Source organism: Diadema antillarum, unplaced genomic scaffold (assembly GCF_040938485.1).
Source record: "Diadema antillarum isolate AM-2024a unplaced genomic scaffold, OU_Dant_1.0 seq00001488_RagTag, whole genome shotgun sequence".
NCBI lineage: Eukaryota > Metazoa > Echinodermata > Echinoidea > Diadematoida > Diadematidae > Diadema > Diadema antillarum.
Window position 1 is genome coordinate 37,367 of NW_027272227.1, and position 208,070 is coordinate 245,436.

Below are 208,070 nucleotides of genomic sequence, written 5' to 3' on the forward strand. Positions count from 1 at the left end.
TAGAATTTTTTGGGATATGTGATGTAGTATATGAATAGTCTGTCTTCTTGTACATCTATGTCTTTAAACGTAAGAGAAATAAGAGATAAGTGTAAAAGGAAGAATATTTTTGAATGGTGTAAAAGTAAAGGGAGTGATATAATTTTATTACAAGAAACATATAGTACACGGGAGGTGGAAGATATATGGAAGTTAGATTGGGATGGACCTATGTTTTTCAGTCACGGATCAAATCATAGTAAGGGTGTATTAACGTTGATATCTTCACATTCAAAATTAGAGATTGAAAAAGTGGTAACAGATGATGATGGAGGATATGTTATTTTCAAAGGTGATATGTAAGGGGTTACTTTGGTAATGGGAAATTGTTATTTCCCTACAAGAGATAAAGAGAGAATGCAAGTGGAGTTTTTGCAGAAATTAGATATTAGTGTATCTAGGTTGTATAATCCTAATCAATTGTTTTTTGTACGAAAAATATATGAGTATTCTCGACAAGGTCTGAGAGTTCGTTTTAGGGCTGAATGGTTTGAAGAAGGAGAAACAAAGACACAATATTTTGAACAATTGTTAAAATCTAATAAAAAGAAAAGTGTTATGAAGGAAATATATGATAAAGAACAGTTGATAAAGGATGTAAATGGAATAATGAAAGTAATTAGGTTATTTTATGAAAAGTTGTATTCTAATAATGATGAAAATATTTATGATAGAATTGTGTATTTTTTTTGATGACATTCCGAAATTAAGTGAAGAGAGTAGAGAAAGTTGTGAAGGGAAAGTTAATATAAATGAATGTTTTATGGTTTTAAAAGAAATGAAAGGTAATAAAGCTCCTGGAAACGATGGTTTCACAGTGGAGTTTTATCTCACTTTCTGGTCGGTTCTGGGGCAAATGGTTGTAGATGCTCTGAATGAGGCATATGATGAAGGGGATTTATCAATATCAGAAAAGCAAGGTGTTATTACTTTATTAGAAAAAGAAAATAGGGATGTACTATACATCAAAAATTATAGACCAATTACACTTTTGAATGTAGATTATAAGATATTATCTAAGGTGTTATCAAATAGAATTTGAGTTTTGGGAGAGATTATTCATTTTGATCAAGTTGGGTACATTAAATATAGGAATATAGGAGAAGCAGTAAGATTAGTAGATGATATGTTATTTCATTCTTTGCACTACACAAGTGGGTTTTTGGTCACAGTGGATTTCGAAAAAGCGTTTGATTCAGTTGCACATGAATTTTTATTTCGGATCTTACATAGGTTTGGTTTCGGTGAATCGTTTTGTTCCTGGGTTAAGGTGCTTTATAAGGATATTAGCAGTTGTGTTATGAATGGAGGGCACTCTACTCGTTATTTTAAAATCAAGAGAGGGGTTAGGCAAGGTGATCCCCTGTCTCCGTATTTGTTTTTATTAGTAATTGAAACACTGGCACAAGTAGTAAGGAAAGATAACACTGTAAAAGGAATATGTTTGGGGGGAAATGAAATAAAGCAAATTTTATATGCGGATGATATTTCGTTGTTTATAAAGGACATAAAATCTTTAAATAGGTTACAGTATATTTTTGATGAATTCGGGAAAATAAGCGGTTTAATTGTAAATAAAGAAAAATGTAATTTTTTGTGGATGGGTAAGGATACAGAGAAACCTGTATTATCTGTATCTGGAAAATATGTTGATGCAGTTAAAATTTTGGGGGTTAATTTTGCAAGAGATGTGAAGGGGAAGAATGAGATCAATTTTAAAGAAATATTAAGTAGAATAAAAAAAAGTTGTTAGGATGGTGGAAACAGGTGATTTAACACTCATGGGAAAAATCATCTGTTGAAAACTTATGCATTATCAAGGTTAAATTATGTTTCATCACTCATCATAGTTGTTCCTCATGGATATTTCCTGAATTGGATGAGATGATTTTTGAATTTTTGTGGAATGGTAAAGACCGGGTAAAAAGGAATATTATGTATCAAGATTATGTTAATGAGGGACTGCGAATGATAAATTTTAAGCTGTTTGTCAAAACGCAACGTATTATGTGGTTGAAACGTTTATTGTAAAAGTTTGCTTGTAGGGGTTTGTTATCGGCCTCCTAATCAATCTGTATTAGAATTTAATGAAAAATTAGGAGAGTCTCTGAATATTATTGATAAAGAGGGAAAAGATTGTGTTATACTTGGTGATTTCAATGTTGATTTAAATAAAGTTGATAGTTGTAATATTGCAAGTGAATTTTTAGAAATATTAGTATCATATATCTGATTGAAAGTTCGACAAGAATTACAGAAACTTCCAAAAGTTTGATTGATAATATTTTTGTGAATAGCGTATGTAATGTATCATCTGGTTCTATTGTCTGTGACATTTCAGATCATTTTCCTGTATTTTGTTTTCTAAATTATTCATTTGTATTGCAGAGGAAATCAAGTTATATTAATAAACGTATCATAAATGAAGACAATATTTGTTTATTCTTGGAGAAAATAGATAAAGCTGATTTTAAAATTTTATCTGATGCTGATAAGATATCTTCTACATGTACTGATCCAAATGTTCTGTATGATATGTTTGTCGATATTGTTTTGAACATATACAATCAGTGTTTTCCATATAAGAAAGTTTGCATTAAGAGCAATAAAAATGAATGGTTTGATGAAAATCTTTAAAAAATGTATCGAAAGAATACATTATACAGGAAATTTGTAAATAACCCAACTGAATATCGTAAAAATGCTTATGTGATTTACAAGAACAAGTATACAAATGCTGTTAGAAATACCAAGAAAAGGTTTTATACTCAAAAGTTTTTGAATGTGAAAGGAAATAGTAATGGAACATGGAAATTAATTAACAACATACTTGCTAAGAAAAAAGCTACGGTATCTGAAGATGTTGAATTCAAAGATGACTCTGGTATGATTTATAGTCAAGAGGAAATTGCTGAAAAATTTAATCAATATTTTGTGGATATAGGTAAAAAATTATCACTTAGTTTTGCAAATACTGATTTATCTGTTCATTCTTACCTCAAAGGTTCATATATTAGGTCACTTTTTCTGAAGCCAGTAACAGAAAAGGAGATTATTGATATTGTATTAAGTTTTAAAAATGGTAAATCTCCTGGTTATGATTTTATAGATATCAAAGTTATTAAAAGAGCAATTCATGTTTTATGTAAACCTTTGAGTATTTTGATTAATTATTGTTTTGAAAAAGGGGTCTTTCCTGATGCAGGCAAGGTATCAAAAGTTATTGCTGTATATAAAAGTGGTGCAAAAGATGATTTTACCAACTATCGTCCAATATCATTGTTAACATGTTTTGCTAAAATTTTTGAAAAATGTATAAGTGTACGATTATTGCAATTTTTAGATAAAAATGATGTTCTGTTTAAGAAGCAATTTGGTTTTAGAGAAAAACACTCTACTCTTTTAGCAGCTTGTGATTTTTTATTTAATTTAAATCTTGCCTTAGAACAGAAAGAATCTTTATTGGGGGTATTTTTAGACCTTAAAAAGGCATTTGACAGTATTGACCATGAAATTTTGTTGTGTAAGTTTTATTTTTACGGTATAAGGGGGTCACCATTACAGCTGATTAAAAGTTATTTAGAAAAGAGACAACAATTTACTACCTATAATTCATATTCTTCGCAAATGCAAACAATATCTTGTGGAGTTCCGCAGGGTTCAATTTTGGGCCCTATTTTATTTCTCATTTATATAAATGATTTGCCTGCTGCCTCATCTGTATTGCAGTTTTTGATGTTTGCTGATGATACCAACATATTTTTGAAGCATAAAGATATCAATCAAGCGGAAGATTTGATGAATATTGAATTGGCTAAAGTTAATGATTGGTTTTCTGTAAATAAATTAGTTTTGAATGTCACTAAAACACATTTTATGAAATTTGATAATAGTAATTCAATTAATGTTGACACAGACTTATATATAAATGATACAAAGATAAAACATGTGAGGTCTGTAAAGTTCTTGGGAATTTTTCTTGATGAAGAAATGAAATGGAAAAGCCATGTTGCTCAAATTCTTAGCAAGGTTTCAAGAAATGTTGGTATCATGGGCAAGTTGAGAGATTGTCTACCTCAGAATATATTATTGTTGCTGTATAATACATTGGTACTCCCTCATCTTAATTACTGTATTATACTTTGGGGCAAGTGCAATAAGTATCTCTTAAAGCGATTACATAAGCTGCAAAAAAGAGCTGTTAGAGTAATAACAAAGTCATCATTTCTGTCTCATTCTAGACCATTGTTTATTAGATTGAATATTTTACCAATATATCAACTCTATGAGTATAATCTTGCCATATTTATGTTTTTATATAGCAAAGAATTATTACCAGAATTATTTAGTTCATTATTTGTAAAGAATATTGATATTCACAATTATAATACAAGATCAAAATTTCATATTCGAGTTCCATATGGACGAACTAAATTTTCACATTCATTCATAACTTATCAAGGACCAAAATTGTGGAATGATTTACCAAGTAGTATAAAAGATTGTTTAACGTTGAATTCATTTAAAAGAAAATTGAAAAAGAACCTGTTGACAAAAATTTCATAGAATCTGTAGAGTTTTCTGTATCTGTAATGATATCTTAATTTGTTTGATTCTTTAAGTGTATCCGGTTAAATGACATCTAGATACCCCCCCACCCACACACACACTGTAATACTCTCTTTTATTTCAGTACTCTTTGGGGATCTTACTTATAAGTTTTATGGAATCTCCATAAAAACTTCTCATGATCCCTCCACAAATCATCTATTATGTTGTTATTACCTTTCTTTGTAATTCACTTTGTGTTTGTTGAAACACCTTTTGGTGAATATGGTATCTTATGGGTATTGTTCTTTTACTTTGTATATTCCAATTGATGTTTATTATATCACATTTTATGTATCCTTTGTATCCTTTTAATGATTATGTGGAAATAAAGTTGAATTGAATTGAATTGAATTGTATGGTGAGAAGAAATCTGGGTGGAAAATGTATTTTGATTTTAGGTTTCGATCAGTAGGAGGAAGGTTCTTATTTTTATGTGATTATGAATGGTCTAGATTGACATTGACAAATCCAGTTCCACCTTTTTATATAGAAATGGTTAAGGTATGGCAGGAAATGGATAAATGTAGGAATTTTGAAGATGAAGTGATTAATACAGTTATATTTAATAATAGAAAAATATGTATAAAAGGGAAGAGTATTTTTGACTGTGATTTATATGAAAAGGGTGTTTATAATGTACATCATATTTTACAAGGAGGTTTTATTAAACCCGTTTGGGTATTTTCGAAATTTAGGTATCATGGGAAATGGCATATTTAAGATAAATATTTATAATGTTTTTCCAGAAAAGTGGAAAGAGTCCACAGGGAGTGTAAGGTTTCAGCAAATTGATGTATTAAATTATGATATACAGGTGAAGATTTTTGGTAAAATATTAGAATTTCAAAATATTAAGTCAAAAATAGTGCAGAGTATTTTGTTACAGCTTTACAAGAATTGTATACCCTGGAAATAAGATATGGTGAAGTGAAGTATGATTTCAGTGATAAGGAAATTAGAAATTTATTTATTAGACCTGGAAGCACGACTTTACTTAGTAAACATAGGGAATTTCAGTTTAAGTTGTTACACGGGGTGATATATACAAGGGAACATTTGTTTAAGTTTGGTTTTGTGAATGATAATCTTTGCTCTTTTTGTCAATTAGAAAGGGAAACTTATTCACATATATTTTTTGATTGTGTGAAAGTAAAGCCGATATGGCAGTTTCTTATTGAGTATTATGATTTAGTTGCTTTAGAAGAATTAGAATGGAGAGATATCTTCTTGGGTTTTATACGAGGTAGTTCAAATCGAATCAAATGCGTGAATGCCTTGATAATTTTGATGAAAATTGTAATATTTCGGTCAAGAGAACAAAATAAGTTACCCAAGAGGGAAAAGATAAAGAAATTTGTTTTGGATTTTATAGAGGAGGAAAAGAACGTTGCGGTTAAAGCAGGTAAGCTTGGTTTTCATTTGCAAAAATGGGAGCAGTTGAAACTTTCATAGAGTCAGATGTATGGTGAGTTTAGGTTTTAACCGTATTAATGTTTAGGAATCGGTAGATGTATCAGCATTATGGTGGTCACATTCTTTTTTCCCATGTAAAATGTTTAGTTAGCTTCGGTTTTAATTTGGTGTGTGTCTAACTGTCAAAGAAACAGGTAACCAAAATACCACAAGTATGTAGTGTGATTTGGCGTGCAAATGTTGGTGTTTGTGAGTGCGCACTGGTGGGTATGTTGTTGTTGTTGTTTTGGTTGATGTCTAGTGCATATATGGGTGTGTGTGTTGAGGGAAGGCTACGGGGGGGGGGGGTATGTTGGTGGGGAAATAGGTGGGGATGGTTAGGGTTATAGGTAGATGTAGTTAGGTAAGAGTAGAGTAATGGTTAGTGGGGAAATAGGTGGGGACGGTTAGGGTTAGGTAGATGTATAGTTAGGCAATAGTAGAATAATGGTTAAGGGGCTAGGCAGGAATATGGTTTGTTTTGATGATATACACATATGGTTATTTTGTTTTGTACGGGGGGGAGGGGTAAGTTGATAGGTTAGATAGACAAAAATGATGAGTTTTGTTCGGTTAAGTAAAGAATGCTTTTTTATGATATGTTTCAGGAAATGCTGTATTCTCAAGAGAGTGTAAGAGAATTTATGTTATGAAGTGGATATTGAGCAATCTGATCAAGATGATCAAGATTTTTTTTTCCCTTTTAAGAGTTATACTTTATCTGATATATTTATGTATATAGTGTTTGCTCTGCCAAAAAAGAAAAGAAGGAAGTTAAGTTAAAAAGTGATTGAGTAGCACGAATTTCTCATTCGGTGTGTGAGTGATAGGGCACATTCGGATTGGCTCGGTTAGGCTGATCAAAATAGCTTTTCTGAGAATTATGCAGATTTTCATGTCATTTCTCTTATAAAAACAGGGTATGATTTGGTAAAAAGAATCAAATATATCGTACTGTATGTTTGAAAAATGATTTAGCAGCACAAGAAAGAAGAATACAGCTGCTTTTTTTTTTGTTGGTGGACGTATTAATTTTATTGTTAATATGGATTTGACATTGAATGAAACTCAAATAAAGATTATTAAAAAAAAAGGTGTGTGTTAGTGTGTTTATGGTCTCCTTTTTATGTAGGTTTATCTGTTGCCATTGTATATACATTATGATTGTTCTGATATATACTTGCCATGTCGTAGTGTTAGTGTGTATAAACTTACGTGGTACCTTGGTCTGCTGTCGGTGGTTTCAGTGACTGATCTGAATGTTCACTCAACTGATTATTATGATGGGGAATGTCACTTTACATCATTGGCGGTTGGCCTTTGTGCCGCTGAGTCCTAACTTATTTGTACCTTGCATAGGGCCCCACTCACAAGCCTTGCTTCTTTCGGGGTCCTAAAAACCATGTGAATTTTTGTATCAGCGATTTGTGTTATCTTGTTATTTATGTTTGGTTTTTTGAATAAAACTGAATTGAATTGAATTGTATATATCGGTGTGTGTGTTGAGGGAAAGCTATCGGGAAGGGGGGGGGGTATGTTAGTGGGGAAATACTAGTAGGTGGGGATGGTCGGGGTTAGGTAGATGTAGTTATAGGTAATAGTATAAGAGTAATGGTTAAGGGGTTAGGTAGGAATATGGTTTGTTTTGATAATATACAAATATTATGGTTATTTTGTTTTGTACGGGGAGGGTAGGTTGATAGGTTATATAAAAATGATGAGTTTCGTTCGGTTAATTTCTGCACGCTCTTTTTATGACATGTTTTGGGAAATGCTGTATTCTCGAGAGTGAAGAGAATTTATGTAATAAAGCAGATATTGAGTATAATCTGATCAAGTTGATCAAGACATTTTTTCCCTTTTATGAGTTATACTTCATCTGATATATTTATGTATATAGCGTGTGCTCTGCCCCCCCCCCCCCCCAAAAAAAAGGAAGTTATGTTAAAAAAAGTGATTCAGCAGCACAATTCCTTTTTAGGTGTGAGTGTAATAAGGCATATTTGGATTTGCTTGATTAGGCTGATCAAAATAGCTTTTTCTGAGAGTTATGCAGAATTTCATGTCATTTTTCTTATAAAAACATATGATTTGGAAAAAACCCAAATATATTGTACTGTATGCTTGAAAAACGATTCAGCAGCACAAGAAGAATACAGCTGCTTTTTTGTTGTTGTTGCTAATACCAATTTCATTGTCAATATAGATTTGATATTGAATGAAACTCAAATAAGAATATAAAACAAAACTAGATATATCGCTACGGCTACTGATATGCCTCCGCCATAATGCATGGTTCTCCTAATAGGTCTATAGTACAATGTCTTGACAATGTGTGATGACAGTTTCACACAAGTGGCAAAATATTAAAATGATAGGTTTGACACAAATGTGCTGAATGTTCACTTTCCTAGAACTTGGTTCAATTGGATGAATGATTAAAATGTCAGAGTGCAGGTATTTGGGGAACTGATGATTTTTACTTGACTTTTGACCCTTTTATAAGTTTATGCATTGAGTAATTTTCAAGGTATTGAGAAAAAGTATAATTTCAGTATCAAATGGGAAAATAGCATTATCTAAACCTGGCCTTTGACCTTTGACCTCACAGTTCCAAAGAGAATCACTGTTAGGTTGAACATGCTTAAATATGTAAGTTTCATGATGATACCTTGAGTTACTTTCGAGATATGGAGGAAAAAGTGCAATTTAGCACTTTCACTTGACCTTTTACCTTTTGACCTTTGACCTTTTGGCTTCCCCAAAAATATATATTGGGTAATACATGCCATACATCAAGTTAAAAAAAAACCTTCAGGCATATTGCATTTTAAGGAAAGTAGTGATATTTTGAGGAGTTGACCTTGACCTTTGACCCCCTGACCTTTGACCAATGACCCCCAACTTCCCTAGATAATCACTGCCCATCGGTACAAGCATATATACTAAGTTCCATGAAGATACCTTGAACCATTTGCGAGATATGGAGAAAAACATGAAATTTCAATTTTTTTTTCACAAAATAACCTGTGACCTTTGACCTTTGACCCAGTGATCCTAAAATCCACACAAAGTATTATCCCCCAATGATATACCCTCATACCAAGTTTGATGTAAAACCACCACACGGTTCTTGAGATATCGACAAAAACAAAACGGGACGGACGGACGTACGGACGGACGGACGGACGGACGGACGACCCGAAAACATAATGCCTCCGGCCACTTCGTTGCGGAGGCATAAAAAGGTATGTGCGCGTGTGTGCGTGCACTGCCAATCTGCAAACTTAATGAGGGCTACAATACATAACGGAATGTGATACATTCCACAGCGCAGTCTTTGAGAAACATTATAAGTTTTCCTTACATGGATTATGGAATGACGGTGTAAAACGACAAACTACTGGCAGCAACATTAGGAGAATTGCATTACAATTAAATGCGAGCGAGCTTGGAAATTTTGACATATGTACAGTCCAAAAACTGCCGTTTGAAGCTATATTATTTGTTCGCATTGGAATTTAAGGGGGGCGCACCGGGCGCAACTGCTGACAATTACTGGCAGCAACATCAGGAGAATGGCATAACGATTACATGCGAGTGAGTGGAGCGAGCGAGCTTGAAAATTTTGAAATTTTACAGTCCCCAAACTGTCGCCTGTATATAGCTATATTTTTTTCGCTTTGGAAATTATGGGGAGGGGGGGGGGGGGGAGGGGCGCACCGGGCGCAACTGGCAGCAACATCAGGAGGATTGCATAACAATTAAATGCGAGCGAGCTTGGAAATTTTGACATTTTACATTCCAAAAACTGCCGTTTGAAGCTATATTTTATCGCTTTGGAATTTAAGGGGGGGCGCGCACCGGGCGCAACTGCTGACAATTAGTGGCAGCAACATCAGGAGAGTGGCATTTAAATTAAATGCGAGTGAGCGCGCTTACGAAAAAGTCCTGTGGTACTCCTGTGGTAATTACCACAGGACGGTACCACAGGACAGTACCACAGGACGGTACCACAGGACAGTACCACAGGACAGTACCACAGGAAAGTACCACAGGACAGTACCACAGGACAGTACCACAGGAATTGTCCTGTGGTATTTTGGGACATACCACAGGACAGTACCACAGGAATTCCTGTGGTATTTTGGGACGTACCACAGGGCAGTACCACAGGAAAGTACCACAGGACCGGTACCACAGAACAGTACTACAGGACAGTACCACAGGAATTCCTGTGGTATTTTGGGACGTACCACAGGGCAGTACCACAGGAATTCCTGTGGTATTTTGGGACGTACCACAGGGCAGTACCACAGGACTAGTACCACAGAACAGTACCACAGGAACTGTCCTATGGTATTTTGGGACAGTACCACAGGACAGTACCACAGGTCGATCATTACCACACAGCATTACCACAGGGCAGTACCACACAGCATTTCCATGCTACCACACAGGATAGATCGAAAAAAAAATCTGGGAGAATTTTAGCCACATATCAAGGAATATTCCTGATAGGTGAGTGATGGATTTCAGGACAAACATGGCCCTACTTAATAACCTGTCCTGCTCCTAACATAACCTCAAATGAGAGCCTAATGGCCAAGTGCCAATCTAGTCCTATAATAGATCTATATAGTCATATTCTATTCCTAGGTAGCCATCGACCGTATCAGTACATATATATATATGGCCGTCTATCCGTAAAGCATTAAGGCATGGTTACTAACTCGATTATACCTTATTATCAAGATATGAAATTACACTTTCATAACAATATCTATGATATTGGGAATAACATAACATAATTGGACAATCTTTCATGTAGTTCAAAGTAAGCTCCATCATTAATACTTTGACTTTTTAAGTCATATATGTATTTTCTAAAATCTAGAGTGCTTTTTATGAATATTATAGTTCAATAGTTCAATAGTTTATTTATTTCCATCATCACAAAGAAAAGAAAAGAAAAAGTTGACATAATCCAAAGTGATACAATTTTTTTTTCATTTCTCTTACACTCGTCCGATGAAGGATTTTTTTCAATACAATATAAGGTATATTATACACGAATGATGTCGTAAAAAAGAAACAATGCACTTTGTCATGGCAACAAAAATAGTAAATAATCACAATGATGGAAAACAGTGTTCCACTAAAAAAGCCACGCTTGTAAAACGTGGAACACTGGAACAAAACAACAACAGCACCAATTTGTTATACCAATAAGACATATTCATTTTAAATTCTTCTATATACTATTGTACATTTTACTCATTGATATAATGATGTTGATACTATGAACAATACTTACTAGGATTTTAGGATGCAAACGTATAAACTATGTAACATATCACATTTGTGGCGCAGACACTATGGGGCCAGGTGTGCCAGGAAAATTGAACGGAAAGGAAGATATGCAATCGGCCACAAAAAACATAACGACGACAACAACAACAACAATAACACAATACACAGAAACAACAGAATTTGAGGAAATGCACTCAGACAGATACTGGACAACGAAGAACGAGGAAAAAGGAGCAGGGAAGAATAGAGAAGGAAAAGGAGAGGGATGGAAAAGGTCTGTGGACACACTACAAAATCTCAAGGAAAAGTGAAACATGACTGGTTTTTTCATTGAACAGAATTATCTGGTATATTTAGAAAACAAATATTTTTTTAGTTTATACTTAAATGTGATTAACTTCACAGATTCTTTTAAATCATTATCTAAGCTATTCCAAAATCTGGGTTCGGTATAAACAAATGTATTTTGAGTGTGTACAGTTCTAACTAAGGGAAGATGAAATTCTTTAGATTGTCTAGTGGGATAATTATGTACGTGGCTGTTACGGTGAAATAAAGAATAAAATATTTTGGGTAGATGATTACAGTTGTAATTAAACATAAATTGACCAAGTTGAAACAAATACAACTCTTTTATTTTCAGAATTTTGTGCTCAAGGAAAAGCTTGTCAGTATGTGCTCGGATATGAAGGTTAAAAACGATTCTGAGCGCCATCTTTTGCAGAAGAAAAAGTTTATCTAACAATGTCGAATATGTATTCCCCCAAGCAAGAATTCCGTAATTCAAGTACGGCAATACCAAACTTGAATAAAGCGTAATCAAAGCCGAAGAAGGAAGATAATATTTCAATCTATTCATTATGCCTATGTTACGTGCAATTACTTTACAAATATTGTTTATGTGACACTTCCATGATAACTTATTATCAACACAAACACCTAAGAATTTAATAGACGAAACCTCTTCTAGGGGAGTAGTGTCAAATATAACATTACCTGGTAATCTATCTAAAGAATTACTGAAAAACATATACTTTGTCTTCTCAATATTCAGTGACAATTTATTTGCATATATCCATTGTGAGACATTCTTCAATTCATCATTCACTGTACTAATCAAAGTATTAGGGTCAGGGTGGGAATAAAAAAGATTGGAATCATCCGCGAATAATATGAAAGAGAGCTTATCTGAAGATCTATAAAAATCATTAATGTAAACTATAAATAACAGTGGGCCTAACAAACTTCCTTGCGGAACACCACATTCTATTTTCTTCATAGAAGAATCAAAACTGTTCACATGTACATATTGAAATCTGTCAGATAAATAACTCGTAAACCATTGCAAGGCTTTTCCGCGAATACCATAATGGGATAACTTAGAAAGAAGTATGCCGTGATTAATCGTATCAAAAGCCTTTGAGAAGTATTTTGTATTTTTGTTATAAATTTCAGTTGATTCTGCCTTACAATTTTCCTGTGTGGTACTGCTGTTTGATATTCTCCTGATGTGATAGTCCTCTGGTAGAAAATATTAAGAAAAAAAAAAGAATATCCTGTAGCATTTTTCTGTGGTACTTACGAATTTAATTTGCTGTGTGGTACCTCTGTGTGGAATAGCACCATATTATGATTTTCCTGTGGGATTTCAGACAGTTCCTGTGGTTCTCTCCTGTGGTGTACATCGAAAATTACCACAGGAATTCCTGTCGTACTGTCCTGTGGTACGTCCCAAAATTCCACAGGACAATTCGTGTGGTAGAGTCCTGTGGTACGTCCCAAAATACCACGGACAAGTCATGTGGTACTGTCCTGTGGTACTGTCCTGTGGTACTTTCCTGTGGTACTGCCCTGTGGTACTGTCCTGTGGTACGTCCCAAAATACCACAGGACAAGTCATGTGGTACTGTCCTGTGGTACTGTCCTGTGGTACTTTCCTGTGGTACTGCCCTGAGGTACTGTCCTGTGGTATGTCCCAAAATACCACAGGACAAGTCGTGTGGTACTGTCCTGTGGTACTATCCTGTGGTACTGCCCTGTGGTACGTCCCAAAATACCACACGACAAGTCGTGTGGTACTGTCCTTTGGTACTATCCTGTGGTACTTTCCTGTGGTACTGTCCTGTGGTACTGCCCTGTGGTATTGTCCTGTGGTACTGCCCTGTGGTACTGTCCTGTGGTAATATCCTGTGGTACTGTCCTGTGGTACTGTCCTTTGGTACGTCCCAAAATACCACAGGACAATACCTGTGGTACTGTCCTGTGGTACGTCCCAAAATACGACAGGACAAGTCGTGTGGTACTGTCCTGTGGTACTATCCTGTGGTACTTTCCTGTGGTACTGTCCTGTGGTACTGCTCTGTGGTACTGTCCCGTGGTACTGCCCTGTGGTACTGTCCTGTGGTACGTCCCAAAATACCACAGGACAAGTCGTGAGGTACTGTCCTGTGGTACTATCCTGTGGTACTGTCCTGTGGTACGTCCAAAAATACCACAGGACAATTCCTGTGGTACTGTCCTGTGGTACTAGCTGTGATACTTTCCTGTGGTACTGTCCTGTGGAACTGCCCGTGGTACTGTCCTGTGGTACGTCCTAAAATACCACAGAACAGGTCGTGTGGTACTGTCCTGTGGTACTATCCTGTTGTACTCTCCTGTGGTACGTCCCAAAATACCACAGGACAATTCATGTGGTACTGTCCTGTGGTACTGTCGTGTGGTATACGTCCCAAAATACCACAGGACAATTTGTGTGTATACCGGTACTGTCTTGTGGTACTTTGCTGTGGTAATGTCCTGTGGTACTGCCCTGTGGTACATCCCAGAGTACCACACGAGCCTGTGACACAGTACCACACAGTTCCTGTGTTAACATATATTTGTGTGGTACATTGTGTGGTACCAACCAGTACCACAGGGAGTACTACATGAACCTGTAAAACAGTACCACACAGTTCCTGTGGTAACATTGATTTATGTGGTACATTGTGTGGTACTGACAAGTACTACAGGGAGTACCCTACAAGCCTGTGGTACAGTACTACACAGTTCCTGTGGTAACATTACAAGTGTGTGGTACATTGTGTGGTACCGACAAGTACCACAGGGAGTACCACAGGACTTTTTTGTTAGGGGCGAAGCGAGCGAGCTTGAAAATTTTGACATTTTACAGTCCAAAACTGCCCTTTGTAGCTATTATCTTTTCGCTTTGGAAATAAGGGGGGAGGGGCCACCGGGCGCAACTGCTGGCAATTACTGGCAGCAACATCAGGAGAATGGCACAAAGATTAAATGCGAGCGAGCGAGCTTGAAAATTGTGACATTTTACAGTACACAAAAACTGCCGTTTGTAGCTATCATCTTTTGGCTTCGGAAATAAGGGGGGAGAGGGCGCGCACCGGGCGCAACTGCTGGCAATTCTCGCTATCGCCAATGACGTAAAAAGTACCCGGATGTGGCTTTCTCGTCAAGATTTAGTGCACTTGGTAGCAAGGGCACTTCCGGCGCGGGGCATAATTTGCACAACGCTAGCGTGCGCGTACGTGTACCTTACCTATAGCGCGGCGCCGACCACGGATACTAGTACAGTAGGCCGCTGTACCTGATACCGCCCGAGCCAGCGGGCGCGAGTGGCCAGGCCTGTCATACTCGTACACTGTAGTCCCCGCCGGCGGCCGGCCTTGCATTAGCATGCACCATGTGTACCACTGCACGCAGCGCATAAGCTAATACATACCGGTACAGCGTAATGCTTGATCATGCGATCGATGTGCACATCACAGATCAGTCATCTCTGCATATACGCTGAAAATATGCTGGAAAATATTCACCCACCTGGATATACAGTATATCGTCATGGAATGTCCATCCTTTTTCTTTATTTATTCTCTGTCGAAATGTCGCGAACACAATCGGGAACGAACAGTGATCTCGAACTTATCCTGTCTCCGAAGCAATTTCCTCCAAGTAAGTACGTACAATGTACGTAGGCAATAGGCCTACTACCTAGTGCTACTACCACTACTAGTAAGTCGCGCGTTCACGTACTGCGCTGTGGAGTCACCCGCAAACTTCACCCACGCTGCCACGTCACGTCTCGCATGCCAGTAAGGGTCCTATTTCTGCAGATTTTTTTTTCATTTATTGTCGAGCGAACAACACATGGCAGCTTCGCAGCAACAACCAATAGTTGTATTGACAGCAATTTCGTAAGAATGGAAAAATGTCAAATCATAGTAAAGCTGAAATTCAAGTCGAGAAAACCGGAAGTACACGTAGAATACAGTCGGTTGTGTGTGTAAATAGCATTAGTCACGTATCACGCGCGTACGAACGGAAGTGACTTTGCTACCGGACTATCCCATAATGCACCGTAAATGACGCTTAAATCAACATCCGGGTACTTTTTACGTCATTGGCGATAGCGAGAATTACTGGCAGCAATATCAGGAGAGTGGCATAACGATTAAATCCGAGCGAGGAAAGCGAGCGACCTTGAAAATTTGACATTTTACAGTCCCAAAACTGCCGTTTGTAGCTATTATCTTTTCGCTTTGGAAATAAGGGGGGGGGGCGCACCGGGCGCAACTGCTGGCAATTACTGGCAGCAACATCAGGAGAATGGCATAAAGATTAAATGCGAGCGAGCGAATCGAATGAGCTTGAAAATGTTGACATTATTTTTTTACAGTCCAAAAAGCCGCCGTTTGTAGCTATTACCTTTTCGATTTGGAAATAAGGGGGGCGCACCGGGCGTAACTGCTGGCAATTACTGGCAGCAGGCCCAAAACCACTATTTCGGCGCAATTGGTCAAAAAACGTGTCGCTTATGTTCCTACTCACCTATAGGAGAGATAAAAAGCTCTTTCAAAATGCTCCTGTGATTTTATGTGATACCAAGGGACATACAAACAAAAACTGAAATCATTTCGAAGGCGAGATTGTACCACTAAGCCATTGGTGGAGGGTTAAGTTCGGCCAACAGGCTTAAAAGTGCATGTCGCCAACGATGATTTTTTTGAGTTTTCTCAACTTTGTGAGAAAATATGAGCATAAAGAGGAAGCTTACTCACAGTTTCAGAAAAGTGGCTTAAGGTTCTATGAAAACCTAACAAAACTTTTTAAGCTAACCATTCTTTAACAACAAAATACCTGATGGAAATGTGTCGCCAGATCTGCTGAAACATACGTTACCATCTTTGTACTGCAAACTTGGTTATGCTATTACAGTGAGTACTACACAATTGTATTGTTTTTCTGACCAAAAGGGGTCCAAGTTTATGTTAAAAAAATATTTCATCACTCAGCTTCAAAAGACATGCGACTGCTAATCTCGCAAATATAGATTTTAAAAAGGTAGATTTAAGAGAAGTAACATACGTTACCATATTTGTAAAAAGTATGAAGGTGCATGGCTCTGAATGATTGTTCTAGAGTTGAGACTAATGGAGTAGATTGTCCTCATACCCATGGGTGGCAAAAGATTCATTATTATGTTGCTAACTTATACGATTTAATTGTGTAACATACGTGATGTAACGTTACCGCCAAATGACAAAAAGCTTAATTAAACCATCAATTACCATCTAAATGTACATTTCTCGAATCCGTGCCGTCGATTTGAGGTCATGGGATAGCTCAGCAACTTCTTTCACTGGCATCTTGTATTGACAGCGCGCAAAATACCTTTTCATGATGTGTTGAAAAACTGAGTAGGTATTTGATTGTTGGAAATGTGTTGTTGTTTTTCATAGAATCATGCTTTACTTCTGTTTATTGTGTGTTTATTAAGTCAGGAGTTTCCACCGTGAAAATCCAGTCATTACTTTGCTGTACGGGTTTATTCTTTTTTTAATAAATCACTCAATTTATGAATAACGTATGTTTCAAATTTCGGTAACGTAAGTTTCAAGATGTTGTCATGTTAATAACAGACAATCCACGGAAAAGCCCATTTAATTTGAGACAATTTAATTGTTGCAGTTATGATGTTGATGAGTTTCTCCGTCAAAACATATCAAGTTCATTTACAGCTGTATGTTCTTGTTTGTTTGAAAGACGCAGTAAAAGGGGACATAATCATACTCTCTAAAAAAATCGAGTGAAAATTTTCACTCTAAAAAGAGTGAATACAAAACAGAGTGAATTTCGAGTGAATTTGGAGTGAATTTTGAGTGAAAATGCTCATTTTCACTCATTTTGGAGTGACGTCAGGGATCACTCGAAGATTTTGGAGTGATCCCTGACGTCACTCCAAAATGAGTGAAAATGAGCATTTTCACTCAAAATTCACTCTTTTTTGTATTCACTCTTTTTAGAGTGAAAATTTTCACTCGATTTTTTTTTAGAGAGTTTATCTGTTAAAAAATCGTTTGGTGGGCGTTGATGTTCAGCTTGGCTTTAATGATGTCATATTTCAGGTATAAACAATGAATTTAACATTGTTTTAAGAAAATTCAATGAATAGCAAACAAAATTAGAGATTACGCAGATCTCTACTTCAAAACTAGTGGATCATGTCCCTGCATTAATATAGTAACGTAAGTTTCTAGTTTTGGTAACGTATGTTTCATCAATTCATGTCATTGAAAAAGGATATGTTAGAGAATGTGCGTGGATAAAAATAACATTTAATAATATTGTTCTAGAACTATCGTTGAAGGAATTCCGTAGGGAAATACGTCTTTTCAATTATATTTATCTCCGGTTATCATAAACCAATATGGTGACTTATACCTGACTATTTCTAACGGAGAAAATTAACTCAAAATTGTGTCGTAATATTTTCGTTGATGATCTCAAAGTGAAGAAAAACACATTTTGAATGAAGAAAAGGTAACAAAAATACAGTGCATTAAAGAAATGTAATTTTAACTATTACTGTGTATACCATCATAGATCAGGCCTACATGATAATAATAATGATAATGATAATAATGATTAAAGTAATATGTTTCATTAAGTTATATGTTTAAGACATCAACATTTTTTTGTTCTTCCTTCTCGTTGAAGTTAATACAGTTGCAATGGGGAAGAGCAGTGCTAAGATTAAAAACCCATATATAGGGAACATATGAGCTGCAATCAGATTGGCAAAAAAGCATATCTCTAAGCAAAGATTCCAGAAAAAAGAAACATGTACCCGTCGCATAGTTGACAAAGAAAAGAAGCAAAGTCACACATCTTTTTTTTTTTATTTACCCTACCAGGGTAACTATAGGGGAGGAGGTTCGGGGTCCCCCGCCCCTTTGCCTGCAGTCAAAATATAAACAAAAGGAAATGAAAAGAAAAAAAATGAATCGCGGAATCCTCCTCCCCCGTTTGAAATGAATTAAAAAAAACATGAAATTAGGCTAGTACTGGCAGCATAGAATTGAGCTGAAGCTTTTTTTTTATATTTCTTCAATCTTCTTTTTTTTTTTCTTTTTTTTTTTTCTTGCTTGTCAGTCGATGAAACCCGGCAAAAGAAATGAAACCAAAAAAAAAAAATGGCACGGGAGCTTTTATTTTTCTTCCTGTCAGGTGTTTAAAACTGGAAGTGGTCGATTTTTCTAACTCTGACCCCATCCCCCACCCCATAAAAATCCTACTTACGGGCCTGCCTGTAATCATTATCAGTACCTTTGTTGTGTATGCATAGCAACTTGTCCTTTCACTTTTCTTTTGAAAGATTCAAAAACATTTTTCCAGGAGACAATTTCAAGATACGGCAAGAATTATTAATGCAAGACTTGTTATTCTTGTTATCCTGGTGGATTATACTGTCTTATGCATACATAACAAGGAAAACCGAGTACATCATTTTACTAATGACAATTTCATTCATCCTACCCAGTATTGTGCTAATGCAACTGTGTAATTTGACGTTATTTCATAGACCTCATTTTCCATAGTCAACTTAGTAAAGTGGTCATTTATCTAATTAACAAAAGAACATTTCTTGGTTCCTTCTTTCCCTATCTCTTGTTTACCGAGTTCAGACATTTTAAATACAAGCAATACGGCGTTATTGTTCATTATGAAACATTTTTTACAGAGTAACCATCTCGTTTCTGCCGTTTCTTGTTTCATACAAGTGTTAAAAATTTTGTGAATACTATTACATTGCAACTGCTATTTTCAAGTAACTGTTGCGACAGCAAAGTTATGGAGTCTGCAAAGTTATGGATTCGAAACATATCTTTCAACAGCATGAAGATAACAAGTTACAAGACATCAATATGAAGATAACAAGTTACAAGACGTCAGGCATACGAAAACTTTCATTATGATAAAATTGAAGTGAAACCTACGTTTTAATACCCACCACTCGTTTTATATTACACGTACATCATGACAATATTTTCGTCCGTGAAGGCACGAAACAGCATGTTCCCAACTCTTATCATTTCAATGCCATAACTTCATAAATATGAAGCCAATTGTCTTCAAAATATAAACAGTTACGGATTACTGTTCTACTCCAGAGTTTATACGCGGACATGTTATAAAGTCTTGCAGGTTTACAACTATTTTAATTGTCATTTTTGTGAATTGTATCACCATAATATTGCGACATCGTGTTATAACATGCGTTCACTTAGAGTTGACGAGAAATTAATGTAAGAATATATACCAAAACCAGAAAGAAAATGTACCAAAATCAGTTGCACATGTAGCAGTATTATCTTTGTAACTTACGTTACATCAACGTGAAACATACGTTACGTGGAATCTAACGAATATATTTTTGCGCACATAGTTTCACATGTTTCATCGATGATACTCAAGAATTGGCTGGCAATTTGGGACTGATAAATGTTGAAAATATTTTCTGAAGAAAGTCTGACATCAAATTATCGAGAAAACAAATGAACATTACATGAAATAAGGTTTAACACAATAGGACATGCTGTGTTCAGTATAGCATACAGGTCATTTGCCATCCTTCCCATCTGCAGGCAGCATTTACAAACATGGCAGCCGATGGTATACTTCACATCTGACGCATACTTATCTCAATCATAGACTGCAGTCACCAATCTTAAAGCATTTGAAACAGAATGACATTGGTAACGTATGTTACATGATGAAATTTACGCCCCATGAAAGAAATTATCACACCACAAAAATAAAGCAAAATTATGTGTTCATATTTTTAAACTACAAAATTGAATATTTGTGTCGTGGATTGGTATAAAAATGAAACCTATTCTAACAACTTTATTTTTCCCGTTTTGTGATTGTCCAATTGTGCCGAAATAGTGGTTTTGGGCCAGCAACATCAGGAGAATGGCATAACGATTAAATGCGAGTGAGAGAAGCGAGCAAGCTTGAACATTTTGACATTTTGCAGTCCAAAAACTGCCGCGTGTAGCTATATTTTTTCGCTTTGGAAATTAAGGGGGGGCGCACCGGGCGCAATTGCTGGCAATTACTGGCAGCAACATCAGGAGAATGGCATAACGATTAAATGCGAGCGAGCGAGCTTGAAAATTTTGACATTTTACAGTCCCAAAACTGCTATTTGTAGCTATTATCTTTTCGCTTTGGAAATTAAGGGAGGGGGCGCACTGGGCGCAATTGCTGGCAATTACTGGCGGAAATATCAGGAGAATGGCATAACGATTAAATGCGAGCGAGCTTGAAAATGTTGACATTTTACAGTCCCAAAACTGCCGTTTGTAGCTATACTTTTTCGCTTTGGAAATTAAGGGGGGGCGCACCGGGCGCAACTGCTGGCAATTTCTGGCAGCAGCATCTCAGAGAATGGCATAGCGATTAAATGCAAGCGAGCGGAGCGAGCGAGCTTGAAAATTTGACATTTTACAGTCCAAAAACTGCCGTTAGTATTTTTTTCGCTTTGGAAATTAAGAGGGGGAGGGGGCGCGCCCGGTGAACAGTATTACACAGAAATTCAATTTGGAGCTTATTCACATTTTAATGCTCTGGGTACTTAAAAGCTTATTTCTCTGAGGTCCTCAATTGAAAATCATTGTTGCGGTTGGAAATAGATTCTGTTTGTTTTATGGAAGATGGCGAAAATTCATAAGAAACTGCGACATAAATGAAAATCTGTTTCAAAATTGTATATTGAAAATTGTTTTGTTGAGTCAAAATATGAATTAAAAAAGGAAAAAAAGTCAGTCTTTGCCAGAAGTGTTCACTGTATGGTTAAATGAATGTTTAAATAAGCTTTTACAAAAAAGAGTGACTAAAACGAAACTGTAAACATTTTGTTTTGGGAAAGGGAGGGTTAGGGAGAAAGAGAGGTAGAGAAAGAAAGAGAGTGGGGGTTGGGTGGGAGGGAAAAAAGGTAGAGATTGATTGGGGAAGAAAAAGTTTCAAGTGGATGAAAGAGGGATAGGGGAGAGAGAGAGAAGAAAGAGCGATGAGGCTGGGGAAGAAAAGGGAGTGATATGGAATAAGGAGAGAAGAGAGAGATAGATATTGAAAGGGATATACATGTATTAATCTGAAGAAAGGGAGACGGATGGAGAGTGAGAAGATGACTAAAACAAGGAAAAGTAGAAATTACGCGGTGCGTAAAATATGTCCCCGCCGGAAGTAGCATTTAGTAGCAAAATGTACAATATCGGTAAAAAATCAAGGTCAAAGGTCAAAGAAGTCAAAGGTCAAAATTCTGTGTAGAAGTTTTGAAGCCCTCACCTAGTGCCATCACAAAAAGCAAACGGAATCAAAATCGGGTTAAAAATGGCGAAGGAGTAGCATTTTGTAGCCAATGTACAATATAGGTCAAAAATCAAGGTCAAAGGTCAAAATTCTGTGTACAAGTTTTGAAGCCCTCACCTAGTGCCATCACATAAAGAAAACGGAATCGAAATCGGGTTAGAAATGGCAAAGGAGTAGCATTTTGTAGCCAATGTACAATATAGGTCAAAAATCAAGGTCAAAGGTCAAAGAAGTCAAGGGTCAAAATTCTGTGTAGAAGTTTTGAAGCCCTCACCTAGTGCCATCACATAAAGCAAACGGACTCGCAATCGAGTTAGAAATGGCGAAGGAGTAGCATTTTGTAGCAAAATGTACAATATAGGTAAAAAATCAAGGTCAAAGGTCAAAGAAGTCAAAGGTCAAAATTCTGTGTAGAAGTTTTGAAGCCCTCACCTAGTGCCATCACATAAAGCAAACGGAATCGAAATCGGGTTAGAAATGGCGAAGGAGTAGCATTTTGTAGCCAATGTACAATATAGGTCAAAAATCAAGGTCAAAGGTCAAAGAAGTCAAAGGTCAAAATTCTGTGTACAAGTTTTGAAGCCCTCATCTAGTGCCATCACATGAAGCAAACGGAATCGAAATCGGGTTAGAAATGGCGAAGGAGTAGCATTTTGAGGCAAAATGTACAATATAGGTCAAGGTCAAAGGTCACAACTGAAATTCTGTGTAGAAGTTTCAAAGCTCCCATGTAGTGCTATCATATTAAGCAAACAGAATCAAAATTGGCTCATAAATGACAGAGAAGTAGCAAATTGAACATTTTGATCACACACGGACGCACAGACGGACAGACGGACGGACGGACGGACGGACAGACAGACGGACGGACGGACACACAGACACACACACGTACGGAGCCCGTTTCATTGTCCCCTGCTCGAACTCGTTCGGCGGGGACAAAAAAAAAACCAACAGTATATTTACGTGAAAAAAAGAGCAATCGACCGCACGAGATAGAGATATGCGATGATGGGGAGAAAACAGAAAAGATCTACAGAGAATAAAAAGAAAAGTAGAGTAAATATGTAAATATGGATTTGAGAAGAGATGGGAGGGATAGATTGAATGTTTTCCAACGTTGTTGTATTTTATTTTCCATGAAGATTTCCAAGAGTTTGCAGGCAGCTTCGTCACAACATGTCCAGTGTACGAGTATGTCAGCAACGAGATCGCGCTCTTTTTGGGGGAACAAACATGGCGGACAATAGAACGCAGCGGCTTCCAATCAACGGACCGCTCCGCACATCCAGTTAGAGGGGAGATCAGTGGGTATGACCAGCGAGGGGGCGTCGAAGTGACCAAGCAGGGGAAGGATGTCCAAAATCTACACTTTAGCAGGAAAGTGCAAGAACATCACCTAATTGTTTGTGTTTGTGTTTGTGTGTGTGTGTGTGTTTTATATACACCTGTAGATGGAAAAGTTAGGAAATAGCCCAGGTCAAGTCTTATTATTGGCAATCAAGGCATTTTAATATAGACTATAGTATGTAAAGCAACACTGCAAAATCAATGATCTAGCTTTGATATAACGAAGCGTAAGGTACAAATCACATCACATTGCGCAACATTGCAGCGACTCTTTTTGCCGTCCGGATGTTCTGAGTACACTGCGCACATCCTGCTTATATTCAGAATGCCAACCAGGAATCACGCTAAATCACAATCTTTTGTCGGCTCCGGGCTTTTTGAACAATGTTTTACACTATATGCCTCTTTAATTATGGTTGAAAGAAATCTTAGAAAAATATCTTATTTCTTGATCACACTTTCATGTCGATTTGAAAAGCAGTTTACTAACCCTTGAATTACCATTTTGGTACGGTTTTTTTTCAGCGGATGGGGGGGGGGGGGCACGTGCCCCTCCCGTTGTTACGCCACTGGTTAGCTGCATGGTCAGGCAAGCTCATGATCATGTGCTTATTTACGACCCTGTTCGCAACCGAACCGTCTGTAACAATCCCTTTTACCCCCTCCCTTCATGTTTGTGTAAATTCATTGAAGCACGAAGGCCATTGTTATCTGCTAAATTGGGCAGGTGTTGGGAAAACTAACTGGCTCCTTATATTTTATATCTATCTACTAGTAACTGGGTAAAATGGTGGCATATTTTCAAATTAAGTTTTTTTTTTCGAGCTGCGTTGATCATTTTTTACGCATGGGATATCATATGAAAGGAAAAAGAATGGATATTAAGGCTATGATTTTATTTTTTGCAAAAGGTTGCTGAAATTTTTTTGAAAAACTCATTCAAAGTCGCTGTTTGCTCGTGCAAACGAAAATATACTAACACTGTTGTGTGTTGTTCTAACCAGGGAGGTGGGAAGACTCTTCCCAACTCCCTGTTCTAACTCAGTCATGTACGAATGTGTTGTGCATCAAATGAAAGAAGAGGAGTATATCTTTCAATCCATGTAGGCCTACATCTCATAAAGCAAATATATGATAATAATCGCAAAGAATTACAATGAAACTCGGTTTCGTTTTTTTCTGGGACACGCTGTATAGTATAGATTTTCCCATTCATTTTCAAACTTTTTTCATTCAATTTCACAAATTTTTGCTTCAATTTCGTCGCGGGATGTCCGGAATAGGCCAATCTTACTTTCAAATTCGTCTTTCGTCGTTCATTTTCAAATAAAATCTATTCAATTTAGTCATTTGGCATACATTTTCGTCATTTACAGTTCAAATTCGTCAGTCTCACTCGCAGCACTCAAAACAGCAAGATCGATTTCGTCTTTCGTCAATCATTTTCGTTAAATTTTCATTCATATTCGTCTCATATCTCTACCCGGTGTGATTTCCCAGTTTCATGTATTTTTTCTGTAACCGTTCACATTTTACATTCAGGAATTAACATACACACAAGTGTCCCCCCCCCCACACACACACAGAACCACACATACAGACACATACACAAGCAATCCGAGTATACACTGATACAAACAGACGTACCTTCTCGCATACAAAAACACTGACAAGCGATTTCTAGGCAAACATGACTACAGACAAAATTTTAAGTGTAGAATTGTAGCCTGTTTAACGTCAAAGAATGGATAACATAATTATGTTTGCTGCTTCTCTGGCGATTTTGGTTGGCAGTCATGTTTTCCGTGTGTATTGTCTAAGCAAATGGTATGGGAATAATGTGTAACGGTACAATTTACGAGAGAAAGTAAAGATATGTCGGCTTGAAGTTGGTTCACCCTCAAAATAAAGAATCGACAGCATCTGACTAATTTGAATGAAAAATTCATGAAATTGTGTGAACAAAGACGAATTCGATCTTCACATTCTGTGATCCGTCAGCGGGAGGGATGAATTTGAATGACAACTGACGATTTGAATGCTCTGTCTTCGAAAATGTTTGACGAAAAACGAATTACGAGTACAATGACAATTGACGAAATTGAAGTTAGGATTTGCTTTCCACGTACTTCTCGGGACGAAATTAAATAATAAATCTTTGAAATCGAATGACAAAAGTGCGAAAATGGATGGGAAAACCTATATTAGTGGAGATGAGGATTGGTCTTTTAACATTCTGCGAGTTACCAAGAAACCACTTCTGAAATAATATACAGAGCACATTATTCGAAGAGGAATTCAGAGTCTATATGATAAAAATCAGTTTTGGAAGGACTGAGACATCCAAAAACAAAGAAGACGAAGCGATCCTGATAAAAGCACACCTTTTATCAGGGTTGCTCTGTCTTATATCAGCCATTTCAAAACAAATTTTTTATCAAATAAACATTGAATCCCTCTTGGAATTACATGATATTTCATATTTCATAAGAGATTTCTCATTATCTCACCACAAAATGTTAGAAACCTGAAGTTAGGACTGAAACAAAAACCACACAATCCATCAAATTTTTAATCCACAAAATGGCTTGTTTTTATAACGGTATAAACAGAAAAATCGCATCGAAGAAATACCTTAAAACAACTGGTGGCACTGATAGGCATCGTCGAAATAAATACGGTATTTATTTGATAATGTATGAAATAAATATGAAATATATATGCAGACATAATTGTGGGCGATATCCGTGACTTTTTTTCCTAGGCAGACACTGAACCTGAGCAGTGAACCCGAGAACCAGAGAGGGGTGCCCCATGGGTAATTATCCTATAGGGGGTTGCCCTAGAGGGCAGTTGTCCAGATTATATAGTCATCCGGGGGTAATTATCTTGAGGTAGTTATGGGTGGTAGTTGTCGGGGGGGGGGGGTATGGGGTATTTATCCTGAAGGTAGTTATCTGGGGGTAGAAGATAGTTATCCATGGAGGTACATGTACTTATCCGGAGGGAAGTTATCGGGGTTGGGGGAGGGAGGGGGTTGTTGTACTAGGGGGGTAATTGCCGTGTAGAGTCACTGCATAGGAGAGTAGTTGTGGGGAGGGGGTAATTGCCCTAGGGGAGAATTGTCCTGGGGCTAATTATCCAGGTGGTAGTTATCCAGAGGGTGGTTTTCAAGGGGTAGTTGTCCTGGACCTGGGGACAGATGTGAGCACATTTCACAGAGTCTATGAGCTCGTGTTGGCAAAATACACAGATTTTCAGTCCCGGATGAAGCTGATGCTAATACGGACATCCGATTTTTTCAGATTGTCCCGGAATGAATACGAAGGCAACGTGGAGTAGCCGGAGCCTACAAGGAAGAGTTTGTATTCTTTTTATCCGTTGTGGCCGGGATGAAAATTTATCGCTTGGTCACAAATACCATTAAGAAATGCTACGAACGCCGTACGAACAATTTTTAGACAATTTCGTAAAATCGTCTTACGGAGGCCGTAAGAAAGCAGCGTTCGTAGACCTCTCGTAGACCGTTCGTAGTTCGTACCCTGGTCGATGGTCTTGTCCAAGATCTTTTTTTTAAAGCTACGGTCACAAAAGTTCGTACGAACGATGCGTTCGTACGAATGTCACTATTCGTACGAATTCTGGAGTTCGTAGAGATTCCTGGATATAGGCACAGATTCTTACGGCCTTCATACGAATTTCGTACGAACGCTGTTTAATTCGCAAGAACAACTTAAGACCTTTTAGAGCAACGAAATGATTTTCAGTTATACAATGGCCCTAGAATTCGTACGTTTTTTGTAAGAATGCCTTGAGTTATTCTTTCGTCAGACTGACGGCAATCTTACGATTTCTTTTTGTGGTAAGGTGGTCGTACGTGCAACTCATGGCACTCTCAAGCCATTCGTAAGAAGATTCTACGATTTTTTAAATATATTTGTCGGGTTGTTAAAAAGACGCTGCCGTGTCCTGTCAAAAATTCTGTAACAGTTGAAAGTTTTATACTTCAAGATGACAGTAGTGCCAAGGAGACTACAACTGCAGCTGCATCTGCAAGTAGAGGAGGAGGAGGTTGTTGCTCCAACTCTCCCCTCTCGCTCCTTCCTCCTCATATCCCTCCTTTCTTTTCTTCCCCTTCCCCATTTTCCCTTTGATTGCCTTCTATTTTGGTCCCATATTTGACAGAGATGCTTTCTTGTCGAACACTTAGAACAGAGTGAGGATTTGAACTTTTTCGGGCGTTTGGCTTTATACCCCCTAAAACTCAACAGTTGCACAAAATAATTGTGTACCTACGCCTTACGAGTCCCTTACGAATGCCTTACAAACTCGAAGAGTTGTTCGTAAGAACGCCGTACGAATCTCCGTTCGCAAGGCATTCTTACGAAAGACGTAAGAGCCCTCTACGAACGACTTAAGGCCTTCTTACAATCATCGTAAGAATTTAAGGCTTCTAGAATTGTCTCTCGACCCTGCAAAATCTTGCGTAGTTCTTACGATGTTCGTACGACGTTCGTACAGCCGCCTTACGAAGAGAGGGTTTCGTACGAAGTTAAACAAAAAAATCTTGGACAAGACCATCGACCAGGCTACGAACTTACGGTCTACGAACGGTCTACGAACGCTGGTCTCGCACGGCCTTCTTAAGAAGATCTTACGAAATTGTCTAAAAATCGTTCGTACGGCGTTCGTAGCAGTTCGTAGAGGTATTTGTGACCGAGCCTTAACTTCATACGAAACCAACTCTTCGTAAGGTTGCCGTACGAACTCCAGGATTCGTACGAACGCATCGTTCGTACTAGTCTGGTTTCCAGACCCTTTGCCAACTGGACTCCGCGGCGACGAAGTCGCCGCCTTTGCCTGTGCGGGACAAAACCAACTTAAACTATACCAGTTTTCGACGTTGAGGGCGTCAATATCCTGAATAGCGAAATAGTATAGGAAGAGGGTCTGGAAGCCAGACTACGTTCGTACGAACCTTTGTGACCGTAGCTTTAAGCTAGCTTACTTTTTTCCACGGACATGCCAGATGACTTCACGAAGTCAACACGGTTATGCCAGAAACAGTATGGATGATCCCAGAACAATGATCTGCGATGATACGAGATACAATCAGTTAAAGTGCTGCCTTTTGTCAAACCATGAATGAGTGACCATGAATGAGTGACCGTGAGTGAACGTGTGTGCCTCGGTGCTCCGCCAACCGTGTACTTCTGAATAGGAAAAACGGCCAAGAACTGAAATGTCGGGAGCGAGTAGACGACAACGGCGCAATGAAAAGCCCAAGCCCGACGGACCCCCGGGAGCAAATCGTAACCTGGACTCTGCAAAAGCCGCTGAAATTCTGAAAGACGAATGTGACTGGGAAGATTCAGACCTAACGTCCGCCATTCAATCGGTCATTGAAAATATCCTCACGGACTCGACCTTCGTCCAAAAGCTTGTGAACTCCATTAAATCGAAGCTGCTCCATGACGTACATGAATCTCTGTGTGACGAGGTGAAGCGGTCGCTAAACTTCGAAATTGAGACTCGCGACTCCAAGATCGCGGCGCTTGAGAAAGACGTCAAAAGTCTGAAATCAGCCATAGACGACTCGGAGCAATACTCCATTCGTAACTGTCTGATATTCGCTGGGGTGGAGGAGAAAGATGGCGAAAGTACAGACGTCATCATCAAGGACATCTGCCGAAACGAGCTCGACGTCGAACTGGACGATGGAGACATCGATCGGAGTCATCGCCTGGGATCTCCTCTGCCTGACGGTGGTCCAGACAACCGGCAGCCCAACATAACTTCTCGACGAAAGAAACGACATCGGAACATCATTGTGAAATTCACGAACTACAGGATCCGTGAAAAGGTCTACGGCGCCAGGAGGAAACTTCGCGATTCTTCGTCAGCCATCCCCGTGTTCATCAATGAAAACTTAACGAAAACGCGGTCGAATTTCTTCTGGAGGATTCCAGATTCTGCTCCCTCATGACAGAATTGAAAGGAGGTTGCTCATGAACGCCATCTGCCAGGTACCTTCTAGTCGCACTGTAAAGGACCTCAAAACCAAGCTCTCTGTGTATGAACTCCCCTCCATCGATGAACTCCTCACTTCACCACCTCCTCCACACACCTGGAAATCAATGGTGAGAGGTGCCGTAGAAGAGCATCGCACAGACATCACCAGGAAGGCAGTCGGCACAAAACCATCACTACACCTACTCTCTACTGTCCTGAGTCACGAACACAATCTCCTTCCCTCCATCACTCCCTCACAACATCTCCGACCAGCAATACCAGTCAAAGTCCAACTGCTCAGCGGGGTATACCCAACCAACTCTCGCCTTCACACCATAAGGAGCAAAACAAGCCCAGGATGCCTCTGTGGCTACACTGATGAAACAGTGACCCACCTGGTGGGCAAATGCTCACTGTACCAAACCCTTAGAGACAGCTTCCTCACCAAGTGGCCAAAGCAATGGAAAACACACCTCACCAAAACTGCAACACCACCCGAATGCTTCACCAGACTCACTCTTCTTGGATCCTGCTGCAACTCCACTATCTCCCTCTCTGACTGGAAAAACCCCTCTCTGTTTCATAATGCATCTCTGAGCTTTCTTTTCGACATACATAACAAACGTACAGCTTTGTAGTTCTATTAACTGTTATCCCGTTGTTAGCCTGTTGTTATCCTGTGACCTTGTGACTATTCATTCTTGACCTCACTCTGCAACTTTAGCAGTTCTCCAGACTGGAGGAATTCAAGCAAAGAAGAAGAAGAAGATAAAGAAAGCCATCAGGAACAGAACCCACCAAATATGGACACAAGACGGTGTGATCATCGTCAAAGACTCCAAAGGCGGACGCACCAAGGTAACTCGAGAGAGCGATCTTGCCAAACTGTCCGACTTGAACGTCAGTTAAACTTTACCCGAACAAGTGTACAAACACTTTGCAGTGTAAAACAATTTTTCATTCAACTTTGTGATATATTATATATTTTGTATTGTTTAGTCCTCATTTGGTGTGTATTATATGGTCATCTTATACCCGTGCGCTCTCTGTAAACAATCAGTTAAATGTAATCAAAAGGCTTTGTTATGTGTACTGTGTAATGAATGGGTACATACAAAATGCGCAGGTATATCAAAACAAGTATATGACGACCCCACTGAAAATTTCGTGAACTGGCAATTCTCTAATTGTCTATTTTCTCATCTACCGTTATGTTGTGATATGTTCCCAGAAAACCATGAGAGTGCAACTGCACACAACACTGGGCAGGAAAATGAACGCAAACTTAATTCTGAACAAAATTTTGATGATAAATTTCCAGGAGGGAGAGGAATGAAGGTAGCACATTTGAACATACTAAGTTTGCGAAATAAAAAGGATGAGTTAGGACATTTTTTAAAACACTCTCCCTATGATCTGATGTCGCTCTCAGAAACGTGGTTAGAAAAAGGTGTATGTTGTAGCACGGTATTGATTGATGGTTATAAATTTGAAACAAAAAACAGAGAGCGATACGGAGGGGGAGTTGGATGCTATATTCGTGAAGACATACCATACACAAGAAGATCTGAGTTAGAACAAGATGATTTAGAAATTTTATGGATTGAACTGAAGCCTAGACATGAGGCTAGCCTCTTAGTAGGTGTAATATACAGACCACCTAACAGCGCTGTGTCTTTTTTGATGTATTGGAAAACCATCTTGATAATGTCACCTCTGTTTCTGATAGAATTGTATTACTCGGGGACTTTAATTGTAGCATGTTAACAGTCAATCCCCTGTCAAAGAAACTGAATAACTTGTGCAGATTGATGGGATTGCAACAACTAAAATTTAGTTCAAGAACCAACTCGAGTAACCCCGAATAGCACCACCTTAATTGATCTAATTTGTGTTTCAAATTCCTTTGGAGGATTACAATGTGGATCACCCTGGATAAATAGCCAATATCTGGAAATTGCCAGAGAAAGAGATTTTAATAAACGGAAATTTAACAGAACAAAGGATTTGAAGTATTGGGACCAATACAAGTATTTCAGAAACAAAGCTAACAATACGAACAAGAGGTTAAAGCGCGCATACTATCGTGATCAACTAAATGATGTCAGCAATGATCGGAAAAGGGGATGGAAATTTTTGAACGAATTATTACCTGATGAAAAGAAATCGAGTACTGTGTTAAATATTACGGTAGAAGATGAATTAGTAACCGATCCCCATAAAATTGCAACCGAGTTCAATGTGATGTTTAGTAACGTAGGAAAATGTGCTTGTGAAAGTAATTCTGATGAGACACAGACTAACTATTCTCGGTTATACAGTTTAAAGCAGGCACAATCTAGATTTGTTTTGAGGATATTTCTGTTGAATTTTCTTTGAAGGAACTGAGCAAGTTAGATTGTACTAAGGCTGTAGGTCTTGATGATCTGCATCCCAGACTATTGAAAATCAGTGCTCCTTTCATAGCTACGCCCTTAACTCACATCTTCAATCATTCAATTCAATCTGGTTATTTTCCATCGGACTTTAAACTTGCTAACATTGTTCCTATCCAAAAAAGTAAATCCTCCAACGACGTGAACAATTTCCGTCCAATATCCCTTTTATCCGTGGTTTCGAAAGTGTTTGAAAAGGCGATTCATTCACAGCTACTTAGTTACTTGGACAAAGAAAAGCTTCTGTGTGATCGTCAGTCGGGCTTTAGACCAAAGCATTCAACTTGTAAGTGCTTAAAGGGATTGTACAGTTTCGGTTGAGACCTAACTTCAGATTTCTAACATTTTTTGGTGAGATAATGAAAAACCTCTTATGAAATATGAAAGAGCATGTAGTTTTATGAGGAATTCAACGTTTATTTGATGAGAATTGGTTTTGAAATAGCTGAGATATCCAAAAAGAGCGATTCTGATAAAGTGTGGGACACACACTTTCACACGATCGCTTTGTTTTACCTTGTTTTTGGATGTTTCCGTCATTCCAAACCCGATTTCCATCAAGTAAACCTTGAATTCCTCTTAAAATGGTATGCTCTGTACTATTTCATAAGTGTTTTCTTGGTATCTTGCAAAAAGTTAAAAGCCCAATTCTCACCTCAACCAAAACTGTACTATCCCTTTAACCGAGTTCTCCGACCTTATTTACGATAACCTCGATAAAGGGCGATTGACAGGTGCAGTATTTTTAGATTTGAAAAAGGCCTTCGACACTATCCCACATGATCTTCTATTAACGAAGCTGTATTGTTTTGGTATTAAAGAGGTGGAGTTGGCATGGTTTGAATCTTAGGTAACAGGTAGACAACAATGTGTCACATTTAGGGGAGTGACGAGTGATTTTCTTCCAGTCTATGCGGGGGTTCCGCAGGGATCCATTTTAGGTCCCCTACTATTTTGTATGTATACCAATGATATAGCTTACCTTCCTCTTCACCCTCAAACAAATATATCCCTTTATGCAGATGATACTGCCGTCTTTTCCTCAGGGTTTGGTGTGAAGTCAGTGCAAAAACAGCTTCAAACAGATATACATGTGTTAAGTAAATGGTTTATGGAAAATAGAATGGTGGTTAATACAAACAAAACAAAAGTAATGTTACTTAAATCCCGAAAGAAAAAGAGTTTCTCCGAGTTAGAAATTACCATGAACGAGAGAAGACTTGAGAATGTTACAAAGTTTAAATACCTCGGTGTGACGGTTGACCCAAACCTCGACTGGTCTCCTCAGGAAAATGAAGTTATAAGAAAAGTTTCGTATGTTACAATGTGTATACGTAGAATCAAGCATTGCTTAACAAAAGATATGTTAATTCAATTATATTATTCTTTGATTCTCCCTCATATTGATTATTGTTGCACTGTATGGGGATCCTTAACTAAGAAGAACATTCATAGACTTCACATATGTCAAAATAAATATTCTCGTATGGTATTAAATGCAGATTATAGAACATCAACAGTTAGCTTATTAGATACACTTAAACTGCAATCCATTGAAAAGAGATTAGAATATCAGTATTGTATATTGGCCTATAAAATAGTTAATGACGCAGCCCCATCTTATCTTTGTAGCCTTCTATCCCGACGTAATGTTATATATCCTACAAGACATGTTCTAACAAATCAGTTATATTTACCTAAGCCAAAAACAGACAATAAGAAACGTTCCTTCTCATACTCCGCTTGTAAAATGTTCAACTCACTACCAATTTCCGTTCAATCATCCCCTTCATTACCAGTTTTCAAGAAACGCCTCCGGCTTCACCAGTCTATCTTTTGATTTATTTATTTATTTCATATGACCACCACTTGTATTATGTCGTACTATGTTTTCATTTGTTTTTTTTTTATTTGCATATATGTTACCCGATATTATTTGTAATTCGTGTTTGATTTTGTAACCTTTGTATGTGATGCAGGGCTCCCTTGCAAAGCAGGCCATTGGGGCTCTGAATGGGACAACCCTGCTTTTAAAGAAAACATGAATAATAAACAAGAACCGGAATTTGTCAACACTGACAAATTAGGTGATCCGATCTCTTCGAAAATCAACGATTTGAGTCCTGATCCCAATAGGCATGACCATACCGGTTTCATTTGTGTCGAGGAGACATTGGCCGTGTGATGTTTGGATTCTCATTTAGAAAAGGAAGTCAGACTTGCCATCTTAGGTACCGAATTCCGTATCCACTAAAGAAGATACAGAATGAAGTATATTTGACCTTTGACCCCACTTTGCACACCCAAGATGGCATCTGAGCAAAAAGTGGTTATTTAGTGAAGTGATTATTGTAACATGCCCTTTTGTCTGCAAAATATGGGAAAGACAGGACATGTATTCACCAAGATACAGGATGTACAATTTGTGACCTTTGACCCTAATTTACCTACCCAAGATGGTGTCCGATCAAGTAGTTGTTATTTCATGAAATAATGTACGTGACATGAACTAAACATGTGCAAAATATGGGGGTGATAAAGGCTGTTTTTCTTGAGTCATTGCAAAGAAAGTTTCAGAAAAAAAATAAAACATCGAAGATAAGCTTTGATTTTAACCAAGTTTTTTGACATGATGCTGACGTCGTATGACGAAACGAATTGCACATTATGATAGCCCAAAGTCTCCGCTACAACATATTAAAATCTGGGAGAAATTTACCGAAGGGTAAGTGAGCTAGTTCTCGATAAAGACAACCATGTCAATTTTCACATCTAGAAAAATTCCCTCCCATAGAGATATCACGTCATAACGAAGATAGAGAAAAAGAGTACATATGACCTTTGACCCCACTTTGCACAGACAAGATGGCATCTGAGCAAAAAGTGGTTATTTTGTGAAATGATTCTTGTAACATGGTCTTTGCGTGTGCAAAATATGGGAAAGATAGGACATGTATTCACCAAGATACAAGATAAAACATTTATAACATTTGACCCTAATTTACATACCCAAGATGGTGTCTGATCAAGTAGTTGTTATTTTCTGAAATAATGTACGTGACATGAACTAAACATGTGCAAAATATTGGGCTGATAGAGCTTGTTTTTCTTCAGTTATTGCAAAGAAAGTTGCAAAAAGAAAGGAATATCTCAATACATCGAAGATAAGCTTTAATTTCAACCAAGTTTTTGGACGTGATGCCGACTCCGTATGAAAAAACTAAGGGCACATTCACGATAGCCCAAAGTCTCAACTACAACATACTAAAATATGGGAGAAATTCACCGAAGCATAAGTGAGCTAGTGCTCGATAAAGATAGTCATGTCAGTTTTCATTTCCAGAAAAACTGCACTCCCATAGAGATAACACGTAAACTGATCAAATTTGACAATGTTACTTTCAATCCCTTTTTACGAGGTGATACCGTCATCCAATCAAAATGTTGTTATCATATAACTGAAAGACCATTAAATAAGCTACATATTATTGAAATCTGGGTGAAAATTGGCCAAGGATTAGTGCGATACGCTCGAGTGAACTTGAAATTTGATGACGTCATTTTGAAAATTTACTTTTTTACTTTATTAAGAAATTTGATATCTTTTAATCATTTTTTCAGCATCGCCAACCCATGAAATGACATGTACAACTCATCAGCTTTCAGAATATGTAAAAAAAAGGGGGGACACCGTCCATCCTGACGAGTAAAGTCGGATTTAAAATTGGCGATTTTTTGGCATAGTTGCACTGTATATCGCCATTGACGCGCGCGCGGAATGTCAACTTTGACGGGCCCGTATGACGTCATATTGAGTCGGATTGACTTGAAACTTGGTAGAAATTTTCCTTGACATTTCAGGCATCCGATAAGCGTGAAAGAACGGGAAATTTCTATTGCATATGAGCTGTGCATGCGTATATGTGCGCGCGCGTACGCGTCCGTCCATTTTTTTTAATTTTTCAAAAAATGCTCTAAATGGTCTGAAACGTGTGCAAAAAAATTTTGAGCTCGATTTGAGCATACAAATATTTCAACGCGCGCGTACGCGCGTTTTAAGAGAAAATATGAATTTTGAGAATATGAGTAGAATGCGCATAACTTGAAATATATGTGACGTAAATTTCATTGAAAAATTCCATTCCATTGATTAGATATGATTGAGAATGTGTTTTCATATAATGACGTCATAGTGACGTCACGGTCGACTGATCACTATGATTTTATTAGACCCGTCGTCTTTGGGACATGATACATATATGGTATAAGTTTGAAATTGATAGGAAGAACACTTTCTGAGTTAATAATCGATACACAAATTTTGAGGAGAAAGAAGAAGAAAAAGAAGAAGAAGAACAAAGAATCAGTACAGATACAGAAGGTGATCCGAGAGGATACTCGGATCACCTAATAAAAAAGAAGAAGAATCACCAACAAAGAATCCGTACAGATACAGAAGGTGATCCGAGAGGATACTCGGATCACCTAATAAATAAAAATAAATATACTAACACCTGCGATAGAGCGCATAACTAACCGTCTTCTCGGTGGCACAGAGCCTGGGTACAAAGGATAGATTCTTGTTTCTTCACCTTCTCTAACATCTCCCTCTTCAGACTAGCAGTGCCAAGGCATTCCATCATGAAAGAGTAATAATTCACTAATAAAGCATTCATGTGTCTTCAAGCAAGAGGCCAGAAGCCTTGTCTGCAGTGCTCTGAAAAGAAGGCATTCAAGTCCATTGCTCAGGGTCGTCGAAAGCACACGCTCACATACACTTCATTGGTTCCTGTGCAAAGTTCAAGTTTTGTATCAACGGTTAAAATTTGACCAAAAACAAACACCTATCTTAAATCAATCATGGATTTCAGGGGCGGATCCAGGAATTCCGTAAAGCGGCCCGGGCACCTTTAGAAAACTATAGGGGGCGAACGCGCCCCTCCCCCATTTTTTCTTGTTATTATGCCTCCACCATAAAGTGTCGCCAGAGGCATTATGTTTTTGGGTCGTCCGTTTGTCCGTCCGTCCATCCGTCCCTCCGTCCAATCAATTTTGTTGACGGCGTAACTAAAAAACCGTTTGAGGTATCCTAATGAAACTTGGCATGTATATGTATGAGTGGGCGAAGTTGTGCCTCTCAGCTGTTGGATGCACATGCTCAAGGTCAAAGGTCGAAGGTCATGGTCAAATGCTCAAAATTTCACCAGTCCCCCCATAGCTATGCAATGCCTGAAGGTATTTTCTTGAAACTTAGTGTATACATGTACTACTAAATGAAGATTTTCCGGAGAGAATTTGGGGTCGTGAGGTTAAATGTTACAGGCCAAAGGTCAAATGAAAATGTTGAAATATAACTTTCTCCAAATCTCGCAAATGATTCGAGGTATCTTCATGGAACTTAGCATATATGCATGTACCCACTGGCAGTTATTATCTACCGAATTTGGGGGTCATGGGTCAAAGGTCAGAGGTCAAGGTCAACCCCTCAAAATTTCACTATATCCCCTCCTTTTTATGCAATGCCTGCAGCATTTTTGTTGAAATATGACACATGTATTAACCCAACAGAGATTCTCCGGGAATTTTCTTGCCAAAAGGTCAAAGGTCAAGTGAAAGTGCTAAATCTTACTTCTTCCGCCATATCTCGAAAGTGACTCGAGGTATCATGAAACTAAGTACATATTTAAAAATGTTCCACCTGACAGTGATTCTCCAAGGAATTCTAGAATTCTCTCTTCTTTCTTTAAATCAACAACTAGGAATTCTAGGGCCATAGGGTCAAAGGTCAAGGGTCAAAGGCCATGTTAAAATGCTATTTTTTACTATCTAATACTGAATTATTTTTTTTCCATACCTTGAAATTTACTCAATGCATAAACTTATAAAAGGGTCAAAGTCAAGAAAAAAAAAACTTGTAGACAATATAGCCATTCATCCAATTAAATCTAGTTCAATGAAAGCGAACATTCAGCACATTTGTGACAAACCTATCATTTTAATATTCTACCAAATATGTTAAACTGTCATCACACATTGTCAAGATGTACTACTTGTATAGACCTATTAGGAGAACCATGCATTATGGCGGAGGCATACCAGTCGCCATAGCGACATTTCTAGTTTTAGTTTGATCAAAAAATAAAAGGGGGCGCACCCGGTACACTCCCCCTGGATCCGCCACTGAATTTAATGAAACTTATTTATGCTTTCATATTCAAATCACGGCCAACTAAATTGTACACTATTCAGCTATTACCCATAGCAATGACAGTGTTATCTGACATATAGTTTTATATATATAGGATCAAATGTGGGAAATGTTCTTTGTGACACTTAGTACAACCGAGAGTGGCACCATCCAAAGAATCTTGAATTGATATCTCATAGCTTTCAATACCTTTAAATAAACAAGAAATAATAATTCCTTCGTATTTGCCTAACAAATCATTTGCTTACACCCTTTCCCATGTCCCAAAAATAAGGAAAGAAAATATTGAAACTAATAATATGTTTTGGTGGTTTTGATGAGTATACTTATTTCATAATACATTGTAGTGAGAAACGAAGTTGCTGCATGAATAATGGATGATGTTGGAATGACTCATTGACACAAACACATCCATCCAATCCCCACTCTTAAACAAGATGAAATTCTCCAAACATACATTGTATACTACTTCGGATAAAATCATTCAAACACAAGCACATACACACACACATACATTCTCATAAGGTGCTTCAACCAGAAATATGATAGTCTGCTCAAGGTTACCAGGCATATTTCATTATTAGTTTCAAAAAAATAATGAATAAATAAAATATCTTTTTTTCTGATAAAACTAATTGAAATTGAAAACCATTAAAAAAAACACCTCAAATTCAGTTTAGTAAGTAAAAGATCAGGCTTCATTAGTGAATCTGGTCAAGGATACTTGCAAAATTTTTCAAATTTTCTCATTTGCATAGTGTGAAAACTATTCACCTAATATACCAGTCCAAAGTATGCAGAATGGACAGGTGCATAGTGTATATACCCCTAGGGCCTTGAGAGGGTGCTTTTTATTATTATTTTTTAAAAAAAATTTTGAACAAATGGGAATATTCCCAGTGTGAAATGTGTCCTTAACCCATTGAAGACGAGTCCCGAGAATACTCAGGTGTCTTTGGGAAATGTTTGTTATGGCAAAATCAGTCCGTCCTTAACAGGTTAATTGCCTGTATAGTGAAGTACTACAATATCCCTGTCTGAAGTCCTTTCGCACAAGACACACACACACACACACACACACACACACACACACACATACACAATGCCACAAGTTCTCAAGTCGTGAAGCTGAGGTAGGTAGCTACACATTCAAACTTAACACACCACTGGTATAAGAACATGCCATTCTCGTCAGATACTTTGACCACATTTCATTTTATATTGGAACTCTTTATTCAGAGACAAACAACATTGATATGACAAATCATTCTTCTTCTTCTTTTATTTGCAAGAGTGAAATGACTTATGCAATGCACAACTTGAAACATAGATTTCCTGAGTAAGGCAAAATAGACAATTCTGATATTTAAAAAAAAATACATTTGTCACAACTGAGGAATGAACAGTTTTATTTGAGTCATAAGATCAAGACTTAGTGGAAACTGAGTACATGGTCAGGGATCACTCGAAGATTTTGGAGTGATCCCTGACGTCACTCCAAAATGAGTGAAAATGAGCATTTTCACTCAAAATTCACTCCAATTTCACTCGAAATTCACTTTTTTGTATTCACTCTTTTTAGAGTGAAAATTTTCACTCGATTTTTTTTAGAGAGTAGTGAAGATCTGAATCAAGGTAACTTCTTTCACATAGCAGCAGTAGCCGAGTTACCACTCATTATGTAGTTCTGATCCCTGGAGCTGCATGTTCGGGTAAGTAGAACTTTGAAACACATAATTTCTCAAAATGATTCTATTGTTTTATAATCTAGCTATTATGTTTTCTAACTCTACGTAGTTTTAGAGAATCAAGAACAAAATTTTATTCATTCTATAGCCAGGCTTCATTTTATTGTGGTTGTGGTTAACACCATGTGTTAGAAATAGATTATCACTAATTTCAGATCAGCAACAGATCAAACTATTCCAGCAGATTTTGTTGATCACAGTCAATAACATTAAATGAATACATTTATACTGTATGCAACCATTTCAACATCAAAAAAGTAAAATACCATTCAGAAATAGTAGATGAGGTATTAATCATCAGAACCCAGAAATAAATCCTCAGCAAAACAGTCTTTACAACAGCGAGTTAGATGTTCAGTCATGCATGTTTACCACCATCTGGATTCATGTATTTCTTCATTTTTATGGATTGTAATTTATCATGTACAATGTATGTATTGACATCAATGTTGGAAGTTATGAAATGTTTCCACATTACACTTAACTAGAATATGGCAAACTGTGATCTTTGATTAATAAATTATTACTAACACATCCTTTTTGTGTTTTCCATCACATCAGCTGAATTACGGAGCAAAGTTGTATGACACTGACTGTGATGAGAAGATAAATCTCTCTGAGTCTAAAGGTGTATCTCGTATCAAAGCAGAGACTCAAAGACAATAGTGGGTCAAATGTATGACTACCACATCACATGCAGTTACAATGAACTACAAGCATTCAAGCATTTCAGTTTCAAGCATTCAGCCGCTGTAGCAGCCTCTGATGATCTGGCAAGGTAAGGAATACATGATGCCAGTCATGGTCTTATTCTTGAGTTCCCCCACTGGAACGCTCTCCATGCATTCATTAGCCATGATCATTACAAAACCAGCCCATGGTGATGAACCAGCACAAAATAAAATAAGATGATTGCACAAGGCTGATGTTTCCAAACCAATAGGAGATGTGTAGGAATGCAATAAAAAGCCAATGATGCCACAACAGGAGGTATCCTCTACACATGGAATGGTTTATCACCAGGCCAGGGTATCACAAACAAAAGCTTTGGAAAGTGACTTTGCATTTTTCCAGGATGTCGTTACTGAAGAAAACCCCCCGAATTCAATGGATACGTACTCCCTGACAGTGTCAAAATGGGAGTGCCCAGTCTGCCTCTCGCTCAGCTCATGTATCTAAGGGTGCGTTTATCAACTCTTTTTCTCGGTAGAAACAGGTTTTCCAAACAGCTTTCAAGGAATTTTTACGAGTTGATAAATGCAAAGCTGTTTTGAAAGCCCTTTCGGAAAGCCTTTTCGAAAGAAGCAAATTTATGGCTTTCCAAACAGGTTTCCTTAACAGGTTTTCAGAAACCTGTTTCTAGAAGTCTTTTGAAGCGAGAAGCTGTTTTGAAACAGCTTTGTACTGCAGTTGCGAACCATGCATGCCTCATATGACCTCTTCTCCTCGGGTCGAATTGCGCAATGCAGCTGTGCAGTGACAGGCCAGTTATCGTGTTCGCGAAGAGTTGATAAACGCAACTATTTTGGAAGTCGTTTCTAAAGGGCTTTGGAAACGGCTTTCGAAAGCCGTTTCAAACAGAGGAAAGTCGATAAACACAGCCATAAACGCAAAGCTGTTTTGAAACAGCTTTGTACTGCAGTTACGAACCATGCACGCCTCATATGACCTCTTCTCCTCGGGTCGATTTGCGCAATGCAGCTGTGCAGTGACAGGCCAGTTATCATGTTCGCGAAGAGTTGATAAACGCAACTATTTTGGAAGCCGTTTCTAAAGGGCTTAGGAAATGGTTTTTGAAAGCCGATTAAACAGGGGAAAGTTGATAAACACAGCCTCAGTATGGTGAAGAAAGGCTTGATCAGGCAATCAAACCTGAGCTGAGATGTCTTGCTCTTAGCGGAAAGTGCATCCAATTCTTGCAGGAGCTTATCTATCTTCTGGAAGTTGTATTTGGTGAAGAGAGGTCACAGTTTTTTCTCTACTAGCATCCACATGGCTCTCACATTTTCTGGAAACTGTTTTTCCACTAAGCATCTTCAAGACACCATGACATGCAGAGCTCAGGACCTCTTCTATACAGAAATCAGCCATCAGCATGCCTATACCTCCACAACAACTAAAAAATAGGTGTATTCCACCTAATCTGAGACAGACAACAGAGAGCATGCAAGGCAACTCGGTACAGTTGCTGTTCAAGAGTGAGGATTGTTAACTTATGTCCAGCAGCTTCAGATCTCCTTCGCTTTCAACATCATCATCTTTGTAAGGATGTACCAGTATCTGCAGGAGGTTTGTCAATTAGTGGAAGATACACAAGATACAAAGCTTTTGTCATTGGAGCCACCGAGTGTCCTTGCTCCGTACACAACTTGGTATTGTACCTCTCTTCTTTGCTGCAGGCACTACTCACTACGCCAGATAAGTGCTCCTACTACCTGCACAACATTGAAAGGCACCAAGTGGTAGCAAAAGGTCGTGCTGACGGTCACAAGAAACAGGATGCAACTCTGAGGATTTGGTACCCCACAAGGATAAATTCAATGAAAAGCTTGTTCTCACAGGGAGTGACCTTGTCCCTCTAGAAATCCACTGTGGGGTTGTTGTAAGACGTGAAGACATGAAACCACTCATAAGGAGGCAGATACAATTGTTGCCCAGTGAGTTGCAAGAGTAAAGACTGACAAAATGGTTGTAGAAGCTGATGACACAGACATCATTGTCCCCCCCTGTATTACTGCTGGCAAGGTGACAAACCACGGTCAAGCATCACCTTAATGGCTCCCTGATTCAGGGACGTGCAGTGGTTGACATAAATCCTACAGTCAAGAAACATCTTGCTATCATTCCCAACTTATTAGCAACTCATGGTGTCACAGGTTGTGATACTGTTGCAATGTACTTATGTTATTGGGAAGGCGATGGCACTGAAAGTCTTGAGGTCTGGCAGTCATCCCTTGACTAACATCGATGACACATCCTTTTTTTTTCAGTTTGAATGATGTACTTCCACGAGCATCCTCATTTGTTCTTGCCTATTATAATATGTCAAAATCTTTGTCACTAACAGAAGCATGCCAAAAACTATGGACATCAAAATAAGTCGCAGTGTGGCTCATGCTCTACGGATGGCATCATTACCTCCCACTAATGAAGCATTCAGACAATTGCAGTATGGAAGAGTACACGTAAGCCAGATCCACCAACACTGGATCCAACATCATTTGGGTAGTCAAGGGAAGAAGGCTATAAATTATTGCTTCCCACCACTGTTCTAGTGTATTGATATTTTGTGCATGTTGCACGAATTACAAGTATTTTTTTGGGTGTATTTTGCACAATTTTCTCATTTTCTCATTTTTAATGAGGTTTGTTCAAATTAGTTGGTTACCATGGCAACCAGATTTGGCTTGGCAACTAACTACATTATACCAATATTATTGGTCATTTAGCTAAGTGCTATGATTGAAATACTAGTGTTTCAGTGACAAATTAGTATGACATATTATCCATTTTTCTGGCTTTTAGGCTTCGTGGCGGCCATCATGGATGCCATTTTGAATGATTACGCAAGGGTGAGAGCTCCACACCCACGTTGATATCATTGTAGAGACCGCAAAGATGAATAATCAACAGATTTAAAAAATATATATATATATACCAGAGAAAAAATACTTAGCCCCCTTGGCTGAAGGACTATTTTTCCTAAAAAAAACTTCAAGACAACTACGAGTTGTCTTAACTTGGGTTGCAGTAGGAAGATTTCATAATAGTATAGTGTAAACAATGTAGGAAAGATGGCAGCTTAGCTTATAATCCACTGCTTGCACCACAACCAACATGAAACTGGACAATTTCTGGCAACAGACAAGTTCATCTGTAATGAAATGAGTACGGAGTTTAGGCCTGTCTCGCACTCAGCGCTCGATTAGAGGAGGGGCACGTGAGGGGCTCGGTTCAATTGTGTATCAAGTCAGGTGATGCAACGCCTGGCTGGCACGGGTAATCGGATCGGCAAGAATAGTAAAAAGGCTTCTTCTTTCATACCACACGCCATTCATTTGTGATTCCCATGATTAAATAATGTCCACTCAGTGTGATAATGTGGCATGATGTGATTGCTGTGAGTCTGACTACAGTTCATTACGATGTTTGCTTAAACATATAAAATACACAGACTTTCACTGCAGGGTAACGTCATAAGTTTAAGTGGCATCCAAATTTTTTTATGACGTCAAAGAATTTAAGATTTGCCTTAGCAATATCGCCCACTTAGAGAAAAATGCCCTAATGTTTATAGAATATCGTTCAGGCAGTTTTCCTTAGCCAAGCAAAGGGCAAAGACGAATTAGACTGGATGCCAAAGTCAGATGTTTTTTGAAGGTGTTACCCTATTTTGAGGGTGCTGAATCAAAAGCTGGATGATGCAACTCGTGCATCCTTGAAGCATCGAGATATTCAAAATGGCCACAAAATTCTGAAATTCCTATATATTTTCTTATAGTGAATAATTGGACGCAAAATGGAGTTTTACTACATTTCCAGGGTATATGATGCATCGGCCTGAGATATTTTGAGATATATTCAAGGTGACTGCCAAAAATTGAAATTCCTGTACATTTCTTTTTAGAATATGAAAAGTTAAAAAGATTTCATGATTTTAACCTAGTTCCAGGGTGCTGAATCCAATTATGGATATGACAACTTTTGTATCCTGAGGGGTTTGAGATATCCAAAACTGCCACCCAAACTTTATATTTTAATATTAAGTATTTTCTTATAAATTGTACAAAATTGAGTGACACTGACAGTTTTACCTGTTTCGAGGGTGTTGAATATGAATCTGGTTGATTTCAACTCTTATATCAATGAGGATTTTTTTTTTAATATCCAAGATGGCCACCAAAACTTGAAATTCCAAGTTAAGTATTTCCTTGTAAATGGTGAATCAATCAACATTAAATGATAGTTTTTCCTTATTTCTAGAGTGCTAAATCCGAATCTGGTTGATGTGAATCTCAAATCCTTGAGGCTTTAAGATATTCAAGATTTTTTTTTTATTAATTTGGTCACCATCTTGAATGTCTCAAAAACCTGAATGATGCAATACTTGCATCAACCAGATTTGGATTCACCACCCTAGAAATAGGGTATAACCATTAATTTATTCCAATCCATTCACATTCACAAGGAAATACCTTAATCAAAATGTTCATTTTAGTGGCCATTACGAAATATCTCAAAAAAACCTCAGGGATGTAAGAGTTGCTCTATAGAGATTCAGATTCAGCACCACCGAAATAGGGGGAAGAACATATTTTTAATATTTTTCATTGTTTCAAAGAAAATATATGGGAATTTCAATTTTTGGCGGCCATCGTGAGTATCTCAAAATCCTCAAGAATGCAAAAGTTGCATCATCCTGATTCAGATTCGCTAGTCTTTAAATAAAGTAAAACTTCATTTTTGTTTCCATTTTTCACTACAAACAAGGAAACATATACAATATGTAGTAATTTCTAAATTTTGGCAGGAATTTTTATGGTCATTTTGAATATCTCAAAACCCTTAAGGATGCAAGAGTTGCATCATCCAGATTCGGATTCTGCACCCTCGAAATAGGGGGAAAAAAACATCAAAAAACATCGGGCAGACAGAAAAACAAGGTTCAGCCTCTGGAACCCACACTAAATTGTTTAGTCTTAGGGAAATGTCTAAAATTCTATTGAATACCAACCCAGGAGTGCTTGACATTTATCCGAGCTCATAGGCAAATTCCCTGAAGTACTGTACCTCTTGATGATATGTTATCAATTGCATTGCAACTACCTTCTCAGGGACCTTCCAAACAGTTAAATGTATAATTCTTTACCGTTATGTGTATCTACACATCAATCAATTTACCTTTCCTTCTGCAGAGACTTATACTGATTGAAAGAAAATGTTTGGTCCCAAGAGTAGCCCTGCCCCAAGGCAGCCATGTAAACCATAGAGTCACGTGTATGTATCTTTTGAATAACTGTGTTTCCTACCTGTTCAGAATGATTCTTGCTAAATTTTCTTGTAATATATTTTAAAGAACTTTGGCAGGGTCACTTTTTATCAATGGGGCCACCCCTGGGACTATACCATTAGAACTCATCTTCCCCCAATATAGATATCTACACCCCATGCAATGAACCAATAGAATATACACATCTCCCATCAGTGTTTCAAATCCTCAGGGCATTGCTTTGGCACCATGTACAATTCAAATAAACATGTAGATCTCAGCCGATTGTTCTTTTGTTTTTTATATTTTTCATTTTCATTTTGTCCTCTCCCTAACATCTTACCTTATCACATTTATTTCTCACAGAATCTCAATACAGTACAACATGGCTGTATAACATCTGCATCCCTGGTAGTCTGGGTGCCAAAGCCACTTTTTGGGCCTAACCTTGTTTTACCGTCCACCAAATTTTTTTGATGGTTTTACCCTATTTCGAGGGTGCTGAATCAGAATCTGGATGATGCAACTCTTGCATCCTTGAGGGTTTTGAGATATTCAAGATGGCAGCCAAAATGGCCGCCGAAACCGAAAATTCCCATATATTCCCTTCATAATGGTGAGAAATTGAAAACAATTGATGGTTTTACCCTATTTCGAGGGTGTTGAATCCAAATCTGGATGATGCAACTCTTGCATCCTTGAGGATTTTGAGATATTCAAGATGGCCGCCAAAATGGCCGCCCAAACCGGAAATTCCTGTGTATTCCCTTCTAAATGGTGAGAAATTAAAGACAATTGATGGATTTTACCCTATTTCGAGGGTGCTGGATAAAACTCTGGATGATGCAAGTCTTGCATCTTTGAGGATATTGAGATATTCAAGATGGCCGCCAAAATATGGCCCCCAAAACTGGAAATTCTCATATATTTTATTCTCAGTGATGAGAAATTGAAAACAATTGATGGTTTTACCCTATTGCGAGGGTGCTGGATCCAAATCTGGTTGATGCGACTCTTGCATCCTTGAGGATTTTGAGATATTCAAGATGGCCGCCAAAATGGCCGCCAAAACCGGAAATTATCTCGTATTTCATTCTCAATGGTTCAAAATTGCGAACAACAGATGGTTCTATCCTATTCCATTTTCAAAATGGCTGCCAAAACCGGAAATTTCCACGTATTTCAATTTTAATGTTTTGCAATTGAGAACAATTTTATTGATGATTCTACCCTATTTCGATCACTGTGCTGAATGCAAATCTGGACAACGCCACCCTTGCAGCATTGAGAGTTTGGAGATATTCGAGATAGCCGCCAAAATGCTCGCCAGAATGTTGAGAAATTGATAACAATTTATGGTTTCACCCTATTTCAGGTTTTCGTCAATGGCAAAATCTAAACCCAACCATACTCTGCTGATAAACGAACGCCTATTGTACGCCCCAGTTTGAACTTGCTGTACAGTGAAACCAGCTTCACCGGATATCTTGGGAGTTTGTAAGATACAGCTGTGCCAGGAATGAATCCTACAAGACTACAGATGCGGTTGAACATTTGAAAGATTACACTGTTTCATCTACATATCATGGATATGTTTTGAACACTAACAATCAGTGGACAAGACATACCCATCTCGACCATAGTGTGATAGTGATGTAGAGAAGTTTACTGAGATTCCCAACATTACCTGTTTTAATCCATGAACAGTTTTAATCGTTTCATCCATGAACACTCACATTGGTTAATTGGTTTATATTGGTGGTCTTGATGACATTGTTGAAGACAAGAGTTGGACATTTGTATAGTTCTGCTTCAAATTTTTCTTCAATGTGATGTAATACCATATTATATATATATCTATCTATTCATATATATATATATTCATATATATGAGGCGACAAACCTCGTATCTACAAAATGTCACATGTTCAGGAGAGAAAAACAAAAACAAAAACAAAAAGCAAACAAACATGGCATCCAAAGCACTATAACAAATGAGATAAAATTTCCTTTGACAACATGCCATGGTAGCTTCATTTTTGGGGTAAGACAGCTAAGGTTTGGACAGGACATCATTAACTGATTATCTGACTGCTTATTCAAAAAAGTAATTTTCACTAAAATTTCAGATAGAGGGTCTTGTCGCCAAAGCGACGATGTCATATATACACACGAGGGGATGGAAAAATCACAGGTGACGCGCAGTAAAAACAAACAAACAAACAAACAGACGACTACATGTAAGGTAATAGTTGATAGTCCAGTACTTACGAATATCATAATCACGCAGAGTGCTTTGGAAATTACCCTTTTATTGATATCTACTATTTCTAGTGGTCATGGATGCAACCATTTCTAGTGACGAAATCAGAATATGCCACAAGTTTCATAAGAGTACGCGGCGAGACTCATAAGAATACAAGACAAATTTCAACACAAAATACCAACAGGCCATAATTTAATATTACTCTAAAAGGATTAACTTCACATCAATCTTTGGAGCCCTTATTGGCTACCACAGGCATTACTTTATAACAATTGTGCATAAAGAAATTTTCAGTCTTATCTTTATGTTTGTACGTTTCAGTATGATGTCAATTTCATTTTTCTTTCCATTACGTGTTTAAAGTTCCGTTTGAGACATATCGGAATATCTCAGTATATTACAATACCATTGTTACAGTCATTGTGGATGCCATTAATTGTTGGCTGATTTGACAAATTTGCTCTACCGAGTTGAATTCAAGAATATGGATTATTGCTTTTAATCCTTCGCTTCACGTTATGGCACAATATTTCACAATTTTTAAGAAAATATCAAGGAATTTCCGCTTATACAGGACATTTGTAAATATCTCAAAAACTTCAGCACTCTCAAAATAGGGTGAGACCATCAATTTATTTTCAAATTTTCACTATTTAGAAAAAAATATTAACATTGGAATTTCAATTTCAGCCAATCATTTTGGCGGTCATCTTGGACATCTCAAAACCCTAATGCAAAAATGGCAACAACAAAATGTTGAGGGTGCTGAATAGGGTCTCAAAATTTTCATTATTGACAGTTATTTTGGCGGTCATCTTGGAATTCTCAGAACCCCCCAAAACACAAGAGTTGCATCAACCAGGTTCGGATTCAGCACCCTCAAAATAGGGCAAAACCTCCAATTGTTTTCAATTTTACACCATTTAGAACGAATTAGGGGGCCTCCATGGGAATCTCCGTTTTTGACGGCCATTTGGGGCCATTTTGGCGGCCATCTTTATCATCTCAAAGCCATTAAGGATGCAAGAGCTCTAACCTGCAGCTTCAAATTCAGCAAACTCAAAATAGGGTAAAAACATCAATTTGTTTTCAATTTTACACCATTTAGAAGGAAAAAGGGGGTCTACATGTGAGTTTCCATTTTTGGTGGTCATATTGGTGGCCATCTTTATTATCTCAGAACCCTTTAGGATACAAGAGTTTTATCACGATTCTGATCCAGCACCCTCGAACTAGGGTAAAATCATCAATAGTTTTTCAATTTCTAACCATTAAAAAGGAAATACATGGGAATTTCCGGTTTTGGCGGCCATTTTGGCGGTCATCTTGAATATCTCAGAACCCTTAACGATGCAAGAGTTGCATCATCCTGATTCGGATTCAGCACTATCGAAAACGCTTCGAACTATCAATTGTTTTTAATTACTAACCATTAAGAAGGAAATACATAGGAATTTCCTGTTTGGGCGGCCATTTTGGTGGCCATCTTGAATATCTCAAAATCCTCCAGGATGCAAGAGTCGCATCAGCCAGATTTGGATTCAGCACCCTCATAATAGATTAGAACCATAAATTGTTTTGAACTTCTCACCATTTAGAAGGAAATACATAGGAATTTCCGGGTTTTGGCGGCCATTCTGGTGGCCATCTTGAATATCTCAATATCCTCAAGGATGCAAGAGTCACATCAGCCAGATTTGCATTCAGTACCCTCGAAATAGCTTAGAACCATCAATTGTTTTCAATTTCTCACCATTTAGAAGGAAATACATGGGAATTTCCGGTTTGGGTGGCCATTTTGGCGGCCATCTTGAATATCTCAAAATCCTCAAGGATGCAAGAGTTGCATCATCCAGATTTGGATTCAGCACTCTCGAAATAGGGTAAAAACATCAACTGTTTTCAATTTCTCACCATTAGAGGAAAATATATGGGAATTTTCAGTTTGGGTGGCCATATTGGCGGCCATCTTGAATATCTCAAAACCCTCAAGGATGCAAGAGTTGCATCATGCAGATTTGGATTTACCACCCCCGAAATAGGGTAAAACCATCAAAAAACATTGGGTGGACGGTAAAACAAGGTTCACCCTTTGGCACCCAGACTATGGGCCCCTGGAGCATTGTGGAGATCTGTGCAACCACAATTATTGACTATATTAAACTTGCCATAAAGAATGATTCCTCCAGAGTTAGTGAAAATGGCATCGTGCATAATGAAGAGAAGATCAAAATAGTAATTATGCACATTAGGCCACAAGGCAAGTTATCACCCCTCGAGAGCAAGGGGGTCCAATTGGGTCATAGCTGCCACTGTCCAAGAATAATCCATATTCTATACTTCCAAGATTATTATTTCAGGCCTTTTTGGGTCCCACCATTACCCATTTGAACAATTTTTATCCCCTACCCCTATGTTAAGTTTTGTTAAAAATCTGAACATGCAGTTTAAATGAGAAGATGGAACATCAATTTCGTTCCTCACCCCAATTTGATTACCCCCCCCCCCCCTTCCTAAATTAGACCATCACTACCATTGTCATGAAAAAATATATTTTTACTTGTACGTTTTTATCAGTATTCAAAGACCATACAATGTACAACATGGCTGTACTAATTTTGGTTCTGGACAAGAAATATCTATAAATGCTAACTTTTTGAACTTTGGGCCGTGCCCTAGATTCCCCAGGAAGCAGCCTGAACCATGTAAACAACATATATCTACTTTAATTCCCCAATATATGAATGAATCCTGACAAATTTGGTGAAAGCTACAGTTGTCCTCAAAATTATTCATACCCCATGGAAAATAACACTCTTTTTGTAATTCTTGATCTGGAAAAAATATTATGTTGGTATACCCTGCGTATCTTTTGTCTACTTATGATATGCACAATTCCAGGTGTGAGTTGGCTGAACCTCATTTGCATAATAATAGATATGGCCAAAAGTTATTTTTAGGTCATATTCAAAATTATTCATACCCCTGTCGACGTCTCATCATAAATGGCCTTTTTCGACTATGCCCATTGTTATGCATTCCTGTGAATGTGCTAATCTTTGTCCAGAAGATGTTTCAAGATGTTTCAATGGAATAACTACCCCTTTTTTGTTGGCCAGATGTTAAAAAACAACCAAAATGGGATCTTTCAAGAACATTTGAATAGAAGGAAAGCATGCAAGTCATTCTCAGTTTCTGATCATTCATGGCCCAGAAGGAGCTTGGGGAAGACCTCCGACGTCTCTTACTTGCCCACGTAAAAGGGAAGGAGTACAAGGTCATTTCAAAGCAGTATGATGTCCCTGTGGCAACTGTTCACAGTGTAATCAACAAGCACAATAGGCTCAACACTGTTAAAAACCTCAGTGGGCGTGGCAAAAAGCGTAAAATGTCCTTCAAACTTGTGAGGAAACTCTGCCAAGAGGTCAACAACAACCTCTGGACCACAACCGAGGCCGTCTTTGAAATGCTTGACCAGGCAGGGACAAAGGTGTCAGGGTCCACCATCGAGCAAATCTTGCACAGAGGAGGTCTCCATGGGTGTAGTCCCAGTAAAACATAGTTGCTCTAGAAGAAACATCTGGAGGCTCGGTTGATGACCTTTGCTAGAGGTCATCTGAAGCAAGATCCCAGCTTATGGTCAGCTATCCTATGGTCAGATAAAATGAAGTTGGAGTTATTTGGCCATAGGGATGCTGCATATGTCTGGAGGAAGAAGCAGGAAGCATGCAAGCCAAAGAATAATGTGCCCACGATCAAACACAGTGGTGGAAACATGCCTTGAGGCTGCTTCTCTTCCAGTGGCACAGGGTACCTCCAAAAGGATTCTGTGCCCACCATCAAGCATGGTGGTGGAAGCATGCTGCTTTAGGGATGCTTCTCTTCCAGTGGCACAGGGAACCTCGTCAAGGTTGAAGGAATCATGAGAAAGGAGGATTACGTCAGGATCCTTGATGAAAATGTGAAAGAGTCCGCCAAGAAACTCCAAAACTACTAAAGAAAGACATTGGACCCAGTAAGCCAAGGGTATGAATAATTTTGAACATGGCAATTCTTGAAAATTCATGAATAGATCCCTGAAGTGAAGAATTTCCGGAACTGTGTATTGCTGTTATTCTGTCACTTGTTGGTCACATACAACTCATTACCAAACATGACAAAATGTATTCATTTTACTACAAAAATATGAAATAACAAAAATCAACAAGGGTATGAATAATTTTGAGGACGACTGTATATCTGTTTCAAATGTACAAAGTGTAGAAATGTCACATGGCCAACAATAGACAAAAAGGAATAGCTATAAAGCTTACTTTACCACTTGGTATAGATAAGTTAGAAGTCGCCTTGTGTGGATAATTCTTACTATAACCCTTCCCAATGATTCATGTGTCAATGTTTTACATCATGGCTGTAATAAGCTGTAGCTGATGGATGACATTCAACTTTCTGTTTTTCTGTGTAAAAAATAAAGCATGTACCAGGGGGTCCCGTTATATCAAGATCGGATACAACGAGAATCCGCTTATAACGAGATAAATCGTCCAGTCCCAAATGAATTTGTGTTAGTATATGGGGATTTGGAGTTCCGGTAATTGAGAGATAATTTACGAGCCTAAAAACAAAGAAAAACAAAGATGAATTTGTGCGGATATAACGACAATTTTTTTTTCTTCTAAAACACTGAACTAAACAGCAGGCAAAATCATGCATGTATTTTAAAACCAGAAACGGGCCATTCTCTGCAAGCAGAGACTCACTCTGCAATTGCAAACAGAACGCAATCAAGGTGACATGCCACAAGCTTATAAAGTCTCTCCGAGGGCCATGATGGAACAGCATCAGAATATTTATAAGCTTAATAGCTTTTTGCTAAAGAATAGGCCTAAATGTTATCACCAACGCTATAATTCGAATCAGTGTACTTTAATGGCTCAAACAAGAAAAAAATGGTGCACATGTATCGTGTATCCGAAATATTAAAGGGACTGGTGAGGAGTGTTGGAACCCAAAATGCAAAAGTGCTATTCTATCAAGTGAAACAGGCAAAAACAAGGACCAATACCTATGAAAGGACTAGGCAATGAAAAAGAATCGATGAAAAATACGGCATTATGAAGATATCTATGATTTTGTTGAAGAGCGTTACTGTAACGCTTGCCAAAATCAACAGGGGGTCGGCTTTGAGGCTCTCCGTTCAAGTGTTGTTTTTGCCTCCCTCTTTTGTCCGATTTTGGCACAGCGTTAATGTATTGCCTTCTCCTCGGCGAAAAGCAAGCCCAAGATATCGCCGCGATCGCTAGGCGAAACCCGGGTGCCTGTTCACTGGCTAAGTGAGCATTATTCGGTGCGTTTTTTTTAAAAGACGGCACAGATTGGGGCATGGCGCGTGTTAAACCTATGGGAAAAACGTTGGGTTAGGGTTTTTGGTTATGGTTATGGTTAGGGTTAGGGTTAGGGTTGGGGTTAGGGTTAGGGTTAGGGTTAGGGTTAGGGTTAGGGTTAGGGTTAGGGTTTGATGGTTAGGGTTAGGATTAGGATTAGGGTCAGGTTTAGGGATAGGGTCCCCGATAGATTTTTAGTTTCCCCAATCTGTGCCGTCTAAAAAAAACACGCTCGCGGGATCCGCCCGGTAGCCAGCTAGCACGGGTCCGGGCGCTCGAACTCTGCATGCTGGGGGCTGGCTACGTAGCTTTAGTTTAGGCCCTATACTTACTGTATACCATAGACTGCCACTACCACTCCATCCACACAACAATGGAGCCGCAGGAGGAGAGCGAGAGATATGTCTCCGAGAAGACGAAGACCATGAAAACCAGTGACAGAGTATGGAGATGGTGACAGAAAAATAAAATGAAGTCAGTCCCAATTCCCCTCAAGACACTAAGAAGAAATAAGGAGTATTGGGCAGAACGAGGGGCTGAACGACAGAGATGTCATTTTCACTTCTGCTGGATCGGTAATGTGAAACTCAGAAGACTTCATTCAGTTCAGTGTGAGTAAATACTGTTACAAGTGTTAGTGTAAACATTGCTGATGTTCGGAATAGAGATGTCACTTACCGGACTTAGAGGATCTACACACACTAGCTTTCTATACTAGCAGTATTATTAGTAATACTATGGCCTAGTACAGTTTTGTTAGGTCTCCTATAAACCCACACCCTAACATTTTTTTTTTTTATTAAAGGGATGGAACAGTATTGGTGGAGATGAGAGCTTTTTGCAAGATACCAAGAAAACACTCGTGATATAGTACAGAGCATACCATTTTAAGAGGAATTCAAAGTTTATTTGATGGAAATTGGGTTTGGAGTGACTGAAATATCCTAAAACACAGTAAAACAAAGCAATCGTAATAAAGTGTGGGTCCCACACTTTATTAGAATAACACTTTTTTGGATATCTCAGCCATTTCAAAACCAATTTTAATCAAATAAATGTTGAATTCTTTGTAGAATTACATGCTCTTTCATATTTCACGAGAGGTTTCTCATTATCTCACCAAAAAACTGTTAGAAACTTGAATTTAGGTCTCAACCAAAACTATGTAATCCCTTTAAACTAAAAGATACTCGTATATCACAATTTGCCTGAGATTTTACTCACATGTGAAATAAGGCTATAGATTCACAAAGGTGTAGTCAGAATGCGATTGAGGTATGGTACACCTATGACTATGTTCTACCACTCCTAGTCCTATATTGTCTAGGCCCTATTTCTCTGCCGATACTACAGATGTATAAGTGGAAAATTGTTTGCATAGTGACATCCCAAATTCTCAAAATTTCTCCTTTTTGAGATGTGCTTCTGGCAATTGCACATAAATCGCTAAAGTGTTTTGCAAGTAAATACGAAAATTCCTATTTTACCATATTCTGGATTATGTTGCCCTATTCTACCTTCATGTAAAATTATCGGTCTCAAAATGTCGAATAATAAGAAAGTTACGACACTCATCAGAACTGATGTTTGTTACAAATCGGCGATAGGCGAGAAATCAGATTTTACAAAATGACACTGAAAGTGTCAGCGAAGAGTGATCATCTGGTCACTCTCGGTTTTCACAAATAGTTTGTGGAGAGTCAACCGTGTATGTTGTCACCGCAACTATGATCGGACCAAAAATGTGAATTCACGTTTGGTAAAAAGGTACACATGGCATTGCAATATTAAAATGTTTTTAGTGTATTGTGCGTATACATACATAAATGGCTAATGGCGTATGCATTGTAGTGCAGTTCACTCAGTCCCTAGTGGTTAATGGTGTATGCTTTGTAGCACAGTAGGCACTAGTTGTTGAGAAAGGTCTATCAGATATTATTGTGGGTATCTTCTGTAGGGCAACAGCCAGCATCGCATTCAAGGACCATCCTCACTAGGCAGCTCGGTGAAGCCAGTGACGTCCCCTCTTGTCAGTTGAGACTAGTCCTCCCAGCTACCCAGCTTGATGAAGCCAGTGACATTCCCTCTCGTCAGTTTCAACCAGCTACCCAGCTCGGTGAAGCCAGTGACATCCCCTCTCATCAAATGAGACCAGCCCTCCCAGCTATACCCAGCTTGAAGCCAGTGACGTCCCCTCTTGTCAGTCGAGACCAGCCCTCCTAGCAACCCAGCTTGATGAAGCCAGTGACATCCCTCTTGCCCATTGAGACCAGCCCTTGCACTGGTGCAAAAGGTTTGTACAAACTAACTTTAATTAGGCCTACCTGGTACTTCATATTTTTTTAATACACGTAGCTTGATCCAACAACTGTTTTGAAACTGCAAATGGAAATTAATGTTGATATTTAGTAAACAAAACATCAATGAATTTTTCGATTAACTCTGTGTTCTCAAACGTCGCTGTATTATTCTTGCTGTAATAACTGATGACATGACAGGGTTTTTTTTTTCAGAACCCCTGTGGTAGTGGTTTATAAGATCATGGTTGTCTTGATCATTATACTTTTAGGGTTACAAGTTACATAGTTTGTACATTGCAGCCACATATCGGCCTACTGTATGATTATGGAATTACAGACCCCCAAATCCCATGCATGTGGCTGGATTTAAAGACATATGTAAGGTTGTGTACACAACCTATAAATAAATAGGGCCTACTTTGTAGATGCACAATGAGAGGCTGAGGTCATCCCGACGTCATGTGCAGTGTCAACTCATCAAAAATTTGGCTAGGGTCTATAGGTCTTATTTTCCTTTCTGCTATTTTACTTCTACAGTAGACAGTCTATTTCTAACATATTTCATGGAGTTTTCTCTGTTGCATGGGAGCACTACAAGATGTAACTACCTGGTAGACTCTACACTGAAATAAATGGGATAGCAAGCTCTGTGACTAAAGTTACAGATTGGTGAAGAACTAATGGGACTATCCTAATTGTAAGTGTCAATGCCTTTCATTGTGTCTGATGTACAGATGACTTCCAGTCCAGATGCCCCTGTGAAATGGAAAAAGGACAAGTTTGTGAATGCCGTTGCCTTCTCCAATTAGTTGTGGAGGAAAATCCTACTCCAAGGAAGGGACCTAGGGTCAAATTGAAGTGGATCAAAACCTGGTGAGAGTGCTGACAGGTATTGTTTTTATCAGAACCTGGGCAGATGTAAGAAGATAACAGGTTAGATGATGAAGACGCCCCTGTGGCATGCATATTTGGGAATTTATGTAAATATCATAAATAAAGTGGGCTATTTTCATTGGACTTATATCATCTAACATAATTACTTTCATCAGTACTAAACTTGTCATTGGGTGATTTCAAGTTCGGTGCTAGTGCTAGTGCTGAGATAGCACTAGCACCGGCGATAAAACCGAACTTGAAATCACGTCGGTGTTGGGAGTTGACCTCAAAATTATGACGTATTTCCGGTTGCTGGTGCTGGGCTCGGTGTTGAATGTCGTCTCCTGAACTGAGCTCTGCCGTTTGTGTTAGCAATTTACATGCTTTTTCTCCATTGACTAACACTAGCCCCTAGGGATTATCATTTTCGTCATTTCAAGTTCGGTGCTGGTGTTAGCGTTGCCGTGCGAGACTCATATTTACGTCCATAAGTAGTTGCACGTAAAACGTGCAAAGTCTATGCTAATGCAGTGGTCGCCCATGTAACGTAAACGAACGCCATCGACATGGCTTTATAAATCTGAGCCTCTGAGCAAAATTAGGATAACTGTGTTTTAAAGAAGGGATGAAATTTGTGGCATTTTAATCATTCTTCCTCGTTATGTGTCTAAAACTAAACAGTCATGGCTACATCTTTTTATATTTGACTTTAACTATGCGCTATCACTTTTTTCGTCGCGCAATTCCCGCGGAGCTCGCAGTGCTGTGATTCCAACACCTAGTGCTGGTGATCGATAATTTTGATCGGTATCGCCTCCTTAATCTGACCGTCGGTGTTGGAGCTCGATTTAACGCTGTTATTCGGGGGCTAGCACTAGCACTAGCACTAGCACCGAACTTGAAATCACCCATTGCTTGAATGATAGTCTTTAAAGAGAATATTTACTGTGTGTAATACTGAATAGTATTGAGTCTATATGAGTAGTAAAATTATTTTTCATTGTAAATGTGTAGTAGTCACTATATTACCTACATTCAGTCATATTAGATGAGAGATCAGTAGAATGTGCTTCTATTTGCCTCTATTGCAGGGGAACAGCTAGCATTACATCCAAGTGCCATCCCAGATATCCAGCTTGTTGAAGCCAGTGACATCCCCTCTCGCCAAATAAGCCTCTTCTAGGCTACGTAGCTCGGTGAAACCTGTGACATCCATCTCGCCAGTGGAGACCAGCCCTCTCTGCCACCAAGCTCAGTGAATCCTCAGTGACATCCCCTCTCATCAATCAGAACCAGCCTTTCCAGCTACTTAGCTCCATGAAGCCAGTGACATCCCCTCTCATGTTCTTCTTTGTGGCTGGCAAATGTTTGAAAACTGAACTTGGATGACTTCAATATCACAATAATTATGTTGAGTGCATCCTAGTGATGGCAATGTTAAGAGCTCTGACACCAGCTCTTTCTGTAGGCCTACTGTCAATTTATGCCTTCATTGTGTATAATAGCAAAATACATGTTAGTAATGAAAAAGCTGCACCTCTGTACCAGGATTGTTGGGGATTCTGATAAATGCACATTGAACGTGAATAACTTCAATTCCAATCAGAGACTACCTTCATGTGATGGCAATGATAACTGATTTGACACTACATTTATATCTCTGAACTCTCTATTTCTGTCTTTTCTGTGAGGTAACAACAAACATGTTAGTACTCAAATGTCTGAATCCGAATGAAACAGTGACTTGATTGCCTAGAAAATTTGTTCTTGCCCCATGTGGCAAGTAGGGAATATAAATCCTGTAAACTCTTTAACTGCATGTGCTAAACTGTTACTGGAAACTGAAAGGGCTGCAATATCCAGGCACAAAGTGTTTTGTCCTTTTTTCATTTCCCCCTTTCCCCCCTATGTTTTCCAGGTGTCTCAGTGGTGAAAAGCTACAATTACTCCATTATGATAAAATATTACATCAGTGTTTTAAAGTGAACTTATGCAGGGCTCGCATGCACAGCAGAGTACATCACTGAAAGGGCCTTTCACACGTTTCATTACTGCTCTAATTTTTATTATCATTATTATTATTGATATTATTGTTACTATTGTTGTTGCTGTTGTTTTCATTATTATCATTATTATTATTGATATTATTATTACTAATGTTGTTGCTGTTGTTTTCATTACTATCATCATCTTCATAATGATTATTATCCTCATCATTTATGTGATCACTGATATCATGCCATGTGTTACATTCTAGTGGCACATCAGGTCCTACACAGTAGCATTGTCCCTCAGCATTTTAGAAGACACTCTTGCAGCACATGATTTTGTGATAACTGTATCACATCACATTATTATGATGACAATATTTTTGTGGTAAATGGAGTTAATTTGTGCCCGTTAATATTCATTGCATCACCGATCTATATTTTATAGCCAGAAAAAAAGTATGAATTTGGATAAACAAATGTGTTGGAAGTACTTCAAACAAGATGTTTATTTTCATTCACATAGATATATTAAACAATAATATACATTTTGGTAGGTTCCTACATGATGTTCTACTGATATAATTGTATATGCTAAAACCCTAAACCAATTGTGTGTTGACAATGCAATATGTAGAAGGTCTCCACACTGAAATAGTATAGTGTTCTTTGTACTTGAAGTCATTAACTATATGACATTGATTCTTGGGCTTTCACTTCAATATTTTTCTCCTTGCAAATGTGCAAGTTATTTGAAAATGGTTGCATTTGTTAGATTTTTTCATGTACATGTCATAGTATTATTATCATAATTGTTCAATATGATAGGAGTATACTGTGTAGATGCCAAAGTTGACTAAAGACAGAAATAATCAGGGGTCGCACTTAACTTTTTATTGAACTAGCCAGGCGGACTACTTAGAATCAATTTTGACACTGAAGCAATATTTTGGCTAGCCAGACGGACTAGTAACTTCAGAACTTTATGATTTTTGGCTAGTCCAACGTGATTTTGGGTGGCCAATGGCCAGCGGACCATCGCCAATTTCGAACCCTGAGAATGCTGAGCAGTTTCTTTTTTTTTTGGGGGGGGGGGCAAATGGTTACCTTGCCTGTGTAAATTGGCAATCTTTGCTATACAGGGGAAACTCGGTATAACAAACACTGCTATAACGAGATATCGGTTATAACGAGGAAATTTTCTCAGTCCCAAATTTCCTTCCACACAAGTCTATGTAAAATGCTACTCTTATAGCGAGATCGGCTATAACGAAATAACTGCTATAACGAGATAAATTTTGTGACTTCCAAACAAAGAAAAACATAGTAAATCAAACCTGCTATAGCGAGGTAAAGCAAAATGCCTTCGGTAAAGCTTTACTTCGCCTGTGCTATCATCTTCCGAGATTGTAAAGCTTGATGCGCCAAAAACTGTCTTGTACACACACAATCATTTTCTTCAGTGCACCAACTAGCACTGCATGTTGTACGTGTGAAGTGTGTGTGTGTGTGCACGCACACTGATACATGCAGAAAATGTGGTGGGACGGCCATATGTATACATGACATCATCATGACGTTTAGCAGGTGTGAGGCAATCTGATGCTGTGATTGGCCTTCTACTTAGGGAATTCCCCGTCTTCGCACACACGCAGTCATAATGTACATACAGAATGTGTCACATACACACACAGCATTGTGCAGACCATATTCAAGCTTTCCACACAGCACACACCCATACAATATAACCACATACCAATCCACAGACGATCTTGATACAATCGCAAGCTATATAAATTTACAAATTCAAACATCTACAATTAATAAGAAATACATTCTTGATATTGGATTTCCTTGGCGAAAAGCATCTTCTTACCCATAAAGGTGAGTAATTCCCTCACACGCAATATCAAGTTATCAGTATTGATTGAAATATGATGGGTAGTCCCACATGTGCAAATTAATGTCTTTATTTTATGCCTTCTTTTATGCCTACTGATATAACGAGATATCGGCTATAACGAGGAAAATGACTCGGTCCCGACCATCTCGTTATATCGAGTTTCCACTGTACAACTATTTCTATTATGACATTTCATATTTAAAAGATATAGGCCTACATGCAAGTCGTCAGCACAGATTTGTTATCTCTACATGGTATATCATATCACATTACTGTGAGAGCAGTTTCTAAATACATGTAGCACATTTGCAATTAGATCCTGTGCTCATGATGGAACAACAAATGCAAATATACATGCAAAGATAAAAGAAAATGTAAGGTCAATGTACCCTGGTACACACAACTTTTAGCGTAGGTCCCATGTACACATGCAACACACATCAAATTTGTATGTATGCATGGTAGTACATGTATAACGTTAGTGTAGGGATTTATTTTGAACCATTTATTATAAGTGGTCCCCCCTTCTGTTATAACAGGTACCACCCCTCTACACATAAATACGTCAACCCACACATGCTGTGGTATTCACATCCACATGCATCCACACGCCCTACCTGTACAGACACACCACATATCACATGACAGTTTCCCGCTCTTTCACTTCTCACCCATTGGTCCCTGTAATATTGAAAACATGCCCAAATCACCCAAGCCTACAGCATCATTTACATATTATGAATATTTAGTTTTAACCTTTGTTTCCTTATTTGCATGTTTTGTTATGTTGATTTTGTACATTAATACATTGTATTTATGTTACAACCCAGATTTACATGTAAACCCTTGCTAAATGTGAAGAATAAACTGGCTACAAGTTAGCCAGGGTACTCCTTCCAAGTAACACATGTGTGCTGCCCTAGTCTGCTTTTGGTGTGATGAGTCCTAGAGAGCTAAGCAAACCCAAGCCCTACATAAGTAATGTGTTAGATTTTTATTCACTAAAATATCAGAACAAGACATGTTAGTTAATGATGTGAACAGATATTGCCTGGGTAGACCTAATTGTAAAGCATCAATTTACCACTGAGAAAAAAATTGTGTTCTGATGATAGAAACCTAATTAGGGTTCTAGATAAAACTGAACGAGTGAATGTTGTTGGCCTATGTGGAAATTATCGACTTGAACAGATTATTTCTTGTGTCTTTTCTCCTTGTAGATGAACAAGACATCATATTGCATCATGCATGGTTGCATTGTATACGGTAAATAAGAAAATGTATAAGATAGCCTCAGAAATTGTTGGAATCAGTTATTAGACTACTATAGGTGTCACATTATTCAGTCTAGAAGGCTGAAAATGATCTGATTCCCAACATTTTTGTGTGTATCTATGAAATAATTCCAATTAACCCTATTCATACATACATGTAATACACTATACACTAAATATACTATATTTATAGGCCCAAGACATGCAATGAACAACTTTCTAACCTATTCAGTGCATGTGTCAGTTGTGAAGAAAATCATCCACAATAAATGTTACAACTAAGTCACATCTGAAGTTACAATTATATGACAATTATTTGTACCGGTAATAAAAATGAACTATTGGTTAGATCCAATGTAAGTTTGGATAGTAACATGGTACGCCTACTTCTCTACTTGTGTTACAAATCTTTGAAGATCTTTAAAAAAAAGAAAGAAAATTATTGGGTTTGCAATGAAGATTGCATTTCTTGATAATGTGCATGAAAAGTTTAAGATACTTGTATGTATTAAATTACATGTACATGTAATGACACAACCTGTTTGTGATTCATGTAGTTGTAATCAATAATTGAGATTTCAATGATTTTTTTTTCTACGTAGCCAGACCAGACGCCATGCGAAGCACGGCAGCTACTGGGCTGTGCTGTGTGTAGGCCTACCCGGAATAGTTTCTACGTATGCAGCCCAGTCGCTGTATAAATAGCCCGGCGTCTGGTGGGGCTACGTAGTACTGTATGTACCGTGTTCACCTATCCCGCTTTCGGTACTTCTCAATGAAGAATCTTGTCATGGAGTTTGATGGCTTTTAGGATACGTAGCCTACCGAGTCTTCCGACGATAGAACTAGCTCTCATGGTATCTTGGAAGAAGGACATATGAATCAGAATCGGAGGAGTCCTTTGATTTTAGGTTCGCGCTCTCATCAAATGAAAACACAACGCGAACTCTATACACTAACATTAGACTGTAATTTACTGAGTAGTAGGTCCTTTACAGCTAGCATAGCATGCAAGATCGTACAACTCGAGCTTAGAAGCACTGCACACTGTGTATGATGCGAGTTATGGCAAGTGAAGTGCGGCCAGCGCTCGATCGCCGCGCCCATAGGCACAGCCAGCCGCTAGCTACATATCGACTACTAGTACTAGTAGTTCCGCAGCTCATTCGGCATGTTGGCTTGATTTCGCTGTAAGTTGGCTTGATGTTCGCAGTCAACAAGCAGTATTCCGCAATTCAAATACGTATCGCCATTGTATCAAAGGATCTTTTTTCCAGAAAAGTATGTTTGGTTTTTCGCTTTTTAAAACATTTGAGGAGACTCCGATTTCCAAGACATTTTGACACATGTTAATCTATATATCTAGCTTTCATTTTATACCCAAAACACCTTCTCTTTCACATGTTTTGCACAACCGAACACTCCTCACCAGTCCCTTTAAGTTAACCTTTCCAAAAATACATAAAGGGATCGAGTATCTAACTGCATGTGAGCACTGAATGCTTGCGAACGTAGCGAATTGTAGGTTTCTTTGCGATAAGAAAAACTGGTTGCAACAATGAAAACTATTTTCGAGTTTGATTGCAACTGTTACTGAACCCTGACAAAATTTAAAATCTGCTATTATTTGCTACTTTCACAAGCTACCCACTCAGTTAGATACCCCATTTACGTATCTTTGATTATGAGAGAAATTGAATAAGATGTCAAAACTGATATCCAATGAGGTCATATGTCAAAATCAGAAGTAACTCAACTCTAGCTAATCGAAATACTATTTCAGTCGATTTTGCAATCAATAGTCACCGGGTACTAGTTCTTGTTTTCGTAAACGGCATGCACCTCTCAATCTCGTCGGGTGAAACATTCACACAAAGCACGCATTCAACCTGATGCATCGCAACAAGCTGCATGGAAGCACAAGGCACTCTGGCAGTTAAAGTCATCTGGGCATCAATGAAGCATGCGTTTCGCTCATCGCACTGTACAGCAATAGCGAGAGAAAAATCTTCATTTCTCTCTTCTCAAATGTGTAGATTAACTACAATGCGGATAACAAAAGGCAGGTCTCATCTACGACATGACTACGCATACGATCTGTCAAATCTGAAACATTCCATGACAAGCATCAAGAAAAAAAAGGTATTTTATAATTGTTATTATCACGAGAATTTTCCAGTCGTATTTCTTGTTTTTCTGTTCATCAACATGACGTCGTCTTATCATTCAATGCATGTAACCCAATTTAACAGAGCATGTTTATATAAAGTGTACTTTCCACAAGTGTTCGGATACAACGAGAATCCGGATATAACAAGAAGACTCACCTGGAACCGACAATCTCTTTATAATGGGATTCCCCTAGTATATACATTTCTAATAAACCTACGCTAGTTGACAGCTATCATTCCTCCACATTTTCACAATGAAGTAATTTATAGTGTCATTCAGATATGAATTTTCTTCATTTTGAGAAGTTGGTGAGGCTTTGGGGAAACATCTCCAAGTGACAAGAAAGCATCTACTTGTACAGCGGTTTCCCTAGGATAACTGGCTTTGCCGCCTCTAGGATGTCCAGCCGAGGATCAAGTGAGCGTCCAAGTCCCTCAAGAACCATGATGGCAAGAATGATGGATGTGAAGTTACTCTCTAACTTGACCTGTGTGGTGACAAATACATATGTACATGCCACATTGCTTATTTGTTGTTTAATTTTTTCCAAGCTCCTCTCTTACCAATAACAGACACCCATCACGTGCACAGCTGTAGTTCCACTTTTAGTGTTACAAAGAGACACATAAAATGCAAAGTGTTTGTAGACAAAAGCAATAAACTGCAAACCTGCATTACATTATGCAACAAATATGTACGTTAATCAAAAGGGAAGCAAGTGTCAAAATCATGATTGATGCTCAATAACAGTGTAGGAGGGTTAACTATAATCTGGACTCACCTGGTACATAAGAGTCACACAAAAACAAGAGACCCGGGGGGGTCTCGCACTCACCTGAGTATCGCAAGTTCACCTTCCATGCAATTCTTGCAGACTCTTACCCGAGAAATTAGAAACTTGGGGTGGGGGGGGGGGGCAGCTTTGAGAGCTGGGGGCATGGTGTCCATTTGCATATTCCATCACACTGGTAAAAATACCTGCTAAGTCAAATCACTGCCAAATCACTTCTGATTCTAGTATACAAATGATGCACAGGATAGAGTGCGTTAGTGTAGGCGTATAGTGCACTCGAGGGTATTTACAATTGTGAAACATGCACGAGGCGAAGCCGAGTGCATGTTGCACTACATTGTAAATACCCGAGAGTGAGCTACGCCTCCACTAACGCCACGAAATAATCCTGTGCATCATTTGTTTTATAAAATGGGTCGAAAATTCGAAAACTAACAGCATTTGTCAGCGTTTTTCACGTACCTTTGTGGGTCAAGACGTCCGAGGATGTTCATCCCAAACATTTACGCACGTCGCACTCGGAAATCCCGCACATGTAAGTACTGTACGTATAAGCGTATACGTACGCCACATGATTGTTGTGCACAAGAAAGGCCGGCTGGCAGCCCGAACGAGAAGTTGTTTACAGGATTGACAGCGCGTATGGTAGCGCGCGACGCACTTGTAACAACTGATTAAGTGCGCACTGCTAGTGTAAACATTGTGACGTCAGTGACTTTACGCTTTTTTGCAAGGCCGTGCATGATAGTAAAAATTAATGCACGCACACGTGACTCATTTCAGCGCTTCCAATTGGCTACATTCTTGAACCCATTTTATAAAGAAGAATATTATTAATAATATTCCTTAATTTAGGATGTTTGGGGCCCAAGGGGAGTATGGTGCTCAATTGAACACATTGAGATCCTATCCCTCTAGGAATACTGATTGCTAAGTTTCGTGAAAATCCATTATGTTGTTTTCAAGAAGAAGAAAATGTATAATTTAGGCCCGCATTTGGATCCCTCATCCCCCCCCCCCCCCCATGACTCCAAGGGGGTGGGGGTGGTGGCATCCCTGGATCTGCAATGAACAAACTTGGAAATACAGTCATCAATGCACTAACTCATGGTATTAACTTCACTTTATCACTTCTGGTTCTAGAGAAAAAGATTTGTAAATATTCCTTAACTTGGGGGCCCCTAGGGGGCATGGTGCCCAGTTGAACAAATTGAGATCCTAACCCCCTAGGCACACTACCTACCAAGTTTGGTGGAAATTCACTTTGGGGTTTTCAAGAAGAAAATGATAATTAAATGTACAATTTAGACCCCTATCAGGACCCTCCCCTCGGTCCCAAGATAGTCACCCCTGATTCTGTCATGAACAAACTTGAAACTACAGTAAAAAATGTACAAACTCATAGTATTAACATAGCTCTATCACTTCTGGTTCTAGAGATTGAAGGACATTTTTTAAGATTCCTTAATTTGGGGGGTTTGGGCCCCCCTGGAGGCCCCCAGGTGGGGCATGGTTCCCATTTGAACGCCCCCAGGTGGGGCATGGTTCCCATTTGAACAAATCGAGATCATATCCCTCTAGAAATGCTAACTGCCAAGTTTGGTGAAAATCGGTAATGGGGTTTTCAAGAAGAAGATGAAATGTAAAAAGTTTACGCATGACGGACAACAAATAATGGACAACGCATGACGGATGATGGATGTCAGATGAAGAGTGATCGCAGTAGCTCACTTGTGCCTTTGGCTCAGGTGAGCTAAAAATCGAAGCTGAAATTGAAGAAGAGCAAAAGTTGAGAGAGCTGTGGGAGGCAACTGATAGGTGCACTGACCACGTCAATCACATCTTTTTATGTGGAATAAAAACCCCTGGGGTTTCAGGCAGAGACACAGGGGCAGTTGAGTTCTATGCAGTCACGAAGTACAGACTGCCTCCTCTGTCTTGTAATTGTGGAGAAGAACAGACGCTGGGCAACCCTACACTAGTGTCTACACATATCGAGTTTGCAAACTGCTTATAAGCTACTGTACTGTTCATGTACAGCAGTAGTATGAGCGATGCATATAGACTGTTAACTAGGATATACAAGGAACAGACCATAACTAGAGGGTAAAAAGGAAACTAAATGTCAGAGAAAATTAGCAGTAGAGCAGACAAACATTTGTGATAAGACCCCAGCTAGATTGGGAAAGCAAGACAGCCATCTTACTTCTGTAAATTGTCTTACAAATGACTTTACCTAAGACAGGCTCTACGTATCAATGGTATGTATCAAATATAAGAATTATAATTGATTTTGAGAACTTATGGCTGATTTTAGAAAATTATAATTGATTCGGGAGAAAGGAATAATTGATTTCAATTACAGGTCTCTTGATAATACAGACTTATAATTGATTGAGAATTTATAATTGATTTATGGACTTATGATTAATTTGGGAGAGTTGTAACTGATTTCTACAACTTATAATCAATTATAAATTTTGATGAAACAGGGCCAAGACATGACACAATACTTTATATTTTGAGGATATTTGACTTAGCTACTGACATCTTATTTACCTATTAGGATATGGGCTTTGCTATTAAGTAAACATTCATTTTCCTACTGACATTTGAAATACCAAATATATCACTTGCTCTGATATAAAAACACAAAAAGGACCAGTTCTTTCCATACTTCAAACCATATAATTGCAAGTACTGACCTTGTGGCGTATCATCATGGAGAAAAGGTCACTTAGGAGCTGCCCAATCTGCATCTACATGTCAAAGGTAATGAGAGAAAGAAAATCCTGTCATGTGATGTATGCAGATTAGATACAGTTAATATATGCATATTAGATGCAGTAAGGTTACAGCGTAAGGTCAATAGGTCAGTTATAGTGATAACAAAAGCCCTCCGTCACATGTAAAAACCCCACGCAAGAATAGCAGTAAAGCATCCCAAGAACCGTATATCTATGGACTGATCGTGTGAGTCATTATGTGTCCTTAAACGTAACACTGGCGAAGAGGAGGATGGGATCTTACTGCACGGAATTTTGAAGGAGAAAGTGGGATTTGGAGCTGATAAGAGTAAGTTCACGTCAATTTTTGCTACGTCGCAATGATTGATTTCGGTACGCTGTGAACTACGTCTTCTACAGTCCCTTACATACATTTTGGGGTGACTACTTTTGATGCATGGTATACACGTGAACGCGAACGTATGAGCAATGGCAACGGCTAGGATCTTTGAGCAATTTCATCCTCGCGAAGGAGATATCGAATCTTACCTAGATAGGTTAGAACAATACCTTCTTGCAACAGATATCAATGACACAGAAGCAAATGGGCCTAAAAGACGTGCTATTTTGCTCACTAGTGTGGGAGAAGAGCCATACAAAACACTACGTGATCTGACTTTTCCCGACAAGCCTTCAGCAAAGAGTTTTGGGGATTTGTGTGCTTTGCTGAAAGAACATTATTGCCCGAAGCGATTGACAGTCACAGAACGGTTCAAGTTCCATAATGCTAAGCAAGCTCCAGGCCAAACCATTTCACAATATGTATCGCATCTCAAACAAATGGCATCACATTGTGCTTTCTCAAATGATCAGTTGAAAGAAGCCTTGAGAGATTGTTTCATTTGTGGCCTAGCATCAGCTAACATTCAGAAAAAGTTGCTAACAACTACACGTTTGCCCAAGCTATCGAAGTATACCCTAGCAGAAGAAGCGGCAGTCCAAAATGCAAAAGACATGTCCAGAAATGATGAAAAATCTGTGCACCATGTTTCAAAGGGGGCAAACGTGAAGAGTAAACACGGTGGCAAACATGGAGGTTCTGCAACTTTGGCTTTGAGGAAGAAATGCTATCGTTGTGGCATGTCCAATCATTCTGCAGATCGCTGCAATTACAAGAACGCTACCTGTTATCGTTACCAAAAGCAGGGACACCTTCAATCAGAGTGTCGTTCACAACTTGTTGGACGAGGTCAAGGGCACGGACATCCTCCGTCAAAGAAACCCTCGCAGTCTGGAGCCGGACGGGGTAAACCAATGTATGGACGACAAGGAAAAGGCTCAATAAAACAGATTGACGATGATGGGGAGCACAACGACGGATCAGGTTTTGTGGATCGCCAGTATTGTTTGATTAGTGTTAATTGTTGATGGTACATTATGTGGTGATTCATAGCGCCATCTGTGGCGAGTGTGTAGTTAACATAGTTATACCAATCAGTGTACGGTCTTCCCGGGTACTGTGCTTGCACCATTCGCCTCTTGGTCGGATCGAGCCTCGGCAAAATAAATGCATATGGTTGTTCTACCTAAATGGACTCCAACTAGTGTCTTCCTTCTTGTCGTGGTGGCAGCATCGGAAACAGCCCTATCCATTGGAAATCTTTTCACCTGCCCAGGGAGACAATCTGAGCTAAGTATCGCTAGTTGACCAACTCTATCGTGTTGGTATAGGTTCATTTCGTTGTTTCGGTGTAGTCCCACCCATTCATTTTCACAATGGCCTCGGCCCCGAGAGCGCCCAAGCAATGGTGCCTAACTAACCATGAAACAGTGAATTCTTTCGAGAATTGGAGACAGAACTTAGTCTACACTCTAACCCTCAATTCTAATTTTGCTCCTTTTCTCGCTGATGGTTGTTCTTGGGCTAAGAAAACAAAATCTGAGCCCCTTCGGGGCTTTACAGATGACCCATCTTCAGTCCCATCAGACTCGAGAAAAACAGCCCATCAGAAAGCTAGCATGCTAGAACTTATGCTGGGGCAGATTGCCAATTTCTGTCCAGTCATTTCTCGCAGTTCTATTGTGAAAAATTCCACTTCACTAAATGACATTTGGGGCAAAATACGGCTACACTATGGCTTCCAAAGCACAGGTGCCCACTTTCTAGACTTCAGCGATATCAAGCTTGCGGCTGATGAGCGCCCAGAAGACCTCTACCAGAGGTTGGTTGCATTTGTTGAAGACAACTTGCTCACTGTCTCTAGCGGTATCTCGCACCATGGAGACCGTGTAAAGGAGGATGAAGAGCTAACCCCCACGCTGGAGAATTTTATCATCCTCCACTGGCTCCAATTAATACACTCTGATCTCCCCCGTCTCATGAAGCAGCGATATGGGACGGAGCTGCGCTCTAGGACTTTAGCCTCATTAAAGCCTGAAATCTCACAGGCCCTAGATAGCCTGCTGGATGAAATTCACTCTTCAGAGAGTTCCCGTGCAATGCGCACCCTGACATCGCCCCCACAACTTGCTCAGCGTCCTCAGCAGCGTTCTCCACGCCCTTCTGCGATAGGCAATCGGCGTAATCCACAAACCCGCACCCGTGTTCCACAGCGCACCAGCAGGTACTGCCCGCTTTGTCGAGAAGCTCACCGTCCAGACACCACTACCTCAGCGAATGCGCATACCTTCCTGAGCACAATAGGCGCTTTATTGCTAAGGCACGCCAAGTTGCAAACATTTTTGATTGTGAAGATGATGTTGATGATGCTGATGGTGTTGATGATCTGTGTCAGGTAGAACAGGTGCACGTGTCAGAGACTGACCCGGTCACAGACAATCACAGTAGCTCATCACTTGCTCTGCGAGTCCAGGTTCGCCAATCTCCGTACTTTGATGTATTTTGTGGTCATCAAGTCATTCGTGTCACAGTTGATAGTGGGGCCACGGGCAACATGATCAAGTCCTCTGTGGTTCAGTCCCTCCATGGGGTCATCACTCCTACTTCACAGTCTGCCCACCAAGCTGATGGGTCCTCCCCACTTGATGTTGTTGGTGAAGCTAAGCTTACCTTTATCAGTGAGGGTAAGGAGTTTGTTTTCGAGGGCCTCGTTATTGACAATCTCGATGTTGATGTCCTTGCTGGCACTCCGTTCATGGAACGAAATGACGTTTCGGTCCGCCCCGCTAAACGTCAGGTCCGCATCGGTGATGACATTGTCATTCCTTATGGGTCTCGCAAGCCACTTGATACTCCATCTCATGCCGTGCGTCGTGCTCATGTTCTACGAGCCCCTGCAAGATCCACAGTCTTGTTCCCTGGTGATTTCGTTGAGGTCTCCCTCCCCGGTGAATTGTCGCGATATGAGACACTTGCCCTTGAGCCGCGCGTTGTAGAGCAGAAGGGCGCTACCTCCTCTGATCCAACATGGCCTAGTCCCTGTATGGTCTTGAGCGTCGCGGGCAAGGTACGCATTCCCAATCTCACCCCAGAGCCAAAGATCGTTCGTCGTAATGAACACTTCTGCCAGGTACGCCCCGTGTTTGTTCCATCCAAACTGCCATCCGACTCGGCCCCGCCCATCCCTAGTGGTACCTCTCCAAAGAACACCTCTCTTGATGGGCATGGGCCTTTTCTGATGCTGTATCTGTGGATCCCAGTGGTACACTCCCTGACCACACTCGTCATGAGTTCCGGTCCCTTCATGCTGAATTCGATGATGTGTTTGATCCTGCCTTCTGTGGATACAATGGTGCTGCTGGCCTATTCGAAGCTGTTGTCAACATGGGGTCTGTTCAACCGCCCCAGCGCAAAGGTCGGCTACCTCTGTACTCGCGCAGCTCCTTGGTTGATCTTCAAGAGAAATTTGATACACTTGAAAAACAGGGTGTGTTTGCTCGCCCCGAAGATGTGGGCATTTCTGTCGAGTACCTCAACCCATCCTTTCTGGTCAAGAAGGCCAAAGGGGGCTTCCGCCTCGTTACCGCCTTTGCCGACGTTGGGCGGTATGCCAAGCCGCAACCCTCTCTCATGCCAGATGTAGATTCCACCCTTCGAAAAATCGGCCAGTGGAAACACATCATTGCCACAGACCTCACAAATGCATTTTACCAGATCCCCCTGTCAAGGAACTCAATGAAGTATTGCGGCGTCGCAACGCCCTACCGTGGGGTACGTGTGTACACTCGCTGTGCTATGGGCATGCCTGGTTCAGAGACTGCCCTTGAAGAGCTCATGTGTCGTGTTCTTGGTGACTTGCTGCTTGAGGGCGTGGTCTTGAAACTCACAGATGATTTATTCTGTGGTGGTGAGACCCCCGAGGATCTTCTGCAAAATTGGTCCCGTGTCCTACATGCCCTCCGCCAGTCTAGCTTGCATCTCTCTGCTGCTAAGACAGTCATTTGTCCCCAATCCACAACGATCTTAGGCTGGATCTGGTCACAAGGGACACTGCGCGCTAGTCCTCATCGCATTGCTGCTCTTGCTTCATGTTCCCCTCCGACTACAGTCAAAGGCATGCGTTCCTTTATCGGGGCATACAAAATGCTTGCACGCGTTCTTCTGCAGTGCGCATCACTCCTCATTCCACTTGATGCTGTAGTGGCAGGCGGTCAGTCCAGTGATCGTATCACATGGACGGATGACCTCCATGCTGCGTTCAAAGCAACGCAAGATGCATTGGCATCTCCTCGTACCATTACGCTCCCCCGCCCTTCTGACCAGCTGTGGATCGTTACAGATGGTGCAGTAAAAAAACACGGTATCGGTGCTACGTTGTATGTCACCAGGCAGGGTAAACCTAGAGTCGCCGGTTTTTTCAGCTGCAAGCTCCGTGGTAGACAGGGTACATGGTTACCATGTGAAATTGAAGCCCTTTCGATTGCGGCTGCCTGCAGACACTTCGGCCCCTTCATCATCCAGTCGCAACACCGTGCTTGCATCTTAACTGACAGCAAACCCTGCGTTCAAGCATTCGAAAAGCTTTGCCGGGGTGAATTCTCCGCCAGCCCGCGCGTCTCAACGTTCCTCTCCACGGTCAGTAGGTTCCAGTGCTCTATTCAACATCTTGCTGGCTCTGCTAATGTCCCTTCAGATTTCACTAGCAGAAATGCCCAAGAGTGCTCAGACCCCACATGCCAGATATGCCTCTTCATCCGCCAGACAGAGGTCTCTGTCGTACACCGTGTCACACCTCAGGATGTCCTCAGTGGTCAAAAGAAGCTGCCCTTCACTTCCAGACCTGCTTGGCTCAGCATCCAATCAGAGTGCCAGGATTTGAGACGCACCCATGCTTACCTCCGTCAAGGTACACGACCCTCCAAGAAGCTCACTAACATCAGAGACGTCAAGAGGTATCTTCGTCTTGCGACCATTGCTAAGGACGGGCTCCTCGTTGTGCGACGCGAACAGGCGCTGTTATCTCCACGTGAGTGTATCGTTGTACCTCGCGACATTTTGGACGGCCAACTCACATCGCTTCACTTACAGCTTGAGCACCCGTCTCGTCATCAGCTTCGGGCAGTCGTCAATCGACATTTTTTTGCTCTCGACATGGACGCCGCCCTCACACGTGTTACAAACGGTTGTCACCAGTGCACTTCCTTGCGCACTGCCCCACATACAGTTGACCCTCAGTCCACTGGGGATCCCCCAGCAGTTGTGGGAACTACTTTTGCTGCGGATGTCCTGAAACGTACCAAACAGCTGATCCTCATGCTCAGGGAGTGTGTAACTTCTTACACGGCCACATGCTTCCTTGACGATGAATGTCGGGATACTCTGCGTGATGCCCTCATTCGTCTATGCGTCAGTCTTCGTCCGCTGGATGGTCCACCAGCTGTCATACGCACTGATTCAGCCCCAGGGTTCGCAGCACTCCACGATGATGCTCATCTCAGTCAGCTTCGGCTTTCTATTGAACTTGGCCATACCAAGAACCCAAACAAGAATCCGGTTGCAGAGAAGGCCATACGCGAACTGGAGGATGAGATTGTCCGCCATGAACCCTCAGGGGGTACGATCACGCCCTTGACCTTATCTCTCGTGACTGCTCGCCTGAACAGCCGCCTACGTTCTCGTGGTCTGTCTGCACGTGAGATGTGGACCCAGCGGGATCAATTTACGCACAGTCAGATCCCCCTGTCAGATGCCGATCTCATCTCTACCCAACATGAGCAGCGTCTTGCCAACCACCCCCACAGTGAACGTTCTAAAGCCCCCTCGGGTGTCCTCCCTGACGACGCCGACCTGCATGTTGGTGATCTTGTATACCTCAGGTCTGATCGTACCAAGCACACTGCTCGTCCCCGCTATCTCGTTTCATCTATTGATGGTAGCTGGTGCAATATCCGCAAATTCATCGGTGCACAGCTCAGGAAGTCTTCCTACCGCATCAAGATGTCTCAGTGCCTCAAGGTACCCATCCCCCCTACCCCGCTGTCTCGGACTCCGCAGATTCCTGATGATGAGGAGCCTGACGTATCTCCTGCTGCGCAGCCTGATGTACCCCATGAACTGTCGTCTCCTCCGGACTCAGAACCCCCCAACATCCCACTGCATGAGCCTCCTACTCCCCCATCTCAGTCTGTGGTTCCTAATTCACCCCCCACCCCCTCCCAGGGGGCCCCTTCCCCTCCTGGGCGGCCACAACGCTCCAGGCACCCCCCAGCCAGGTTCAAAGATTTTCTGATGTATTGAACATTTTATACATATGTGTTGTATGACAATGTTCTGCCAGATTTATAGACTCCAGACCAATAGAGTTTATTTCTTAGTCATTGGTACACTGTTCATATCATGTCAGTGTTACTGTAGTTACTTACTGCTAAAACTCTTATAGTTATTCGTCAATCCTATGGTTACAGGGTGTAATCGCTTTATTCATTGTTTTATTTATGTCGCTTGACAGTATATCATGTTTGAATGGATTTTTTTTTAAGCTTATGTAGTTGTATTTGTGATGGGAAATTTTTGATGCTCAACTTGACCTGACTTGAGCATCTTCGTTTTATACAGTCCCTGTCTTTTTATTTCCTTGATGGGAAAAGGGCAAATAGGGACAAGCCAAACATGTTCATTTATGTTAGTGTTTTGAATCCATACACAAAGTTAGAATGATTTCTTTATGTACTCTGTTAATATTTAACTATGCATATATCTTAGGTATGGGAACGTCCGCTCCTTTACTCTTAGTTGGATTGGTAACACTCCAAAATATGTTTATGACTGAGAAATTATATTGTTTTGTTAGGATATGATGTTATCTTTAGATGAGAGTCTGGTGTAATAGTTTCAGGTAATATTGAGGACTTATAGTATTCATAAAGTGGAAGATAGAGAGAAAAAAGAAAAGTGATCACGCCAGTATTGTTTGATTAGTGTTAATTGTTGATGGTACATTATGTGGTGATTCATAGCGCCATCTGTGGCGAGTGTGTAGTTAACATAGTTATACCAATCAGTGTAAGGTCTTCCCGGGTACTGTGCTTGCACCATTCGCCTCTTGGTCGGATCGAGCCTCGGCAAAATAAATGCATATGGTTGTTCTACCTAAATGGACTCCAACTAGTGTCTTCCTTCTTGTCGGATAGTGTTTTCAAGGTTGAGGGTGATCGTAAACCATCTTCTGCTCCATTCAAAATAACACTACAAGTGGGTGGTCAAGACCTTGAAATGGAACTGGATACGGGAGCTGCAGTATCTATCATCAGTGTCCATGACTACAAAAAAAAAAACTTCAAGCATTTGCCTCTTGAGCCTGTGAAACGGCAACTACATAAGTACGCAGGGGCAAAACTGGAAACAGCTGGTGAATGTTCAGTGCAGATTTCCTACCAGGGGCAGGAATGTCAGCTTCCATTAGTGGTGGTCAAAACAGATCGAAAGGGACCCCCGTTACTCGGACGCACCTGGCTATCGGAGATCAAGCTGGATTGGCCAGCAATCATGTCACAAGGACAATATGCAACCAGTGCTGATATTGGGACGGGACTAGAAGACAAATACCCAGGAGTTTTTAGGCAGGAGCTGGGCACCGTAAGGACTTCAAAGCGACCCTACACGTAAAAGAGGAAGTGGTCCCGGTGTTCCACAAGGCACGCAATGTACCCTATGCATTATGACCTGCTGTCGAACGAGAACTGGACCGCATGCAACAGGAAGGGGTGATTGAACCTGTGGAATTCAGCGAGTGGGCAACTCCATTAGTATGCATCCCCAAGGCAGATGGACGGGTCCGGTTGTGCGGGGATTAAAAGGTCACAGTAAACAAGAACATTCACTGCGATCAGTACCCGATCCCAACTTCCAATGAAGTCTTCAGCAATCTGGTCAATGGAAAGAAATTCTCCAAGATTGATCTGAAGTGCGCATACCAGCAGATTTTGCTGGACGACAAGTCACGACGACTGGTAACCATCAATACTCATTGCGGACTCTTTGCATACACCAGGCTTCCGTTTGGAATATCATCCAGCCCTGCCATCTGGCAGCGGTTCATTGAGCAGGTGCTAGTGGGACTGAACGGTGTGTGTGCAATTATGGATGATGTCTTGGTCACGGGAGTTAACGACGAAGAACACATGAAGAATCTTGACAACCTCTTCGCACGCTTCGCGAAATATGGGCTCACGATCAAACCTGAAAAGTGTTCCTTCATGCAGGATGAAGTCGTGTACATGGGAAGGAAACTTTCAGCAAAGGGAATCCAACCCACACAGGACAAGGTGGATGTCCTTACGTCGGGCCCCAGCACCTACCAACATTACAGAACTGAGATCGTGGTTAGGGATGGTGAATTTCCAGGCTCAGTTCCTCCCCAATTTGTCCACCATGCTACATCCACTGAATGCGCTGCTGGGAGACACACCATGGGAGTGGACACAGATATGTGAGCACGCATTCAACACAGTGAAGAATGCTATCAGCTCGGATAAGCTCTTGACGCATTACGATCATTCGAAGGACATCGAGCCAAGTGCAGACGCCTCCCCTTACGGGATAGGGGCAGTCATTTGTCACATCGATGAACAAGGACGTCGCCTACCAGTTGCTTATGCATCTAAGAGTTTGAACAAACATGAGAGCTAGGATATGCGCAGCTGGATAAGGAGGCATTGGCTATCATGTTCGGCGTGCAGCGTTTCAGAACCTATCTGTACGGCCGCACGTTCATGATCCGAACAGATCATAAGCCTTTGGAAAGGATTTTGGGACCCAAGACAGCAGTCCCTACACTGGCAGCTCAGATGGGCCATCATGCCATCAGCCTTCATCTACGAATTGAAGTTTGTAGCTGGGAAGGACAACGTGGTCGCGGATGCACTATCCAGACTTCCATTGCCTGATACAGAGGCAGGAGAGGACGCTTTGTACAATATCGCGGTACATCACATTGACAACTTGCCGGTTACAAGCAGCGAGGTGAAGAAGGAAACACGTACAGACCCAATACTGTCACGAGTGTTGGAATGGGTCAAAACAGGAAATTGGCCATCGGAAGTGGATAACGAGCAGTTGAAGCCATTTCTGCACCGACATCATGAGTTGTCTGTGGAACAAGACTGTATCCTATGGGGATACAGGGTCATTATCCCAAAACGGCTGCAGGACGACACGCTGTTGGAATTGCATTCCTCACACCCGGGCATTGTTCGCATGAAGGAAATTGCGAGAAACCATATTTGGTGGCCGAATATCGATCGAGACATTGAAGGGCTAGTGAAGCGATGTGTTACATGTCAGCAGACGTGCAGTACTCCAGCAGTAGCACCGCTGATGCCCTGGGTGTGGTCAAGAAGTCCATGGAGTCGGATCCATATCGATTTCGCTCAGAAGGACATGCAGGTTTTTCTGGTCATCGTAGACGCTCATTCCAAATGGCTGGAAATCATCATGATGAACAGCACCACTGCAGGTGCTACCATTGCAGCACTAAGAGAGTTGTTCGCCAAGTACGGTCTGCCAAATCAGGTGGTGAGCGATAATGGACCGCAATTTTGTAGTGAAGAGTTTCGCCACTTCCTGAAGATGAACGGAATCAAGCAGGTGTTAGTAGCACCGTACCATGCCGCGAGCAACGGAGCTGCAGAGCGAATGGTACAGTCGTTCAAGCGAGCGCTGAGTGCCAGCAAACGCAAAGGACAAAGCACACAGCAGGATCTAGACCGATTCTTGCTGTCCTATCGTTCAACAAAACACCCAACTACAGGACAAACTCCAGCTAGTCTGTTTATGGGACAAGAACTCCGCCACAAGACTGACATTGGTTAAGCCCAGTTTTGAAACCAAGGTAGAAAGCTTACAAAATTCGCAGTAGCTGCACCATGACAAATCCATCAAACTGCGCGAGTTCCATCCAGGAGAACAAGTGCTAGTGAAAGACTTCAGGAGTGAAGGTACCTGGCATAGTGGTACCATCAATGAGCGTACCGCGCCCAAGTCATACATTGTGAGCTTGGACGATGGCAGGGTGTGGAAGCGCCATATTGATCAGATGAGGAAGGTGGATTTTGACACATCTGAAGTATGCGGTACACATGCAGCTGATGAACAATTCCGCAGTGACCGATCTATCATGGAGCGAACATTGTTGAGCGAGGAAAATCCATCTGGAAACTTCCAAACAGGACGCGAATTCCCTCATGTGCAGGCAACAGGGGGTGAAGTGTCAGAAACTGTGCTGATGGAACCTGAAAGACTTGATGAGAACTTGAGTGAACAGGTACTTGAACAGGTACCAAGACGCTCAGGCAGGTTGGAGAAGAAACCAGCAAGGCTGATCGAAGACATGTAAGGACATGTAAGATTGTACATGTAGATAAGTTTGTTTTTCCATTATGTTAATTGGTAACTTTAGTTTGGAGGGCTAGATCAGGTTAGTTCTCTCTCTCTCTCTCTCTCTCATTTTTATAGTAATCAATAGTATCTGTACCACATGTACACTGTATATGTTCTTAAGTTGTAGTTTTACACACACAGTATTTTACTTACCTGCAGGAAAAATAACACATAAACCATTCTCAATATCATATGTAGTTGAATAGTATTTTATGATTTAACCGACATTTTGGATCTGAGACAAATAACTACAGGACACAATTCATTTTTTTATTTATTCTGAGTCAATGGATAGATAAATGACATTTATTTTGCATCAATAGACGGATAAATCACATGTGTCTGAATATTTCATAACATTAAGGTTTGGAAAATATTTCTCGGTGATAAGTCTCACCTTTATTATTATATGTACGTTTGCCTTAATACAAGGGCAGATAGAGCTAAGTTGTACAGTATGATGTTTGTTTACATTCAAAACAGTTGATGAAAAATGGTTCCTCAGATTATGATTCGTTTTGATTAAACCAAACAGTATATCACACAACTTCAATACTGCAGCTTAGGCAAATTCAGTACATGCTTGTTTTACTTATGTTGACAAGTAATATGTGACCTGCAACAACGGTTTCAGGCAAAAGTCGCAAGAGCAAATTCCCTCCTAGATGGGGTACAAAGATTTTGACCATTATTTTTGTCGATTTAGGTTTTTTGCAGAAATCAAATCTTTGATATGTTTTCTACATCTACACTAAATTTCATAGCATAAGACTAAGTTTTTCCTATTGAAAATGGAATTTTAAGCACCCTATATTGGATCGCACTCGTCAGTTTTGAGCTTCTTTCAAACGCCGCGCCAATATCCCCAGTGTTGCTACGGCGCAGGGTCTCGCATGCGATTGGCTGGTGCGTCGCATACATTTACATAATTCGTCTTTCGGAGACACCAGTTGCAGGGTTTGGGGAATGCTTGGTCCACGCGTGCACGATTACATGCTCCATTGCTCTTGCTATAGTGGTTTACGTACGCTCGCTCTGTAGTGCGTGCTCTTCGTTTGGCTTTCTATCCAAACTATTCTACCGCAATGTTCGACAACGGAAGTGAAACAAAAATCATGTAGCATGACATAATCGTGTGGAAAGGAAACTAAATATTCTCAAATTTGTCTACTTGTACATGTAGTAAAAATTATAAGAGCAGACTGACTCAATGGAAGGTAGATAAGAGGAAAGGAGCAGTCACATGTGACCAACTATATTCAAATACTACACGTCAAGATCGCACCAAACTAAGGAGTCGTGCTTGTTTGTTTGTTTGTTTTAATTTAATTAGCACCACCGAACAAAGCAACATGCATGTCTTGTAAAAGCAAAACAAACAGGAGGCGTGACCCTTGCCAGTACAAGCAATTTTCTGCCTTCAAAAGGGTCGCCAATGATAAAGAAAAATCAACCACAATGAAAACGCGATTTGTAAATGTGTGGATTCGCCACCGCTCCTGTTACATGCACACACTCATGGCGTGTGGATGCCATTGCGTAATGCGTGCACCATACACATGTATGCTCTATACATGTACACCATACATGCAATTATCGTATTCGCCATCTTGAAAGACGTACTGGTAAAGAAACCCGAGCGAAACGCATTCTGCGGCCAGAGAAATCATCTACGCAACATTTACATTTAAAGGACGTCAAAGATAAACAGTAGATCAGCCGGAAGATTCCAGTATTTTTGGCACTGTAAATATTAATGTTTTTTTTCGCAAAAATTGTGCGAGTATGTGGAAGGTGATAGTCATCACAATGACGAGTTGGGTAGATATGAAGAGAGTTATTTCTTATGAACATAGGTGCAAAAATATCAGGGAGCTCATCAATTGAAAATTTATACATAAAAATACCAACATTATAATGAAACAAATTTTACATAGTTTGTATTTTATTTGCAAGAGATTTCAAAAAGTACAGTTATGAATATTTTATGATAATAATCAGTGGCACAGAAATCTGTAACGCTGGATGTATCTGGAAGGGATATAGGTTAGGGTGGTCCGCGGACTACAGTTATTTAGTTAACTTGCCCAACGCCTGGCAGCCCTGTCAGGTGCATTCAGTGTTTAGGTATTTTTGTGTTATTGTATTGATTGATTGTTTTGAGCTTTGTAATTGATTATGTATTGCATGTTTTCTGCCAAATAAAATAATAATAGTGATAATAAAATCAATCAATCAATTTCAGATTTTTGCTTCTACATAAAAGATCATTTGTGTGAAATAAATATCCAATATTATTGATTATTCTTAAAGCACATTTTTGAAGAAGAAAAAGGTATCAAGCAAAAACTGAAATGAATTGCCCAAATTGCTATCATTTTAGCAAAAAAAAAAAAATATTGAAACAGTAACAATGGAGGTGAGGTGATAACAAATCTGACGTACCCCTAAATTGACTCGACCTACCCCCTTTCCCCTATTGTATCATACCTACCACCAACATCGCACCAGATAAATTTGTAGTCACTGTCCACTATAGCCAACAGGATTATACTAAAAAGCCCTTGTAGTTGCAGCATAGCGAGCCGGACAGAGGGGGCTTTCTGATGGCCACATGCTTGCCATCAATACAGTGTACATGTAGCTGCCACACAGAGGGGAAAATTCCACCACTTGTAGAATCCACCAGCAAGTTATTTCCATCCATCAGGGGTTGAAGGGGCTGTCATGACTTCATCTGCATACTCGTCACATATGGCCTGACAAACTTCCCTGGCCACTACAGATAGGGCGTTTTCAGGCACCCTCCACCCATACTGCATGTCGGAGTACTTGGTGCCAGACACAAGATGACGGAGAGTAGCTGCCAACTTGAGACCTTCTTCCAGCGGCTCCCTGTACCAGGTGTACTGCCTCCTGATTCTTCCTCTGACCCTCTCCAGGATTTCATCGTAGAGTTCAGGGGGCATGCAGAAAAATTTCTTGAAAGTCGAAGGGTCTTCTCTTCGGAGCTCAACCAACAGCTGGTTGTAGTATAGATTCCAAAAGCCCTTCTTCTGGCAGGGTTCAGCCACGTCCTTCTCCAGATACGACGTCGTCTGAAGCCTCGTCTCCATCTGAAGCGGCCTCTGATGAACCGGTGTAGGTTCAGCTGCTGATGTATAATATCATTCTGAGTCATTGCCAGTAAATACTGGACTCTGAGGCGGGCTGCATCTTCCATTTTTCTGAAGATACTTTGAAACTTTCAGGTGGAATGTTTATAAAAATATACGAGTTGCGTGGTGAGTGGCTGGTCACATAGAGAAGCTCAGCATTCACCAATTTTTTCGTCAGGTCATTCGCTCGTATTCGTATCACTTCGCAATCCATAGTTTGTCATAGTATCTCTTAGACTTGCCTTCGTGTATGCATTGCCTTTCACATTTAGCAAAAGTCAATCTTAGTTTCCCTTCGCATAGAAGATGGCAAGCGAAAATACGTTTGTCATAGTATCTTCGTTTCTATGCGCAAGTCATATTTAGTCATCGTGTTGCTTCGTTTAGAGTTCTTTCGAGATCGGTCCACCTTGGCAAAAGCGCGATGAGGGACTATGCGTGACAATAGCACATGAACGATGAACGAACGATTACCGCAGACTAAATAAGAGATGCGAATGACAGACGATTTTTCAATTCGTCAGGAAATTTTAAACATGTTCAAAAATCCCGTGTGAATTTGAATAATCACAACTGTTAGTTCAGAAGGTGTACGAACCCAAACACGAAGGGTAAATATGGCTTACTATCAATTACCATTGAAAATGATTTTCCCAAAAATGCCTTTCGCCAGCCATCGCAAGTCATATTTCAGGCAATTCGCTCAGGTGTGAGGGGGCCTTAAGGTGGTTTTGTCCTGCAAGGGATTTTTCCTTCGGCAAAGGCCTTTGCTGAACGGCGACTTCGTTGCCGCGGAGTCCAGTTGAAAAAGGGTCTGGAAACCAGACTATACCAAATTGCATTTGTTTACAAGCAGAGCGCCACTACGACAAAATATTGAAAGGTTTGAATTAAAAGCCCGGGCCAAGCCTGGCACTGTAAATGGACAGAATTGCGGGGCTCGGCCCCACAATTGAGGCTGGGCTCGGCCGCGGCTCGGCCCAGCACCACACTGTAAACGGGGTCTAAGCTGCCACCTTTTCTTTCGAAGAATATCACAACTAGCGTAATTCGATGTAATTTAACCTCTACTTCAATACAAATGAATGCACGATTTTTGTTTGGGCTGTGACGTGTCGTCTGCTGCTGTTAGACTGGTCCATTTTTTGATGTTGGTGAAACCTTGGTCCATTTTTTGATGTTGGTGAAACCTTCACCAAATTTTCTCAAATTGATCTGAAGTGCTTGCATTATCAAAGACATGAATTTTCTCTTTGCTCTTGTTGCATTCTCTGTTGTGGAATTATATTTTGTCCTTTCAAAAATTCTAGCATAAACACAGCATATAAATTTGTGCCAAATGCACTTTAAATGTTCACTTTAAACATGTTTTACTAATTATGTGAAATTGTTGTCTCAAACTGTTAAGATGTATAAGAGATTTATGGGAGAATGATGTTATATGGGAGAGGTATAAAGAGTCACCATAGCAAACATTTATTTCATCACAGATACTCCATTATAGTATTTTTTTTGTTCAGAATTAAATAAATATCATTTCAATCAAGAAAAAAAAATAGAAATGTCTCTATGTGACTGGTATGCCTCCGCCATAGTGCATGATTCTCCTAATACAAAGTGTAGGTCTACAGTACATGTGGACAATGTGTGATGACAGTTTCACATAATTGGCAAAATATTAAAATGACATGTTTGTCACAAATGTTTTGAATGTTCACCTTCCTCGACTGAGGTTTAAATGGATGAATGGGAGAGCATGTATTTAGGGATTTGAGGACTTTTACTTGACTTTGACCCTTTTATAAGTTCATGCAAGTAATTTTCAAGGTATAGAGAAAAAGTGCAATTTCTGTACTGAATAGTAAAATGTTACTATATTCACCTGGCCTTTTACCCTGGACCTTTGACCCTATAACCGCAAAATTCATAGGAGAATCATTGTCAGATAGAATACGCATAAATATGTACTAAGTTTCAAGACAACTTGAGCCAATTCCGAGATATGGAGGAAGAAGTAAAGTTCAGCACTTTCACTTGATCTTTAACCTTTTGACCTTTGACCTTTTTTACAAAAAAAAAAAACTTCCCAGAGAATCTCTATTGGGTGATACGTGCATACATCAAGTTTAAAACGAAAAATCGCCAGCAGGCATTGCATAAATGAGGGAAATAAGTCAAATTTTGAAGAGTTGACCTTGACCTTTTACCACAAAAAAGATCATCACTAGCAGTCAGTACATGCATATGTACTATGTTCCATGAAGATACCTTGAACCATTTCCAAGATATGGAGAAAAGAGTGAAATTTTAAAATTTTTACTTGACCTTTGACCTCATTACCCAAAACTCCCATCAGATAATCTTAATTGGGTAGTACATGTATACACTAAGTATCAACAAAATATCTTCAGGCATTGCATAGATATGGGGGAAATAGTGAAATTTTGAGCATTTGACCTTGACCTTTTGATCTTTGACCTTGAACATGTGCATCCAATAGGCACAACTTCATCCCCTCATACACATACATGCCAAATTTCATTAGGATACCTCAAAAAGTTTTTTAATAATGCTGCCCACAAAATTGATTGGACAGACAGACGGAAGGATGGACAAAGAAAAAAACATAATGCCACCGGCACCACTTCGTGGCGGAGATATAAAAAATGTGTATACATATATCAAGAAAGATGCAAATGTGACCGTGCATCACAAAATGAAAAAGAAAATTGCACCTCTTGATTTTACATGAGGACTCAAAAAAGGTGAAATGGGTCAACCGAGTCAATCTTGAGTTTTTCATATTTTCTGAAAGAGCTATCCTTCTTCTACATTATTCTTAAGTTTGGGGTCATAACATAGATGGGAAAGTGTATTTTGAGCAGTTTTTCCACAATCCTTTTTTGGGGGGAGAGTATAACGATCAGCTATGTCTTAGATGCCCCTTTTCATTTCTTGAAATCCTTTGCATACATTTCACTTTCAAGTCTAATAACTTTTGAAAGGATAATGCTACTGCTTTGAAAGTTGGCATTTATTATGGACAGAATGTGTTACTAGTAATTGAGCATGCTTAATTTCAGCTTAATCTGATAATCCCTTCATTGTTGCTGTTCCAGTGGTTTACATCCTGTGTTTTGTCCCTTTCATCGCACAGCTAGCACAGCATGGTAAAGATTAGGCGCTTGAATAGACCCTGTACTTCAGAGCCTCTTTTCTCAGTTCACTCTTTTCCAGAGTATGTGCTTTCTTTCTAGTATTTAGATAGGTTAGAAGAGTCCATTTGAATTGAGTTATCAGCATTTTAAAGCTTAGAGTCTGCTCTTTCAGAATCTGCCCTTAACTAAAAATCGATGTCTGGCGACTTTTCTTGGTTTTGTGATGCAGGGTCACAAATGTAAAATCACAAATACATCACCTTATGGTGAGAAAATGACAATATGAACAGTTTTATTGAAAACTTACCTTGCCTAGCTGCAGGGTTTGCTGATGTGCTCTGGCCACTAGGTCACTCATATCTGCCTTGAATTTGTCGACATCCTTGCAGGCATTTGATGATGCATGCTCAATAAACAACTCAGCCACAACATCTCCCTGTGAAGAACACATCATCCACAAACATGTGGTCTTACTACTATACAGTCATCAACACAAAGAAGGACATGAAAAAAACAATCTAAGATTTTCTCCACACTCGTGTAACACTCAATATTCAGTGGCTTGTTTTCAGTTCAGTTTCAACTTCAGTGTATGTCTTGTGGGTATCAAAGTTTTGCCTCTCTCAGCATTGTGGACCTACAGGAGCAGAAATTGTGACTTTGTGACTTTTCATAAATGCCTTCTCAAGTTTGGCGTGTAGTAGTATGTAATTTCTATTTGACTGATCGTACACATGAGAAAATGACTTGGGGAATCCCTGCATCATCTGATCTGATGAAGTGATTTTTATCATAGCACACACTAGGGTGTACTCCTCACTCTTCGTCACACTCTTGCCTCAACCTACCACCAAAATACAAACCTATAAAAAGGGACTGCATATTTTCGCGTTTGCTCCCAAATCATGGAACTATAATATTGCCCTCAAAATTTCTTCCATCCCTAGTTCAAATCAACTGTCTAGATTTGCCCCACATTAGTGGTTTAGAGGACACTTCTCACAATGGTTATCAAATTCAACAAGCTTATGTTGACAAGTTGGCCCAGTGTGGAATGTGCAATGCATGCAGTGATACACAGACCACAGCCATTTCACATATAATCAACTTATCAAATTATCACATAGACATGTAGATGGGTCAAAGGCACTAAAAATGTACCACTCGGATTTGCAGACTTTTGAAATTTAAAGTTATCCATAAATCATGTCGTACCACTTTATATCATGACAGTGTGAAATATGAGCAAGTAATGTTCCGAACTCTTTTATTCCACACACTTCAAATTGAACTCATGAACTTTACTGGTAACCTACATTACAGTGTACTGCATTTTGCTGAAGTCATCTGAATTTTATATAAAAAAAGATACATATGAACATTGGTAATGATGTTTCTATACTAGCCACAGCTATGGTTTGATGGTTTTGATTTCACGTGGCTTTTCAAATTTAATGTCAAGATTTTTATGTGTTGTGTGTTTGAGGCCTTCATGAATGTGAAAGAGTATGTGTGCAATCCATGTCAGATTGTATCTTATATATTTTTGCGTACTTGAAGATACCCATGCCATTATTTGATTGCAAGATGCCAGTCTGATGTACTTGGCAAGTACATGTATAACCACACTTTTTGCATCACAATGAAAACAATTATGGCAAGGTATGTTTCACATGGTGGGTCACTTAGGTTGCAAAAGACAACATACACTTTGTAATACCTATACACGAAGGAAACACAGCTCTGGAATATCTTTAAAGCCATACAATCGTGGCGAGTGGTTTGTGCGGCATGGAGACCAATGCAACACGCTGCCTCCCCCCATTCTGTATCAATGTTGTGACACCGAATGAGAATAGCGTTGGCTCAATGGGTCAGTAAACAACACTGGGTCTCAAAATCACCTGACCCAAAATGGCTGTCCGATCGAGCCACGCGAGCTTCCGAGTGGACGCACACTCACAGTGCGCACGCGCATGAAGAGAGGCCAAAAGAGCCACGCGTCTTCTGGCCTCTCTCCTCCAATCACTGCAGCTCGCAGTCACAATGTTTGTGTATGATGCGTACACACACACACATATGTGTCTCAGTGGCAGCATTGTCCCACACGTTTATGGATGTAGCACTGCAGTCAGGCATTGCGCAATTGCATGCACACACTTCGTTCGTTCAGGAGTTTACGTACCATTAGGGGTTACGATTGTCCGACTTTAAGATAAAACTTTCCTGTGAATATGAGGTTGGTTATCCTGAAGCGACAAGTTTCATTCTTAGCATTTCTCAGCACTTTCAAATCCTCCGTAAACAGATATAGCCAGTCAACAGTTACTATGAACAAATATTCGATTTAGTTGTGTTTACGCTATAAGGTCTACACATAATAATTTTACATGTGGATGCCAAATACTTCACTGTGGTTGCTCCGATAAGCGAGTAAATTTTTTCATATGATCATATCTTATATGAGTGTGCAAAACAAATTAGATGTCAGTTGTAATTTCATCCTATGAATATTCATAAAATGGTATTAACATATGTTTCATTTATTACGATAATGAAGTTGTGAAGAACACTTATAAGTAACAGATGCATCAAAAGACAACATAATTTGGAACGACTATCACTTTAAAGAGAACGATAAAATCTCCATTTGCAAGGTTGGTACAAACAACACAATTGCAGATTATCAATGATACTTGCATTCTGTGCATGTTGATGGAATGGTAATGTATGTTTCATGCACATGCTGATAATTCATGTACATATTCTTAACTGAAAAGAAATTAGGTCTCCAAAAACAGTCATTACATTTACTTTTACTCATTTAATACTCATTACTTTTTGAAAATAAATAAGCCTTTCATCGAGATGCTTTCATTGCACCTGATTGACAAAATGCCCTTTTTCAGGCAAAGTGAATGGATGCAAGGTATTCAATGTCTGAATCATAGCCATAATGAAAAAAAAAAGGAAAAAAGATCATAGGCACACAATAGGCCTACTCAGAGGGCATTCTGGTTGCAGTTTGTTACTCAAATTTAGGTTTGTTATTCCAAATGTTCCTCAATCCAAAAGTTAAATAAGATTCATTATTCCCAAGGTTCATTGATTTGAAAATGAAATAAGGTTAATTTGTTATTCTGAAGATTTGTTAATCTGAAAACGAAATGAGTTTTGCTATTCTGAAGGTTTGTTGATTCAAAAATGAAATAAGGTTCGTTTTTCCACAAATGAAGAAAGGATCAATTCCAAAGGTTTGTTAATCTGAAAACGAAATAAGGCTCATCATTTTGTAAATTCAAAGTTCATTAGACTGCACCTTCTTTCATTTTCGGACTTATGAACTCTAATTATTTCATTTACCGATTGACAAACTTTCGTAATAACGAAGTCAACATTATCATTTTTGGATAAACGAAACTGTGGAATAACGAACTTGCGGAATAATGACACAGATGTTCAGATTTACACACCCCATTTCATTTGGGATTAGCAACATCTAGCTAAAGGGAATTTGTGAGTTTCTAAATAACGGACCTTTGGTGTAAGGAACCTTATTCCACCGTAAGATTTAATAGTGAACCTTCAGACGAAAGAATATCATCCAGGATTCAAAAACCAATTACCTCATGATTGCTAGCCAGGCACTACATTCATTTCACTACTGAGCTTCAGCCTATATAGCAAGTGATCGTCCTTATCACTCATAACGACTGGTAATGCATATGTTCACAAATTAATGATTTTTGCATCAAAATGTATTTTATTGCAATTGATTGACAAACTGCACTTCATCAATGTAAATAAACACTGATTATTCAGTGCTTGTATGAGCTATAGCCATGATAAAAATTATGGGCATAATACTTCATGACTATAAATTACTCTGATATATGTATGAGCTATAGCCATGATAAAAATTATGGGCATAATACTTCATGACTATAAATTACTCTGATATATCATGCAGTACGCGTTATTTCGGGGTACCACGTTGTGTAGCGCCACCTCACGTCCACTCAAGGACAGCCGCAGAGAAATGCATGCACTGTGTGTGCAGTGTACAGTCATTCCCATGCCACTGCATGCGATACTATGCATGCATTGTATACTAAGTACTGTGCTAGCAATATAGCATGTGCTTCAGTGCAGTGCAGTGCAGTACAGTGGCTAGCGCGCGCTAGCTCCTTTGCAGCACCAAAATAATTTCCCACTATTTGGCACCCAGGGTACAACCTTTAAAAAAAAAAACACAATTCAACAAAATGGCTGATTTTTATTTGGTATCCCGGGATGCCATTTATGTCATCATATCCTATGTTAAATGCAATGAAGAGGAGATAAACAGCCACAGTTTAAAGGGACATCACCCCCTTCTCTGGAGTGCGAAGTATTTTGATAGCATATAAATATATTTATTTCAAATCATTCATGCTTTTTCATACATTAAAGGGACTGTTAAGTACTGGTGTAGGTGGGGATTCATGTTTTGAACATTCCTAAGTAAGATAATGAGAAACCTCTTATGAAATATGAAAGAGCATGTAATTCTGAGAAGGATTCAACGTTTATTTGATTAAAATTAGTTTCCAAATGGCCGAGATATCCAAAAAAGTGATAACAATAAATGGCAACAGGCCACGCCCTTTATTAGGATCTCTTTGTTTCACCTTCTTTTTGGATATCTCAGCCATTTCAAAACCGATTTTCATCAAATAAACTTTTGATACCCCTTAGAATGCATGCTCTTTGACATCTCATAGAGTGGTTTCTGAATATCTCGCAAAACATTAAATGCTAAATCCTCACCTTGACCAGAACTGTACACACCCTTTAATTTTGAGGTTTGATATGGGATAGTGTAACGTATGTTACCACTGAATTAACTGCAGTTTTTACAAGTAGTAACGGCATATGCGAGGTTAAATGTTTCACTAGAAGTGCTATTGAAACACCCTCTTCTTTGCTAACTAATAAAAGTTACCATTAATTTTGAAAAAAACTATAATCGTACAAAATACATTGAATAATTGAAACCTAAGATACATTACCAAAGATGAAACCTGCATTTTGGATGTATGTAAAGTACCATATTGCGAAGTAGATATCTGCTTAAAGGACAAGTTCACCTTCATAGACATGTGGGTTGAGTGAATGCAGCATCTAAGGCAGACTACGCCATACATGATACATACCTACACCGTTAATGCTATTCCCTTACTCTACCCGCTATTTACAGGCAAAGGTTCTCTTTTTGGAGAGAACAACTCTCAGAGACAGTCTGTAATCACATGATAGTCATTGTGACGACAGACTTCCCTAGGGCACAGCTGGAAACCTAAACATAATGGCGTATTGCGGTAGACACCTCCTCTTTCCCTTACCGGCACCTGATTTGTGCAGCTAGTCAGGGGCACCTGCTAGAATTATTTGGTTTCTTTCACCCGCTTCTCACACTTACTACCTACATCTATACAACCTTAGAAATCTCCTAAGTGACGAAAATGTCAGTACCGGCTCCCAACACACGTACAATACGTGACACGGAGAAAAGAAGCGAGAAAACCACCCCTACCGCCCCAAAGAACACAGGATCTGTGAAAATGGGTCATGGTAGCGCATGCAGGGATAGATCCGCTATGGACATCCCGTACACAAGCAATACCAACACAGAGAAAAACAATGTGGAAAATTCAAATGAGATCACATTACCACCAAAGAATGATATCCCAAATTCCCATGAGCTGTTGTAAGATGGGGGAATATTCGGGACAAATCTCAGCAGAGTGAGGATACAAAAATGAGCCCCTCTGCCAAGAAAGACAAACCCCAAAAGTCATTGGGAAAATCGGAATCAATGTCAAACTCCCGTAAACAGACTCACAAATCTCCATGGACAAAGCCTACGATGTACAGGGAATGTAGCACTGGGGCGGAGGTTGCTACCTCGATTCATACACAAACCTTCACTACATGGGGAATGGAGGTTACTACTCCCGATCCCCCAAATTCCAAAATAGCAACAAACGAAACAAACGCTCCACGATCGATGGCTTCGGTCGCCCCAACTTGGATCTATCGTTACCAAATCCGTTTGCTGACCCGACAACGGCTGCCAGTTGGTTTCTCAGAGCCTTTCAGATGGCTTTCCAAAACCAAAACAAGCAAAACTTTTTGACCCATGTCAAGCCTCTTTCGAACGCACCATCGACGGTCTCCCACCCCGACGGGGCCAGCTATAAAGACACCAGTGCTCCACTGAACCCTTCTGAGGAACCGGGCGGACATTTGCAGCTGAGAAACCGAGAACCGACAATGCGACAAAACCACAAACGTAGTCCGAGCCCCGCACGATCCTCTCATTCGGGCGTTGCCTAGTTAGCGGCGTCAATTCAACTTGATGATGAATCAGTTCAGCTATCATCAACCTATTGTGAGCTCAAGGAAGAGGAAATGGACAGACTCATCGCTATCATCGTCCTCTTCCATGGAATCGCGTTACCAAAAGAGGACAGCATTGTCTTCATCTGAGGTGGATTCCGTCTCGGTTACCGACACCACTCTTACTACTAGGGAGGCCATCTCCAAAGTGGGAGACATTGGGGGATCCCAGTCCCATGCACAAGGCAAAGATCACTCTAAAGACTCCGAGGAGGTTAAAACGTATTGAGCAGCAGAGATCATAACCAAACACTGCCTACAACTGAGAGCAGAAACAGACAACCAAGAGCAAGACATACCAAAACCCATCCTCTGCTTGGACTCGGATCTAAGTGGGGGCAAACAGACCTCATATTGCACAATCAAACTGGTCGCGCCGTTCATATCCTGTGTGAACAGCCTCAATGACAAGGGGGGCCGTCTACGACTAGCACGGAAAGAGGTAAGTTGCCAATTCTCCTTTGGAAATAATGACTACAAGGCCTTTTCAAGGCCCCTTCACTACCAGACACAGGTGGGGACATGAAAGTGAAGAGACTGTCATCCAAACACAATCCCCTCCGGACCTCTACGTTCAAAATGTAGGAATCCCAGCTTCATGCAATCGATCAAGCAGCCAGGGGTTCCATGAGACTCGCCGCATACCAGACATGCTTACTCACAGCCCAACGTGAAGCTGACAGACTAGAAATCTCAAGTGACGATCGAAAACACATTTCCAACCTGCTGTTGAAAATTGCTGAGTTTCAGTTTGAACAAGTATCCGTACAGCAATTCTCACCACTCGCCTCTGTAGATCTCGTGTCTTAGAGCAACTGCAGATCGAGAAAAATGCATTGACCCTGCTACAAAACCTCCCAGTGAAGGGATGTGATCTCTTTGGATAAAAATTTCAGGAGACTCTTGAATTGTCCATCACAGTGTCCAACACTGCGGATAAGACTGTGTACAGTTTGTCTACTGCCCAAAGCTCAACCTATTATCGCCAGACACCAAAACAACACGACTCACATTTTCGCGAATCTCTTGCTCAGCCACGTCACTCCTCCTTCACATCACACTCACACAGAGAGCAAGGGAGGAAACCTCAAAAAAAGCAGGCAGATGAAAAGTTTTTTCAAGGCAAACCTAGACAATAAACCAGACCCCATTGCCCAACACATGGTTGACCGCAATTCTGACTATCTCACCAGACCATCACTAGACCTACAACTTCCACCAGTAGGGGGAAGACTAAAACTCTTTGCAGCGAAATGGTGCCAAATGACCACGGACAAATTTGTTCTACAAACCATTCAAGAGGGATACACCATCCACATAGACCCAGCATTCCGCAAATCATTGTGTTGACTAAGACGTGTCACCCCCCTTCTGAAGAATCTCAGTCAAAGAAGAATATTACTGGGAGAAATACACACTCTCTAGTCCAAACAAGCCATTCGGTGAGTAAAACCATGCAACGATCTCATCCTATCTCCAGTCTTTCTCACTCAAAAGAGATCAGGCAAATACAGGATGATTCTCAACCTCAAAGAGCTAATCACTTCATCCCAAATCAACCTTTCAAGATGGAAAGTTTATCCAAAATCCTTCCTCCAATCCAACCGAATGAGAGGGCAGCCTCGATTGATCTGTTGGATGCGTACCTACATGTAACCGTAGCCCCCAAAATCTCAACGACTGCTGGGGTTCGCAATAGGGAACAGAACATACGTCTACCAAGCTCTCCCATTTGGCCTTTGCTCATCCCCATGAGCATTTGCCCTCGTAGGAAGAACAGTCGCAGCAGCATTACGCAAGAAGGGAATAAAAATCTTCTGCTACCTAGACGATTGGTTACTTCTGGCCCCCTCCAAACAAACACTAATCAGGAACATTCACTACATGATCTTCTTGGTCACCAGTCTCAGATTCATTCTAAACCAAGATAAATCACAACTAATGCCAACCTGAACCCCAGAATTTCTAGGAGCAATCTAATCAATAATCAACATTCCATGTCAAAGAGCAACACTGGCATTGTAAAGAATCCTGGTGATAAGGTACAGGAAACAGCTTCCAGTTTACTTCGTACCCAGCAGTCTTCGGTCAAGCACTGGCAAATTTTCTTAGCGTTGCTGGCAAGTCCTGTCGACATAGTTACACAGTGCCACCAAGGAATGAGAACCGTCGAATTACATCTAATGAAGTTTCACTGCCGTCCCTCACAGGCATTACAGACAACAGTTCCCCTGACCCCACAGACTCGAGAAAAAATTCAATGGTGGCTTCAGTCTTCCACACTACAAACAGGGAAAGCATTTCGAGATCATCACCTAATCATGACAATTCTAACAGATGCCTCCAAACAGTCCTGAACTCCAATCAAGCTGGGGGACGTTGGAGCTACGAGGAAAAAAGTTGCACATCAACAAATTGGAAATGGTAGCAGTACAGCGTGCCCTCAAGCATTTCGGGAGGTAAATACAGGGGAAGGTGATCCTAATAAAGTCGAACAAGTAGTAGAGGCTACTATGTAATCCCGTGAGATTTTTGTGCCAAAATTGATTTTTTTTTTTGGCTAACTTTGTCAATTTGGGGGTGCAGAATCCAAAAAACTTTGGTTCCATTTTTTCTGACCACGTCTTGAGCCGCCATTTTGAATTTCAAAATGGCCACCATAGCAAACTGTATTTTTATCCATATCTCATTAAGTGAGCATTGCAGAAGCTTCAAATTTGGTTCAAAATGCATGGTTGTGATGTCAGACACTCTGGTATATCTTTTTCTGATATTTTGGATTGTTTGATACCATTTGTAGGCTGCCATTTTGAATTTCAAAATGGCCGCCATAGCAAACAGTATTTTGAACCATATCCCATACGGTGATCATTGTAGAAGCTTCAAATTTGGTGCAAAGTGCATGGTTGTGATGTCATACACTCTGGTATATAATTTTCTGATATTGTGGATTGTTTTGATACAATTCATAGGCTGCCATCTTGAAATTCAAAATGGCCGCCATAGCGTTTTTACCCATATCTCATGCTGCAATTATTGTAGGAACATCAAATTTTCAGTAATGCACATGCTAGTGGTGTCCAACGTTCCAGTACAGCTGTTTCCTATTGTGGATCATTAGATAGGCCACCATCTTGAAATTCCAGATGGTGGCCATAGAAAAACATATACTGTGGTAAGCACCCTAGATGAATTCACCAAAATTGTCCTAGTTAGACTGAATTCATTTTCCGGTCATGCAGAACGACAGCCATCTCTTAATTCAAAATGGCCGCCATAAATTCAGAATGTTAGGACGAGGTTCCAATGACATCATCAAGCCATCCTGAGTGGCAACAACTGCGTATGGGGGGGGGGAGAGAAGGGGTCCTGTACCACTTCCCATAAGCAGTGTGGGCAAGCGTGTCAGCGTTACATCCCACGTCCCATAATAGCCAGGCGGGTATATGTGGTTCGCGTAATACGTGGTACAGCTATGGGCTTAATACATACGTGATTTGGTTTTGCCTCTCAGGTAATACATTGTATTGGTGTCATGGAACCTCGTTAATAGTTATATTTAATCCCAGTTATTAAATATTTGTACAAAAGCAATCATTGATACAATTAAAGGTGATCTTCAAAAACTTGATGCTGCATCGAGAGAATAAAGACAAACAAGGAAAAGTCTCGCAATGGCAAGAAATGCCAGGGTCACCTTACCAGGCATCCAATTCACAAGCTTGTTTGTTGACCACAAAATGAAACAACTCATCAGGGAGCTCATAATTGCTGGATGTATTTCTGGAATAACACAGAATGAATAAGGAATGTTAATGAGTAGGGTTTTTCCTGATTTCCCTTGTGTGGGTCATCCTCAATTATCAAGACTTCCAAAATGCTTACTGCAGTACCGCCAATGATTCTAAAACTACAATGGAGCAATAATAGCTCAGTCTCTGGCACTGTGGATGTATCAGAACACCATCACACGAGGGTAATCTCAAAAATTGTCACTGCATTGAAACTGATGAATGTGGTGTTTGGCAATCAGGTAAAGGAAACATTCGAGGAGGATATTCTAGAAAGAAATGAAAAGGGATGTTTTCATGTTCTGTACTAAGAATTTGTATCTGAAAGAATTTAAAAATAAAAAATCTATCTGGACAAATATGAGAAAGGCCAGACATTCAGCTCTTGCAATTGAAATACACCGTGTAAGATTGGATAAAAAGACATTAAGCTTTTAGAGGACCACTACCTTCTTATAACACTTCTACCGGTGCAACAGTCTGATAAACCTGTCATTATCCAGTCATTGATGGATGATACAATTATCGGAATTTATTATTTCTACTGTTCTAAGTAATTCCACAATCACTCTTCATCTCCAAATTCTATAGCCTTCTCCTCATTCTCACTCACAAAGGTTCATTTTTTCATACCCATGCCCTAGAAACCCACAAAACTGACCCAAATAATCAGCCTGAAAGTTGAAATACTGATCAGTCAATTCCATCTGACACAGATACCACATCACAAAAAAAAAACCCACAGAAACAAAGGGTTCATCAAAGATGCCATGGGAGCTGTCACCCGTCACAACGAGGAAGCAGATATCCTCATTCCATTGCATGTATTAGATGCTACTTCAAGAGCAACAGGGAATTTCAAAGATATTGATGATTATTATGTATAGACACTGACATCCAAATGGATCTTTGCTTTACTTTTAATACTGCATCGCATGTTGTCTGCTCCATCACTGGAAAAGGAGAATCGCTGATGATAAAGTATATACAATTGACATTGTTGAGAAATTATGTTCTGCAAATTGTTGTGAAAAGCAAAGGTCTGCTTGGTCATGCCTTTCATGCTGCAGGCTGAAGTTGAAAATTTGAGGATGTCTCAAAGAGCAGACGGATCAAAAATTCTCTAAGCCTTGAATCATGCAGAATGTGCAATGACACAGTCCATGCCTTCCAGGAGTTGGGCGTGGATGACTTCAACCTGGATAATCTCCTGCTTTGCTCTCTAGAGTCTTGATACAACACATTCAGAGAACAAACCTCATAAACTTTCACAACCTAATTTGTGCCTCTACTTACAGGGGAATATAATATTGTACATTGTATTTCCAGCGGATATACATAAACTGTGCAATCAAATGCTTTGAGCTTCCTACACCAACGGTAGCCACAGAATTCATTATCATGTTCATATGGCAAGAAATGCAAAAGTCATTGTTTCTGGAAGAATGTAGAACCAATCCCCCCCCCCCCCTCGTGTACAGCCCTATACAAGTGCTGTGACTTCAAAAACACATGCAGGGAATGGGCCTAAAAGACATTAACTAAGTAAATATCCCATGAATTTTTAGTACACGCCTAATATTGTTTATTTAAACTTTACAATCAAATCATCTAAATGGGGGCATTTAGTCACTCAGACACAGTTATTAAGGCACTTTTGAAAGTCATTTGCTTTGACACCAAAATCATATGATTTCCCATTCACAAGTTTTACCCAAATGCAATGCTCTTAAAAGAATGTTTCCCACGGCAGCCATTTTGCATTGCAACATGGCAGTGTACCTGCAGGAAGCAGTCCTGCCTACGCAATAATAACACTATTTATTGAAGTGATTGACTTACATAGGTCCTACATGAAAGTACTCCAGCATGCTTGAGTTTGCAGGGTAAAGATCTTACAGCACCAAATATGGGTAGAAATCCATCTTGAATTCCAAGAGGGGCAACCAATGCAAATAATCCATTATAACAGAATGTATATAATTATGTGTGTGTGTATGTGTGTTTGTAAAAGAATGTACAATGTACACCACCATATGGTAAACATTGATATGCCTAAAAGTTGCTTGTAACCACAGATATTAGCTGAAAAGCAGCCATTTTGAATGATAAAATGGCAACCCCAAAAATGATCTACAATTCTAAGAAGGGGATCAAAGTGCATCTGAATGTTCAACATCATGAGCCCGGTTTATATCCGAAATGTGAACTTTCTGTATTGTTTACAACATGAAATATGGGTCAAAATATACATTCTGGTATGGTGGCCATTTTGAATTTCAAGATGGCCACCTATAATATCAAAATGGACCATCAGCTCAGAAAAAGATGTTTCAGAAAGTCTGATAGCATACGCATGCTCTTTTCCCTAAGTTACAACCTTACACAATGCATATGATATGAGATATAGGTCAATCAATTACATTTGCTATGGTGGCCATTTTGAATTTCAAGATGGCCGTCAACCAAAATGATTCACCATTTAAAACAAAAATGTATATACAGCATGTCTGACATCATAAGCATGCCTTTTGACCCAAATTTGTACTTCCCATAATGCTTATAACCTGAGATACAGGTAAAAATTCATTTAGCTATGGCGGCCATTTTGAATTTCAAGATGGCAGCCCTCAAATTGTATCAAAACAATCTACAACATCAAGAAATGGTGTATCAGAATGTCTGACATCATAAACATGCTTTTTGCATCAAATTTGAACCTTCTATGATGCTTACACTATGAGAATTGGGTCAAAATACAGTTGGCTATGGTGGCCATTTTGAAATTCAAAATGGCGGCTGAAGACGTGGTAAAAAAAAAGATGGAACCAAAGTTTTTTGGATTCAGCACCCCCAAATTGACCAAGTTAGCTAAAAAAAATCAATTTTGGCACGAAAATCTCACAGGATCCGATATTTCGACATAGCAGACCGTACTAAAGACAGTGGTAGCCTATCTCAATCATCAAGGGGGAACTCGCTCAAGAACACTGTGTTATCGAACTCTGGAAATGCTGAAATGGTGCAAAAGCCAGAACATTCGTGTCTCTGCATCCCACATCCCTGGCATAGACAATCACATAGCAGACTTCATATCACGAGGGAGCTATCTACCAACAGAATGGATGCTGCACCCAGTAATAGTGAAACAAATAACCAGTTCAATCAACCATCCATTGACCTGTTTGCGTCAACACTAAACAAACAGCTACAGACGTACTGCACAAAACACAGGGACCCCAAGGCTCTGGCAACAGACGCATTCTCAATTCCATGGAGCAATGTCCTAACATATGATTTTCCCCCGTTTGCACTTATCATGAAAGTGCTACCGTAAAGTTCCGTGTATAAGACGCACCCCTACTTTCGGGCCTAGAATTTAAAAAAACACACACAAAAAAATTTCCATGCAAATATTGCGTGTGTCATACATATTATTTCAGCTCAAAATTTCCCTAGAATGCAGCATGTATTTGCTCTATTTTTCGTTTCCTTTTATACTTTCTTTTAACGGTATTCATCGGACATCAGCAAAATATGGAAGACGCAAAATGCGAGACTTGTCTCAGTACTCACTTGCTATTGTTTCTCCTTTCAATCGTGGTACATGTGTCATGCATATCGTACTCATGAGTGTACAGTATGATCTTTGCCGTCATACACATAGCAGAGGGTGTCTCGCATATTGACGCATGTCAGACTAGAAGGTTCATTACGAAAAATAAGAAAAACATCAACAAGTGTAGCACAGGGATCATACGGCGAGACGTACGGTGCGTACGGTAATAACACTCACTGTTGTTTCGCCCGGAGGGATTACCAGTGACATGTGTGTCTCTTGTACCATGCTTGTATGCACAGTGCTAGCCTTTTGCAAAAGGCAGCTCACTATAATTTCAGCACACGCACACAGAGAGCAATGGACTTGCACACACAGCGCGCAACGGGCAAACGCGCTCCGATCCGATCGCTGTGTGCACGCGAGTCCATTGCAAGAGCCTCTCTGCAGCTGCTGCCTTTGCAAAGGGCTTGCTAGCTAGCTAGCTAGCTACAGTGTAGCTATGCTATCCTAGCTATAGCATAACTGGCCTCGTGAAATGAAGAGCAAACGAACGACATGGATATGTATGCATGCTTCACACATCGTTCATATTTACGGTGACATAGTGTCGATCCTACTCCGTATTTTACAGCTTTTGTCTATGGCCATATCGATACTAGTATATTGATAAGTTTTACGGTATCAGTAATTTAGTAATGATACCTGTACATCGCGTATTCCAGCTACTAGCAGGGTTCTTGTTAATTTTTTTGACAGCAGGTAATTAGTCATTCACAGGCGGTTACCAAATTGGCCGGGGGTCCTTGAAGCTGAAAGGAAAATAGCATTCTGGAGGGCCATTAGTGGCTTAAAATGACACCAGAATTACACTCTCTACAGACGGTGAGAAATACAAAAATCCACAAGTTTAGAAGGAGAACTGCAGGAAAAAAATGTTACAATCTCCAATGACCATGACATGATGTGCCTCCTACATCCTATTCCTATTGCTTTAGATTTCTGACTACATGAACTAGTCTGTACAGTACTTTCATAATATGAACATAGGGATATTTTCAAACTGTGCAAAATGGAACATAAATCTGAATAATATATAACTACACAATCCAGACTTATATTCAGAATATTTACTGGAAAAAATCAACATGAAATTGACATTTGTTTTTGTCCGCGCAGCCAGGGCTCGACACTAACGTCGGGCCACCAAAAAAAAAAGTCGGATGTTTGTCTATACTTTTGGAAATGAACAGCTGTATCAATCGACTCCGTAAGATGCTGAAATAAAATGTCAGATGTTGCTTTTAATTTTGGAAATGAATAACGGTAATAATCGACCCCATAAGATACTAAAATAAATGTTGGATGTTTGCTTATACTTTTGGAAATGAATAACGGTAAGACTCAGCTACGTTGGGTGGTAAAATTAATGTCAGATGTTTGATTTTGCGTTCGGAAATGAAGAAGGATAACATTCGGCTCCGGAAGATGCTGAAATAAATGTCGAATGTTTGCTTTGACGTTCGGAAATGAATGATAATAATAACATTCAACTCTTTACGATGATGACATAAATGTCGGATGTTTGCTCTTACTTTCGAAAGTAAATAGCAATAACATGCGGCTCCGGAAGATGCTAAAATAAATGTCAGATGATTGCTTTTACGTTCGGAAGTGAATAGCAGTAATATCCTGCTCCATACAATGCTAAAATAACTGTCGGATGTTTAATTTTAAATTTCGAAATGAATAACAGTAACGTTTAACTGCGTTCGATGGTAAAATTAGTGTTTGATGTTTGCTTTGACGTTCAGAAATGAATAACAATAGTATTCAACTCCGTACGACGCTAAAATAAATGCCGGATGTTTGCTTTTACGTTCGTAAGTATAAATAGCTACGGTGGATGCTAAAATAAATGTCGAATGATCCCTTGACATTCAGAAATGAATAACAATAATATTCAACTCCGTACGATGATAAAATAATTGTCAAATATTTGCTTTTATGTTCGAAAGTAAATAGCAATAACATTCAGCTCTGGAAGATGCTGAAATTAATGGCGAATGTTTGCTTTGGCATTCGGAAATGAATAACAATAGTATACAACTCCGTACGATGATAAAATAAATGCCGGATGTTTGCCTTTACGTTCGATAGTAAATAGCAATAACGTTCAGCTACGGAAGATGCAAAAGTAATGTCGAATGATCCCTTGACGTTCGGAAATGAATAACAATAATATTCATCTTCGTACGATGATAAAATAAATGTCTGATGTTTGCTTTTATGTTTGAATGTAAATAGCAATAACATTCAGCTCCGGAAGATGCTGAAATAAATGTCGGATATTTTCTTTGATGTTCGGAAATGAATAACAATAGTATTCAACTCCGTACGATGATAAAATAAATACCGGATGTTTGCTATTATACGTTCGAAAGTAAATAGCAATAACATTCAGCTCCGGAAGATGCTAAAATAAATGTGGAATGATCCCTTTGACGTTCGGAAATGGATAACAAGAATATTCAACTCCGTACGATGATTGAATAAATGTCTATTATTTACTTTTTTGTTCGAAAGTAAATAGCAATAACATTCAGCTCCGGAAGATGCTAAAATTAATGTCGAATGTTTGTTTTGGCGTTCGGAAGTAAATAACAATAGTATACAACTCCGTACTACGATGATAAAATTAATGCCGGATGTTTGATTTTACGTTCGAAAGTAAATAGCAATAACATTCAGCTCCGGAAGATGCTAGAATAAATGTCGAATGATCCCTTTGGCGTTCGGAAGAATAACAATAATATTCAACTCCGTACGATGATTAAATAAATGTCGTATGTTTGCTTTTTCTTTCGAAAGTAAAAAGCAATAACATTCGGCTCCGGAGGATGCTAAAATAAATGTCTATTATTTGCTTTTACATTTTGAAATGAATAACAGTAACATTCAGCTGCGTTTGATGGTAAAGTAAATGTCTGATGTCTGCCTTGACGTTCAAAAATGAAAAACAGTAAAATTCGGCTCCGTATACAATGCTTAATTGTCAGATGATTCATTTCACTTTCGGAAGTGGACAGCAGTAATTTTCGGCTCCGTACGATAATGAAATAAATGTCGGATGTTTGCTTTTAAATTTAGAAATGAATAACGGTAATATTCTGCTCCTTACGATGCTAAAATAAATAACAGATTGATGCTTTTACATTTGGAAATGATTAACGGTATCAATCGGCTCAGTTAGATACTAAAATAAATAGCGGATGTTTGCTTTCACATTCGGAAATGAATAAGGAAAACATACAGCTCCGTAAGATGCTAAAATGAATATCACGCACGCGTATCTCGCGAAAAACAAAATCGAATGATTTTATCAATAAATTAGTAGAAACATCGGCAGGTATTTCTGTGTCCTCCTATCGCGTGGTTTAGGAGAAAACGTGAACTACTCTGCAAAACGGGAACGAGACATGGATAGCGTTAATTTTGTTTGTTTCTGAGTCTTCCCGCTTCAGATAGTATAGCGCTCGTTTCATGCCAGCTCGTACGAGTACGTACCGACTCGCGTACAAACCGAGCGGGCACAGTAGTGTCAGTGTGCACTACTGCGCGCGCGTGCAGTTTCGAATTGAAACTATTTTTTCTTTATTTTTATTTTTATGTATTTTTTTCTTGTTCTTTTTTTTTTCAATGAAGCCACAGGCGGTTACGATCGGCGTTACAGCCGGTAAAAATAACCGGTAACCGGCTATTAACAAGAACCCTGTACTAGGTTGGCTGTTGGTAGCTGGGTAGACTGACATCGGTAGCATACAGCAGTGCTGTTACAGCTGTTGTCTATGGCCAGATTGATACATCGTTACTGCACAAGGCCGATGTAAGTTTATCTCGTATTTGCAGGTTTTGTGTGTGTCCAGATTGAAAGATCGCTCATTTATCCGTAAGTTTTAGTACTTGCTTACCTTCCAAACGTCGATGGGCATACATGACCCCAAGTTGGCCTTACAAAATTGGGTGTACATGACAGATTTTTTTTCCGTGATTCGACTGTACCCGTGTATACGACGCACCCCCGATTTTCAATGTTTTCCGACGAAAAAATAGTGCGTCTTATACACGGAACTTTACGGTAATCAAGATTCAGGAAGAGGAAGTGAACACTCTCCCAATAGCCCCATGGTCGCCCCGTCATCCATGGTTCTACACTCTTGTGAACCTTTTGTACGACTTTCCAATAGTCCTTCCAGCCAGGGAAGACATCCTAAGACAACTGGGAATGACGCATTACTACCCAAACCCAGCGAGACTGAGGCTGACACTCTGGCATATTACAGGGCAGCAGCACTTGAGGCAGGACTTTCAGAAAGGGCTGCCAGCCTTACAGCACAGTGTCTCAGAGAGTCAACCAGAAGCACCTACAACTCAAGACTGCTGCACTACGTTAGGTGGTGCAGGGAGATGGAGACTAATCCACGCAAAGCATCTTTAGGTGAGATTGCAGATTTTCTAGTCCCTCTCTATGACAAAAAAAAATCATCCATTGCCACCATCCGAGGTTACAGGTCTGCCACTGGAGTAACGCATGAAGATTTTGACAATGGTGAATCTGTCTCCTCTATCATGCTCACAAGATAAATGAAAGCTAATCTTGCCACCATCCGAGGTTACAGGTCTGCCATTCGAGTAACGCATGAAGGTTTTGATAACGGTGAATCTGTCTCCTCCTCTATCATGCTTACAAGATCAATGAAAGCTTTTTTCCTCAACAGACCAAACAGGAAGACACTGTCCCCACCCTGGAGCCTTCCCATGGTTTTCCAAACTCTTGGCAGGGCCCCCTTTGAACCCATGTACAAGGCAAATCTCAAAGACCTAACTATCAAAACGGTTTTTCTCCTCTCAGCAGCTTCAGGTCAGCGCCATAGCTCCATCCATGCCCTCACCACTATGAAAGGTCATTTCACTGGGAGAAAAACAAAGTCAGACTTCTTCCCCATTCAGTTCTTGTCAAAAAACCAGCATGAGGCCTCGCAAATATTGGAAATCGTACTTCCACCCATAAACTCCATTTCCTCCATAGGTGAAGATAAGCTGTGGTGTCCGGTTCGAGCACTCAAATAGTACATCCACAGGACACTCGACCAGAGGTCATCCAAACAACTCTTTGTAAGTTTCCAACCAACACACAAAGCAGTCTCTCGGGACACAATATCTCGCTGGATTGTAACAGCAATTAAATCAGCAGGCCAAGATGCCCTTTTCTCAGACAGAATTCGAGGTCATGACACTAGAGGATTGGCTGCCTCATGGGCCTTTTTCAAAGGAGCAGGCATGGAGGACATCCTAAAAGCTGCACACTGGGCCAACACAAATACCTTTACTGCTTGTTACTTGTCTATTAGTACTCACACTGAGACCAAGTTTGCTAGGGCAGTCCCATCCTGTACTCATTTTGAACTCTGGTACTTTAGACCAATTTTCTAATAATATTTGAACTTTTATACTGTCTTATTTCAGTACACAAGGGAAATATGGTATACACAGATGACATCAACCTATCAGAACATGCTCCTCATAGCCCTGGTATTGTAGTCAACCTGTTTTACTTACAGGGCAGTTCTGTCTTTACGTACCTGTTGTTCCACCTCCCTTGTTATAAGGTGGAACTCTGGCATTAATGGTGTAGATAAATGTGGCATGGTCTGCCGTAGATATGAATTTTCAGTAGTGAAAATCAGATCTACTAAGTAGCCATACTTACCTACACCACGGCCGTCACACGGTAAAAGGGTCTATCTTGAGAAATGTTACTTTGGAGAAAAACGGGTTTAAAGTTTGGTGTATTTGTATGTCTGCCTCTTGTGTTTGTAAAGAGAATGGCTTGTGATTGTTATGTATCATGAAAATATCTACATAAAAGAAATGTTTGAGAAAATTTCATCTTAAATGCTTATTTCAGTCCAGAGTTATTACAGAATTTATACAAATAGACCGTTTTACCTTGTAACTGCTATCGAAATCACTGACGGTAAAAATCGGCTATCTTCAAGATAGACCCTTTTACCATGTGAAACGAACGTCAAGTGCCACTGTGCTCTCATGCTAAAATGGTCTATGGAAACCTTACGTAAAACAAAGCCGAGTTTACGTGGTAAAACGGTCTAACTTCGAGGTAGACCATTTTAGCATGTGAAGTTGACGTTTAATAGCAGCGCACTTTTACGGTAATGAATGGTATATGCAGCACGCGCGGCAGCTGCTGCATGCAAGCAACGCTAACGGTGCATGTATGCGCCTGTAATGTAACAACCTAGTGCTGCTATCGCTAGCTAGCTACAGACTACTGAACCAAACGAATATCACATCAGCTGGACAATTTTCCATAAGTTATTTCACTGTCGTGAAGTCGAGGCTCTCTGTCAAGAATTTCACACTGTTCCCAGGTTCCATGGTTATTTTTCGTGCCTGCAAGTTACTTGTCAGGACGGCGTGATCGACGTCATCCAGTCAGTCAGTTCAGGCAGGGTTGCTTAGTTGAGCTAAGCTCCGCCTCCACCAGAGTGAGCACTAGCCGCACCGGGCAGGGGCCGGGGCTGTTCCCTGCAGCTGCATACGTATACGTGCTGCGAGCAGTCCGATCATGCTCCACTTACTAATACTTACTGTGACTGTCAATGACTGAGGCCCGTGTTCTACTGTAAACCAAAGTTTAAACCCACTTCAGACTCACCTACGGTTTAGGTAGACCTGACATTTAATTTGTATTGTGCTGCGAGGTTTAGTTAACCCAAGAATATTTCGGGTTTAGATTAAACCCGAATTAGAGTCTGCAGACTTGGGTCAAGCCACCATCATGGAGATGATGGACCATGGTGCATTAGAAATGGAAGAATAAACTCTCCCTCTCAGAGTACCGGTAAATTTCGCTCCACAAATCCACCTAAATATTTAATTGGCAGCGTGTCAGCCACATGAGTGCGACTTTCTTGGACTCTGTATAGTTTTACTGGTATAAGTACATGCTGTATCTTTGCATGTCATGACTATATAGGCCTAACTTTGTTAGAGTCCTAGCCCGACCAGTGTGCCGCGCACATTGCTGCATAACAGAATATGCATGGTTAAAGCGTAGAGCTATTCCTAGCTGATAGCCAGCCGGCCGGCCAGCCGGCCATCACGCCACACCGGCGGCCCGGTGGCAAGCAGCAGCTGTTCGCTGGATGGGGCATGGCTGTCGATCAAATCGTGAATTCGGAATGGATTGATAAACCAAACCAGGACCTTGAGGTAGGAAAGTAGGCCTAAATAAAAGCTCTTCTTCGAAGGCATGCACTTATTCAGTCAGTCCGCAGCGCGAGCGAAAACGCACGTATTTATTCAAGTCGTATGCACGGCTGAGCGGTGCTTGCATACGTAATGAGCAGATTCATGGTCATGAATAAATCCGTGTAGAACGAATATTTCTCGTCAGTTTTCGACACTTTTAGTATCGACTGAAAGAGAAAACATAAGCAAATATGCTCATGATCAAAATAAACGGAAAAGAAGAATAAAGAATATCAAAATCCCTCTCGAAGTTCGGTATTGTATTCAAAAATATTCCTTCACGTTTGACGACAAAAAATTAACCTGAAATCTTTCATGCCCCTCTAAAATATGGTGAAGACTATGTCCGCTAAGGTATATAGTATCACAATAAGGGCACGTTTTCCCATCTTTATTTCAATACGGGTCAGGAACTAGCAAAATTCAGAGACATGTCTAGCGTCGAGTTTAAAAAGATTATCCTCGCATTCGCACCGGAATTCTGGGTCTGTGATTGGTCGAAATCTGTCGCAAGACGCGGCGTGTCGCATTGCGTAGTATCCATTGGCTGCTGACTCAATGCTGTGAGTTTTAAATGTTAGGTTCCAGATTGTGATCGAATTTTCACTCTCTGTACAAAACTTGAACTTTACACAGGAACCAATGATGTGTATGTGAGTGCGCACCTACAATGACCCTGAACAATGGACCTGGCTGCCACCTGTCCCGAGCTCTGCTGCAAGGCACATGAATGCTTAATCAATTATTCATGTGATTGCCCCGAGCACTGCTAGTCTGAATTCTTGACACAGGGTGAAATGCATGCACATGAAAGAAGTAAGCACATGTTTCCATGTGCTTGCACACACCACATTTCAGAATGAACAAAGACTAGCTGCGATAGTGGAATTCCTCATGAAACATTCCAATCCTGCCCATTGTCCACGATCATTGTCTGGGTATCAACAACACATTCCACGCGTGTTCATTCACTACCCCACTTCCAGTAAGAAAACATAATTTGCCTTGTTTTCAACAGGAAAATTCACAACCTTAAAAATGGTGCCCCTCTTCGTTTTTTAATTGATCATACTCGCTCAAGTTTCACGATTGTGAAATCGAAGAAATTACGGAGATCTATTTTCAATACCAGTCAGGAACTAGCAAAACATCAAACTATGATCTAAAAGCTTCTTGAACATTGGCAAAATAATCGTTTACTTTGATGGTAAAATGGACTACTATATTGACATCAAAAATAGGGAAATTAGGTATCAAATTAATGAGCATAATCAGCTCTATAACTTACCTAACCATCCTGGGTCAAACAATGCACTGCGAAAGCTATGAAAGCTGTTGTTGCGACCTCTGCAAAAACTCTCGCAAAGTATCGCGAAATCTCATCAGTCTCAAGGGCACAAACTGTGTAAACGTGATTCTGAATAAAATTGTCGTTCGTGCCTCATTATCGCACACGCTGCGGACTGACTGTATTGAGCACCCGAAAGATTGTGGTTTAATAGAATATGGAAACGATTTATGATTTAATTTTAAAATATAGAGGTCTAACAACCCTGTCTCACATTACTTAGTTTGTAAAGCTACGTTAGTCATTAGATTCTTCCACCTAACGAAAGTCATTATTATGTCATGTAGACTCTAGATCTAACGTTTGTAGACTAATCCTAGAATTTTAACTGTTTAGTCAAGCCGTTTTAATATGCCCAAAACTGATAGAGGTTCTCTTATAGTCGGCCTAGATCGACCTCAAGTTCTACTCTCCTGACTACCTAGACCAGATCTACATTGAGTTCTAGGTGCAGCCTTACTTAAAATCATCGTAATTTAATGATAGGTCTAGATGTTTCTAACAAGTTTGTGCATACTTAATGACAGTTAATCATGTAATGTGAATTCCATTGCATTGCATTTGGTACGTATCCTGCAGCTGGGCTTATCAGGCTTGCACTAAGTCGTCCTATGTACGGAGCGATAGGATAGGCGTAGGCCTAGACCAATACTAGACTACCCGATACTAGACTGCAATAGACTATTTTAAAAGTGCCGTTCTCTTTGTAGGTCTAACAGTTAGAAAGCTAGTGTAGATCATCTACAATTATTTGCGTACCACTACTACAACTAGTATTATACATGCGTGTGGTCGGTTAGCTGTATCCAGCACGCTCTGTGTGCTAGGTGTATAGGTACGTACGCTGCCTTGTTCAGCCATCATTAGACTCGAATCAAACTCGAAATAAACCTCTTCCTGGGTAGGTGTAATTTAACCCTATTCTAACTGGGGGGGGTCAATTTGACCCCCCCCCCCCCATGACATTTCGCATTCGTTATAACAACATTTTGTTATAACCGAACAAATACAGTATATCATAACGAAAACAAGGAAACCACGCATATCGTATTCTGTTTGTTGAATACTCCTCGTACACTGGAAGGCTATATGAAATGGGATGGTACCTTTTTATTTTCGTTTAAATATTACATTTAAAAGAGATCATAAAGTTGTTTGTATTGTCACACATGTATAGAAAACAATGGTTTAGGATTCGGTTACAATTCCCTATTCAAAAGGTTCGGTTCTTACTAAGGTTCGTTACTTCGAAGGTTCCTTATTCCGAAGTTTCACCATGCCTGGGGTTCCGAAGGTTTGTTCATCTGCAGCTTCGCTCTTCCAAAGATTCGTTATTCCGAAAGTTCATAATTTAGATAGAAATAGGCCTATATAGTTTGTTTTCACAAGGTTCGTTGATCGGGAAATGAAATGAGGTTCGTCGTTTCAATGGTTTGTAAATCAAAAAATGAGAAAGGTTCACTATTCCGAAGGTTTGTGTCTGAAGGTTTTTTACCCGAAAATGAAATAAAGGTTCGTTATTCCAAAGAAAGCTTGTTAATCAAAAGACATTAGAAAAGTTATTTCGAAGGTTTGGTTATGTTAAGACGATTATAAAGTTTGCAATTTTTAAGTTTTGTTTTGATAGTGGACTCACCTTTTCACTTTTGGATTAACGAAACTTTTATTTTAATCTTCTGATTAATTAACGTTTAGAATTCCTATCATTTTCAGACTAACGAAACGTCGTAATAAGAACCATATTTCATTATCGGATTAACGAACCTTATAAATAACGAACCTTTGGCATAACGCCAAAATGTTCGTAAAAAAAACAATCCCTATTTCATTTCCGAACCAATGGACATTTAGGTGTATCTGAATCTGTGTGTTTTGTAATAAAGAACCATCAGAACTATAAAACGAACCTTATATAATTTCAGATTGTATTACAATAACACAAGTTCCCCTCAGAAACTGTGCGTGACACACGGAGCAAACACACAGTGATGTGAAGCGTTCGCACATGCAGAGACGCTATAAATGCTTAGTGTTCCTTTACGTATTTTCGAAGGCGATCCGCACTTTGTTATAACGGAGCACATTTCTTTTGTTTTTCTTTGTCAGTGGCGCTCGAAAAAGACATCGATATAGCGAAAATTTCGCTATAACCATGTTCGTTATAAGAAAATTTTGTACCATAGACTCAAATGGGGAAAATTTTGGGACCAGAAGTTTTACTGCGTTATAACAAAATTTTGTTATAACCGTGTTCATTGTAACGGGAGTGCACTGTACGAGAGGCTGCCTGGAAGGATATCTCTTACAAGATGTGAGCACAACCTTACTAGATAATCATACCTCACTACATAATGAACTTGCCAGACCTTGTGAAAATGTGGTTTTTGTTTTTGTTTTGTAACATGAGGCTTAACAAATTATGTATGCATCTGTTTTCCACAATATGACGCTATTTTCTGTTCCAAAGTGAATGCTTACATTTCATTACCTTACGTTAAAGAAAACCAAAATCCATATTTAAATGTGGATAGAATGAAAGCAGCAATACAGCAGCAGAACAAATCAGTGAAAGTTGTAGGAAAATTGGACAATTGATTCAAAAGTTTCGAATTTTTGAAATTTTGGTGCTGTCATCTCTGGATAAGAAGACTACTACAGTTCATGACATCATGAATAGACAACAATTTTAAGAAAATACACAGAAAATTCACTATATTTTAAAATTTCTAGCATACTGAAAGAGCACTTGACTTTGATGCCTCTTTCAGAAAACTTGGAGAATGGTAATACATGTATTCTTAACATAATATGTGACCGTGCATCACAAAACGAACAAAAAGTCGCACGCACTGATTTTGTGTGAGGACTGAAAATAGGTAAAAATGGTCAATTTGGTCAATCTTGACTTTTTTATATTTTCTGAAAGAGCAAGACTTCTTCTACATTATGCTAAAATTTGGTATCATAAAATGAACAGGAAAGTGTGTTTTTCGGCAGTTTATCTCGAACACTTTTTAAAAGTGAGTGTGATTGGGTGTGTCTCTAGAGTACCCCTTTCATTTCTTAAAAAAACGTGTAAACACTCTTCACTTTCAACTCTAATAACTTTAGAAAGGATGATATTACTGCTTTGGAAGTTGGCATTTATCATGGACAGAAAGTGTTAATAGAACATGCTCAATTTCGGCTTAATCTGATAATCCCTTCATTGTGTTAAACAGGTGGGTTTTCATCCTGTTTCTTTTGTCCCATTCATTGCACAGGTAGCATGGCTTGGTGAAGATTAAACGCTTGAATAGACCCTGTGCTTCAGAGCCTCTTTTCTCAGTTCACACTTTTGTGGAGTGTGTGCTTTCTTTCCAATATTTAGATAGGTTAGGAGAGTCCATTTGATTTGGGTTATACATCATTTTAAAGCTTGAAGTTTGCTCTTTAAGAATATGCTCTTTAACTAAAAATCCATGTCTGGCAACCTTTTGTTTGTTTTGTGGTGCAGGGTCACATATGTGAGCTATAAGTCGATGGAACATTTACTTTTCATGAAAAAAGATATTTTGTGGAATTCTTACACTTTCTTCATACTGTTGTCCAAATGATGTCATGAACTGCAGTAGTCTTCTTATCCAGCGATGTCAACACTGAAATTTTAAACATGCGTAATTCTTAAATTGATTGCCTAACTTTTACTCATGTGTTCTACTAATATTGCTGCTTTCTCTCAATTTGCAATCATATTTGAGTTTTGGTTTCCTTTATAAGTGATTATATCATAAAATTCACCTTGCATAGAACTATGGCACTGAACACCTGGAAGAAGTTGCTGAAGTCCTTTTCATCCAACTGTGCTATGATGCCAGTGTCCAGCAACACTAGACAAAGAGGGCTTGGTGCCTCTTCAAGGCAAACCTGGAATTCATCAGCATGATCCAAGACTTGCACCGTTCTCCTTGACAGGGACATGCTTTTCTCAACACCCTGAACAAGAATATTGCCTGGATGGAGGTCTGCGTGGACAAGGTTATCTACAAAAACCTGTATTGATATCAGAGGATATATATACATATATATATATTTTTTTTTTTTTTTTTTGGGGGGGGGGGGGTAATTATGTTTTTAGTCTTCATTTCCTAACCAAAAGAGAAACATAAATCAAAATGAACCAATTGAAATTTTTATTATACTAACATTGCATGTCATTACGATATGTAGATATGTAGTGTTTTACCACTATGAAATCTATGGTATTGTTCTCTCCATCTTAGACATTTCATAACACAAAATACTAGCAGTATGTAAACTGGACGATAGTTTGTTTTTGTGGTTTTTTTTTTTTTTTTTTTTAGAACAAAGCTATCATTTGATGGCAGATTACTTAAGCTACAGAGCACATTTGTTTCTTCTCTTTTAAATCTGCCTGTGGGGAGGAGACTAACATGACATGCAACTTTGAAATTGTCTGATACAGTTACAACCTCAAAAAGAATATAATCAATTTTTAGTTGTATACTATAAAATGAACGTAAGATGATGCATATAATGCAACTTCACCATCTTGAGAAGGACATCTATTCCCATCTGAGCAAGACACTTCTTCACTCTGACATCTTCCGGTGAATTTTCAAATGATGAGACGAATGACAATATGCTCTCACCCTCCTACATAAATGATAGAGGGAATATGAGTTAACAATAGTGGCCTCTTATAATGCACTGATGTCCAAGAATCAAGTTGCTACGTGATTCAGATCCAAGGTATTGTGTAGTGGCACCTCATTTTCTTACAACATGTTATACAGTTACATACTGCTATTATGGTGGCCAAATCTTAACGATTAGCAATAGCGATTCTAATGCCAGTTCATTCCTGTCATTCAGTATTTGTGATTAAAACAATTTTTTAAAGTTCTTTTTTTTAAATAATAAACTAATTAAGAACAGTAATTCACATTTAAACAATTTTGATACACAAACTCGGCCCATGATTACATATTTAAACAAATATATTTTCGTATGAAGACTGATATTGCATAGTGAAATGCCATGGTGCTGGTGCTGGAGCTGCTGCTGCGGAGCACTGCAGCTGGACTGCATAAATGCATACACTGCCTTTTCCTCCACTTCACCAACAGGGCATAATATGGCAATATACTATTTTAGGTCCCATAATCAGAGAAAGAGAAAAAAAGAATAACTGAATCATAGGATATATTTAACAAATCAGCACTCACTTATTGTTGCATTAAGATTACTTACACCAAGGAGGTACTAGGCTTGCCTAGTACCTCCTTGTTACACAACAAAATCTTAATGAAATAACACTAAAAATTATTTTCACCCATTTTTTTTTCTTTTTATGGCAACCCAAGTTACTGCACTAAAAAAAGAAAAGAAAATAAACTACAAATGTCGCTATGGCGAGTGGTACGCCTCCGCCATAATGCATGGTTATCCTAATAGGTCTATAGTACAATGTCTTGACAATGTGTGACAATAGTTTCACATAATTAACAAAATATTAAAATGACAGGTTCGTCAATAATGTGTTGCATGTTTACTTTCCTTGAACTAGGTTGAATTGGATGGATGGCTATATTTTCTAAGAGTGTAGGTATTTGGGGATTTGAGGATTTTTACTTGACTTTTGACCCTTTTATAAGTTTAAGGAAGAAGTGGAATTTAGCACTTTCACTTGACCTTTGACCTTTTGGCAAGAAACTTTAAAGAGAATTTCTATTGGGTAATACATGCATACACTAAGTTTCAAGAAAAATCCTGCAGGCATTGCAGAGATGAGAGGGAAATAGTGAAATTTTGAGTAGTTGACCTTGACCTTTGACCCATAAATTCCCTAGATAATGACTGCCAGTCAGTACATGCACATGTTATGAGTTCCATACAGATACCTTGAACCATTTGTTAGATATGGAGAAAAAAGTGAAATTTTAACATTTTCACTTGACCTTTGAGATTTGACCTCACGACCCAAAATTCTCTCTGAAGAATCTTTATTTGGTAGTTCATGCAGGCCTCAAATTAACCGGTGCCCCTCTCGTTGGCCGCAATGCCTTTTTTTTCCTTGATCAAAGTTATGGCCAAAAAAAATGTGCCCTTTTTCTTGTGGCAGTGGTGCCCTTTTAGAATGAAAGTTATTATTTATGACGTATATAGTATGCCCTTTCTCAAAGTCTACTCAAATATCATACCTTTAGTTCACTTGCGTCCCAATATATCTGATTCAAACTCAAAGTATCTTTCCGAGATACGAGACGACGTGTACGTACATGTGTCTACACCCGACCGGCTTTTACCGTCCCAGGCACAACTTTGTTCACTTATACATATACTGCCAAGAATAATTAGGATACCTCTAATGGTTTTTTAGATACGCAGTCTACAAAATTGATTACAGACGAAAGGACGGAGGGACAGATGGACAGACATCCCGAAAACATTTAATGCCTCTGGCAACACTTCGTGGCGGAGGCATAAAAAAAATCTATAATTCAACAAAATGGCAAATTTTTAGATGGTAAACCAGGGTTACCAAATACCATGTCACATTCTAGTACAGTTATAGACAAGATTATTTTGATTAGTTTTCCCTCATTCTTCCTCTCAAGAAGCTCAACTTAACTGATAGCACCTTATAAAGGTACAGTGAAATAATGAACTTTTTCCCCATATTTTGGATTAACAAACCTTCAGAATACTGTAAAACCAGAAATTTTGGCTTGCATTTAATTTTCACAACTTTCACGAGGAGCCAAGATTCGAGAAATTAAAACGCATGTGAAATTTGTCTACACTATGCATTGAATGCCAGTGGCAATTGGCGGAAATGTCATGCTGTGAAAAAGGCCATAAGCTGCAATTCATGAGAAATTCATGCTGTAAATATTGTTGGTTTTACAGAAACCAACTGTAGTATTAAAAAGTCAAATTACAGACTTTTGCTACATAGGCCAGCACAACAAGGAAAAGTAGAAATTACGCAGTGCGTAATGTATGTCCCCGCCGGAAGTAGTATTTAGTGGCAAAATGTACAATATTGGTAAAAAATCAAGGTCAAAGGTCAAAGAAGTCAAAGGTCAAAATTCTGTGTACAAGTTTTGAAGCCCTCACCTAGTGCCATCACATAAAGCAAACAGAATCGAAATCGGGTAAGAAATGGCAAAGGAGTAGCATTTTGTAGCCAATGTAAAATATAGGTCAAAAATAAAGGTCAAAGGTCAAAATTCTGTGTAGAAGTTTTGAAGCCCTCACCTAGTGCCATCACATAAAGCAAACGGAAGTGAAATTGGGTTAGAAATGGCGAAGGAGTAGCATTTTGTAGCAAAATGTACAATACAGGTCAAAAATCAAGGTCAAAGGTCAAAGAAGTCAAAGGTCAAAATTCTGTGTAGAAGCTTTGAAGCCCTCACCTAGTGCCATCACATAAAGCAAACGGAAGTGAAATTGGGTTAGAAATGGCGAAGGAGTAGCATTTTGTAGCAAAATGTACAGGTCAAAAGTCAAGGTCAAAGGTCAAAGAAGTCAAAGCTCAAAATTCTGTGTACAAGTTTTGAAGCCCTCACCTAGTGCCATCACATAAAGCAAACAGAATCGAAATCGGGTTAGAAATGGCGAAGGAGTAGCATTTTGAAGCAAAATGTACAATATAGGTCAAAGGTCACAACTGAAATTTTGTGTAGAAGTTTCAAAGCTCCCATGTAGTGCTATCATATAAAGCAAACAGAATCAAAATTGGCTCATAAATGACAGAGAAGTAGCAAATTGAACATTTTGATCACACACGGACGCACAGACAGACGGACGGACAGACGGACGGACACACGGACACACACACGGACACACACACACATACGGAGCCCGTTTCATAGTCCCCTGCTCAAACTCGTTCGGCGGGGACAAAAAGTGCAATTAAAATTATATCTACTATGACATCAGGATATGGATGAATTTTACAGTGAAATACTTGTTCATCTATGAATCAACAAAACACAAATTTTACCTGCAATAGTAAAATATCTGAAGAAATTCCAACTGGATATGTGGCAAGAAGTGTTCCTACAATGCATGATTGAAACTAGCACATTTGTACTGTTTTTTTTTTAAGGTATAATCTTGAAAAATATACATTTACAGATTGGAGTATATCATTTCATTTGGCAGAAATGCAATATCAATATGAATTCTTACGACAGATATCCATAAGTGAATGTAACACAATAAAGCCATATAATGGATTTGAATACTATTAGCCTTAGAAGTACTAGCACATACAACACTTGGCAAATCTACTTATAAGCACAAAGTCCTTACAAGTAGTACGGATCAATATTCAAGGGATATCGCAAAAAATATAAAATGCTCAGCTGGAAACTGTCGAAATCTCCTCTCACAAAAAGAATCACATACAATTATTCAGCTAATCTGCAGCATTACTATATGCTGATATATGCCAATTTCACATTTTTGTGACTTGACAAATCATACAAGAGTGTTAACGACCAATCTTTGTTATGATTTATACTACAGGAAGTTGACTGCATTCATTTCTTATTTAAAAAATTATGCAATAGCTCACCTCATATGTTTCAACCAATACTTGATCAGTTACAAAAGGCCAAATAGGCTGAGGAATTTTTACATAAGGCACATCAGAAAAGTTTCGATGAAATTTCTGTAGGTTTTCAGCTTCTACTTTCAGATCCACCTGCAAAACATAATGACAACACATATGTTAATAATTGGCATTAAACTGAACACTATGTGAATTTTTATAGCTTGAAATAAATAAACTTGACAAATTAAAAAACACCTATAAAGATACAGCTCCTAAAACAAAGTCAGTAGAGCAGGACTCTTGCACTGGTTCGTAAATGATTGTCCCAAATGTGATCTACGGTGTAAGCTACAATGAGTTTATTCATCAATGATAATAAGGACATTACATAAAACAATGTTGATATTTTCAATATCTTTTGGTTTGCCAAGGAAACCCATTTGCTTTTCTCTCTTTTCGTGTTTGTGTATTATTTCATCTTTTGGCTATAAAGACACCATAAAAAAATGGAAGTCGCCAGGCTTTTTTTTTGTTTGGTTTTTGCATTATGGACTGAATAAAGGAAGGACATGAATGCGTCATTTCAAATTATGTGGCATTCTAGTACATATCAATGACCCAACTTGTCCTTGAGTGATCTAATTATGCTACATTATTCACATTAGACTTCAACTTGTACAAGCTTCTTGTTGAGAGTAAAGGACAAGAGACTCAGGCCAGAGGTCTCCTGCTCACCTGAATATCGCAAGTTCACCTTCCATGCATTCTTCCAGACTGTACCTATTAGAACAAACAATGTTCATAGCAAACTTTGGGGGACCTGGCTAATCACTTCTGGTGCTAGAAAAGAGGATTCATATAGATTCCTTGATTTGGGGGCTTTCTCCTCCCCCCCCCCCCCCCCCACCATGGTGCCCCTGGATCCCCCAAGTGGCAAATGGTGTCAATTTGTACAACTACAGTCAACCTTGCTTAAGTCGACCTCACATCAGACGAGTAATCACATTTGAAGTTAAGTCAAAGGTCTTTTCAAGTCCTCTTCTCTTTACATTCTATTGATTTTAATCCCTCATAAGTTAAAGGTATTTCTTTATTCCAATTAAATTCAACTTAGGCAAGGTTGACTGTACGGTATTCTCTCACTCTAACATGAAAGTACATTCACTAATGTATCTTATCATTATCATAGTATTTCTGGTATCATAGATTTGTAGTCATGGTTGCTGCTGCTGTTTTTAAAACATTATCTTTGTTATGGGTTCTGGGATCCCCTGGGGGACCCAAGAGAGGTGGGCATGGTGCCCTTTTTTATGAAGATACTGTCACACTAGAGATAATGCCTCCCAAGTTTGGTTGAAATTTGATTATGCATATGGGTCAGAATTTTGAACGATGTACAATTGAGCCAAAACAAGGCAAAATTTAAAAAGTGGGAAATTCTCCAAATCATTTATCTTACCTGAAAGAGTATAACTCAAGCTTTAATATGAACCCAAGTATACTAGGATTTTCCCAGAGGAACAAGTTTTTATTCACCGCGGAAGTTTACCATGTCCAGAGCAGCGAACGTCCGTAAGGAATAGTACTGCACATGTATTTGAATACCATTTAACAAAGTTTGCAAAGATCTGATTCAGTTCAAAATCGTAACGAAATATCTTAAGGGACATGTGTACGTGTTGGCAGAATATTAAGCTTGCACCCTTAACCTGTACGTAATGGTAGACAACTGATGATTTAACCAAATTCGTCATTTCTGTTGAAATATTGCTCTTCCGCTAAACACTTTCTCCACTTTACAGAAACTCAATATTTTGACCTCTTATTTCACTATCCGATGCTTTAATCCTCACTCCCAAATAATAACGTACCTTTTTAAGATGTATCTGATCTAGGCAGTCTCTATAACCCAACAAACGTAGCAGTTTTCATCACGGAGGTTTGCATATAGCTCACGGACGTTCGGAACAAACAAGATATTGAACAATGCAGCTCTCTTGAGTTGGAAACAAATTCTGCTCACAACAAACAGCAATTTCATGTCGAAAACAAACTCCTCTGCAAAATCCTGAATAGATATTACCAATTCTCAATTATAAAAGCTTGTTTATCTTCTCATATTGAGGAATCAAAGAAAACAATTTTTCCATCTCTCGTAAATGAACGTATACAAACGTACGTGTAATCCCAGTGACGTAGTCCATCCTTGAGAACGAATAGATTTATCAAAATTCTGTTATCACGAAGTAAAGATTCATGTCCTAAATTTGTTATCTAAAGTCTACAATGCAACATTTGCTTATAACGAACATGGTCACGGCTAAATATGACAAAGAATTAACAGAAAAACTAAAGAAATGTGCTCCGTTATAGAAATACAAAGTTTACTGGGGAGGGCAAACGAATACGTTAGGATGAAATCCCTCTGCGTTTGCTCCCTGTGTTACACACTGTTACCGAGGAGAATTTGTGTTGTTATATTAGTCAGAAATGATATTAGGTTCGATACTGCGAAGTTTCGCCCTAACAAGACACAATAAGTCCATATAACTTGGATGGATGTTTGTGACCTCGATATCGTACAATATGGTTTGTTATAACAAACACTTTGTAGCGCGTCATTTCGGAGGCTCGTTATTCATACAGGTTGTCAATCCGAAAATTGATAGATTTCGTATAATCATGAAGCTTTTTTCTTCGGTAAATGATAGGAATCTCCGAAAGTTAATCGAAAGGTTTATTAATTGGAGCATGAAAAATCAGGTTCACTTAAAATCCAAATGTGGATACACAAGTTAACAACCAAATCCTCCAAATTTCAAAACCTCATGATAACTGTTTTCACCTAAACGAATATCAGGCCCATTCCACTTTTAGAAGAACGGACCTAAACATAATGAACCATAGTATTTAATTTTTGGACTAACAAACTTTGGGAGTAAGAACATTTTTAATAAGAAACCTCCTGAATTAACTACTAACAATTTTTTTTCCCCATTTTCGGAATAACAAACCTTTGGACATTCGGAGTAACGAATCTTTGGAAGAGCGAACGTATCAAAGTGCAACCTTAAACCTAATTACTTTTTTTAGCATGTGTTTTCAAAGTAAGCACAAAAGCACAAACAAATTGACGATCTCTCTGTCTCTTAAATGTAAAATTTTAAAAAAAACAAATCTTGGAAAGAATTATAAATTAACATTGCTTTTCATTGATGAGTATAAAAAAACACCATGTCATGATAAGCGGAGGATTTGCCTATTTTCATCAGACAATAATTGTATACTGCGTTATTTTTGTTCGCTTGTGACGGCATTTCGATGAATAAAAAAATAAACAAACAAAACAAAATATTCCAGAGGAATTTGGTATAACGGGAGTGCACTGGCAATTCTTTTCTCTGTGTGTTGGAGCTCGATCACTCTCTATTTCTTCTCATTTTCATTCAACTGCTTCCACGTCCTTTTGAAACTGTTCTGTTTCTTCTTCAACACATGCCCATTACAGACTTCTTCCGTCATTATCCTGAATGTGATTGCGTAGCACTTTTCGGATTTGCTTTGTTTTGTTTTGTTGTGTTTTTGTTTTCTGTTTGGTCGCAGCATGTTCAGGCTACTTAGGGAATGAGAGAAAATCGTCATGAAGAGAAAAATAAGAATGAATTAAGGCATTCAATATCATGACAAAAACAGCGAACGTCCGTTATGGAGACCAAAACTGGATGTGATCTGTTTGAGACGGCAGGTGCCATACTCAAAAGATAAACACTTGGAGCATCTGTCACTAAAAAGTGGCACTGTTCTTCTTTCTCCTACTATGTAATCCATTGACTTATTCTACCAACGAACATCCGTGACCAAAACGTTTTCCGTTTGTTATTACAGGTAAATTGAGTGCTGAACGTTATTCACTTTTGGGTATGAGTGACTCGGGGATTTGGTAATATTTTCAAGTAACAGTAACTTAATGTGCAGTGATATATTTGTAATTATCAGAAATTTCCTTTCTCGGGAACGTCCGTGAGCAAAACTTTCAGAACCTGTAACAGTACAAATTGTCTCCAGAACCTCATTAGAAAGAAATCTAAATGCACAGAAATTACAGATTACGCAAAATTCCATTTTCCTATAACTTTGTTTTCAGTGTTAAGCTGTTTTTGTATAATTAGAGGGAAAACATGCGTAAAATTGTGAGTAAATTTTCAACTGTTTGTTCATCATTATCACATAACGCCTTTAAAATTCTGAATCTACTGCTCTAAAATCATTGTTTACTTTGTAAAACTTTATTTGTCGCTATTGGAGCCAAAAGTTTTAAAGAATACAGGACGCTTTTGGGACAAGTCATCCCTATCGGTGGGATTGCATACGTCACGGACGTTCGCTGGAATTGTCACGGACGTTCGTTCTACTACTAGGGTTATGTTCCAGGACGGATAACTAATCGGCAGAGAGTACGTAGCCTTCCTAACTCTTTCAAAAATTTGAAAAGGTATTGTCAATACAAATCATAAGAAATTTGACATCCTTACAACATATGTATTGCTCAGAGGGGGATCAGGAGGTGAATTTTCAGAGAAAATATCAATTACTTGATTGGTTTTCGGTGAATTGCATGGTTCAAAAACTGTGGACGAGCGTCGGTCCGCTCCAAAAATGACATGCAGCTCCTTGGCTAGAGAGCCAAAGGTAAAATGTACCTTCGCCATCAAAGCAAGATGGTGTCCCACTCGAAAACGTTTTAATCATCACGGACATACTTTTTTTCTCGGAGGTTCGTCTAAAAATACAATTTCAGTTCCTATTTGACAAAGGATGGACAGAAACTCAAAACAGACATATTATCGTGTGGCTATATCTTAGTTGATTACGACTCAGAACAATATCGCCAATAACGTTAATGAGCTACGATCTTTATTAGAAAATAACGGAAGCACGTCCGTGACGAAAACTGAGTATAATTTTGCATAAAAGAATGTTACGTCGCATGTACAGCCAGCAGACGTACAATTTTTGCAGAATATGTTCATTAGGTGGAACACCAAATTTTCGTATACATTACAGTTGGGACAACAAAGTAGAATTTGCAGCAGCGATAGAAATAAAAACATCAAGGACGTTCGTCTGTTTAGGGCTTTGATATTTCAATTGTTCTTTGTAATTTTATACGTGCTCATAAAGTTCTTATAATTTTGTGGTACATACCCATGATATGTCTGATCCAAAACATGGTCAGATATTAGATGCCACGTACCATAAAAAAGGCACATCATTAGTTTGAAAAACAAAAATTATTGTGAAAATAGCGTTTTTACCGTATTTTTCCGCTTTACGTCCTTGTCAAATGAAAATTGTCAGGCAAAAGTCAACCAAACCATACATTTCCTGAAAGGAAATTTACCAATCTATGAGATGATAAGAAAAAATCTGGTTTCTTAGATCATCCTGGCGTGTTCTGTGGGAAAGAATGTCATAAGGTGCGAAAATTGGCAATTGTACATCGTTCAAAATTCTCACCCATATACAAGAAGATGAAAAATGTAAAATTTTTACCAAATTTGGATCCCCCAGGGCCCCTGGCAGGCATCCCTCAAATCCACCATGAACTTGAAACCAGTCATATACTAGGTGTTGCAAAACAAAAAATCCCACTTTTAATCCTTAATAGTTCGAAAACTAGACATCAGATACTGAGTAATACTGTCATTAATATGAGTAACAGCTGAATAGTGTACAAGTTAGTTGGAGGTGATTTGGATATGAGAACATGAATCAGTTTCGTTAAATCCATGATTAATTCTAAAGTGATGTTCCAGATTTTGGTCAAATTTGAACCCTCTGTACAAAATTGAACTTTACACAAAAACCAATGATGTGTATGTGAGTGTGTGCTTACAATGACCCTAGACACGAATACCACAAATACCACCTTTTCAGAGCTCTGCTGACTAGGCTTCTGGGGGGCGTTTCATCAACGAGTTCGTCGGAGGTTTTCACCGACAAATTTGCTATCAGCCAATCAGACGCAAGGATTTCAGTAGCTTTTAACAGTTGTTGGTGTAAATCACCGACAAAAAGTTTCATGAAACACCCCCCTAGTCTCTTGCTCCAAGGCACATGAATGCTTTATTAATAATTCATGTGGATTGCTCTGGGTGCTGCTAGTCTGAATTCATGGTGAAGGGTAAAATGCAAGCACATGAAAATAATAAGCACATGAATTGCACACACTACATTTCAGGATGAATAAAGACTAGCTGTGATAGTGGAATTTCTCATGAATATGTAATAAAGCATTCCAATCCTGGCCATTGTTCAGGACCATTGTCAGGGTGTTAACCACACACTCCCATACACACCAATTGACCCCTGTGCAATATTAAAATTTTGTTCAGAGGGTTGAAAACAGAGCAAAATCTGAAACCTTACCTAAAAATAAATCTCAAATTCAATGAAACTGATTTATGCTATCATTTTTTAATTACCTCCAACAAAATTGTTCACTATTCAGCTATTGCCCGTATCAATGTCAGTGTTATCTGATATACAGTTTTTGAACTATTAAGGATCAAAAGTGGGAAATGTTGTTTGTAACACCTAGTATGTACTTACTCATGCTGTAAGTACCACTAACTTAGCTGTCACACCTGGTTCTCAATTTGGGGGCTTTGCCCACCCCCCCCCCCCCCCCCCCCCCAACACACAACACACACTTCCAGGTATTGTGCCTCAGAGGCTCCCCAAGAAGAGCACGGTGCCCATTTGTAGAAATATATACTCTATACTCAATAATACTTGCAAAGTTTAATGAAACTCCGACCATGTGTTTTCACCGAGAGGATGAAAATAAAGGCCCTATTTGGTGCCTCTCCCCCCGCCCCCACCCACCCAATGATCTGCCATGAACAAACATGAAACAGTAGCAGCCAACAAACTCATTCATACACTACAACACTAAATTTGCTTATCCCTATTGGTTCTACAGAAGATTTGTTAGGATTCAATAATTTAGGGGCTTTGTCTCCCTCTCAGTCTTGAATGTACATTCTGGTATATACACTCAACCAAAAATGTAAGCCCCCCCCCCCCCCCCCTAGCATTTTTGGATATATCTCAAAAAGTATTTTAGCGATTTTCATAATTCAAACGGGAATGGATAGGGAATTTTATTACTCATAACATGAATGGTATATTATTGCCACCAGATATCAATATTGGTGTGAAAAAAATACATTTTATGTCAAAATGCATGGGGAAAAAAGTTGCACTTAAGATTATACATTGTGTACATTTCCTATGCAAGTTAGCAAATGACCTTTATTCTCAGGAATTTCTTCAGGTACAATGTGCTTCCCCATTTAACAGATGTTATGCATACTTAGGCCTTTTCAACATGAAAATGTTGGTTGAAGCCATGTGCTTTGTGCAGAGAGCATGGGCCAACATTGAGCAGTGCCAAGTACAAACTTTAGTTAACAGTTTGAGGAAGAGATGCCGGCTGGTCACTAGCGGATGGTGGACATACCAATTATTAAATACTTCACTGTATGCTCATGAAAAGAAAGAGATAGAGGAATATGCAATAAACCATGCTTAAAAGTTCAGAATCATGAGTGATTGTTTGATCATTTGTGTAAAAGTCAATGGAAATCACTTAAGTGCATTTTGACATAAAATGCATTCTTTTCACACCAATAATGATATCTGGTGGCAATGATATGCCATTCATGTTATGAGTAACGAGGAAAAGTAGAAATTACGCAGTGGGTAATATATGTCCCCGCCGGAAGTAGCATTTTGTAGCAAAATGTACAATATAGGTCAAAAATCAAGGTCAAAGGTCAAAGATGTCAAAGGTCAAAAATCTGTGTAGAAGTTTTGAAGCCCTCACCTAGTGCCATCACATAAAGCAAACGGAATCGAAATCAGGTTAGAAATGGCGAAGGAGTAGCATTTTGTAGCCAATGTACAATATAGGTCAAAAATCAAGGTCAAAGGTCAAAGAAGTCAAAGGTCAAAATTCTGTGTACAAGTTCTGAAGCCCTCACCTAGTGCCATCACATAAAGCAAACGGAATCGAAATCGGGTTAGAAATGGTGAAGGAGTAGCATTTTGTAGCAAAATGTACAATATAGGTCAGAAATCAAGGTCAAAGGTCAAAGAAGTCAAAGGTCAAAATTCTGTGTAGAAGTTTTGAAGCCCTCACCTAGTGCCATCACATAAAGCAAACAAAATCGAAATCGGGTAAAAAATGGCGAAGGAGTAGCATTCTGTAGCCAATGTACAATATAGGTCAAAAATCAAGGTCAAAGGTCAAAGAAGTCAAAGGTCAAAATTCTGTGAAGAAGTTTTGAAGCCCTCACCTAGTACCATCACATATTGCAAACAGAATCAAAATCGGGTTAGAAATGGCGAAGGAATAGCATTTTGTAGCAAAATGTACAATACAGGTCAAAAATCAAGGTCAGAGGTCAAAGAAGTCAAAGGTCAAAATTCTGTGTAGAAGTTTTGAAGCCCTCACCTAGAGCCATCACACAAAGCAAACGGAATCGAAATCGGGTTAGAAATGGCGAAGGAGTAGCATTTTGTAGCAAAATGTACAATATAGGTCAAAGGTCAAGGTCAAAGGTCACAACTGAAATTCTGTGTAGAAGTTTCAAAGCTCCCATGTAGTGCTATCATGTAAAGCAAACAGAATCAAAATTGGCTCATAAATGACAGAGAAGTAGCAAATTGAACATTTTGATCACACACGGCCGCACACACGGACAGACGGACAGACACACACGTACGGAGCCCGTTTCATAGTCCCCTGCTCGAACTCGTTCGGCGGGGACAATAAAATTCCCTATCCATTCCCGTTTGAATTATGAAAATCGGTAAAAAACTTTTTGAGATATATCCAAAAATGCTAGGGGGAACTTACTTTTTTGGTTGAGTGTATAAGATGTGTGGTATGGTTGCTTTAACGTGTGTATGTATGACAGGCTAACCAGATTATTATGGGAGAAGTTTGTATTTGGTTTAGCTACAGAGCTCACCTAATCTATAATGTTCTAGGAAGTGCCTACATACTGTAAACGTCAATATTTTCGCGCTATTAATTTTTCGCGCTGAGCGGCTCGAAAACATATTCGCGGGTTCTTAAATTCGCGCTCCGCAGCAGGTTACTTTACTGTAGTACACATTCACTGCTTTCATCCAAAGCCTCTGCTACATAGCTTGCTATGCCAGCATACGACAAGCGACGTAGCGAGCGGCTCGACTGCTAGTACAAGCACTCAAATACGTAGTACAGCTGTGACTGTAGTACCGTAGTCACGGGGGAATGTAGCATCGGTGCGTGCGGTGCACACATGCATGCTACAGTACACAGCAATCTATCGTCTCTTCGCACAGTACTAGTAGCGTAAACATGCCTGTACATTGTACTACGTAGCAGTATCATCGATGAAGCGCACACAATTCATCCCGTTCAAAATGTGCATAGAAAATTGTGAAGATATATTCGCGCGTTTTTGAATTCGCGCTAGCCGAACGTAGCGCGAAATCCGCGAAAATTAATGTACCGCGAAAATTTCCACGTTTACAGTATTTGGCTGAGTGATGCAATACATATATACTGTCCTTGTAGCTCAATGTGATAGGTAGTTAGTTTAGGTGGGATGTTATGCACACGAAGTCAGGGTAGGAAAATGGAAGGCTCTTGAAGTCACATGTATGCAGCCCCAGGTTGGAGAGAATTGCAGAACATTCAAGAAGGGGTGCATGGACTTTGTATATAAGCCACAGAAATTTTGAAGTACCGGGCAGAGTATCAAACACCTCTGCTCTGAGAGTTACGTCTGTTGCGACAAAGATTGTCGCTCCCTGCAACAGGCGACAATTTTTGATGGAGTTGATGGCGTCTTAAATTGTTGCCCCGTCATAAATTGTCGCCTGGCGACAATCTAGATGAGGGCTGGCGGCAAAAATTGTCGCCCGCCCTCGAAGCACATTTTGCTGGGTAATATCGTTCTTGACATAGTCATTGAAATACCAACACATAACTTTCATGGCTACATCCATGCAAACATGCCATGTAAAAAGTCATGGTGAGGTTTCAAGGAAGTATGTGCGCGCGTACATGATAATTTAGTGTGTGTTTGTGCATGTGTGTGTGCGTGTGTGTGTGTGTTAGTGTATATGATGGAAGAATGTGTTTATTATGTCAGCGTATGTGTTTTGGCTGCACATGGGGAGGGATAAGCTGTTGCTGGCATAAACCAGGGAGGGCCACCTCCCTGCATAAACGTTATATCAATATCAGCAGCTTTGAGTTTGATGAGTTTGTTTGACGGATTTGTAAATGAATTCGGAGTGGTGCTTGCGTGCGGGCGGATGCTGCTTTTATGGATACGGTCCATCATGTCTTATGTATCGACATTGGGAAGTCGTTTCAATCAGGAAGGAAGGTGGTATCGGTTCGGGTGTGTGTGTGTGTGTGTGGGTTACATTTCGTTATTCCAAAGGTTCGTTATTCCGAAGGCTCTTTAGTCCGAAGGTTCGTTATTCCGAAGGTTCGTTACTCCGAATTTCATTTTCGGATCAACGAACCTTTGGAATAACGAACCTTCGGAATAACGCCACAAATGTTTGGATTAACGAACCCTTTTTCATTTTTGGATTAACGAACCTCTAGGTATAGGGAATTTGTGTGTTTCGGATAAATGAACCTTCGGAAAAACGAACCTTCGGAATAACGAACCTTCGGAATAACGAACCTTTGGAATAACAAACAGCACCCGTGTGTGTGTATGTATGTGGGTTTGGTGAATGTGGGTGTGGGATGATTTAGGTTTTGGTTAATTGGGGGTTGGTGGGATGGGGAATTGATTTGAAGAAGGATAGTTATAAATGGTATGACAGATTTTGGTAGGATTTAATATTCAGGATAGATGTAGATTTGTTTCGGTTGGGGGGAGAATTGGTCGGGTTTTTTATGAATGATTTCATTCTAGATTTGTATAATGTATTTTTTTTTATGTACTGGTATATGCCTTTGTAAGTGAGAAGGAGTTACATGATCCAAACCAATATATTCAAGGGATATAGGTTTGGTACATGTCAAAACTTTCTCGTGAAGAAATTGTTAGTAGGGTTGATTTATAATCCAGCTATCTATGTTGAAGTGAGATTATTTGTAGTATAAATTGACAAAAGGATTTGTTTGTGTTGTGAATTGCATTCATGTTACACCCAGAATGGGTTGATTTATGAATGATTTGAATGAAATCAATAAATATCAAGGAAAAACAAAAAAAAAGTAATGAGGTAGTTTATTTGCATTATGAGGATCTGTTTGAGTGTTTGTTGGTGTTTGTTTACAATACGTATGTATTGGCGTTGTGCATATGACAAAGAATAGTGATATGGAAGTTGTAGTTAAGACTGATGGAAGAATATGACTGCAGTGAAAAAATGAACAAAGACAGATAACATTTAGGGAGGGTACCTCCCTCGTATGCCTTTTCTCTCGGTCTCTCTCTCCTAGCCCGCCTCACCGCTGAAATTGACACACCCATACTACAGTCAATCTCGCGTAAGTCGACATCGCATAAGTCGACAACCCGCTTAAGTCGACCCAAAAAAAGGTCCCGATTCTTGCCTTTGTTATTCCTTGAAAATTTCTTCGTCTTAGTCGACATTTATAAGTCGACAACTCGCGTACGTGGACCTGATTTTTGAGTGCCAACTGGGCAAAAATATGTGTTAATTCCCTCGTCTAAGTCGACATAATTTTTTCGCTCAAAATATCATCGCCATTCTCTGAAAAAGAATTGTTTTCCCGCTCCGATTCGCAGCATTTCTACTCGGTAATTCACTAGTGTACGGCGCGGTAGCGTTCGCGCCACGCGTCCATTGTCTTGTACGCCAAAATAGAAAGGGCATACACTCATTTACTAGTCTATACATTGGAGAATTACATGTGGTACCGAAAGTAGTTCACTCTCCCCCTTTTCTCCTTCTTGTTATTCTCAAAACGCACAAATTTTGTAAACCTATAGGTCCTAGTAGAAAATCATTATCAGAACATAAAATAGGTGTTTCCGTTTATCCGAATATTCTTACGTTGATTACATGTATATCGAAACCGTATTAGAAACCTGGGCCCATTTTTAGAAAATAAATTAAAATGCAACTACATGTAACTAAATCCAACTAATAATCAAACGCAGGTGTATCAAATCACATGCAACATTGCACATAAACGCAAGTGCGTTGCTGAAAAGGCTTGCGTTTGATAATCATAAATATGAAACTAATAGTTGTACGAACCTGAAACTCAATTGCGTTTAAACGCAACTTTAAAAATCAAATGAAGTCCATCAAATCACGCGCAACGTTGTATTCAAACGCAAGAGCATTGCAGAGAAGACTTGCGGTTTTCGTAAGAAACTAGAAACTGCGTCTAAAAGCTTCTCTTAACATCCCAGGATCCAAGGCTGCATTATTGTTGAAAAGTTTTGCATTATTTTTTATTTCTTACGCAAAATTAAGAATTAAACGCAACTCTGAAAATCAAATACAGTTGCAAGTCCATCACATCACACGGAACGCTGAAAAGACTTGCGTTTGATAATCATACGAAACTAGAAAATTTTAGGGAACTTTTTTCTAAAACTCAATTGCGTTTAAACGCGATTCTAAAAATAAAATGCAAGCCCATCAAATCACACGCAACGTTGTGTTTAAACGCGAGAGCGTTGCAGAGAAGACTTGCAGTTTTTGTACGAAACTATAAGAAGCTGCGTTTAAACGCATCTCTAAACATCTATGGAAGTGCGTTATTGTTGAAAAGACTTGCATCATTTTATTTCGTATACGCAAAATTAAAAATTGAACGCAACCCCGGAAATCAAATGCAAGTCCATCAAATCACACGGAACGCTGAAAAGATTTGCGTTTGATAATCATACGAAACTAGAAAATTGTAAGAAACTCAAACTCAATTGCGTTTCAACGCGATTCTAAAAATCAAATGCAAGTCCATCAAATCACACGCAACGCTGTGTTTAAACGCAAGAGCGTTGCAGAGAAGACTTGCAGTTTTTGTACGAAACTATAAGAAACTGCGTTTAAACGCATCTCTATTAAAACATCTACGGAAGTGCGTTATTATTGAAAAGACTTGCATCATTTTATTTCGTATACGCAAAATTAAAAATTGAACGCAACCCCGGAAATCAAATGCAAGTCCATCTAATCACACGGAACGCTGAAAAGACTTGCGTTTGATAATCATACGAAACTAGAAAATTGTAAGACACTTAAACTCAATTGCGTTTCAACGCAATTCTAAAATTCAAATGCAAGTCCATCAAATCACAAGCAACGTTGTATTTAAAACGCAAGAGGGTTGCAGAAAAGACTTGCGGTTTTTTGACGAAACTAGGAACTGCGTTTAAACGCATAAAAATCTCTACGGAAGTGCGTTATTGTTGAAAAGATTAGCATTATTTTTTGTTTCGTAACGGAACTTTCGCCATGACTGAACTTAGTCTGCACTAGCAGGGGAAAGACATCGCAACATTTACACGTTTCAAACTATTAGTACCGAAACGCATGCTGCTTCACGAAATGTCAATGAAAATATGTAGTAGCAAATTATTGTCACAGTTCGCTATGCCGAAGGTTTGAATCTCAGACCAAAGTTAAATTAGTCCGACGTTGGGAAGTGATTTGTTTTTACAAAGGTTAGTAATCCGAAAGATGTCGTTTTTTTGTCAAACTTTTTCTTCTTCTTTTTATTTTAGACTGGCATGCGCCGTACAGAGCGGTAATGTTGCGAATCAGAGCGCGAGAACAATTCATTTTCAGAGTATGGCAATAGAAATTTAAGCAAAACAAATATGGCGACTTAGGGAAGGAAAATCACACATCATATTTCAACTCAGTCGGCACTGAAAAGTTATCTCGACAGAATCATATGAATTCACACGCATATCTTCGCAGCAACGCATTTGAATTTAAATCGAAAAGTTGCATGCAATTTGGGGGATATGCGTTTGATTTTTCAAATCAAATTTAAAACGTGCAATGTCTAGAAATGGGCCCAGGTTTCCGATCGCGCTCTCTCAAAATCTCTCTAGAGATTTGGGAATTGTGCGTTGTCGTTACTAATCCACGCGAGATTTATGCATGATCTAAAACATAATTGTTGTTTATGTCAGTAGGTATGTTTTGGCGGCAAAAGGAGTAAGATTTGGGTAGCGATCCGCATCGTAATCTCACTCTGTATAGGGGAAATTAGTGTTTATTTATAAGTCGACAAAATGTCGACTTTAATACGTGTAAGTCGACTTTCGCGTAAGTCGACTTTCGCGTAAGTCGACGTGTTTTTCTCAGTCCCGATTATGTCGACTTACGCGAGGTTGATTGTATTTTGAAATCAACGCTGCTGTGAACTCTATCTAAACACGTGCTCATACACGTTGAAGGCATTTTCATTGCCACAGTAGTGCCTGCTGCTCAAAAAAGTTCGTTCGCACAAGCATCAAAACACAAACACAAACAGACACACGTACACATACAGGCACACATATACACACAGACAAACAAACCGCTTCCACTACACATCCACCACACATGCAGTTTCCACATATTGTATTATTATACTCCAAACACACACACACACGCCGCACGCACACACACACACACAGCTATACACAAACGCATAAACAAGTCACATATTATACGCACCTACATATCATACACAGCACATACCATGCAGCCCCCCAACACACACACACACACATACGCATCCTTACCAGTCATACCCACCCCACCAAAGCATAACACCGGAGCAACCACCCCAAGCCAGGGGTGACAATCTTTGACGGGGCAACAATTTATGTCACAACAATTTTTTTGCCATCATAAATTGTCGCCATCGAGGTCAAAAATTGGGAACTGCACAAGCGTCAAAAATTGTCGCCAGATGACAATTTGTGACGGGGCGACAATTTATGACGCCAACTCCGTCAAAAATTGTCGCCCCGAGCCGGGGGCGACAATCTTTGTCGCAACATACGTCACTTCTGGCTCTGAAGTGAAATGTTTAAAGTCAGTCCTATGTTACCAGTACCTGCTGACCTGCTACATTTGTGGAGATAAGGCCTGGGAGACATATTGCCTGAGAGACATGATACACGTATTGCCTGCAGAGAACTGATTCACCTACGTGGTGACCAACTCCATTTCAAGTCTATGGACATTGCTACATTGAAGGTGTGACAGGCTGGATTCCTTGCTGGATATCATTTTGCTAGATTATCATTCATGCATCCACTGGATGGGGTCGTCATAACGTCTGGATTCTACACGTGTCGCTGTGAATTTATACCTTACTTTGGGTTTATACAAACTGTACCTCGGACTACAGTAACCTGTGCCCACTGATTTATAGTGTACGTTGGAGGAATCATTCATCAGTACATCAAAGATCATTCATCTGTTCATCGAACATCATCTTTGGACATTTCCAGGGAATGACATGGACCTTGTGATTTAACATTTGACTGTAATGCATATAAGTGACTACATTTCTGATTTATAATCGTTTCTATTGATCATTGTCTGTACCCAAAATATCACTGTTAACAACCCGCCAGAACATTAGTTTACTGGTTCTTTTGTGCGATCATTCATGGTGTGATTGTGGTTGTAACACTCTCCCATCCCTCCAAGTGCATTGTGCCCCTGAGGGCCTTCAAGTGGGGAATTATGCCAGTGTGTACTCTATCTATAATATCTCCCAAGATTGATTAAAATGTGACCATGTGTTTCAAGAAAAAGATGAAAACATAAAATTTGGGCCCTAAGGTGCCACCCCAGGTCTATCACGAACAAACTTGAAATTACAGTCAACACTGTAATGTATTTCTCATACCACAAACTTAGCTTCTATCACTTCTGGTTCTAGATTCCTGGGAATGGTGTATGCATGGTGCCCATTTAAATAAATTGAAATCCTACCCCAAATAGGGATACTACCTATCAAGTTTGGTGTAAATCTGTCATGGGTTTTCAAGAGGAAGCTGAAAATGTAAGTTTAAGCATGAGGCATGCCTTACGATGAATGATCACAATAGCCCACAGAAATAGGCCTTTGGCTCAGGTGAGCTAAAGAACAAGAGACCTGGGGGTCTCGCCATCACCTGAGTATTGGAAGTGTTATGAACAAAATCATACTGAGATTGATCGCACAAAAGAACTAATATATTGATGCTCAGGTAGTTTAATTATCAGTAATATTGCTGGTACACACTCATAAAATTTATCATTACAGTACAATATAAAACAATGATCACTTATTCAAACAATAACAGTCAATCACTTACATGTGTAACAATCAAAGGCAAATGACAGGGTCAATGTATGTGTTGCTTGACGGTTTGCATGGTGAAGTAAATGAGGGAGAAAGGGTTACGGTAACATCATGTGTATGTAGTCCGTATCCTAATCATTGCTTGGCAGAATAAGAGCCTAACAAGAGGAGAATTGAGGAGGAAAGTAACATATGGGGGTTGTAAGGAGGGCAAAAAGTGAGAGTGGGGGACAGTAATGGGCTGGAAGTTGAAGTTGCACTAGTGGAGACGGTAGAAAAGGGAACAGAGAGAGTGGTAAGGAAGAATAGAGTGAGAATCAAGTAAAATGTTCGGACATCGTTGGGAGGAGAAAGATGAAATAGAAGGGACGGGGAAGAGGGAGGAGTTGAAGGTTAGAAAATCATCGAGATAGGACAGAGAAGTGAAGATTCATGAAACCAAAGAGAAGGATGAAGTCGGCGAACAATGTATGGAACATGGAATCAAACAGAGAAAGGATGAATAATCTTGAAGGAAAGGTAAGTAGAGAAGAGACGAGACTATAGGTTGAGAGAAGGGAGAGAGAAGGGGGGGGGGGAGAAAACCAAAGAGAAGAAGAAGAGAAAAAGAGGAATGAAAGTTGAAGTAAAGGGGAGGGGGCTTGAGTGAATCCTAAAAAAATTGTAGAGAGGAGAAATGATGACAGTTAAATCCTGCAGACAAACAGCAACAAGGCCCACCCATGGACTCCCCCCTCTGACCGATCATGGCCAACATTTACATGGAACACTTCAAAAGTCACGCACTAGCCATGGCACAACACAAACCTTCACTCTGGCTCCAGTATGTCGATGACATCTTCACCATCTGGCCACACCAAGCAGACCAACTGGACGACTTCCTCACGCATCTCAACGAACAACATTGTAACATCTCATTCACAATGGAAACGTAAAACAATCAATCTCTCCCCTTCCTTGATGTACTTGTCAATAAAACCAACTCCGGCAGTTTCTCACACCTAGTCTACCGCAAACCCACTCACACTGACAGTATCTTCACTACCGCTCATTCCATCATCCAGCAGTCCGCTAGTCAGCACCCAACACTCTCGTCCGACCGGTTTATCAAATCAGTGACAAAGAACACCTTCAACAAGAACTCAAACATATGAAAGACACACTCACCACTATCAACCAATACCCCAGGCACAAAATCTAAACTCAAGCACCCTCTCAACCCAACCAGGGAGGTGGGAAGACCAACCTCCCTGACCCAACCAAGCAGCCAAGGAACAGCCAATCACAACTGTAACTCTTGCCTACCTCGGCGCCACCTGAACAAACTACAACGCATCTTCTAGTCCACCAACATCCAGGTCCAACATACATGTACATCTTCTAACAAACTCCACAATACACTGCACTTACACAGACATGCACCCCAAACACAAACAGTCAGCCGGGGGGGTGGGCCTCCCAGGCCCCCCGTCCAGATCTCGGCCGTCGACCGAGCGATCGCAATGAAAATTGGCACACACATTGCCTATGATGTAATCTAAAATACCTTGAAGTTAATTTGTCAAAAAATTATCATTTATGCTAAATTATGCTAATTTATGCATAATGATGCATGAAATCAGACTATTCGGTATGAATCACAAAATAAAGCTCAAAACAGGCACATTTTTTGTGTAAATATTCTTTTTAGTGTCCTTAGCAAATGTAATAAAAAAAATTGTGATATCAGAAAAAAATTCTTGAGTATTTTATTGTTTTTTGAATTTCTTATGTATTTCCTTGTTTTTTCGACTTTATGTTTTTCATTGTTTTTTCGATGAAATTTGTCCGCGACATCGCTCCGAACAAGAAAATATGTTATTCATTGATTTTAATTGTTAAAACACCAAAATAATCACGCTTTTATGAAATTTGCCTGTAAGCACAGATTGCATTGAAATTGTACACAAATTCACGTTTTTGAGCAATTTTTGGTCTGACATGCATGTACATATTTATGCGTAACTTCGGAGTCATGCGCCCGGGCGTCGCAAATTTGGTGTCAAAAGATGCGGGAGACTCAAAAGAAAACTAGAAATGTCGCTACAGCGACTGGTTATACCCCCGCCAAACAACATTTCATAAGCTTTGGTCAAAACAACATTTCAAAAGTTTTGGTCAAAAAACTGAGGAAGTAGTTAAATCCGCAAGATCTTTCCTTGATCTTCTGCCATTAATATGCCGTTACCATGGCAACGTACTTTCGGGTACTGTCGAAAAATGCGTCTTGCACATCTACAACCAAAGGCACACATCTGTACCAAGTTTCATGGAAATTGGGCAAAAACTGAGGAAGTAGTTTGCAACACAAAATTTTCCATCATTTTGGCTCATAATATGTGAGCTGTTACCATGGCAACATACTTTTTGTCACTGTCAAGAAATGTGTCATGCTGACCTATATCCTAAGACAAACATTCAATATGAATTCCATGAGAATTGGAAGAACACTGATGAAGCAGTTTTGCCATGAAGCATTTTGCCCTATATTTTACCAATAACATGCCGTTACCATGGCAACACACTTTTTGCCACTGCGGAAATATGTGTCTTGCACATTAACATATTCAGATGAACATCTGTACCTAATTTCATAAAAATTGATCAAAAACTGTGGGAGGAGTTCGCGACGCAAGATTTGTACCCATTTTTGCCCATAATATGCCGTTACCATGGCAACGTACTTTTGGGTACTGTCAAAAAATACGTCTTGCACATCTACAACCCAAGGCACACATCTGTGCCAAGTTTTATGGGAATCGGTTGAAAACTGAGGAAGTAGTTCGCGACGCAAGATTTGCAGCGGACTGACCGCCCGACCGCCGGACCGACCGCCCGACCAACCGCCCGACCGACCGCCCGACCGCCCGACCGTCCGCTGATTCCTATATACCCCCTTCAAACTTTGTTTGGCGGGGGTATAAAAAGTAATGAAACGTCGCGGCGATGGCTTTTTGCAATTGCGATACATCGCACGGAACGTCGGGGCGGGGGGCCTCGGAAGGCTCTCATTTCTGGCTCATGTATAAATCCCTGAGGAATAAAATTTCCACTAAAATTAAGGAAGCCAAAAATGATTACATAAATGCACTAATAAGTGAAAATGGTGGTACTCCGAACGCCATGTGGAAAACATTAAAGCTTATTTCATCATCGAAGAATGACAGTCAAATTAAGCTTGAAGAGTTAAATGGTGAAGAAGTGTCTGATGCAAAAGAAATAGCTCAGCAATTCAATGATTACCTTGTAAATTCAGTTGATATGTTGTTTAATCCTATAAATTTTTATATTTGTGAAAATAGCTGTGACATTAATCATTTTAATAATGGCGGGGCTGTCGGTTATGTTCCCCCTGACATCTAACTTGATCTCCCTGATGTAACAGATGAATTTGTTGTTAATGAAATCAACCGTATTCCAGTTAAAAAAAGCCACTGGTCCTGATGATGTTTCTATAAAATAATTGAAATATGCTTGCAATGCCCTGAATGTAATTCAAAGCTTAATGCATATATACTCAATCTATCATTGGATCAAGGTGAATTTTTGGAAGATTGAAAAATTTCACGAGTTCAACCCATACACAAAGCTGGAAGTAAATCAAGTGTTGAAAATTATCGACCAGACTCATTACTATCAATATTGTCTAAGATACTAGAAAAAGTTGTTATTGTATCATTCCAAGATTATCTAATCGAAAAACAAGGTATTATCAGATAGACAATTCGGTTTCCGACCAAATCATACGTGCGAAACCGCCTCTCTTTGTATGGTTGATCAATGGTCTCAAAATGTAGATCATGGATACGTAAATGGTGTTGCATTTATTGACATGAGAAAAGCCTTTGATGCAGTGAACCACGAAATATTGTTACTGAAATTGAAGTTTGAAGGTTGCACAAATAGAAGTGTAAGATGGTTTACTTCTTATTAAAAGGTAGAAGTCAATTTGTATCTGTAAAAGGGAAAAAGTCATTCATCAAAGCAATACACCATGGAGTCCCACAGGGTTCAGTGTTAGCGCCTTACTTTTCTCCATATTTATCAATGATTTACCCATGAGTATCCACAATGGAGAAATGTTTCTTTTCGCAGACGACGCGACTTTATCTGTGCGAGGTAGAAGCATGGATGAAATTCAGTCAAATCTGAACCATGCTCTTGATGAGATTTACACATGGACCCAAAAAACAAACTGCTTCTGAATATTAATAAGACTAAAGTAATGGTAATGGGTCTAGGCAAAACCTTAAATGTCAGCAGATTATATGTACAGATAAGATCAACTCCAATCAAATGTGTTTCTCAGTATAAATGTCTTGGAATCATGATAGACGATAATTTACAGTTCACTAAGCATGTTGATAGAGTCGCCCTGCAAGTAAAGCAAAAATTAGGTATTCTTAGAAGGCTCAAGGGAACGTTCAACACTCATTATCTCAGCCTATTATACTGGGGTTATATCCTCCCACATGCCTTGTATTGTTGCAATGTATGGACTAACAAGTCACAACAAAATTATGAAGTCATCAACAGGTTACACAAACGAGCCGCTTACATTATAGCTGGCTGTTCATGGGAAACCCCATCCGAGCAAGTGCTCAATCAACTTAATTGGCCAACGTTACAAAAATTGTATTCAAAAGCAATGGCATGTATGACAGTTAAATGTGTGCACCACTTTGCACCCTCTTTAATAGTAAATAAGTATGTTATGCACCACACAGTAGCCCAACGCGTAACATGCAACTCGCATTAGTGCAAACTTGAGATCCCGAGATGTAATACGGAATTTTACAGATCATTTGTATGCACAGCAGTGTCTCACTGGAATAATTTGCCACTAGAGGCACGATGTTCCCCCAACTTAGGTTTGTTCAAAAGTAGATTATGATATGTGTGAGTCTAGAGACATGATGTTCCCTCAACTTAGGTTTGTTTAAAAGTAGATTATGATATGTGTCTTTTTATATCGAGAAATATTTTTACTCAATGACAAATACCTATACACAATTTTATCAGTCGTTTAAATTGTGCAATAGATGCCATTGTTCATCATTTTTCCCTATTTCATTTTTTGTTCATTTAGAAACCGTTGTAGTATTTACATGTCTTTCAAATTGTTTTATAAGCATTATATGTTTGATTTTTGATTGTATTTAAATGTATATACATTTTTTTCTTTTTTCTTTGTTTGCTAGTAACTGTAATTCTGCAATGTTTTATGTGTAGTGTTTTAAAGGGCCCCGATGAAAACCAGCCAATGCTGACTTGGGCCACCCTTTTTAAAGATGTGAAGTAAATAAATGAATAAATAAAATAAAATGCTTGAATGATAATCCAGCAAATAATATCCACCTAGGAATCCAGCCCATCACAGCTTCAATGTTGCAATGTTCATAGACATGAAAATGGAGTCGGTCACCAATGTAGGTGAATCAGTTCTCCATAGGCAATACAAACCATGTATGTCTCCCAGGCCTTATATTGTTCAACATTGAATAAATGCATATTTTGCTCACTGATAGTCACATATACCATATCTCAAGTCAAGTGCTCAAAACCTGAGGGAGCAAGATAAGTAAATTGGCAGTTTCTATGATTTTTAAAAAATGTTGTTACCATGGCAACTCAAGTTTGACATTAACAAAAAATGAAGTTTGCACAACTATGTATCATAGCCGTCACATGTGCTAAATTTCAAGTCACATGCTCAAAAGCTGAGGGAGTAAGCTGAAATCACATTATCCCATGATTTTCATTCAAAATATGCTTTTACCATGGCAACACATTTTTCAACAATGACGAAAGATAAACTTTGCGCATCTTTGTACTATAGTGGCCACATGTGCCAAATTTCAAGCCAAATGCTCAAACACTGACGGACTTAACTGAATCCACAGTATTTTTGAATGATTTTCATTCAAACTAGAATTATCACTGAAGGTGATTAATACCCCCGCCCTTAGTGTCGCTTTATAGTATGTGATGTCATGAGGGCAATGACGTTAATACCAAGTTTGTGCACTTGTCGACTGGAAGCAGAATAATTTTAGTTTACTGTACAATTACAGAGTAGACACTGAGTTCTACAAGGTTTGGGTAAAAGGTGTGGTTACCATGGCAATGCATTGTCTGATACAAACACAAGGGACATTTAGCATAACTACACTTAATGACCATCATACACACCAAATTTGACCTTCATAGCTTGAATGGTTTATTTTGATACAAAAATGAGTGGTTACCATGGCAACACATTTTCCTTAAACTAACACATTGGTGTCTTGCAAAATTACACTTCTAGATCATGATACATACTAAATTTGACTTTGATTGCTTGAATGATGGAAAAGTTATTCGATCTGCAAGGTTTTGGTAAAATTGTGGTTACCATGGCAACAGTTTGTGTGACAAACACAAAAATTATGTGTTCCACATCTATACCTCAGGGCCATAATGCCTACCAAATTTGGTTTCAATTGCTTGAAAACTGTGGAAGAAGTTTCACTCCACAAGATTTAAAAAAAAAAATGCGGTTACCATGGCAACACGCATTGTCCGATACGAATACAAAGGACATTTTGCAAAACTACACTTAAAGAGCATCAAACACATCAAATTTCACCTTCATAGATTAAATGGTTCAATTTGATATAAAAATGAGTGGTTACCATGGCAACACATTTTTCTTATATCAACACATTGGTGTCTTGCGTAACTACACCTCCCGATCACCATACATACTAAATTTGACCTTAATTGCTTGAATGATGTGGAAGTTATTCAATCCACAAGGTTTGGGTAAAATTATGGTTACCATGGCAACGCTTTGTCCGACAAACACAAAAATTATGTGTTCCACATCTATACCTCAAGGCCATAATGCCTACCAAATTTGATTTCAATTGCTTCAAAACTGTGGAAGTTGTTCACTCCACAAGATTTCGAAGAAAACATGCGGTTACCATGGCAACGCTTTGTCAATTATAAACACAAAGAGTGTCTTCCATAACTACATCTATAGATCATCAGAGATACCAATTTTGAAATTGATTGCTTAAATACTATGGAAGTTATTCAATCCACAAGGTTTTGGTAAAATTATGGCTACCATGGCAACGCATTGTCCGACAAACACAAAAAACATATCCTGCACATCTATCCCTCAATATCATCATTCCCCCTAAGTTTCCCTTTAAATTGCTTCAAAACTGTAGAAGGAGTTCGCGACGCAAGATTTTGCAACAGACCGACCGACCGACTGACCGCCCGCCCGCCCGACCGCCAACCCGACCAACATCACGGTGATTCCTATATACCCCCTTCACACTACGTGTGGTGGGGGTATAAATATGCTGTTACCATGGCAACGGATTATTCAACAATGACGAAAGATTAAGTTTGCACATCTACATATCATAGCGGTCACATGTGCCAAAATTCAAGCTAAAATATGCTCAAAGACTGAGGGAGTTAATAGCTGAATCCACAATATTTTCGTATGCTTTTTAGTGAAAAAAATGCTGTTACCATGGCAACGGATTATTCAACAATGACCAAAGATGAAGTTTGCACATCTACATACCATAGCAGTCACATGTGCCAAAATTCAAGCTAAAATATGCTCAAAGACTGAGGGAGTTAATAGCTGAATCCACAATATTTTCGTATGCTTTTTAGTGAAAAAAATGCTGTTACCATGGCAACAGATTATTCAACAATGACCAAAGATGAAGTTTGCACATCTACGTACCATAGCAGTCACATGTGCCAAAATTCAAGCTATAATATGCCCAAAGACTGAGGGAGTTAATAGCTGAATCCACAATATTTTTGTATGCTTTTTAGTGAAAAAATGCTGTTACCATGGCAACGGATTATTCAACAATGACCAAAGATTAAGTTTGCACATCTACGTACCATAGCGGTCACATGTGCCAAAATTCAAGCTATAATATGCTCAAAGACTGAGGGAGTTAATAGCTGAATCCACAATATTTTTGTATGCTTTTTAGTGAAAAAATGCTGTTACCATGGCAACAGATTATTCAACAATGACCAAAGATTAAGTTTGCACATCTACGTACCATAGCGGTCACATGTGCCAAAATTCAAGCTATAATATGCTCAAAGACTGAGGGAGTTAATAGCTGAATCCACAATATTTTTGTATGCTTTTTAGTGAAAAAATGCTGCTACCATGGCATCAGATTATTCAACAATGACCAAAGATGAAGTTTGCACATCTACATACCATAGCAGTCACATGTGCCAAAATTCAAGCTATAATATGCTCAAAGACTGCGGGAGTTAATAGCTGAATCCACAATATTTTCGTATGCCTTTTAGTGAAAAAAAAATGCTGTTACCATGGCAACACATTGTTTCAAAATGACGAAAGATTAAGTGTGCACATCTTTGTACTATAGCTATCACATGTGCCAAATTTTAAGCTGAATGCTAAAAGACTTAGGAAATAAGCTGAATCCACAGTATTTTTGTATGATTTTCATTCAGAATATGCTGTTACTATGGCAATGCATTGTTCAACAGTGACAAAAGATTACACTTGCACATCTATGTTTGCCTACCATAGTGGTCACATGTGCCAAATTTCAAGCTTTATGCTCAAAGACTGAGGGAGTTAGCTGAATCCATAATATTTTTGTATCCTTTTTAGTGAAAAAATGTTGCTACCATGGAAACACATAATTGTTCAACATCAACAGAAGATGTATTCTGCACATCTACATACTGTAGTGGTCACATGTGCCAAAATTCAAGTCAAATACTCAAAAACTCAGGGAGTTATAGGTCAATATCCATTTTTTGTATGATTTGTATTAAAATTGGCTGTTGCCATGACAACAGATTAATTCACAAGCAAAAAAGCCTCCTGCACAACTACACATTACATTGATTGTATATCCCAAATTTCAATTTAATTGCTATAAAACTGAGAAAGTAGTTCGATCCACAACATTTTGTAAGATTTTTTTAAATTTGCCGTTGCCATGGCAACACATTATGCAATACTAACGAAAAAGGTGTCTTGCACATCTTCCTTTGATAGCGGTCACACATGCCAAATTTTGGGTTAATTGCTCAAGAAAATTACAGAATAGTTAAATCCACAAGTTTTTTATGAAAATATACCATTGCCATGGCAACACATTATGCAATACTAACAAAAAAAGGTGTCTTGCACATCTACCTTTGATAGCGGTCACACATGCCAAATTTGGGGGTCAATTGCTTAAAAAATGAAAGAGCAGTTCGATCCACAACATTTTGTAAGATTTTTTAAAAATTTGCCTTTGCCATGGCAACTCATCATACAATACAGTATTCATCGCATAATCGGGACAGGTTGGGAGTAGCAAACACGGCCCCTTTAAGCGAGGTGCCCGATTTCGCGATGAGTACTCACCATACACTAACGGCATACGACATGTACATGTAGTGCACACACACACACACATGCATACTGACATACTGTACATGTACATGAATACACAACACGCTACCCCTCGGCGCGACCCTCCAGCTCTCCCTGCATTCTCGCAATAGAGTAATCGCAACCGGGTTCGATTCTTCTGTCAAACACGCGTGTACACGTAATCAATGTCAGCTCATAGTCTAGATTCATAAAAGGTTACGTATTCGCACATACATTGAACCCTTCTCATCTTTCACGCTCTCCCTCCCACTCTCTCCCCCATTTCACTGAATACGTAACTGTTCATAGCCCTCATTTCAATCACATAACTTTTGCCCAGTCACAACAGTACTGAGGAAGATTGTGACGTACACACAGATCACAGTGCACTGTACAGCTGTATTGAAAGTTGAAACCAAAGACAGTAGATAACAAGATACGAAGGCGCGCGATTAAACAATGGACTTTGCCCTCAGAGTGTATGACTGAGATTAAACAACGCACACAGCCTGGGCTGTATGAGCGAGGCATGTTTTTTATTGGATGTGAGTCGAGTAGGAATTGCAAGCGAGCACATGGCTTTGCTTATGTAGGGAGAAGAATGTTCGCGAAGGCATGTGCTTTGCAATGGCATGGATACTTATACACGGCGCTTTCGTGGCTATGCATGTACATGTACTGGATGGACGGAGGTCAAAACACACCAATCCGAAGCTTGCTTTGTAAGTTTGTTGTAAACGACAACTGATACGGAATCTTTGAAATATTGTTGTGGTATTTTGGTAGATTTTTTGTGTAAAATATTAACAAAATCAAAGATCGCTTGAAGAAAAATTGTCCCGTTTATCAGAGGTCCCCGCCCGATTATCCAGTGAAAATAACGTGCGTTGGAAATGTTTCTTGGAAGCGTATATCATTTAAGCGAGGATCCCGATTATCAGATGCCCGATTATGCGATGAATACTGTACTAACGAAAAAGGTGTTTTGCACATCTTCCTTTGATAGCGGTCACACATACCAAATTTGGGGTTAATTGCTCAAAAAATGAGAGAGTGGTTTGATCCACAAATTTTTTAACATATGCCGTTGCCATGGCAACACACTAAGCGATACTAAGGAAAAAGGTGTCTTGCACATCTACATTTGATAGCGGTCACACATGCCAAATTTGAGGTCAATTGCTCAAAAATTGAGAGAGGAGTTTGATCCACAAGATTTTGCAACGGACCGACCGCCTGACTGACGGACCGCCCGACCGCCTGCCAGCCTGACCTCAAAGTGATTCCTATATATATACCCCCATACACACTTTGTGTGGGTGGGGGTATAATAAATGTAAAAATTGGATCTACTACAAATACCCTTGAAGGTGCATTCACAAATGTATTTACTCAGTTTTAAACAATATTTTTCATTTTTGAAATTATTACATGTAGAGGTTTATGTGGTCCTTGTATTGAGTATATATATACAGATCTATGTAAATTGTCACCCTTGTGACAACGCACTGGGTTTGGTAACAAATTTGACCATGTGTTTTCAAGAAGAAGAAGAAAATGTGTTAGCTTCCAACTTAGGCCCCATTTTGAACCACCCCTATATTTTCATTTTTTTGCATAATGAAAGAATGCCTCTTTCAGAAGGCAGGGGGAATGATATCACCCCCATATGTCAGTAACCAGTCGAGGAAATGTGCACTTTTGTCAAAAAAAATAAAATTTCATGAAATTCTTTTTTTATTTTTCTTATCGTTGTACGCATGTGACATCAAACACTGTAGTAGTCTTCTCATCCAGCCGTGACTGCGCAGATACTTTAAACTTTCGTAACTTTTAAACAGATTGTCCGATTTTCATCAAACTCTCACTGATGTTTTCTATAAATATTGCTGCATTCATTCAATTCACATGTATCTGAAGGTGGACTTGTATTTTAAGTTTTGACCCATCTTCTTAAAAAATCTGACAGATTTTCACCAAATGTGGGAGGAAGCATCCCTAGGTTAATAAAATCCCATTAAGTGGCAACAAACCGGGCGTGGTTGGCGTGAGATGAAGGCCTAAATCTAGGGATTGTTTTAAAAATTTCTTTAGCCAGAAGTAAAAGAGATATAGAGATAATACCATGCTTTATTAGTAAGTACAGTTTATGAAGAATGTAGGTTTAAGTTGGCTATGGCAGATGAAGGGATGCCCCAAAGGGGGGGGGGGAGTGGGGTTAGGAAGGAGGCATAATATTCACATTATTCATCTTTTTCTTGAAAACTAAAGAAGCATCCCTAGGGTAATAGAACCCCATTACAGCTTTAAAAAATAAATAAATAAATAAACTAGAAATGTCGCTATGGCGACTGTTATGCCTCCGCCATAATGCATGATTCTCCTAATAGGTCTAGATAGTACATGTGGACAATGTGTGATTACATTTTCACAAAACTGGCAAAATATTGAAATGACAAGTTTGTCACAAATGTGTTGAATGTTCATCTTCCTTGACCTTGGTTTAATTGGATGAATAGGAGAGCATGTATTTGGGGATTTAAGGACTTTATCTTGACTTTGACCCATTCATACATTTATGCATTGAGTAATTTTCATGGTACCGGTATGGAGAAAAAGTGCAATTTCTGTACTGAATAGTAAATTGTTACCATGTTCATCTGGCCTTTGACCCTAAAATTCATAAGATAATCACTTTCAGGTAAAACATGCATAGATATGCAGTAAGTTTCACGATAAATTGAGCCACTTCTGAGATATGGAGGAAAAAGTTAGCTCAGCACTTTCACTTGATCTTTGACCTTTTGACCTTTGAGGCAATAAAAAAGAAAAAGAAAAAAAAAATCTCCAGAGAATTTCTATTAGGTTACACATGCATACACCAAGTGTAAAAAAAAAAAAAAAAAAAAAAAAAAAAAAACTAATCCTGCTGGCATTGCATGAACATGAGGGAAATAGTAAAATTTTGAAGTGTTGCACTTGACCTTTGACCCCTGACCTTTGACCCCATGAACCCTACATTCTCTAGATAATCACTGCCAGTCAGTACATGTATATATACTATGTTCCATGAAGATACCTTGAACAATTTTCCAATTTACAGAGAAAAAAAAAGAAGTTTTAATACTTTTACTCGACCTTTTGACCTTTGACCTTTGACCTCATGACCCAAACTTTCACCAGAGAATCTAAGTTGGGTAATACATGCATACACTAAGTTTCAAGAAAATATCTTCAGGCATTGCATAGATATGGTGGAAATAGTGAAATTTTATGTATTTGACCTTGACCTTTTGACCTTTGACCTTTAGCACGTGCACCCAAAAGTTGATAGGCACAACTTCACCCCCTAATACACATACATGCCAAGTTTCATTAGGATACCTCAATAGCTTTTGATAGTTACCTTGTCCACAAAATTCATTACGGACGGACGGAAAGACGGACGGACGGACGGACGGAAGGACGGACGGACGGACGGACGGACAACCCGAAAACATAATGCCTCCGGCACCACTTCGTGGCGGAAGCATAAAAAACCTTCCATACGAAAGTGATGGAGCTAATAGTGCTATAGTTAAGTTAATTTATGAATGTAATTTTAAGGGCGGGAGAGGCGGAATTTTCACATGATTCAGCTTCTTCTTGAAACCCTTATACAGCAGATATTTGCCAAGCTTTGTACGTAGCATATTTAATGGGTGATATGACCTCAATTTGTTTAAATGAGCACCACCCCAACCAACCCCTAATCCGTCAAAGATTTCTCAAGAAGATGCAGAAAATTTGGAAAATGCCCTTCCTCCCCCTCACTCATTCCCCGCCCCCCTGATCAGGGCACCCCTCGATTTGCCACAATCAAACATGAAATTTCAGTCATTAATGTCTCCATAGCACTAACTTAGCTCTATTTTTTTCAGTTTGAAAGAAGAAGATGAAATTCCAGAGTTTAGGGACTCTGAGGCTTCAACTCCCCTCCCCCCCCCCTTTGGCAGTGGGGGGGGGGGGCTAATTTTGCCAAATTCAGATTACATTACCATAAACATGCTATGTGCCAAGTTTGGTGAAAATCCTTCATAGATTTTTCAAGAAGATGCTGAAAATGTGAAAAATCCCCCTCATTGCCCTCACTCTCCCCCACTCGATCTGGGCACCCCTCGATCTGCCATAATCAAACATAAATTATCAGTCATTAATGTCATCATAGCATTAACTTAGCTCTATCTTTTTCAGTTTGACAAAAGATAAAATTCCAGAGTTTAGGAACGCTGAGGCTTCAAACTCCTCACCCGCCCCCCCCCCCCCCCCCTTCGGCGGTGGGGGGGGGGGGGGGCCTAATTTTAACAAATTAAGATCATATTACCATAAATATGTTATATGCCAAGTTTGGTGAAAATCCTTCATGAATTTTTCAAGGAGATGCTGAAAATGTGGAAAATCCCCCTCCTCCCCCTCACCCCACCCCCGATCAGAGCACCCATGGATCCGCCATAATCAAACATGAAATTTCAGTCATTATTGTCTTCACAGCACTAACTTAGCTCTATCTTTTTTGTTTGACAGAAGAAGAAAAAAAATCCAGAGTTTAGGGACGCTGTGGCTTCAAACCCCCCCCCCCCCCTCCCCCTCCTTTGGCGATTGGGGGGGAGGGCTACTTTGAACAAATTACGATCATATTACCATAGACATGCTATGTGCCAAGTTTGGTGAAAATCCTTCATAGATTTTTCAAGGAGATGCTGAAAATGTGGAAAATCCCCTTCCTCCCCCTCACCCCCCCCCCCCCCCCCCACCCCTGATCAGGGCACCCCTGGATCCGCCACAAAGCCCCCATCTCACTAGGAAGGAAACCATGGAGACCATGGCGATCTGTGACAATTTAAAAAAATTGTGGCGCAATCGCCATCCGTCTCCATTTTTGGCCTCCGAGGCGATTACACTACGGTTTCTCTATGTTCAACCTGCTCTGTAGGCGATAGTGCCACGATAATGCTACGACGCTGCCATGTTTTTGCAGCTTTTCCAAGCCGACGAGACGCACTGCTTCTGCGATCAAAGCGATCGTATTGCGATATTCATACACTAATCAAGACCTCGCTACAACAGTGATACAATTGGAGCGACAGTGATACGTTTACGCCGGGCTCATGCTATGATCTCAAGCGATCGGGGTATAAAATGAGTTTCATGATTGAATTTCTTCAGGCAGATGTCAGTGTCAAACCAACATGGATTATATGCAGAATATGGTTTTACCTTTACATCTTAGCATTCCAGAAACCCCAGGTAGAACCTGATGTGAAATAGCACTATTAGTTAAGTCATCCATTCAATTAAAAGGGTAAAATGTGTATATAATATTAAAGAACCGGCTTACGAGCAAACTACAAATCATATCCTACAATGAGAACATTTTATGAAGATATATTTGAAAATATTATAACTTAATTTACTATCACTGACTTGCAATGGTATATACAAACAATTGAATAAACAGAGTAGATTCGTACTGAGTGTACATGGAAAAATGAATTTTAAATGCTTTTCTCCATGTCCACCCTCTGGTCTGTGCATCACTTTCTTTCATTCATGGTTGGTTCCTGTTACGTAATACTGTAAAAGTGGTAATTTTCATGGGCGATGGGAGCCGCTTTCGATGTGCTTGAGTTACACCTAACGCATTGCTACCCCGTCAGAGTTATGAATGTGGCGTTTTCAATGCACTTGTGAGGTGATTGTGATACGCTCTATAACCACAGTGACCTCGCTATGGAAGTTTTGGACATGTTCAAAACTTCCGTAGCAAGGTCGCCGACCATGGCGATGGTGGCGACCCTCCTCGCTTCTGAACCGCTCATGATACAATGGAGAAGATTTAAAGTAATCAACCCACGATCCGCCGCGCTTTGTCAATTTTTGATGATCGTAGCGGAATTGCTGTCTAGTGAGATAGGAGTATAATTAACTAGAAATGTCGCTATGGCGACTGATGCCTCCGCCATAATGCATGATTCTCCCAATAGGTGTATAGTACAATGTCTTCACAATGTGTGATGACAGTTTCACATAAGTGGCAAAATATTGAAATGACAGGTTTGTCAGAAATATCATGAATGTTCACTTTCCTTGAACTGGGTTTGCTATAATTGTCTAAGAGTGCAGGTACACACAGCGTCCTCGCCAGAAAATGAAGTACGCGTGGCGGAAAAGTGCCGTCAGGTAGTTTGAAATATTTACGCGTGGTGGCTCAAACTGAACACGTGGTCGGGTCGTCGGGAGAAGAAACGGCGCTTACACACCGACATGCGCGTGCGCGAGAAGCATGCAAAAACAAAACAAAACAGAAAGAGAGAGAAAAAGGGACAAAATTGGTGCGATATCGCACTGTCGACTCTGCGTTATAACGTTACAGCTTCGTAGCTAAAAAAATGGTACTAAAAGTGTCCGAAATCATCCCTCCGTTTGTAACAGATTTTATATAATATGCTGGGCTCGACACTAACGGTGGCCCGGGGTCACCAAAAAAAGTCGGATGTTTGCCTTTGCTTTTGGAAATGAAAAGCGGTAACAATCGGCTCCATACGATGTCAAGATAACTGTCGTATGTTTGCTTTTAAATTTCGAAATGAATAACAGTAACATTTAGTTGCGTTCGATGGTAAATTTTATGTTTGATGTTTGCTTTGACATTCGGAAATGAATAGCAATAGTATTCAACTCCGTACGACGATAAAATGAATGCCGGAAGTTTGTTCTTACGTTCGAAAGTAAATAACAATAAAATTTAGCTCCGGAAGATACTGAAATAAATGTCGAATGATCCCTTTGACGTTAGGAAATGAATAACAATACTATTCGACTCCGTACGATGATGAAATAAATGTCTGATGTTTGCTTTTACGTTCGAAAGTAAATAACAATAACTTTCAGTTCCGGAAGATGGTAAAATAAATGTCAGATGAGTTCTTTTACGTTCGTAAGTGAATAGCAGTAATATTCTGCTCCATACGATGCTAAAATAACTGTCGGATGTTTGCTTTTAAATTTCGAAATGAATAACAGTAACGTTCAGCTGCATTTGATGATAAAGTAAATATCTGATGTCTGCCTTGACGTTGAAAAATCAAAAATAGTATAATATTCGGCTCTGTACGATAATAAAATAAATGTCGGATGTTTGCCTTTGCTTTTGGAAATGAACAGCGGTAACAATCGGCTCCATACGATGCAAAGATAACTGTCGGATGTTTGCTTTTAAATTTCGAAAGGAATAACAGTAACATTTAGTTGCGTTCAATGGTAAATTTAACGTTTGATGTTTGCTTTGAAATTCGTAAATGAATTGCAATACACTTTTGTAGTATTCAACTCCGTACGATGATAAAATGAATGCCGGAAGTTTGTTTTTACGTTCGAAAGTAAATAACAATAGAATTTAGCTCCGGAAGATACTAAAATAAATATTGAATGTTTTCCTTTGACGATCGGAAATGAATAACAATTCTATTCAACTCCGTACGATGATGAAATAAACGTCTGATGTTTGCTTTTATGTTCGAAAGTAAATAACAATAACTTTCAGCTCCGGAAGATGGTAAAATAAATGTCAGATGAGTGCTTTTACGTTCGGAAATGAACAGCGGTAACAATCGGCTCCATACGATGCAAAGATAACTGTCGGATGTTTGCTTTTAAATTTCGAAACGAATACAGTAACATTTAGTTGCGTTCGGTGGTAAATTTAATGTTTGATGTTTGCTTTGACGTTCGGAAATGAATAACAATAGTATTCAACTCCGTACGATGATAAAATGAATGCCGGAAATTTGTTTTTACGTTCGAAGGTATAAATAACAATAAAATTTAGCTCCGGAAGAAGCTAAAATAAATATCAGATGAGTGCTTTTACGTTCGGAAGTGAATAGCAGTAATATTCTGCTCCATACGATGCTAAAATAACTGTCGGATGTTTGCTTTTAAATTTCGAAATGAATAACAGTAACGTTCAGCTGCGTTTGATGATAAAGTAAATATCTGATGTCTGCCTTGACATTGAAAAATCAAAAATAGTATAACATTCGGCTCCGTACGATAATAAAATAAATGTCGGATGTTTGCCTTTGATTTTGGAAATGAACAGCGGTAACAATCGGCTCCATACGATGCAAAGATAACTGTCGGATGTTTGCTTTTAAATTTCGAAATGAATAACAGTAACGTTCAGCTGCGTTTGATGATAAAGTAAATATCTGATGTCTGCCTTGACATTGAAAAATCAAAAATAGTATAATATTCGGCTCCGTACGATAATGAAATAAATGTCGGATGTTTGCCTTTGCTTTTGGAAATGAACAGCGGTAACAATCGGCTCCAAACATGCTAAGATAACTGTCGGATGTTTGCATTTAAATTTCGAAATGAATAACAGTGACATTTAGTTGCGTTTGAGGGTAAATCTAATGTTTGATGTTTGCTTTGAAATTCGGAAATGAATTACAATACACTTTTGCAGTATTCAACTCCGTACGATGATAAAATGAATGCTGGAAGTTTGTTTTTACGTTCGAAAGTAAATAACAATAACATTTAGCTCCGGAAGATACTAGAATAAATATCGAATGATCCCTTTGACGTTCGGAAATGAATAACAATACTATTCAACTCCGTACGATGATGAAATAAACGTCTGATGTTTGCTTTTATGTTCGAAAGTAAATAACAATAACTTTCAGCTCCGGAAGATGGTAAAATAAATGTCAGATGAGTGCTTTTACGTTCGGAAATGAACAGCGGTAACAATCGGCTCCATACGATGCAAAGATAACTGTCGGATGTTTGCTTTTAAATTTCGAAACGAATAACAGTAACATTTAGTTACGTTCGGTGGTAAATTTAATGTTTGATGTTTGCTTTGACGTTCGGAAATGAATAACAATAGTATTCAACTCCGTACGATGATAAAATGAATGCCGGAAATTTGTTTTTACGTTCGAAGGTATAAATAACAATAAAATTTAGCTCCGGAAGAAGCTAAAATAAATATCAGATGAGTGCTTTTACGTTCGGAAGTGAATAGCAGTAATATTCAACTCCGTACGATGCTAAAATAACTGTCTGATGTTTGCTTTTAAATTTCGAAATGAATTACAGTAACGTTCAGCTGCGTTTGATAATAAAGTAAATATCTGATATCTGCCTTGACGTTCAAAAATAAAAAAAATAGTATAACATTCGGCTCCGTACGATGCTAAAATAATTTCCAGATGATTCATTTCATTTTTGGAAGTGGACAGCAGTAACATTCGGCTCAGTACGATAATAAAATAATGTCGGATGTTTGCTTTTAAATTTGGAAATGAAAAACGTTAATATTCTGCTCCGTACGATGCTAAAATAAATAACAGATTGTAATTGCTTTTACACTTGGAAATGATTAACGGTATCAATCGGCTCAGTTAGATGCTAAAATAAATAGCGGATGTGTTTTTGCTTTCACGTTCGGAACTGAATAGATAAGGATTTAACATTCATGAAGCTCCGTAAGATGCTAAAATGAATGTCGGTTGTTTGCTTTTAAATTTAAAAATCATTTACGGTATAATTCGGCTCCGTAAGGTGCTAAAATATTAGTAAATGTTGGATGATTGCTTCTACAATCACAAATGAATAACAGTAACTTTCGGCTCTTTACAATGCTAAAACAAATGTCGGATGTTTACAAATGTCTGCAAATGATCCCAATTTCTCATTTCAAACGTAAGTTTTGATCACCTAAATAGGCATTAACTTTTATAGTAATCTATAAGCCTATTTGCTAAATCTTAGAACTCTGAATAACGGTAAGATGATTGATTTTTTTATTCATTTATTTCAGACATGGTATACCTGTATCACTTCAGTCATACTTTCTTTTTATTTGTCTAACGGACCGGTATCACACTGCAACGCTGCGTTAAGCTTAGCTCCGCGTCGCTGAAAATGTGACTTATAGTCTGCGAAATCATCTTTTCTTTTATGACAATAGTGGATACGTATATAACTTAGTAAAGTATCGCTTTGCATCATTTTTTTACACTTTGTTTTGCGTTTCTTTTTCATTTTAAGGATTGCACTGATTTGAAGAAAAAAAGAAAAAGGAAGAAAATATTGGTGCTACTAGCCTATAACGAAGCGTCAACCCACCATAAAAGCTGCGTTTACGTTAACTTTGCGTTGCTGAAAATGTGACTAAAAGTCTTCGTAATTATCTTTCCTTTAATGCAATATTGTTGATACTTGTCACGTAATAAAGTGCAAGTTTGCATCACTTTCATCCTTTATTTTTGTGCGTTTCTTTCTCTATTTCAAGTCTCACACGATTAAGAAGAAAAAATGAGCAAAGGAAGAAGTTTTGAAAAAGAAAAGAAAAAGAAGAAAATATTGATGCAAGTATAACAAAACGGCATCGCGGTATCAAAGCTGCGTTAGCTTAACTTTGCGATGCTGAAAATGTGACTTCCAGTGTCCGAAATTATGTTTTCTTTCATCATACAATGACATAATTGTTGTTATTCATCATGTAACTAAAGTGAAGGTTTGCATCTTTTCATTATTTCCTTTCGTCTCATTTTTTTTTTGTTCTGTTCTTTAAAAATCACGCTATTTAGAAGAATGTGGAAAGAAAACGAAGATGATGAAGAAGAAAAAAATAGTTGCAACTGTCGTAACGAAGCAGCATCCATGCTCTATCAACTCTGCATTTAGTTTAACTAAACGTCTCTGTGAAGTGACTTAAGTGTCCGAAATTCTTTTCTTTCATGACATGATTGTTGATATTTATCACGTGACTAAGAAAAGATTAAAAGAAGAAAGTATTAGTGGAACAAACTGAGCGCAGAGTCAGCGTCCTCGCACTAAATGTGACTTCAAAAAATCTCCGAAATTATCTATTCTTTTATGACAATATTGTGGATACTTATCACTTAATGAAGTGAGAGTTTGCATTGCTTTCATACTTTCTTGTGCGCTATATTAAGTTCTTTTTTTTATTTCAAGGATTACACTGATTTGAAGAAAAATGGAATAAGAAGAAAATATCGGTGCAACAAGATAACAGAAGCCCGGCATCCCGCCATCTGAAAGCTGCGTTTTATCAAAGCTTTCTTGCGTCGCTGAGAATGTGACTTATCTAGAGTTCATTTTATTTTATCATTCAAGAATCGCGAAATTTAAAAGAAAAGAAAAAAAGAGAAAAGAAAAAAAGAGAAAATAACTTAAAAGAATAAAGGATGAGTGGAACGAACTGATCGCAGAGTCCGTGACATCACACTATATCAACGCTTTATGTCACTAAAATGTGGCATTTATAGAGTCCGAACGAAATCATATGATTTCATTTATAATTGTTAGTACTTATCAAGTAATAAAGTGAAGGTTTACATCACATTTTATTCTTTCGTCTATTTTTCCATTATATTATAATATACTTCAAAGATCACGCAATTTAGGAGAACATGCATACGTCTTCGTCTTATTTCATGTCTCCCTCTTTTGCTGTATTTCCCCTCCAATGAATGATGAAAATGAAAATTATGTAATACATGTCTCTCTCACAACAAAAAGAACCACGTGCTAGCAACCTTCGTAAAGTTGAATCTAACTGCTGATTGCTAGCAAAGAATAGCCACCGTGGGGAAATACGACAACAAATAGAAGCGAAAGATAAGCATGCATTCTCTTCGGATCGAAGACGCTTGACATCCTCCCACCCCCCACCCCCCTTTTGCAGAAATTTCCACAAAACCAGGTGCCAGACGCAGGTGCCAGACGAAAGAATGCGCGCACTAGAATTCTGTTAATAAACAGAGTGTAAATAGCCTGGAAATATCGATCGAAGAACTAGCTCGAGAATAGAATTAAAGGAATCATTACAAGGATCATGATTCTATTAATTTAGTCTTTCTTTTGGCCCATAGTAGAAGCATCGAACAGTCGATCATACAATACATAATCCGGGATAACAGTGTATACTTGATTATTTTAGATGTTCCTGAACTATAGAAAGGGATTGATTAATCACTCGATTTATTGAATCACAGAAAGACAGTAATTATGAAAGGACACGTCTCGATTGCAGACAGAAATTCACTACGAGTATGTGATATGCAGCCACTACCCGATTAGACAGTAAAATCACGACAATTTCAGGCTCTTAAGACTGCGTATTACTTTTCAAAGCTTGAAAGAATTTCACCTGTGAACTGTGACGGTCCACTATATACGGAGATGATTTGGCTATCAACATTCGTTTGTTTCTCGTTTTGTTATGTCTTGTCTGTTTGTTTGCTTGCTTGCTTTTGTTTGGTTTTGTTTTTGCTCGTACAAGACATGACGATTTCTTCGTATCGAATGTAAACTGTTGCCGCAATCAAGCCATAAAGCGCAGCTGCGGCGCATTCGATTTATTGAACTTGAAGTAGCCTCAAACAAGGCAAGAGCACATGGCACGTGTTTCGCACATCGGCACATCGACACACAGCGAGACATTTAGCAATCATCGTTATGGCAGACAATCTGATTTCAATCATGGGAAAAGAAACTGGAATACTTGGGAAAATGATGATGTTTAAAATCAAATCAAATTAAAAAAAAGCCTATTATAAAAACGCATGGCTTATTCTGAGTTCTAAGATTCAACATAGGTTTATAGATTGTTATAAAAGTTGATGCCAATTTAGGTGGTCAAAACTTACGTTTGAAATGAGAAAGTGGGAGCATTATTTTGTAGACATTAAAATGTAAACATGCGACATTTGCTTTAGCATTGTAAATAGCCGAAAGTTACCGTTATTCATTTCTGATTGTAAAAGCAATCATCCAACATTTACAAGTATTTTAGCACCTTACAGAGCCGAATGTTATACCGTTAATCATTTTCAAATGTAAAAGCAAACAACCGACATTCATTTTAGCATCTTACAGAGCAGAATGTTATCCCTATTCAGTTCCAAACGTGAAAGGAAACATCCGTTATTTATTTTAGCATCTAACTGAGCCGATTGATACCGTTAATCATTTCCAAATGTAAAAGCAACAATCTGTTATTTATCTTAGCATGTACGGAGCAGAATATTTCCGTTATATTCATTTCCAAATTTAAAAGCAAACATCCGACATTATTTTATTTCATCATCGTACAGAGCCGAATGTTACTGTTGCCCTCATCCGAAAGTGAAATGAATCATCTGACAATTATTTCAGCATCCTACAGAGCCGAATGTTACTGCTATTCACTTCCAAACGTAAAAGCAGTCATCTGACATTTATTTTGGCATCATATCCGGATCCGAATGTTATTGCTATTTACTTTCGAAAGTAAAAGCAAACATCCGACATTTATTCAATCATCATACGGAGTTAAATATTATTGCTATTCATTTCCGAACATCAAAGGGATCATTCGATATTTATTTTAGCATCTTCCGGAGCTGAATGTTATTGCCATTTACTTTCGAACGTAAAAGCAAACATCCGGCATTTATTTTATCATCGTACGGAGTTGAATATTATTGTTATTCTTTTCCGAACGTCAAAGCAAACATGCGACATTTATTTTAGCATCTTCCGGAGCTGAATGTTATTGCTATCTACTTTCGAACATGAGAGCAAACATCATACATGTGTTTTATTATCGTACGGAGTTGAATATCATTGTTATTCATTTCTGAACGACAAAGAGGTCATCCGACATTGATTTTAGCATCTTACGGAGCCGATTGTTTGATAACGCTGTTCATTTCCAAAAGTAAAGGCAAATAACCGAAAAAAAGGAGGTTGAAACGTATGAAATAAAAAAAAAATACGAATTTTAGAGCTGCTGAGTACAATACTAGTTTGTGCTTCCAAACATTGGCAGCTTTGCTTGCTGGATCACTCGCACATGGCTCGATCTGCGATCTGCTGCTCCGGGGATTGCGCGCGTACACGTGTAGTAACAGTGGCATGCAACTCACAGTGATCGGAGAGAAGCGCCCGTAAATTTTCTGCACCGGAATCTCGGTGAACGTGGTGCGCTGCACCTGCGTATGCTGGCAAGCAAAGTGGAATCGGTAATAGGTCGACCGCGTGCGATGCGGGTACATCGCACACGATCGACGATCTTGCCGTTTAAGCAAGCGCCGAGCAAGTAACTGTCGAGCATGCGTTCGAAGGAAACTGCAAAAGATTTATTTTTTTTTTAATGGGAAACATGAAAAAATGGGGAAGGAAGATAACAAAAACTCTGAAGATTACGCGTGGTAGTCCAAATTTACGCGTGGCGCAAAATTGGTCGCCACAATTTACGCGTGGCGCAAAATTGGCTGCCACAATTCACGCGTGGCGCGCCCGCCACGCGTAAAACGCCTGGCGAGGACGTTGGGTACACATATTTGGGGAATTGAGAATTTTTACTTGACTTCTGACCGACCCTTTTATAAGTTAAATGCATTGAGTAATTTCCAAGGTATGAAGAAAGAGTGTAATTACAGTACAAAATAGACTTTTTGGGGGGTATTGAAATCTGGCCTTTGACCTTCTGGCTGGAAATTTCCCAGAGAATCTCCATTAGGTAATGCATGTATATATCAAGTTTTAAAACTAATAATGCAGGCATTGCATATACTAGTATATGAGGGAAATAGTAAAATTTTGAGGAGTTGGCCTTGAGCTTTGACCCCTGACTATTGACCCATGACACCTAAATTCCCTAGATAATCCCTGCCAGTCAGTACATGCGTATGTACCAAGTTCCAAGAAGATACATTGAACCATTTGCGAGAAAAGTGATATTGCAACATTTTCACCTAACCTTTGACCTTTTGACCTTTGACCTTATGGCATGAAACTCTCTCTGGAGAATCTTTACACAGTAGTACTTGTCTACACTAAGTTTCAAGAAAATACCTTCGGGCATTGCATAGATATGGGGGAAATAGCAACATTTTTAGCATTTGACCTTGACCTTTTGACCCTTGACCTCTAGCCAATGTCACTAAAATCTACTCAACTAATTTCCCCATCATACATCATCCTTGGACCAAGTTTGGTGAAAGCTGCTTTATCCAGTTTTGAGTTATCACGTAAACAGATAAATTTTTGGATTTGACCTTGATCTTTGACCTTTGACCTCTGTCCGATTTCACTAAAAAACTAATCAACTAATTTAATTGTCCCATCATACATCATCCTCCAACAAAGTTTGGTGAAATTTGCTCAATCCAGTCTTGAGTTATCGCGTAAACGGATACAATTTCATGATTTGACCTTGATCTTTGACCTTTGGCCTTCGGCTGACTTCACCCAAAATCTAATCAAGTAATTGCCCCATCATACTTTATACTTGGACCAAGTTTGGTAAAATTCCAGTCAATATTACTCAAGTTATTGCGTAAACGAAAGCGGACGGACGTACGGACGGACGGACGGACGAACGGACGGACAACCCGAAAACATAATGCCTCCGGCACCACTTCATGGCGGAGGCATAAAACATTAAATTTCAGTCATTGATGTCTTCACAGCACTAACTTAGCTCTATTTTTTCCATTTGACAGAAGAAGATAAAAAATTCCAGAGTTTAGGGATGCTGAGGCTTCAACCCTCCCCCCCCCCCCAACCCCTCCTTCGGTGGGTGGGGGGCTCTTTTTTTTTTTTTATTAGGATCATATTACCACAAACATGCTATGTGGCTAGTTTGGTGTAAATCCATCAAAGATTTTTCAAGTAAAGATGCTGAAAATGTGGAACATTTCCCAGCGTTTGCACAATTCCCGGCTCCAACTCCCCCCCCCCCCCCTCCCGATAGGAGGACCCGAGTTCAAATCCTGCCCAGTGCTTACGTCCTTGGACAAGATGTTTTTACCCACTAAGTCCCTCTTGACCCAGGTGTAAAATGGGTACCTGCCAATGCCAGGGTAATAATAATAGCAGGGCCCTCTGGTAGAGCAGTGGCAACATTGAAGAGGCTACCCTGGGTAAATAAGACCTTATTATCATTATTATTATCATTATTATTATCATTATTGTCATTATCATCACTATCACTTCTGGTTTTAGAGAAGATTTTTAAATATTCTCTCTTTTTTTTGGGGGGGGGCATGGTGCTCATTTGAACAAATTGAGATCCTATCCCCCTAGGGATGCTCCCTGCCAAATTTGGTGAAAATCATGGGGTTTTCGAGAAGAAGATAAAAACATATAAAGGTTATGCACAACGCAGGCCCGGACAGTGAGTAATCACAATAGCCCACCTGAGCCTTCAGCTCAGGTGAGCTAATAAGAGGAAGTAATCAACATGACAGAAAAATACAGTCACCTAGGCACACATGGAGACGGCAGCACACAGACACAGAAACAACAAATTGATGTAAAGACACTCAGGTAAAATCATATGGAATAGATGACAACCAGTGAAAGAGATAGTAGTAGTAGTAGTACAATGTGTACCTGGTTCTTCATAAGGGTTTCAAACTCCTTCGCCAGACCTGATAGGCTGAGCCAGTGCAGACCTGGAACCAGATGTAGAATCTTGGCAAACATATGGATGATTCTTAGATCAAGGTCAACACTCTCAAGAATGCCAGGATGTAGAACCTGCATAAATAGATGAAACATGTCACTTTAAAATATTCTTCTATACTTTCAAACCATTAATGGACAGGCAACAACATGAACAGGAAACCCCTAGCTTGTAATGCTTTGGTGTGACAGCAGCTGCCATGGGCTGCTTCAACTAGCAACTACTAGTCCTTAAACACATTTGTATATAAATTTGAACTCTAAACTTTGTATTATACATTGTACTCGACATTGTACATACATACATAGGGTGGATGTATGTATCAAATTCATCATGGCTTCATATCCAAATGAAGTCATACTCCAATATCATTCACGATTGCTCCATTACAATGGATTAACCATTAATTACTTCTACCCTGTTGTTAACCAATTGAGGACGGACTGATTTTGCTACAACACGCATTTCCCAAGACACTCACCTAAATATACTCGGGACTCAAGCCATATCCTTGTTTGAAAGCCCCGATACCAGTGTTACACTATGTTATTCTGAAGGTTTGCTATTCCAAAGGTTCACAATGCCAAATGTTTGTTATTCAGAACATTTGTTTTTAGAACTATCACTAAATGTGATTAATACCCCCATCTAAAACTGAGGGAGTTAGTTCATTCCACGATATTTTCGTAATAATAATGATAATGGAGTCTTGTAATGCGCCATGTCTGTCACACAGTGGCACTCCTGGCGCAGTAAGGTAAGACCTCCTCTCACATTGCTTCATTCAGGAAAAGATCCCAACTGATAAAAAAAAAAAACAAGCACACATTAACTGAAATAAAAAGGTCTTGAGTTCCCTCTTGAACAGAGGGAATGAGGTCTCCACTCTCAGTTTCAAAGGCAAGGAGTTCCAGAGAGAAGAGTCAGACTGGGTGAAAACTCTGTCGCCCCATGAATGATGGGTACAAGGAACTCGAAGGGTGTGAGCAGTGGATGAACGAAGAAATCTAGTTGGTTTGTACTTATGGAATAGTTCCTGAAGGTAGCTGGGTGCTGTGCCATGAAAAGAACGGAAAACCAGGATCAAGATCTTGTAGACAATTCATTTGTCAACGGGAAGCCAGTGTAATTGGTCGAGGACGTGAGAGATGTGTGAAGTTTTCTTCATTAGAGTTACTAGTCTAGCAGCAGAGTTCTGGAGCAGCTGGAGGCGATGTATTTGGTAGTCTGGTAGGTTTATCAGGATCCTATTTGCAAAGTCAAGACGAGAAGATATAAGAGAATGAACCAAGCATTCAGTTGTCTTAGGAGAGAGATACTTGCGAATGTGCGATAAATTTTGCAACTGAAATCTCACTCCTCTGAACAGTGGAAATGTGGTCACTGAAAGTCATACCTGAATCAATGACAACACCCAGGTTTCGGCATTTTTTCTTAGGGTAGATATCCAAGTCTCCAATTCAGATTCGTACATTCTTTATTGAAAAATACAGTCAACCTCGCGTAGGTCGACATAATCGGGACTGAGCAAAACACGTCGACATACGCGAAAGTTGACATTTTGTTGACTTATAAATGAAAACTAATTTCCCCTGTACAGAGTAAGATTTGGATTGTGATGTGGGTCGCTATCCAAATCTCATTCCTTTTGCCGTTGAAATATGCCTGATGTATCTTAGCAACGATCCTATTTTAGTTCATGAATAATCTCGCGCGGATACTAAGGTAACGACACCGCACAATTGCCCAATCTCTAGAGAGATTTTGAGAGAGCAGGATCGGAAACCTTGGCCCGTTTCTAGAAACTTTGTTTTAAACTAAATTTGAAACATCAAACGCAATTCCCCAAATTGCATGCAACTTTGCGGTTTAAATTCAAGTGCGTTGCTGAAAAGATATGCGTGTGAATTCGTATGATTCTGTCGACATGATTTTTCAGTGCCGACTGAGTTGAAATATGTATGATTTTCCTTCTCTAAGTCGCAATATTTGTTTTGCTTAAATTCTATTGCCATACTCTGAAAAAGAATTGTTCTCGTGCTCCGATTCGCGACAGTATCGATCTGTACAGCACGAACCCATCTGAAAAAAGGAAAATGTGTTAATCCGAAAACAACATTTTATTTTCGGATGAACTATCCTTTGTAAAAACAGACCTCTTTCCATTGTCAGACTAATTTAACTTTGGACTGAGATTTAAACCTTCGGCATAGTGAACTGTAACAATTTATTACCATTTTTTCATCGATATTCCGTGAAGTTGCATAAGTTTCAGTACTTTGAAACGTGTAAATGTTGCGATGTCTTTCCCCTGCTACTCCCCCAAGTTCGGTCGCGGCGAAAATTCCGTTTGATACTGTATACGCTATAATTTTCGCGTACATAAATTTTCGCGAATTGCCGATGTCACACATTTTCGCGAGTGGTTAAATTCGCGATTGGGGGACCAGAGAAAATATGAAGTGGCAAAGAAAGTGTGAATTTTCAACTTACTAGCATATAAGAATGACACTGCATGAAAAAGACTTGCCAAACTCTGCGAACTAGTAAGTCAGAATTCAACATTTTTGAAGTGTTTAAGTCCATCGCGCTAGATTTCTGACGAGTGGTCCCCTTGCGATAATGGATTGGCTCTCTACAGTATTCGTAAGTAGACGTGGACGTGCGTAAACAAGCTTAGCCAGTATGGTCTGTTCGGTAAGCCGTGACATGGTATTCTAGTACTGAAATGGTCGTATCATCAAGGCAAGGGATTCATTTTGGAAGGTAATATTTTCGCGTGTTGTTAATTTCGCGAATAGCTCCCGACTCGCGAAATTCGCGAAAATAAAACCCCCGCGAAATATATAGCGTATACAGTATTTTAATTTTGCGAGTCTTTTTGCAAGTCTTTTGTGTTTAAATGGAAAGGTGCATGTGATTTGATGAACTTGCATGTGATTTTTAGAGTTGCGTTTTAAAACGCAATTTGTTTTAGTTTCGTACAGTTTTCTAGTTTCATATGATAAGCAAATGCAAGTCTTTCAGCATTGCGTGTGATTTGATGGACTTGCATTTGCTTTTTAGAGTTGCATTTAAAACATAATTGAGTTTCGGTTTCATACAATTTTCTAGTTTCATAATAATGATTATCAAACGCAAGTCTTTTCAGCAACGTACTTGCGTTTAAATGCAAAGTTGCATGTGATGTGATACATCTGCATTTGATTTTTTGAGTTGCAATTAGGATTAAACGCGAAGTTTCTAGAAACGGGCCCCGGTTTCTAATCCCGTTTCGGAATAATTAACATTAGAATATTAAGATTAATGAAAAGGCCTATTTCATGTTCGGATAAAGAATGTAAGGACCTAGATTTATAGAATTTGTGTGTTTTGAGAATAATCGATCGAACCTCATTGCATTTTCGAATAAACAAAATCACCCGTAACAAACATATTTCTGCGAGATACGTGAACAAATGATGAGCGTACAGAGAGGTGTGATATAAGTATATTTGACAAATATTGTATACATTAATGACTATCATCACACAAAATATCTTGTTGACTTAGCTTAGAAGGCAAGAGTATATCCCACGGTACGATGCATGTGATTTTAAACGAGACAGAGCAAGAAAATTTTTTTTTTCAAGATCAATTTCCCGTGGCACCCTCTTTGGACCATGGAGCCCTAGCTCCACGTTTGCACCGAAAGTTGCATCACGCTGATATACCTGCACCAAACAATACACACAGACACAAACACTCAGAAAGAGAGAGGGAGAAAAAGGTGAAAGTGAATTACCTTGGGTAATGCGTGTATTACTCGAGTGTAAATGAGTGTATGCCCTTTATATTCAGGCGTACAAAACAACGGATGCATGGCGCGAACGGTATTGCGCTGTACACTTAGCGAGTAGTAATACTGCGAATCGGAGCGGGAAAAATTTTTTTTTCAGAGAATGGCGATAAGAATTTGAGCGAAAAATCATGTCGACTTAGACGAGGGAATTAACACGAATTTCAGCTCAGTTGGCACTGAAATTCATGTCGACATACGCGAGTTGTCGACTTATAAATGTCGACTAAGACAAGGAAATTTTCAAGGAAAAACAAAGGCAAAAATCAGGACTTTTTTATCGTGTCGACTTATACAATGTCGACTTAAGCGAGGTTTACTGTATGATGTTACCATGCCAATACATTGTTAAACTGCGATAAAAGGTAGGTTTTGCTCATTCAAAAATTAGTCACATGTGCCAAATCTTGACTCAAATGCTAAATAATTTAGGGAGTAAATAAAATCTGCTGGCAATTCATATAATTTTATTTATTTTTTTAATCTGTTACCATGGCAACAAATTGCTTGGCATTGACGAAAGATGAAGTTTGCACATCTACATAGTTAAGCGGTCATGTGTCAAATTTCAAGTAAAATGCTGAAAAACTGAGAGTTTGCTCAATCCACATTTTATGTATGCTTTTTTTATTGAGAAAATGTGGTTACCATGGCAACGTATTGTTCAACACTGACAAAAGATGTGTTCTGCACATCTTAAACTTAAGTGGTCATAGGTCCTCTCATGACAAATTCTCAAAAACTAGGTGACTAGCGCAATCCACAATATTTTTGTGTAATTTTTACTTTAAAATCTTGTTACCATGGCAACACATTGTTTGATGATGATAAAAGATAAATTTTGCACCACCTCATATCATAGTGGTCACATGGCTGCCAAATTTTAAGTAAAATATTCAAAAACTGAAGGAGTTAGCTAAACCCACAATTAGTGGTATAACCTCGAGCTACGATCGGATCAGAAAATTGGATTGGCAAATTTGCCGAAAAATCAGTATCACATCAGAAATTGGCAAAATGATCGGCAACATATTGTGACAGCCGCCTTCTTCGTCTCTCGGCCGCCTTCATGCTCGCCTCATTGTCTATACCTTCCCCACCCCTATCTCCCTGGTGCCTGCTTGCCTTTACTCCTTTTGCCAGGATCCGTGTGGCGGCAGGGGACGATTCCGTGGGATCACTGAGGCGTTCATCTGACCTATAGAGGGCACTCCTTGTCTTGTACACTATTTTTTTCTGAATCATAAAGTATTTGTCAGGTTTGTTAGGTCCGAGCGATTTCTTATAGATCCTCGAAATATTTGTAAATGTACAGGATGAAATTCCAAAATAACTCTCAGTTCATAGTCTCACTGTGACATGTGTGACATAGATTCGTTTTCATCAAAGTATATGATGATGAAGTAAAGGGAAGTGAAGATTTTCTATCTAAATGTGTAGATGTTTTGGAGGTTGTGATATAGGAGTTTTTCTGAAACTTGCATCAAAGGAAAAGCAAACATGAAGCAAACAGCACTGCATGCTTTAAAGAGAGTATCTTATATGAACTAACAGTGCAATTTTGTTACTGCTTGAAGTTTTCCGATAATTACATTATTTTTATCTTTACTATGGTAACAAAAGGGAATATGTGGATGAAGTAAAGTACATGTACATGTACATGGATGATATGGTAATTTTTGTAACTATGGTCAATAAGCCTATTTGTATCCTTACTGAACATGACAATTATAACACAATCCACAGTTTAAACCTCTCAAGATTATGGCACCCATATTTTTCCATGATATAAACTATATTGTACTGTTAATATACACTCTAGAACCCTGTCTTCAGATAGCTCCGACTTTACACATACATCATTCAGGAATGAATCAGTTGACCTGGTTTCCCCAATTGGTTTGTCATAATTTAGTTGAAATCTCCTGATCGATCAAGGACCTGGAATTCATTTTGAATACGTATACTGATAATGATATGTAATGTACTATCTTAAGCTCAATGTGGATGGTAGAGTCTTTGAAAACTATAGTTAAGATGTAACTATTATACATGTGATATTTTACGTGCATTTCTTTGAAATTTCCTCTAAAAAGGAAATTTTTAATGTTTTCACCAATGTCCATCTCGTTAACTGATACAACTGCTACTCCAAAGCGGTAGCAAAGCAACAAGTCTACATATTTCATTTACATACACCTGATTTTGATGCATTGTGCCAACTAATGTGCTAATCAAGTAACAGGATCATTTCAATCACTTCAAAATTTCACTAATTTCCAATGCATTATAAATGCCAGCATACTCTGACAAAGGTACCTTCTTGAGCTCTAATTAAACGTGAATGATTTTCCAGCAATAACTAAAATTAACATAGGTTTTCTTCTTACATGGATCTTACATGTACATTGCAAAAATTGTCAACATATTCAGTACCGGTACTTTTGAGAGCATTGTATGTCTAATGTTCCCTGAAGAGTTCAACAAATCGTCACTATAGAATGATCATACATAGCCTTGTTTGCAAAGACAAAAAAACACTTTCATTCAATGCTTTTTCTCAGTTCATGAACATAGGGCACCCTTTTCTTTGCCAATGTGACTGTGTTGCCATCATCAAAATTCTCTTTTCAAATAGCTTTGTATAGTTCTCTTTCCATACAGCCAAACCAGGACTCTTCTGAAGATCATTTTAGTACTTACATCCAAGTTTCAACAAATAAAATGACATTTATGATGGAATTTTTGTTTATTTCTACTACATCAGTGTAAGGTTGCTATAGAAACGCTATTGGTATGCGTACAACTCACCAGCTCAACTGAAAATGAGCATACTTGATGGCTGATGACCTGAGCTGCATGAGAAATAGCATTACTGTAGCTAGAATCACTTCCTTTCCGAAATAGTCCATTTTTATTATTAGAGATGTTGAAGTGACAATTACTCAAGCAAAATTGCAGTTCTTAAGACGCCATTTTGATGATGTCATTTCAGCATGTTCCCGATTAGATTTTCCAGGTAAATTTCATGTGGGATATTGTCAGGACGTATACTTTTTTAAAAAGTTAAAATTTGCTTGTTATACGATAGCTGCCAGTTGAGCCATTTTTAAGCCACTTTTTGGCCATCGCCTGCAGGCCTATTAACATCAGCATCCATCCTGTGAAAATGGCTATTATTGTATTTAAAGGTAAGGAGTACCCAAATACTAAGTAGGCTTGAAGCAAAATCACACTTGGGGCACTACAATATTTTTGTATGTTTTGTGCGCTTTCGTGATGTCTTTTTTTTTCTACCAGAGGAAATTAAAAAATTATGTCGTTTGTGTACTCCCCCTTCTACCATATTGACTTCCACAAATATGAACATACCAGCATATTTCATTGGTCCTTACAATCCCTCTTTAATAGGGTACTGCATTCCCGATAACAATGATTCTAAGACAAATTGTTCAAGTCTAAGCAATTTGTCTTAAATTTTTGCTTGGCTAAGAAAAGTGCCCTAATGGTATTCCATAAAGTTTAGGGCATTTTTCTTAGGTCAGGTGATATGGCTAAGCAAAAGCCTTAAATTCTGATGACGTCATAAGAAAGACATTTATGTCACCACCGTTCGCGAGCATCTGCCCCGCGGTGAAAGTCTATGTGTTTTACGTGCTTAAGCAAAAATCGCAACGTCCCTAGCCACCATACCCCATATAGAAAGATGTAAGCGGTAGGTAACAATTGTTAAGCGGGGTTCCCACTATCATGATTGGCGCCACGATTGAAATCGTGGTCTTAATCGTGAATCAAACGCAATGATCTTATCAGATTGTATTAGATTGTATCAGATCTTGAGGTTAATCGTGGCAATCGCATTAATCGTAGAAAATTTCTGGACGGTTCAAAAGTTTTCTACGATTAACACGATTAATTTTTGATCGTGATTATCGCATCAGATTGTCTTGGATCGTATCAAAACGCAGCAAATCTTATCTAATCGTGCTTCTTAATTGTGTTGATTGGGATCGACTTTTTCACTTTCTGCTTATTTTGCACATTTACTCGCAAATTGTATATATTTTGTATTCCGCGAGGCTGAATAAGGGAGGGGTGGCACAAAGAAATATAAAACTAGAGATTGTAATTTGTCAACACTGACTTTTTTTTAAAAAAATCAATGATTCGAGTCCTGATCACAATAGGCATGACCATACAGGTTTCATCAGTGTTTAGAGACATTGACCGTGTGATGTTTGGATTCTAATTTAGAAAAGGGAGTCATGCATATCTGCCATCTTTGGTACCAAATTCTGTATACACTATAACGAAGATACAGCAACAAGTACATATGACCTTTGACCCACCTTTACACTCCCAAGATGGCATCTGAGGAAAAAGTGGTTATTTTGTGAAATGATTCTTGCGACATCGTCTGTACGTGTGAAAAACATGGCAGTGATAGGACAGGTATTCACCAAGATACAGGATGAAACATTTATGACCTTTGACCCTAATTTACATACCCAAGATGGTGTCAAATCAAGTAGTTGTTATTTTATGAAATAATGTAAGTGACATGAATTAAACATGTGCAAAATATGGGGGTGATAGGGACTGTTTTTCTTGAGTTATAGCAAAGAAAGTTGCAGAAAGAAAGAAATATCTCAATACATCGAAGATAAGCTTTAATTTCAGGCAAAATTTTTAATGTGATCCTGACATCGTATGAAAAAATGAAGGGGACACTAACGATAGCGCAATGTCTCAGCTACAACATATTAAAATCTGGGAGAAATTCACAGGATAAGTGAGCTAGTGCTCGATAAAGACAATCATGTCAATTTTCACATTTAGAAAAATTCCCTCCCATTGAGATAACACGTCATAACGAAGATACGGAAAGAAGAACATATGACCTTTGACCCCACTTTGCACAGACAAGATGACATCTGAGCAAGAAGTGGTTAATTTGTGAAATGATTCTTGTAACATGGTCTTTGCGTGTGCAAAATATGGGAAAGATAGGACATGTATTCATAAAGATACAGGAAGAAACATTTATGACCTTTGACCCTAATTTACATACCCAAGATGACGTATGACGTCATATTGAGTCGGATTGACTTGAAACTTGGTAGAAATATTCCTTGACATTTCAGGCATGTGATCCATGTGAAAATATCACTTAAGGTGATTAATACCCCCGCCCCGTGACGACAGTCTTACCCAAGGAATGATCTTTCCTTGATCTTCTGCCATTTAAATGCCGTTACCATGGCAACGCAGCTTCCGACACGTCCAAAAAATATGTCTGCACATCTTCCCACCAAGACTATTGTGTGTGCCAAATTTCATAAGCTTTTGTCAAAAACTGAGGAAGTAGTTCAATCCACAAGATCTTTCCTTGATCTTCCGCCATTAATATGCCGTTACCATGGCAACGCAGCTTCCGACACGTCCAAAAAATATGTCTTGCACATCTTCCCACCAAGACCAATGTGTGTGCCACATTTCATGAGCTTCAGTCGAATACAGAAGAAGTAGTTCAATCCGCAAGATCTTTCCTTGATCTTCTGCCATTTATATGCCGTTACCATGGCAACGCAGCTTCCGACACGTCCGAAAAATATGTCTTCCACATCTTCCCACCAAGATCAAGGTGTGTGCCACATTTCATAAGCTTTGGTCAAAAAACTGAGGAAGTAGTTAAATCCGCAAGATCTTTCCTTGATCTTCTGCCATTAATATGCCGTTACAATGGCAACGTACTTTCGGGTACTGTCAAAAAATGCGTCTTGCACATCTACAACCAAAGGCACACATCTGTACCAAGTTTCATGGAAATTGGGCAAAAACTGAGGAAGTAGTTTGCAACACAAAATTTTCCATCATTTTGGCTCATAATATGTGAGCTGTTACCATGGCAACATACTTTTTGTCACTGTCAAGAAATGTGTCATGCTGACCTATATCCTAAGACAAACATTCAATATGAATTCCATGAGAATTGGAAGAACACTGATGAAGCAGTTTTGCCATGAAGCATTTTGCCCTATATTTTACCAATAACATGCCGTTACCATGGCAACGCACTTTTTGCCACTGCGGAAATATGTGTCTTGCACATTAACATATTCAGATGAACATCTGTACCTAATTTCATAAAAATTGATCAAAAACTGTGGGAGGAGTTCGCGACGCAAGATTTGTACCCATTTTTGCCCATAATATGCCGTTACCATGGCAACGTACTTTTGGGTACTGTCAAAAAATACGTCTTGCACATCTACAACCCAAGGCACACATCTGTGCCAAGTTTTATGGGAATCGGTTGAAAACTGAGGAAGTAGTTCGCGACGCAAGATTTGCAACGGACCGACCGCCCGACCGCCCGACCGCCTGACCGACCGCCCGACCGTCCGCTGATTCCTATATACCCCCTTCAAACTTCGTTTGGCGGGGGTATAAAAACTGGATATTTCTATTGCATATGAGCTGTGCGTGCGTATATGCGCGCGTGTGTACGCGTCCGTCGATTTTTTCCGAAATACTCCAAATGACCTGAAACGTGTGCAAAACAATTTTGAGCTCGATTGGAGCATCTTGACATTTCAACGCGCGCATAGGCGCTCGTTTACCAGGAACGTGATCAAATTTTACGAGATATATCGATAGAGCTTGACTTGAACTATGATATGTAAATTTCATTGAAAAATTCCATTCCATTAATGAGATACGAATGTGAACGTGATTTCAGATAATGACGTCATAGTGACGCCACGGTTGACTGATCAAGTGCTATGATACATTAGATCTGTCGTCCTTATGACGTGATACATATATATATGGCATAAGTTCAAAAGTGATAGGTGAATGACTTTTTGAGTTTACACGTCTGCACAACATTTGAGGAGAAAGAAATAAAGAAGTAAGATTCAGTACAGATACAATAGGTGATCCGAGAGGATACTCGGATCACCTAATTACAACACCACTGAAACATCCACCAGAAGCAGAATGTTTCACATACCCCACAAAGTAACTTTTGTGACTTTTGAAAAGTGACCATTGTCATGGATTTAAGGTCACTCGTGAATGACTATAAAGATCACTGTCACTATATTTCACACAGAAGTTAGTCAATAAGTGTAGCAATACCCCTGTGAAATAATTTTGCTTAAGACTTTTTTTTTTTTAAAGTGACATTATTTTAGGGGAGTTACCTTTCTGTTGTGTGTGTATGTTGGTTTAATTTGTTAAATACTGTTAAATAAAACAATAATTCAAGCCAAACCAACCAAACTTTCAATACCCCATGAGATAACAATATTTTGAAATAAAAATGCATAATTATGATACATACTATGCCACGAATGCGAATATATGAAATCATACACATAAGCAATGCTATCAGTTCAGCCATCTTTCTTATATTGAGGGTATATAACACATTTATGGAGCTGGAGAGGACGCTTCAGTTCACCTGACGCGATATACAAACTGTGATCGCCGCACAAAAGGGCAATTAGGGCATGTACAAGACGAAGGCGTACACAAACTAGAGGTCTACTACTACACTACAAGACCTTCTCATCTTGGCCTAAACGTAGACTTATCCGTGCATGATCACTGCACTTTCCTCCTAACCGAGCTAGCTGCGCGCTCCTCAGCCACTAATGCACACTGAGTACGAGGTCGAGGACATGCATACGCACAACACATACCCCCCCCCCCCCCCACCCCCATTGTGCATTCCCCACTGAGTCTCTACCGTACGTATTCCTTTGGCCCTATAATGTCCGACTAGACACACATGGGACGCTTCGTCAAACCCTGAACTCATTTCATTACACATTACTGATGAACTTGTTTATTTACCAAATAGATGGAAAATCATAATCTCAAACTGCCCTCTTTCCTACATTGACAATGCTACATCTACAAAATTTTCTTACTGGAACCCAAGTTAAGACAGCTCATAAAATAATGCTGTCTTAAACTTAGGGTAAATTTCTTAGACAAATGTTGTTATTGAATACCGACAGCACATTTTTTAGAAAATATGCTTAGCCAGCAAGCCCAAATCTGTCTTAATGCTTTTAGCTAAGGTAGAATTCTTAGTAAAATTCTTAGCCAATTTTTATGGAATACAAGCTTTGGCTAAGAATTTTGTCTTAGCCAGAAAATAAGCAAAATGGCATAGATTTTCTGACTTATGCATGCTTATCTAGTTTATGGAATACCGGCCCTGAAGAATAATCCTTGACTTGTCTGCACTGCCATCAGTGATTAAACTCAATGGGTTGTCAATTTCAGTCCTCACTCTTTCCTGCATTAGTTTTGACATTTTGCCAGTTTAATTGTCTTGGTTCTTGGCAGCTGTAAATTTTTGCAATCTTTGAGTCAGGAAACATAACTCTGAGAGGGCTGCACACTAACCCATTTTTTCTACTGGTCCGACCTGTCCCTTTATGTAGGACCAGTAGGCACCTAAGTTTTCCATTCCTTACTGGTCCAAACTTAAAATTTACAAGTCTGAAAAAAAGGCTCATGAGCTTATGGTTTCCCTTCCCCTGTAAAAGTTTTTGCAGCATGAGACAGCAAGAGGCTTCAGCATCAAGATTGTCATGACAGCGCTGTCAGGCAGCTCTCAAGTCTCACCAACTCCAACATGTAGCCTCATGATGTCTCGGCCTAAGCATACACGATTACTTTGTTTGTTTGGGTTTTTTTTTTTGGGGGGGGGTTGAGATTTGATTCAATTTTTGTCCTTATTATTATCATTATTATTAGAATGGTTTATTTGGTAAAAATTTGCAAACTCGTAGCCCGAAGGCTAAAATACCTTGCATTCACATATAAATACCTCCAAATTAAATAGAACACATTGAACTGTCATACATCATATCCACATCACGAATCATAATTAAATGTAAATATACCGCACAAAAATTTACCACATATTATTACTACATCTAAGAAAAACAAATGTATAATACGCATAAAATCTATTCATATATCACCATTGTATGAGTATGTTACCATCAATAATTCTGTACCAATATATATATTAGAAAACTAGAAATGTCGCTATGGCGACTGATGCCTCCGCCATAATGCATGATTCTCCCAATAGGTGTATAGTACAATGTCTTCACAATGTGTGATGACAGTTTCACATAACTGGCAAAATATTGAAATGACAGGTTTGTCAGAAATATCTTGAATGTTCACTTTCCATGATCTGGGTTTGCTCTAATTGTCTATTAAAGAGTGCAGGTACACATATTTGGGGAATTGAAAATTTTTACTCAACTTCTGACCGACCTTATCAGTTTATGCATTGAGTATGATTTCAAAGGTATGAAGAAAGAGTGTAATTACAGTACAAAATATATCTTTTTTTTTCATTTAAACCTGACCTTTGACCCTTAACCTTTGACCTTTGACCTTCTGGCTGGAAATTTCCAAGAGAATCTCAATTAAGTAATACATGTACATATATTGAATTTTAAAACTAATAATGCAATCATTGCATAAACTAGTGTATGAGGGAAATAGTAACATTTCGAGGAGTTGACCTTGACCTTTGACCCCCTGACGATTGACCCATGACCCCTAAATTTCCTAGATAATCTCTGCCAGTCAGTACATGCATATGTACCAAGTTCCATGAAGATACATTGAACCATTTGCGAGAAAAGTGATATTGCAACATTTTCACCTAACCTTTGACCTTTGACCTTATGACATGAAACTCTCTCTGGGGAATCTTTACGCAGTAGTACATGTCTACACTAAGTTTCAAGAAAATAACTGCGGGCATTGCATAGATATGGGGGAAATAGCAACATTTTTAGCATTTGACCTTGACCTTTTGACCTTTGACCTCTTGCCAATGTCACTAAAATCTACTCAACTAATTGTCCCATCATACATCATCCTTGGACCAAGTTTGGTGAAAGCTGCTTCATCCAGTTTTGAGTTATCATGTAAACAGATAAATTTTAGGATTTGACCTTGATCTTTGACCTTTGACCTCTGTCCGATTTCACTCAAAAACTTATCAAGTAATTGTCCTATCATACATCATCCTCCAACAAAGTTTGGTGAAATTTGCTCCATCCAGTCTTGGGTTATCGCGTAAACGGATGCAATTTCATGATTTGACCGTGACCTTTGACCTTTTGACCTTTAGCCGATTTCACCCAAAATCTAATCAAATCATTGCCCCATCATAATTCATACTTGGACCAAGTTTGGTAAAATTCCAGTAAATATTACTCAAGTTATCGCGTAAACGAAAGCGGACGGACGGACGGACGGACGGACGTACGGACGTACAGACGTACGGACGGACGGACGGACGGACAACCCGAAAACATAATGCCTCCGGCACCACTTCGTGGCGGAGGCATAAAAAATATCATGGTTCCTTTCATCCAACCCATGTTAAAGTTTAAAGGTGCATGGTCCCCGTGTTTTAGTCAAATGCGTACGCGGGCGCACGGCGCAAGTTTCCTATAGAGACCTACGCCATCGACTTCTTTTTGCGCTTACGCTTTGGCCCACTTTCCCGAGTCCGAAGAAGTCCGATTCACTGTAGTCAGTGGTCCGATCACAGTTCGGCTCATGATTCGGCTGAGGGGGATCACAGCTTTAGCAAACTTCTTTTGTGATGTCATAATAACAAGCACATATGCACGCACCCTGGCATTACTACAGACTGCGCGATGCGCAGAGAAGACAACAAAGGCAACGTTACTTAGCAACACCTACGCACTTTACTCTTGATGACAGCTCTACTTCGGTAATCTTCGGCAGTATCATCAACAGCGCCATCTACACTACCGGGACTATGCCCCTTTAAAATTATGCAGACGTAATCACACATCCACACTGGCACTCGCACGCCCACAGTCTAGCACATGTCAAGACACTTGCATGTATACACACAAACGTACACACACACACACACACACACACATGCATCTGCATCTGCATGCATTGTCCAGGACATGCAAAGACCCACGCGAACACATACATCCACACACACACTCTCTCTCATACATACACACACACTCACACACACGCACACATACATACATGTGTAATAACCAAGTGACTTTAAAAATGAAACTTCCTCATGTACGAATTAAAAATTCATAATAATCTACATGTATAACTAACCCATTAATACTATGCATCGATCGTCGTATTCAATACTGTGTTCATGAGTGGGATAAAACTATTTCTACATATTTCCATACTGAATCTCAATGTACAAAAAAAAAAATCTATTTGTACATCATAACTTGAGAAATATGTTCTAATTGCACCTGATGTGTGCAATTACGTGATTGAGATTGCGATAGGGCATACTACCATGGCCATGGCCGTGTTCAACCGGGGGATGGCAGCGTACCATACAAATTGATGTTGAGAGGGTCTCTTGTCACAATATCACACCTTGTGCTTAATATAAAACAAAGAATCATGTCTCCCATTGATAACCCACGTAAAAAAGGAGGAAAAAGAAATTGTACAGCCATTATACAGATACAGCACAGCATTCCGGACCCATTAAAACATTATTCATTGATTATTGTTCAATAATCTTATATGAATGGGATGGAGCTATTTCTTCATCGTTCTGTTCAGCTCTGTGAATTCATTATTGTTTTGCAAATTGCGTCCATGACAACTCATTCTCTTGGCTGGGATAAAGTCATATAAAGGCGAGAGTCTGGCTTTCCAATGTTCTGGACAAATTTCACACATATTGAGATGTGACGGTCACTTAACTTACGCAGGGTACATTTCTCCAGGGCGTCATCATAACACTCATACTGTGATCCAAGCATAATGCAGCATGCACGTTTCTGCACTCTCTCAATGTCATTTATCTGGGAAGCTGATAGGCCGGAGCACCACACAACCGTGCAATACTCCACGACAGGGCGAATGAAGGTGTAATTGATGACTATCAGGTCAGTGAGGCACAGGAAAACCTGTCATAACTCGCAGAAAGTGGAGTCTCTTTTTGGCTTTCTTCAGCATGTCATTCACGTGACTAGACCATCTCAGATCTTGTTGTAATGTTACACCAAGAAGTTTGATCTTCATTCACTTGAGCTAGAGCTGTATCTCCGATCACGACATCTGATGGTTGCAGCACATTGTGAGCAAAGCAATGACCTCTGTTTGTCAGCATTCATGTGTATTGTGTGAAGCAGGCTGACCAAGTAGTGAGAAGTAGATACTTTTTTCTGGTTTCAAAATTGTGACTTGTCAATCAGTGATTGCATATCGCGAAGCATCAATCCTGCAATGAACTTCTCCGCTACTTTCGCAAAGTGAGCTAAAAAGTGGGTCAGGAAATGGCAGAACCTATAAAATTCCTGTCGGTAAGGGCTCGGTCACACTGCCAAAAAGTCGCGTAAACGCATGAATCATGTAAGAAATTCGAGCCTTACGCGATACATGCGCGATTTGCGCATTTCATGAGTTTGTCTGACGTGGAACCTTCGTAGTTGTCCGCCGATGTGTGCCGGATCTGCGCTTTACACGATTCCATGGGGGCTCAGTCACACTGCCCAAAAGTCGCGTAAACGCATGAATCACGTAAGAAATTTGGTTTTGCGTGCTTGTCCGTCGAGAATTTGACCCTTTTCGCTGATTTACGCGATGAAAATCACAAATGAATTGCGCAAGAACTACAGAAAGATCAAGCAAAAATCACTAATATAGCGCCAATCATACGTGAGTTGTTAGTGATACATCAGTGATTCATCAGTATTTCATAAGTATTATATGCACTTATTTACATGTTCTGTTAGAGATACATACGCCAATATTTTTTTTTCAGTGATTTTCAGTGACACGTAGGTTTTACAAACATGCATCATATGTCTGCTAATCGTCAGTGGAAAGTCGTCGGTGAATGCGATAGCGGCAACATTTCACGAACAATCACTGATATTCCACGCATATTTCACGCATTATTTGCGTAAGAACTATGCAAACTACGCAAAAATTACGTAAAACAGCGCAATACTGCGTAAACTTTTACGCGAAGCCAAGTTTTGAGCCGCTCAAAACCCGGAATCGCGTAAAGCGCCGATCCGGCGCACATCGGCTGACAACTACGAAGGTTCCACGTCAGACAAACTCATGAAATGCGCAAATCGCGCATGTATCGCGTAAGGCTCGAATTTCTTACGTGATTCATGCGTTTACGCGACTTTCGGGCAGTGTGAGCGGGTCTTGGCAAAGTTTTGAGCAGCTCAAAACTCAGCTTCGCATAAAAGTTTACGTAGTATTGCGCTGTTTTATGTAATTTTTGCGTAGTTTGCGTAGTTCTTATGCGAACAATGCGCGAAATATGCGTGGAATATCAGTGATCGTTCGCAAAAATGTTGCCACTATCGCGTTCATGCGCAAATCATACGGAGTTCATTAGTGATAAAGAGCAGATTATGCGTGGATTTCCGTGGACCTCGGTCGTCGCGCACAACCACATATTTGCCCTATTTGGGGCCTTTGCGTGCTTATGCGCTGAAAGTGCATGGTTTGTTAGTGATTTTTGTGTGATCTTTCCGTAGTTCTTGTGCAATTCATCGGTGATTCTCATCGCGTAAATCAGTGAAAATTCTTGACGAACAAGCACGCACAACCAAATTTCTTGCGTGATTCATGCATTTACGCAACTTTTGGGCAGTGTGACCGGGCCCTATTGTAAAGATTCTCAAATCCAGGGCATAATACATTTCTCCTGAATCTTCTCATCCTTATCAACACAAAAGAGAAATGAAATTAAAAAGACTTCTTAAAAAAGCAAGCCATCAAAAGAACAAAGGGTAATCAGATACAAAGCGAAAGAGTGTTTGTTCACAAACCTTGATAGCAACTTGAACCCACTCAGTCATACCGGAAGGCAAAACTACTTTTGTCCAGTCCTTCAGACCATTTGGTTTCCCTTCCATTACAGCTGAAAATGAAAATATGAGTCATAAATGGTCGGTATTCATTGGTGGTAAGGTCATTCACATGTTTGATTACACACACAATTTGCATACAACAGGGCCCTGATTGATGACATTATTTCTGGCAAATTTGAAGAGTCATTTCTCTACTACTAGGGCCTACTACTACTAGTAGTAGTAGTAGTAGTAGTAGTAGTGGTAGTAGAAATAGTATCATTATTATTATTGTTTGGTTAAGGGGAAAAGACTGCAAATTCGGTTAAAGAAAGTTTTAAAAAAAAATTTTGCCATAAACTGAATAAGAATTAGAATTGAATATGAATTGCAACTATGGTGAACTGCCTATGTGAGGTAGTGTTAAGCTAGTAACATTTTAGCAGTTCTTATACAATGGACAATATTTGATACCTTGTTCATAGTAGACAATTTGCCTTTTGTATGCAATTTTTTAGTATTTGTCAAAAAAAAAACCATGAACTGTTAACAATAAAAGGAAAAATAATATAACCCAATGAGAAATACATGTACTGTATAGCAAGATGACAGTTTGTTTGTTTTGTTTTTTTCTATGTTCATGATACACACCCTTTCATCAAAGTTCTGCAATTATTCCAGTCAGTGATTAGCCAATGATATGCCTCATCATTTTCAAAATTTCACTGCTGAATCCATTGTGAACTGTAGCTTTATTTTGAAAGAAACATGCCTGAAAATCACCCTAAAAGGTAAAAGATTTACCTTCCCTTCAAGGTACTAAATAGCTAAAATACTCAGTTTATAACTCCCTAAAATATGTCTGTTTTAACTGAAGTGACTGAAAGAAGCAATCTATCTATATATCACATTCAAAGCTCCTGTCACACATACACACACACACACACACACACACAAAGATGGAGCACCTTCGTAAAGATCTCGTCTCATGTAGCCTTTGTGAACCTGTCCAACACATCCCGAGTAGACAGAACAGTCTCTGCCATCAGTGGTTACTTCCAGCTGGAATACTTCTCTCCATAGTGCTCCAAACGCATACTGAAGGGCCTTTTTTGTGTATTCCAGTGAGTGGCTTGGGGCATTGCGGTGAAGTTTGGAGAGTTGGTTACAGAAGTTTGGTCTAAAAATATCTCTCCTGGTGCTTGCCCATTGGCCAAGCTTGACGTATGTGGGACCTGAGAGTTCAATCACTCTAAGCAATGTGGAGAGCCATAAATCTTGGAAGGTATCAGGAAATAGCCAGGCAAGTGGGTATGAGAAGAGGAGTGGTCCAAAGAGAACAGAGTTCTTAATAAAGCGGAAAGATACCAGGATACCATAGACCAAGTTTGAGGCAAGCGTCTCAAGGATATGATGCCAGAATTTTAGCTGTTCTGTGAGGAGAGAGCTGAGAGAATTATAGGATACTGTTGCTGCTGGTGAGTCCACTGAATCATCTGTGAAAACAGCTTTCTGGCAGGCTGCTCTTGACACACAGTGTTGTGCAAAGCCATATGAACCAACTCCTACAAATGCCCAGTACATGGAAAAGTTAACAGGCCTCCGAATTGTTGGATATCTCTTCATGAATGAAAGCTGTGGACTGAGCAAGCGGCCCATCAAACGAGTTGGTCTGAAGTTGGTCAAGCATGAGTGAGCTAAGCTGGAGACAAGATATGTCCTCATTTTGACGTCCTTATCTCTTGCCTTTTCTCAGCATGACACCCTGAATCCCTAAACGTTGGGCAACAGACGTTGATATGCCTCCGCCTCCTGTCAAGCAAAGGAAATGACAAAAGAATTTACTGGACTAGTTTCACAACTTTGAATTTTAAAAAATTATACTTCATAATGGAAATCTCTAACAGTGAATTTAGCACCTAAAATGTGTAATCAATATTCTTCACAAAGTAAGACACAACATTTGATATAGAATCCCCAAGGCACATAGCTGTTACCCTAACCAGGGAGGTGGGAAGCCTGCCCTAACAAAATCATTATATTGTATTAGCATTTGCCATATGTCTTTGTTCATGATCTGACCACAACTTAATACAGAGACAAGCAAACTCAATTTAAAATGATGGAGAAAATATTGTATATTTGCACCTTGTGGCATGTAGTCTAATTTCAATTTTTCAATTTATTTATTTCTATACTTCTCATTTATGGACATTATAACAGAAATCAAACAAGTTCTTTTACCTTGTAAACAATGTGCAGAACACAAACAATATACATGGTGATAACACAGTAATTACATGTAATGATAACTGGTCAAAATCGAAATGGAAATGGGGTTGATCAAAGAGAAGTATGACGGGACCTACATGAAAGCTAGCTTGTTTGGCTGTAAGCCCCGAGTAATCAGTGTTTGTGAAAAAGAAACGGAGAACAGATAGAAGATAAGACAAGATGATGTAATGGTGCCAAATAAGAAAATCGGGGTATGCCTATGTGATAAAAAAGACCAAGAAGAAAAAAATACTAAAATGTGAACCATTACTGTGACCGAGCTATCATTGGTTTCCAGAGTACAACATGATTTGCATAATTATAAAGCCTACTTTGGTATATACATTATAAACTGTTGTTGCATTAAAACTATCGCCAGGATATGATCAGTAAGACACAAAAAGTAACATGTACAGCTATTAAGCCATTTGGTGCCTGCCGTCAAGCTCTGTATAGAAAGTTACAGAGAGGAAGAGGGAAAGAGGAAGAGAGGGAAACGAAGTAGAATGTGGTATTGCTAATGATCAATTCGGAGAGCCTGACACCAAGACCCAAAATGGAATCTGCAGCGTGTTGACAAGAATGTTTGATCGGACAATAACATATACCGCAATATTACATAAGACATTGCAATTATTCAGTTTCTGCAAGATATGCACTCAATAAAGACTCTTTTAATTTGCGTTTAAAGGAATATAAAGACGAGCAGCTGGTTATTTCGGGGGAGAGGTCATTCCAGTATCTAGGGCCCGTATACATTATCGTTTTTTTAGCGAAAATTGTTCGAGTACGTGGAAGGTGAAATGCGTCACTTTGGCGGGTAGGATATATTATGAATCAAATAGTTTTTCCTGAACATGCGAGTAAAAACATCCGGTAACTCCTTGGCAGAAAATTTATACATAAATATGCCGACGTTGTAACTAAATAAATCTGATGTTTTCAGTATCTTATTTTTGAAAAATAAATCATTCGTGTGGGACAAAATATCCAACATGGTTGATATTTCTGACGGCGCGTTTTTGAATACGGAACAGTATATCAAGAAGATTTCTAGGTGCATTCCCCCAAACAAGAATACCATAATTAAGGTACAGAGTAATCAAAGTAGAATAAAGATTAAACAGGATTTGACTTGGAAAAACACTCTTCAGTTTATTAAGAAAACCTGTGTTTTTCACTGTCAATAAAAAGCCCTAGAAATTTTATGCTACTAACTTGATTTAATTCAGTTTCATTAAACTTCATGTTACAAGGAAGGGTTTTAAGACTGTTGCTAAAAAGCATACAATGAGTTTTATCAATATTAAGTGACAATTTGTTGGCGTATATCCAAGATTGCACAAATTTAAGTTCTTTGTTCATTGTGTTAACAAGAGTATAAGGATCTCTGTGTGTAAAAAAAAAACAGATTGGAGTCGTCAGCAAAACATATAAAGGAAAGAATTGGCGAGGAACTAGGAAGATCGTTAATGTACAAAATGAACAATAGTGGGCCTAGTAAGGAGCCCTGTGGAACACCACATGAAATTAACTTTAACTGAGAATCACGGCCATTTATACTCACAAATTGTTTTCTGTTTGATAAATAATCTCGAAACCAGTCCAAAGCCTTCCCACATATACCATAATGTTGTAGCTTGTAAATCAAAATATCATGGTCAATTGTGTCGCAGGCCTTTGAAAAATCAAGAAAAACTCCAATAGTGTGGGAGACATCATCTATAGCATGAGCAACTTTATGGATAAAAGTGAGTAAGGCATGGGTCGTACTGTGGTTTTTCCTAAAACCAAACTGGGAGTTACAAAAAACTTCACACTTTTCGAGAAATTTGTGTGTGCGTATATACACCAACCTTTCAAGAAGTTTTGAAAATGAAGTTAACAAAGAAATAGGGCGATAATTTGTCACAGAATCTTTTTGTCCTTTTTTGAAAATTGGTACTACTTTAGCTATTTTCATTTTTTGTGGAACTATGCCAGTAGATAACGATAAATTAAAAATGTGTGTTAATGGTGTAACTACTTCGTTAATTATGTTTTTAAGGAGGAAATTGGTGATTCCGTCACATCCAGAGCTTTTCTTAGTGTTCAAATTTTGCACGATATCTTTGATTTCTTCTTCAATGACTGGTTCGAAAAAAAGAGACTGCTGATTCTGATCTTTTAGAAAGTAATAAAAATCAGTGTTTGAGTGTGGAATACTGCTGGCAAGATTAGGTCCTATGATTACAAAGTATTCATTGAATACTTCTGCCACATCAGCTTGATCTTCAATATACTTATCATTATTGATAATATGCCTAGGGGGTCCGATGTTATTTTTAGTGTTCAGCGCTTCATTTATCACCTTCCACGTACTCTTGATGTCATTTTTATACTTGATAAATTGCTTTGAAAAATGCATTCGTTTGGCTAAACGTATGGATGATGTAAGAACGTTGCAATAATGCACATACCGAGACCGAGTTCGACTGTTAGGATCACTTCTGTATTCATAGAAAAGGGTATTTTTACGGTTAATAGACCTAAGGAGAGATTTTGTAATCCATTGTTTTTTGGGAACTTTTTTACGGTTTATCGTATGCAGATGACAGTATTTGTGAAAAGTGTTCAAAAGCTAGTTTGCATCGCTTTGGTTATTAGCAATTGACCAATCAACGGATCTTAGTCTCTCCCTAAGTCTACTAAGATTAGTTTCTGACATTTCTCGAAAACCAGAACTGGGCAAATGAAAAGAGGCATTTCTTATGTTAAAATTGGGCATAACAGTGAAAATCAGAAAATGATCAGATACATCAGACACTATTATACCAAAAGTGATATTGGAAAGGGGACTATAAACAAAAATATTGTCAATTAGAGTTGCTGTGACATCAGAAATTCGAGTGGGCTTCTTTATAAGAGGTGAAAAAGACTCGGATAACATCACGTTGAGGAAATCTTGGCATGTGGAGTTGGTATGACAATCTAAAAGGTTGAAATTAAAGTCACCCATGATAAAACAACTCTTGTTCACAAAATATGTATCAGCTAGAAGTACGAATAATGATTCAGCAAATTCAGTGGGGTTTGTATTTGGAGGTCTGTATATTTCACCTACAACAATACTTTTTCTATTTGGAACCCTAATTTCAATAAGAATACTCTCAATAATTTCAGACATTAAACTAAATTCGTCTAAGAGTTCATAATTCAAATTCTGAGTGACGTAAAGCCCAACTCTGCCACCTTTTTTACCTGCCCTGTTGTTAGTCAAAAGTGTGAAGCCATCGATGGTAAATAGCGAAGAAGGTGATGTTTCCTTTAACCAGGTTTCACTGATTCCGATAACTTGACTATCAAATTTCACTTGATTCACAAACATATTGAATTGATCAAAGTTTTTGTTTATACTTCTTATGTTAAAGTGTGAAATAAAAAAATTGGTTTGGATTTGAATGAGATAATGAAATTATATCGTCTTCAATGCGGTATTCTGTGGGTGGTATTTGAGGACTGGTGTCGTTTACATCAGTATCAAGTATCAGTTTGTGAGCTTGTGAGTTAAAAAAACTAATTATATCAGGGTTATCACCTTCTTCGCTATTTGTGGAATGTGCAGGTACATCCTCTTTGTCTGGTGCATGAGCAGACATAACAACAATTTCATTATTCATATTATTCACACTATTTGACTTAATAGCCATTGTGAAAAAGTATCATAACAGTGGGTATTACATAAACTTGTTGACACAAAATTCTGCTTTTGAACTTGTTTGCTGCTTGCTGTCTAGAGAGAAGAAGACATTCACCTGGTTGAGTTATGTAAGATGCTTGAATACCTGGCAAATGACTGTCTGTACACAAAATATGAGCAAGCATTATGCGTAAACCAAGCGTGACGTACGAGTACAATTTTTGTCTTCAGGTAGAAATTTCACGGAATGATTTACAAACAAAAATACCTGTGTTTGTGGGTACAAGCAGCAAGAAAACTGTATCAAAAGCAGGCAGAGACACTGGAATGACTATTTTTCCCTTTGGAAAAATGTGACACATTGAGTAGCTATGTACATACAGACATTGACAGTAAAAATGTCGGTTGAACAGTTACAACCAGAAAATAAGAAACACTTGAGACATGTCAACAGCTTGTGTTCACTGGGTGTGGAATAATGACAGGGGATTTGAATTTGGCTACTGGAATATCTGCATACCAGAAAGAGAAGTTCACGTGGTCACAAATAAGAATTGTGTTGATACACTTAGTGCCATTATTATAGGCATTTAAAAGTGCAAGCTTGGCACACATGTGAAAGAAATAAAAAATCTTTGTGGAGCTTGCATTTGGCATTTCAACAAAATTACACCTTCCATAAAAAACAGAAGGAACAAATGACGTTGAACATAATGTGCATAGATCAAAACTTACTATGAAGGTAAATGCAACTGTCTCAACCTTTGAGAACAGAAGCAGGAATACCATTAACGCAAGGCAAGTGCCAAATTGTGTCTCGCCCATTTGCGTACAAGGAAAAAATATTTTTTATAACTCCCAGAAGTTAATTGACCTGCTTATGACCTTTGACCTTGTGGTGACCTTCTACACCCCAAGGGACATTTACCATCAAGTTTGGTCACAAACGGACAAAGGGATCAAAGTAATGAGCCATAATCGAAACGCGCCATAAAAAATTAACATATTGGGCCCTAAAAATTTGTTGACCCCTTTCTGTGACCTTTGACCTTGTGATGACCTTTAACTCCCCAAGGGACATCTTCCATCCAAGTTTGGTCACAAATGGACAAAGGGATCAAAAGTTATGAGCCATAAACGAAATGCGCCCTAAAAACTTAACATTGGGCCCTAAAAGTTCGTTGACCCCTGTCTGTGACCTTTGACCTTGTGGTTACCTTCAACTTCCCAAGAGACATCTACCATCACCCGAGTTTGATTGCCATTGTAGCAACATGTGCTGAGTTACGTGTGATAAGAGAGTCTTGCAAGTAAACTTTAACGTATGACCTCAAATGACCTTCGACCTTATCATGTGACCTCTTACGGCACCATAACATGAAGGTACCCCCAGTGCATCCATCACCCAAGTTTGATTGCCATTGTAGCAACATGTGTCGAGTTACGTGTGATAAGAGAGTCTTGCAAGTAAACTTTAATGTATGACCTCAAATGACCTTTGACCTTATCCTGTGACCTCCAACGGCACCATAACATGAAGGTACCCCCAGTGCATCTATGACCCAAGTTAGGTTGTAATCCAAGCAACTTATGTGATGTTATTTGTCAAAAGAGAGTCTTGCAGGTAAACTTTAACATAGAAAAGAGAGTCTTGCACATACTCTTTAATATATGACCTAAAATGACCTTTGACATCATCACATGACCTCCGACAACACCGTAACATGAAGATACCCCTAGTGCTTCTTTCACCCAAGTGTGGCTGCCATTGCTGTAACAGTTGCCAAGTTAAATGCATCATAAGAGAGTCTTGCAGGTAAACTTTAACATTTGTGACGGACGACGGACGGACGACGGACGGACGCCATTTGGATCCCTTAGTCTCGCCTTCACCTCCGGTGGGCGAGACAAGAAGAACGGAATTACACATTTCTTTAACCGATTCCAATAAACTCTTAATCATAATTTGACATTTTGGTGATGCTACACAGCATCAATTAACAAATGAACAAATTAATTGGTCAAACTAAAAACATTAGCTGTCATCTGTAGAAACCTTGCGATGGAAGGAGGCAGGTTATCCCCATGCAGAGAAACTAGAAATGTCGCTATAGCGCCTGGTATGCCTCTGCCATATCGCATGGTTCTCCCAAAAGGTCTAGAGTACATCTTGCAATGTGGAGACAGCAGTTCACATAATTGGCAAAATACTGTTCAAATGACATGTTTGTCACAAATATGTCGTGTTTTACTTGCCTTGAACTAAGTTTCATCTGGATCGATAGCTAAATTGTTTAAGGGATACCCTACAAATGTAGTTCAAACGTCTAGCAAGAAATTTCCCAAAATAGCGACTTCCGCGCAACAGAGCCATAGCTCAGTCCTCAACATGGAGTACAATGCAGTTTCAAAGCTTGCTTTTCAGCTTTTTTAAGAACTTATTCTGATTTGAAAATTGCAAATTCTATAATTTTAGCTGCCTAAGGATAAATTAAGAAGTGAAACAATGAAGAAATGTGGATTTTACAATTAAATTTAGGTCTAGAGAACCATACTCAGAGGTTCTAACCATAGGCGTAACTGGGCTTGGACATGCATAAATAGACCATCGACAACCCTGGCACAATGGACCGGATGCATAAAAGCTAGCAATTGCTTGTGCTAGCCTTTTACTTGAATCCATATATGCATAAAAACAAGCAATTGCTTGCAAGCAAAAGCTTTCGCTAGCAAGCACAAGCAATTGCTTGCTGCCTGCAAGTTAATTGCTTAGAGAATATTAAGCATAATTTGCTTAGAGAATATTAAGCATAATTTGCTTAAAAACGTACCATGCATAAAACATACCTTTTGCTTGTTCTTGCTAGCAATTGGTTACGATTTTCCAAGCTCTGTAAAATGAGCTTGAGCATTTGCTTAACTGGGACGTTCCCTTTAAGTATTATTTTCATATTCATAAAAGAAAGACCGAACTTGTGCAGGAGTGGTATAAATCTACAAGAAACTAGAGCACTCGCAATCGAGCACATGTATCCCCCGAACCCGTCCCATACCCCATCTGGATTACTTTTCAGGCCAGAATGTTGTATATGGCAACTGTCGCAGGTTACAATACAATCCGACGAGAAATAAGGCTAGTTTATAGCACATACAAGGAATATGACATGTCATCCTATAAAAGTTTGAACAATGAAAGCGCTGGCAATGAAAACTTTTGTTACCTAGAATAACTCCCCATAAACCTCCATAGCAAGTTTATATAAAATCCGACAAGAAATGTGGCTTATACAGCATATGGCCATTTTTACAATCAGTGGTGTAAAACACGGTTTTGGCACTAATTGGTGTATAACTTTCTTATACACTGACAGATATGCATTATTTTTTCTCATAAACTTACCAACCACAGTGTCTACCTTGGGTACCTTAATGAACTTTCCTCTCTTTTTCTTTCAGATGTGGCATGCACTTACATGCTTGAAATCCAACACTTTTGGTGTATGCACTCTGACATGGTTTTTTTGTCAGACCTAGCATATTAAATTGTTTATTCCTTTTCATTATTTTTGTTGTGGTGGTGATAGACAGGTATCCAAACTTAAGAACTATTATGTTTACCAGGTTCTGCTTTGTCTTCTTTAAAGACTGAAATTGTCCAAACTTTATGTTTCGGAGGTGACATTTTCCGTTAACAATTAACCCCTCTTTTGAGTTAGCTCTTGCTCACAATTATAAAATTCAACTTTGTTAATTTCCATCAAAACAGAATAGTAATCAATCTGACTTAACTTCGATCCAAAGATTATTTGATTCAAATAGCTTATCATTTTTTGGTGAGTGTTTATAAATTTATGCAATTTTTCCGTTAACTTTTCTGTCACCTCCGAGACAACAGATTTATGCATTTGATTTTTTTATTCTTGACATCAGTTATACATTACATTTACAAAAATGTAACATATCCCCTCACATTATCTCTGAAGGAAGGTAGTAGAAATATAGCCTGTTGTTTTCATTTCGGAGCAATTTACAATTTTCCGTTAACACTTGTCACCTCCGAAACAATCGTCACCTCCGAAACAACAAGCGTAGTATATTTGATAATTTCTCGAAGACAAAGCAATTTTGTTTGATTCTGTCCAATTGACAGGAATCTCTTTTGGATGAAAATAGTAATATGGCAACAGGAAGTGAGAATTTTCTAGAGATTAATAAAAGATCTAATAAAAACTAAGAATTACTGTTTCGGAGGTGACAAAACACTGTTAACAAGAGTTTTTGCTCATTTCTATTGAAGAGAAACCATATCATGTACACCAATGGTTTCATTTATTTTAGTAACATAAGTCTCAAAGTGGAGAAATCAACTAACACACTCTCACTCTTATTTTTATTACTATACTGTACGTTTTAGGGCAAATTTACATTTTTTCACTTTTTTAACAAGGAGAATGCACAAAATACACCCATCTGTTGTATATATAATATTGTAATCAAGATCAATTCTCCTGCTTTAGTTAAGTAAACATATAGATGCTTTCATCTTAGAAGCTTGATTTCCAATTTAAGCAATTTAGTTGTGAAGATTTACCAATCACAGCTTTCCATGTAGGTTGCTTTTTCTTGTGTTTCGGAGGTGACATTGTTTGTTAACACCATATTGTTTATGTGATAGTGAAAGGCAAGACTTCAGTTCCTTTTCACTACTCTATTAACATTTTCAAATACATTTAATATCTACAAAATCATCACAATAGAAGTGACTTTTGTATACCTAGCTCACCAGAATTCCCTTGATACCAAAGTGATACATGTGGTAGTTCATGCATGCCCTAGTCCACAATCTTAAAAAAATCATAAAATAATCAAACTCCACAAAAAGGCCACATGCCTATACATGTAGCTGGTGCACAACTTGTTCTTGAATTCTTAGTTGTTGTTTTTCCATGTACAACGTGGTAATCATAAACAAAATTATGTGATTTTTTTTTTTTAATATGACAATAATTATTACATTTTCCAAGTTGAACCAACTGTTTATGACATTGTATTTTTTAAGATTATTGAAGTTATCTGACAACTAAAGTGAACAGAGGAACAAGTCCCCAGGACTGGAAAGGGAAAGATCCAAAAACAAGATTTGTAGTTCTATCTCAATATAATTTTGATGACGTGTTTACCTTGTTTTGTTATTATGTTTTATCTTAGAATTTGGCTTTAAGTACTGGAATTTCAAGGAAAAGAAAATGGTTTCTTAAAGGACAAGTCCACCTTCATATACATGTGGATTGAGTGAATGCAACAACATTAGTAGAACACATCATTGAAAGTTTGGGAAATTGGACAATCCATTCAAAAGTTATGGTTTTTTTTTTAAATATCTATGCAATCACTGCTGGATGAGATGACTACGACAATGTATGATGTCACATGCATACAACGATATAAAGAAAATATAAATGAATTTCACAAAACTTTACTTTTTGAAAAAAGTGCACATTTCTTCAACTTGCTACTGATGTATGTTAGGGCAATATTATTCACCCTGCCTTCCAAAAGAGAGAAGTCAAGTGTTCTTTTGTTATGCAAGAAAAGTGAAAATATGTTGAATTTTCTTGATACTTTCTCTATATCCTTGTACACGTGTGACATCACAAGCTATAGAAGTCTTCTCATTCAGCTTTGACTGAGCAGAAACTCCAAAAATTCATAACTCTGGAACGGATTGCCTTATTTTCCTCAAACTCTCACTGATGTGTTTTACTAATATTGCTGTATTTACTCAACTCTCGTGTCTATTGAGGTGAACTTGTCCTTTTTCGGTCCCTTATAGGGTTATTTGAGACCAGTTTGTGTCCGGGACCTTCTGTGAAGTTGGTGGGTAAAATTACTGAACTAAAAAAAAATTTCCCCGTAAGTTCACACAAAAGCATTATGCTGCTCTCTTCAGCTGGGAAACAAAAACTGTTGTCTTAACCAAACTGTAAAAACTTGCTAAAGATTAGTATGAATTACAATCTAAAACAAAATATGAGCTGGTATCCACTATCATGAAAGAGAATAACTAAACAAAATAACAATTAAGAACTGAAAGAAAGAGCTTATATTTGAAAATTAAAGCCATGAGGAAAGACATGAATGTTCACAATTGTATTAGTTAACACCTGAGAAGTTGGGTTGTCTCCGTGTTGTGTCACCTCCAAAACAATAAAATGATTTTTTTCTTATCTTATACTTTTTACTCTCAAAAGTGGCTAATATATATGATTTGCTGGTAATTTTCAAGCAATTCAGAAAGATACATAAAATATATTTTAGTAATGTCAACAGTTTAAATGAATCTGGTATATAGAAAATTTATCCCAGATGAACCAAACACCTTTCACCAGTATTATAACATTTGTATGGTGGCTATCAAGAATGATGAAGAATTCATGAACATCCTTGAATTAATCTATTTATAATACTATGTGCAAACAAAAACATAATACAAGTCAAATAAGAATTTTTGCTTTTGGCATTCATAACCTATGTCCCCACCAAAAAATGACAATGGTACCCTCCGCAACGATAACTCTAAAGATAGTGAATCAATCTAAAATACAATTTGAGGGATTGAAACTATAACACATTGCCCACACTTTACAGAAAACCCCATTCAATTTGCTTCAGAGGTCAAAGACAAATGAGGATTTTTGTAGAGCATGTCAGGAATCCCTTCCCTCCAAGTTCTGTATATTGTGTTTACACATTAATATGCAGTTCCAAGAGCATCTACAATATTGTAAGTGCTAAACTTGGAAGAATCAGACTCCTGACATCCTTTATAACAATCCACATTTCTTTGAGACCACTTAACCAAATTGACTGGGGCTTTCTGCAAAATAGAGCTAAGATGTTATAATTTAAGACCCAAAGTAGATTTTAGCTGATTTAATCATAATGGGTGCTATCAATGCAAAAGTCTAATTGTACTTCTTTTTTTTTTCTTTTTTTCTTTTTTTTTTTCTTTTTTTTGGGGGGGGACATACTATATGAATACTTGAACACAATGTTAACATTGAATGTCACCTCCGAAACAAAGTTATTCTTCCCTGGTGTTGTGGAATAAAATGTTCTGAGAGCAAAGAAACATTACTAAAATGATCTTACACACTCATTTCAATTTAAGGTAGAAAATGGAATGCCATGTTTCTTCAGGTTACAATATCTAGCTTTAAATATGTCCGTCATATTCTTACTGTAAATGAATATTTCAACACAATGTTAACATTGAATGTCACCTCCGAAACGAAGTGATTCTTCCCTGGTGTTGTGGAATAAGATGTTCTGAGAGCAAAGAAACATTACTAAAATGATCTCACACCCTCATCTCAATTTAAGGTAGAAAATGGAATGCCATGTTTCTTCAGATTACAATATTTAGCTTACAACCTTCGTCCAAATGGAAGGCAAACTACCGGTGCCCATGCTAATTAATGAAGTGTAAAAAAACACGTGTTCTGTGTGGTTTATCTGCTTGAAACAGGAGTTAATTTCTTGTTCTCGAGTTATAATTATTAAAAAAATTGATAAAAAGAAGAAGTTTTGTGTTATTGTCACTTATTCTCAAAAAAACTGAGTGTTGATATTAATGTCACCTCCGAAACATCCATGTGTGAAAAATCCAAGATTTAAAGAAATGATTGGAATTTCATTTAACCTACATAGGAAGGTAGCCCTTCTTAAAGACTTGTTATAGTATAGAGTTTGACCTGGCTTGCCCTCCAATAAATAGTTAAAATCTTAAAAATTGCATGTCAATTGGTATTTTTACCAAAAATTTATAAATCTCATGTATTTTTTTTAAAATTCACTTTATATTCAATCCCCAAATAGTTTTGATTCACAAACTATATATTGTTGTTAACCATATAAACTTTGCATGGTGAAGTTTGACTACAGAGTTTTGTCATTATGATGCAATTCATGAAAACAAAATTTTGCTTAAATTTACTTCAGATGCCAGGGTTTTCCTTAAATTACACCAATAACTCTTCAGCTTTAAGGTCTGAAATGTTATTTTTTCAAAAATTTGAATACTTTCCAACAGGAATCAAACAGAATAATGAAAAAATATTTTGTTTGAAATTTTGACCCTCTAAGTACAAAAGTTACACCACTGATCGTAAAAAAGGCCATATACAAGAAATGTGATATGGTCTCGAAGTTGGAACACTGAGGGCGCTGTCACCACAAACTGTTGTGTCCTTCATGAAGAATGACCACCCATACACCTCTTTAGCAAGTCTGAGTAAAATCCAGTAACAATCAAGTTATTGCTTAAATAAGCATGCATTTTTCCTAATTTTGACATGATCAGGGTGACCTTTGGCCCTGTAAAAGGTGGAACAGTGAGGGCAGCATTATCAATAGGTGTAGGTGTATAGATTTGACAATGATACATTTACACACCAAATTTGAAGAAAATTGGTCTAAATACAAGGCGAGCGTCATACACACAAGCAGACCCTATTAAATTTGCTTTTTCATGTATAAAGACGGAACAAGCGAGGGCGCCACCACCAAAAACAGTATAGGCATCTTCATTTCACTATGATGCACCTTTTTGCCAAATTTGAAGAAAAACTGGTAAGAAATGTGGCTGATAGAGCACACACAAGAAATGCGCATTGGCATCCAAGTCGGAACACTGAGGGCGCCGTCACCACAAACTGTTGTGTCCTTCATGTAGAATGACCACCCATACATCTCCTTAGCAAGTCTGAATAAAATCCATTGAGTAACAATCAAGTTATTGCATAAAGAAGCACTTCTGCAAATTTTGACATGATCAGGGTGACCTTTGACCCTGTAAAAGGTGGAACAGTGAGGGCAGCATTATCAATAACTATAGGTGTATAGATTTGACTGTGATACATTTCCATACCAAATTTGAAAAAAATCGGTCAAGAAAAAACGCCAGCATCGCACACACAAGCAGACCCTGTTAAATTTATCTTTTCATGTATAAAGACGGAACAAGCGAGGGCGGCATCACCAAAAACAATAGGCTTCTTTGTTTTACCATAATACACCTTCATGCCAAATTTGAAGGTGATCGAAGAAGAACTGCAGCCAGTAGAGCGCTCACAAGAAAATCACTGCGGCGGACGCGGCGGACGAGGACACGGCGGAAGCGGCAGACGCTGCGCAACGAGGCCAAATCCATAGTATCCTCTGAACTCTGTTCGGGGGATACAATTACTAACTAGAGATTGTAATTTGTCATTACTGACAAATTAAGGTGATCCGATTTTTTTTTTCATCAATGATTTGAGTCCTGATCGCAATAGGCATGACCATACAGGTTTCGTCTGTTGTTAAAAACGTTGGCCGTGTGATGTTTGAATTCTCGTTTAGAAAAGGGAGTCATATCTGCCATCTTTGGTACCAAATTCCGTATACACTAGATAACGAAGATACAACAACAAATACATACGACCTTTGACCCACCTTTACACTCCCAAGATGGCATCTGAGGAAAAAGTGGTTATTTTGTGAAATGATTCTTGCGACATCGTCTATACGTGTGCAAAATATGGGAAAGATAGGACAGGTATTCGCCAAGATACAAGATGAAACATTTATGACCTTTGACCCTAATTTACATACCCAAGATGTTGTCCGATCAAGTAGTTGTTATTTTATGAAATAATGTACGTGACATGAACTAAACATGTGCAGAATATGGGGGTGATAGGGCGTGTTTTTCTTGAGTTATTGCAAAGAAAGTTGCAGAAAGAAAGAAATATCTCAATACATAGAAGATAAGCTTTAATTTCAACCAAGTTTTTTATCGTGATCCCGACATCGTATGAAATAACAAAATGAAATTTAACGATAGCGCAAAGTCTCAGCTACAACATATTAAATTCTGGGAGAAATTCACCGAAGGGTAAGTGAGCTAGTGCTCGATAAAGACAATCATGTCAATTTTCACATTTAAAAAAATTCCCTCCCATAGAGATAACACGTCATAACGAAGATACAAAAAGAAGTACATATGACCTTTGACCTCAATTTGCACAGACAAGATGGCATCTGAGTAAAAAGTGGTTATTTTGTGAAATGATCCTTGTAACATGGTCTTTGCGTTTGCAAAATATGGGAAAGATAAGACATGTATTCACTAAGACACAGGATGAAACACTTATGACCTTTGACCCTAATTTACATACCCAAGATGGTGTCCGATCAAGTAGTTGTTATTTTATGAAATAATGTACGTGACATGAACTAAACATGTGCAAAATATAGAAGTGATAGGGCGTGTTTTTCTTGAGTTATTGCAAAGAAAGTTGCAGAAAGAAAGAAATATCTCAATACATCGAAGATAAGCCTGAATTTCAACCCAAATTTTTGACGTGATCCCGACATCGTATGAAAAAACGAAGGGCACACTAACGGTAGCGTAAAGTCTCAGCTACAACATATCAAATTCTGGGAGAAATTTACCGAAGGGTAAGTGAGCTAGTGCTCGATAAAGATAGTCATGTCAATTTTCATTTCCAGAAAAACTGCACTCCCATAGAGATAACACGTAAACTGGTCAAATTTGACAAGGTTACTTTCAATCCATTTTTACGAGGTGATACCGTTATTCAATCAAAATTTTGTAATTTTATGTTTGAAAGAACATTAAATAAGCTACAACATACTGAAATCTGGGTGAAAATTGACAAAGGACTAGTGAGATACGCTCAAATGAACTTGAAATTTGATGACGTCATTTTGAAAATTTACTTTTTTTACTTTATTAAGAAATTTGCTATCTTTTAATCATTTTGTCAGCATTGCCACCCCATGAAATGACATGTACAACTCATCAGGTTTTAAAATATGTAAAGAAAATGGGGGGTCATCGTCCATCCTGACGAGTAAAATCGAATTTAAAATTAGCAGTTTTTTGGCATAGTTGCACTGTATATCGCCATTGACGCGCGCGCAGAATTTCAACTTTGACGGGCCCGTATGACGTCATATTGAGTCGCATTGATTTGAAACTCGGTATAAATATTCCTTAACATTACAGACATCCGATCAAAGTGAAAAAACTGGAAATTTCAATTGCACATGAGCTGTGCGTGCGTATATGCGCGCGCGCGTACGCGTCCGTCCGATTTTTTCAATTTTTCAAAAAATGCTCCAAATGGTCTGAAACGTGTGCAAAAAAATTTTGAGCTCGATTGGAGCATACAAATATTTCAACGCGCGCGTACGCGCACGTTTTAAGAGAAAATATGAATTTTGAGAACATGAGTAGAATGCGCATAATTTGAAATATATGTGACGTAAATTTCATTGAAAAATTTCATTCCATTAATGAGATATGATTGAGAATGTGTTTTCATATAATGACGTCATAGTGACGTCACGGTCGACTGATCACAATGATACATTAGATTTTTCGTCTTTGGGACATGATGCATACATGGTATAATTTTGAAATTGATAGGCAGCGGACTTTCTGAGCTAACCTCTGCACAACTTTTGCGGAGAAATAAAGAAACAAAGAAGAAGAAAGAATCCGTACAGATACAGAAGGTGATCCGAAGGATACTCGGATCACCTAATAAGTAGTGTAAGAAACTTTTTCGTTTCAACAACGGGAATGTCCAGTGGTTAGCACTCAAAATGTGATGAAAAACAGGTAGGATGTCTGACTTCAGTGGAGAGCAAGGAGACCTCTCTCCACGTGCGACCTGGCAGATCCAGGCTACTATAAGCAGTGATGGGACTCAGCCAGTGGGCCAGATGCATAAACGCTAGCAATTGCTTGTGCTAGCCTTTTACTCGAATCCGTATGTATAAAAACAAGCAATTGCTTGCGAGCAGAAGCTTTTGCTAGCAAGCACAAGCAACCGCTTGCTGCCAGCAAGCAATTGCTTAGAGACCAAGCATTTGCTTAAAAACGTATGCATAAAACATTCCTTTTGCTAGTTCTTGCTAGCAATTGCTTACGATTTTTCCAATCTTTGTAAAATGAGCTTGAACTTTTGCTTAACTGGGACGTTCCCTTTTAAGTATCATTTTCATATTCATGAAGGAAAGACCACACTTGTGCAGGAGTGGTATAAATCTACAAGAAATTACTCCTAAGTAGTGTAAGAAAGTTTTTCATTTCAACAACGGGAATGTCCGGTGGTTAGCATGCAAAATGTGATGAAAAACAAGGTAGGATGTCTGACTTCGGTGGAGAGCAAGGAGACCTCTCTCCACGTGCGATCTGGCAGATCTGGGCTACTGTAAGCAGTGATGGGAATCAGCCAGTAATACGTGTGTGTGTGTGTAGATGTGTGTGTGTGTCTGTGTGTGCATTTATGAGTGTCATTTCATAGCTCTTCTGCTATGTCAGGAAATGTTTCTGCACACACATGCCCTTTCAAATACGTGCTGCCTTTGTTCTTGTGTTCGCACAGGCGTGACATCCCTTTTGTTGAAAACGCAAGCAATTCTCGCTATCACCAATGACGTAAAAAACTCCTGCGCACGCTGAAGAGCTCTGTCATAGGTGCACTGTGGGATTCCTCGGTCCCTTGTTCACTTCCGGTTGTCTCACGTGAGTCGCAGTTCCCATACGATTCAATGGAGTTCTTTGTCTGCTTTTCCGTTGTTAGCCCTTTTTTTCTTGGCTATAATTCAGCTTAAAAGAGTTGAAAGTGTCTAAGCTTTACTGATTTGCGGTCACTAGAGTCATGGTTCACTACTGCAAGGCTTCAATGTGCTGGTCAAATGATGGAAAGCGAAGAAATCTTCAACAAAAAACACCTCTGGATAAAGACAGAGCATGATGTAAGTGCATGTGCAGCCAAAACTGGGGCAAGTTTGTCCCATGAGCTATCCCACAATGCATCTAAAACGCTGCTCTGCGCACGGCACCTACGTATTGGCGATACCCTCAATTGCTTGTGCGGGACAAGCAAAAGGTATAACCACAAGCAAAAGGTTATGCATATGATTTAAAGGGTGTGTACAGTTCTGGTCGAGGTGAAGATTTAGCTTTTAACGTTTTGTGAGATATTCAGAAACCACTCTATGAGATGTCAAAGAGCATGCAGTTCTAAGGGGTATCAAAAGTTTATTCGATGAAAATCGGTTTTGAAATGGCTGAGATATCCAAAAACAAGGTGAAACAAAGAGATACTAACGTTAATAAAGTTGGGGCATGTCGCCTTTTATTATTAGCACTTTTTTGGATATCTCAGCCATTTGAAAACCAATTTTCATCAAATAAACGTTGAATCCTCCTTGAAATCACATGCTCTTTCATATTTCATAAGAGGCTTTTTATCATCTCACTTAGGAATGTTCAAAACATGAATCCTTACCTCAACCAGTACTGTACAGTCCCTTTAAGCAATTGCTTGAACTAAACCTTTTGCTTGACAAGCTTGTGCTTTTGCTTGAAGCAATTACTTACAAGCAATTGCTTGTTTTATGCATTCGGCCCAGTATATGTGTGTATTTATGACTGTCATTTCAAGCTTCTTTGCTATGTCAGGAAATGTTTCCGCGCACACACACGCCCTTTCAAATACATGCTGTCACACCCGCCTTTGTTCTTGTGTTCGCACAGGCATGACGTCCCTTCTGTTGAAAACGCAAGTAATTGCTTGTGCGGGACAAGCAAAAGGTATAAGCATGAGCAAAAGGTTATATGCATATGGATTTCAGCAATTGCTTGAGCTAGACCTGTTGCTAGACGAGCTTGTGCTTTTGCTTAAAGCAATTGCTTACAAGCAATTGCTTGTCTTATGCATTCGGCCCATTGGCTTAATCACATACAAAATCAAAAGTACGCGTGGGACGGGGCGCAATACACTCGAATTTATATTCGAACATGAATACAAATCAAGAAAAATTAGGCGGATACAGCCAGGTAAATAACCTGAGGAAACAGGAGGAAAACGAATTGAAGAAAATCCTCATTAGTAATAATACCAGGTAATACACATAATTATTGTTAACAGGTCTTCACCATTCACTAGATTTACGTGCTTTATCAATGGGAGCACGGGTGGATGATTAAAATGGTGAGCTTGCACCGGTGTATGTTAAAAAATCTCACTTGCGTTTGTCCGGGATATAATCTGCGGTATTTTCTGCCTTAAGTGAAATGAATGAGGGTGAAACTGAGGAATATTTTCTCTGATAAAGGGTATTTCATAAAAAAGTGGTCGATGAGTAGTAGGTCCAACCAACTAACGTTAGATCTAACGTTAGATTGTTAGCAGATACTTGGTAAACAGTACTTGGTAGTGATTCTCCAAAAGACCCCAAGCAGAGTTTAAACTGGAGGTGGCAGCAGAGGGTGGACTCAATTTGGGAGCAGTCTTAAAAGTGGCTGAGTTAACTTGAGAGATTACACATGTCCTTGTGGTTCGAGGGAAGAAGGAGTTCCTGTATCTGTGTTGCTAATTGGTACCTCGAACTGATTTGAATGCTCCCGCCTACTTCTATCCAGTTTAGGACAAATATGGTCTGCATAATCACTGGTAATGTATAATAAAGGGCAATTGTGCACTATATTATCGGCGCGAGATTTTACTCTAATCGATCATATCGAGCAGTGTGTGCGAATTAGAGTTCCTATCAGGTACCACACGGGTTCGACAGCATCAGGGTGCTACATAACTTTATTTTACCACTTGCCCAGTTGGGCAAGCAGATTTTGAAATTTGCTGCAAAACACTTGCCCAAACATTAATTTTACTTGCCCGAAAAGAAAGTAACAAATATATGGAAAAATAATACAGAAAATCATGAGTAAGTCAATGAAACATAATCATTTGAATAAACAGCACACATTGATTCGCACGCTTAAACACAATGGAGTATTAACTCTGTCTGATCAAGCGTTGCCATTGCATTGGGGCTTCATCACGTGAGTGTTAAAAAGTTGCTGAAATGAAATATGAAGTGTGTTGCATAACTCAACTGTCATTTTCTTTGGGCTTCTGTATGGTTTTAGGTTTGTTGGGGGGAATAAAGGGGAAAAGGTGGCTTCAAAACTTTTTGCTTGCCCAATTCAGGCAAGCATTTGTTCTCATTGTTCAAAAACACTTGCCCGAATTCGATTTTCACTTGCCCCAGGCAATCGGACAAGACTTATGTAGCACCCTGCAGCATGTGTTCCGGTACTATGTGCTGTGTGCTGTGTGCATCTATGTGAGATTTTGTGTTGGGATGCAGTAGCTGCATACTCACATACAATATAGCAGGTTACCAAGCACGTTCGGAAACTCTAGTTTTTTTGCAACCATTCAGACGCTCCAAATTAGCGAGTTAGCGATCGTGCTCGGAAACTCAAGTTTTTTGCAACCGTTCACATGTACAGAGAAATAACCTGCTAATTGCTGATCGAGATAACAGCCAAACCTGCAAACTGGGTCACACAGCGCGCTTCACTGCCTGCACTTCTCTTTGCCCATTGTTTTTTGCGTGTCACAAGCATTGTGGTTCGCACGCTGTTGTTGTGGTGCACCAAAGAGGTGAAGGACCTCTTCGCAGAGGCCTCGCTCTTGTGATGTGCGCATTGAATGATGGGATATAAAAACTTGAGTTTCTAAACCCGATCATTCACATGTAACGGCGGGGCTAATTAGCGCGCTAATTCAGAAATAACAACAAGATTTCTTGGGTTTAGCATCGCGCTGCTGATCGCGCTAATTTTCGGGTTTTCATGTCCACACATGCAAAAAACTCAAGTTTCCTAGCGGGTTACAAAACTCAAGTTTTTTGGTGTACGTGGAATCCCCCTAGTGTGTGTATGTGTCAACATTCAATGATCTCTGTTGTTTACTGAAAAATACTGTATATCTTATTTTATGTTTCTGTGTATCTACATTGCTCAATGCAATCACCTATGTGTATATCTATTTATGTACTGTTATCGATTTATTTCACTGCACTTGTTATTCTTTGTCTTTGTACTTTTTGAAGTTTGCATTCAAATTGCATCTGATTGAATGCAGAAATAAAAGCAAACAAACAAACAAACAAACATGAGTGTGCGTAATGAAAGCTGTTATGGTACACCACATGGTTGCTCTAACGCCCTTCCCTAGCCAGGGGCCGTGGAACTGGGGGGGGGGGGGGGGCTGGGGCTGCAGCCCCCCCACACCCCACACAAAAAAAAGAAAAGAAAGAAAGAACTAGAAATGTCGCTATGGCGACTGGTATGCCTCCGTCATAATGCATGGTTCTCCGAATAGGTCTATAGCACAACGTCTTGACAATGAGTGATGACAGTTTCACAAAACTGGCAAAATATTAAAATGACAGGTTTGTCACAAATGCATTGAATGTTCACTTTCATGAATGGCTATACTGTCTAAAGAGTGAAGGTACAGTTATTTGGGGATTTGAGGATTTGTACCCAACTTTTGACCCTTTTATAACTTTAAAGAAGAAGTGAAATTTAGCACTTTCACTTGACCTTTGACCTCTGACCTTTTGGCAAGAAACTTCCAAGAGAATCTGTGTTGGGTAATACATGCATACACTAAGTTTCAAGAAAAAAAATCCTGCAGGCATTGCATAGATAAGAGGGAAATAATGACATTTTGATGAGTTGACCTTGACCTTTGTCCCCTGACCTTTGACCCATGACCCCCTAAATTCCCTACATGATCACTGCCAGTCAGTTCATGTATACACTAAGTTCCATGAAGATACTTTGAAATATTTGTGAGATTTGGAGAAAAAAAGTGAAATTTTAACATAATTTTCACTTGACCTTTGACCTCATGACCAAAAACTCTCTCTGGGGAATCTTTATTTGGTAGCTCATGTATACACCAAATTTTCAGAAAATACCTCTAGGCATTGCATAGATATATGGGAAATAGTGAAATTTTGAGCATTTGACCTTGACCTTTTGACCTTTGACCTTGAGCATGTGCGCCCAAAAGTTGATAGGCACAACTTCACCCACTCATACATATACATGCCAAGTTTCATTAGGATACCTCCAACGGTTTTTTAGATACGCTGTCCACAAAATTGATAACGGACGGAAGGACGGACGGAAGGACGGACGGATGGACAGACAACCCGAAAACATAATGCCTCCGGCGACACTTCGTGGCGGAGGCATAAAAAAGGAAAAAAGTCGGGAAAAAAAACACAACACCCATGAATTTGAATTTCCAAAGATTCCGCCCTTACATAAAGTTCCCATCTAAGCACCGGCGTTGCAAGGGGGGGGGGGTGCAGATGGGAATGGTCGCCCCCCTTAAGATTCTGAATAATTCTGAGTGCACAAGACTTATCACTTACATTCCGAAAAATCAATAGTTCCCTCATGTACAAGGGGAATATCCCCTTTTAATCAACCCTTTCCTCTCTCAGTTCCCCCAATCATTTTTTTTTAATAGTTTCCAAAATATTCCATCAAATATGCGTATACATACGAGATACCTCAATTTCAACTTTAAAAAGGCAAAAGCTCCCTCGTACGGGAAGGGTGGGGATAGCACTATTCCAAGCTTTCTCCCTGTTTGCACCCCCCACCCTGTGCATACAAGTAGATTATGGCTACACTTTTGAGTTTTCCAAATATATGCCACAAAATGTGTACACCAAAATGTTTAACTGCGATCAGAAAATACAGAATCTCCCACATGTAGGAGGGATAATAGGGCTTATCCCCTCCCACATCATCCTGCTATGTCTCCTTCCACAGACTTGCACTTCTCTGATTGGCAAATTTCCAGATATTCCGACAGAAGTGTGCGCCAGATTGTTAAATTTCAGTTCTACAAATGAAAAAAAAAGCTCCCTCGAATATGGGAGGGGTATCTTGCCACCCTCCCCATGACTGGTCCCCTCTATAGACTTAGTACACTTTGGGAAATGAAAATTTCCGAATTTCCCACAAAAAGTGTGCTTCAGATCGCTTTATTTCAATTTTAAAAACGCAAAAGCTCCATCGAGCAAGAGGGGGTCTCCCTCTACCTCATTAGACTTTATACACACACACAGTTGATGCACACGCGGAATAAGAGCTAAATGCCGTGATTTTTGCTATTAACACTTCCCTGACAAAAAAAAGCCCTAATTATTCCCATTATTTTTTTGGGGGGGGGGGAGCTAGAAAAAATTCCAAGTATTGCATAAAAAAGTTTGCACCAGATTGCTGAATTTCAGGTCTGAAAATGTAAAGTCACCTTTGCGTGGGAGGAGAAATAACCCTTATGTACATCCTCGTGTGCATGCCCTTTCTGTTTGATTGCTTAATTAACAGACAGCATTCATGAAATTCATTGTAAGAATTAATACAAGACGTTTATTTAAATGCTACCACTTTATTCAATAATAATCCACATCAAAATATCCTGAAGTACAGTAAGGCCGTTTCAAATCAACAAAACATACATCAAATTGCACCATTTACAACATCAAAATGCAAAAAGTTCTCACCAAGGGAGGGGGGACACCCCCCACCAACACCCTCCCCCTCTCGCTCGCTCTGCTCGCTTAGGCTCAGTCGCTTCGCTCCCTCACATACTAACCCCCCCCCCCCCCCCAAGATCATATCCTGGCTACACCGGTGCGTCTAAGCGGGGGGGGGGGGGCTTGACCTTGTTCCCCCCCCCCCCGGTCTCGCAGCCCCCCCCCCCCCCCACACTGAAAAACGTTCCACAGCCCCTGCTAGCCCTGCGCGGCGTGATTGAGAAGAGACAAACAGGGTGCTGTGCGTGGCATAAATATTCACAACTGAATGACACGCGCCTTTAAAATCAAAATAACAACAGCACAACAACAACATTGGCAGTATGGCACACAATGGAACACAACCAGTGGTAAATTTTTGTCCTTCTTTCATGATTTTAAATGAATGGATGCTGTGTTATTATCTCAAGCAGGGGATCAATAATTAACCTATCGCAGAGGAAATTATGTCCACTGCCTTGGTGAAATTATTTTGTGAAATAATGAAAACAAAAATCAAAAATCTTATCCCGATTCGTCACTTTCTTGTGTTTATATCGTCTACACAGTTACCGATTTACTCGCCCAATCAGGCCCGACCAGACGCTGTGCGAAGTACGCACTTATATACAGTGACAGGGCTGTATATCACACACGCACAAGTCTCGCCCGCATGGGTGGTATGCACGTTTTGTGAACGGGTCGGGATGGATGAAGGAGGCATAAAAATATTCACGTAACTGTTGTGGCTAGCCAGGATGTTCAGAAATGGAAGCTATTGTATCACAGACTTGCTGCCAACTTTCTCACATTTTGAGCCATGATCATGACAATTTTCTGCAATGTAACATTAAAAAAATTTAAAGCTCGATAAGCCTGCAGCGGAGAGCAAAAAACATCAACATCATGATCGCACAGTGTTCGATGTGCCAGCTACGCAGCTAGAAGCCCAAGGCGGGCTTTTAGTGACTTAATGACTTTTCAAACAGCGTTCCATACAGCAAGAGAAGCTCGCCAGCTGCTCAGTATACAGTGGTTCATGGGATATCACCGTGGCGTACAGGGAATGAGGTACCGATAATAAATTAGATCTAGACCTAGACCAGTCTAAATAGGGCTGTATTTTAAAAGTGCACAATTGACTAATCTGTAGTAATAAAGTTTACTGGAATCTGTCAAAATCCTTACCCTTACATTACCAAAACTGTAACAAATATCTCCATCATGGCATGATGGCAGAAGCAGAACATCCGGCATTTATATCCTGAAATAGGTCAACATTCCATTCAGTGCCATTCATTTTGTCATACAGTCTAGATAGCCGGAGACTGCTATCCACCTCCATATACTTTGCACATATTGAAGAGGCACTCGCAGAACAAGAGGGGACCGATATCATGATTTAGCGGAACATCCTCTTTCTACTAACTTCTCAAAATTGAAATTCATGGCTACTCTGCTCTGGCCTGGAACGACTTCTCGGAAATTGTAGTTCTCATGTTGGTGTCTAGTAATGTAGCATGAAAATAAACACATGGGACTAACGTTAGACTCTCCTATTAAAGTCTAAACTTTACTTGCTCATGAGGTAGGTACTTACCTATACCTAACTATGACCAGCAGCCCCATCATACGCATGCTATGCGTATGGGGCTGCTGGTCGTAGTTAAATAGTATGGTTGGGTGTTCATAATACCAGCCACCTAACGTTTTTCTATCAATAGAAACGTGAAAAATCTCACAATTTGCCTGAAATTTTACTCACGTGTGGAGAAAATACTCCGGATTCACAAGCGCGCACTGAAAATGCGATCTGAGGTACGCGCTCTAGATGGCAGCTTCGAACGCGTGGGGTGTCATTTTTTCCGCACTCAGTTGCCCTGTTCATTTCAACCGACCACCCTGACAATACGTATAAAGGGCACTTAAATGCGTTTTTTCGACAGGCTGCTGTTTTTTTCTAGCCGTCATTTTTTCCCCAATAATATTTGAATATATTTTGAATCCTTCGATATTTCTTTTGAAGGGCTGTTTGATGAATTTGAATTGATTTTCATTGGGAAACTTTTCATCGTAATTGAAATAAATTAGATGAGTCGGTTTGTTTTTTCACATTCATTTCTCGTTTCTGCTTCAACTCGTACGGTCGTAGCGGGCGACAAAATAATTATGTCATGTGTATGTGTAACGTGTGTGCACGATCGTACAAGCGGCGGTGACAATTTTGCGGTCAAAATCGTCAAATTTATTACAGAAGGATACTCTACATCTAACAACGAGTCAGCAAAGGTAGGCCACTGCCGGCCTAGTTCATGAGTTACATGTAGTTACACGATAAATCTTTTCGATTGTGAAATTTCGTCAATTTAGAGGGAATACTTAACGTTATTTGTTTTTGCCTCATTTTACTCGGTAGCGTAGCCCAGTGAAGAATCGAACACCGTTGCGCGTAGTCCCATGCGTACATTTTCTTTCTGTATGCGCAATGCCATTATAGTGCGCGGTCAGTTGATATGGACCCGGTCGGTGTGTTGAACACCTACCATACTTACCCAGCCAGGGCAGGGGAGCTGTAATTTAATAATGCAATAAATCTACTTACTAACTCGATACGAACTTGTTGAGGTCACTGTGACTACAAACTTGGAGTCCGAACAGACAATTACTGTGCAACGAGAGGTAGCATCTCCCTGATTTATAGGTAGCGGGTAGTTATAGCTTGAACACCGGCCCAGGCATTGACCGCCGCGTTGCATCTAGCTCATCGGTAGACATAACATAACCAGCACCTACCAGCGACCCCAACCACATGTCGTAGGCTAGCCCCGGAGACCGCGCCGCTGCACTGCACGTTGGGGCTGGTCGCAGTTAGTCGTAGGCCTACCTGTACGATTGTAACCCGTGGCGTAGAGGCGTCTGGTTTCAGCGCTGGATGGGGTAGGCACTATACGGTAGACACTAACGTTAGACTTTATAACGCTAGCTCTCCGCCTGCTACTCGCTACGGCATGGCAGTGCCCTTGCTAGATGCTTTTCAGCTCTTCTGTTTGCTTCTGTAATTTACCCGAATTGTGGACCATGTATTGTAATGTACTCACAGGCGCAGGCACAGAGCACACTGCACACAATGGAGCTACAGAAGATTGTCCTCCTTTCTTCTTTTTTGTTTACAGCCACCATACACAATCTCCCTCGTATCCTCGGCCTCGAACCACCGAACTAGAACCAAAGAGATTATACCTATAGGCCTCACGCTCCTTTTCCGGGCTCCCATATAAACCTGTGTTAAATGCAGCATATTCCATGAATCATAAAAAATCAATCGAATCGTAGAATTTTTTTAAATTGAAGTAGATGAAGGGAGATTTTCTCTGCTTTCAAGCAAACAACATATTTTGGGATGTTGTCCAGCTCTAAAAAAAGTTAAGAGCCTCCATATGAGACTAGTCATCCAGTCACTCTCAAAAATGATAAAAATAGCAAATTACCTCATACATCAATAAAAAATCATTAAAAATACAAAAACCCTGATTCATTCAACTTCTTCATAACCTGCAGAAGCTCCTGTCCTCAAGCAATGTCAAACACTACCAAAAGTGGCAATTTTCCACTTGACTGATTTTTAATGATTTTTTTGGTAAAAAATAACATTACTTCATCTTTGTACTGCCTTCCCGGTAGGCAATGCGCGAGTTGAATTAGGAGCGTGAGGCCTATAGGCCTCACGCTCCTTTTCCGGGCTCCCATATAAACCTGTGTTAAATGCAGCATATTCCATGAATCATAAAAAATCAATCGAATCGTAGAATTTTTTTAAATTGAAGTAGATGAAGGGAGATTTTCTCTGCTTTCAAGCAAACAACATATTTTGGGATGTTGTCCAGCTCTAAAAAAAGTTAAGAGCCTCCATATGAGACTAGTCATCCAGTCACTCTCAAAAATGATAAAAATAGCAAATTACCTCATACATCAATAAAAAATCATTAAAAATACAAAAACCCTGATTCATTCAACTTCTTCATAACCTGCAGAAGCTCCTGTCCTCAAGCAATGTCAAACACTACCAAAAGTGGCAATTTTCCACTTGACTGATTTTTAATGATTTTTTTGGTAAAAAATAACATTACTTCATCTTTGTACTGCCTTCCCGGTAGGCAATGCGCGAGTTGAATTAGGAGCGTGAGGCCTATAGAGCAGTCAAGTGCTTCCAAACACTTTTTGAACGCTTTCATCTTGTAGAGATATTAATTCCGACTACAACGATATAAAACTTTCTACATTTCATGCTTGTTTTCAGCAGAGTGGACCCCATCAAGCTACAATGCACCATGTACTGAAATCCAATCAATGCACCCTTGCTGGCATTATACCTTGGGTTCGGTGAAATTGGATGTAGGGCCCAAATAGACAATAATTCAATGACATTCATTCAGTCCAATTTGAAGGTTTAAATGCTGGATACCCTGAAAACCTCCCAAAATATCAAAATAATTATTCATATTATATCAAGGTAAATATTTAAGTTCAATGAGCAAGAAAGGGAAGTTCAATTTCACTGTTCCATGGAGCATTTGAGCCCACCACCAGGCCATAAATATACTATGATGTACTTTTAAAATATATATCACTGTAAAACTCGATATAAGGTAGGGATTAGAGTTCACAGAGGTTAGAATATGAAGGACAGAATAAGATAGGATGGGAAATGTGGGGGGGGGGGGTTCCAGGACATGCCTACAGAATGGCCCTACATAAGGGCAACAACAGAGAGCATGAGTACAGGTTTATACATTTTATGTTTTGTGGGGTTAGTGAGATGCTTGACTGCTTTGATCTGGAGTCAGAATGCAAGTGTTCTTTATTCACTGTTCTCCAGTATTATTATTCCAACACATTTACACTGTACATGGTCACAGCCTTATTGACTCGGCCTGTAAAAAGCCAGCATACCACTGGATCATCACCCGCACTCTTGTCCATCTTAATTTCTAACTGTTTGGAATAATGTTTGCTCCACCCTTCCGCATTCATATCCAAATCTTCTTGCTTGTCGCCATAAAACACCCCCCCCCCCTCAAAAAACAACAACAAAGAAAGAAAGAAAGAAAGAAAGAAAGAAAGAAACAAACAAACAAACAAACAAACAAACAAACAAACACTGTTGTATAAAAACGTTCATGAACAAACCTGCTGGCTCCCTCAGATCCAGGACCAGAATATTGTGTATGACAACCTGCAACACAGATATATTATTCATTAAATGTCAGTAAATGACTATGACACTTTGAAAACTGATAGTCCTGCTACATTTTTCTGAGAGAATGATGCTGAGTTCGTTGTTAGAATGAAATGCAATGGAGTGAATGTGTAGACCATGAGTGGTGAATAAATGGCACATGGCTGGTGCGTGAACATGAATTAATTCGTACAGCAAGGAAACTTCCAACACAAAAAACCACTGTCTGCATGGGACCAAGCACGTCCATCACAGTTTTTACACACATAACTCTCCATTTTCACAGTAAAAGTGAAAACAATACAGTTACACTGTCACTGGGTGCTCGTTTTGAGGTGTACAAGTAAACTTAAGGATATAGGCCCACAGTTAGGACGAGGGGAAGCTAGGCAGGGTGAAGGCTAGGGCGTAAGTTACTCGGTCTAACTTTAGACTAGAGTTCTACACTAGCTTAGACTGGGTTAAATTTGAGCCTTGTTCATATTACTAGGCAGCTAGGGTTAAATTTGGGGTTAGAATCTGATTTTGGGCTGAAATCTTACTTTGGGTCAGCATTTAGGGCTATGGTTTGGATTAGGGTTAAGGTTAGGGTTAGGTTAGGGTTAGGGTTTGGGTTAGGGCTAGTTAGGGCTAGTTAGGGTTAGTTAGGGTTAGGGTTAGTTAGGGTTAGGGTTAGTTAGGGTTAGGGTTAGTTAGGGTTAGGGTTAGGTTAGGGTTAGGGTTAGTACAGGGTTAGGGTTAATAGGGTTTTAGGGTAAGGGTTTTAACAGCTAGGGTTAAATTTGGGGTTAGAATCTGATTTGGGGCTGAAATCTAACTTTGGGTCGGCAATGGATTCAACTTTAGGGCTATGGTTAGAGTTGGGTTAGGGTTTGGGTTTGGGTTAGGGTTAGGGTAAGGGTTTTAAAAGCTAATGTTAGGGTTAAATTTGGGGTTAGAATCTGATTTGGGGCTGAAATCTAACTTTGGGTCGGCAATGGATTCAACTTTAGTTCTATGGTAAGAGTTGAGGGCAAGGGCTACCTTAGAAAGAGGACTACACTTGTCTACTAGTGGTCTGACTTACCCCTTAAAGAATATTTCCGAATGTAAGCTAGCAGGTACCATGGCAGTAACCCCGGTAACCTTCCCGTACACTCTGCACGCCGTTTGCTGGCGAGAACATCGCATTCTAGCAGACGACTCTCATGCCCACTGCCTACCAGTCTCACAGTATAGGCCTCACGCTCCTTTTCCGGGCTCCCATATAAACCTGTGTTAAATGCAGCATATTCCATGAATCATAAAAAATCAATCGAATCGTAGAATTTTTTTAAATTGAAGTAGATGAAGGGAGATTTTCTCTGCTTTCAAGCAAACAACATATTTTGGGATGTTGTCCAGCTCTAAAAAAAGTTAAGAGCCTCCATATGAGACTAGTCATCCAGTCACTCTCAAAAATGATAAAAATAGCAAATTACCTCATACATCAATAAAAAATCATTAAAAATACAAAAACCCTGATTCATTCAACTTCTTCATAACCTGCAGAAGCTCCTGTCCTCAAGCAATGTCAAACACTACCAAAAGTGGCAATTTTCCACTTGACTGATTTTTAATGATTTTTTTGGTAAAAAATAACATTACTTCATCTTTGTACTGCCTTCCCGGTAGGCAATGCGCGAGTTGAATTAGGAGCGTGAGGCCTATAGAGTAAGTACTCGCCATACGCGTGCGTACAAATAGTGCGTCCAAAATTGAAGAGGGAGCGCACACTCAGCTCCTGGCACTGGATCTAAGTCTACGTTCAAGTCATATCTTCTCATATCATATCTGGAATGATATGTTATTCTTCATTACACATTTTTATTTTCAGAATCACAATGTGGTTAATTGTTTACATATTAGTTTCTACGATGATATCATATTATTTGAACCATTTGGTAGAGTCCAGACCTTTTTGTTGTTCGCAAAATAAATAGTGGGAACTTGGGTGTAGACTAGACAGTACTTGAGCATTATGACGTTTGTTTCGCGTACATTCCCACTCACGCCATAAAATCAAACAACATCAACACCATTATGACGCTTAAACATGACCATTGTGACGTCACAATAAAACAACGCAAGGTCACTGCGCCGAATATTCAAGTCGAGCGCATTAAACAGTGCGCTGCCATCTACTGATTAATAACTGTACAGGATCCGTGCAATGGCGGCTCGCATGTTTTTTTTAGACGGCACAGATTGGGGAAACTAAAAATTTATCGGGGACCCTATCCCTAAACCTAACCCTTATCCTAATCCTAACCCTAACCATCAAACCCTAACCCTAACCCTAACCCCAACCCTAACCCTAACCCTAACCCTAACCCTAACCATAACCAAAAACCCCAACCCAACTTTTTCCCATAGGTTTAACACGCGCCATGCCCCAATCTGTGCCGTCTTTAAAAAAAACGCTGGCGGCTCCCACAACGCGAAATGGCAGCTTCCTCGCGCGGCTGCATCCCCACTGGACTACGCCCTCTTGTGGTATAATCTCTTTGACTAAAACATAGTGGAATGCGTGTCCCTATTCCCAACATACACG

At 39.1% G+C, this 208,070-nt stretch overlaps 1 protein-coding gene and 1 pseudogene across 4 annotated transcripts; one reads left to right on the forward strand and one right to left on the reverse strand.

Moving 5' to 3' along the window:
• Positions 1-52,984: 52,984 nt before the first annotated feature.
• LOC139710004 (uncharacterized aarF domain-containing protein kinase 2-like) lies at positions 52,985-203,465 on the reverse strand. Of its 4 annotated transcripts, none has more exons than XM_071621955.1 (10): positions 203,361-203,465; positions 176,801-177,644; positions 175,812-175,903; positions 158,018-158,164; positions 115,725-115,853; positions 111,686-111,793; positions 110,918-111,169; positions 84,971-85,099; positions 67,490-67,543; positions 52,985-64,478 (listed from the first exon to the last, which is right to left on the reverse strand). In XM_071621955.1, exons 2-10 carry the CDS (start codon positions 177,555-177,557, stop codon positions 64,341-64,343), a joined length of 1,806 nt encoding a protein of 601 aa, XP_071478056.1. In that variant the 5' UTR covers positions 177,558-177,644; positions 203,361-203,465; the 3' UTR covers positions 52,985-64,340. The 4 variants fall into 4 exon arrangements, with proteins under 4 accessions (XP_071478056.1, XP_071478057.1, XP_071478055.1 ...); XM_071621956.1 differs by having other exon boundaries at positions 203,147-203,451; XM_071621954.1 differs by having other exon boundaries at positions 203,056-203,451.
• LOC139710002 (uncharacterized) lies at positions 90,637-103,584 on the forward strand (annotated as a pseudogene).
• Positions 203,466-208,070: the final 4,605 nt, after the last annotated feature.

Bases quoted from the DNA above. Each gene is read 5' to 3' on its own strand.
- LOC139710004 (XM_071621955.1), bottom strand. From the start codon at position 177,557: ATGAGGACATATCTTGTCTCCAGCTTAGCTCACTCATGCTTGACCAAC. The intron at 158,165-175,811 runs GTTTGTGAACAA...CTATTTATGCAG, and splicing joins GGGTTCAAGTTGCTATCAAG to GTTCTACATCCTGGCATTCT. The intron at 67,544-84,970 runs GTAAGTTTTCAA...TTTGACATGTAG, and splicing joins AAACCCTGCAGCTAGGCAAG to ATGCAGATTGGGCAGCTCCT.